Source organism: Thunnus thynnus, chromosome 14, assembly GCF_963924715.1.
Source record: "Thunnus thynnus chromosome 14, fThuThy2.1, whole genome shotgun sequence".
Classification (NCBI taxonomy): Eukaryota; Metazoa; Chordata; class Actinopteri; order Scombriformes; family Scombridae; genus Thunnus; species Thunnus thynnus.
This window is the reverse complement of record NC_089530.1, coordinates 5,430,695-5,719,052: the sequence shown is the minus strand read 5'-3', so window position 1 is coordinate 5,719,052 and position 288,358 is coordinate 5,430,695. Positions and strand designations below refer to the sequence as shown.

The window sequence follows — 288,358 nt, the reverse complement described above, 5'->3', positions numbered from 1 at the left end:
CACGCTGTGTGTCTGTATGTGTGGTCTGCTGCGCTGGGGAAGCGTCGTTTTATGACAAGCAAATGTCAAGTTTCCAGAGAGAAAATGACGCTGCTAAATCTCTATTCAGAAGGCTTGAGGTTTCATTTTATGTCATAAAGTAGCTGCCCTTAGTAAAACCCCTCAGTAGCCAGTGACCCCTGTCTCCTTGTTCTAACCCTGTTGTGATTTAGAGCAAATGCAAATCTTTGTTTATAATTGTAGTTTAATTTGTGTGAAAGTCTCCTTCTTCCCTCAGTTCAACAGTCTTTCCCAGATAAGGGCGCTGCACTATGTTAGTTTGTACCTTTTACTGTTGATACAGTGCAATAGCTGACAGATGTATCATTTTGTAACTGAGCCAGGAGGAAGTTAGCCAATGCTGCTGCAGCTGAACGCCCAGATCAGGGAGCAAGCCAAGCAATTAGGAATTGAATTTTTTTTCAATGAACTCATTAATGAAATGAACACTGAACGCAACAGCACCGTATATGCATGCATCCTGCCTTCTTTTGGGTGACACACACTATAGGAGATGCAGCTTTCTTTGCATTGCTGTTTCTTAAGCTCCACCTGATCCAGTTAAAGTGTTAACGGAAAAGATTAAGGACATGGATGTTAAGAAGAGGACGCCCTCCCTTTAACTTCCAACAGCTACAGATCAAGCCCTTTCAAAATGCCACACTCATTTCAAGCAAAACCCTCTTCTGACAGAAGTCACTAATGCATACAGTAGACTGACCAAATGCCAAAAAATGCCATTTATGCATAATAGTGTGCTCTGTATTAAATATGCATAGTAAAGTGCTGCAAGATGACACTAAAGACATAACAGAAGTTGAAGTTCACGGTGTAAAGGACGAGTTTGCTTTCTGAATACTGCAGAACCTTGTTAAATGGAAAAATGACTCACAGTGGGCATACTGTCAAAAACAAATTAATGTTACAATAAAAGTAAACATGTTCCCACGTTGAAAAGCAAAAACAAACAAAAAAACAAAACAAAAACAAGACCTGTATACCAGAATATCTATATGATAAACAATTAATTATTTTTATGTATTTGTTGTTTGATCTGTTTTTTACATATCTGTTTAACTTGTGCGTTGTGGATTTTGTGTTTTATGACCTGTGTTTGTAGTAACCCACACCCCACCCCCACCGCTCCGCACTCAAAGATTACATATTTATTTCTCCTGGTAGTCTGCAGTTACTCCTATCGTGTCCGGGGAGTACAGTCACCACCGGGACAGAGCGACGATGGCATCCCGCGTCTCCTTCACTCAGCTCCGGCTGGAAGCGGAGCTGGAGCGATGCCGGGCCGAGTGCCAGTGGGATAAGATGCCGAATATCATCGACCAGATGCAGGCAGCGCGGATCCACGAGGACGGTGAGTGGTCTGGTCAACACCTGGAGGGTTTTAGTGGAGATGTCTCCTACTGCTTCCTGACTGTTTTCCCTGTTCACTGATCTGCACACTGCAAAAAAAAAATAAAAATATCAGCGCAAACATAAAAGTCAGACTGTCCCATATGAGTTTGGGAATCTTGTATCCTCTAGTGAGAGACGGATTCTGCCAAGAGTTAATTCCACTTGTTTTCATGGAAGTTTGACTTGTGGCAGGAAATTTTGACAGGAGTAAGGGTCAGAGTTTGTTCCAAGAAAATGCTGTATAGAAGAAATACTTTCAAACAAGTGTATTTGTACTGGGGACATGGAGATGTAATGTATCTAAACCCATATGAAGATTTTAAAAGTTTGTGGAAAAACAGGATTTTAAGACTCAGTTAGAATTTAAAGAGTTTGTACAGGATGGTTATTTTTTGCAGTGCAGAGACTGCACTGTCCTACACAAGTTGGACTTTGGACTCTCAACAACATATAGTAGGTAGCAGTACTGCTGAGTGTACTTAAAAGTTTCATCAGCAAATGTATTCTACTAAAAAATAAGTTGCTTACATCTGTACCAGTGGGTCAGAACAGGGGTCACAGAGGGGTTAGTGGATGGCTCCAACAATAAAATGTCAACCCTGGAAGTTTACAGTGCACACAATGAGAGAGTCTGTACATGAATGACTGTTGAGATCAAAGAACTCTCCAAAACAGCCCACATACAGGATTGACAACTATATTTTATGCAAACCAAGACTGTCCAGTGGACTATTCACTGGCTGTCTTTGTCCTTGAAATCCTTCCACACTGAACATGTGCCCAAAGAAACGCAAACACACTTATCATCATCTGCCTCATAAAGCATTACTTTGGTAAGTCACTAATGCACCTGCCCCCATGTCTCACTGTAGCAGAGTAAATATGAGTTCAGGTGACTTGACTGAACCACACTGCAAGTCTGCTCTTATTGTGCCCATAACTGGCTGACAGTGCAGACCAGCTGTTTCTCCCTGCTTGCACATGCACTGAAGTGTTAAATCAATGCGGTATTATTGTGTGCACGCATGGTTCACATTTGCTGACAGTGAGTGTACATGGAAGGCGCGGTGCACGAGGAGAGTTAGATTTTGATTAGAGATAGAGGAACCTCATGACAGGTAAACAAGGAAGCACTTAAACTTGTGTATAAAATCCACCATAAACGGGTTAAAGGCAACCATTGGTGGTGTTCTCTGCAATCTTGTCCGTAGTGTGATTTGCAGTTTTACTTTGGATGATTATCCAAAGTTAGATAATGTTTTCATTTGGATGTAATAGTCAAATTTGATGTTGGTTAGATGGAAAGAGCAAAGATTACAGAATTTTGCCATTTTGTCACCAAAATCCAGCAACATAACAGTGAGAATTCAAAGGTAGAGGAGGCTAATATGATTCAGGCCTGTGGCCACCATTAAGGATATATGGGGTCATATCTGTTGTATTTCCTCTGGGAATTTAGGGGTTTTAGCAACTTTCTGGGAAAACATTTTACAATTAGAATACATGGTGGGTATTTCATAGGCTGATTCCAGTATTTTTAGACTCAGTATATTTAAAGATACTCTATGGCATTTTCTTGAAAAGTGTTTTCAGTGTTTCTCACCAAAAAGCATTGTGTGTGAGGCCTGACAAACATGTTGAATACATTTCCTCCCTCATAAAACATTTGCAAAGCCTTTTTTTCATATTTTGAAAGCAGTGTAGTTAACTTCCTTATTTGCACAGTAGCTAGCAGTCTTCCTCCTCACTGCTTTTTATAGGCACATTGCTAACTTTCTTGGCGTCATTCTGCCACCAGCTGTCAATCAAAGTAATAGCCTGACACTGGCTGCTGGAAAGTGTTTTGCATCAACACGCATTTGTGTTCACAAGATACTAATAATTCAGGGACCGGCTTGCAAAAACATTGCTCCATTGTGCTACGAGTGGCGATAGTGGCGAAAAACTCCACAGGGTAGCTTTAAATTTGAAACAGAATTTAGGCCTTCATGTTGGTAAATAAAATGTATGTAAAAGATTATTGAACAGTTAACTAAAAACATAACATAAAAAGCCCAAATAATTATGAGGGTTTTTTTCTTTTGGTATTTGGTCTCATTTTCCGGAGGGAAGGGAATACTGTACAGTATGTGGTCAAACAGTAAATGTGTGTGTTTTGTATTTTGGTTAAAGGGCGTTTAACTTTATCTGGACTGTACATCTGCTCTCAACCATCATGAACGCTTTAATCCACCTTCACATTCAGTAAAATCCATCGCTAAGAGCAAGAAGTTCCTGCCTATTTTCTTCAAACATAATTCTGGGGAATTGAGGAAATCACCAGCTGAAGGCAGACCTAATAAGATTAGAGAAAATGTGTACACCAAAAAGTAAAATGACAACGATAATCACAAAATGACTCCTGGAGCACAATGAGATTGTTTTAGTCAAACTCAGGGATGGATTTTCTTTCATCACTTTATGAAGCCAAACATATTTCTTTTATTGAAGAACACTATCACCGCTTTCCAAAGACTAGGCTCCAACTTGTGTGAAATCATTAAATAGCTCTTGCTGCGGTTTTGGGCTGAGACATGTCCTGCTGTTTTTCCCTCACCTTCCCCCTCATTGATAGCTTTAGCCTTGGCTATGCTGATAAAACGAACTGGCAAACATGTCAAGTGTATCAGGACATAAACACTGCTCACAGAGCTGGCGTCAGAACACACACACCCACGGAGGATGAAAAAGCTAAACAGGAAGGCTTTAATCGAGTGTGTGTGTACACAAAAACTGAGCTTTACTACAGACTCAGTTTACTGTATGTGTAAACTTTAAACCGTAATTCATCATTTGATTCAGTGTAGGTAGACGTGGAGTGCTTATCATATGATTATGGTGTTACAGCTATTTATGGGGAGTATCAGGGAAATGGAAACTGTAGCTTTTAAATAGACTGCAGGCATATTTGAACTGCTCTCCTCAAGCCGGTGGGAAAAGCTGTTTTTAATGGACTGAGTGAGGTTTGCTTTGGCTACAGAAACAAATGACCTGTGACCCTGTGCTCAAACCTTTTCCAAAAAACTTTGTTCACTTTTAACTTTTTCAATCCCGCCCCCCCCACAGATGATTACGGGACATTGCTGATGGCTGAGGTGCTGCTGGAGGAGTGCCTGCAGGAAAACATCGACCTATTACGGAGCTCCACACCTTTGATAGACAAGACACAGCCCAGACTGTGCCGGGCCAAAGGTCACCTCAACACCATCCTGAGCCGAGGCCGTCTCACAGTCAGTCACAGGGTTATTCAGGGTTCCTCCCATAATTATAGATTCCTCTCTGTCTCTGTGAAGTTTATTTTCTTTAATAAACTCTGTTAAACCAAATAAAGGAAGTGTTAAACCATCATGGCACAGAGCACAGGAAGCTTTTTACACAAATCTCTTCCTCTGTTTTGCTCCAGTTATTTCCAACCATTTGATTCCTTCTTGTCTTTCAGCCCAGGTACTTGAACGAGGCTCTGCTGCTGATGGCCAAAGTGAACTATGTGCAGGGTCGGTACCGGGATGCCCAGGGAATGTGTGCCAGGGTGGGACTGGAGGAGCTGACACAGGACGACCAACCGATCTACCACCTCCGACTGCTGGCTGAGGCTTTTGTCATTAAAGGTACCTGAGGTCTCTCAAAACTTAAAGGGAAAGCCAGGTTTCATAAAAATTTATTTTGATATCTTTGGCCATCATTCTTACTGGAAATGATGACATTATACTCAAGTTAATTGTTGAAGTCTGGGAATGCAACATCCCTAAAAGGAAGTCTGATGGGAAAGTAATAAAAGAGAAATAGAGGGTGAATGCTTAAATTACTGCCCAACCTGTCTGGCCCAGACTGCTCGTTTTTTTGTGATGTCTCTCCAGATCTCAGCAGTTACTTTGGTGAGAACGATGTTAAGAAAAAGACTTAAAAATGATTTCTTTCTATTTTAAAGTGGCGTCAATCAATATTTTTATCGTGTATGTATCAAATGTCAGAGGTGTCACTCATAGCGATGAACCTACATAAAACTATAACCCAACACTCTTTTAGGCCTTCAAGAACTTTATAGCAAGTTTACCGTTCATTGTTTACCTGTCTGGCCCACAACTTTACTGTTTTGGTTCACTCTCACTGCTTTTGTCATCTGCAGCCAGTCAGCTGTGTTCAGAGAAAAAGCTCTAAAAGCCCACTTTACACTACCTGCTCATATGTCAGTGTTGTGTTCACAGTTTGTTTACATTGTCCACAACTGGCCAAAAAAGAGAGAGAGGGGTATGACATGCAATGAAGAGGTATACCACATAATCGTGGATGTTGCAGTTGCATCGGAGAAAAGCACAAGATCATTATAAGACTGTAAAAAAAGATAGTTAGCAATATTAACCAAGAAACTAGAATTTTCCTTTAAAGATGCTGCATGAATCAGTTTAACTTCCAAGTCATTATCACCCTTACAGACTTTATAATGATGACTATAACCAGATCAACTGACACAGACATTTACAGCTTTAAGAGGGTGTTATATTCCAGCACCAATGGAGCTCAAGGTTTTAAAAGTAATTCAAATGTATCAATTAGGACAAAAACTGCTACGGTACTGCTCTCTATTAATTGAAACTTCCAAGCATTTTTCATGTCTAGCCACACACCAATCAATGATATGACATATTTTGCTATTAACATTTAAAGGAACGTACTTGCTATGACATCACTAATTGAGTAGTGGCTAGAAGTTAACATGCTTTGTAACAAATTGCCAAAACAGTGCAGCAGCAGTTATTAAATCTGTGAAATTCTGTGTTGTCACCCTGTAAAAGTGTTTTATGTTTGTAGATGGTGTAAGGCCAATGGAAAAAAAAGTGTAACGTGGTTGTTGGTTGTTCTGAATAAAGTCACGTACTCCCAGCGCCAGAGAGGGAGATAGGGCAGAGTTGCAATGACAGCAAGCAGTGGTGTTCATTGGAAGTGCAGTTTTAACCCTTAAGCGCATGGCTGTTTGCCAAACATCCCTACATACCTCAAGTCGATGTTTATGGGACTCAGACTGTACTACAAATCAAAAAATATTGCTTGTAAACTTTTCAGAACATAGTATTAACAATAATCCCAGCTGTGATGTGACGGTGTTTATATCAAACAGCCCCCGCTGCACTCAGACACGGAGCTGAGCAGATTGCTGTTTGCTTGTTTATTCAAAGTTAATTAAACGTGTCACGTGCCCAAACAACTTCACACTTGACACTGCACTTCCCTGGGTCCTCAGCAGTACACCCGCCAAGTGTGAAGTCGAGTCACAACCCAGAAGCCCCGCCCCGCTGTGATGTGACAGTGTTTGTATCAAACACCCCCCGCTGCACTCAGACACAAAGCTGAGCGGCTTGCTGCGTTCAAAGTGTATTAATATTACACATATCTTTGTTTATTTGGGCTTTAGAATGTAACCGCCATGAAACAATCAGAAAATAACGTTATATTTCTGTTATTCACAGGCTTTCTGTCTCTTAGAAAAAGCTTTCTTTCTCTCTGTCGCTCGCTTGCCCTCTCAGCTCACTTGCCTTCTCTCTCTTTTTCTCTTGTCTTTTTTAAAATGAGTCAGGAACCCGAGAACAAAGCCAAACTTGTAACATTATCAAACGAAGAGAGATGCCGTCGACCATAGCAGAGCACAGAAGCCCTGCTGTTCACCTGTTTATTCCAAGTTTATTAATATTAAATGTGTCGTGTGTCCAAATTGCACCAAATTTTGACAATGCACTCCCTTGTATCCCCAACAATACACCCGCCAAGTGTGAAATAGATCGGATGAACGGTTCTTGAGATATGCAAAGGACAAACATACAGACAGACAGACAAAGATTCCTTGCTTTATGTAGAGAGATAGTAATAACAAATCACAGAAACAGCTAAGCTGCTACCTATAGCTCAAGTCTCTTAACATCTTAAAACCTTTTGGATTGAAATAGAATAACAATAAATTTCAACAATTTTGACCTTTTGACATCAGAAATTGTTAAAAATAAATAGTTTGAAAAATAGCAGGGACATGAGCGCTTAATTGCATAAAATGTATGAATTAGACGGGATGGAATATGATCCCAATATGTTTAAGAGTTCATTTTGAGAAACACTAGCATAAACAATATCTCCAGTGTAAATAAAAATGAACTCATCTTTGGAATACTACATTAGACCAGAGTGTATCAGGTTGACAATGAAACTTGCTTGTATCTCGTACTCTAGTAGCACAATCACAATTTGTATCCACAAGCACGCTGGTGATGTGATCCACATTCCTGGTTTCACACTGTTCCACTGTCTGACAGATAGTGATGGTAGAAACCTAGCATTGAGCCAACAAAAGGCAGGGAAGAAGAACAATGTTAGCCAAGAAATATGGATGTTACCAGTTTCAAAATATTTTTAAAATATCTGCTCTCCAAGCATTTCATGAGGAAGGAAATTCAACATAGACCTCAAGGATACACAGAATATGTTCTGTTGAGAAACACTGAATGTAATAATACTTGTATTACAAAATTAGACAAAATTATGACAATAGAAGCTAACAAGCTTATTTACATTGTGTATGAAGAGTCTGGGTATAAATTGATTAATTGATTGACCTTCAAAAATTCTTGATAAATCTACAGTATGTCAGCTGGATCCTTGTGTTTCCTGTCACTGTGATTTTAGACTCTTTGGACATCCACTATAGTGCTGCACAGTTCACATTTATAGCAGATCTACCTGTCAGCCTTGGCCTTAAAGCAGAGGCTGCACTGAGGACTGGCATGTTTCCTTGAAAAACATCAAAGGCAGGATTGAACAGCTCCCCGCATACATTTCCTTGATGATTCCATTCCTAATCCCCGCAGTAGGAGTTATTACAGCCCTAAAATTACAATGACCTTGTATGGGGTTTGGAAGTAGAAATGAGAGGGAGGGGCCTGGCTGGTGAAATCCAATCTGTGGAAATGAATGTAACACGGCTGGAAAACATCAGCTTGATTGGACAGATAGTTATGTCAGTAACCTCTGTGTATGTGTGTTTGTCTGGGCCTGAACCTCAGCTTATGATGACACTGATGATGTGAAATTTGGCCGCATAGTTTTGCTCAACAAAGACGACCTTTGTGTTTTCTCTCTCGCTGCCTCTCTTGAAGACACCTTTGGGAGTAATATGTGTAAAATGGGATAAATTGAGAGGAAAGTAATGCCTTAAGCTCTTCTGGGAACAGATTTACTGACAGATTTTTATACAGATGCTCTTTTGAAAACCTGATGATTGTGAGTCATAAAGAAAACATTTCCCATTAGTCATAGTCAGACATGCACACAAGCTGTCTAAAATCTAAAAAAACAATCTCGCTATAGCAGATTATTTTGGGGGTAACTATAAAAATAAACGCTTTATTCTGTAAGATCCAATCTTTGAGTATTTCTGCTTATTTTGACACATTGTATGTCAGCCTTGTGAAAGGTCAAAGGTCACATCCACAGAACATTACACTGTCCATCGTCCTCAGAGCGCTGGGTAATCTTGTTACACTCATCATCATCATGATCATCATCATGTCATTACACTCCCGGTTTCCTGATAGTCGGACATGACCTCATGCTCATGAAAAGAGAATTATATTACAATAGCTGTCAGATTTTGATTCCACTTGATTGTTTTGAAATGATATTTACGGTAGATTATGATATCATGTCAAAGGCTACATGAGAAAGTAGACCAGATCCTGTGGGGGTTGCGTAGCTCCTTCCCATGGTTTTTTGTGGACATGGTGCATATTGTGGTGGGAATGAAGTCAGATCTGAATATTTGGTTGGTGATGTCTTCTCTATTGGCAGCTGTCTGTTTATTTGATTAGGCCTGGCGTCTGGCCTGAGGTTGCTGTCCGTCACAGGCTTCCTGTAGTCTTGAAAAGTTCCTGCTCTCTCTCGCTTATTTGTTCCAATAAGTCAACTAACGGACATCAGACCAGGCGTCTGGACCAGGACTGCCCTGCTCACTGCTTCCTCTGTATTCATGCATTGGCTGTGCATCTACCACTACTGCACAATACCAGAAAATGGGGAAAAGTGCATTAAAGAAATTTAGAACAAATTCAGACTCTGTTAGTGTGAAATTAATTCCTTTATTTGCATATGAAAATTAATTCACTTAAGAAAAGCTTTGAACTATCTCAAAAAAAACAGATTGTTTCCTCTTTTCTGCTTTTTTCCCTCATTTATGCACTTTGACAATGAGGTGAGGGAGTCACTGTTTTGTTTTTTTGCTATGAAACCAAAATAAATATATTTATTTTCATATGATTATGTATGCAAACAACTAAAATAGCAGAGATTAAAACACGGAAGTATGTGGAGCCAAAACTTTAAAAAAAAACACTACAGAGGAACTAACTAACTGAAGCAACCATCTTATAATTTGTTTTTGTTTATTTGTTTCAGTTTTGACTTTTTTGCCCTCGTGAAGCTTATCTGTGTTTTTGCTCTTTTTTCAAGTGACTGAACTGTACTAATACTTTGTTTTATTTACGGGTTCACATTTTTTCAGGTCTTCTGTCTTAAAACAACAATCAGGAGACCAAATGAACATTGAAACATGTTTTTCTTGCTGTAATCATCCCTCCTCTTCATACTGATATTAGAAGTTCCCTTCATAATGCACTTACAATGTAAGTGATGGGGGACAAAATCCACAGTCCTCCTTCTGTGCAAAAATGTATTTGAAAGTTTATCTGAAGCTAATATGAAGCTTCAGTCAAATCAAGTAGATATCTTTCAACATTACAGTCTTTTTTAGTGCCAAAGTCCCTCTTTTTGTTACTATACTTCCACCACAGCTCAACAGGGAAACACTGTCTGAGGAAAGAAAGAGGGAATTTGATCATTTTTGTACAAAATGACTGTGTGGACACACTATGAAATTTGTAGCCATTACTTACATTGAAAGCACATTTGAAGGAGATCTTTTAATAGCCAGTATGACCAGGAGGAAAAACCTCTTTCACTGTTCATTTGGGAACCTGACTGTTGTTTTAGGACACATTTGAAAAATTGTGAACCTACCCTTTAGGACATTCTATTTTTGAACTTGCACCTGCACTAATTTATTTATATCCCTTGGCGGCAGCACAAATAAGCTTTAAACACATAACTGAAAAGTCGTGACAACTATAAGTGCTATATTCACTTTTTTTTCAGTTCTTTTTTTGGTCTCCACCAATTCTTGAAGGAAATATCTGGCTGTTTATCTGCTAAATGCTTCATATTTTTACCAGCTAACTTCCTCTGTCTGCCGTTTGGTGCTGGCAGGTTGTTTTGGTACAGTCCTTTTTAGAGTCGTCTGCGGTGACAGAAAATGACATTGAAACTGAACCAATACAGTAAAGTCGCAGAGCGGAAAAGCAAACCAATAAGCTTGAAGCTGTAGACTCTGTAGAGAGGGGAACTGCAGAGTCAGGTGTTAAGTTAACTGTTTGTGGGTTTATCACTGAGCACCCTCTTTTACATAAGTCATTTGGTCCATTGTTATTACAAATATATGGATAGTTGCTTTAATTTCATATTTAAAATGTTACAATTTCCAGAAAGGCTCTTTACAAAAGAGGTCCAACATAACCAAAAGAGCCCAGTAGTTGCAGAAGAAACATTTATTAATACACAATAAATGTGAGCATAAACCAACAACAAACAACAGAAGGCTGATGGGCTAGCCAACCCACAGTGGGTCATGGGATCTGGGTTCTTCCCTATAACCTAAGACAACATTAGAACTAAACCTAAAAGAAATAAAGCCGCAAAAACAGGACTGCTGGACCCATCAAAATACAAAGAACCAACAAAAGCAGAAATCTAAATCAAGTCGGTCACAAACACAAACTGCTGCTGCTGAGGCCAGAAGGTGAACAGACACTGAACCAAGGTTCCTGCCCCCTCTTTATTAGTTTTCCCTCAATCAGACCAGACCAGATACACTTGAAGGAAGAGCAGAAGACATCATGAGAGTCGAAATCATGCGCACATCATAACCAGCAGGGGGAGCATGTAACAAAAAAACTGTATGTTACATTGTACATCAGATTTTCTGCACTTGATGTTTTCACTGTTCAGCTTTACATTTGACAGGAAGAATGAGAAACAGCAATACACCAGTGTCATGTTGGTGGATGGTAATAGTTGGTGGTCAAATTCATTCCCATGATGTCTCCTTGTGTTCCAGGTCTGTCTCTGGACCACCAGATAGTTTCTGCGGTGTCTCGTGTCCGTCTGTCAGAGAGAGAGGAGGAGAGTCTGTCCTGTTACCTCAGGGCCTGTGATGCAGCTCTGTCCTACCTGCAGGAGCTGGATAAGGTGGGCGTTTAAGCATGTATGCATGATATATGTGAGTTCGTGTGAGTCTTGTGTTTCTGCACTGTCACTATTTGAATATGAAAATCAATCTGTGTGTTTGCATGAGTTTAAGTACGGGGTATTATCAGGGGAGATTGCCTTTGTTCTCCCTGCTTCTGGGTCAGAGTCTACAATTAATCCAGTTTTGGTTTGTTTTTATTATTTATATTCACTGGTTTTCAGCAAGTATACGGTTTATTTTAGTATACATTTATTTTAGTTATTTACCATTTTCCAACTCTAATATGTATCAATTTTTAGTTAGGGACAGTTTTTTTGTGATCCTGCACATATACTGAGTGGTTCTGTATTACTTATATACCATAACATACTGATTTTATCTCATTCATTCTGAGGGGACTGCTTCACTGCTCCATTGACAAGATACTAAAGAAATGGTTAAAGCAAAGATGAAAATCAAAAGCATTAAAGGCTGACAATTTAATCATCATTAATTTACTTTTAGATTTTTTAATAATGGGTACCCTTGAGATTTTAATTTAGTGCATATTAACCTTGTTGTGGCTGCATTTTCAGGTAGTAACAACGCCCCACAGCAAGACAGCCAAAGCCAGTCTGCTTCCTCCACCTGCGGACATCGACCTGGGCTACTTCCTACAGGCTGCTTTACAGAGCGCGTACTTATGTCTGCTGCAGAGAGGGTGAGTCTACCAAACTTGCACACACACACCTAGCGTCTCCCCTCTGTTGTGTATATTCAAGTCCTTTGTTGCTCTCTAGAGTGCTCTTAAATATACTTGACCTTCGATCAAGTGTTAAAGTGAGACTATGTATCTTTTGCCAAACAGTGGCCACAAGTGCAAATATGGGATAATCCTAAATACTAAAACCTACTTTAACAGTAGCACCAGTGGAAAAGAGTCATAAAGTCAGTTAACTGACTCAGTAAAGTCAGTTATACAGCAATATTTACTTAAAGTTTAGCTGCCATAAGCTACTGGTCACACCACACCAAGTAAGACTGTAGCAGCAAAACCCCAGAGTGTGTTGAAGTGAACAAAGTTGTGTTTTATTGCATTGCATTATTGCATTATTGCATTATTGCATTATTGCATTATTGCATTTTTCATGTGTAAAAGAAAGAATGTGTTATGTCTTTAAAAAGCCACATGGCCTCACTTATAAGAATGGTAATCAACAAAAAGCACTCACCTCTTAGCTGGAAAACCTATGACTCACATTAGCTGGAGAAGGTCAGCTGATTCAAGTCTAACAACTGTTACTGTTTTAAGAACCAGGGTCATTAAAAGAAATGCCTCTTAATCTAAGTGATCTTTGTTATATTTTTGGCCATAGTTTATTCAGCTGCACTGATATTACGTCACTGGTTATGCAGTATATTTAATGGCTGCCGTCTTTGCTGATTCATCCTTCCCTGTGATGGAGGGAACCTTGGACTTATTCAACTAGTTTTATTTTAGAAAGTGAGGAGGAGAAGAAATCAAAGAAAACGCTTTTAGCACCACTTGACCTCAGTGCAGCAGGGATGTTTTAAAATGTTTGACCAGCAGGTGTCAGTATTGCTCTTGGGATCACAAAAGCAGAGTAGTGTTGGAAAAACTGGGGGTGTCACATATTGCTTCAGTGGTTGCTGAACTTCTCTATGTGCTGTGACCCTGAGTTTGTGAAGCAATGTGTGCTATGTGCTATGGTTCTACTGTACCACAGTGAGCATTATGAAGAATTGTGTGTTATTTGCTCTCTTTTCACTATCATCATTATATCGTTTCTTCATCTTCCTCTGCCTATTTATTTTTTCCATAAAACACCTTCGCAATGCATACATATTACTGATATACATCTGCTCTTTATGTGTGTTAGTCATCTGGCGCAGGGTGCTCACCAGTTGCGTAGGGTGCTCAGGGTGGTGGAGTCACGAGGGTCTCAGAGCTTCAGGAAGGTGAGCTGCCACACACACACACACACACACACACACACACACACACACACACACACACACACACACACACACACACACACACACACATACACACAATATACAAGGATAGACACCAAAGTTAGTCACTAAAAGTATTTCAGTAAGATCAATAGCTGCATGCCGCACTTTATCCAAGTTAACTATCTTACAGAGATTTTTTTGAATAAAGGATATTGGAAAAATAATACTGAGGACCAACTTCCTCGCTGATGGGGAAGTCTTAATTGCTAGAAATCATTAATCAGCTCTGTTAATATTTCTGCTCTATGATTAGTTAAAACAGTAATGTTGTATTACTTATAATGTACATACTAGGGTTTAAAATATACAATTAATGATGTGATGGATCCTAGTCTGCAGCAAGGAAGCTAGCAGAGGTGCTGCTGAGCTCAGTGAGTGAGGACGGTTACTGGCCTCCACTGGGCCCCCCACCTTCAGCCTGGCTCCACAGAGAGGGAGCCGCCGCCTCCAAAGACGCCATCTACCCCACTGTTAAACCACCGCAACGTTACAGCACTGAGAGGTTTGGATTCTCTTAGTTTAATTTTCTTGTTGTAGTTGTCTTTTGTTTCTTTCTGCCTCTTTTCTCTCATCCATTCTACCAGCGCACTGAGTGCAACTGCTTTACCCAAGCTCGACATTTAAGAGTGGCACTGCTTCTTTCGATTTTGTTTTGTTACTTCATTGTGTGAGCTCATTATAGTGCAAATAGCTGTTATCTCTAGGTGTCAGTTTCCTTTGTCAAAGTTGTACTTTCAGCCCATGAGGTGTCAGTTATGTCCAAGATACTATCTTACCAGTGACTGTGGCACTTGGCAGTTGGTGCTAGTTCTCTTTGTCCAAGAATTTTTCTCTACTAAAGACCATGAGTCATCATTACCGAGGCGTGAATCTAAGCTACGTCTGTACAAAACACAAATACGGTCTTTCTTATGTAAAACCATGTAGTAATATGTAACAGACCTTCCAGGAGAGTGATCATAGGCTACCAGTTTGTACTGGGTCATTTAAGGTGAGGAATCCCACAGCACGGCCAAGTTATTTTACACACCTCTCCTTATCATTGTGGTCTAGAGCTGTATATAGAACTGCACACCAAAAATACCCAACAGGCACATGATTATGTAGCATTGAATGTTTACACTGATAAAAATGTTTTTTTCTAGGGGTTCAGCATTATTATGTGGTGATCCTCTGAATCACCTCTTTGGAGTTGAGCAACTTAGCATGCAGCTGTGTTTAAAACTCCCAAAAGTTCCAGTTTAGCTGAACCCTTTCTTACCTGCAGCTAAGATAAGTGACACAGCAACAGCTGTTTTATGTTGAAACTGGAAAACATGACATAACATGACAACATAACAAAATGACATAACACAATATAACATGACATGACATGAAATGATATGACATCACAACACAACATGCCATAACCTGACATGACATGACAACATACCGTAACATAACAGCATAAAACATAACATAACCTGACATAACTTGACATGACATAACAACATAAGATAACATGATATAATGTAATTTGACATATAATGATATAACATAACAACATGAAATGACATGAAATAATATAACATGATATAAGATGATATAACATGCAGTGACATATTCACAAGGGATGTAAATGCACTGCACAGTCCTGACATGACGAGTTGATTATCTGCATCAGTACACAAAATTGTATCACTGTTTGGATGCCTTGTCTCTGCTTTTCCCTCTTTGCAGGGATCCTGCGCTCGTTGCTCAGGCCCTGCGAGCCATACTTAGTCACTGCCACATGACTAATCCTGCCCACACTATCATAAGTGAAGATCTAAATCCATGTCTGAGATTAGAAGAAGAGGAGGAACAGGAGATTTCACCCTGAGGAATAGCTGTACTTTAGTATTGTTCATGGCTTTTGTCATCAGTTGCCTCTTTTGAAAAGGCCACGATGGCGTCTGGTAAATGTGTCCTTTAATAGGACACGGAACCGACCAGAGAGAGGCAAAGAAAGTGATGAATGAGGGTGATAGGAGAGGTGGAGATGGAAGAAATGAAGGTGTGTGTGTGTGTGTGTGTGTGTGTGTGTGAGAGAGAGAGAGAGAGAGAGAGACATGTGAGATGTGCAGTGTAGTGATACTCCTAGGGTGGTCCGTGTTGTGTTACAACACCAGGTGAGACAGAAACTGGACACTCCTGGCAATGTGGCAGACTGTGTGTGTGTGTGTGTGTGTGTGTGTGTGTGTGAAGGAGAGACTTCCTGTTATCTATATTACTTCCTGTTTCCTGTGTCCCTGCAGTTGCTTCTGTCCCCAGGACGTGGTGGAAGAGGCTGTGCTGCTGCTGCTCATCACAGAGTCAATGGTGAGACACACACACACACACACACACACACACACACACTCTGTCCTCTTTCGTGCTCCCTTTTCTCAGCCTCTTGGCTTTCAAAACACAAGTAAGGAATAGATTCTTCCTGCTGCTGAGACCATCAGTCCCACCACCTTTCTCTCCCTCAGTCTTCCTCCTCTTCCTCATTCAGAATCTCTGTTCATCCAGGCCAGCGGGGAGGCGGTGATCGGTCGTCTGCCAGACCAGACCGAGGCTCGCCAGGCCAGCCTGCAGGATGCCACCTCCGTCTACGACCTGCTCACCATCGGCATGGCCAGGAGGGGGCAGTACGCCATGCTGTCTGAGGTCTGCTGACACACACGCGCGCACACGCACACTCACACACACACACACACTCACACACACCATTATGCTGGAGGTCTGAAGGGAGGAGAGCAAAAGAGTGAGAGATGAGATGTGTTAGTGAGAGCTTTGCCTTTGCCAAACTTTTTAATGAATGTCCTTATCACTTCGAGCAAGGGGATTATGTGTCTTTTTCTCTCACTGTCTCTCAGTCTCCCCTCAGCATCCACCTCGCTGTCTGTCTTTTTCTGCTTCTTCCTCTGACGCTCTCCTCTGCTTTTATCACTTTCACTTTATCCCCTCCCGCCCACTTACAGCCCCCATGCTCCCTTTTCTCTTTCAGTCTCCTGCTCCAAATCTCTCGCTTTTTTACGAGCTCAGTTACCCCTCTAATGTGACCTCTGCTCAGGTGTAGGAAGTTGGGGAGGCGGGGGTTGGAGGGGTCATCTCAAATTAGGTTTGTCCACCTGTCTGACTGACACATCACCAGCATCAGTCATCTTATAAAGGAGGACCACACACGCTGATGCAGTTCCAGCTAGACCAGTTGGCTGATATATGAGGCCAGTATGAGCCATTTATTAAAAATTAGATGTCAGCCAGTCAGTGCCATATATCTCTGATGTGATGAATAAGATTCACTTTGATTGATTACATACTTATTAGAGCATTAATCAATCCACGAGGTGTCCTCTATTATCACATTTGATTACATAATACATAAGCATATCAAATATCATTACAATTCTGGATTTTGCAGATGAGTTCCTGTCCTTTGAAGAATAAAATTCAAGGGAATTACAGATTCAAAAGTATTAACAACCTGTAGTTAAGTCAAAGTAGCAATACCGCTATTTAAAAATACTCCATCCTGAATGCAAAAATGTACTGAATTAAAAGTGCAAAAGTGTTATGAGCTGAATGTGCCTAACACATGAATGTGCCTGTCAAAAGTCTTGTATTATTATATTTGTTATATTATTGGATTATTATTACCGGTGCATGAAATTGTAAGATTTTAAATTTGTTATGGACATTCATGATCCCCACAGGATGAATTAATATGTAATGTATTTAATAATGTAATTATTTTGGTGAGTGATCATCAGATCAGAATTTTGATACATTGAATATTTATGACTTAATGCATGTCAAATCCATGCTTGTTTATGTTCATTGGACTTAAAATACATAAAGGAGTCTGAACCGCAGAGTTTGAATGTATTAATTATCCTATATGTTTACACAAGTATAACCGTCATCGCTGCCAGCAGTTGCAGCACCAATAAACATCCGCTGCCTGTTTATTCAACCACTGACAGCACATTCGGGTTAAGTATATTAGCATTTGGATTGTTGTTTATTTGTATTTTGGAACTCAAGATGCTTCACAGAGGTGGGAGGGTTTTTTTTCTTTCTCTCTCAGGGACCTCAGTGTCTCGCTCCCATTTCATCTGTGACTGTTTTTTAAGGGGATGAGAGGAGACATGTGATTGGTCATTAGTGAAGCTCGCCCTGACTCCACCTGCTGATTCTGTATTCCTCTTGATAATAATGTATTCAGCCTCTCGTCCATATTGTGCTGAACTGCATCTGGCTGTGCTAAAATATGCTGGTCACACCCATGTGTGTCTGCGCCTGGAGATGGGCCTGTAGTCATGTTAACTATGTCTGCTGGGTAGTTATCTATAAAAATGATGAATAAGATGATCAGGTAAAGTCTTAATCAATATAATAATTAATAAGCAATATAATTATATCAAATCGAATAAATAAATGCAGTGGAGTAAAAAGTATAATATTTCCCTCTGAAATGTAGTGAGGTAGAAGTATAAATGAATATTATATGGAAATATTAGAAATAGTACTTAACTACAGTAGTTAATCTAGTGCACTTACTCAGTTTCAACCTCTGGCTGTTGGCTGTTTTCTCTCTCCTGCATTCCAGTTTGGCAGAACCGCATGTTAACCCCTTTAACGAGAGGTTAAATTGGGTTTTGTTATGGGTGGGGCAGGATTTAGCAAGGTTAATAAGGGTCAGCACTGTAATGTAGCAGCAACAGTGACAGTTGCAGCTTCATATACAATATAACAGACTTAACAAGTGTTACATAATCATTTTAATTCATACACAGCTTAGTTCAGTAATTTAAGAAATATCCCAATTCAGTACTACAATCAGCTGCAGTCTACACTCTCAGTTTATCAGATCCCACAGAGGTTAATACTACATGTTGAGCTCTGTACAGCAGGATGTCTTTGTCTGCATGTGAAATGGTCAGTGAAGTTTCTGGTAAGTTTACATTATTTAATCAGAATATCAGGCAGGCCTTTTTTCCTGGTTTAGCTCACTTCTGTATGACTGACAACATCTGACTGAGCAGCTCTCCACGCCACCCTCTGCTCGTCCACACACACATCAATCACATCATTATGTACTGAAACAGCGCAAAGTGGGTGGTGAGTGGTGACTGACAGTCATTTCAAACTAGAAAATTGTAGCTAAGAAGAGTGGCAATTCACTTCAGTGACTATGTAAATGAGAAAAAAATTTGTGAATACATTGAATGCTTCTAACCACGGCTGTCCCGACTTCCAAATTTGACGCGTGAACACACATTTTTCATTTGGTTTTACCTGACCAGACTCTCTGCCTGAACCTGTATCTACATATCCTGCGCTAAAATATTTGTGCGTCTGCGTTTCTCCTCGCAGTGTCTGGAACGAGCCATGAAGTTTTCATTTAACGAGTTCCACCTCTGGCACCAGCTGGGCCTGTCACTCATGGCGGCCGGGAAGGTGAGCTCATTTCTCCTTATATACCAGCAGCAGCTCCTCACACATACCACGCCACACCCACAGGAGACATCCATCTTCTGCCATGCCTCTGTCCTGTAAACTGCAGCGCTCCCTCCTCACCCCCATGTCCAGACGTGCAACAAATAGTGTTCACAGATAAGTGATAAGTCTGCATGGAGTGCCAGTTGGTGAGTTATTAATTGCAAAAAATGACACTAAATACATCTTCAAATACCTGACGTGTCTAAACCATCTGGTAGGGAATGTATTATCCCACAAGGCAAACTCATTAATTAATACTATAGATTCTATTTTCTGCTAAATGAAGCTGAATATGATTGTTTTTCTGGAATAAACATTAATGTTTAAAAACTGGGCATTCTTCAAATGGGAGTCCTCAGAAGGAGCTTGAATAGCTTACATTTCCCTCTCTCTCTCTCTCCTTATGTCTCCCTCTATCCCTCTGAGTGTGTGTGTGCGCCCATGTGTGTGACAGAAAAATTGATCTGGGTTGCAGGATAAAGTGACACTGCAGATCAATGGAGAGCTCTAGAAATAGGCTGCTCCCTAGAAGGAGAAGGGGCCGCCTCAGTGTCGTCAGATCCGCTTCTATTTAGGGCCAGCAGGGTGTGTGCATGTGTGTGAGCGCATGTGCGCGTGCACAAGCACGTGGTCCATTAATGATTGACCTACATGTATTAAGTGACTGTGTGTCTAAATGGGTCTATTAGGGCTTTGCAAGGACAGTTGATGTGTGTTTGATACACTTGTTTAAAAGCGATCCATGTCATCTGCGGTTGCATGATAACTGGCTGCTGCATTCACATGAATCACAATTTGTCATTGACATTTGTTTTGTGTGTTTGTGTGTGTGTATGTTCCAGGATGTTGGTGCTGTATCTGTATTTAAAGAGTGTGCCAGGATGAGACCAGAGGATCCTTCATTGCCCCTGTTGGCTGCTAAAGTCTGCATTGGTCAACTGCACTGGGTGAATACAAACACAACATTCACATACACTTCTATACAGCATAATACACAAACATGCACATGGACTCAAACACACACACATGCAGGGTCAGACCTGTGAGTCAAGGCATTTACAGCTATTAAGAGTATCTTTTTTGTCTATAAATCTTTTTTGCTGTTAGTGCTCTTGCTTTGATGTTTTTGAACTGCATTTCCCAGAGATACTTGTTGCTGTGATGTTTCACAGTTTGGTATGGATAAGTTTCTGTAGGTGGAGCTGTTTTCCTTGTCTGTTCAGCCATGTGATGGATTTTACTGCTCTTGCTCACTCCTCTATTCAGAGAGCAGATAGCAGAATATCTGTACATCAGTGGTTCACAACTCGGAGGTTTTATAATAGAAAAATATGTTAATTTTTCAAACCTTTCTCGAATTAGCCACACAAGCAGCATGGCTCTGTGTCTGGCAATGATGGTCGCAAAGACAGTTGGTCCACCACTTTGGTCCAGACTGAAATACTTCAACAAGTATAGGATGACTTGCCATAAAACTGTCCAGAGGATTAATCCTAATGACTTGATCCCTTGAATTTTGTTTTACTATCAGGTTGACATTTGTGGTTTTGAGTGGAATGTCTCAACAACTATTAGATGGATTGCCATTTAAGGTTCCCTACAGGGTGAATTGTAAAAAGGTTTGATGATCCCTAGATGATTCAGGTCTACATTTTACTTTGTCCAAAACTTTGGTTTATGGCTAAATACCTGAAAAACTTCCATTCTTGTCAGCCTCAGTTGTACTTTGTGTTTTGTGATGATAAGTGAATGTTAATATGCTAACATGCTAAACTAAGATTGTGAATATGGTAAACATATACCTGCTAACCATCAGCATGTCACTGCATGTTAGCATGCTAATGTTAGCATTTAGCTTGAAGCACCGCTTTGCCTATGAACAGCCTCACAGAGCAGCTAGTGTGGCTTTAGACTCTCAGTAATGCTCCTTGTTAAATACTTTATAGTTTTACCTCTTCAGGTCACCTCACAGTCTATGAGGGGAAAATCATTCATCAGGACATCAAACTGTGACAGGGGGTTAAAAGTAGACATATTAAGTATTAAGAGGTCACAAGCAAAACAGGTTGGGGACCACTAAAGTAACCACCCAGTCAATATCAACTGAATATAGACTCATCAAATTCAAACAGCAATATATCATAGTGTATCTCACAGGATTACAGGAATAGTAGCAAGGATCCATTTCCATCTGGCACAAATGAGATATTCCAAATATGCAGGGGAATCACATATCATGTACAATCAGTCCACACATGTTCATTTTCATGTCCCTCCCAGCTTAATACGTTGATAAGTAAAAAGGTCATAGCATTTTAAACTTCATGGACAGTAGCTTTAAAGAATATTCAGTGTACATGGTGGGGCTATGAATGTGTGTATGTAGCGAGTGTGCACAGAGAGAGTCATAACACACCATCACTGTGTCGCTAATGTTTTCGGATTGACACTCGGGTCACTCACATCGTCATGAAGCCCGGCCAGCTTGGATAGTCCTGCTGTTCATGATCTGGGCAAGAGGGAGAAAGTCACATCAACAGTGGTATTTAGGGTGAGCGAGGGTGAGGGTGAGTTAGACAGAGAGCGAGAGAAAGGGGTCAGAGATTAGAAAAGAGGAGCTAACAGGGGCGAATGGAGAGAGCACATCTGTCAGTGGCTGGAGATCATGGCAGGCCGGAGAAACTAAGGAGCTTACAGCCTTAATCACAATGGGACACTATGGCCATAGAGCAGTGGGGCATTACATAAATGGGCCACCATTATCCACCATCAGCTCCACTGGACAGTCTGGATTGTTATCCAGCCAGCAACATTTTTTTTTTTTTTTTTTTTTTTTTACAGTACTTTTGTCTGCTGTTGATGCTCACTGGAGAGGCCCACTAGCCTACAGATCAAACCAAAACTGATGATAATTTCCTTGTTGCTTTAAAAAAATTTTGCTTTTTTTTATAGTGCTCACATAGATTAAACTGTAAAGGATCTTAAGGCATATGAAACCCTCACCAAACCCATGACATCACCATAAACTGCCAACCGGCGATCTGAAAGCAAAGCTGCTTTTCTAAATTCCTGAAGAGCAGTTTTTGCAGATGCAAGGTTTTCACCCGACAACAGCGACATGTTCTTCTTTCACACTATTCAAGGGAGAAAGAGGGAAAAAAAAAACTTAATCCTCCTAAGATGTGCATGGATGGGCTGTGTGTTTAAATGACTGGCTATTGTGTGCAGGCTTTGAACTTGCAAGGACTAGATTCAGAGAGAGAGAGAGAGAGAGAGAGAGAGAGAGAGAACAGAGGAGGAGGATGAAGGGAGGAAGAGGAGGAGGAGGAGGATGAAGGGTGTCAAAGCAGTTGGCTTGCTAGTGCGCTGGCGTGCCGTCAAAGGCATTACCCCCCGCCATCACCTACCCACCTGCCCGCCCGCCACCAGCCATACCTCACACACACACTTGTGTAGTGACACACTTTCTCTTCGGCTCAGAGCACCTCGGCTCGGCACAGCTACGCACCGCCCGCAGTCTACTGCCGTGTGTGTGGGCGAACGTGTGTGTATGTGTGTGTGTGTGTCCTTCAGCAAACTCTGCGCTGTCCTTCAGCTGAATCTACTTGGACTGTCCTCGCATTAAACTCACACCAGCCACAACCATCAACACTCCATTCCCTGCCACACACCAACCACATTTGGGTCTTAGTGCAACAAAGGCTTTTTCTTGCATGCACTCTCGTACACAACAGCATGTTGCAGGTCCTCATAATGCTCCGAAGACGTTTATTTTTCTCATATCATAGGTTACTTGCCTCATGATCTAATCTGATTTGTGTTTAATATCAGATTAATTCAGTATCTCTGCTTCAGCAAGCAAACATCCTTAAGAGGCTAATAATTGAGTGTGTGTTTATGTGTGTGTGTCCAGTTCAAAGAGGCTGAGGCTCTGTCCCATACTGTGGTGTCTATGGGGGAGGAAGCTGGAGAATTTCTGCCCAGGGCCTACCTGGCTGTGGGACTCTGCTGCAGTCTACAGGCCTCTGATGGTAAGGATGCACAAACCAATAACAAATCCACAGAGACTGTCCTCACCAGAAAACTGACAGCATGGGTCATTTGTTCAAATGCTTAAAACGACCTATGTTTACATTTTCCCGACAATCAGCCACTAGTGGTCATGTGATTAATGACTGTTGTCTCTCAGAAGCAAAGACTGAAAGCCGCAAAACCTCTTAAGGAGGAGTTAATGGGGTGGTTGGGTGTACAAAGTGTCTGATTCAACTCTGGAGACCACACTTTGCATCCTGTCTCCTACCACCAATCAGTGTTGGTTTATTTTAACAATGACCGCAATCTTTCCATTACCTTACACAAGCAGTTGTATAAAGCTAACCAGACCTTAAAGGAATAGTTTGACATTTTGGGAAACATGTTAATTTGCTTTTTTGCCAAGACTTAGATTAGATTAATACCACTCTCATATGTGCCTGGTAAATAAGAAGCTGTGTCCAGTCTTTATGCTAAGCTAAGCTAACTGTCTCATGGCTATAGCTTTATATTTACTGTACAGACAGCAAATAAGCATATTTCCAAAACCATTTCTTTAACCATAAGGGCTACAGATCAGAAAACCTCTGTGGTTATGGGTCACATAGATCATTTTAGAAGGGAACAATTAGTTATAAGGACTTGTTGAACCCTCATTGCTGCACTGCATTTTATACAACATATACCATTTAAAGTGAGAAATATAGCAAAGCTGAAACTAAACCGAGTAAACTTTTGTTTCTATCCTCTTTTTGCAGCCACTCTGAAAGCAGATCGGAATGAATTCAACAAAAAGGCGCTACAAGCTCTGAGCAGGTAGATCCCAGTTCTTCCATCCTCTACTACACGTTTCTCAGTTTTTTGTTGTAGTTTACATCATAAATTATTTTTAGCCAAGCTAGCCATGGAATTTGGTACAGACATCCATGTTTCCTTCATGATGAATTGTAATAACTTTGGTGATCCCTTACATTTTCATTTAGCCCCACCATCAGGTCAAACGAATACTGACCAAATACACGCAAAACTAAAAACGCTCCCATCATCATCAGCTGTATTTTGTGTTTAGTGCTAATTAGCGAATGTTAGCATGCTAACATGCTAAACTAAGATGGTGAACACAGTAAACATTATGCCTTCTAAACATCAGCATGTTAGCATTTAGCTCAAAGCACACCTGGCGTTCTAACCTTCTCCGACACAAATATGAACTGTCTCTGTCTCCTCCACAGGGCTCATTCATTAGACCCCCAGGATTCTCAGATTGCTATGTACCTGTCTCTACAGCTGGCTCTTGTGCGCCAGGTATAAGCAAACAAATGGGAAATCTATTATATGTTTTGTTAATTGACAACAGACATTATTAGAACTGATGTGTGTCTTCCAGGTATCGGCAGCCATGGAGCCCCTGCAGGTGGCTTTGTCTCTCCATGGAGATGACTTGCACTGCCTCCACCTGCTGATCCTGCTGCTCAGTGCTCAGAAACACCACCGCCATGCCCTGGACACCCTGAGCCTGGCCCTCAGCCAGCACCCCGACAACTTCAAGTAAATCCCACTATACCATCCCACACACACACGCAACAGAAAATGTTGGTGGAAGTGTAGAGGGTAGGGCATCAATCGATTGCTGTACGGGTGGACTTTTAAGACTTTGTATGATGTTTTTTTTAATGTGCGTGTGTGTGTGTGAGAAAGAAACTCCAGTGAGTGGTGCAGCACTAACACTAGTCCTCTCCGTAGGGATAGGGTGTCTCTGCTTCACTGTGTTGGAGGCCAAGCACACACACACACACACACACTGCCTTATTTAGACGTGCCAGAGTAGAGGCCTGCATTGCGGTACCTATGCCCCTCATACACCCTTACCCTTTTAACACTGCAGCTCTGACCCGAGCCCTAATGCTGCTTTCTCGGCAGAACCGTCGTCCTGACATCGTAACTATCACAAGTTACTGTAATTTCTCATTTTGACATTGTATTATCTTGAATATTGATTATTTGTATTTAATTTTATAGCAAAATATCACAAGGATTATAATGGTTCAGTTTTTTCCCCAGAATTTTGTTCTTGTTTAAGGTGAAAAGTTTGAAAGAAGTAATGTCATATATCACTAAATAAGAATCCATCTCAAAATGAAATTGTTTAGCAGCAGTATAGGCAAAAAACTGTGGTTTAGTATCCTCCCATTATCTCACAGAAATGGTTCCAGTCAGACACCCTGAACGAAAATATTAAAAGATTAAAAAGATATTCATTAGCTGTGGAGGAGGCTCTATCACATCAGATGTGGACACCATTAACTGTCCAAGCCAATTATTTCACACAAACCATAATATGGAAGCATGTTGCATCATCTTTCTGATGTGTTTTCTCTCCGTTTCAAAGCACAGTAAAGCATTTCATAATACAGCCATTTGGGGTCAGTGTTGGCCTCCACGGTCCCAGCACAGACAGATGGGGTACATCCATACATCAGGAGGGAGAGGAAGAGAGATGAAATGCAGAAAAACAAGAAAATTGATGAAACAATGAAGGGAAGGACGGACATAAGAGTGGGACAGGAAGAAAACACAGAGACAGAGTGGGCGGACTGAGGAAAGATGATGGTTTTATGATTACAAGAGCTCTGTGCTGTATGTACAATTGGAAGATGAAATCTGTTCTTTCTCTGTCTAGATGCACAATCACACACATAGAGACACACACACACCTCCTCCGTAGAGACACTTGACTGCTTTGACCCATTTAAGTGCTCTTTTCCGGGCTCAGCCAATCACATCGCTCTCTGCGCCAGGAATCCCCATCGCCCCGGTAACCATGAGGTCATATGGGTAGAGCAGGCAGCATCAGTTGTTGTTCCCAAACTGTTGTTATGGAGCGAGAGAGAGACATCGAGTCAGAGAGAAAGAGAGAGAGATACCCACAAATCTGTATATCAGTAGTTTACTGAATGGAACAGCTGAATCCAAATGAATTGCTATTGAATGTTCATTAACCGTGTTATTATCTCTAAGATTTATTGAGCTGTTACTAATAATGTGTTGATGTCTAGACTACCTCATTTAATTTGACTGCTTTGGCAGTCATTTGTTTGTCATGCCAGTAAAGCATGTTTGAGAGAGAGATAGGCAGAGTAGTGTTCTGTACAGGCATTCATTTAGGCTCAAGCTATAATATAATATAATATAATATAATATAATATAATATAATATAATATAATATAATATAATATAATATAATATAATATAATATAATATAATATAATATAATATAATATAATATAACAATGCTGAAGAGTAAACTGGTTTGTGTGTAGCAGGCCTAGTCTGCTTTTAAAGCAGCCTGTCTAACATGGACAGGAGTAATGTTAAACAGTCGCTCTAAAATCTGTCATAACAAAGAAGTTATGGGTAATATCTTAAAGCTGCACTCATCAATATTTTTTTTTATGAACAGTGTATCAAATAACATATGTCTAAGATGTAAAATTATAACCTGACTCTGCAGTTCTCCTTAGCTCTACGGAGCGTTTTAACCTCTTTCAGCTCCTTGTTTTTGTTTTACAACCCTCACCTGTTTCGCTTTTGTTCAGTCTCCTTTTTCCACATAGTGGAACATTAAGCAGCTAAAGAGCTAAATATTTCCCTCAACCCAAAACAAGAGCAAAAAGGAGAGAGAATATTGGACCTTAATTCACCAGGTAGCCAGAAACATGACTCCAAATGAAAGCTAATGTTGCTTCAAATGTGAAACAGGCAAATGCCCATTCGCATCCCTCAGAAATCTCTACAGCATTTCATGTGGCTGTGTGTCAAACAAGCTGATTAGTTCATCAGACTTCCTGCTAGGAGTTTGAAACAGCCATGTTAACATTATACCCAAAACACAAACTACTATGAACTGTCATGCGATCATCTCCAAAATTACACCTGTGCATGTTTGATTACATGAAGATGGAGAAGAATGGCTCAAACAAGAAAAGGAGAAGATTATCAATACACATTGTAAATAATGTATCCCTGTAACTGAAATAGTGAAAGCAATTCTTGATATAACTCAAACCTGCAGTATGCTCATGTAAATGGGTCCAAACCCAAATAGAATTTATCAGTATCCTCGGGCTCTGTTGAGCTAGTAAGGCCGAGATGCAGACCTCAGAGTCAGAGTCAGAGAGATCGAGACAGATCGAGAGATAGATGTGGAAAGAGAGAGAGCGAGATACTGAAGGAGGGTGTTTTCTCTGTAACAAGCTCATTGAATATCATTTGCTTGGGATGTGTGAGCGAGCATCCGAGATCAAAGCTTGTATCGTGCGCGGTGTTGGGCATTCCACAACAGTTGCGTGTGTGTGTGTGTGTGTGTGTATGTGTGTGTGTGTGTATTTGTGTGAGGTAGGGATGGGAAGGAAGTGGGGGTGCATGTGTCTACAAGATCGTAATCTTGCACATGCATGTTTGTGTGTCACTGTGTGTGTGCATGCATGTGTGTGATCCTTGTTAGCCACTGCCTCTGCACCACAGCAAACTGTCAGCTCGCTGTAGCATACCGAATTTCTCCTTCCTCCTTTTCTCCCACATCCTCTACCCCCGGCTTCTGTCTCTTTCTCTCTCCTTCTCTATCTCTTCCTCGCTTTCTTTCTCACCCTCTCTTTCTCTCCTTGCCTCTCATCTTTTTTATCTCTCCCGTCTCCGATTCTGCCTTTTCTTTGAAATTTTAATCACCCAGTAAACAGGCATGCATTTCAATGTGAAATGGGATTCTGCTACAGATTGAGAGAGCTGAGGCAAGAGAGGGAGAAAGGGAGAGAGGGAGAGAGAGGGGGGAGGGTTGTATGTGTGTGGAAGAGAGAGAGGGAAGGAGAGAGAGAGAGAGTGATTGTGGTCTCACAGTTTGTACTAAAGAGAATGATTAATCCCAGCCTTTGATTCTGCATTCATCTAACGGGATGTTACAGCATGAGCGAGTGTGTGTGTGCGTGCATCTGTACGAGTGTGTGTATTGGCGTGCACATGCATGCCAGGCTTATGCTCTACTACACAAAGCAAACATGTCCGCACAGGCTTGTGTGTGTTAATCTCTATGCATGTACTGTACATATACAGTATATATATACTTGGGTATATATGTGTGTGTGTGCACTTGTGTGCCTGCGTGCACCCATGTGCCTGTAGAGAATACACACTCTGATCTGTGGGAGTGCAGAATGAGTAATACTGTAGATGTACCACTTTTTCAAGGGAACATTATTAGCTATTTTTATATGGCGTTTACGCTGACACTCACTGCTCTTAGCTGGCTACCACCAAGCGTTTGCACTGAGCTACACTGCTCGCTGCCATCCGTCCTCCGACACAACGCTCTGTATACAACCGGTTCATTCCCAGGAGGCTGGAAATGACAGCCTTTGTAATCTGATGTGTAGTTTTGAGTGGTGTAATCTTGATGAAATCTATCTTTTTGCTGGAGCTGTGAGAGAACACTAGCTGCGATCAAGTGGTGTATAACAAGATGGAATAGACTCTATCCTCGGATGACTTAGATTTGATACTACTTACTATGATGTGCACAATGAATTCATGTTGTAAAGACTCATGGTGGCTTACAATGTGAGTAAATTGCAGACGTAGGTGTAAATAATAGTGCCCTCACAGAGAAAGCTAGGCCTTTATCTGAAGCAGGCTTATATCAGTGACAGGCCTTTACTCCTGATTCTTCCTGTTTTTATAGGTGTATTATATTTAACAAAGACATTTCTCTGTTTTCTAATCTTCTCCCACTGTTTTAATCTGCTGTTCATATTGTTAATTCAAATCTTTCTCAATGTTTCTTCATAGTAGGTTCTACTTTTGATCCATGTTAAGATACTGTCAATGAATCCTAAAACTTCCTGCACAGATGTTTCAAATTAAAAGCCATCCAGAGGCTCTAAGGGCATAATCCCTCCCTTTCCTGATAGGCTTTTAATGTGAAGAGGGGGGACAGAGTGCACATCCAACCCCAGGTGGGTACAGGTGCACAAAAAAAACAGAATACAAAGTGAAAAGAAGACTTTGTCCACACACTGAAATTTCCAAGCTTCATAAAAGAAAAATGTATTGATGCGACCTATGTAGGTTCCATATACAGAAAGAAAAATGACAACTCCACCTTCAATTCGAAGATCATGTGATACAAAATACCACCCATTTTACTCAAACACTTACACATTACTATATATTATTAAAAAAACACAACGTCCTAAAAGTAAGGAACGTAGCTCATACCTGACTTATACCTATGTGATCCACATTTTTGGACATTCTTTGTAACATACTGTACATTTTTAGAATGAGCAAATATCTGATATCTAATATATTTTCCTCTAATCAGTGACATTTTTGGGGAGCTTTCACATTTCAGTGTGCAGAAAACATCTTTTCAGTTGTAGTCTTTTAATGTGAAACATCTGCAGGAAGTGTCGAGTTTCACTGATGGGAAATTAACACATATAGAAAAAACAGCTAAGTATAGGCAATTTGAATTAATTTGTGAATGAGAGCGGTCTTTGTATTCAAAATAGACACAACTACAGATATTATTTTAAACTCTGCCATTTGAATAGTTTTGAATAGTAGTTTTATTTGAGAATTTGCAGTAAACTCAGTTTATGTGCTTTAACATAAAACATGATACACACCCACACACATACACCTTGTCACATTTCAACACTAGGATGGATTTACATCATAGAAATGCATCTAAACGCTTTGCCACACTGGTAATGGGGAGCCAAGAGACGCATGCAATCACACGCACACACTCCAGTGGACCCTTACTGGCAGGTGTATCCTTAACACAAGGTCCCTTGGCAGAACTTGTCATCCGCACGTCAGAAAATCCAACCCCCTTCCTCCCACACACACACACTTTCTTTTTTTTTCTTTTCCAACATCCTTCCATCTTCTCCCCACACCCTCCACACACACGCACCCTTCCCCAATCGTCCAGCGACAAGTGAGTCGGTAACGAGGCGCATTTCACCGAGAGTTTTCTCCCCTGACACGAGCTTGTCTCGCTCTGTTATTGATCCTCACCCTTCCTCCACCCTTTCATCCACCTTTCCGTCCTTCCCTTCCTCCTTCCCTATCTCCCTCCCTCCCTCCCTTTCTCTCTCCTCCCCCCTCCTCATCCTCTGACAGGAGAGTACAGAATAATTGGAGGAGCCTTCAACAACAGGGAGGCAGTGGACAGCTAGGCAGGCTGGCGTCAAATGTGGTGAACACCATAGTCTCTCTGTCTCTTTCTCTTTCTCTCCCTCTCCCTCTCTCCTCACACTCATGGATGAGTGATGCCCATGACAGACTGCATCCTCTGAGAGCCCCTTCTGGCAATTACTACACAAACACACACACACACACACACACACACACATGATCACACAAACACACACGCGTTCACATCAGAGACTCCCACATCACTTAACCAGTTGTCTTCAACTAAAAGGGCTGAGCGGAAACACTCCATGGCTTCTACTCATCAACCTCTCAACACACCGCAACACACACACACACCCGCACACACGTGCACACACACTTGAAGCTTGTTGTTGACAACTAGCTTTACCCCCTGTATGTTTCCTATTGATCCACATGGGCCTCTGTCCGCATGCATCAGTGAGATGTTGATGGGTCCTAAGCACTTACACAGCTACTGTAGAAGCTCAAACACTTACACGTAGACATAACTGTGAACATGTATGCAGATTTACACGCTCCTTTATTTTTATAACCAAATAAGCAGCTGTCGGCAGCATGAGAAAATATCAGCTACTTTCCAGCTCTCTTCAGCAGAACAGGTTTCAAGTTAGATGTGCTGTTTCAGTAGGGGACACTGACAACTATTAATGTGTCCTCTGAAAATGATGTTTTGTGTTCATAGCTAATGTGATCAGTAACAATAAGAACAAGTTTGACTGGGTTTTGGCTCAACCAAACATTCCTTCAGGTTAATTTACTTAGTTTACAGTTTGATTTCCGTAGGGGTACAAACACAACACATATTGTGCATCAGGTCCATTGCACTGTGTTTTAAGTGTACATACTGTAAGAACATGATGTGGGAATAAAACAATGAAAAGCAGCATAAGATTAAACAAACATGCCTGTGTGTTTTCTGGTCTAGTTTGCTGTTCACAAAGGTTAAGCTTGAAGAGGCCCTGTTTGGCCCAGCTGCAGCCCTGCAGACCTGTGAGGAAATGCTGCAACGCTGGCAAAGCCGCTATGATGTCAGCCGGTCCAAGTGAGTGTGCATATGTGCTTCTTTGTTTATCATATACAGTAGCATGTGCGATACCTCACTGCTCATGCGTGTTTTACTGCTACGCATGATGAGGCTGGGAGAGGGAAGCTTTTGCTGCTGTGGTATTGATTACCCATAGTGCATGTGTCTATGTTTATGCCTATGTGTATTCATGCATTTCTGATATATCGTGACCTTGGCATTATAAGGATCTATCTGCAATCTGATTGGTTTTGAGATAGTGAGCTACAAAGTTTGCACATCATAGCAAAACTGATATGCAGTAAAGTTCTTTATTATTCATCATAATGACAGAAACCCTAAAGGTAGTATGAATATATAATATCAAGGTCTTCACATTTTCAGTAGTTTTTATAGGAACAGGTGGATTGCAGATACTGTGGAACCTTTCACAGGAATTATAATATTTCTATCTGCAAAGGCATAACAAAAAGTCTTTCTTGAAAAAATGTACTCTTACTTTGTTGCACTACACAAAAATCAATGCAGGGAGTTAGGATAGAAAATACATGAGCGCATATCACATCAAATCAAACATTTTCACGGACAAATTAGAAACAATAATACAATTAATCAATTTCTGCTGATGCTTTCTCTTCTTGTTCTGTTCTTATCTTTCTTTTTCTTTGCTTTTACTGTCAAGCCTGTAGAATCCTGTAGATAGTCATCATTGTATACAAGTTATAAACAGACACCATCAAACAGCATCAGATCACTAAAATGAGGGAGCTAGCTGTTTAGCACCGTGGCTGACTGTCTTTTTTTTCTTTTTTTTTAAAAAAAAACAAGATAAAAAATGACTAATGTTTCTGAACTTAGTTGGCAGTTTTGACAGTGTAATTTATGATGTCTGATAAAATCATCAATTTTGAGCAGTGAAAGGGCTTTAAGTGCAAGTTCGACATTGTACAGAGCAAGGCTATTATTTCCAATTCTGCGCTAGCTAACACAATGTGCACTACACTGATTTTCTGCCGGGTTTAGCGGCTTAAGTATCACTAAACTGAACTTTAACCTGATATTTGCTGATCTCCACAATACACATCAAGAGGAATTAGGTCACTGACATGAGACAGAAGAGACAGCAATAATTTTATTATAAAATTTATAGTTAAATTTTGGAAAAATGTATTTTGTTCATCTTTAAATTCACGCATTTATGTATGACTTGTGTAAATAATCTCAAGCACTGTTGAAAAAATCAGAGAGGACAGTGACCAGGTTATCAAATTAATATTGTGATTGTTAACATGCTGTTGTAGTGTGTAACATCCTTGTTAGCTGCTTTGTAAGAAAATGAAGTGCGCAAACACAGTAAAGCGCCAGAACTTGATTGGTCCTCCTGTGCACAATCCGGGCCCTGATTGGCTTTGCAGAACAGAGAACCAAGTTAGAGAATAAGTTTGGAATATTTTTCAAATGACTTGGCCATTAATGGATAAATCCAAAATAACTTGTCAGAGAATAGTTTGATGAATAATTCAGAAAGCTTATAATTCTGATTTTTTCACATATGTTTGTACTGTACTGTACATGTGAATGTTGTGTGCATGTGTGTTGCAGTGAGACAGATGACAGCAGCAGTATACCGGTGGCTGAGAGGCCAGAAGTCAGCCCTGGAGCCAGGAAACCCTCAATTCACCTCACCCTGCCTGACTTCCAAGACGTCTCCACTGGTCTGCACTCTTGCTAGTTAAAATCTGTTTTATAGGGGACTGTCACTGTAGATATTTGAAATGATTATTTTAAATCAAACCCATCCTGCTTTCCCTCTGGTGGTAGGTAAATAGCAGACAGAAAGGTGAATGTGTAGGTCAGTCCAAGTCCCCCAACATTTGACCTATTCTGGACTAAAACTGTTTGACTGTTTGCAACCCAGTTTTGGAGAGCAGATGTGCTCTGTAAATATCAACGATCTGACTCACCACCACACCTGTGTTTCTAGCAGGATCAGGGGGGTCATTCAGTCACAGGAAATCTATTGATGTTCTGAAAATGAACTCAGAATGAATGTTTGTTTTTCTCAGCAGCTGTCTATTCTGTCATTGTGTTATTTGGGAAATGAACAAATGATATCTGTTTCATGATCAGCCTTGTCATATTTGAAGGGTTTTGAATTGAATATAGTTTCCATGTGTTTATTATTCGGTATCTCCAACATATGTCAAAGTATTCACTCTGTTAAACTGTAATCAATTTGCCAAACAGGATTTAGTTTCCTGCTGTCTCTTAAAAAGGAACCACAATTTTTCAATTTGTGCTATCATTCTAACAGTTTGTATTTCCTGTCCTTTCACTGTCAGGTTCGCTGAACCCTTCCTCAATTGCAGTGTCTCGTTTGGAAGCAGCACTCTCTGAAGTGTCAGACATCAGCTCCTCCCGTCGCCAAGGACCCACCTACATCTGGACGACCCTGGAACGCATTTGGCTGCAGGCTGGTATGATAGCAGCATACATGACTTATACATTTTTAAATACCTTGGAAAATTGGATTTGATACTCTTTGTATTAACAGAAACTTTCTTTTCATCCTTGATTGGGGCGCAGGGTCAGTAACCATGCAATCATATAGTATATGTCAGTTTATTTGCTGTTGAACTGAGAGGACAGAGAAACTCTGCCGTTGTATTTATTGACAATAAGCTGAAATACTTTTATGAGGAAACTTTTGGCAATCGACAGTAATCAGTTTCCATGGTTTTGTTTTTCCTAGTGAATAATATTCCCACTGGCAAGTGCAAAATGAACAAGACATTGACTTCATTGAAAGGCTGTCTGCTCTGTAACTTTCATCAAAAAGACTACAGCCATAAATGTATAAAAACGATACTTAGAGAATGGTTGCGTCCACATCCATGTGTCATTTAGTTTGTTAACTCTGTTAACTCTGTCTAGTCTATTTGTTTGTCTTTTGACAATTTCTTTGGATACCCTCTGACTGGATCTGTTCTTGATTATCTTCATACATCTTCTTTTTGGCTGCTACTGAAAGAACATGGCCTTGATCCCTTTTCACAAAAAAGTAGACCAATCTTGCAATTATTTCTCACGTGACAAAAATTCTGCACAAGGTAGTTTTGCAAATACAGCAAGAAAATTTTAATGAAAAAAAAAACAGCTCTTAGAGTTACCAACCAGTTACTGATGTCTCATAACAGGTGATTCAGGAGAGTGCTCCATACTGATCTTGTATAACCTTGTTGTGGTATTTGACACTGGTAATCTCACCACTCTCATCTGTTCAGTGGCTTCAGTGGATTTTTGTCCTCCCAAACAGGAAAGTTATGATTTAATCTCGTCAACCAGAGAGGGAACATGTGGTGTACCTCAAGGATCAATTCTTGGACCACATGTGCATTCAGTTAAGCATATTACTCAAATATACCTCAATAGTTACGGTCTCAGCAGGGATAGAAACCCTCACTCACCACAGACCCTTTTATGCTGCTATAGAGGAAATGATGCATCTAAACTAATCCAGATCAACTAAGAGGTAAATTAGAATATCTGATGGCATTCTTTGAATGAAAATCCTCCCCACACAGACTGTCCTATGCAGATGCTACTATAAAAACTGTGCAGCCTGACTATCTTACACAGCTTACTGACCTGCTTACAAGCTCAGCTGAGCTTCAGTTTCTCCGGGGAATGAAAACATTGTTTATGCACTTGGTGCAGCGTGAGCACACATTTATTCACGTTTTGAATGCTGCCGTCACAGGAATTAATGTGTGGAAAACCCTGTGATATAAGGATATCCAGTAGTTATACAACAAAACCATTTCCGCTGGAGATGATCTATTTGTAACCTTCTTTGTGTTTAATACTACATAATTGAACGTGATTACCGCAGCCATTTTCTGCTATCTCTGCCTTCACAAACAAGAGAGATTTTAACAATTTATTGGATAGAACCATTTCTGTCCAGCTGAATACTGCATACCTTATGTAGGAGTGCACACCGTACCTGCATACATGCGGCCACTGCTCTATTAAGGGCAGAATGGCAGTGATGCATACCGCTATTACTTCCACCCCTTCAGCCTTCAGTCTGCCTGTAGAAGTTCACAGGAGAGCAGAGCATTAGCAGGGAATGAAGGGAGAGGAGTATAGAGATGCTCCGCACAAACAACCCCACATCCATCCACTCAGCTGGAGTGGATGAAGCACGAGAATGGGAACAGGAATTCACACAGCAGCCAAGAGAGACTCGGAGAGAGCAATGATGCAACCAGCAGCATACCAGTGTGTTACAGTACGCTAGCTGGCTGCTGGGGATGGGATGGGTGGAGGGGCCGTGCATGGGGGTCACGTCCCCTGTGGCCTGCTGTAATTTGAAGGTTATTTTCTACGTCCAACCTTTGAACCCTACTATTCCTCTGCTGAGAACAGACAAAATAGAACATGCTTGCTGCTGATTTGAACTAAACTATATGTGTGCATTTGTGTGTGTGTGTGTGTGTGTGCATATGTGTATGTGTGCGTGCGTGTACATGTGAGACCAGGGGCGGCCGAGCCCCGGTCCCCTCTCCTTCCCAGCATTCCTCTTCTCATCGGTCACTTCCTCTCTCAATCTCACATCCTGATCAGCCACATAGGAAAAAGCATTTACACACGAGGCTCTTTACAAGGGATACACTTAGCCATATGCAACCTCGCAAACACACACACATACCTGCAAACATATAAAGGGACTGTATACATGCATGCACTGATCTAATAGTTTTTTTTCTGAGCTCAGGTGAAGAGCAGGGAAAGGCCTTACATAACTATAGCCGGCATTCACTGAATCCTTTTTCCCCGAAATGAAGCTATGAAAGCAAACCCTGAGGCTGGGAAATGGCTCTTTTTCATCTCACAGAGGTAGCATGCATGCAAGTATTTCCCATCTGTGCATCTATGAGACACAGGTAAACAAACAAAACATCCGCTACCAAACACACACATGGGTTCACACGGCGTTCAGGAGCAGACGGTGCATACAATGTATTTGCACAACTCAGTTTACTGTCTTTCTGTAATATACACACACTCAGTGGTGTAAGTGTTTAGAGCTGAAGGCTTTCTTTCTCAGGGTTTCTCTGGGTGTTGACCCAGCGTCCGCTCATGAGAATGACTGACAGCCTCCTGCGCAGGCATCCTGTCTACACATTGGTCTGCTCCAGCCTCAGGGGAGGGTTCTCTAATCAGCTCTTTGTCTGTGGTCTTATTGGACAGTGTAGTGCTTGTAGGCGTGATTCTATGTGTGAGTGTGTGTTTGTGTGTGTGTGTGTGTGTGTGTGTGTGTGTCTGGGGTTTGTCCTCATCTTCCCAGCAGCAGCAGAGAAAGGAGGCAGGCAGCTTTAGTATGCGATGGCCATATTTAGGCAAGAGTTTCATGACTTCCCAGGAACTACATCGCTCCCACTCTTACTTTCGTGCTGTCCTTATGTGTGTGTGTGAGAGAGAGAGAGTGTGTGTGTGTGTGTGTGTGTGTGTGTGTGTGTGTGTGTGTGTGTGTGTGTGTGTGTGTGTGTGTGCGTGTGTGTGGGTGTCCGTCCAAGTGTAGTTTTTTGTGTATTTCAGCACTGCACAGTTTACATTTTAACATGATGCTGGTGAACTCACAGTGAGGTCATCTATTTCACTTTCACCAGTTTTTGTTGGGATTAATACATTTCTCTCCTCCTTTCTCTCTTTCCCCTGATGATCCTTTTCTCCATCTTTCCTTCATTCCTCCTTTTCTTACTCTTTTTTCCCCTTACCCCCTTCCCTTCTCCTCGTTTGCACTTTGTCCTTTCTCCCTTTGCCCCATCTTCCCTCCGTTACTATTTTCCTTTTTCTCTCCTGTACCCCCCCCCTTCTTTTTCTCCATCTTCTAACCTCTCTTACTTTCTTTCCCTCCTTTCTAAATCCCTACCTCCTGCTCTCCTTTCTCTCTCCATCTCCGCCTGTAGGGGAGTTGTTCATGGTGGATGGCCGGCTAAAGGAGGCCCAGTTTTGCATAGCTGAGGCCAGCTCGCTCTTCCCCAACTCACACTCAGTGCGGCTGCAGCAGGGCCGCCTAGCCGAGCTCCGGGGCCAACTGGACGAAGCCAAAAGCCTGTATGACGAGGCCCTGGCCATCCATCCCACAGGAGAGCACATACTGGTCCACATGGTGAGAGCTATACAGGCTGCTAAATCAAATTAGGATTTATGTAACATTCTGCTCTGTCACACACACACACACAGTCAGTGGTCAGTACACACATACAGACACACACGACATGCATAGATACACTAATATAGTTTAAGTGCTTTAATGGAGTCTATTAAATTACCATTGACGTAAGATGCGGTTCAAACATGTGCACGCACACTCGTGTGTGTGTGTGCGTGTGTGTGTATGTGTGCAGTTGTATGCACCCCAGCATACACTGCACACACACATCCATGCACACATTTTAAATGCTTTACTTGAGTTCACTCAATTACATTACAGTGTATGTTACGCAAGAACTTCAAAATCAAGTCAGAGTCACGCAAGCAGTCATGTACTAATACACACAAACTCCCACACATAAGAAATGTTTTTCTCAAATCCACTAAATTAAATTAAAACTTACACAAAACTCAATTCTGTCAGTTCTCCTCAACCTGCCCCCAGCACACCACACACTCCAGCCAGTTGGCTAAGAACATGTAGTTACACATATATGTCATCATACAAGATCTTTACATGCTAAGCTATTGCGTCTCAAGGTGTTAATATCTGGTGTCTTATGAAAATGATGACACTTCACTGTTATGTGGAGGGCAGTAATACAGTGCTATAATGTTGCATAATAATACAACAAAGGAAGAGAGAAGTGGTCTTTGCAGCATTAGTCTTTGTCTACATCACACGGAAAATGGTTGCTCCAAGTTTTGAACGAATTACAACATTGATAATGAATGTTTTTCATTATTCACAGAATTTTAACCTGTTATGATGCTATAACTTGGTGTGTAAAGATCTTGTGTAATGACACACACTGGAAACAGTACGTTTTGTCAACTGGCTTGCAATACACTCACATAGTATATTTACACCAATACACAGTGTGTGTTCACACATATATTTTACATGTATTTTATAGACTTTCTAAAGTACTCCAAAATGTCTAAGATTGAACTGTCATCTCTTTCTCACCAACATACCCCCACACACACATTTACAGAGATATACTGTGTAAACATACTGCACATGCTGAGACACATTACACAAATGCATGCACACATTTTACCGTAAATGTGTTTTTTGACACCATTTTAATATCCATTTCACTTAAAGACATTAAAGTCTGTCAGACCAAACAGCAATCACATACAGTACAGACACTCAGGAATTAAGTTTGTCTGATGGGTTCCAGGCTGGACAACAAATGACTGTATACTTGGAGACATGCACATCAGAAAGACAAAAGCATTCACAACACACACACACTAACTGTGCAGACATTCAGCTGTGTAAGCAATGATAAATGTAATGGTAAAGATATGGCAACTTCAACATAGAACCTATTAAGGGACAACTTAAATAAAATAGAATCACTTTTTATACTTTTTATACAGTTTTGTGATTTACTTATCAATTTACAAACAAATAATATTCATCGGAAGATTCATATTCATACAACCCCATCACACACTGAATACATTGACATCTGTATGAGTATATCATACAGATGACAACATTTTTGCTTTGGAAGGATGCATTAATCAATATCAGGTGGAATATCTGTGATTCCTCTCACAGCGTTAATGTGTCCTGGCATGCTTAATCAATATCTAATCAATACCTCATTAAGCTGAATCAGATGTGCTGGTGGTGGAACTGAACAAATTCCTCCCATTATTACTTTAAAAAGTCTGTTGTTAGTCTTATATAATCAAGTATACTGTATGTAGTATTAAGTGTAATCTCTTTCTGAGAAGGCACATTAATGTTAACTGATGACATTTGTGTTTTTGTTGAGTATTTGCTGAAAAACAGAAATTATGAGGCTAGTAAGCTATCAGCTGCTAATATTAGCTCGCTAGCTGGCAGTAGTGATAGCAGCTGCTCATAATCATGACTGTTTTCCTCCTGTGAGCAGTGCTGTACTATGTCACTGTCATTTTAGCTCATTTCCTTTATGCTGCAACTTAACCAGGCACAAGATTTTGTCATTATAGTCTAAATTATAACATTATAGCACAGTTATATTCTGAGATGTTTTAATTATTTCTAGGCAAACGTCAAATTTCAGAAAATAGAAACAATCTTTAGTCCATAACCAACAAATGACAAATAGAGCTGTCAGAGATTTGCTTTCTCTTTCCTGATTCGTTCCGTTTCTTTCATCCGAGCAGATCCAAATTCAGATTTTTCAAATTCAAATTTGTTTTATTGGCATGAATGTCACAACAACAATATTGCCAAAGCATCAAGAATCAGTGAAACAAAATACATACACTTCATAATTTAAAATATTCATAAATAAAGTATTATGTATATATGTATTCATATTATTATATTATTATATCTCATTCTACCACACTATAAATATCCTCTCTCGCCCACTTCTGCCCACTCTCTCACTCAGTCTCTCTCCTAGTCTGTCTTCCAGATGATCCACTGGATTAACCACAGTTGCTCTGACCTTTGAACTCTCTCTGTTGTCATGGTGAACGGACCAGGGAGGGATATTCCTCAAATCCAAGACTCGTACTGCTTGTAGCGCTCTCGCACACACGCACGTAATGCTTGTGGTCTCCATAGTGACCATAGATGTGCAGGTTGATATCTCTTTGACTAAATTACTGGGCACCTTGTTACCACATAAGGCTAATGCTTTTGCTCCTGTGCACTTTGGTGTGTGTGAGAGTGTGTGTGTGCGTGTGTGTGCGTGTGTAGAAGTGCAGTCCCGTTGGGGTAGACAGAGGTACGCGTCTCTTCCATATTTGGCCTGTGGGAGAACCAATCCCAAGGGGTGAAAAGTTGAAACAAAGCCAGCTGGCAGTGTCCTACTCTGGGTCTCTTACAGGGCAGATGTGTTCTCAGTGTGTGTGCGCATGTGCATGTGTTAAGGCATGATTGTGTGTGTGTGTGTGTGTGTGTGTGTGTGTGCCTTCTTTCCTCCATGGATTTGACACATGTGTGGACGTTTTTTGACTATACTGTATTTGTGTGTACGTGGATTAAAGCTCAGGCGCTAGTAGGCCAAAATATAAAAATGTTGCTATATAGAACACTGTATATTTTGGATTATGTATTAGACATGCTAATGGATCAGTATGGTAAATAGTTGCATCCTTGCATTGTGATGTAGCCTAAGTGGGACAGTGTGTGGGACATTTTATTTGGAGCGCTTCCCATATTTCTGGCTTGCATCAGCCTGCTAGAATATATCCTACAGTTGCTGCTTCTCTGTGGCTCTAGCTTCATGCATTTATTTTTATACTGTATCTGCTGTGGACACTTTGTGTGCCAGTGGCCCATTTATTCTGCTGTGCCTTAAGGGGAATTCTGATTATATTCTTGGTTGATATTCTTACACTTGAGCTATTATTCTGCAAAAGTACATACTGTACTTTCCTTGAATGTCCTTAAGATCTTTTTTTATTAGGGCTACAGATAAAAGAAGATGTACTCCTGCTGTGGCTTCACAATGAAGTTCCTCTAAATTGATATGGACACACAGTCTCATCATGAAGCAGTACCTTGTACCAATGTGAAGCCTCTAGAGATTAAAAAAAATGTAGATGCTATTTAGATTATTTTCTGGCCATTTTCCCTTAATAGGACAGCTTATAGTGTAGGAAATATAGGGAGAGAGAGAGGGGCATGACATGCAAAATTTGAATCGGGGGCAGTGTAGCTACATTACATCATATCCATCTTAACCACTAGGCCACCAGACCCCTCCCCTGCCCTCACAAAAGTGACGTTTTTACATGAACTTGAATGCAACAGTGATTTCAGCATTTGATTTTAATGTTGTATTTTCCCTATTACTTTATTTGTTTTGTCACTTTAACATGTATGATTTAGTTTTACACATTTAATTAAATTTTCAGTAAAACTGTGTAATAACTTTAACATTAATAATAATAACTACATTTATATAGCACCTTTTAAAAACAGAGTTTACAAAGTGCTCTGACAGACAAAGCAAAAGCAGGATACTCAAAAGGCAATATAACAGAAAGCCAAACAAAAGCAAGGCAAAATTAAGATAAAGTTAAAAAAAGAAGACAAAAGAAGCAGAAACATAGCAGAGAGAAGACAAAATTATGATGAAAGATGGTAAAAGAGATTAAAAAAAAAATACTAATAAAAAGAATAAAAGCAAGAAAAAGACAACATCACATAAAAGCAAATCTCCTCAGACAGGTCATTCCAAAGCCAAGGGGCCCTGAAGGCAAAAGCACAGTCACCTTTAGATTTAGGCCTCGACTTTGGAATGGCCAGAAGGGCCCCACTTGAGGATCAAAGGCTGCCAACTAGCTCATATGGGGTCAACATTTCTGTTATGTAGCTAGCTTGGGGCCAGACCCAAACATGGTTTAAAAGTGATTAGTACAATTTTAAAATCAATTCTAAATCGAACAGGGAGCCAGTGGAGAGAAGCCAGGATTGGGTTGACGTGATGTTGTCTGTTCAAACCAGTAAGAAGTCTAGCTGCTGCATTCTGAACTAGTTGGAGGCGAGACAGTGACTTTTGGTTTATGCCAGAAAGGAGGGAGCTACAGCAGTCAAGTCTAGAGATAATAAAGGCATGAATGATCCCAGGTCAGAGTGTGAGAGCATTAGTTTAATTCTGGAGATTGTTCTTATTTTAAGGAAGCAGGACAGGACAACTTTTTTGATCTGTGGTTCAAAGCTTAAATCTGAATCAATTTGTACTCCACTCTCAATGAGACTGATAGGGTTTGGGGGACTGAACAATATAATTTCTGATTTTTAGTTATTGAGTTGAAGAAAGTTTTGTGCCATCCAACAGTTGACATCACTGAGAAAATCTGTAACAGCAGGTAGGCTTTTTGTGTCACCAGGTTTCGGGGGAAGATATATCTGTGTGTCGTCTGCATAGCAATGAAAAGATTGGATGATTTAGCCAAGTGGAAGAATGTAGATAGAAAATAAAATTGAATCTTGTGGTACACCACAGGTAATGTGAGTTGTAGAAGATGAGTAATTGGATGGTGACAGAGTTCTTTCTAAAAGGTAAGAATAAAACCAACTGATTGCAGTGTCCTTCATGCCAACCCAGGTTTGAACACTGTCAATTAAAATATCATGATCTACTGTGTCAAAAGCTGCACTTAGGTCTAAAAAGAATTAAAATTGAGCTCTCCCCCCTGTTAAAGAGTTCAAAACATGGCAACAGACAGGTGTGTTGTGATTAATAGGTAGTTGGGATAAAACCACACTGAATAAAGCTGCTTTGTGATCAAACACTCAGAGATCCCTATTCTCAAAGTTGTCGGGGTTGAGACCACTAGACAGAACTAGGTCAAGGGTGTGGCCCTGAGAATGTGTGGGTTCTTGTATTGCCTGACTGTAAATATGTAGCAACCATTAGTCAGTATTGGAAACCCCCTGTGCATAAAATCACAACAGCATATAAGTGCTACAGTTATATACACTTTTTTGTACACTTATGAGTGAATTTTAACCGTATTTGAATCAGAATCATTAACATGTTTTTAATGTGGAAAGTGGTCCTGCCAAATTGAACACAATGCTTTTTAATGTCTACAGCTGTTGATTTTTCATTCAAAATCTCTGTTCCCCTTAAAGGAATGTTTTCAACATTTTGGGAAATGCACTTATTCACCTTCTTGCTAAAAGTTACACGAGAAGACCAATACCACCCTAATATCTGTATGTTCAATGAGGAGCTAGAGCCAGCTGGTGATTAGCTTAGTTTAAGGTAGTGCAAAGACAGGAAGCAGAGCTAAACAGCCATCCTGGCTCTCGTACACAAACAGAAGTATAAACACGACAATTTGTAGTTTTACAGGGAGTCTTGAAGTTTTGAACAGAGCCAGGCTAGTTGTTTCCCCCTGGTTCCAGTCTTTATGTTAAGCTAAGCTAACCACTGCCAGGCTTCTGCTCCAAATTTAACACACAGACATGAGTGGTATCAATCTTCTCATCTAACCTTTGGATAACTTACCATACCTACCACACTGTATGACAGTATTACATATGTTCTGTATCTGCTTGTTCAATTGAATTCTTCTTTGGGGCCGTAAGCACTGCTTGCACAGAGTGGACTATTCAAAGACAAGGCGCTATGTTTTTGTGGCTGCTCCGTGACATCAAATAGAAATATTCTAAATGTTTTGTCCATTTTTACAGACATTTCCCCAAAAGAGGTTAAACTCCACATTTGGCTTCAGCATTCATGCGGCTATATTCTTGTAATACAGTAGGAACATTGTTGTGACTGTCATTAACCAAATTTTCAAAGTACATGTGACTGACGTGAACAATTAAATTGCCTTTTCCAAAGGCAGAACAAGCACTGGTAGCACATGAGGACTTTTTGGAGGTTTCAGACAGCATTGCGTAGCTTCACCCGGGCCAACCAGAGTGGAGTGAATTCTCTCCACAGTAGCCGCAGTAAATGGGAAAAAGGGAAATGTGAGTAAGGGAAACCCATAACTGGAAGCCACACAGAAGCTCACCAGCCCCTGCGGTGTGGTGTGTAATAACACACAACCGCCATCTTCCCTTATTCACCGCACGCCACTTTATTCACCCCAGCCCTACATATTAGCATCAACCATGTCCACATGGCTTTTCAAGCGCGCATGTGTGTGTGTGTGTGTGTGTGTGTGTGTGTGTGTGTGTGTGTGTGTGTGTGTGTTTGTGTAAGAGAGAGAGGCAAATGCAGAGATCAGACAGTGACTCACAGCTCTGGTCAGCTGCTGGTATTTTTGGATTGATGAGGGTGTGGTAGTGAGGAAAAACTGTATAGGACTATGGTATGCTGTGTGTGTTTTTAAGTGTGAGTGTGCGCTAACAGTTAACTGCAGATATCTAGTTTAATTTCTCTGTCATTACAGCCCACAGGCTAAATCTAAGCTTCTATTTGTTCCTCTATCATGTTATTAGCCATGTCAGCTTTTACACATTTGGCTGTCTCCGGTGTTAACCTCATTATGGTAAGTGTTTGGCTGACGTGTGTGTATGCGTGGCATGTGGTGCATGTGTGTGCGTTCTGATGGGTAGCTGATCCTGAAACACGGCCCAGCCTTGCTTCCGGCAATGGTATGAAATGAATCTGACCCACTCCCAACATCCTCCACATCTCATCCCTCCTGCTCTCTAGTGGAGCATGTTCTGAGTCAACCACACACACAAACACCCTTAACACACACACATTTTACTTTTCCTCCTCTCCAACAGAAGCATATTCATACACAGCTTCACATATGCATGCATACTCTCAAGGACGAGGACTTGTGCTCATTGAATTAATCGCGTTCCAATTATCAAATGCCCCCCATCTCTCTCTCTCTCTCTCTGTCTCTGTCTGTCTGTCTCTCTCTCTCTCCTCTCTATGTGGATGGGGGTGGTTGTCAGCTGATTAGATAATGCAAATACATTATTTATAACACTTTGCTCATTCTCGCCGCTTTATGGGATTGCCTAGCAACCAGGGAAATATATTCTATTGAGCAAGACCTCTGATAACCAGAGAGAGAGAGATAGGGAGAGAAGGAGAGTGTGAGAGAGGAAGAAAGGAATCGGGGGGGCAAACAGAAAGACGATTGGGAGTTGGCTGGTGCCTCCGTTGCTATGTATGGCTCATCTGGGCTCACTTATTTTTTCCTTTTTCTTTGACGCCTCTCTCTTTTTTTTCACTCTATCTCTCTCTCGTTATTCATTGTTCCCAGTTTAGCTCTTCCTTGCTCGCTCACACTCTCTTCCTTCCTTCTTGTATTCTTTTTCCTTTCCTCTACGGCTCCTGTATCATCTCTTTCAGTCATTCCTTCTCTTTTCCCTTCCTGTTGCCATCTTTCCATGTGAGTGTGTATATGCAAGTGTGTGTGCGCCATGCTGACTTTTATACTGTATATGTTTATACTGTATATCTCCTCTAATCTGTAGAGAAGTAAGAATGGACTCTAGACCTATTGTAAATCTTCAATATGATATCACACCAACAAAAACTAAACTGTAAACACTGTAAAACTGAAAGGGTTGAGGTTTTAACCTCTTAAACTCCACTAAAACCTGCCAGTAGCCCAGTCACCTTATGTTGAATAAGGTTTCCAAAAAATATCTATTCCATTAGATGTAATGATGAAGACTAAAAAACATGGAATCTTGGGTTTCAATCTTTGACTCAGTGTACACATCATATAGCTTCAATAATAGGTTGTTACATAATACATATGATCATATCAGATAGTATGGAATAAGGTGCTTTTTAAAGCCACATAAAGCCACATAAATTTACTTTCTTGCCAAGAGTTAAATGAGAAGTCACGCAAAATATGAAGCTACATCCAGCAGCCGGTTAGCTAAACTTAGCATACAAACTGGAAACAGCGGGGAGACCCTTAGCCTGGCTCTGTCCAGTGGTAACAAAATCCAGCTACCAGAACCTCTAAAGCTCACAAATTAACATGTTATATCTTGCTTGTCTAATTAGTACAAAAATAGAAGTGTAAAAATGGCAAGTTGGGCTTTTATGGGGGGATTATAGCTGTTTCTAGTCTTTATGCTAAACTGAGCTAACTGGCTGTTGACTGCAGCTTTAAGTTTAACTAACTTATAAGAGTGGTATTGATCCTCTCATTTAACTCTTGGCAAGAAAGCAAATAAGAAAATTTGCCAATATGTCAAACTACTCCTTTAAGAAAAAATAAAGGGGGAAAACTGTATGTTGAGGCATGAATGAGTCTGAAAGTTCAAGCCAACATGACTGAGGTAAATACAGCTGCCAGGGCTCACCTCACTTCTCCCTGCCTGCCCAGATTTAACCACTGACAGGATTAAAGGTTCAGGTAGAGCCTCCCTTCCTGGTTCAATGGCAGGGCATTAGGCCACTGGGTTACGCTGTGTGGATGTGTGTAGTAGATGTTCCCTAACAGGGGTTCAACAGATGGTTATTGAGTAACATAACAAGCCCTTTGGCAGTCATATCATTATGAACCTGAACTATGTCATGCTGATACTTAATCATCTCTAAATTAAAACTTCAACATAACAATTTCTAACCTTATACCTAAAGCTGACTATTTATAATGTTATTCTATTTTTCTAGTTTGTCTGGTCAGTCAGAGCTCTTCAGCTCTGTAAGCAATATGGCTGGCAACAGCAGATTGCAAGTCTAAATTTAGAGTTCAGCTGTCTGTACACTGTCTAGAAGACATGAATTTATGTGCTGTTTTTTACTGGGAACTAATCCATATGACCATTTTGTCACTCATTTTGATTTTGTTTATGTCATGTATGAATGTAGTTAGCTAGCCATCTGTCTATTAGTATGTGGTCAGCTCAGTTTGGATCTACATCTAATCACGAATTGGTTTAAAGCCTATAGTTTCTAATCAGTGTGTGGCTTTATACATTAGATGAATTTGAATCCAAGTATTGGATGCAAACTATGATGCAATGAAAAGTTTCAATACTCGCTTGAGGCAGAGAAAGTTTCTGTTAATAAAGAAGCTATCCAATAATTACTATTTCCATAAATAAATCTCTGTGATGGCTGTGGTTGGTACGTTAGAATATTACAAAGTGGATTCATTTCTGTTTTTGCACAGTAGTAGTATGAATAATATCAACTGACACCCAAGAACAAAAAACTAATTTCCTCAATGCTAATCAATTCCATAATCAAATCTCTGTTGAGTGTGTTTGTGATATTCTTGATGCTGACGGAAATACACTTAATTAAATCTTGTGTATTGTTTGCAGCATTTCAAGTTTGCTTAAATTTAGCTTGAAAGACAGATGAAAACAAAAATGCCCACTTGCTCAGTTTGGCTCAGCTCAGTTTAGTTGTGCTTTAATGGCACGACAAGAAACAAACCTGCGCTGCCAAGCTCGATGGGATCAGCTGAGGTAAAACTGCAGACAGATGGCTGAGAGTAATTAAAGCAAAACCAATAGATACCAGTTTTATCAGTGTAATGCCAGAAAGACTTGGTAGCAATCTAAATGTTCTTGAACGCATTTGTTCACTCTCCTAATACCTCCTAACTCCTAACTCTCAATACCATTTTATTCCTCATTGTGTCATACTTGTTCATTTGTCATACTGACTGAAAATCTCTTTTACTTTGCCCGGAAATCTGTCCTGTTGATCTTTCCTTGAATCATGTCCTTATTCTCCATCAAGTGATACTTAATCACAGGAGTTCAGCATTTTGCCAAGACACTTAATCACTTCCTTTCAGACAGTGAGATGAGAAGATTGAGATCAATCTCATGTCTGAGCGTTAAGTATAGCATCAGGACATTGTTAGCTAAGGTTATCTTAAAATTGTAGTATATAGTACCATTCACTTACACTGATGTGATGAAGCTACTGATGTGGAGGTGGAGTAAGACGAGGTGTGCCTCATCCAGTTGAGCTCAGAGTGCATGTAATGCAGTAAGAGTGTCTTCAATAGACCATGAGCTCATGCAGTTAAAGTCAAGTCTCTGGATATTCATCATATTTATCAAGTCTTCTGGTCATATGAAACTATAACATGGTGTCAGAAGTTGTTCCAGGTCGTCATTTTGCCACAGTCGAGGGACACCAAAGTTTTTACTAGCTGAAATCTAAGCTAAGCCACTCTTGATGACCAATCACAAGCTTATATGATATGAGCTTTGTAGTCCCAGAAAATAAAGACAAGAAGAAATTACGGGTTTGCTTGGACCCCAGTGATTTGAACGGAGCAATTTTAAGACAGCGTCACTCCATTCCTACAACGGATGAAGTTTTGAGCAAATTTGGTGGTAAGAAGATATTCACAGTGCTAAATGAAAAAGATGGCTATTGGCAAATAAAGCTAGACAAGGAGTCATTGCTACTGTGCACATTTAACACACCATGGGGAAGATATTGGTTCAAACGCCTACCATTTGGAATCAAGTCAGCAAGTGAAGTTTTCCAGCAACACAACTGTGAAACATTTGGAGACATCCAAGGAGTTCACATCATAGCTGACAACATGATCATCGTCACATCTACAGAGGGAGAATGATGAGATAATACAGAAGGTGGTGGCCAGAGCAAAAGAAGCCAATGTGAAATTCAACAAAGAGAAAATACAGTATAAGGTGAGCAGTGTAAACTACATGGGCCACATTGTCATCTCAGAGGGTGTTAAGGCAGATGAGGCAAAAGTCAAGGCCTATGCATCAAGGGCACTGACAGTGACCAAAAAGTCTTCTCTGTCAAAAGAGTCCATCAATATGTATATGGGATGAGGGTTAATGTTCAGTCAGACCACAAACCATTGGAAAACATCCTGAGAAACCCACTGGGAACAGCTTCTTCCAGACTGCAGAAAATGCTGCTTCAGCTACAGCAATATGACTTAAATGTCACCTGCACACCAGGTACAAGATCTGCTGATCACTGACACACTCTCATGAGCTGTCATACCAGAACAACACACGGCAGTAGGTGACATTATGGACGAAAAAGTTGTCTATGCTTTGGAGCCAACAGAGGCCTTGAGTACAGAGACTCTAGAGCAGCTCAAGGGTGAAACAAAGAAAGACGACAAAGAAAGAAATACTGCAGCTGTTGCAAGACATACACAGACATGGTTGGCCTGGTCATGAGAAGCAGGTGGACCCAAGACTGACACAATATTGGCCTATGAGACACAAAATGGCAGTGAGAGAGGGAGTAATGTTCACAGGAGACAGGATAATCCTACCAAGCACAATGGGAACAGAAATGTTACAAAAAGCTATGCACAGAAAAGACATCACACACTGTTATCATCAAAATGAAATTGGTATTCTCTAGAATAGGAATACCAAAAGAGTTAGTGTGTGACCTTGTTCCATTTGCAAGCCAGGACATGAGAAACTTTGCAATGTCATGGGGCATAAAACTCACTCATTCCAGTCTGGGTTATACACAGTCAAACAGACTAGCTGAGAGAACAGTGAGAACTGTAAACGTGCTGAAGAAAGCGCAACAAACAAACACAGACCCTCATCTTGCACTTACCCTGAGGAACACACCTGTAACAGACAAGGAGTACTACCCAGCACAAATGCTCATGGGCAGAGTCCTCAGAAGCACTCTACCCAGCTCTAGCACTGTTCTGCAGCCTGCAGTGCCCAAGGATGTACACTCAACTCTTCAAAATCTACAAAAAAGACAGCAACAGAGGAGCAAAGCAGCTTCCAAAACTGCACCCAGGTAGTACTGTTCACATGGAAACAGCACAAGGTTGGTGTCCGGCTGTGGTCAGCACATAGAGAGATGAACCACGGTCCTATGACATAGTGACATCGTCTGGTCAGCACTACAGACGCAACAGAGGCCATCTGAGGAAGACACCACAAAGCACCAGATGAACTCAGAAACAGACCTAGTAGATGATGAGCAGAGACCTGCTGTACCTGCATCTGCACATCAGACACAGGTATAGCAGAGAGTGCTGACATCAAGTTCTCATCCTCATTGAGGCCAGCTCAAACCACAAGTTATTTGACCAACTGAGAGTTACAAAGGATGTAGTATGTAGTGCCATGCACTCATACTGATGTGATGTAGTTACTGATGTGGAGGTAGAGTAACACAAAGTGTGCTTAGTTGAGCTCAGAGTGTATGCAATACAGTGTGATATACAATAAATGTTCAGTTCATGCAGTTAAAGTCAAGTCTCTGGATATTCATCTTATATATCAAGTCTTCTGGTCATATGAAACTATAACAAAAATCAAAGTACAGGTGGAGACAGCTAGCCTGGCTGGCTCTGTCAAAACATACCTACCAACACCTCTAAAACTAACTCAATAACATGTTATATCTTGTTTTGTTTGACCTTGTACATGAACAGAAATCTAAAAATGACAATTTGTAGTTTCATGGGGAGTTACGTCCTTGAAATATTTGTTGGTGAACAGTGACTGTGCACAGCTTCCCAAAGACCAAAACCTGTGTTCACAACTTTATCTAGCAATTCGCCTCAGCCAACATGTAACTTCCCTATCACGAATTGTCATTTTTACATCTCTGTTCATGTACAGGTTAAACTATCAAGATACATTGTATACATTAGACAGCTATAGAGGTAGCTAGGCTAATGTCCTGTATTCAGCTCTGTACTTAATGCACAGATGTGAGATTGACATACGTATTTTCTCTCATTTCACTCTCAGAGAGAAAACACATTATTAAACAACATTTATTTCCTAAAATGTTGACGTGTTTTACTGGCAACCATTTTTCCAGTGTGTCTACTGTTGTGTTTGTGCTTTTCTGCCAGCTTGTCTTGCTCAGCCTCTCCTGTGTTTACATCACACCACTGTAGTGTTTATTTGATTGAGCTGCTGACCTAGAAGGATCAACTTTTCCATGGTTACAACTTACAAGCATAACTGACATGTGGCACAAATGGAAGGGGTCCAGGTATTCCTCACGTTGTGGGGACTTAACTCTGTTTACACAGTCATGTTGTGGGGACTCACCTCCCTTATGGAGACAAAAAGCAAGTCCCCTTAACATAAATCATTAATTTTAAAGTTTAAAGTTAAGGTAAGATTAGGGTTATTTTAGGGTTAGGCATGTGGTGGTTATGGTTAAGGTTAGGATAAGTCTCCAGGAAGTGAATGTAAGTTAATGTAATGTCCTTTGAAGCGATGGAAACTCAAATTTTATTTGAAGACAACTGGTTAAGTGATGTGGGAGTCTCTGATGTGTGTGTGTGTATGTGTGTGTGTGTGTGTGTGTGTGTGTTAGCCCAGTAGTTGACTGTGTTGATGCTAGAAACGTTGGAACGATATAACCCTTATGTGTCTGGAGACAAGTACAGACAGTAAGATGTGAAAGCTAGTGGCCAAACCAGCAGCAAGAAATACATTATACACCTCGAGCATACACCCACACACACACTCACTCAAGCATTCATACACACACTCATGTCATGTAGGCGCACACACAAGCTTGTAAGCCTGTGTGTACATCCTGTGACAGGCTTTCTCCGCACCCAAGAGTTTCAATCTTCCTCTGTGTTTTCCTCAGAGCAGCAGTGAGGAAAAGGAGGAAAGGAGGAAGAGTGTGTATGCGTGTGTGTATGTGTGTGTGTGTGTGTGTGTTTGTGTGTGTGTGTGTGTGTGTGTGTGTGTGTGTGCGTGCTCTTATTGAAAGTTGCATCAGAGCCCCTAGACAGCTATGTGAATTTCAGCCCAATTAATCTGGAGCTTGCGAGCAGAGACTGCATAACAAGACTCGTCTGTCTGACCTCAGGCCAGCTCTGTGTGTGCGTGTGTGTTTGTGTGTGTAACAGATAGTCAAAGTAAGGGAGGGAATGATATTGTGCAAGAGTGGCTGTCTGTTGTCACCTTGAGTGTGCATGTGACACTGTAGCTTGTGTGTGTGCGCCTGCACAATATGTTTGTGTGTTAGACAGATTTGACTCCATGCTGTTTGTCAGTTGCGTGACGCCCTTTTCTACTGGGCTCTCAAACACACCGCACCCCAACTGGGCCGAGCATCGATGAGACAGAGCACAGACAAACACTCACACAAAGTTCTGCATGACCTTTCACATGGTGACAACAGACATCATACATAATATCCTTCTCTTGCTCACATATATTCTCTTTTCAAACACACACTGACAGCGTACACATATTTTCCATACATCAGCCTTAGCAACCATTTATTAAATTCATGTATCCATACAGTTTTGCATGAAATATGAGTAATATACTTCTCGATCCTGCCTTCCTCAGTCCTTTGTTGCCACACACACATATACAGTATATGTTCATACAATATAAAACCAGTGAGTGCAGAGATTGCATGCTTACCCACCACTCTTCTTGGCAGAGCCCTGGGCGGTAGCCACCCAGCACGCCACCGCAAATTAACTTTGGACTAGTATGTTCTTTAAAGGAACATACCAATAATACATTATTACAGTACAATGTACTGTAATGTAAATACATTACAGTAATGTTATTAGTTGTTTTTTTTTTTCAGTAATGAGTAGCGCATAGGGATTACAATTTGATATTCAGTAATTACATTACATTTACTTATCCTAGTAATACTCAATTTGGTGGTTGTTTGTTTGCTATCTTACCGTAACCTTAAAAGAGGGTTGATATCAGTTTGGTCTTTCTGCATTCAGAGGACAGTAGCTTAATGCAGTGGCTGGAGGTTTTGGGGGAGGCAGTTGGCCTCCATTAAAGAAGAGAAATGTGCCTCCTGGTACCTCCAAAGTTGTCTTATTTACATGTTGTGGCTTCTTAGCTGGCTTGCTAATGTTAGCTGGTAAGCCTATATTCAAGATTCAGCAGTTTTTTTGTTCAGAGTTGGTGGATGTCTGAACCTTGCAGCTTCACTATGAGGATGGAAGTTTTAGAGTGCTGTTGCATGTAGTCACAATGGCTGACGTTAAGTTAGCTGATGATGGTCAGTAAATACCGCCAAAACATAGGCTGCCTGCTTAACCTTAATATCTTGTTTTCTATTTCTACATATGTTAAACAAAGAATATGGGACATGTGGGTGTGGAGGCCTTGGAGTTGTTGGAAGGCATCTTTAATCGAGCTGAGCTAAGTAAGGACAGTAATGTGTAGTTGAGATATTAGTTAAGTAATATAATAACATTTTCAATGAGTAATAATTAATTGATTACATTTTTCAAGCAACCAACACTGCTGATGAGTGACTTTTTCTACCAAACTTAAAGGAAAACTGGTTTATTACAACTTGGGTTTTAGCTTTCTACCTTGGGCTGTTGATGATCACATTGTACTCCCTAAGTTAATTGCTGAGATCTGGGAATACAGCAACATTGCCAAAAATAGGTCCAACAGGGAAACAAGCATGAGCAATCAGACAATCATACAGGTTGAAAACAAACCCTCAGGTTAGTCAAACTTATTCGGAAGAGAAAACAAAGGCAAATGGTAAAATTACAACCAAAACAGCAGGAAGCTTCATGTCTTTTCCATGACATTCATGTTTCCTTATTTGCCGTCAGGGTTTGTTTTTCTGGTACTATAACTTGTAAATGCATTGCTTTTTGGCAGCAGGTTCTCAGATCTCAGACTCGTAACTAGATTACAGTGCAACAACAAAATAACTAACAAAAATACAATGCACTGTGATGGGCACTGTGTCACTGTTGATTAACTGTCATTCTGTATTTACATGTACTGGAACCAGTTGAGCTCATAGGACTTGATTTTACAATCCAGTATTGTAATCTGCAATTACTCCTTGGGTGGGGTTGGGGGTAAAAGCTTCACTGGAATCATCAGGTGGGCACCCTCTTTCCTTACTGTTTCGTTGATAGGCCCACACAACAACAGAATTTCAACAGGATCAGTCGAGTCCAGGTTTCTTCTGTCAGTGATTCAGACCTGTTTGTGCAGACTGTAAATCATAACCAGCAGTGGGGGTAGGGGTAGAAGCTTCAGTGGGGTCATCAGGTGGGCACCCTCCTTCCTTTGTGTTTCATTTATTGGCCCACGACACCTCCGGAGGGTTCAATGGTGACACCTGGTGTCCCAGGTTCACCCCCCTCCACTTTTACTCCTCCCTTTTACTCCTCTGGCTGATGGTCATCTTGCCACCCAGTTCTTGTCCTTTCTTTTCAGCCAGAGCAAGTTCCTGCTATGCTCGGCAGCTCTGCCAGTGACTTGATAGCCTGTTGGAGGGCCTGTCCTCGGACTCTCATCCTTTGCAGCAGTCTGGTGTTTGACATGGCCACAAAACCCCTGCAGCTGACCTCCACAGGGAATACTTGTGTTCTCCAGGCATTTTGTTATGCTTCAGTTGCTAGATCGGAATACTTCAGCTTTTTACATTTGTACGCTTCACCAGCTGCATCCTCCCATGGCACCGTCAGTTCTATGATGAACAGGGCCTTTTGTGAGGCTGACCACAAGATCAGATCCAGCCTGAGACTACTTTTAATGATCTCTAATGAGAAGATGAGCCTCTGGTCTAGATCAACCTTCATCTTCCAATCCCAGGCTGAATCCAGTATGCTTGATCCTTTTCTTGCAGTTGACTTCTTTCACACCTTTCCTGCTGGTACAAAGGCCATGGTGTTTGAGAAGCCAGGGGTTGGAGGAGGGAGGGCATTGTTGTTAGTCCTCTTAACTTCCAGCACTAGTGCCAGTTGCCAAAGGACCTAGTTGTGCCTCCAGGTGTAGCCTTGGGTGAGGCAGGTCTTGCAGCTGGTAAGTATGTGCCGTAGGGTTGCTGGTGTTTGGCAAAGGGGACATGATGGGTCCTCCCCACGCCACTGATTCAGGTTCTTGGGACTGGGAAGAACATCGTAGATGGCTCTGATGATGAAGCTCAATCTGCCTCCTTCCATTTCCCAAAGATTCACAAGGTTTTCCAATCTTGTCCACTGGCCTTGTTTTGCCTGTGAGACTACCTTTTCACTTTGCACATTCCACCTGCTTTTACCACCAGCCATCTCTTCTGGGCAGGTCCTGCTCTGTGCCATTTGGGTCTACTTGTGCCTAGCTCAAAGCCACCTCTTCCATGCTGCACTTGGCCCAAAATATCTCCATGCCTGAGAACAGATTTCGCCTGCTACACCACCTCAGATGGGTTCCATTTTCTACCTGCTGCCAGTAAAACCTGAAACCATTGTCTCTGCCTAGTCGTTAGAAAAAACACAGTTCATCAATCTAAAAAGCAAGGTTATGCTTTGGCAAATTATCAGCAATAATGTATGTGTACATAAATTGTACACAAATTGTCTTTTTGACCAGATATCTCTCCTCCGATCCCAGAAAGTTAAACACAGCATCAACATCTTTTTATCACTCTGTATGTGTGTGTGTGTGTGTGTATGTGTGTGTGTGTATGTGTGGCAAAGGGTTGCTCCTAATCTCATGATTTGTGGATTTTCTCCCTTTAGTTGTACAATTCTAGTTGAATATGACTGTAGTAAAATGTAGTACAGTTTGTCATTGTTGGTGTTTTGTTTTTTGTCATCCTAAACTAGACCACAGGACAGCAGGCATTATAATCCAAGATTTGGATTTTTTTGTAAAAAGCCACCATCTGTTTGCTTGATCTTATCATGCTATGAAAAATGCTTTAATGGTTGATATTTAGGATAAAAAATATTATTAAGGATGAGGAAGAGAAATTAAATGTGTAATCACCATTCTGCATTGTGAAAACGAGAGCATGCCATAGGTCAACTTCCAGCCTGTAACTCACATCAGAAGTGGGGTTAATTCAGTTTTAACACAGCAAATTCAGCAGAAAAAACAAAAATAAAAAACACTGTGTCCCACTTAAACTGCTGTATAATTGTTTTTTTATTCCCAAAATATCAACTTTTCATGACCTACAAAAATCCTTTTAACCACAACGTACTTTTAAGTTACTGTATATACGTCAGAGTTTTAAAGTGTTCCAGAAGATTAAATAGAAATATTGATGCAACATATTTCTGTCTTAGGTGTCCTCTACACTTGTGTTTTGAACATGACTTGATGAACCATGAAACATTAGTATACATATTGTACACTGTATATCAATGCAGATTTTATTATTTTCCTTATTTTCTTTTATCCCATCTGTCCATCCAGGGCCGGTTGCTGGTGAAAACCGGGCGTGTCCATCTCGGCGAGAAGGTCCTGCGTGATGCAGTTCAGGTCCACAGCACATCCCACGAGGCATGGAGCGGCCTGGGCGAGGCCCTGCAGTCTCGGGGCTCCAGCCAGGCCCCCGACTGCTTCTTGACCGCCCTGGAGCTGGAGGCGTCCTGCCCCGTCCGGCCCTTCACCATCATCCCCAGGGAGCTCTGAGGGGCTTGGGCTGAGGTGGAGGTCTTTGGTCATGGTTAAGGAATTGGCCTGTTGCTGGATGATTATACACTGATGCAAATACAGTCAAAAGCAGTGCTGGGTGGAAAAATTTAATTTAATGGGAATGGGCATTTTGGGTAACAGGCTTATTCGCTTTCTTACTGAAAGTTAGATGAGAAGATTGATACTGCACCGCTCTGAGAGAGTGGTATCAATCTTCTCATCTGACTCATGGCAAGAAAGTGAATAAGTATATTTCCTAAAATGTCAAACTATTCCTTTAATACGTACTTTTTCACTTCCAGTGATAATGACTGCTAATGATGACGAGTCGTGACTTTCATTGTCATTGTCTTAAATATCAGTCTAATATTTTCAAAATGACTACACTGTATCTGAACATTCCAAGCCTCAATTTTGGATATGCTCTCTCAAATGAAAAATAGCAAGTCATTTTATTTTCCCCTGGTGTTGAATGAAAACAGAGACAAGAATATTGGATATCGAATATAACAGGGGTGAAAAGTAAAAATGATTGTAAGTATTGTAACAACTGTGAGCACATCTCCTATGGAGTACAGCAGTAATATAACAAATGACGAGCAATATTTTTAATAATCAGAATCACTGGGTCAATTCAAAGCTAAATCTATCTTTTGAGTATAAAGCACTCATTTTGTAAAGGGAGTGTTATGTTCATTCTCAAAAGATAGACTTTGGGTTGTATTGACCCATTTATATCCATTTAATTATTCATAATTTGCTAAGATGTGCTGGTTACATCTTGTGATAGAATGTATGTTGTTGTGTTATAATGTGGAAATGCAGATTCATAGATTATGTATAGGCTGTCAGTCACAACAGCAGCTCATCTTTATTTTAACCTTTGATGTATTTTTGATGATCATGTTGATTGACACAGCTTTTATGTACATGCACACACACATACTCACACACACACACACACACACACCCTAACACTCCCGCCCTCTCATCTTCAAATGAGAGCTCATGTATTTTCTAAGAGGGGCATTCACATATCATTCCACATGTCATTATTGTGTATGTGTGTGTCTATGTGCATGTGTTTTCGTACAGTATGTCTTTACATTACGTGTGTTAGTTTTAAATGATCCATCTGGGGTGTTATCAGTCCCTGTTCTGTTTGTACGATACAGTAGGCGATTCATCCATGTGTGCATTGTGTTCTCTCTTTTTTTTGACTCATCTGTTCGTAATGCTCTCCATTATAAACAACAACAGCTTTTAAAATCACTGCTGGATGCCGCGTCTTCACCTGCCTTGTCACTTGTGACTAATGGACATCACTTCCGAGTGCCTAACCACATTAATGTGAGCAGTGGGACTGGGCTGCCGGCTTATGTAATACTGCCAGCACAGTTTTCTGCCTCCAAACTCCCTCCTCCTCCTCCTCCTCTTCCTATCTCTCTCTCTCTCCATCTCTACTGTATCTCTCTGTGTGTGTGTCTCTCTCTCCCAGCTTGCCTGATGTGATGTGATGTGGCTTGGTTGCCTAGCAGCCATCCCCTTGTTTGAGTAACTGGGGAAAGCGAAGAGATATCTTGTCTGCTGAACAACACACACACAGGCCCTGCACACACACACGCGCACATACACACACACACACACAGCGAGAGGCAGATAATGCCCCCGTTGTGTGGTTTTGCAGGCTTGACAGTGTCTGTTTGATGTCTGCTGTTACCATGTGAGGTATGAGCCAACTGTAATCAATTTCTCAGGCTAGCGTAAATTGATTTGTGTTATAAGAGGAGTACCTGCCTTTGCTCTCAGCAAAGCCCCATTTCTTAACCCTTCCCCTCCCTGTAGGGCGACCAGTGCTAATCCCTGCCTTCTTTTTTTTTTTTTAAAGCTCTACAATCGCCCACACTCCCATCGCTCCCAGCATGAAAATCCCTCATTCATCAATACTTCGATTTGCGCAGGAATTATCGATCACTGTCGCCTCTTCTCTGCTGTCCGAAAACAAAAAATCTATTTTTACTTTTTCCCTCCTCGCTCGCTGGCTCTCCCTTGTTCCATCCTCTCCTCATTAGTGCGATGTGTGACACCTACACAGGAGCTTCGGGAGATGAATGGTCTAATCCCTGTGGGTAAGGAGTGAAATATTACATGGTGTGCTCACACATTCACAAACACACACATGTGTGGTCACTGGCATGCAGACGCACACATTGACAAAGAGAGCCACATGCACACATTGTGTGGCACAGTAAGTACGCACATGCTACACACTTGTGCTCACACACACGCAGTGGTCCTGACAGCTCTGGTAAAAGGAGACAGATTAATGGGGGAAGCGGCCCGCTGCAAAGCCTCTCAGAATGACAAGGGGCAGATGAAGCTCTATTCACTAGACCAAGTGTCACCACACACACACACACACACACACACACACACACACACACACACACACACACACACACATAAATATATATACAGTACATATACCTGGGATAAATGAGTAGTATGCATAAGATCGAGTATGTGCACCTGTGTCATTGTGATGTCAGAGCACCCAGGCGTGTCACTCTGGTTAAGCTCTCACTTCCACACCTGAGTTTCACAAGACTGTCACACACTCTGTATGTGTATCTGTGATATGACGATGGGGTGGTGGGCAGCAACAGGTATCAAGTGTTTAGGTGCACTTACTGCACATTTACACACAACCATCCTGCATACATATCATGAAGTAATTAACTAGTTGTAACTGACAACAGCCACACTGGAATTGGTGAACAAAGGTAATAACCACATTGAGGAGTGAGGTGTGTATGTGCGTGTGGGCCCGGTATTCAGGTCATGGGGGTGTGTGTGCATATTTGTGTGTGTTGGTGCCACGTGGAGGGCATTGACTGGGTGGTGTTGGTGCACAGCGCCAAAAGAGAAACCATAAACCATCATTGTGATGTCCAAACAAGTATGGGGGGTCATGGATGGGTGAGGGTAGTGATGGAGGTAATAAGGATGAGATGTGGTTCCATAATCTCATTTATAAATAAAATGACTGCTACAGTAGACGTAAACAGAGTTCATTCCCAAGGGGCAAATGTGTTCCAGCAGTGTTCAATACAAGAATGCTTCCAATGTTCACATGTTGACATGAGCATGTTTTCAAAATGTTGTAAAGAAAAATTGCCCAAAGGTGATAAATACAAACACTTAGGCAAACAAACATTTCTTCTTTTAAAGATTTATTTTCTCACATGAGTTGAGCATTTCCCAAAGATTTTACAGTTAAAACCCTGAATATATTTCAGACCTACTTCATATCTGCTGTGTTTTCATCTACTTTAATTAATGTAGGCTATAATACTAATGCATTGTCATAAAAATCTATTAATTTACTTTTCACAGGTTAATCAGAATGGTTAAAGGAATAGTTAGACATTTTGGGAAATAGCTTTGCTATCTTTCTGAGTTAGATACGGAGATTAACACCACTCTAACGTCCATACAGTATACATTAATCTACAGCCAGCAGCCAGTCAGCTTAACTAAAGGAATCCACCTACCAGAACCTTGAAAGCTCACTGACAAACACACTATATGTTCTGTCTTTTTCCATACATGAACCACAGTGTAAAAAGGACATGTTGTGGAAGTCACTGCGCCTAGCCAAAAAATAGTGTGGTACAAAGCCCTCCACAACTTGTCATTTTTACATTTCACTAGTTTTTGCACGCATTAAACAAACAAGAGGTAAGGTGTTAAGTTAGCTTTACAGGTGCCTGTAGACAGATTTTGTTAATATTGGACTTAGCCATGCTAGCTATTTGCCACTGTTTCTCCTGTTGTTTTTAAGCTAAGCTAAGGTAACAGCTACTGGCTGTAGCTTCATATTTACCATAAGCTACAGACATGAGAGTGGTATCAACCTTTTTATCTGACTCTCTGCAAGAAAGTGAATAGGTTTATTTCCCAGAATGTCAAAAACTTTTCAACTCCTGTATATAAGACCATATGGCTGTGAATAAGAGAAAATGTGTGCGAGGGCAAAAGGTCATGAGATACTTTCAAATGCACAATAAACTCCTGAGCCACCAGCAGCCATGCTAAACCTGTTTAATGATATTAAGTAAGCACTGGATTGTTCTCACATTGTTGCCACACAGCCATCAGCCTCATTTTTAGATATGCTCTGATGCTTATTTATGAGGGTATGGGGAATTGTCAAGCACCAAGCGCAACAGCAGCACAGTAAAAGGCAGCTTGGCCAGCCATGTGTTCTCTTCCATCAATCACTCCCCCGCTCACCTGATCACCCTCCAGGCGCTCTTGGTCCACGTCCACACACGCCGCGACGGGTGCCAGCGCCATTACCCACTTAAACAATGACCCCCTTGTTCGCTAACAGTCTCCCATTGGAGCTGATTAAACTTTTAAATGTCATTTAATAGAAGCGTAATGTTGCTCCAATGTGTCTGTCAGCAGCTTGAGGGGGGGGTAAAAGGATACCTGTTCACCCTCCTGGTGTGTCACACTGCCTGCTAAATTCCTCAGCCGACTAGTCATCGGCCTCAGTGTGGGATGTGGTGATGAGAGTGAATGTGACCTGGACTTAAAGGGGACACAAGGGAGCAGAACCTCTGAACTTGCCACCTCTTTGTTTGACCCTCTTACTGCAGGCTGGAGTTTCTCAAGGAGCTCATGTTATACAGTGGGGGAGAAAGACAGACAGAGCCAGCCTGGTTGTGTGATACTGGGAGGCCATTTTAGTTCAGCACAATGTCATTGAGCGAACAATAGCTGCTCTGTTTGGGGTTTGTTTGTTTGGCGACCTTTAGCTGGGACTCAGCAACTGATAATGGCATTTGTCCCGCAACAGTATTGGATTATGGGTATTTTTGAGCAACCTCGCATTCTTAGGAAATTCCAGCGGCATGGCTTCGTCATTGTTCCACACTAATGTCACATTTTCTCAGCATGTTGTCCTGACTTAGCTGTTAATTTGACATCCTTGACTCCGGCTCAGCTGCACCACTGGGTAGCAGGGTCAGCTCCTTTTGTAAGCTGCCAAAAACACAGATTTATTCCAGACCCCACTGATGTGCTGCACTGCTTCCTGAATGTTGACCGGATCTCATTAAGCTGTCCCCGGAAACCAAAGTTGATGTTTGTACTACCTGTGTGACCTTCCCTGACACCAGATGTTCTCAGGACCTTTAAATGATATAATTCCTCTGTGCCAGCATAACTCGCATCTTAAATCACACTTAAATCGCCTTGTCACCACTCTTGACAGGAAATAGCACAGATGAAAAGATTGTGTTTATGGTTGGTTTTGTGCAGTGCATGCTGTGCACGGTAGTTTCTACTGTGGTGCGTGCTTTGCCTAGCGTCCTGATCATTTTCCTTGCAAAGTGCAGATGCAAGGCCCACATTCATCTTTCAGAGGTTTTATTTATTTATATAAAAATGTTCGTACTAGTTATTAAAGACCTTTATATAAAATGATTGATAAATATTGTATATTTTTAAAGAATATTGTGATCACTAGCACACAGAACCTTTGAGAAATGAGAATGTGTGAGCATGTGTTTGCAGGTTCATGCATACTAATTTTGGGGTTTTTAAAAAGCAAAGGATCACAAGTGCATGCACACGTGTGTGCTTTCATTTCATTGTGTGCCCGCGTGCGCACTCTTTGAAGCAATGTATGTCTACGAGGGAGACCTTGCTTGACAGTGAAAGAGCGGGTGCCTGGTCGTGCCTGTGGTCGAGGCAGGCTGTGGGAGATGGAGGGTGTTAAGTCGTCAGTATGAGGCATATGTCAGAGATCAGTGCTGGACCGTGGAGATCACTGAGATGAGAAGGGAGGAAGGGCTCCGGGGGTTGAGAGACACAGAGATTACTGGGGGCTTGGTGCCTTGACCACAGGCAGAATGGCTGCTCATCACTTGCAAACACACACACATTCACATCTCTCTCATTGCGTCCTCCTCACATGCCCAGCCCTCCAGAGGCTGCGTGCAAAGCCCCGTGTTAATAAGATTGTCTTCCTCTTCGGGTGGAAGTGTGCACTCCTTTGTCTCCAGAATAATGACATGGGGAATAAGAGCCCAGCTCTTGAACCTCTTCAAGCTCTTAAGTGTCGGCAACTGAAGGAAAACAGAGTGGTGAGGATTAAAGTCTAGGCAAAGTAGATGTGCCGTGATAAAGCTCTGGACGGCTCGCCTGACTGTTGTCCCGATCAAAACACTTCACTGATGTCAATACATGTAGACGAGTCAATCCAATGCCTAATTATGTACGGTATCTCACAAGTTGCAAAACTCCCTCAGGTCCTCTCTTATCAAAAATTGTTCTCGAAATAAGCCTCTACACTCAGTCTTTTATGTCTGTGTTCACCCTGCTGAAGCGCCCTTGAGCAAGATACTGCGTCCCCACCAGCTCCAGGGATGTTGCTCTGTCAGAAGTCAAGGTTGAAATGTTTTGTGAATATGAACAATACACCAAAATAAGAATACAGTTAGCCCCATCTGTGACCTCAGCACATTACTCTGTGATTGGATCACAGAATTCCCAACTCAAACCTGGGAAATCAAAACATTATTTTCAATGTAAACGGAACATTGATTTTTTATCACCTAATGAAGTTGTGGTGGCTAACCAGTTAAGAAGCAGTTACATATTTACACATGCACCAGACAGAGTACCATTAGCTTTTATTTGACTCGTGTCTCTGGTCAGCTGACAAATGCAAGTCTCATTGTCACTTTCCTTTAAGCTCTGTTTTGGTCTTCACCAGCTATAAGGTAAAATATCTGTTTCTTTAGTTGCTAAATGTTCCAGTGTCACTCTCCAGTTGCTAACTTTGTCCTGCTGGGTGAGACTGATTATTTAGATTGAACCAAAACAAGAAGCTGAAAGACGCTAAAACGCTCTGTAGAGCTGAGGGAAATTGCAGAGTGGTTGATGACTCATGGTTGGTTTTGAATGACCCCTTTTACATTACACCCAGTCACTTGATATATTGTTAATATAAAAATATTGATTATTGCAGCTTTAATGTACATCCAACATGGAAGAAGAGACAAGTGGAACCAAGTTTGTTCTTATTTTATTGGGAAACTGTGGTCACAGACGTGGCGCTGCTTTATTGATGGAAACATACAAAGACTGATCATATAACTGAGTGGCTACTTCCAAAACAGCTTAAAAATAAAATCGACTCTTCCATGAAAGCCAAGTGTCCCATTTGCTATTAATGAAAGAGGTAGATTATTGTTTGTTAATGGCATTATAAAGACTCCAGGCTGTATTGGTGGCCATGGGTGATTACTCATGCTCATAAATCAATACAGAACTAAAATAAAGCTTAATAAAGTGGGCTTTAATTACTGTTCAACATGTTTTCATCCTTGGATTCGACAGCAGAATCTGGGTGGGCAGAATGGATGAATATAACTCTCCACTCCCTCAACAACTGTCTAACTGGCCGTAGCACAAAATTCTGCTGCTTTTAGGCGTGACTATCTAGCTCTATGAATGTGAAGCAGTGCTGACAAAGTGCATGCATGCTCAGCAAAACCCTGCTCTGAATAAATACATGATCAAAAAAAAAACCCTGACCAGGATCACGCTAATAACAATTCTGCAATGTGTTTGTTTTTATTTTTGTACCCACTCCCTGTCGCGCTGTAATCTACGCCACCATTATTTTCCATGCGGAGGTGATTCCTATCGCTGCTGTGTCCCGACATTATTGGCCGTGTTTGTTTGGTTCGTCGATAGAAAGAGAGTATGCGGAGTAGGTAGCGATAAGAATAGCTGTTTTATTGTGTGCCACTGCCTTGGCCCCTAATACTGAATGTGTTATCTGAGGGTGCAGCATGCCACATTAAGCTATGTGCATGTGACGCATGGCTGAGCAGCATTCCTCCTCCTGAGTGCATCGCAGGGCAGAGATAGTAGGAAGGCAAAGCAGCCTGACTGCCAACAGAGAGGGAGAGAGAGGAGCGAGCGCAGGAGAGATGAAGGGGGAGAGCAATACCGGGAACATGTAGTTAAGTGGAATGAAGTACTCTTTGTTGCAGATAAGATCATTCTGCTTCCCTAGCCGGCGTCACTAAAGCAATTTGAGCACAACGAATGTAGCTTGTTATGTTGTTGGCAGACCACAAAATTCCTCACTGACATGCAGATAAACATTAGTCCAAGTAATGAGAGACTTGCTTTTGTACATTCATGATGTTATTTTTATTTTATCAATAAGGCAGGGTCAGGTGTGATCTGCTAGTAAGCTGACAGCATTGGGGAGACATTGGTGGAATCAGGGCATTGTGGGAAATCAAGTCCAAGCTAGGGAATGTTACGGAAGAAGAGGCTAAATGACGGGTCCATCGTGGTCTCTGTGCTCAGCCGGTCATCCAACTTCCAGCAAGGGTCATAGGCCCCTGGTCCTGGGGTCTTCTGTGGTATGCAAAACAATACCCACATACACGCACATACTTTGTTCATTATGATGTCAAAAAGAAAGTTACTTAGCCAAAAGAGAAACATGGTAGTTTTTCTAGTTTTTCATTTATTTTCTTCATCTTGTTGGTTAAGAAACGTTAATCAATAAGACAAGGATAAGGAGGAGAGGGAGCTCATGTTATACAGTGGGGGAGAAAGACAGACAAAGCTAGGTTATATTGAATAAAATGCATAGGGAGTCAGAGTGTGCGACACTGTTTTCCTACTTTCATATCTACTTCCAGTGATCAGCACCTCACTACAGCCCTTGGTGTGTGTTACTTTTCCATTATATCTGTCTTCTGTATCCTGCAACCAAAAGTAAAAGAGCTCCAAGATGTCTACTATACAGTCAACACAACTGTTAGATCCTGACCAGACCAGAATCATTTGAATTCTGCCAACACCAAAGAGAAGGTATCATCCACAGACCAGTCACTACCACAGTCTACAGAGGTCTCCAATGAACTGTTCAACCTTTCCAGACACCGGGTCAAAACCCACCTACATGTAATTACTTTGAGTGATTACAGCAGACAAGGAGTCATTCCCCGAGGTCTTAGATGGCAGAGGGAACCCATGCTGGGCAAAAAAACAGAAGAATTCTGTGAACGCCAATGTGCCATCTTGAATAAGTGTGCTTTTGACCTGATGACTCTGCTTGTTGACCAACTCAAGAAAGACCTGGATGAATTGGGCAAATCAATTGATGAGAAAAATCTGTCTCTATCCCAAGCAATCAGACATGAAGAAAAATTCCTTGACCTTCTTAAGGCTAACCAAGACATGCAGGAGAAGCTCTCTAGAGAAATGAAAATCAAAAAAATTCAACAGAGACAAAAAAGGTGCAAGTGGGGGCAACATCTTTTTCTGTAGAAACCTCGAATGGAGCCCCAAAAGATGGCCTGCAGGACATTAACTAACTGATTGGCTCTCCTCTGTTCAGCTCTCACCAACAATTAACTTTTAACCTTTTCTAACTTATATATGGGCTTGTTTGAAGAGAAGTTTATTTACTCTAACGATGGCTTCATGAGAATATATTCTTATGGAAGAGCTACTAGGATGATGTGTTTTGTGTGTTTAAAGTGTCCAAAACCCATCATGTTCTGATTCCTGCCATTTACTATGGATTATGACTACAAACACATCAGATTTCTAGATTTATGGATCATGAGAGAGAATAATTACTTGTATACAAATTTGTTCAGAAAACCTACTCCTAGAAATACTTTACTAAGGGCAGACTCTGATCATCCCTTACTGTTTGCAGATTAAAACGAATTTTCCAGAAAACTGATGATTTTGACAGGAACATGAGTGAAATGAAAAACAACTTTCAGCAAAGAGGATACAACAAAATCTATCCTAAATGATGCTGCCACTAAAATACATGACAGATCTAGGTGTGATCTCTGAAAAAATAAACCTACAGTGAAATCATTAGAGTATTCTAAGGGTTCAGAACAGATAAAGGGAATAATAACAAAACACTGGCTTATACTTGAATCTGATTGTCAACTCAATGATGTATTCAAAGAGGTAAAAACCTGAGAGACCACCTAGTACACTCATATTTACCTCCTCTTCAATCAGTAACAGCCCAAGCCACTTTAATACCTATCCCTGAGGGCAATTGCCGCTGCGGTTGTTGTAGTCAGTGTAACTAAACTTACCATTGTAATAGTTTTAAACATCCTCACACAGGTAAAGAGATGTCTATGAAAGGAGTTATTTCATATCACACTAAGTTGGTCGTTTATCTTATCATTTGCCCTTGTGGTAAGTCATATGTTGGAAAGACGAGTAGAGCACTGAAAACTCATATTGCTAAACATAGGAGCACTCTTAGATACAAAAACATGAATTATCCAGTAGCAGCACATTTTGTTGAATTTAATCTTCCTATTTCCTCTCTAAGATATATTGCTATTCAGAAGGTATCTCTCCCCTCGAGAGGAGGTAACTTGGATTTTTTACTTTCCAGGAGGAAACACTATCGGATCCACCATCTAAGAGCCTTGTTACCTCATGGATTGAATATAGAATATGACTTGAAGTGCTTTCTGTAATGTACCTCTTTTTATTTGATATTTAGATTAAGTTGTTTGTGATGTTCATCTAGAGCTGAGGTTTAACTTTTTCTGTATGTCTATTAGAAATCTTTTCAAAATAAATGTATTATTTTAAACATCTTGAATAAACTTAACCAAAGAATTGTAAAATTTAAATCACTATATGTGATATGAGACATAATGGTTCTTGTCACTTTGTTTGAAGTAATTTGATTGGTCCCATTTTATTTACGCATATTACTCCAATGAGATCTAATATGTTACAAATGTGTTTGTTTTCTACCAAAACCATGATAAAATCATTACTGAATCAAATCAAAACATAAATATATTGCATTTTACTAAAAAAAACTTCCAATGCCATAATGCAGCTGAGAGGTTCTTAAACTAAAAAGTTTTATAGTCACACTTTTAATAATGTACTGTTGTTCATGAAGAATAGTGAAGTGTAAGAGTGAAGTATGAACTCACTGAGTGCACATAGTGGAGCCGCGGCAATGTGGATTTGAAGCAGGAGGTGATGCCTTTTGCTGGTCTAGTCTGTGGATTGTAGTGGCATGGAGCAGGTCCCTCCTTCTGAGGTGGTCAGAGATAGTAGTTAGTATTGATTGATTGATCGATAGAAAGTGTGATAAAACTTCAGTATGCAGCAGACCAAGCCTAGCATGTGATCATTAGCATGTGAGCACACACGATTTCTCATCTTGGTTCAGGTGAAAAAATAACCTTGTGAGGAAGTTTTCTTTGTTGTGTTTTTGCCAGTAATGGCTTGTTTTTCTCCATTATTTTTACTGAAAATGTAAGTTAGCACTAGCTTAAAGCAACCGGATTGTAGTTCTGTTGGCTTCAGCTATACTTCAACCATAATACGTAAATGCAAATCCTGCATAGTATACCTTTAAATACACAGAGAGAAACAGCTAACTATGAGCCGATGACCAGGCTTTCGCTGGTAGCTCCTATGAAGAATGGAGGTTCTCTCCGAAGAGAACTTAGACCTTTATTTCTAAGGTGCCATCTGAATTGAAATGGCATTGCTCTTAACCAGCCAAACACAAATTTAATTTAATTGATCCACTGAACATCATGACCTCTGACATTTTAGAGCCAAATGAGAGATTAATTCCTTCATCCTTGGATCTAAGCTCATGAAAACCTATTGTTATACCACACTGATACTTCAGTCATCTAAAGGACGCACTAACAATATTCACCAGACCTATTTTGAGGTCCCAGTCTGATAGTTTTAAGAGCTATGACGAATCATTTGACTCATGTCTTTATGGTCTTTGCCAGTAGATCTGTGGTTTAGGTATGTTTAAGGTTGGTCTCTGTCAAAAGTCAGTCCATCTCTCTCCCTCTCTCTTGCCTTTCACTTCTCCTTTCCTCTTACCCACTAACACACATACTGGTCATCACCAGCGGCGTGCCATGCAGAAATAGCATCACCCTCCCTCCACCCTCCTTCTCAGACATAAAACTGTCTCCCTGTCCCTGAACACAGGACCAGCCCTTCATTTTCAGCCACTCTCTGATTCTGACCTAGGGAAAGAGGAAGGTGTCTTTTCCTCTCTTCTGCTCCTTGGAGGGATGGCTGCTACCATTACGTGCCATTTGATCCCACTTGCCAGTTCACTTGATCCTCGGCAACTGGCCTGCTGGCCCTGCAAGCCTGCATGATGCTCCCAGAGGTGCTAATGCAGGTGTATTTCACAGGAGCTGGCGGGCAGGACGAGAAGAGTGAAACTGTCTTACTGCCATTATGAAACCTCATTGTGTGTGTGTGTGTGTGTGTGTGTCAGTGTGTTTGAGCCAAAGCACCTGGCCTACTTTTCTACTGTGGCACAGCACGTTTGAAACATTTTCCTGTGTGGCGTAGGTAACTGGCACATGCTGCGAATGTCTGTGAAACTTTTAAACTTTGACCTATTTTTGAGCCAAGACCTTGCTGTACAGTACTCCTTAAATCAACTGGAAAACTCCTTTCTGAAATAAAATATTATACAACATATTCTTGCTTTTCTTGATTTGGAAAAAGTTAATGGTGTGGCTATTTTTGCTTCCATAAATGACATCCATCCATGTACTCCAAAGGGCTTTGGAGGGGACAATAGATGTCTGTCCTATAGGGTGCCTTGTGTGATGTTTGAAAGTTTATAAGTAGTGGTTTTACAACTCATGTTGGGCTTTGATTCAGCATAATGTGTGGTAAACCTCAGGCCACCAGCATAAATTCGATGAGGTTGAGGTGCTTCTTCATTTGACAATGGATGTCTGTACCAAATTTCATGGCAATCCATCCAGTAATTATCAAGATATTTCAGTCAAAACAACAAAGGTTAACCTCATGGTGGTGCAAGAGGAAAGGTCAAGGGATCACCAAAGTCATTAGGATACATCCTCTTAGAACCATGAATATCTGTACAAAATATTGTGCCAATCCATCCAGTAGATGTTAAGATATTTCACTGGATAAGTGAAAACTTTAAGCTGCTGGTGGCACTAGATTAAAAAACAGAAGATTACCATCTTTAGGAATCATCCTGTGGGAACCATGAATGTCTGTATACAATTTCATGGTAATCCATCCAATAGATGTTGAGATATTGGACCAAAGTGGTGGAATGATTGACAGACCAACATCGATAGAGCCATGCCGCTAGCAGGTGTTTAGAGTAGCAGGTTCTTATGCAGTAGTTAAAAGTTGAATCACTCCTTAGCTACAGCAATAGGACATTTATTCATATGAAAATGTCTGGGATTATGAGTTTAATTCAAACAGGCTTGAATCTCAAGGGAGGATTTGTTCCTTCCGAGCAGCACGTGCAGTCGATTTTGCAAAAAAGCACAACATGTAAATCTAGGACACACAGTGGCCTCAGGATGGAGAAATTAAGTCAAAATCAGAAAAAAAGAGAATATATATCTTTCTTGTTGTGCTCCCAAACATCTTCAGTTCACTGGAGGTTTCTCTCTGTATGTGAGGAAATCAATTTCATTTTACTCCTGGCTGAGAGGCATGGCTCAGAAAAATCTGAATTTCTCACCCCCCATCTCAGGATGGACCTAGAATTCCCAGTATAAACCATTAAACCTCAACTTTGATCTGCTAATATCTGTGTACCTCCGACAGGTCATCCATCTGAATGATCTGTGCTTTCTGTAACTTCACTGCAGGATTTGTGTAACTGCTTAACCTTTGACAACAAACTTGTCTTAGAGTCGCTGTGACACCACTAACAGCAGAAAACTGCTCCCAAGTCTGCAGTAATAACACCCTCGGGATTTCTTAGCACCTTTCCTTCTCTGTCAACACTCAGCAGCTGCCAGCACGGCTCAAATATCCATCAGCTACCAGCATGGACACACTGCTAAGGCTGCAACACTGCAATATGAGCCAAAGCTGACTGGTCAGCCAGTGCAGTGCCATAACAGGCCCTCAAATGGGGCAAATGATACAATCAGACAGGCTGTGGGATTGGTTTTCTTTGACCCTAGTGGTTGTCATAACTAGCTCATGTACAGCACATACCAGATACACACTACAGTAGGTCACAGTTTGTAACCAGAACCTATTGAAAGTGTATTGTAATGAAGCCTTTTTGTGGGCAATGGAAAGACTGAATGGTCCTAATAACCAGCCTTGGTGACTAGATACTTACAGGCGGAAAGCTGATCCGTTGCACAGTCGACCGAAACATCACATGCCTGCAAGGAGAGGAGAGAAGAAAGAGGGGGGTGGCTGTCATAATAATAAAAAAAAAGAAAAGACAGAAGAACAGTGAGGGGAAGAGTGAGAGAAGAAAAGAATAAGGCCGTGCATGATCAGAGGCAGAGAAAATGAGAGAGCAGGTTGGTGATTGCTCCTCCATCTTTGTGCTGTGAGGAGATGAGAGAGCAAAGCAGAAGTTGTGTGAAGAGGAAGGATTCAGCGATCAAGGGATGATTCATAGGTTGTCTGCTCTGCTGTGATCTGAGAGTTAAAGAGAGGCTGTTTGTCGAGTGCTTACTTGCAGGGAATCTTCTCCACTGGTTTGGCTGTCACAGTGTAGTCACACGGTGAAGTGTTTATATACTGGCAGAGGGAATAAAGATAAAGTGTTTAGATATATATGACAGTTGAACCATGGGTTTGTTTTGTGTCTGCTGTGTTACATCGCCAACAACACGCTTCTCTTTCCAACATATCCTCTGTTTTCAGTTAGTCTGCTGCAGGAGCTTTTTTAAGAGCACCTACTAGGACTGAGTGATACAGACAAAATCAAATATCACAATATTACCTCGATGTCGATATTGCAACAATATTGTGGGGATGACTCTTGGTGCTTAAACAAAATATTTACAAATAATCATCAGTAATATATAAAAATGATATAAAATGATATATTGACCAAGTAGGTAAAGGAAAATAGAATAGAACAGCTAGAACAGTCTGGTAAGTTCAGAAAATGACATCACTTTACTGTAATGCAGCCTTTAAAACCGGGAAAAGACAACACTTATGACATATCACGATATTACCATATCCAAAATCTAAGACAATATCAAGTCTCATATCACAATATTGATATAATATTGATATATTGTTCAGCCCTAGCACCTGCTGTATTTTTAAGCCAGGTACTGTGATGATGAGTAGACGCCGCTGCCGAGTAGACTATCAAACAGAGCAACTGATAAATACTGCTTAAGTAAGTGACACCCTTGGGATAAGAAATATATACTACAATCAAAGTGGTGTAGTGGCATAGATCCTACCAATAATCACTCTTGAAATCATATCTAATGTTATTGGTAAAATATATAGATCACCATTATGCTTATTTTAGAGCAGCATACAAAACAGTCTGCACTGTAATAACCAATAAGAAATGGTAAAAACACACTTATACTATATTTCAAACCTTATGGCATTAGAGGTATTACATTTTGGCTTTTCTGTTTGTAGATTTATTACATATATACACTACATATAAGTTAGTTAAAAGTGTTTTCCCCCATATATTCAACTATTCCTTAAACGTGTCCCATATGCCAGCAGCAGGAAGGATAAAGGTCATGCCTGAACCGCACCTTGTCCCTGATGCCCAGGGTGATGATGTCAGGCCGTGGGCAGTTTTTGAAAGAGTAGGAAGCCTGGTGCATCAGGATCTCCTGGGTAGCGTCGGTGTATTCGTACGCCCCAGGCAGCAGCAGATCCCCCTTGCGCACGCCCACAGTCTGGGCTTTCCTGCCCAAGCCTTTAAACCCGTAGGTCTTCCTCACCGGGTTCAGTTCAGCTTCCTCAATGAAATCCCGGATGTGATAGAAACCTGGGATGGGTGTGTCCTAGAATAAAGTGAGAGGAGAGAAGCTTAGATAATGTAAGACCACATCGCTTCGTGCTAGGGTTGTACACTTAACTGTATTGCTGCCATGTTGCAGCCACCACTGGATCATTGTATAATAACTTTGAAAAGGAACATAGGAAATAAAGATAAATGATGGTATGAAGGTCAGTATGAATGTTGAGTTTTCAAATACGATTAAGAGGAGGAAGCTTTTAACTTCAGGCCTATTCACCTACAAATGCTGACTGGCGTCCTAGCCAAACATAATCTAAATTTAGACGTTTCAAAATGAAATGCCTATTTGTACAAGCAGAGTATATACAGTAAATGCACAGCAAACAAGCTATGTTTGCTGCACTAACACTAAACCGCCTGGCCTATTGTCAGCTGTATAGGATACATTCACAGACAGAAGAAGGCAGCTGATTAACAATGGAGCCTGGGAGCTGGGTTCACATTAAAATAAACTGATAATTAATTAGGTCTAAGTGTCATTACCATTAATGTACTGTTAAGCACTTAGGGACTGGACTCACTGCAGTGTAAGTGTTTGAATTTATTTCTACCAGACTGCACACTTTGGACAGAAACACTGGGATAGTGCTGTCCATTAAAAGCTATTAACTGACAGTTAATAGAACATGATATGTCAGTGAGGGAGTGCGGTATCTCACTGAAATCACAGCTGTTGGAAGCTACCTGAAGGTAATATGTACCAGTGCTGCTATAGTTGTGCATGAGCTAATGAGCCACTTTGAAATGGCAAACCAGTGACAAGTGTTTTGGCCCGCACAGGCGACAGCATAGCAGCCTCCGCTCCAAAGACAGGCTATGAAACCATACTGCAGTATGACAGACACCTACTTTCAGTGTTCCCAGCCACCAGCGCCCCCGGCCACACAGGTCCACCTTGTCATCACCCTGCAGATAAAAACAGGACATAAGCCACGAGATGGTAGAGACTGTTTCTGCTATGATGACTTTGCTATGCCAACAATGTGTTGATGAGTCTCCCACATGTATCATCCTGTGCTTTACCAGTTCTGCTTGTTCTAATTAACCACACACAGTTACAAGGGCTTTAAAGAGCCTTACCTTATCTGTTCTATTACCACCCCTGGACATGTCACTGACTTTAGAGGCAGCTTTGTTTTTCCGTGTGGCCGTACCCTGCACTGTACTCATTGTCGTTCACTATCTGGTTGACTGGAGATCCAGTGACACCTGACCACCATTAAAACTGTGACTGTTACTATAGCAGCGACTCCACTATCGATCAATTTTTCAACAAGCTGGCCTGGTGGTGGAGAGCTAAATTTAGACTCACCGACCAGTTTGTTTGTGAGTAAGTCCATGTCCTAACTGAAAGCTATGCGAGGTACATACTGTACATGCTGCAGTTAGTCCTCTTATTATTATCCCTGTGATATTTGGAGTGATACTGTCATATTGATTAGAAGATACCGATCAAAACTCATCATCACAGTGCTAATTGCAATCCAGTACAGGACAAAACAGGAATTTGTGTATCTTTCTTTCCAGTGTGGATCTTGATATGCAACAGTTTTGGGAGCACAACAGGTTTCTTCTCTCTTTATGAAGTTTGAAGTACCTTACCTCTTGTGGCATACTGGGCAGGAGTGTGATGTCATGCACACACACACACAGCACAGCATAACTAAAGACCATCACCTGAAGTTAAAATCTCACTCTGGGAGCAAAGGCTACATGGAACGCATGGTTCAAATAAGCCAAGAAATCATGTTTACACTGCCTGTCAAGGAAGTCTCATGTGACCTGAGAGTACATGTGGAGATGAAGGCTACACACACATTAAAAACACACTGAGGCTGTTCTGTGCATATATGTCCCTTTTCATCATAGTACCTCATGTACATTCAGTTTTCTGTTTTGGACAATGCATGAATGCAGAGGAGTGCCGAGACTAGTGTTACATGTGCAGCGTAATTAACAGCTTTTTATAAGTAGACTGCGACAACACTTCGACTGTGAGAGTTTTTTAAGACTTGTGATAATTGGTTTTGACAAGATGAGAGCCACTTGTGTCATCGATTCACACCTGAAATTGCTGTGGGTAGTGGTGTTCCTTTTTGTTCTGTCTTGGAAATTTAGTTGATAATAAACTTTTTATAGCAGCACACATGACAAGACTTAGAAAAATCAAATGAGGTGAGTAAATTACCTCTTTACATTATAGTCCTTGTTAGAGTATGGCTTGTTACTTAAGTGCATTTTGTGATGTGCTAAATGCTTGAATATGCATCTACAGAGACTCATGAATAATATGTACATCTGACCAAGCGACAAACTGCTGCCCCCTTACTACTCAACACAGTCAAAACCATCACATAACACCTTCATTTTTTTCTACTTTAGCATTATGGAAGTGTTAATTCAGTCACTGCACAGGATCAGAGGCATAAACTAGAAGCAGCTTGCATAAAATTGACACAAGAGGCAGAGCAGAGGTCCACAATAGAGCTTTATTTTGTCATTCATCAAAATAACAAACTTAGTATCTCTGCAAGCTACTGTAACAAACTCAATAATCAGAAATTAACAAAAAAAAAAAAAAAAAAAAAAAAAACAGGTACACCTCTATTTACACCATGGTTTCTGATGTACTCTCGATCACCTGCACCTCGTGATTGGGGGCAAATGCCAAGTAAGACATGAGTTAGTCAGCTTCTACATGGTGCTGTGCCAACAGCAGCAGACAACACATGGCCTATGTAGTCAGTAAGGGAGCTGGACAGTACAAGGCTAATCTAATGTCGAGTACCACTGTGGGCACTTCAAAATAGAAGCCTTTGATCCCACTCAGTGCTTTTATTTAATGACAATACAGATTTGATCTGAGCTTATCTGAACATTAAGAGGCATTGGCTGATGCTCCTCAGTGCTTTTGGGAATTAACAGGGGACACTTAAAATGGTAAACATTTCATGTGTATTCTAAGCAACAAGAAAAAAAAAAATCCTATCAAAAATGGAGCATCCTGTCCTCAATACAAAAATGGGAATTATTACAGGGTATACAAACTCAAGGATCCATTATAACTGAGAAAACAAGACAATTTTCAAATCCGGGTAGATTGTAAATTTTATTGGAAAACAAAAATATACAACTTGGAATGGATTATTTGAGGCATGACCAGAGGCCATAAAAAAAAAAGAAAGAAAGAAAAGCAAAAGTAGTGAGTAAAACATTAAAAAGCATGGTAAGATTAGTCGTTTTCTGGTATATAGAACAGCAGATACAAAAAGAGTTTGTACGAGTACCTAGGAGATACACCCGTGTCATTTTTTTGCAGTAGTGCAATGCTGAGAGATTTTCCATATATACTTTGTCCGTAGTCCATGCAGAGTTTAACTCCTCTACATTGTTTCCATGCCAACAGTGTTGCCAAGTGACAACCAGCTGACAGGTTTCCAATGTCGCCATGCGTGGAGGGGCCCCGAGCACAAGACAGGAAGATTCGAAGTTCTCTGGCTCCCAGGGGCCTCCACGGGCATCTGGTTGTATGACCGTTCCGTCACTCCAAAACACCATGACAGCAAAAGAAAGGGACATGGGGACAAGAGCCTATGCAGTTTACATGCAGTTCCTTTGGACAGCAGAAGGGGCAGGGACGAAGGGGGGCTATTAAGATTTTACAGATAAATTACACAAAGAAAAAAAAGGCAAATTATTTATATACGAAATCTGTACAAGGCCTTCACTTCGCCGTCATCATTTGTACGAACTCTGCAGGAAAAAAAAAAGGAGGGAGAAACAAAAATGTTGAGACTCAGTGTCAAATGAGTAAAACAATCATATTTATTAAAAAAACAAAAAAAAACAAAATACATAAAATCCAACATCTACCAACCTTCATAGTTGACCTGTCCATCTCCGTCAATGTCTGCTTCTCTGATCATCTCATCCACTTCTTCATCAGTCAGCTTCTCTCCGAGGTTTGTCATCACATGGCGCAGCTCAGCAGCACTGATGTATCCATTGCCATCCTGAAAATTAGATCAGTTAGTAAGCAAATTTTTTTTTAATGTTATACATACATGTGTGGGAGTGCAGACAGTATTTACCTTGTCAAAGACACGGAATGCTTCTCTGATCTCCTCCTCGCTGTCTGTGTCCTTCATCTTCCTTGCCATCATGGTCAGGAACTCCGGGAAGTCTATCGTTCCATTTCCTGAAGACATAAAAACAGACATGGTGAGGGATTTCCATCTAGCGAATCTACAGTATGTGTGGTTAGCAGGTTTTGAAGCCAAATTGAGTTCTCACCATCAGCATCCACTTCATTGATCATGTCCTGCAGCTCTGCCTCTGTGGGGTTCTGGCCCAGAGAACGCATGACTGTGCCCAGCTCTTTGGTGGTGATGGTGCCATCTCCATCCTTGTCAAAGAGCGAAAATGCCTCCTTGAACTCTGTTAGTAAGAAAAAGTACATGGGCTTGTTTAGTACAGCAGATATGTCACACCAAAAGCTAGACATACACAACAGAACTGGCAAGACAATATGACAGTGGGTGTAAAATACCAACACTGCAGAATCTGAATCTATAGCAGAAAATATAGAAAATCCATGTAAAGGCTTTCAGGCAACCTTGCATAACCAAGTCTTCATCTTATCCTCAAGTCTGCCAATCACACTGACCCAAACCCTGAATTAGCTCAAGACTCAAAAGGGCATTACATCACTCATGTTTCAGTTATAAACTGGCTACAGCATACTGATGAGCCCTTCTGTTTTGAGTTCCAGCTGCAGTCGTTTCTGGCTAAACAAGGATAGCGACCACGAGACCAAGCAGAAGGGCAGAGTCAGCAGCGAATGACAGCCTGTGTGGTTTGGTGGAGCCGTGAGGGATGACGAACAATGACACACTCATCAAGTGTGATGAGGCCAATGGGCAATGTGTAGTGGCATGCAGCAGCTTGTCAGCATCATAAAAACTACAACCTGCCCTGCCATTTGCAGGGTCAAACACACAAGGCAACACCCTTTGTTATGAGGGAAGGCCTACAATCTGCATCAACTGCAGGAAATGTAAGGGAAATCCAATGATATGGATTGCTAGAAGCCCACATCACTGCAGGTGCTTAACATTACTGTTGACTTCCACATCAACAGAGGCATGCTGGTGCATGATCTCTTGTTGTTCAAAGAAACTGACAATTTAAAAACTGCCACGTGTCAGCAAAACATCAAGCAAGTTGTTAACGCACTAAAGGCTTATTCCATATGATCAGGATATTGTGAAACATGAGACCTAGGCTGACTCAAGTCAACGGAAGCAGATTAACAAGATATAAAACCAGCATTACAATTGTACCATGCCACATTTTAGACATGAAAAGCATGATAAAAAACGAGCAACTGGCAACAATGCCTCAGGGGACACTCCTACTGCATGCCTTATGACAAGACTAGATTTAAACTTACAACATCAGGACGCTAAGCCCAAGTTACTACTGTAATGTAAGCCTTCCATCTGATGAGAACACACCCAGGGCAAAGGACACATCATGCACAGCATGTAAAAAGGTGACTGCCAACACCTCACCAGAATGCACACCCCTTCCAGATTACATCATTTATTACACAGCAACCATGAAAATGCAAAGTTTTCCATGAGGGAGTCCTTCTGTGCTCCAAAGCCAGCAAGCAACAGCCGTTTCATTCATTCCTGTTTTATGACCAGTAGGCTGCCCTGTGGAACGCCTTAAAAGGCAAAAGTATAAATCCACTGCAAGGGATGCAAGGATCCATAACGAAGGCCATTTTGCAGGATATGAGGAAAGCAGAAGATCAATGCAGCGATGTCTTACCAGCAATCTGCTCTTCTGTAAGCTGATCAGCCTGAAAAGAAGCAAATGAAGCAATTAATAATGTGCCAAAAACTGAAAATATTCACAACAAGCTTTTCCATCCTAATGGAAATTAGGATGGAAAAAGAAGATTTTAATAGCCATCCCAAATCTTAATGAATGACCTCAAAGTCAGGGCAATCCATTTACTAAAAAGCTAACTTACAAACACATCTTTTTACACTGGAGGTTGCAGTAACTATGCGAGCAGCTGTACAACTACACAAAAACAGAGGCAAATTTCATGCGGATGGCTAACAATCTTTTATGTGATCTTAGGAGAAAGAAACAATGCCGAAAAAATGTCAGATCACATTTAGTACGCGCCCATTTAACGTTAGATCCATCTCCGTTTGAACGATGGATGACGCTAACTTTGCCCAGACAATGAACAACATACAATTTGGCGGTAAATGTTAGCTAGAGGAGCTAAAGTTAGCAAGCTACCATCATGTGCCGGCTCACAGTTACAGCCCTTTCAGACAAACACCAACGTTACTCAACATTTAGCAGAATGACTGACTAATACAGCTAGTCATCACGAGCAAGGCACCGGTTGGCAAATAGTCACACATTTGTCAATCAGCGCCGACCACCGTCATAATTTAACGAGTCTTACATTAGCTTGAATACTGTTGGTTTGAATAAAAAGATTTGTTAGGGAACGCTGATACACAGTTTCAAGAGTAACTACGGTTTAGTTACGTTAGGCACACGAGTGTTAACGTTACTGCATTTATTCAGGCCATTGCGGCTTTAGTTTACGTTAGCTATACGGCAACTGCATCGCATCGTTTTAATGTTGGCTTCAGCTTAGCCACGGATGACTTTACGTTTTCATGACATTTCCTTCAAACATTGAAAAAGTTGCTACGGGGCTCTCAGACGAGTATAGACTGGAGAGAGAAAACATAATCTTGTTTTTCTTACCATTTCGACGTAGATGCAGCGGCTGGTTCACAACAAAATCCGTAAGAAAGCCAAAGCCGACACGAAACTGACAGTCTCTATGAACACAGTGAGGAAGAGCCAACTGGACTCGCCTTTAACGGCTATCCTAAACTCCTCCTCTTTTCAATATCACTCCGCCAACTTCCCCCTTTTCCTCAGTTACTAAATTAATTAAAATCATATTTGTAGAAATCATTATTTACACAGTAAAATCAAGAAACAATTGTAACACCCATGTATGACGTTTGTGAAAGTTTTAACGTCGATATTTGGAATGATATTGCGTACCGCTGGCAGTCTACATAACGGCGTATGAATACTTTCTGCTACTCTGTGATGGGGCACAAGACGTAGCTGAAAGAAATCGCGCGCTCTGATTGGTGTGTTTGTACCTGCAATGCGTCACTCCCATGGTCTGCGCTGCCGCTGCATCTTATCCATAGACATCCCAGTCAGTGCCACAGGCATGGCAGACAAGCTTGTTGCATAGTGTGTATACATATGGGCATCATCTTTAGGGAGACCCAATAAGACAGTTTTGATAAGTAATTAGCTACCAGGAACATAGTTTATCATTTGTAACTAGGGCTTTACTGACCCAATTTGTACTTCCATGAGCTTCTCTTATTTCCTGTTGCTGCACTTGGCTCATTTCTGATTACATTACTTGTATTTTCAGTTGCATATTGATACCCATGCTGTTTTCAGATTGTTGTTTACAAGGTTTACAAGGTTACAACAGACTGTGATGTAGTTCAGTGTGGCTCTTAAGTAAAGTTCCTCCTGTCTGCTGCATCTTATGCATAATGAGATGCAGTGTCAGGGCTGAGGTGTTTTGGGTTTAATAGTTTGTAATAGATAATAGTTTGTGCATCTGTGTAGTGTCTGCATGCATGCGCATTTAGATGTGTGATATGTGACTGGGTCTGTCGCAGGCATTGCTGTCAGATGACTGTGGGTTCTCAGGTCTAATTATGCTGCTGGTGTGGATGGAGTATCTGATAGCCTGATTGCTTATGCCTGGCTGCTCTCCTGTCTCCCAGTGACCACCTGTCTCTGGCCTGGTCCCATGGGAGATGCTGTGGAGGAGGTGGAGGAAGGTAGACAGAGATGTGCGAGAAGAAGGATTTGAGGAACCACACAGAGAATGCACTAGAATCTCTACAGTATGTCCCAAAACAGCCGCTCTAACTCCCAATTCTACTGCCTCTCGTATTATTAGATACAGATGTCACACTGTATGTAGAGAGCTGGGATTGTGAAAAGCTGAACATCTCACACATGCAAGACATGAGGATCCAAAGTGGTTCCCACATCCATCTGCACTGTTTGCAGAGGTGATGCTGCCTGTGGCATGTGATCAGCTGAACAGCCTCAGAATCCGCTAGGTTTTTTCCAACCTTGCTAATCTGGAGCACATTGGATTCTTTTCATTTAAATCTGTTTTTCTGCTACGGGGGGTTATGACACTCTGCAGATTATGTAATTCCAAAGGTGACGGCACAAAGGCCTAAATCTGTCACAAGAACCAGATAAGCTGGAGCATGTGTAAATGACAGTATGTAGCAGTGTATGAATTCACCTCACGCCTCACTGAAAACACTTGGAGACTAATATGTATAAGTGGCCATGAAAACTTAACTGTATGTCCCCTGGCGTTCACGTTTTTGAGATGTTATTATGCAACATCTGTGGTGAATTGCCCCAATAATACAATTGTTGGGAGACAATGGTTTACTGTAGGGTCATAAATATTTCAGAATCAGAAAAGCACTCTACTTTGTCCTCTGCCCAATCTCTATAGCCGCACTTCATCCAATATGCAGAATCAGCAGTTTGGTTGGTTGATGAGATGCCCTTCAATGATCCCCAGGTCTCAGAGGACCAGCTGCAGGTCAAAGGTGACTTGGTTGGGGGTTAATATGGAAAGGGCATATTGGAACACAGGAGACATGACTTAATGGTCTATAAAACCTGAAACCAATCTCCACGATGTAAGCCAAGGAGGACTTGCTCACAACATGAAGGACAATATAATATGTGTTACAGTGTTGTTTTTGCATTATGAATGGTTACCCAGGTTAATCAGTGTGTGTGCACTCCAAAAAAGATATTCCTTTTATGTTTCCCTCTCCTCTTATCAGCTCTGTGAATATGTAACTTCCTCATGTAATGAGCCCTTATCAGGCACAGCCCAACCCGGAGCATTTATATAAAACGGCAGCGTTCATTTCCACACCGCAGGGGGGGTCAAAGGTCACTTCAGTTCAGCAGAGGCAAGGCTGAAGTCATCCCTCCATCTTCATTAATGTCACCTCCCGATGGCCTGTAACATCACTCCCGCTGATAGCAGTTAGCATTGTTCCCTCCGCAGAAAAAGCTACCATGTGGGTCAGTTCAATTTTTGGCAATGGGGGCGGGCCGGGCTGGCACACAGCACGTGAGACATGCAGTGGTACAGTGCAGGGTAGTGATATTGCGCAATCATGTTCTAAAATAAAGCAGCTTCCACGCAAAAGCTTGATGAGACGGCTAATTTGTGTACCTAAGTGGCATGTGAGGACTTAGAGAGATAAAGTCTTGGTGACAAATATGAGAAGATGTTTACCTGTGTAACTGAAAGACGCAGCCGCCATTATTAATGAATGAGGCTTTGTAATGCACCTGCTGGTTCAATGCCAAGGGAGCGGATCACCTTTCATGGGAGAGAATGGTAGTTGTTTGTGTGTCATGCATGTGAAGCTACTATCAGTGAAAAGACCTTTACATTGTGAGTGTGTATGTCTCTGCACATGCAGGCCTACATCTGTTTGCTCTCCAGAGTGTGTTTGAACATCCGCACACGTGTGTATATGTGAGATTAGTCTACATGCCTGTATGCAAATGCATCTGTGTGTGTGTGCACACTGATGGTAAATATGACGTGGAGGAGGTGTGTTCATTTGCACATGTATTTTTTATGATGTAAAGGCAATTTCGATCTGTCCTATTTCTGAAGAGTATTAGTAATGTTTACCAGCATTAGCTGGCTAAAGGTCTGGCCCAGTCAATGGACAAAGTTGATGGTGGATGATTTTACAACCATGCGATAAGGTTATTAGCTGTATAAGGTCCAACAACAGGCGAGCCGTACATGAGCCAATCCCATCGCCTTGCTGGCCTACCTGTTACTGAGAAATGACTTGTTTTCCAAAATTACATCATGATGCAGAAATGATTAATGGCCTCAAATCAGATAAGAGGATTTGGTCGAGCCTGCTATCCCCTGCTTATTTCAAACATGTAGTGATGAAATGGATATAATGTTAAGTATGCACTTAGTTGTTATTTTGTTTTATCCCTTTAACGTGTTGTGTTTGTTGGGCCTGGCACTGGATCATCAACCGTCTCTAAACCTGCACATGTCAGTTGTTTTATTTGAGGGGATCTGAGGGGCAAAACCATTTACTGGCTGTCAAATAGAATCCCTGCGGTTGATCTTCGCTCTCCCACTTTTCATTTCCCCTCGTGTCCTCTCTCTCCATCTCTCTTTCTCTCTCTCTCTTTCTTTCTTTCTCTGACTCTATCTAACTCTGTCCCTCTCCCTGCCTCCCTCTTTCCATCACTGGCTTGCCTCCAGGTTGTCTGCTGCAGTCAGTGTGGAGCTGGAGTTCAAACACTGCAGCCTTCAGCAGCACATGAAACAGTGCTACTTGGAACCTTCCAGAAGTGTGGCACTACAAAGCTCTCTCGCCAAGGTGATTTCATCCTCAGTATCTGCTTTTCCCTGTTAGCTGTGTCTATCACAGGTGTCAGGAGTTCCTCTTGCTATGGAGTTTTATTCTTTCCATAAGTTTCCTTTAAGAATTCTAGTGTATGTGAAGTGATCTCAGTTTACTCTCTCAATCAATCCTGAAGAAACTGAAACCAGGGGAAATCGAGAAGCACCGCAGAGGTTGTTCAGGAGTAGTTGTGTGCATGAGTGTGTACTTTAGTGCTTAACCGCAAATAAGGAGGTGACAGGGACAGAGTGTTTAGCAGCGCCCTGTCCTTGACCCTGGCTGTAGCATAGGCCAGGTCTGACTCTGCAGTGGCGGAGACCCGCAGGGCTGCCTCGCTCTCAGATGATCTCATTCTGCAGGGGGCAGCGGGCTCCACCGCATGCTGAGGCCACTTCCAGATGAAGGCTGCAGAGCAGGTGTCTTGTCGTCTGTGTGTGTGTGTGGCTGTGAGTGTGCTGCGTTTCTATTTAAACCCTGCTCATAAACAAATGTGATTGATCAGCCTTGTTTGGAAGACTCAGCTGTGACACCTGGTGGCTGGAGGAGAAAGTGCAGGTTGCTGGCAAAACACGACTACAATGTTGTAAAAGGAGTACTAATCAGATGCAGTGGTGCAAAGTAACTAAGTACATTTACTCAAGTACTGTTCTTTTTGAAATAATTGTACTTTACTTGAGTTTTACATTTGATGCTACTTTCTACTTCTTCCTCACTATTACTACTAGGAGAGTATTGTTACTCCACTACATTTTTTTTGACAACTATAATTACCAATTACCTTTCAGATCAAGATTTTACATTCAGAACATATGAGAAGATATGATGCATTATTGTAAGTGAAAATACATGTACTCAAGTGCTGTACATAAGTACAATTTTGAGGCACTTGTATTTCAATTTATGTGCTACTTTATACTTCCACTCCACTACATTTCAGATGGAAATATTCTGCTTTATACACTACTACTCCACTTTATCTGACAGCTGTAGTTACTAGTTACTCTGTTAATAAAATATGATGTATTGTTATTGATTAAACTACCTAACAGTATGAATCAGTTAATTGTAGCTTCATGTCCACACACACATACACAGTAATGCATCAATAATAATAAACCAATAATATAATATATAATAATATAACAATCACAGGGGCTATAGTGCTGCATTATGAGTATTTTTACTTTTGGTACTTTAAGTACATTTTGCTGATAATACTTTTACATTTATTTAAGTACGATTTTGAATGTAGGACTTTCACTTGTAATGGAGTATTTTTATATTGTGATGTAAAATATTTGAATACTTCTTCCACCACTGATTAAAGACTCAGGGCAGTTGTCCTCCTTCCCTTTTTAGTAATCCAATAAAGTGAGCAAGTACAAGATTAAATTCCATAATAATAATAACTATCTATGAATATAAAGCATTATGAGTACTTTTACTTTTAAAACTGTATTTTGAAAACAGGACTTAGATGTAATGGATTACAACTAAGTCATCATTATTATTATTATTATTATTATTATTATAGTAGTCAGAGTGGTGTCCTTGATTCAGAATGTAAGAGGCTTTTCCACTCTAACAAGAAGTATTGTGGCATGTTCATTTTTAAACATATCGAGTCCTTACACAAAGTGTCAAGTATCAGTAGCTTCAGCTTGATCTGTATTACAAGAAGAAAGTTCCTTTTTTCTTGGAATAGAATCACTGCTGCACAAGGTTGATAAAATTACATTTTTTTTTATTGATTTACATCATATTTACACATTGTTTTACATGTAGTGACAGTCCAGCTTTAGAGAAGACAGCTATCAGTTGAAACACTGAATTTCTCTACTGTGTTAAATAAACCGGGAAACAATCCACCAATGAACAATAACTTAAGAGTGTGATTCCAAAATGAGATAAATGCTTTTTGAAAAAAGTGACAGTATTGTATATTTTATGGATTGTAGGTAAAGTCCTGTGTATGCAAAATAATAACAATAAAAATTGAATCAACTATGCTGTGGTGATTATGAGTGATACTGATTTTCCAAACATGGGTGCATTACATTATGGATTAGAACCATAACAAACTTCATACTGACTAACTGAGCAGAAGGCAGGAGCCTGACGCCAGGTATTCTGGCAAATGCTAATGCTGCTATCAAGGAGGCTGTTGGCCTAGGGTCAGCTGGAAACTGAAGACCACTGCAGTGGTTTACTTTTCATCAACATCTCCAGCCAAGACATTGTCGAGTTCTGCTGGGTCAGACTCCCACTGTAAACTGTTGTCCAGGCAAAAAAACTTCTAGCTCAAACTTGGCAGGTCCATCGCTCAGCGGAGAGGACTGGAAATAATTGACTTTAAAGTCACTCAGGTTTAATTACTTGTTTGTTACAATATAAATAAGTCATTTATCTTGTCATTATAAAACATATACAGCGTAACATAAAAGTGCTTGCACTGTGTTTGTATTTACATTTCTGCGTGCGAGTGTGCATGCTATTGTTTTTTCTGTGTCTCAAAGTGTGTGTCAGTGATTTGCACATGTGTGTGGTTTTACTATGTGCTATCTGAGGCGTTGCCGAGGTGTGATGTTGTCTATGATCCGCGGGCTGCAGTGGGTCATGTAGTGCAGAGCAGGGTCGGCGTAGTTGAAGGGCGGAGGGTTGTACTGCTCCTGTATGTAGTCTGGCAACGAGTGTGGCAGGCTGGAAGAAAACACACGAACCAATCAGAATGCAGAAGTAAACAAACAAATCAAGCAGAACACAGAGATGATGTAAAGTGGAAAACATTTAGAGAGATAAGTAATGTCTGTAGTCGGTCTTGCAGTCTTTGCACAGCATGTGAGGAGCTAACGTCTTTAATTTTCACAATGTGGGTCATGCTGTTCTGTAAAACTGTAAGTTATCCAGTCAAAAGTCTAATTTCTTTTACATTTTGTACCTTTCACAGTGAGTCCCTTGTTCTGATTAGCATTGTCGATAATTCCACATACAGTACACAATTATTTCAAGCAATTTATGGAAATGTTTGGAGGGGCAGCAGTTGTTGTGGAATACTCAGGGACTCATAAATATTCATGCAAACTCTAGCCTAGATATTCTGAGTGTTGAAAGATGCTGAAATCTGGGGCTAAAGCTGATTAAAAACATGAAACACACATCCCGAATTCCTCTCCAGACTCACTGTTGTCTGATCTGCAGTTCAGATGTTTTGGGATTGTATATCATTATGGTTGTTCTCTGTGCAAATATGTATATCCTTTCTGATAATGAGGTGTAACCTGGTATATCATGAACCATTCAGTGAATAAAAGACCAAAAGGAAATATACATAAAGAATTCTTGCAGATGATTCTTTGCAAATTTGCCTGTTGGTTTTGCAATAATTTAACCTCTTCAGCCTCATAAAACCTTTGTTTGGCCCTTGGTTAGAGCTAATCTTGTGACAAAGCAGTGTTCAAACTCTCTGAAGCATAGTCCAAATTGTAGTCAAGGATACTAGATCTTACATAAAATACTGATTTTGTATAATTTTACAAATATAATGCTGCAAAACAGTGAGGAAAACATTATACCTGCATGTGTAATGTTACTTAATGGAAAATTTAAAGGGAACATTGGAAAAATTAAATCCAACCATATCTGCTCCATCATATCGCATTTATCTGGGAACTTAAGTATCATTATATCATACCATATAATCCAAATATCTCTACCTCGCTGTCTTAATGAAAGGCAATAGCATAACCTTCTCCCTGGCTTTGCTCATTCACTCTAATCTAACAACATAATCCCACAATGCTGGCGCCAGCCGCGTCCATTATATCCATAGGGTCTAGTTTACTGATAGCAGAGAAAGCAGGCCAGTCATCAGGGGGATTATGTGTCTCCATGGCCCACTATCACCTGGCCCAGATGTCATACATCTGCACACACACGCTGGGGCCAAGGACACATGCACATTATGATGCACAAAGTCATGAACAGATACTCCGTAATGCACATCCACACACACATTTACATCTGAGATGTACTTGAGAGTGGATTTTCATGTAATGTGGCACGTTCAGATTTTTTATTAAAATCCTACAGTGATCTGATATCATTAGATGATTTATATTTATTTCAGAAATTACACTGAATGTTTTGATGATGCTGTTTGAACCGTTTTTCTGTGAGGAAACAAAGCACCTCTAATCTGAATTATGCTGCAAATATCTCTTTCTTGATTTACCACAGGTGGATGTTTTATCCTTATAATTACCTTGGTTTTCTGTCTATTCTATCTGCAAATCTTCCTCAGTGTTACCCAAGTGCAGTTTCATAACTCGGACCAAAGCTGGTAGTAGGAAGTGTTTTTGTTTAATATAGTAAGAGAGTGGGCAGTCCGTCCTCCAACTGAGAAGTTAAATACAAAGAAGACAGTGCTGCAGCAGCGTTACAGAGAACATGACTTAAATCCTTCAAGTTAATGTAGAGGATTGTTTCTGGGCAGACCTACTTGACTACTGTACCTTGAAACAGTGTGTAACTGTGCATATGTGTGTGTGTGTGTCCTGGTCCTTCTCTGCAGCAGCAATATATTTTTTCATGACCTACAATGAACCCTGCCTCATCCTGCCCAAAGGAGTTGCTGACCCACCTAAAAACATTTTTTAAATATTTATTCATTCAGGTTTTTATACCGCATGATGGTCCAGTTATTGTTTTGTAGGTGTGTGGCTATAATTGTTTTAGAAAGACTGTAGTGATGCTGTAATGCTCACTACATACCAGAAAACATGTCTGAAGACGGTTATTGGATGGATGAAAAGTGAATAACCTGTTATCCTTACCACTAGTGAGTCAAACAAAAAAACATTAAGGTGAGGCCAAAAGAAAAAGTCATGTTGATATCTAAACTAAAAGCCCTTATTCTCTGTAGAGTGCCCAGAAGCTCAGAGTTTCTGGCTGTCTTGGAGCCTTGAAGTGGACTCCCCTGAGGACTCAGTTGCCATAGTTGTGTTGGGAGTTTACAGTGCTTATGCGGCCAATCAGATAGAAGTGACCCACGTAATAAAACATAGTTGTGTTATGAATAAATGTAGACAGATAACCATGCTAGGCACAGATGGAGGCTGTGTATTTAGCCTTATTTAGAAAAAAAATTGACATTGACATTGGATTATATTGCAGGAGTGGTTTGAGAATTTTCTGTGGATGTTTTCGGTACAAAACTGGGCCACTGTACCACCATTCTAACCCAAAATGATCATAGCTGCAACTGTTTCAGAACCACCTATCAAGCCTACAACTGGGTTCGAGAGAAGTAGTGCTTTATATATATTCTTTATCAGCACAAAGATCATTATAAGAAGCTTTGATGACATGTAACATGTCGTCAGCCGTCAGCCTTCAAAAACTTACAGATGTCAAACTCCCAATCCTCACATTCCAGTCAGTCATCTTATGTAATTTCTACTCAGTGTGTTTCTAGTGTTACTCACTCTCCAGTCACGGTCTTCTTGCAGCAGCAGAAACAGGCCAGCGTAGCCAGGAGGAGCAGCAGGAGCAGGGGGAGGCCGATGCCCAGGACCAGGCCCAGAACAAGGTCCAGCTCCTTGTTGAGCACTTTGTCTCTATCTGCAAAGAGTTGAGTCAGATCAAGTCACGACAAACTGTTTTATAAAATTCTCTCAAACAAAAAGTCACATATTGCTTCACAGAATGAAATATGACACATGTTTACCAGTAATGGCAACACCATGTAATGATAAATCATGACCTTCAAAATGGCTAAAACATTATTGAGAGGCATGTCTGAAATACATTGAATTTCATAGCTTTAGCACTCAGTCTTATTACTGATTCTGACATTTTATTAGCTGTGGTGTCATTATTGTAACTGTGAAATGGATGTTAAGTATGCACAGATCCTCACCTATTATGCAAGACTGGGTGTTATCCACATCGGTTGTGCTGTTGCAAACACACTTGTAGCCTCCATACGTGTTGGTGCAGAGGGCAGGGTGGATGCACACCGCCTCCTTGGCCTTACACTCATCCAGATCTGTAGGTGTGGACAGTCCAACAGCAAGTGAGAGAGAGAGAAGTAGTCTTACCAACACTTTGCCATCATTAAAAATGCTACAGTATATTTTATACATTAAAATGACAATACTATGATAAACTTGAACCACTGTAGTATGTGAGATTACAGTTCCACAGTTTCTTATGAATGAAACGCCGTAGTGCAATCTAATACAACAGCTCTGCCATTAATTCTATTTTTACAAAACTTCTGCATTTTCGGTTTTTGTTCACATTGTCAGAAAGGTGATAATTCCACTTTGTGTTTATTATTGAGGTATTGTCGTAGTAGGTGGTGGTGGTGTACTGGAGTGCATTATATTGAAAAGTGTTCCCTAATATTTTGTCCACCCCATTAACATACATGTCAACAGAAACTGAAAACGTATACACTTTGTAAAAGTAGAGATTTTATGGCAGAGCTCTTGTATTGGATTGCATTAGATAGCACATGTGTACCTAATAATGTGCTCAGTTTGAAATGGTAGTGTTTGCCAGACTTGCTAAGCTTAAAAACAATTATTACAATACGCCTTCAAAAAGGAAAAAAACAAAACATGAAATTAGTGGGAGTTTACCGTCAACTTCTACAGTACTGATGTCATAGTGCCTGCTAACTCTGGCCAGGTAGTCTCTGATGTACCAGTGGGGTGTGTCACTGGACACATTGATGCGATATTCATCCAGACCCAGAACGGAGCCCTGTCCTAGTTCCTTTTTACTGGCGTTGTAGAATTTGTTCTGGAAACCCAGGGACAGGATTTCCACCAGCTGAGGAAGACAGAGAAAGAAATGATCATTTATCAGTATAGAAATGTGTTAAATTAGCACAAAATGGTTGGAACAGTAATATCATGACTGTAACATGTTACTAATTAATATTTTATTTGATGTCGCTGACATCCACACACACACAGACACAACAACACACCTGTCTGAGTCCATCATATCTGTTCTTCTTCCAGCTAACAGAGACGTTGAACACATTACACCCTGCAGACACACAACAGCAGCAACAGCTGTATGATGACCTCTTGTTACCATATATGGGCATGTTTCACCATGGTGACACCAGAGGCAGAGCCAAGCTATTATAATACTAATGAAGCAATAGAAAGAACCATATGGGAACTTTTACCTGGAGGATTGGCAGAGTCACCTGCAGAGAAACACATCATTCAGAACTGCATTAATATACACAGCTGATGCACTGGACATATACACTCCTACACAAAGTAGCACTACATCAAGAGTTCCATTACATTGCATATTATCTGGTGTATCAGTGGTAAGATAATCACATTGATAAATTCAGTTATTCTGGCTGATTAGACCTCTGCTCAGGTCAGGGACCAAACTAAGATTCTTGAGTTGAATATTAGTTATTATTATTTATGTTGATATTTCACTATGCTTCATTATTCTACATGTATCATGTTTAATTGAGGTGTACTCTGAGCAATTCCAATCATATTTTATTTGTGTGTGTTGCTGATATGCACACAAGACCTATCGGTGATTTTACAAAATTTAACAAGAACTTTAAGGAAGGTAGATAGTACAAGTGACACTAGATTAATAATTTCAATAACTAATTTTGCTTTCATTTACAAGAGAAGTCAGTGTGAGCTGTGTGTGTGTGTGTTTGTATGTGTGTCTGTTGGATAAAAACATGCAAGGTTTACACTCTCTACCAAGTTCTGGATACTACAGGAGAATGGGATGCTGGGAATTATGTGAGGTCACTAAAAGCCATGCAATAAACATAATAGTGTAAGCTGTAGCACACTAAATTATTGGGAGATATGTGGCAGATGTCAATCAAGCAATGTTTGTACATGCCCACCAATGCCACGATTATTTCATGTGAAAGTTCCTGTAATTACCAGTTACAGACTAGTAAATACTCATCACATCAAGAATAAAGTAAGTACCTGAAAACCAAGTAAAATGGATGTCTCCTGTAAAGAGCAAACCTTTACTGTAATTAAACTGAATGAATACAGGGCTATATTGACTATGCGCAGTATATTTTGAACCCTCACACGACCAACTCTGCAAGATGGTTGTATCTATCTTGAGTGTCCAATGTTGCGAAAACACACAAGTCATAAACATGGCGATTTTTTTCCATCACTACCTTCCATCTCATACAATTTGAATGCAGTGTAAATCCTGAAGGGAGGTCTAATCAGTAAAAATAAGTGAAAACCCCTGTGCAGAAGTAGTATGGCTATGTAGAGGCTGTCAATAAAATAAACTGAAATAATGAAGAAATGATGTACAACTTTCTGAGGGGCTTGAAGGAATTGGACTATAAAGAAAGACACAGTAATTTAATTCATAGCAGATAGACTAGAGTCATGACATGTGAGTCATGTGCACTTAAGCAACACTATATAAGGCGACACAACAATATTTTATTAGTGCAGCACAATAAAACAGAGGTGATATATTAAAGATAGATGTGACAAAACAAATAATGAATCAATGAGATAGATGTTACATTAAAAAAGCTATCAGAAAGGCAAAAATATGGATATTTTAGCTGTTTGTGTGAGTGTGCTTATAAGGTATGTGAGGCTATTGTCTGTGAGCAAAAGAAGTAAACAAACCAAAAAATAGCAAAGATGGAAGAAAAGGCAGACAGAGAAGAGGAAGGGAAAAACAAACAAAATACAGATAAAGAATTAGGCCCATATTTACTGTATGATCTGTGAGTGTAGGCCTAACTAACACAAAAGTCCACTGCTGGCTAAATGATAGTGGAAATATATGACTGTGCACATACCACATCCATCAGTGTCCTTGGTGTTCTGGTATCTACAGGAGCAGTCGACAGAGCCTGGCTTGTTCTTACACTCAAACTTGGCATTGGGACAGGTTGAGATGTTCGCACACTCGTCTATATCTACAATACAGACAGAGACAGCTGTGCAGTTCAATTATTGTAAGTAAAGGTGTGATTATTCATACTGATGTGTCCGGTGTTCAGTACCTGTGCAGTTGCGTCCATCTCCGCTAAATCCAGGCTTACATTTGCAGGTGTAGTTTTGTTTCGTGCTGTAGCAGTTCGCATCTTTGTGGCAGGGGAAGGGGAAAGGAGGCATGCACATGTCTGAGATGGTACACAGGGAAACAAGAACAAGGTCAGTTATGGTATATGAGGTCAAACGTTTTGTCCGAACCTGATAATGTGACTGCACAAAGACAATCATCATCATTCATTTGCTACTGACCATGCTCAAAGCACTTGTATCCCTGTTTTCCCTTGGAGACAGTATTATCAGGGCATTCTCCACAGGTGAACTGGCTGGGCAGTGACTCGGACTGGCACTGCACCCCTCGGAAACATGGCTTGCCTTGACATACGTCTGCAGTGCTCCCACAGAACTTGCCGCTGAACCCCTTTGGGCACAGGCACCCCACCACCTGGGAGGATAAAAATTAACAGAAAGAAATACTGACAGATACATTCAAAAGAGATGCTATATGAACCCAATTATTACAGTGACTGGCCTTTCTTCTTTCCATACCATTCCATAAATAGTTAGATTGGAGAATACATTTTTCCTACCTCTCCACAGGCCCCTGAATGCACCAACAAGGACACATTCGAAAAGCATTCCTAACTTGTTCCAAAGAGGGCTTAGTGCATGAAAAATGTTTACATTTATTTTGTCATGTAATGAATATAATACATTGGTACTTCTTGAATTTACTCCAGAATCCATGATAGCATGTAATGAAGAGAAGGGCTGTTGGGGTTTTTTATCATTATTATGCAAAACATATGCATCATTACAATTAAAGATGTCATCCAGACATGTTTTAAGACATTAAAAAAAATACTCCTCTTTAAAAAATAATTTATGTCTAATATGATTTTTCCACAAAATTGTTTAATTACCTTAAAAGTTTAATTCTTAAAATTACATCTTCTCCTTGTCCCTCATTAAAAAAAAACCCAGAAACACAAGATGTCTCCTACATCATTGTAAAGTCTATTCTCAGTGTTTGTGCACTGGAAGTTTCAAGTTTCCACATCACACTTGTCTAAGTTGAATACTGGACCATGATTGGATCCAAACTAGTTGTGATGTCACAAATCCTGCTCATACATGCCTTAAACTCAGATTTAAGAAGAGCACAGAGAAACCCAGCAGATGAATGTGAAAACAGGTTTCTAGTGTCAAACTCTGCACATACATCATTCTGCACAGTGAAGCTCAAACATCCAACTGTAGGAACAAGAAGAAAAACACATTTTTGAGTGGAGGGGCACTTGAACACAAAAAGGGTCTGCTCTATACCTGCCTATTCCAATTCAGGATCCCCATCAGCACAAACAGCTATTTTTCAAATGGAAGTTTTGCATGTTAGGTGATGAATACGTGATAATAATGGAACTGTTGCAGTGAATGAGAGGATCAGCTAATCTGAAAAATTACCTGGAACTTTCCCTGCTGGTGATTTTCAGTGATGCTGTCATACTGGCAGGTTCCTCCGTTGAGGCAGTTGCAAACACGCAGGATGGGGGTGAACAGGGAGCTGGTGAGCTCATCACTGACCTTGATGGTCAGCTGGACAGGCTGAGTAGTGAGAGGCGTCCATGTCAGGTAACCGTCACCTGGAGCAGAGAGCACAAAAATGGTCTAACAGTCCAGGTAAAGTCTGCACAACAGGAACTCATTCATTCATATATTGTGCATAATAATACCAGGGGAACATTATGGGATACCAGAAAGGCTATACATTGTCTTTCTGAGGCCTACTAAAAAAGAAACATGTGACAACTACATGTTCATTTTAGAAATAACATTATTAACAACACTACTTCATACTTCAGTCTTTTGGGCTTTCTGTACACTTGTGCGTGTCTCTCTCTGTGTGACCCATCCGCTGACTCATGTCCCATCTGCTGAAAGACTGCACTGCTGGCTACAGCAACAGCCTCACCATCCCACTAACAAATGTCAACAGTAACGTCATCTGTATCAATGATGGAGGGCGGGGGGATGGAGTCTTTTGGTATGGAGATTTGAGGGAAAATGTATGTGTGAGTGTCTCACCGCTGCCAATGGAAGCCCGTGGAGGTCTGGGGTAGAGCAGTGAATAGGTGATAGGGTCTCCATTAGGGTCCTGGGCAACAATCTGAATGTTGACAGTAGAGTTTACCTTACCATGGATCACTGTGGGCTCTGTCACTATGGGAGGCATGTTGCCTGCCACAACAGACAGAACAAATTAGTACAGGTCACTGATAAAAACACAGCGCTCAGTAACTAATTTAACCCTTGATTTAGGCAAGAGTAGTGATATGAATGTGGAGTGAAAAAAGTTATTCCTATCCAGAATAATCTTCCCAAAATACTGTAGCCAACTTACCATAGATTAGAGCCAGATTTTGGTATTGCTTTTTGGCATCCAGAGTTGACAGGCCCAGGTCAGAGCTGCCGGACGCTAGGGTGTCATGGACACACTGCATGCTGCCTTTGCAGGTTCTCCTCAGGTCTTCCGCCGCAGCAGGACTGATGCTTTCCAGCAGGTCTTTAGAGGAGATAGGCTCCAGTGGAACCAGTGGAGGTTGAGAGAACAACAGGCTCTCTGGTACTGGAACTGCCCCTAGAGACACACACATGGGTACAGAGATGGATATAGGGACAAGTGTAGCTGTGAAAAACACCCCATAAATTGTCTAGATAATGTCCATCATACAACATTGGGCTGTAGAATAATGGGAAGCCAACCTGGAACTGTTATTTTCGGCTAGTATTTTCAATAATTTTACTCTACGAGAAACCTGACTTACTAATTGTTGTTTTGGCATTTAGCCAACAAAATTCACAGGACATGGAGTCCAAAATTCCTATAGTGTCAGACATGAACACTGAAAACACAGCAGGTCATGTTTTGAACATAAAGATCTCCCATTCTGGTCTTTGGCAATCTGAACTCATGTATTCATTTTATGTATCACATGAATATGAACATCAAAGCACATTCTCAAACCTTCACTAATTGATTTTTTTGTCACTTGAGGGCAGTGCAACGACCTGTAAACACAACACTGACATATCATCATCCTATAAAGTTGATATGGTGAACATGTTAGCAAACAGTTGCATATTTACACATCTAGCAGACACAGAGCAACATTAGCAATCATTTAGAGTTGTGTTTCAGGCCACATGGCCAATGTAAGTGCAGCATTCCTCTTTTAGCTCCATTTTGGTTTTCACTAACTCCTGAGGGATATGACTCTCTAGCTGCAACTCTACTATGTTCACAAGCTTGTTGCTTACTTGCCTGTTAGCTGTTTGGTGCTGGGCAGGTAGCATAAAATGGGTTTTTAGAGCTTTCTGACAGAAAAGAGCCACCTGTTGTTGCTGGAAATGGGTCAGAGTAGATCAAAACAGTAAGGTTGAAAGGTTGAAAGCCAAAACAAATTGCTGAAAGACACTAAAATCTTCTGTAGAGCAGATAACTGCAGAGTCAGGTGAATTCTCTGTGGATCCTTCAGTACCACTGACGCCTTTCACATTACACATGATCCCTTGTTGATAACATTAAAAAAGGTTAGGACAGCTTTAAAAGCAGCCCATATAGAAGGATGCTACTTGTCAGTGTTGAAGAGAAGACTCTAGCTCATGAACCTATCAAATCCACTGAATACTGCATCAGACTGGCAGCTACAGGTCGATCTGGGGGAAGCAACTCAGTGTCACTTGCAGTGACAGTGGATGGTGGAGGTCCAGGTATTAAGAGTTGATGCAACAGAGCGGCATTCAAAGGTAGATGACTCCATAAACCAGCCAGTAAGCCTGGCTATGAATCAGGAGGACTGATTGTGGTCGTTTTTGTTTCAAACACAATTAAATAGTATAAGTGTATTTGTCTGCTGTCCACTTACAGGACAGCCCAAAGTAATGCAGACTCTCCTCTGAAGGGGGGTTGGGGTCAGTTGAGGGGAGGAGCCTGCCGTCGGACATGAGGAAATCATTAGAGCGGTTAGAAGTCCAGAGACCCATTAGCCCCACGGTGCGGTTGTAGAAGGTCTGAGGAACCTCCACCATGGCTGCCAGCTGACTGTGGCCTACAACTCGCCACGCCACCACATGGAGACCACTGGCATACACCGCTGCACAGCGATTCACTGACATACAGCGTACAGCAAAGTCCCTCTCCCCCATGTGCACGACACCTGAAAAACAGCATATTTGTCATACGATGAAGGTATTTGTATACAGCTATTATACATACTTGTCTAGGTGGGTTGGATTTGATAATATATTTATAACATTTTCTTAACCGTTATGTTACCCTAGGTACATTGCTCCTGACTGCATACAATGGGCCTTTCACATGCTTCTCCATCGTGGTGTTTCATACAAAAACAATAGTATGTAACAATAATAGTGTGTCAGTTATAATTACCAATAGTGACTGGAACCTCAACATCATCCACAAAAACCCGCAGTCCTTCTCTTTTCTCGGCACATCTCCATTCGATCTGGAAATAATACGCAAATATTAGAGAGGGTTAAATTATTACTCTCAAATATTATCTGTTTCTTTTAGCTAGCTTAGGTTTTTCAGAGCATCATATACATCATATACTATCATATACTGTAGAGATCTGTGATCATCTAAACTGTAACAGGTATTTGTAAAAACAAATCCTATAAATTGATAGGAATATCTCTCCCAATATCTCTGACCAAGAGAGGATTACAGTACAGACGTTCATTTAAATATTCATACTCTCTGTATTGCTTTCTTGAAGGAATCAAAATGCGCCCATTCGCTTTCTTTCCAAGAGTGAAATCTGCTATAATTGATTTTTTAGCCACTTGGGGGCAGCAGGAACAAGCAGAGAAAACAGCGTTTGACATAATATCACCTGTTAAATTGATATGGTAAACTTCTAGACAGTTTCCAATATACACATCCAGCAGATATGGAGCAATATTAGCAGTCATTAGTAGTCTTGTTTGCTCGTTTGCGTTAGCTCTGTTTTGTTCTCCAACTCCTAGGGGAAATATCTGGCTCTTAAGCTTTGAAATGCTGCACCACTTTTACCAGCTAGTCGTTAACTTTGTCTGCCATTTTGTGCTGGGCAGGTAGCATACAGCAGTTTTTAGAGCTTTTTTTAACTCTAAATAGCTGTCCAAAAGCAACTCTGATGGACTGAAAAGCTCTGTGAAGGTAACTGAAGAGTCTTGTGATAATTGTCTGTGGGTTTGTCAATACAATCAACCACTATCATAATGATATAACCACTTTAAGTAGGAGGTAATTAACTTGGTATAAAGACTGGAAGCATGGGGAAAGCTAGCCTGGCTCTTTCCAAAGTTCATACGCCAGTATCTCTTTGAGCCCAAACACATCGTATGTCCTTGTTTTAATCCATAAATTCTGAAATGTAAAAACAAAATGTATGGTTTTAGGGACAGCTATGTGCTGTAACTATTTCTTGACAAACAACGGCCCATGAGTCCAACACTTCTGTGTAGCATTTGTGCAGGTCGCCAGATATAGTCATGAGCACAAGTTTTGGTGGGTCTCTGAACAGGTTCAGTGGTACCAAACCTGGCAACCTCATGGTGATGATAAGACTTGAGATGAAAAAGTGTATGTGAGATATAATGTGTTAAATTTAGATTTAGATGTTCTAAAAGACTGACCTTTGAGGTTCGAATTTCACAAAAATGAATTATTCCTTTAATACACATAAACTGTCTCTCTCTCTTTGTAAGATACATACACGCCCACACACACACTGACCTTGCCGATGCCCTGGTGGAACGCAGCCATACGCACCACCACTGGGACCTCAATGATCCCCTTTGCGTCTGTGTATAGCTTTTCAGTCTGCCCTTGCAGGGTGAAGATATTAGAGCCTGTGTTGGAGGATAGGCGCACTATCACAAACTCCCCCAGGGCCTTGAAGGAGTACTCCGTCCCATCGAAGGTGATGAAATGGAGGCTTCCATACACCATTGCTGCATTGGAAACATGGACAGAATTTTAATCTATAATACTTTAGTCAGCTGTGTCTAAAGGTAGTCTAAATTTTCTTGAAAAGATGGAAGATGCGATGAAGAAACAAGTTCATTGTACCCTAAAAGGTGCAAAGTGTGCTGTGGTATATGTCTGAACATACATCAGAGAAAATTAAGTGTCATTCTTCTCAGACTGAAGAAAAGCTTAGAGGCAACATTGTTCCTACATTTGATTATTTTAATATGACTGCTGACCATCAACTGGTTGTATACACAAGTATAACTTAAACAATGTAAACATTTCTGCTGCTTGTCTATTTTTTTGCTGGTTTTAACTTGCTTGTGTTTACTTGGATAGAGTCCCTCACCTAAACCCTGTGTCGCCTTCTTGGCTGGGGTGCAGCCGCCAGGACCGGCCCAGCTGTAACCCTGGCAACGGTCCAGGGGCCTCTTGTTGAGGTAAAGGTGGCATAGAGGAGACTCAATGCAACACCATTGAAATGGCAGGAGATCTTCATCTGGAGAGAAAAGTTTATTAAACACAAAATTCAGTAATTAATGGGTAATACTCCTGAAATTTGTATGTAGGAATGATTGAATTCCTATGCATTAATCGCTACAGTGTTGAAGGGTGCAAGGGTACAAAGAAACTTAGTCTTGTCTTGACTACAACTTGATTTGCGCCGTCATGGCTTTTGCAAGACCCCCTTTGGAGCAGGTATTGACTTTGATTCAATACTGTCTTAAAAACCCTGGATAAGATCATCCCCTACTGACTAAGAACAATTTAAATATGTTAGATATTACAGACCATCAGGAGTTGGGAATTGCTGACCAAAGAAGACAGAATCACATGTATTACCGATATGCTTTTGTGTGCTGTGTCCGTAGAAGTAGCGTTCATTGTACCCAGCCAGCAGAGGCCCCTCAGGTTCGTACACACACCTCTTCCCCGAACCATGTTTGTTTGCAAGAGTTGACTGGAAGGTGTGCCCCTCAACACCACCCCAGCGCTGACTCCTCAGCATCTTCACTCTTGAACCTGGATCAGTGGTATCCTGCAAGATGGACAGGTCCTCCAGAGCCTGAGTGCGGGTACAGGGACATGAGGACAGCCCCTTTGTCCACTCAGTGGGATCAGGCTCCTTCATCGCCCATGCCTGGCACATGATTTTGGGATCCATGTCTGACTCTGTTGATCCTGTTAAATTATATACCAGCTGGCCTATCTTTCCCAAGGTCCCTTTCACCTCCTGGGGCCTGTATCTACCCCCAGGGCCGAATAGGTTTCCTGGGGGAACAGTGGGCTCCTTGTGGAAGTTTTTTCCATCTGTATAGCCGATGATAGCGTCGTGGTATTGCCTCTGGCCAGGACCCCAGAGCATCTCACCGTATCGCAGGAGGGCAAAGGAGCGTGCTCCATCTGTGGTCAGGATACACTGGAAAGTGTTAGTCTGAAATGAACAAAAATGAATAAAAAAAGAAATTGATTAATTTAATTAAATTGAATTAATTTAATAAATGATCAATTATGTTTTACAGTTTTCTTATTGTTTACCAACATTATATAACCCAGTATATCACTGACTAACACTAAATGGGAACACAATTCCCACAGTACAGGAACAACAGGACAAGACACTTTTAGTAAAATGGCCTCAAGGTGGCACCAAAGTAAAAAAAAAAATAGCATGAGTGTTGCAGGGATTATGGCTGAATATCTAGGCCTGTATTTATAAAATGGTTAAAAATGAAATTTTACATTTAAGTGAAAGATAAAGGTAAAAATCCTTCATTTTTACTCTACTCACAAACTTAAGAATAATAATGAAAAACAAAATCAATGAAAACTTAAAGAATAAATTGGTTAAGAGTAGATGTTAGAAAATTGCAGTACAGAGACAAAGTTCAGCATACACCTTGTGAGACATGTTTTTGAGGGACTGTACAATAAATCATTGATCATCTTTTTGTTTCCATTTTAGCCAATTTCCTAATATTTCATCCCTATTTATACCTTCATGTATTATAAATACATTGTTGTTCATTTCACATATTAGTTGTGACTGCAGATATTTAGGATTTCACACAAATAACCTTTAAATTAAAATGACATGTCTTTGCAGATTTTTTTCAAAGAATCAACAATATGGCGTACTGTATGTAGGATAAATCTTTGTCTCTGATTTCCTGTTCCTGTATTGAGTATACATGTGATTAATCATGTGATCACTTCAAGTTGCTCTTAAAGGTCACTTCCACACTGTTGCTCAGTTGCTTGATAATTGTGTCTTATTCTTCACATTCCAAGAGTGAAGAATATTTTACCCCAACTTGGGTCTTAAGAGCATTGTCAAGTGTAATTCTTAGAAGTTTGATAAATATGGGCCCTGCTTTCTTTGAGCTGATGGTTAAAGGGCTCACATTGCACATAACAATAGCATTTAAAGTAGGACAAACCTGCAAACAAACAGAAACACTCCCCGGTGGTGTGTAGAAACTGAGAATGTGAATTATGCCATGCAGGACATGCATATTTACTAAGTTACAAGTATGTAAATAACTTACATAACATTGTTGAAAAAAAGACAAAAAACTTATTTTAAAAATGTTTCGTGGTTTTTAAGGATTGATAATGCAGAAAAAAAGACTAGTCATTTCCAGGAAATAAAACCTAAACTTAAAGCTATAGTAAAAACCACTGCATCAAGCAGACCAGTGCGAGAATCATGCCCATGAAGCATTACTTTACAAGAAACGTTATTGATGAAGAATGTTTTATTTAGGGAAGTAGCCTGGAACTAATTTTGTTTGCAACTTTGCATCAGAAATTTTAAAAGAGAAATCAGACCAGAAAAATAAGATACATTCTCAGTGTTTTTCAGTCTCTACATAGGAGTGTTTTCATGATTCAAAAAATCTCTTTACCTCTGAGAAATTGATTTTCTGGTAAGAGACTGGCATCACATGGTCCCAGGTGATCTTGAGGATCCAGGCAGGGGTAAAAGCAGGCTTGCCTATCCGCTCCTCAAATTTTGTCACTTCATCTGCTGTACGATTAAAAACTATCTGGGAGTAAACATCTGACATATCCAGCTTATGGTATTCCTTGAAAAAGAAAAAAGAAAAGAAAGAAGATACAACACAAGTTGCAGCAGCAAGCCAATACATAATTAGATATAACAAACCCTCGTCTCATTTCAACCCCAGCCTGACCCTTGACCCTTCATGACATCTAACCTGATAGAGCAACCGTCCGTCCCCCTGGGTGAGGTCAGCATCATCCCAGAAAACTGCCAACAGAGTCACATTCATGTTGTTGGGGAACCCACTGGATAAAGGAGCTGGAAGCAGGTACTGCTCATTCTCAGCAGCAGATTGAAACTGGACAAGGCCATCATCAGAGAACTGAGAACAAAAAAGAGAGACACAAATTCACAAGAGATGTAACTAAAGAGGTTGACTTTGGTATTTTCTGTCATAAAATCTTAACTAACCTATATTTAATTGTAATTTCATTTTGTCATTTATTCTCTGGCTAATGCTGTGCTGCCTTTTACACATCGTAGATTGTAGTAAGCCATGTACAGTATGTTTATTTATACCACACTCATGAAAGTTATACTGTATTCTGTCATATTCTACTTTGTGCATTACTGTTACCTCTGCCAAGGAGGTCACGTTTTCAGTCCTGTTTAAAAATATTTAAGATCTAACATTAAAAGTTAGATCAGGAGATCAGAGATCAGTTTCATTTTTGGTGAAGATCCAGGATTTTTGTTTAAGGATTTCCCAATATTGTGAGATATGATTTTTGGATCCAGATGCAAACATTTCTTAATAGTGTCCATTAATTAAAAATTTCAGAGGATTGTTTAGTAGATAAATGCACTTAGAAACTCACATAAACCCTGTCATACAGTTTCCCCATAAAGGGGAAACCCATTGGCGGTGTGATGTATGGGGAGTTTCCATCTTCTGTGTCCACCTTTACTCCTTTATCACCAACCTCTTCTCCAAAGGGATACAGGTTGCTCTCTATTGGAGAAGCACAGACAATTAATCAATGTCAAAACTCAAGACAGCTTCATTATTGCAGCATTATATTGTCACCAACCAAACTAATTGATTCATTTGCTACCAACATGTGAAGTGAATGTTTAAACACTGTATCAGATAGGGCACTTACACTCACTCACCAATTTTTTTTTCAAAATTCAAACTACTGTTCGAATGTGGGGCAAAAAAAATACATTTGGTGTGTAATTATGTGTTCAAATTCAAAATCCACAGCGTGTCACTCTGATGCATGCTTTGCTATGCTATTGCTATCCTCTTTGCTAACACAATACTGAGAAAACTAGCAAGCTGTGCTCAATAATCATGACACTAATCCACCTGAGCAGTAATGTGACAAAGCACTTTGGATTGAACACTAAAATGGAAATGGAAAAATGTGGATAAAGGTAAGAATGCTGGCTGACTTTGTACAATGCAACTGTCTTACAGTGACATTAGCTTGTCAGTGAAGCAGCAGAGGCGACATCAATTTTACAACATAGTTTAGGAATAGGCCATGTGGATTGCGTTGAAATTATTTGTTAGTTGTTCAAACTTGATTTTAGATAAATGGGACTGGCTAAGTGCTGCCTTTTTTGAACAGTTTTGGTGAGTTTTTGTGTTTTTTACCCACAGACTTTATAACTTAAAACCAAGGGGGGTTACAAGGTTTCTGGCAATACAAGAATGGCAGAAAGTTTTGACAATGAAACAAAGGTATTAAGCACTAGGACTAATAAATCTAAACTAAGCGTATACAATGACACACACACCCTCTAATTTAGCAGACACAAAAATCAGTGTATGTGATTATTATGGCAACTGATTAGTAAAGGCATAACCAACCCGTCTGAGCTATCGCTCCCGTCTGAGTAATCCCTTTGCACACTGTGCTGTTTTTTGGACAGGAACAGGTGTAAGACCCTGGCAGGTTGGTACAGGATGTTTGCCCTGGACATGCTATGTGTGACAAGCACTCATCCAAGTCCACACATCCTCCTTTTCCATGACCGTTGTTTTTGGTGGCATTCCAGCCACGACTACAGGAGCATTTAAAACCTCCTACATGGTTGGAGCAGGTGGCAGCAGAGTGACACTGTCCATTAGTCTGTTGGCACTCATCAAAATCTACACACAGTGGCCCAATACTCATGAAGCCAGGCATACACACACATACAAATGACCCCGGGGAGTTGTAGCAGTGAGCAAGAGGGTGGCATGGTTTGGTCAGGGCGACACACTCGTCCACATCTTTGCACCAAGAGCCATTTCCAGCAAAGCCCAGAGGGCAGTGGCATGAAAAGGAGCCAGGGGTGTTCCAGCATCGTGCCAAGGGGTGGCATGGTGAATTCTCACATTCATTGGTGTCAACACATGCCTGTTTCTCCTCGTGATACCCCAGTGGACAAGAGCAGTTGTACGCTCCAGGCAGGTTGGTGCACACCTGGTCAAAGCGGCAGGTGGTGTTGTCTTTGCATTCGTCGATATCCTCACAGCCCAAACTAATGGGTTTGTACCCAGGAGAGCACAGACAGAAGAAAGACCCCGCTGTGTTGTTACATAACGAGTGCTCAGGGCATGGGGTACCATCTGGGTCATGACACTCATCCACATCCTGACACTCCGTGCCATTGAGAACAAACCCCTCATTACAGGGGCAGTGGTAAGACCCAGGGATGTTGATGCATGTAGAATGGGGCTGACACACTGAAGAGTTGAGGGAGTCAGAGCATTCATCCACATCAACACACTTTGTTCCATTACTCCAGAATCCTTTGATGCATTCGCAGTAATAAGAGCCGATAGCATTCACACATGTCCCATTGGTGCAAAGATCCCCAAGCTCAGTGTCACTGCATTCGTCGATGTCCACACACAAGTCATCCATGCTGGAGAATCCAGTGTCACAAAGACACAGGTAGCTACCATTGGTGTTGATGCATGTGCTGTGCTCAGGGCAGGTAGAGTTGTCAAGGCACTCATTGATTTCCTCACAGCCAGTATTGTTGCCTTGGTAACCTTCCCAGCATTCACAGAAGAAAGATCCCACTGTGTTTAGGCATTTGGATGAATTTGGGCACTGGATGAGGCTGAGGGAGCACTCATCTACATCCAAACACAGGGAGCCCTTGCCTGAGAAGCCTGGATCGCAGGTACATTTGTAGCTCCCCTCTACATTAGTACAGGTGCTGTTGTCAGGGCAGGTGAAGTTCTCCGTCATACATTCATCCATGTCCTGACAATGTGTCCCATTGTCTAGAAAACCTTCCCAGCACTCACAAATGTAGGAGCCATTAGTGTTGAAGCAGTAGGAGAAGGCAGGGCAGGTTTGAACTTGTGATTGGTCACATTCGTCCACATCCCAACATTCAGTGCCACTGCCTTGATAACCATCTTCGCACTTGCAGTAGAAGGAACCCTGATATGGGTGGCACTCAGCAAGAGGGTGGCAGACGCCTCTAGCATTCAGGCAGGTGTCTTCACTCACACATGTGCCCTTGTCATACACCTGGTCCAGGATACACGAACAGGTGTAGGAACCAGGCGTATTGTTGCATGTCATGTTCAAGCTACAGGCTGTGGCCAGCTGACATTCATCCACATCCTTGCAAACAAAGCCGTCACCCTGGTATCCATCCTGGCACAGGCAGATGTAGGATCCTTTTGTGTTGCGGCACAAAGCCTGGGCACTGCAGTTGTGTGGCAGGGTGGAGTTCTGCTCGCACTCGTTTACATCCTGGCAGTCAAAGCCATTGCCCTCCGTGCCGGGTGGGCAGGTACAGTTGAAAGATCCAGGCATGTTAGTGCAGCTGGCAATGGGATGACATCCTCCATTTTGGACTTGGCACTCATCAAAGTCTATAATTCATCCAAAATGGGACAATATCAGGGAAACAGCCCCAAATGGTGCTAAAAGAAAACTCACAAGAGAGTCCACTTATGGGGGCAAAAGAACCATGGTGCTACTGATGGATACAATGAGGAGTTGATACGTACCAGAGCAGTTCTTCCCGTCACCTGTGAAGCCGCTGAGACAGAAGCAGGAATGGCTGCCGACTGTGTTGACACACTGGGCAAACTCACTGCACTCATGTAGTCCTGTCTCACACTCATTCACATCTAGAAAGAGGAACAGGGAGAAAATTAGATTTAACAGCATGCATCATATGAATATTATTAGAATCAATGCCATTTGTGTGTTGTAAACGTTTCACAGATTTACTTTTAGAAGTAAACTAAATAAAAAAGCCTTTGTTTGCTGACTTAAGACAAACAGGGTAATATGTAAGAATTTTTGGGAGAAAAAAGTAGCCCAATTTTTCTGGCACTGTTATATCAAAGTGAAATGTGTGCTAACTCACCTGACTACTGACTTAGAGTCAGGAGTGGGTGGTGTGTGACTCCCTATCCCGGAATGATTATAATCTCTTTCTTTGCTGACTCACTGTAATTATAGCAGTGTTTCACACCGTTTTACTGAAAGCCCATTCAAAGAGTAGATTCCTTTCACTTTCAATTTGAATGAATACATTTTTTTTTTTAACTGAATAAGTGTGACACAATATAATGTCCCACAAATGTTGGCAACAACAAATATCAGAGGATGTTCAGTTATAGTCCAGTTATTTTTATAACAGAAAAAAAATACAAAAACATGTTCATTCAGTTGTCATGACCCCATACTATGCTATGATACAATTATAATCATTCCTTGTATCATGAATTCTGTAACTTTAAATAATTTACACTAAATGTAACAAGTATTAGAGATATGTTCCTGATAACAACAGTGAGTAAGTTGTAGTTTTTTGTGCATTGATTGGATGAGCGAAAACACTAAGGGATGATACTTGACTTTAGCTCTTTATCTTAATTAATGAAGAGAAAAAAGTTCATAATATTTTATACATTCAATGCAGTTCAAAACTGCATTTCAGTTCAATGCAGAACTACTTTTCAGTACTTTATAGATTTATTTGAAGAGTTTTACCTTCACACTTTGTGCCATTGAGTGTGTAATGATCCTGGCTTATTTATGCACTCAGTTTCATTATCAGGACAAATGTTTTCCTCAGTTTCATTATCAGGACAAATGTTTTCCCTCTGGCACTCATCCACATCAGAGCAAGTCAACCCATCACCCACAAAACCCAGGTCACACACACTGGTATCCATCAGAATGTTATTTTCTTTGTTTAATTCCTCAAAATGAGAGTGAACACAATGTGGGACATCTGACATTTGGATCCAACTATTTGGCTTCCAGAAAATTGAGATAGGCTCTGCAAGCTGTCATCAGGATGACACAATTATGACGTTTTCAGTTTTGGTGGACCATTTCTTTAAAGAGGTGGTAATAATAATTTAAATGAAGAGCATATGCCATTTCATAGAATAGTTCCTTTCTGATAAACAAAATGCTACATAACCAGTGTGATATACCAGGTACATAATATTTAAAGGCTTTGCACACCAATGTTACACCCACACAGGTGATTTCACTTGTTTCTGATTAGATTCTCAGTCTGAGCAGCAGTTATATAAGCCAAAGTAAGTGAAAACACCTGAACGGGTGTGTAGGGCCTTAAATGCTTTGGTATGGAGATCTTAAATTTATTTTTTTGAATACTGGCACAAAGTATGGACTTTCAACAGCATCATTCCAACATAAAGATTATTAAAAGAATGTATCCAACATCTTTAGAGTTAACTGATCAATACCAGAGAGCTCTGCTTTAAAATCTGTTCCACATAGGTTTTTACAGGCAATAGCTCAAGGAAGTAGTTAAGCTAATTCATGAGAATTATGAGAAAAATGACAATAATCCCTGTTTGTTGTGATTGGGTTACCATCTAAATGTCAGTGTTCCCTCTTGGCCATGTAGGGCTATTGTCTGTGTCTCAGAAGAAGGCTAAAGATGGATGATTTACACTAAATGTGACAAGTATTAGAGATATGTACCTGAAAACAACAGTAATTAAGTTGTAGTTTTTTGTACATTGTATTGGATGAGGGAAAACACTAAGGGATGATACTTGAATTTAGCTCTTTATCTTAATTAGTGAAGAGAAAAAATTTCATAATATTTTATACATTCAGTGCAGTTCAGAACTGCATTTCAGTTCAGTGCAGAACTACTTTTTCAGTACTTGATAGATTTATTAGAAGAGTTTTACCGGCACACTTTGTTCCATTGAGTGTGTAGCCTTGTTTGCAGACACAGGAAAATGATCCTGGCTTATTCACGCACTCAGTTTCATTATCAGGACAAATGTTTTCCCTCTGGCACTCATCCACATCAGAGCAAGTCAGCCCATCACCCACGAAACCCAGGTCACACACACACTGGTATCCAGCAGACGAATAGTGGCACAAGCCATGAATGTGGCAGGCAGGGTCACACAGTGGACTGGGTGGCGCACAGGTGTCATTGAAGGCCACTGTACCATTCAAACACGAGCAGACATGCGCACCAGGGGAGTTGATACACTTTGAGAAGGCCGGGCAAATGGTATCAGAGAGGACACACTCGTCCACATCTTGACATGCAAAGCCATCACCTATGAAACCCTGCTGACAGGAGCAGAGGAAGTCCCCTATAAGGTTGGTGCATAGCGCCCGTGGGTGGCATGCACCCGCTGCAGAGCACTCATCTATATCCTCGCACTGGGTGCCATTTGCTGCAAAACCTCGCTTACAGGTGCAAGTGTGCGACCCAATTGTGTTGAGGCATGTGGCGTTTACGTGGCAAGGGTTATCTTTACATTCGTCCATATCAACACAGTCCATGTTGGTGGCAGGGCGGTAGTAACCGACATGGCAGGGGCATTCATATGACCCGTCGATGTTCTTGCATTTTTCATTCACCCCACATGGATTGGTCAGTTCCTTGCACTCATTTATATCCTGGCAAAAAGTTTGGTTAACCAAGACAAAGCCCGAAAGGCACAGGCAAGAGAAGGAACCTTCGTTGTTGACACATGTAGCCTTGTTTCTGCAACCTCCATTATCCACCAGACACTCGTCCACATCCTTGCACTGGATCACTCCATCTCCAGAATAACCCACCTGACAGGTGCAGTTGTAGGTACCAGGAAGGTTAGTGCAACGGGCATTGGAGTGGCATTGCTTAGCCAGTGAGCATTCATCCACATCTTCACAGGTGAAGCCGTCTCCCCTGTAACCTGCTGCACACTGACATGAGAAAGAGCCAGGTGAATTTGTGCAGGAGGCATAGGGGCTACAGAGGCCTGCTGCGCACTCATCCAGGTCATGGCACTTGGAATTATTGAAGATGAAGCCACTGCCACAGTCGCAGTAATATGACCCACCAGTGTTGACACAGGTAGTGGTACGAGGGCAGATGTCAGGTGTTGCACACTCATCGATATCCTCGCACAGTCGTCCATCTCCTACAAACCCCCCAAGACAGGAGCACTCATAACTCCCCAGCCTGTTGATACAAGCAGCATTGGGGTCACATTGACTGTCTTCCTCGCATTCATTTATGTCTGCACATGTCAGTCCATTTCCTACAAATCCCTTGTTGCAGGTACACCGGTATGACCCCATTGTGTTTACGCAGTCTGCGTATAGACTGCAGATATTGCTTGCACATTCGTCGATATCCACACAGCTCTGCCCGTTGCTTTCAAAGCCACTGCTGCACGTGCAGCGATAAGTGCCAGGCAGATTTTTACAGCCTTTGTAGCCAAGTGAGGAAGAACACACATGTGGAGTCTCTGAACATTCGTCTATATCCAGACACAGGTAGTTTCCATTTCCCTTATAGCCGGCATTACAGGTACACACATAGGATCCAGGGTTGTTGGTGCAGGTGGCATTCCAGTGGCAAATCCTTTGGTTAGCGCATTCGTTAATATCAGTGCATTGGAAGCCATTGCCTGTAAAACCGACTTTACACTGGCACTGTCGCCCACCCTCAGAGTTAGTACAGACAGCGCTGGAGTGGCAACCCCCGTTTTCTTTTTGACACTCATCGATATCCTTGCAGTCAGTGCCATCTCCAATGTATCCATTGAGACAGACACAGCTGTAGCTGCCCAGGGTGTTGTTGCAGCGAGCCTTTGGGTGACAGCTGTGTAGGCCACTAAGACATTCATTGATGTCGTTGCACAGAAGACCATCACCCTGATAGCCCATACGGCACACACAGGTGAAATTGTTTTTGACCTTCAGACACTCGGCCTGGGGGTGGCATTTGCTGCCTGCTGCCTCACAGTCCTTCGGGTCAGCAACTGAAAAGAGCAAGGGGGAGAATCTGAATCTAATTATGTGTCAACTCAAATTTTTGTGAATATGTAAAGGAGCATATTTCATTTGGTGTCTATTCTCGCTGTGTTGGGTAAAAACAGCAGTGACAGTTTCATTGAAGGTATTGTTCTTGATGAGATGACTCACCTGCACAGCAGTATTCCAGAACTGCCAATAGACTGATCAGCCACAGGAGTGGAAACCTGTAAGGACAAAGAAAAGAAAATCAGGAGAATCTAACTGCCATCATCCTTTAAAGTAGTACACCTACCTCCATGCTTTTTTCAGAAGCATAGTGAGCATTCTGTATACTTCGTATTTTTTAATCTTTGTCATTTAGTACAAGAAACATATGGTTGTACAAGAGAGAAGATGTATTAAATCTTGGCAAAGGTGAGGAGACATGAGTTTCAGTCAATTTCTGTGGTTGCTGTTGTATGTAACTCTAAACATCATGCAATGGCTTCATTTCTGACAATTATAGAGTTGTGTATCACATGACACCTGAAAAGTCATCCAGCTCTGTTCTTGAAATAGGAAGTAAAGTCTTGATTTGACCTAATTGCAGAGTATGTGTTACCTTTCTTACTGTACTTTGTGTGTCCACAGCCTACTTTCCACTCACTGAACAATGGACAGGTGTCTATTGTTACGGTTGGTGTAACACACATAAACCTATTGTCTTATCCTGACTCACCACCCAAAGAGGTCATTTACTGTCATTCTGCTCTCACTTATCCAACATCGCAGTCGAGTCCTACCAGATAAAATGTGCTGATGTAGGTACTATTTATTAATAACTTTAGTCCATTCAGCACCACATTTATCTAAATTTCAAGAGAGAATAAAGTTTTGTATTTAAGGATTTTGTTATTAAAAACAGCAATAAAATGTTATTCTGTTTGTTTAATTCATCAAAATGAGAGTGAGGACAATGTGGGACATCTGACATTTGGAGCCAATCATTTGGCTTCCGAAAAATTTAGATATGCTTTACAACCTGTCATCGGGATGACGCTATCATAACGTTTTCAGTTTTTGGTGGACCATTTCATTACAGAGGTGGTAATAAAGTTAAATGAAGAGCATATGCCATTTCATACACTAGTTCCTTTCTGATGAACAAAATTCTACAGAATCAGTGTGATACACCAGGTACATAATATTTAAAGGCTTTGCACTTCAATGGTACACACACACAGGTGATTTCTCTTGTTTCTGATTAGGGCTCTCAGTCTGAGCAGCAGTTATATAAGCCAAAGTAATTGAAAACACCTGTATGGGTGTGCAGTCCCTAAATGCTTTGATATGGAGATGTTAAATTATTTTTTTTTAATACTGGCACAAAGTTTCAACTATCAGCAGCATCATTCCAACATAATGATTATTAAAGAATCCAATGTCTATAGAGTTAACTGATTAGCACCAGAGGGCTCTGCTTTAAAATCTGTTCTACAAAGGTTTTTTCAGTCACTCCAGTATTTTTTACAGGCAATAGCTCAAGGAAGTAGTTAAGCTGATTTATGAGAATTATGAGAAAAATGACAATAATCCCTATTTGTTATGATTGGGTTACCATCTAAATGTCAGCATTCCCTCTTGGCCATGTAGGGCTATTGTCTGTGTCTCAGGAGAAGGCTGTGGATGGACAGTGAGAGTACTGAAGCAGACTCCCATTACATAAATGCAGAACTGTAAATCTCATGGAGCCTGCCTGATGGACTGCACCCAGGACAGGATGGGTATGACAGCTGCAATAATAGCTATAATCTCACCCTGTGCCACAATTACCCTTAAGAAAAACATTTTAAATGTGAAGAAATAGTTACTGTTTGTGACATTAATGTGCATCACTCTGGAAAGTCAATCTTTTTGAAAGCACTAAAGATTTCATTATTTTATGTTTCTGTCATTTTCTGTTCTACTCTTTTACACTTTTCCCTAAACTGAACTAAACTACTTATTCTCTACCTTAGAATATACAGTAGGGTCCAAAAGTCTTTCCCCAAAAGGGAAAGTGATCTGAGACTTTTGGACCCTACTGTAGTTATATTGTATGTACAGTTAAGTCTTATTTAAAGAAATACTGTAATATGCATATTCACTTTTTTTGCTGAGTTAGATGAGAAGAATGATACCACTTTATTTGAGTGGTATCAATCTTCTCATATAACGCTTGACAAGAAAGCAAATAAGTGTATTTCCAAAACTGTTAAATATTCATTTAACATCCAAGGACAATCCAGCACCTTACTGTACAACATCTAACATTATCTACTGACTTGCACTACTAATGTACAGTATATCACTGGACACTATCTATGTATGGTGTATATTCAGTACATATTAGAGTTAAAGATTATGGTCCTGTACTTTTAGGATGTATTCTCTGCTTTTATTATTATTTAGCTTTTCATTGTACTTTATTTCTGCCCTACTTCATTTGTTTTTTATGAACTATGGGACTTGGTTGCTGTTATCCTTTTGGATTAATAAATTACTTTATTTATGTATGTATCTAAATCCTGCAGCCATTACAGCCAGGCCTGTCTTTTGGAAATGGCATGTCATTGCAAAAGTGAATATTAAATAATAAATGTATCAATATATAAATGCAATGAAATGAATTAGCAAATACCTTAAACAATTGTTCAATACATAAATAAAAAGATGAATAAATAAATGGATAGCAGCAAAGGAAAAAAAAAGTCTCATTCATTCTTATGTTTTGTTTTGTTTATCCGCTAATATTAAGACAGATGAGGATTAAAAGCTGCATAATAAGTTAAAGAAAATCATAACATGGTAAACATTAAATAACAAAATCACATAAGTAAGACTGTGGTATATGCAGTTTAGGTGAAACACACAGTAGTGTTGTTCTATACTGACAGATGTATGTCATAAACTGATCCATAATTTCATCCAAATGATACTTTTGTGCTTTGATAATATGAAAATTAACCATGAACCAAATATGTATTGATACAATTATTGAGAAATAGACGGCAGGATTAATAATAACTTTTCATAAAAACAATCACAAATGTATCCTGGTAATTATGAGCCATACCAGTCTTAGGCCACCACTAAAAGACCATCCAATAACATAAAAAAGAAAGTTTTAAAAAGTAAAGGACATCTTACAGGAGCAGAGATTTTCACTCACCACATATTTCCCCGTCTCCTGGTGGTCTCTGAGTCTTCCGTGGGGGAGAAGGTGTGGAGCCCCCTCCTCTAGATCTCTCTCTGCCGTTTTCCCTTCTCTCTCTGCGTCTTTCCCCGCAGAGTCGAACCTCAGTCCTCAACCAGCCTTTTCCGCTTCCTTCTCCTCCACCTCTGTCTTGATTCCTCCACCCCTGGGAGTCAGGACAATGGCCCACCTCACCATACCATGCACTGCCCTGACATCTTAAACCTCTGGGAAGGGGAACACCCATAATCCCCTGCTTGTGTGTCAGCTCTCGCACAATAAGAGCACCAGTCCCCTAAGGCCTTCATTTGTCCTCTTCACTGTAGTCAAGAAGACAGGACACCAACATGACTTTCATTCACCTGATCATTCGTGGAGCCTTTAAGTGATATTTTACAATTTGATTCTGCTAAATTTAGTTTGAGATATCGCTTTGTATGAAGAGTGCGTGTTAAAAACATGTCAGTCATATTAAAATCCCCAGTGATACCAGTATAACAACTTATGAGTTTAATCAAACCATTTAGATCCCATACCCTTGTTTTCATTAACCAAGTGCGATAGACATTCTGTATCGTCCTATGTGATGAATCCGAATCATATGGCATCAATACAAGACATATTTTAAATTGTCAATCAATTTCTGCATTTATTCGAAAGCTAAATTCTACTATCTAATTTTAGATGTCATTAGATCCTGGCGTGTTCTCAAGCAGTCACATGGTATACCTGCCAGTCAGCACTGTATAGACTATATAGCACACACAGAGTCCTTGGCAGCAGCTACTGGAGCAATAAGGCAGCCACAGAATAGATGCTGAGCTGATTTATGAGCTCCGTCCACCGTTAGGAAAATGGGACTGTTTTTATGGCCTGTTGTAAAGATTGAAGTATCTGGTCGCCTGGGCCTGTACAATAGTTTACCCTTGTTACACACTTGACATTTAAGTCACAAAGGTGATGATCTGGGTTACATGTTGCTTATCAGTGCCTGGCTATAACAGGCACAGTTTCAATTCTGTTCAGTTCAGGGAGGTGTTAAACGTCAAAGCAGCTGAAGAACACTCTGTGTGTTACACCCCTCAAGCAACGCTTCCGTCTGCCACGAGAAAAAAAGCAGTTGTCATAAAGAGAGCACATGTCCACTTCATCCCCATGTCAAAAGTAGAGGTAGTATTGACAATGACCATAGTGCATAGGGAACAGAAAATTTAAGAAAATGAGAAAGCTAATAAATGACAGTTTTATCCACTGTGGTTGTAAGCATGGATTTGGCAGTTGGAATCAACATTATAAGTCAAGTAGAAAATGAGAGATATTTAAATTCTATTTTTTGCACTTCATAAATTCAAGGTTGCAACCAAGAAATACATCTTTGATCATCTGAACCTTCCTCTGATTAGCACAACTGAATTTCCTGATTACCTGAAAATGTCATTTTTAGCCTCCTAAATCATGACAGCCAAAATGGCTGCCATATTGACAACTTGGAAAATGACAGCCTCAGTTTTCTGATTGGTTGTTCTATTTAGTTCCCAAAGTTGCAAAGGTTTATCTCCATCTCCACATAACCTCAACATATGCCAAAATAGCTTTTCCTTTTTTGTGTGTGTGTGTTTTTTTTAAGTATGTAGAGTGTAGGACGATCAGCTTTTGGAATAGGTTTCTGTAATGACTTTGCTGCAAACCTCTCTCAAAGCAGACATTTTGACTTGTCATGTCAGGTGAAGCACAGGTGTCGCTAGTAACATTAACAATGGCTCTGTTGTATTTAGCTTACATTTAACTCAAAGCAGAGGAGCAGCGCTTGTAGATAATTACTCAAGCATGAGTTTAACATTGGCTCACTAAAATAGCACCAAAATATCAGACTTTAGCTGTGTCCCTATTCCACACTAGAGACTAATTCTACACTGGTTTTTGGGTATGTAGCATGTTCACACTGGAAAAACTACAAAATCTTAAGAAATACTTATGCTTAAAGAATACTTAAAGAAATAATTATGCTTACCAATATACTTAATTTTTGTGTGTGCTGCTGACGGACAATGTTCCACAATGCAATGCATATATGAAATGGAAGAGCCGCTCAGCTGGAAAAAACCAAAAGTAATTAAAAGTAAATGTGGCCAGTGGTGAGACAGCTTGAGAACATTGTGGAAAACAGCAACAGCTTTCACTTTTTATTTTTTAAAGTCACACGATACATTCCTCGAAGAAACAACAACAACAACAGCCTTTTTTGGAGAAAAAAAATCTTTTTCCATAATTTTATATCAGCAGCATCTTTCCAAAGTTGCAGTTTGATTGATTGACATCATTTAGCTCATGTCTTATTATTTTCTGTTAGTACAAATTAATAATGTATGTTAATTTCTTTTATTCTTGCTGCCAAAACAGGTTCCCCGTGAAGTTTTCTTGTAAACAAACAAAAGTTTCATTTACATTCAATGTTATTCACAAAAACTCATTGTGTGTGTCCTTAAGGCCTGACAATCATGTTGTATACATTTCCTTCATCATAAAACATTTGCAAAGCTGATTTCTCTTAAACCTGCATTGTTTACATCCTTGATTACTTGCTAGCAGTCTTTTTCCTCCCTGCCTTTGCTATCACATTGGTGCTTATCTTGGCACATTACCGCCACCTGTAGATCAGTGAATAGCGTGCATTGGCATTGACCCAAAAAATACAAAAAACAAAAACTGCTCCATAGTGCTACTAGAAGTCAAAAACTTCACAGGGTATCTTTAATGTTATTAGTATCACATGTGTTCGACGAGTAATATTTGCCAAAAGAAAGGTCAATAGTTAAATAAGTATGTCGTGAGCTGTTCTTTTTCTGTATTCATGCATTGTTGGCAGAATGGGAAGAACAGAAAGGCTCCTGTCACCCGACTTGGGAGTGTTCAACAAGTGAAACCAGATACAGACAAAGAATGTATAGCTTGTTTTAAATGAGCTGAAACAGTTGTATTAGTGTTAATACTGTATTTTATGGTGAGAATACATTTTGACATGTCACAGTAGGAAAAGCACAGGTGTAAATGTAAATGATGACTAAATTCCATTTAGCTGCTTCATTTTCAGGGTCCTGGTATTGTGCATGCTGACTGACTGTCACAGCTTACTGGGACCCTTGAAAAAAGACAAAGCTTTATTTCATGTTATAACACTTGTGCTTTTCCTAATGTGAAGAGTCAACATTTCTGCTGTGAAAAAGGTCTATTTCTATTTTCTCTGATAGGACGTTGACCTGTTTCTCTGACTCAGCTGCTTTTATTTAGCCAGCTGAAAACCCCATTGCTGCCTCCTATCTGTTACACAAGATCATAATTATGGATATCTGTGGAAGCAGAGACAAGAGGCACTGTGAGGGGAGGTCTGTATTCACAGGAAAAGACATGTTGTGACAGATCACAACATAAACATCCTTAGAATGTATTTGGGTACACATCTATGACATTGGTCTAAACATTTTTATGAAGGAGACACATGACGTAGAGAGAAAAAAAAGAGCTCCATCCATCCCTGGAACACATGTGGTATCTAAGAACTCAAATGGAAGTATTCCAAACTCTCTTTTGCAACCAGTAAAAAGATTCAGTGATACATCTTGTTTGGTAAAGCATCCTGTTATGTCTGTGTTATCACATTTATTCTTAAATCTAATGCATGTATGAACATTGAACCATATTATAGTAAGCATTACAAAAAGGCAGTGAATTATGGCATTATTACATTACAGCAGTTTTTCATGTTTCTACCTTTCAAATCTGATTTCAATTAAACAATAAACAATAGATGAAGCAAATGAGCAAATCTCATATCTGTCTGTTAAATATGAGGCTACATCGAGGAGACAGTGTAGCTTAGCTTAGCATAAAGACTGGAAACATGTGGAAACAGCTACTCTGGCTCACTCCAAAGGTTAAACAAATCCACCGACCAGCACTTCCAAAGCTCACTAATTAACATGTTGTAGCTTGTTTGTCAAATCTGCACAAAGTGTAAAAACATCAAGTTGTGCTCTTACGGGGGCGTAGTGAGTTACTGAAGTCTCCTCTGGTTGTCTGGCAACCTCACGGTGAAGACAAGGCTCCATGAATAAGTGCTATGTCCATTTAGTCCTTTAAAATTGTTTACTCTTTGTTGGTGTCTTCAGTGGCAAACACAAAGCTGCTAAAATATTGAAAAGTGTAGTGATGGCCTGTTTTAAAAACTGTGTCAACTAGATGAGGTTTCACAGTGCATGACTTAAAAAGAGACTTTTTAACACTTAATATTTGAGAGACTAAAGTTGCCTTACTCTTATTGAAAAGATAAATAGAGGTATAAATGTAAAATGGGAATTAGAATAATCTGGGAATAAGATCTCTTTCTTCTTTCCTCTATTTGCACTTCAAAGGTGTACAAGCACTCTGCAATAAGCAAATTCAAACTACTATTTTTTCCCTTACTCAACTCTGCTGTGTTTTTCCTCTTTCCTGCTCTGAACTGGCCACTTGATTCTTCATTGACGTAAACTAATGAGTTAGGAAAAAAATATGTGGGTGCACTGCTGGTGAGAATATTTCTCAGACAGATCATAACTTCAAGACCTGAGGCTGTGACTCAGCTGTGTCATCACGCAGACTGTGACTCACCACACCTGAGAAATCTTTTCCCAACCTCTGGTTTCTGTTTTGAAAGATACCTGCTCAGACAGATAAACAAAATGTGTATTTAGAATAACACTAAGCATTGTGGGCACATATTAAGATATTTTAGGTGTATGATGTCAAATATGAATAAGAACACACAACTTTAGACAGCAGCTAAAGTGTTTAAGTTGCAAAACATTTAATATACACAACATTATATAAGTGATATATAACATCCTACACAAGTATTTTGGTGGAACAATAGAGTCCACAACATATGAATAGCATTGAATATGAAAAGGCCACTAAACTGTCTAAAGTGATGTATAACATCCTAGCGGAGTATTATATACATACATTATGATACAATACAATGTATGAAGACCTGTAGATATGAGAAGCCACTATAACTATAACTATAAGCCGCTTAATATCCTATAGGAATATCATACTGACCTCATTATAAAGGTCACTCTGAACCACTGCCTACTAAATACAGTAAGACACAATATTACAGTGATAATTGCCAAGAGGTGGAATAAGACAAACAGGCATAATTGTATGTCTCTAAGTTTGGGTTTTTTGGTCTTTTTTAGCCAAAAGTGTTACAGAAATATATGGAAATTTAGATTACTGAAGAGCTGAAAAAGTAAAGTATGTCAACAGAAACAGAGAGAGAGAGAGAGAGAGAGAGAGAGAGAGAGAGAGAGAGAGAGAGAGAGAGAGAGAGACCAAATATGGTCATACCGGGGAAAAGGTGCGTTTGGTTTTCAACCCCCCTCTCCTTATCATCTATGCAAATGAGAGTGACGTCATGTGACTACAACTCTTATAAATGTAGTTCCTTATAACTCTCTACCAGTTGGACAACAACATCCTAAAGGAATATAAACTACAATCAGCCTTACGCAGTAACTTGACTAGTGGCGCTCGTGCTGTTTTGAGTCCTTACCTTTGTGTGCGCGCGCTCGTTGAGTTTCTCTCCAAACAGGTTTGACCGGGACACACCTGTAGGAAGAAAAGGAAGCTTTGTGTGCCTCCACTCCATTCTGTACTCCATCTTTGACCCCTGTAGACGACGGACGGATAGGAAACCAGCAAAGGAGGAACCTTTTTATTCATTCGGTTTTAGATTTTTATTAATTTTCATAATGAAGATTTGGATTGCTCTCATGCTCGCCGCCCTCGCGGTGGGAGCTTCAGCACAAAGCTGTAAGTAGTTTGGATTAGGGTTTGTTCAACTTTTGTTGACTGAAAAATGTCTTACAACGCCTTGTCTGGGTGTACGTGTGGTCCAGTCATATAGCTTTATATAACAAGGCTATAAAAGAAGAATTTTGTAGTGTTTTAATTAATTTTTCAGTTCTTGGAAAGCTTTAGTTAGAAAACAGGAATATTGGGTTGAAACATTATCATTGTGTCTTTACTACCTTCCTACTTTAAATGTAATGTTTAGTCGTTTCAAGTAATTTTTGTGCCGATAAGGGTGGAAAAAGTGCTTTAAAAGTTGTTTAGATATCAAACGCAGTTAGTGTCGTTGCAGAGTGGGGGTTGGGAGGATTTGTTCTGCTCCCTGAGGACTGCTCTGTTTAGAGAAACCAACGCCCAGGTGTTAAATTAACCTGCTAGTCTACCTGCTGTACTTAGCCCTTTCGGTTTATGGGACTTTATAACATACGATACAATAAATCTCTCAGAAACCTGGCTTACAATAAGACTATGATACATTTAGCTCACATATAGGGTGTTTTTGGAGTCTCTCTAATTCACACTTATGTGCGATATTGTCAAACACAACCACAGTAAAGTGATGTTAAAGTTAGCCATTAGATAATTGAAATAGTAACTGATATTAAACTTGATATGCACTTTAGTTATATTAAGAGGTTTTTAGGGATTTCTGAGAATACTTCAGTGTCAATCTTGTTTCTTTCTGAATAACAAACCTTAATGTTTTTCTGCTTAGGTTCATGTCAGTCTCTGAAGTGGGCCACCTGTGATGGAAATCCATGTGAGTGTGCCGTCCTGGTTGATAACAACCTGAAACAAAAGCTGGACTGCACCACATGTAAGTAAAAGATTTTACATTTTGATCAAGAATACATATTTCCTTTCCTTCTCTTTTGCGAGTTGCTTTGTTCTTGCTTGCTTATGATGTGACAATTTGTGTCACCTTCAGTGATCCCTAAGTGCTTCCTGATGAAGGCTGAGATGTACAGAGCAAAGAAGGGTTTGAGCACCCGTACAATAGGAGGAAAGCCAGTGGAGACCGCATTTGTGGACAACGATGGCATCTATGACCCAGATTGTGAGAACGACGGCAAATTCAAGGCCAAGCAGTGCAACAACACTGAGGAATGCTGGTGCGTCAACAGTGCTGGTGCTCGTCGTACTGACAAGGGAGACAAAAACCTCAAATGTGAGAAGCTTGTGGAGACATAGTAAGTAATTTCCTCATCAGTGTGGAAGGCTGGAATTATAATAAATGATTTCAGTGTGCAGTACTGAAATGTTAACTATTGTCTTGTTTTTCTACATCTAGCTGGGTCCGTCTTCAGCTGAAACACAAAGAAGTGAAAGGTCCAGTGGATGCCAGCAAACTGAAGACGTAAGTATATTTAACAGTCCCCATTTATTAAACAAGAAGCAAAACTCTAGCGTTTGCATCACTTTTAAAATATCATAATTGTAATTTCTTGCCTTTTTTTTTTTTTTTTTTTTTAAAACAGTGCCATTGCAGATGCCATTCAGAGTCGTTACAACTTCAGCAAGAACTTAGTGGAAGAAGTCCAGGTAAGAGACTCAGTGAATGGGGGTCCAGTTTGGTAAAACATGCATTTTTGTCACATTTCTACATAATGTACTTCATTTTTTAAAAAAGGCGTCACAAAAATACTCAAATCAAAACTGTCTTTCTGCAGTATGACCCTGAGGCCCGCCTTATTGTGGTGGATGTGAAGAAGGCAGTAGGGGATCGCAAGGCTGACCTGTCCCAAATGGCCTACTACATGGAGAAAGATGTATGTTGAAGCTGCTTTTTTTTTTTTTTTTTTTTTTTTTTTATTCCCCTCCTTTATGATTTATAAGTGTAAAGAGAAACTTAGTGTTGACTGACCCTGTCCTTTTCCTCATCTCCTCTCCTCCTGCAGGTGAAGGTGCTGCCTCTGTTCAAGGACCAGGCGAAGTTTGAGCCCATGGTGGGCACCCAGAAGCTGGAGATGGAGAACATCTTGGTGTACTATGTGGACGAAGAGCCCCCGACATTCACCATGAAGAATCTGTCGGGTGGTATCATCGCCGTTATCGTGGTGGTGGTGCTGGCTGTGGTTGCTGGCCTGCTGGTCCTGGTGAGTGCATCTACCTATATGTCATTATGTCATCAACTGAAATGCAATTACTTGTACTACTTTGATTTATGAGCTATAATTTAAAGTCATAATTTTCTTTTGTGTGCAGTTCTTTACCAGAAGGAGACAGCAGAAGTACAACAAAGCTCAGGTGAGATAAACTTCGTGTAACTTGAGTTTTTCAATGATGTGAGTCTATCTGTGTAAAAAGTTTCTTGCTGCATTATAGAACTACTGTTTGTTGACAACTTTTTGTCTGTCCTTGATCTTTATAATTCAGCAAAGAGAGATGGAGCCCATGTAAAGTTTTCACCGCAGCGGGAATGTATGAAGAGACAGCTTGTACATCAGCTTTGGAAGAACTTACTTGCAGTGGAAGTGTGCCATTTTCACCATTTTACTTGAGGAATACAGATCGTAAAGGAACAATCAGCCTTTTTTGTTGTTGTTGTTGTTGTCATTGGCACTACTGGTACCGCCATTTATTTATAAGTTGTGTAAAGTTTTAAGCATCATCCAATCTATATGCCATAAAGAACTGTGCTTTTTAAAGTATGCCTGGCACATGCCACATTTTTACGTTAGAAATTGTTTAATGGTTTAAATTCCACATCATAGATTGTACAGTTTCTTTCTTACTTACTTATGTATGTTTTGTTGGATTGTTTTTAATAAAAAAAAAAAAAAAGTTTTAAAATGCTTGATGTGTTGCAAGTTTCTTTGTGTTGTAAAGGTTTGTCAGTAGAGAGAGTTTTTCCTTGACCACAGTGGAAAAGTACAGCAGATCACATGGGGGAAGAAAGCAGGCCAGAGGAAATCACTGTGGGAAACGTTTTGCATGTTGTGATACTTATGTAGTCTTAATACATGATCAAAATCACCGAGCTGGGCACTTGATGTTGTTATACTTAAACCTAACCTTTGTGTGAAGGTAATTACAGTTCATGGAAATATTTTTCAGGAACTTCAAACCTCTTTTGTCATACAAAGATGTAAGCAAGATGGCTCCTTTTGATAATGGTGGATTGCAGTAAGCCTTTTGTTTTCTACCCAGATGCATTGCTGCATGGGTGTGGCAGCCCTGTTTTTGTGTCACTGTCTTAGTATTGTTTGTGTCTGTGAAGGAAACTTTAATCCCTGCTTTACATGGATCATCTTTTTAAAACCATTTATTTGTCATTTTAATTTACAGTGCTTCAGTCCCTCCATCCCATCACAACCCTCCAGGCCCCCGTAGGTTGGCGTATGACACACCATCATTCACAAAAACAAAAAAACCTAAATGCAAGAGAAATCAGATCTCAAATATATATGTATAAGTGCAAGTAGATATAGCAGTGATACCATTTGGGAAGGCATTACAACAACATCATTGTTCGGATGAGCTGAGTTTGTGTTTCTTTTCTTGAATTTGTGTGTATAAAAGCCTCAAAAACATGCTCCCAGAATCAGTTTAGAGACTGACAAGACCAAAACATATGGCTCAGAATAGCTGGACTTTGGTGATACATCAGAGATTCTGAGCTAGAGTTAGGATGCTTGGAGATATTTAAAGAAGTGGATCCTGTGATCTGTTTGTTGTGTTTCAAAGGACACAAATGTCCCACTGTTAAATAAGTTCTTAAAATAAATAATTAAGTCCATTCCCATGCCATTTTTGAAATGCTGTGTGCGCTGTTCAGTGCCAAACTACACCTATGTTTACATCTTGCATTTTTCTTATAAAGGTGCGCACCTTAATGTGAACATTTTTTAATTTATTATGTATAAGGGGAGCATTTTGTATTTTTGTATTGTTATGTATATTTTAGTTTTTTTATTCTGTATTTATTGTGCACACATATGATACTATATACTATATATGATACACCATGGCCCTGGAGGAATTAAATTTCACTCCTCTGTATGTCCTTAGCATGCTGTGGACTGACAATAAAGCTTGACTTGAATTGAAGAGTTAGAAGCAAATTGAGAAGCAGAGTTTCATAACTGTGTTTGGAATATGAGGAAGATAGGAGAGGTAGCCCGATTAGGCGGCTTAGATTAATTTACTGCCCAATAACAATATAGAAAATACATCTCCAAACATCTACAAGCACATTTTCTTTATCCATGGAGTATACTTAAATGCAAATAAAAGTGGAAATTTATCAATCTAATACCTTAAATATAGACTTTGGCAAGAAAAAAAGAATCATGTGGAATATGTTAATTAAAACTGCCAATGAAATGAAAGCAGCGTTGACCACTTTTGAACACTTGTCTTGTGTCTTCTAACAGTAACTTAATATTGTGGTTGTGAACGTCGTCATACATTTGTGTGACCCACAGATTGTCTTTGTTGACATCATTCAGACAGAAAATACACCTGTAGTTGTTTTTCTTCTGCATGCATGTAGAGAGGGATCTTGTCATCATGGTATTTGTGGTTCAAAAACAGCTGAGACAATGCAGTATGAGTTTGTTTTATCTATCTAGCAATACTGGTTGGCTGAGACTATCTTGCTGTATGACAACACCTGTTAGTGTATAGGGAGGGGATTTCTTCATTTCTGTCCGTTCCTCTGAAACTGTTTGGCATCATGCTCAACCTGTTGGTCCTGTTCTGACTCACTCATAAACGAACACATGCAGTATGTACACAACAAGCACTGAGAAAGAGTTTAAAGCAATTTAATAGAATGCAGAAGAAGCTTTTATTCACAGGTTGAGAGAAAAGTCTAAGGCCAGTAGAGCCAGAGCAGCAGAAATCCTCTTATTAAGTAAATAGACAATGAGTGTGAGCTGGGAATTTGTTGCACAACAAAACAGATGTTGTTGAGTTGCTCTGTTCATACAGTATCCTGTCACAACATGATCACAGTGTTCAGAGTTTTGTGTGACTGCAGCTGCACTTTAGAAGGCAGTTCCTGTTTTACCTTTATGTCATGAGGAAGAAGTTTAAGCATTTTATTTTCAAGCGACACGAAGGCAGCACAATGACAAAAACACTTTTAAATATGTGTCCAATGCATTTTACATGTTTATCCTGAACTTTATTTCAAAAGAACATATCAGCACTACATGTGAATATGGACTTCCTGTCTTTGATTCTTCTCCATTTCTATACTCTTAATAATGAATATTATGAGCCAGCCAATAATCATTTGTTTATTAACTGCATTTTAGTTCCCTTTTGCCTCGCCCGGTTTTTCTCTCCCCCTCTAGCCCTCCCTCTCTTCATCTCCATAGCAACACTGGGACAAAAGCATGTCTCTGCTAGTTCAGACAGATTGAGTATCATATATCCTTCCCCTCCCCCTCTCTTATGTGAAAGAGTGCTGGAATGAGGGTGTGTCAGTTGCTGTCAGGCACCTGATGCAGGTATCAGCACGTCAGTGTGTTTCGCACCAATGAGGAAAAGCTGGACGGAAGTGCCGTGGGAAGGGGTGTTAGCAAAGAATGAATGTCTGGATCTCATGACTTCTATGGATGTGGTATTGAAAACCTAACTTCCTGGAGGGCACAGATTAATGATTTGAATGGCTTGTGTCAGGGATTTTATACACTGAAACCAGCCGCTTGTCTGCTGTAGTTTACTTTATTCAAGCATTAGACTTGTACAATAATCATAACAAATATTCAAAAAATTATTTAAATACAATGTATTTTATGCAACAAATACATTTAATACTGGACAATAGTTGCTGTATACAGGCGTAAGATAATACTGGGAGGGAAAGTTGTCTTTTTAAAGTACCTTACATTAAAGCTGGAGTTTGGGACTTTTAAATATAAATGAACGTCCATTACATTCAAGCCCTGCCAAACAAGTTCACACAATGCTGATTAAGCCTACCGCCGCCACGTAAATCTCTCTGTATTTCACAGTATACCAGAGTTTTTACATCTGGTGTCTGTGGTGACTTTCCCACGCTGGCGCACCGGTAGTGATGCGTTTTCTGCCAGAAGGGGAAGACAAAAGTTCTGCACTGCAGGTTTAAGAAATGTCTTGTATTTCCAGTTTATCTTTGGTTTAGAGTGTGGGGTCATTGTTGTAATACCTGACACAGTACATCCTATTTCTTTTGAACCCCTTGAACAAACACCAAATGTTTCCACCAATCTATTCTTTCAACAACTGTCACTTCCTCTCACCATCTTCCTCTAAATAACCCAGCATTAACACAGGGTTGATTTAAGTTTCTTCCCTGAACAAATTCATGGAACATACAGAGTGGAGGCATCTTGCTGATTTTGGTTATACACCCTACCTGAAAGGCTTGAAGTATTTGTACCTGATTAAAGTTTCACTGCTCTCCTGGCTATTCAGTAACTAAAGAGCATACAGGGTCCAAACTGACTTACTTTTATAAGCTACAGTCTTTCTCAACACAACAAGCTCACACAGTCCACAGCTCATCAATCACATGTACTGCATTTCAAACTGGATACATGAAGCAAAAATACATTTTCACTATTTTTTTTAAAAACTCTCTCCATCAGTTGCAAAGTATGTCATACTACTGCAGTGTGGTTACCTGTTATTGCTTCCTGCTTTCATCATAGTGTTCAATATCCTTCATTATACAACAATATGAAACAGTAAGGGCTTCAGTTCCTGTCAGAGATGTTGTGCCCTACAGGAGGGCAGAAACAGATACAAAAATATCCTTTAAATTATTTCTCAATAAAGCATCATTACCTACTCTATATAGGGAATACATCATTTCCAAACAGCATCTGTACAAAAGGAAATGTACCAGACAGCACTGATTAATGAGACATTTCAGAGGGCTAGCTCAGTCTGTCAATAAATAATGTTGACTTTTCTCTTTGGACTCAGCACATGAAAAACAACACTCATGAGGAAGACAAAAAAATGTCCTTGGAGAATGATAGGCAAAGCCTCTCAGTTGTTTCTAGATACCAGCTCAAAGCTCCAGTCTCTGCCTCGAATCTCATGTGTTCTCTGAGGAAGGCACTGAGTAACCTCTCAGGAGGTTAACTGCTTACAGTTACATCAACTTCACTTCCAGTCAGCAGAGAAGTGACTATTCCACAAACCAGGAAGTAATCTGAGAAAACAAAGATGGATTTACAGACTGACAAATGGAATGTATAACAATAGAATAAAACCTATAAATAAATCCTACATATTCAAATTTAAATAAGGTAAAAAGTGAGATCAGGGCTTGATATTTCCGTGCCGTCACAGCAGCGTGGGGGTCTTGCTGGGGCGTCCCAGCGCTGGTGGAGATTTGCTCCTCAGCTCTTTGCTCTTCAGACTGACAGGTTGGGCCACCATCAGGGCTGGGGCAGAGAGATGATGGGCGGCGGACTTCTGCTGATGAGCACTGTTGATGTAACTGGAGATGAGGAGGGTGATCTCCCTGATCTGTTGATGAAACAAAACAGTGACGTCAGCGCGTGTTTTCATTCATGACTGACTGTAAATTCACTGATAAATCCTTATTATATTTTGTTTAAGCTGACCAAGTGGGGCTTTGCAACATTTGACAATATCATGATAGCTGGAAAGTGCTTGTTTTATCATAAACAACCATGTTTTAAACCACATCAACAATACTAATACTTTGAGACTGCAGGAACTGATAGCCAGCATTTTGATATTCCACCATTTTAATGCTAAATTATGACAAATAATGTTTCATCTGGAGATTGTCAGGTTTTGTCATTTAATAAAAGAGTTTCACAGGTGAAACTTAACTTAATTGATATCAGCCTAATGTTTGTCAGTTCAATATGAAGCTGGAACCAGGAGAGCTTAGCTTAAACTAAAGACTAGAAACAGGTGGTCGTCATTGGCCAAGAAAAGGTCCTGCACATAATCCCCCTTAAAACCACAAACTGTCATTCTGACATTTTCACACTTGTACTTTTTGTACAGATTAAACATATGAGATATAATGTATGAATCATTGAGCTTTCGAGGTGCTGGTAGGCAGATTTTTTCTTCTGCTTCCAGTGTTTGTGCTAAACTGAGATAACTGTGTCCTGGCTCCAGCTTCATATTTAACAGACCGATATCGATCTTGTCTCATGTCACGCAATGAAATGCACGGCGGCTGCTTGTTAGAATGTGTTGTACTCATGTTTTGTTGTTTTCATTCATGTGAAAGAGTTTGCTTGTGACTGTGTTGTATTGGACTGCATTAGATTGCACAAGTGTTCCTAAAATTCCAAAGTTCTAACTACTACACCAGGGCTTATGTAAACCCACAGTGTGATGCTGGACTGGATTTCACACCAACCTTGGAGGCGTCCATAGCGAACAGATGTTTCTCTGAAGGTTTGTCTTTGGCAGCGTTGGTACAGATGCTCTGCCCTACCACCAGCATGAAGTCCTGTTTGCAGCCTCCAAACGTCATCAGATTCTTGTAGGGGTGGGACACCAGCGGTTTCTGAACACACAGATATTTGTATTATCATGATGAAAGTTATGATGTTATTTGTATTATCATGATGGAAGTTATGATGTTATTTGTGTTATCATGATGGAAGTTATGATGTCCTGATAATGAAAACAATGTACAAGCATTCTCCACAACTACAAACTGCATCTGAGGCTTTTGAAAACACATATTTCATTACTGCATGTTTAATATCCTCCATATTCTTGTTTACATCCTAATACATAATCTACGTATCAATATCCCCTCACAAATCAAGTGAGAGCAAATTTCACTAATTGCTCATTTTTTGAATCCTTCTTTTTCTCAGATTTGACCTTTCTGACCTTTGTCTGAGACCAGTCCTACCTCTAGAGCTTTGGGGAACCATAAGAAGTAAAAGCCTAAAGTAAAGTAGTACACTTTATGAAAAAGAAAAATACAAATAATGCAAATAACAATATAAAATACATGCATAAAAGTAAAATACATTGTTTTTTATTTGCTTATATTTAGAGAGCTGTAAAATAGATACTTATGAATCATGATTACTCAATAATGAGGTAGCCTGCGTCCTGTGATCTGAGTGCATGTGGGGGAATATGATGTCTGAGGAGTTCTGCCAAATAAGGAGATGCTAATCCATGGAGAGTTTTGCAGTTGATAAGTAGCAGCTTGTAGTCTGACTGGGTTGAAACAGGAAGTCGGTGGAGTGAAGACAGAATCGGTGTTATCTGTTCAAATGTTTTGGTTCAAGCAGTAGCATTTTGGACTAGATGGAGTTTTTTATTGTGACAGAGCAGAAGACTTGATGAAGAGCTACCATCGGCCCGGTCAAGATGAGATGAGCACATGAGTGGCGATTTCTACAGCTGACGGTGTTAGAAATGTGGGGAATGTGATGGAGGTAGAAGAAAGCTGCTGCAGTGATGTTGATGATGTGTTTTTCAAATGTCAGAGAAGGTGAGAGTAAAGGATAGGAAAATAAAAGTAGTTTTATTCATTCATATTTGTGTTTTATTATTTATTATTTACTTTAATTTGCACTCAAGTGTAAGTGAGACTGGCATGAAGTGATTGGTTAATGGTCAATAACTTGTAACGATATATTCACTTTGAGTAAAATGCTGTGGTGTTTGCAACATCGTTTTGTTTTTTATTGGGTTTTGAACATTAAATTGACATTGAATTAATGGTCTGAGTTATCAAGTCATTTCCTGCTGATTGTGTGCTTCCTTGCTTTTTAATTGATTGAATAAAGTATACAATCCTGTATTTAGAGTAAAATCCATGAGTAAAATAAAAAGTTAAAGCGTCATATACATGGCTCATATTTAAAATGATTCATGCTTTAACATGTTATCAGTTTCTCTTTGAACTTAAGTCAAGTCTATAGCACTCACTGTTTGCTGGTGCAGGGTATGTGTGTAGCGTTGAGACTGGACTGAACTTCAGGCAGCACCATTTAGAGATTGAAGTATTCCTGTCTGAGTCCAACTAATGCAGCATGCATTTCAAAAATCATGTAAAGCCTATCATACTGTATGTTTTTCATGCTTCACAGGTTACATGACTTATAAGTACCACTGGTATTAACAGTGTATCAAGTCAGTAGAGCAAAGGAATCATGTCTGGACAAATTGTAGTGACGCCGGAGATGCTCACGATAGAGTTGTGCTCCAGAACGCTGATACCATCTTCATGAACGGCCAGCCAAACACGAACATCCTGCTCTGGAGAAGGAGTGATGGACTGAAACCAGAGAGAGAAACAAAGTGTATGATGAGTGTATGTATAAACATTATCCTGTGTTATGAATATATTACAGTGTTACTGCTCTAAAATGACACATAGAGGTGGATATATGCTTTGGACCGACTCTATTTGAACAAGTCACAATCACAAAAAACACACAGGTGGAGTAACGCCTGTGTGATTCAGCAGTATTCAGTCACAATTAGCAGGTGGACAAAATATTAGAAACATATACACAGAAGTTTCTCCTTCCTGCTAATTTTCTATTTATGTTTCTGTATAGCTGAGAGCATATTTAGTTTATATGTTGGCCTTCATTTGTTCAACACTATCATGTTTTTGCACTATTTTTACTTTGAGAGCAAATAATAATACTTTGTTACATTGTTTATACAGTATCAACCTGTTGATAAGATAACATAGACCACAGTTAACATACACACACACTTACTTGTGCTTCAAATAATCTGGCACCAAAGAAAGGCCACTTCTTGGCAACAGTCAGGTAAATCCTGACACACTCAGGCAAACTTCGACCCCTGAGTGAGGCCCAGCGGGCAGAGAGACGCTGGAGCAGTTGCCTGGGGGGGGGGACAATTCATTCATCATATTGACTTGATTGTAACAATCCCTTATAGCACAACTTGAAAGATTCCTATTGTTTTATCCTAAACGTTTTACACTCCCTTTGTGCCAATCAAAGATATAGAAAAAACATGCCATGAGGACCTGATATAACTGGATTAGTATACATGATGTTTCACTGTGTTCTGGTACCTGAGCTGGTCGTCAGATGTGGTTCTGCGGTAGTGTTTAGGGTAGAATCTGTCCAGGACCTGTTTCAGGGTCTGGTTAGACTTGGTCTGAGCTGATCCAGGAGCAGAGAAAGGACGTTCAAAATCCCCAAACTCCACCTGAAAGCAAACACATACTGTAAGTGTTAATCTGTATTGCTTTTCAGGGTGTGGTCTGGTCTACAAACATCAATGCATGAAATATTTTTCCTCTTTTTATCATATCACAAAGTGCGTTAGTGATGGCAAGGTGGCGTCAAAGGTGTAGTTTTTTTATACAACCATTAACTCTAGGACCTATTGAAAGTTACAAGATAAATAAGCAGTAAGTTAGAAAAGAAAGTATTATCTTTCAGACCTGGGCCAGCAGGGCGGCCATTTCCAGAGCCAGCTCCTTGTTTACAGGGAAGTGTCCCGCTACAATGGCTTCATTAGTCTGATAGGCCAGCAACAACCTCTCCCTCTCTGACTCCCCTCTCACCTGGATAGAGAAGTACAGCCTGGGGATGGAAAGATAAAGATAGTGATAGTAAAATAGAAACAGAATGAAAGAAAGAGAAAAAGAGGGGTGGATGGGTGAAAAATTATTGAACTTCTTGATTTGTTCGTGTTCTGAAGAAGAGGACAATTTGGTGTCTACTACAAAAATTTGCTGTAATATTTAACTTAACATTCAGATGCTGAATATGTGCATAAAATTATTTTTAATCTAAGACAGATCAGATAACATTTCAACTCCAAATTAAAATTCCCAACCTTCCCTGCCTCTCCAAATTCCATGATATCCTAAGTCTGAATCAACTCATGGGCTTTTTCAACCTGGTGTTAACATACAATACATGTGTGTGAAGGCTCAGTTGGGTCCTTCTCTACCTGTTCTTGTAGGTGAGGCGGACAGTCCTGGTGTTTTCAGACTTGCCAGTGTGCTGCTCCTTAGAGGCTTGCTCCCATTTGGAGATGATGTCACAAATCTGCATTTGATATGAAAGAGATTGATTTGTTTTAAGTGTTCAGTGGAGATCATCATGTCAAATTGAAAACTTCTTTACATGAATAAAAGATGTACCTTGATGCCTCCTTGATGCAGGCAGTGTTCCAGCTCCCGTCCAGTAGGGTCATCAGTGTACAAGCTGAAACCAGATAGTCCTGTTTTCCTCATGCCTGTGTCCTGGTTGAGGCGACACTGGAACTCTTCCACTGTGGTCGACGCATCGAAGCTCACCACCTATGGAAAGGGAATTCATTCAGTGATGACAATGATCATGACGGTTCTTCATTTTGAAATGCTATGATAGTCTGAAAATAAAGTTCCAAGTGTTTCTAACCACTCAGTGTTAAAAAAAAATTTTTGCCACCATATTGATATGATCAAAAGTAAGCTCAGATAGGAACATTTTTTTGAAAATTCCAACTCAAAACATACCAACTGTATTGTTCAGTTTTGGTGCTCACATGAAAAAATGACTTTCTCAATATATCTTATAGCACATACATGCAGAGACTGTAACATAGAGACACATCTAGCAGAAACATGTTGATAAATACACATTTATACAGCGCATATGGGAAGATCATCTAACAAGACTAGAGTCTACAGCCATGCTAGCAGCTCTGTGAGGCTGTACTGAGCTAAATGCTAGCATGCTAACATGCTCGCACTGACAATGCTAACATGCTGATGTTTAGCATGTTCACCATCTTATTTTAGTGTGTTAGCATGCTAAAATTTGCTAATTTGCACTAAACACAAAGTGCAACTGAGGCTGATGGGAATGCTAGTAGTCAGTCCCGGTGTTATGAGCGGGCCCCAGGGGGCCAGGGGTCTGAAATGAATCTTTTTACATGGCTTGCTTGAGATGAAACTTTGAATCTCGTTGCAGTATCCACACTGATGGTTACAAGTTAAACAGACGGTAGGCTGGTCAAACCTGGCGAATACTGGCTGTGTAACCACACAGTTTATACAGTATTTAGCCACAAACTCTACTTTTAGTGCACACACAATGACAAAGCAGGTTAATTAGTTGAAAATGGGCCATTTTCTGACTGAAGATAACAGTTTAAAATCACAAGATAGACTATAGCTGCATTGCCAACTTACAGGCTCTGTTTTGTTTCCCATATTATAAGAAATGTTACGAGGTGAATACTTCTTGCTGAGCACAGTTTAACTTAAGTAAATACTTGACGTAGATAATAAACACATTGATTGATTGATTAAAGTAAAATTGATAAGGCTTTTAGGAGCCAGCTGCCATCACTACAGGCAACCATGATGCATTCAACTGAAAGTTGCCAGATGCCACTGGTTGAACCAAAACACCTGATTCAGTTTAACCAGTGTTTGTGTTATATGGTGACTTCCAGGTTTTCTTTCAGGTGACTTTCAATGTGTTGTGGTTGTCGTGGTGACGGCAGCTGTTGAAAACAGGAACAGAACATGTAGGCGTCCTCCTAAAAGTCTTAAATGATCATATGTTCAACACAGTATATATATGTCTGGTCCTTTTTGTATTACATTATGTAAACTGCCAACAAGAAACATTCACATTTCCTCACTTATTTTTCCACAGAAACCAAATGGTCTGGCCAGTCTGCCAGCTCTGGCACCGGGACCGTCAGCAGGACTTGTACCAACACATCTAAAAGCTGATTCCTGTAATGTGTATATGTGCTGTTTCCTTATTCTCACTTTGATGTACTCTGAGAAAAGATCCATATCAATGTTTTCCTTATTATAATATTTCAGCCAGACAAGTCATGAAACAGGTTTATGTTTCCTAATACAGAGCTGCGACTAGGTGTCCAGGCTGTGATCTCATCACTTCCTGCAAGCACACACAGAGACAAGACTCAGAGTGACAACACCCCCCCAGGAGAAACTTTGAATCAGAGCATAGAGGTAAATATTGGGGTGGAGAAGGGAAGCAGAGTGAGCATGTGCATGAGCGTGTAAACAGACAGTTGGACATGTGTAGACTGTGAGTGACTTGTATTTTTACCTGGTAGGTGTTGTTGAGGAAGTGAACAGGCACACTGAAGGGCAGGGAGTGGTGATAGGGATTCCTCAGTAGGATAGACAGGATTTCCATACGTGACGGCCTGGCCTGCCTCTCGCCCTTCTGCTGTGTGCGCTCCATAGAGCGCTGGCAGTAGATGGCATACTTACCCACCTCAGTCCTGAGGACAACATAGGAGGCACTGATACAGTGGTATATACTGTGCATCAAGTGTATTAACATATTTGGAATTCACTCAGAGCACCTTCAAAACATCTTCAACAGTCAAAGCAACTAAAATTAAGAGACGTGATAGTTTGAGTCTAATTGAAGTTACAACGTTTATTGCATCTGTACATGATGAACTGTATTTCACAACAGCAAGGTATATAAACTGAGTTGATTTATCCTCCATTATATCCCTGACAGGATGTTATGCAGCTATATGGTATGCAAATACATGCACAGCTGGAAACTGTGACAGGTGCTGTAGTCTGTATTGTTTCTGTGAGAAAAACCAAGTTTTTTGCAGTTCTAACCTGCAGAAGTTAGTTTGGCATGATTCACTTCCTGTAAGTCTGTTAAGTGTTTGAAGTGATAATGCTATGTCAGTATTATCAAAGTGTAGTATGTCAGTTTTGTCAGACAAGTTGGCGCAAAACAGAGGAGTTGTAAAGAGTGTGAAAGTAAATTTAAGTGCAGAAATCTGTTATCAGATAGTTACCCTGAATGCAGAAGGCAGTCTTAACTCATTTATTTATTAGATTTAGTTTGAGGTTTTTAGCCCTTTTCAGACATGGAATATCTTGCATTGCTGGCTTTATCTATCTGTTAATGTGATGATTTTTGTCATTCAGACATAGATGACTGTTAATCAAATGTTCCTTACAGCTCTATTGAGACAGGACAGGACATTTATGGAAAGAGCCGCAGTGCTTGTGTGATATTTGGCACCTGGTACACCAGATGGAGCAGTGTCACTGCTGAGAGCAGCTGTGAATTGAAAGATTCTGGTATCAAGAAAGAGGACTGTTCTTCGTTCTCTCACAGGTGATGATGCATCAGTGATGGATTTTAAGTTATTTTTCATAGCATAGAATGGAGGGAAATTAAGTTGGGACTTTGTTTTAATTCCTAATTAGGCTTAAAACACAGAGAGGAAGTATTGGTCTAATTACTATTGTGGTTTTTCAAGGGTAAATTCAAGGGTAATTTTTCTCCACACAAGGGGAAAAACATTTTTATAGATTGATCTGACATGAGAAGAATGAAGAATGTCTGAATGGGGCTTTATATTCACCTCTGGAAAAAAACAACACTACATTTCTGTTTATTAAATCATGCCAGATCCATAATAATTATGGAAAAACAATTATTTGGGCTTTTTTTTGTAATTGTTTTGGCAGATATGTTCACTTGTTTCAAGAAAAATAACTTTAGGAGACATAAACACAAGATTTCCAGACTTGATAATTTTACTGTTTTTTCAATGTTTCTAAATTGTCTACCACAGTTTGTCTTGTAGTCAAGTTGCCTGGTTAAAATTTGTGCAGTGGTTTTTTTATGTGAGTGCCTGGTGACCTGAGCCCCTTCTCTTTTCTCACCTGGAGTCTCCGTGTCTTTTGAGGTGAACCTGCAGCAGCCAGAGGAAAGGATGCTGTGGCAGAAACAGTCCCACACACAAGGCTAGAAACTGCCAGCCCTGAAGAATGACACACAGAGACATTGATACTTAACAGACTGAACAAACTGAAACCCATATCAGACAGAGAATCTATAAAGGCAGGATCAGAAGTATTATAGTGCAGCATGTGAGACATAAACAACAGCTTCATTTGGCTGGATCCTCCTTGTCACACACTGTTTCACTATGAAACATGTGTCACTACTATAACCAGTTTTGCTCCTGTTAATCAGCTAGTCCATTCATGTACAGGATCACAGAGTTCTTTATGGTCTAGAACCAACAGGATTGTGCTGTGACTCAGTCTGTTGTCTTTAAATCCTCCGGTTGGTTGAGACATGACCATGCTTTGGAAATCTTACATATCTTTTGACGCTGTCTAGCAGTGTCAACTTTAATTTGCGCCCTCTGCTGGCAATGTGTCTGCAGGTGTTACAGGTCTGTCTGGTTATTGGATATGGAAGATCACATGACTACAGGGTGACAGAGCACAAAGACACTGGGTGCTTTGAAGCAGGTGAAAATTTGAATCCCTTTTCTGAGATGAACATTTAAGGACTTAGTCTCTGTATGTAAAAGCTTTTTTTGGTAACCATGCCAACAGAAGGGAAGCAACTACAAAGAGCAGTTTGAAACTTTGAGCTACAACTAACCACATACTGGACTGCAATGCTTTTTCCTGATGAGTCAGACACTCTGTTCTTCCCATGCATGGATGTGTTATAAGAGTTGGATACTGCACCAAAAATGGCGCCAATTCAGTCCAATAAGAATTGTTCGCCTGGCGCATACGCCAAAAAGAAGTTTCTAGCTTCCAGGTTTACTTCTGCGTTGTGCGGCCCACTGAATATGAGCACTAGTGTTTCCTCCGCTGGCCCCGCCTACAGGTTCCCACTCAGCCCATAGACTTTACATTGTGGTGATATCACAGACTTTTCTCGGCTCGAGAACAGTTTCAAAAATATATGGCCTCCATGGATCAAAAATTCATAATAGAAAGAGTCATAACTGACCTTGTTTGTAGTTCAAGGTGTCCTGTCAACAGTTTTACTGATGTCTCTTTTACAATGGTGTTCTATGGGGAAAATACCTGTTGGGCTGCAGGGGGATTTTTCGTTGAAATACTGCGAGTTGCCAAAGGGAAAAATTGGCTGGAAGGCTGAGTGACAGAGCCCCACCGGCTCTTATAATACACCCACGTTCCCATGTCAAATATTTCCAACAAACAACACATGCTACTGCTGCCACCGTGTGGTGAGAGTGTGCACCTGCAGGGGTCCGGGGTGGCCATGCGGCTGTCTCTTTCGGGTCTGCTTGATGAGCTGGCAGAAGAGCTCATTCTGAAGCTCGGGGTGGGCCAGACACACCTGCAGGGCACTCTGGGCCAGTGAGACGTGGTAGTCGATGGCCGGAGCATCGATGGCCACGTTGATGAAAAGCTGACAAGTCTGAGAAGACACAGGATGAGAAATAAGCTGTGATGATCAATGATTCAAATATTATTAAAGATTAAAAGCTACAGGAGATGTCAACCTGTGACTGTCAACTGTGTTGTCTTATTAATAAAGATTAGACCTAGTTCAAACAAGATACATTTGAGCTTTCACCACATTCAAATATATGCAGCAAGGTGTTGTGAAGTCTGATCAAAGCATTCATTCTATAAAGGCACACTTTGTAAGTTACTACATTTTCTGAATGATCACAGGACTACTTGTCCACATTGTAGTTTCTGGATAAAACTGCATATCAGTGCTATATAAGAGCATGTATATCTGTGTACCTTGAAGAGTTTAACAGCCTCTGTTTGCAGGGCCTGTGAGGGCAGCGTGGTGAGAGGAGACGACAGAGCCTCCTTACTGAAACACAACATGGGATGTCTCCAGATCTGAGAGTCTGAAATACAGAACGGCAGACTTCTAGCTAAAGGCAACAACAAGCATGCGTCATATAAATGAATTAAACAATGTGCAGTATATGCTACAAGAAGCATGAAAAACAGAAATAAGAGACCAGACAAATGAGAGACTTGAAGAAAATATAAAACATCAATAAATAGATTCAGTATAAGATCCACATGCAAAAGCAAGTTGGAAAACATCAGTACCTTTTTACAACATCTTGTTTTGCATGTTAAATTAAAAAAAAGGAAAACAAATGAGTTCACTGATTTGCATTCAAAGCTGTGATGTCTTTGACGTCATTTGTAGGTGGATGAAGGCCAAGAAAACATGATCCAGTTTACTCATCAACACACTCAGCTTTGGTTCATCAGGGTGTGAATGATCCATCAGCAATCATAACAATCTATTATTTACAGATCATTTAATTTAGGGCTGCAATTATAAGAGGCAAATATTAGGGGATTATTCCAGATTTGACTCAATCAGACAATCATCTAATCTTCATCTTCCCAAACATCACAGCCAAAGGTACATTTTCCATCAGATACAGGGGTCCAGATTTATGAACTACTATTCTCATTGGCTCCTTTGGAACATATTTAAAACAGGCTTTAATTGTGCAGATTTCTTGTTTAATTGTTCACACAGATTATCGTGAGGATCATTCCCATAATGAATAGCATTTATTTTATTAAACATTATATGTGATTATGAATAGGCTGTTGCAGTTATGATTTTTATCATATCTAGTTTGGTGGTGTGTGACCAGCCTTACACATCACAATAAAATGATTAGTGTGAAACTCAATTTTGAAGTTAAAAAAGAAGCGCAAAGACGCAACAAGAAAGAAAATATTTGTGTAAAATACTCACTTGGATCTCCATCCAGTTGAAAGAGTTTCCCCACCAGTTGTTCAAACTCAGTGCCGACTTTACCCACCGTGGTTCCTGCTGCCACAGACAGATGGTACAGCCACGAGTCCTGCAGAGACACAAACACTTCCATCAGTGATAGCAGAGTCACTGATTCACCATTTTACAGGCTTTACAACCAATTCTCGCTTTGAACTAATAATTAGTCAAATTTTCACAGAAATAAACATTCTTTTTTGCTAGTTCAGATCAACTAGTACAGAAGCACAATCTGGATACCTCTCTATCTGATTTATGAAAACATTTCCATTTGCTGTACTAAACCAACAATTGTTTCATTTCCAGTTTTGTTTATAATAAATACAAGAAGAGCATGAAAGTTACTTGTGATGACCACAGTGGCTGAGAGCGAACAAACCTCATCAATATAAAATACAATAACAACAAAAAAAAGGAACATTCAGAGTGAGACCTTCTCGTGCTGGGACTCGATGAGCAGGTAAGTTGGCCCTTGCTCCTGTGGCTGGATGGCGATGGTGAAGGGCGCTACCTGTAACCCCCGCCCACACGCCTTCAGGTCCTCATCTGAATCCCGGGACCTGTCCACCTCCTCCACCCGGGCCTCCCACAGCTTAATCTGACCCAGTGGGAACTGGGAACACAGGCAGACATACATGGTCAAACACTTGCAGCCACTTACTGCTACTGTTGTGTTAAATCCTTACACACGTTTTCAGCAAGTTGAGACACTCATTGTTTAGCTTTAGTGTTTAAGCCTTGGGTTTGAAGAGTACATCACTTCAGGTAAGAAAATCAATAAGTTTCACCTGACAAGAGCATTACAGTTCTGTCTCTACATCATGTAAATCTTAAGACTAAGATCTTTTCATGTTGAATCCTACCTTGTCCTCTTGGCTGCGAAAGTAGTACAGCGTTTTGCCAATCAGAGCGCACCAAACCCGCTTCGAGTAGCCGTGTTTCACCTGCCGTGAATAGAATATAAATTTCAGTAATTGCTGTGGCTTCAGTGACAATCTAGCAGCAAATAAATATAAATAAATCTAAGTAGGTAAATATGTAAAATGAAAAATGTTGTTGCACATTGCTTCATTGCTTTCATTTTGGTAAAATGTTGTGAAAAGAGATTTGTATTCAGTCGGTGCAGCTGTTGGACCTTGATGAGCAGTCCCTTCATGCCGGGCCTGATATCTGGCTGAGTGAAGAGAGGACTGGCAGCTTTCACCCTCAGTACGCTCTGCAGCACCCTGAGCCACTCCTCCAGCAGGTTAGGAGAGTCAGCCTTCAGGTAGTAAACACGCTTCCCCGTCACGATCTACATGCAGTGACAAAAACACAGGTGGAGGTGAAGGTGGGAAAGGGAAGCAGAATCACGGTAGATATTTTTAATTTTGACATCTATTTTTTAAAATACTCTTCACCTCTAAGCATTATTGAATACCTGGAGAACTTGTTTTCCCTCTCCACGAGCGATGCTGCTGGTGGCGTTGACCTCGATCTGACCCTGAGGTTTCCTGATCACATCACTCTGTGGAAGAATGAAGACGGTTTTACGGTGGCTCGCTGCAGATGTACAGAGCTACATCGACTGACCTGGGCCTGTAATCATCTCCGGTGGAAACACGCCTGAGACAGAACCCCCACACCGAGTTTCCTTCCAACCCTTCTATAGTCCGTCCTCCTAGACCAGCCTTACAGACGACATCCTCCTTCCACCTTCACCCTTCCCCTTTACATCCATTCATCTGTTCTCAACATCCAATACCTTCTAAATTTCCATTAAAACCTTTAAATGACATATTGTTGTGGTGTGTTTCTTGCTAGTGAAAAAGCATCTAAATTAAAAAATGTGATAAAATAATATACAGTTAATCTCACAGGTGATTTATAGTAGAGCAGCTCTCCGTCTTTGAGGACAAACCAGCGTCTCTTCCAGGTTTTCTTCCAGGTCTTCACCATTTTCAGCAGGTAGCCTGACTTCTCCATCGGTTCCTACAACATACAACCCTATTCAGTTTTCTGTAGTACAATGTACGGTGCAGGACATAGACATGTACCTCTCTAAATTAGTGGGGTACATGTCTATGTCATCATCAGTCCAATGTATGTCAACAGTCCAATGTATCAAACCCTGGATGTATTCTTTAAATACAGACTGACTGACTCACACTCTTGCCATTGTCACTGGCTGAAGAGCAGGTTTTGGGGAGTTTCTGCTCTGGTTCAGAGCACTCTGTGTCAGTGGAGTAGGCATCAGGAGGGATGGCATAGTCACTCTCTGACGTCATTGAAGACATGGACACAGCTGGAGGAGAAGCACAGGTAAAGTAGTTGACAACATAATATATAGGCATTCACATCTTTTACATCATAAAAGTAAATATCTACTTTTTTAAAAATACAACATTTAGATGTGTAAAAATAATACCAAATACCCTTCACACACATTCAGTCACAAGCTTTTGCTGTTTCTTTATGAAATTATAAAATTTAGCACACAGGTATCACTGTCCAAACTCAAGTATATGAAACAGAGAAATAAAATCATATTAGAATTACACTAGAAGACAATACTATAAAATATTGTAAATTAAGCCTGCTGTCAGACACATCATGAATTTCTAATGGAAACCTGTTGTGATTTTTTTTCATGTTGACCATTCCAGCAGCTGCAGTGCACAAGGACAGTCTTCCCTTCAGCTGCAGTGGAAATTCTAATAACCTTCCAGTCCATGTGTTGTGTACCTCTCTTGAGAGAACGTGGGCTGCCTGGGCTGCTGTCCTTGCGGGAACTGGAAGAGGTGTGGGAGCTGCAGAAGGAGCCGTCCTCTTCTCCAGAACTGGATGATTCCTCGGAGCTGGATGACTCATCTGAGAACGGACTGCTGCTCAGTAGAGTGGCTTTCTGCAAAACGGAAGCAGGGTGGGGGGTTAACCCACTAATGATACACGCTTATAAAGTCATTGATACACATGGGATTGAACGAAATGTTTAAAGCTGCGGTAAATAAATCTGACGGCATACAAACACAACACTGACGTACTTTTATCAAATTTTGCTAATTACTGAATGAGACACGAGGCTTTCTTGTGCAATGAACCACACGTCATTGGCATGTACAGGAAGTCCTGCTGTGTACAGTTGTACTTACCCCCTTCAGAGTAGTGTAAACTGGTGTAGTCATGTTTTTATAGATGAGAGATGTGTACATGACAAAGGCAGGATAGGAGGACTGCAGGGAGGGGTCTACGACACAGATTAAAGTTTCAGTTAGTCAGTTATTCAGTTGAACGTCTCTGAAGCTGAGACTTGAGCCTAAGGCTGTTGATGAGTTGCCTCCATTTTTTCTGTCTCACCTTTGCTAGCAGGGTCTGTGCAGGAAGTCTCAGACAGTCTGATTCCTGATTTAGCCACAGCATAGATACGACTCTCCTGTGGAGGAAACATATCAGTCAATATTTTAAAAACACACATTATGACACTAAGAAAATAACTTTTTGCAAGCAAATATCCAACAATAGCTTACGTTTTATAGTGTTGTAACATTATATGTAAGGACACACTGCATGTAGATGACACTGTCTTGTATTACAGTATTTTAAGATGACAGACAGGTATATAAAAAGCCTTTCATTTGTAGGGATGGACATGTTAAGAATTTCATTTGTATGTTTTTTAGCTTTATCCTGTGCCTGGATCTTAGATAAAATGTACTTTAGTTTCTCTGTAGTAAAACCAAAACATCTTCAAAATCTTCAGACGCTCTTGAACCTTGTAAAACCTAACATTCTGCAAGAAACAAAATGTACATTTTTCCCAGCATCAGTCCACAGATTAACATTTTTCATCGACCCATAACTGACCTCAGTTCAGATTAAACAGTGGACCTTCTTACCCAGGAGGGGAGCCTGTGTAAAGGGGGAGTAGGAGGTTTGCTGCCGGGTGCTGAGTTGTCACAGTCCGGGCTCATGTCTGTACCAGGTTCAGAGGGGACAGGTGAGACCTGTAAGGACAGCAAGGGGGGCGTAGTTTTTGAGTTGGGGAGGATTTGGGGAGACGTATCCTTGCCCGTCTCCATGTTGACCTCCTGCTCCTGGTCGAGGTCAGTTTCTTGTGGCCGGAGCGGGCGCAGCATGCTGAGGGCGTTGCGCGTTTGTCCATGTGCTGCCTCAGTGCTGATCGGTGGCTGGCTCAGGTGTTTCTTGGCAAGAGACACATTCATCAACCCGAACCCTGCTGGGGTCCGCAGCCGGGGCTGTTTGGGTGAGGCGGGGTTGTCCCTTAGGTCCTGGGGTGGGTTGGGTCGTTTAGGGGTAAGAGCTGGCGTGAGGATGGGGCTGGGAGTGTTAGGTTCGCTGGAGGAGGATGAGGAGTCGAGTCTCTGTGACTGGAATCGTTTGTTGAGCTCCTCGGAGGTGCAGTCCTCCAGCTTGGCCCTGTGTGCCTCCTCCTCCCCCTCCTTACACCCTCCCAGTGCCCCATCTGACGACCCCGCTCGCTGCATGTCATCATCAAACAGAGAGCTGCTGTCGTCCGAGGCAGTCAGGTAGGTCTCACTGCCGGGGCGGCTGAACTCCAGACTACACCCTCCACCTCCTTCTCTGCCCTCACTCCCTCCTCCTCCTTCCCCCTCTGATGCAGCGCTGGAAAGCACCGAGGAGACGCCGCGAGACTCAGAGCCACAGGCATTCTCCCCAGGGCTTTCAGATGCACTGTCATCTTCCAGAGGAGTTACCACAAGTCCAGTCTGGTCCGGTTTCTGGACTTCACCGTCCACCCCTGGGGAGGCTGACTGCTTGCTACTCTTCTCTGTCAAAGCAAACACAAAAATGGATCTTTCATTTTGGTTATTCATGAAATCCACTTGATAATAACCGTATAATTTCATAATGGATGTGTTACAATGTAAAACTGTGCTTTTTAAGTTCATTTTTCAGTGATGTTGTACAGATCCCTAACTTTCTCAAAGAAGAGTTATGGTCAAATTCAACCCAATCAGCTGAAATGCAGGAAAAATATTTCTTATCAGTTTATTTCTATTTCATTCAGATATAAAGGACTAAATTAAAGATTTGGATCATTAGCATGTCTTTGCCCCCATAGTATATTTGATAAAAGCAGTGATTTTGGTTCTTAGCTAGCAATGTGGCTCTAGGGATGGCAATGTTGGTTGGCTGTGACTTCTCATCCAGCACCATCATTCAGTCACAGTTTTCATTTATCCAATACTTTGGTTTATGACAAAAATACCAGCAAAACTAATGTCATTCCCATCAGCCTCAGCTGTACTTTGTTTTTAGTCCTAATGTTAAAATGTTAGCATGCTAACACACTAAACTGAGATGGTGAGCACTGTAACCATACCTGCTAAACATCAGCATAGCATATTTGTCATTGTGAGCATGTTAGCATGCTAATATTAGCATTCAGCTCAAAGCAGCGCTGTGTCTAACCAAAGGCTCCCTCAGCTGCTAGCATGACTGTAGACTCTTACAGATGTTGTAATAATGATGTCTGTAATGATTAGCAAATGGTTAGCAAAGGGCAAGCATATTTAACTCAATGAACTGCCAAACATTCCTCTTTCTGAATCCCTACCAGGTCTGCTGTTCTTTAGCTGACTATGACCTTTGATCTTTCCAACTGAGAAGGAAGGCTGAGTGTGTTACTTGTTAGCATTATTGTCTCTGCAGTTGCTCAGAAATGATGCAGCATGTGCAGTAATGAATGAAATAAATGATACTGTAGTTACTAGCCAATAATACGATTTTCCAAATTAAAAAAACTGTACTATTACATGTTCTTTTCACCTTTTGACTGCGGTTGATTTACAGTCCGATCTGTGGCCTCTCCAGTCATATGAAATCTACAACTTATGTGGTTACAAAGTATGGTAGTGAAAACCTTTCCCTAAGACACCATGGATATGACCTAATGGCTAAAAAGTTCCTCTGAGTCACTTTCCATTTTTCACTATTAAAACATGCCCTCATGCATCCAGCTCTGCGCCAGTGTCCCATTTCAACCAGACGTATGCTGAATCACAGAAGCTGTTTCCATATCCATAGCTGCTGCATATGTGGTCTTACCAGTTTTGTCTTTGCCCTCAGTCTCTTCCTGGGTGCTGAGGGTCCTCTGGGAGGGTGCTGGACCAGTGAGGACCTGAGGGCTCTTCCCTCTCACCTGGAAACAGCCAAACGTCAGGCTGCTGAGACGCTGCGCCTCACCTGGTCTGCAAAGGACTCCTCGTCCACCACCACACCTCTGCTCAAATTCTGGAAAACAAAGCATCCTCATGAACATTTTATCTAGCTAGTTTCTACTGATAGACATATATGAACAGACGCCTCAGGCCCTTACCCTGCACTTGTTTCTGTAGCTCCAAAATCTGAGCTTCCTGTTGCTTATTGGTTTCTCTTAGAGCAGCATTCTCCACCTCAAACTGAGGAACAAACATGTATTCACATAAAACAACCACTTGGTAGAGGAAATTATGACAAACTGATGACCCTAAACATCACCATCCACCTTACATTTTTCTTTCTTCCATGTGTATGACTATTTGGGTACCTTAATATCAAATATCATAATTCATTTACCTCTGACAACTTCAGCATCACCCATTCCTTGATCTTAGCCGCTTTCTCCTCCACTGTCTTGGCATCCTGATGTCGTATTTGTTTCTGGTGAAAGAAGACACACTGGGGTCATGCAAGCCTTAAAGCAGCCTTAAAATATTTGGGACTTAGCCAAAGAATAGAGAGCTATTGCAAATAAAATTAAGGAAGCTTGGCTTGAAGTGGCTCAGTGGATTTCAATAATGACATGGAATGTCACAGCAGAAAAGGGTTATGACGCTAGACGAGGATGGGTCACAAAGTGGTCAGTAGTTTTAAATAAACATCTTGGATTATCCGTATTTGTGGAGACGAAAAGCTCAGAAAAGTAGTTTGCTCTTCTTGCATCTTTAATGTTTTTGTTCAAGGATTATAATAAATCTTTCATAAGTACATAATGAACCAGGAGGTTAGTTTGTCTCTCCAAGATCATGCTTTTATTAAATCCATGGGGATATATAGAGGTTTTTGTTGGGACAGCACATTCCCAGGGCACAACAGTAGACTTTCAGCCAGGTGTGCAGCTGTCTGACGTGAGTACAGCTCTGAAACTTTGAAAGGAAGTTTGTTTGTGTGTATATGTCTCTGTGAAGATTGGCGCATGGCATGCTACATTCTTTGTTTCTTTTACATCTGAAAAAACACACATCTACTGGCGCTACATCTGTTGCATTGATGAAATTCTTTGTGTGTGTGTGCGTTTTCTACCTGCTCCTCCAGCTGCTGCTCCAATTGGGCGATGAAGTCCTCTTTCTCCTGCACCAAGGCCTGCAGCTCTTGGCATCGTTGAAACAAACGCACCTCTGAGTCTCCGGATTGACCGTCTGGAGCCTTCAGCTTCTCTTCCATCCACTGCACCTGAAATCACACAAACACATAAGAGCACATGGGCACACACACACACACACACACACACACACACAGAAAGAACAGATGAACACACTTCTGTTTGCAGCCTTACCTGCTGGTGAGCAGTGAAGGCCCGTTTTTCTGCATCGATCACCTGCGTCTCCAATTGTTGAATCTGTGAAAGGAAAGGCACAATATTTAATTTCCTTTAATCTCGCCTTTTTTTTAAAAATTAGACCTCTTTTCTTTTGACCATTTTTTATTTCCTCCTCCTAATATTTTACAACTCTTGTTACTTACTAAGACATATTGCATCCTATACAGTATATAGGCTACACAACCCACAAAGTAACATTCTTTGTCCCCCTTCAGACCAGAATATTTGTGTACACATGGAGGTGAAATATCAACTCCACTTCAGACTGAAGCCAAACACAACAACACCAAATAAAGACAAAGAAAGTGCTGCATGCTAGAGAAGTAATGAGAACACCACTTGAGATAACGCTGCTACGCTGGGAATGAGCAGATGCTTTTCGGCTGGTCTTGGACTTTCTTCACCTATTCTGATTCAAAATAACATTTACAGTAAGCATTAGAATATTGACGATTTAAAGGTGTACTGTGCAAATACAGTTACATTTTAGTAATTAAACAAAAACTCTATAAAGAAGTGATCTCTTTGCTTCAATTCACTGAATGTTGATTGCAGTTTGCATCTGTACTTACAGTATGTTCAAGTATCGTTTGTGTTAAATTTAAATGTGGCATCCTGTTATTACAGAAACAGAACATTCATTCCCCATCATCAATTATCATTATAGAATAGACTAATACACGCCTGCATGTTTGTCAAATTGAAGACCATATTGTTCTCCTTTGTGTCCCTGTCACTTTGTCACTAATAACATAACTTGAATGAGGAAGTGTATCCAAACGTTTGGCTGATACTGTATAATTCAATATATATTTAATGACAGAAAACAACTGTCACCTTTACAGTAGTTCTGTCAAAACAAATAAGAGTAGAGTAACTTCAAGAAAAGGACAGACGCATATTTACTGTTTTATCTTCAGGAGCTGTTAAAATATCAGGAAACTACTGCTAATAAATACCAGGTGTGCCAGCTAATTGTCCGGTTGCATCAGTTAGGCTGATGATGTCACACATGTAAGATTGAACACAGGAACAATTGAACACCCACAGCTCTATGTGTCATGCTAAAACATTGAGTTCCTTGGAAGCTTTTAGACCTCTGTTCAAGGAAAGTTTATATCTGTTAATGGCAAATGTGTCTTCATGTAGGAATTCCCAATATTTAGTTTGACCATTTATTTCAGTGTTTTTGTATATTATCCATAGATTTCATGTCTTGTCTCCAGGTGTCAGGACCTGTGACATCATCAGCCTAATTGATGCAACTGAGCAATCACCTGGTATTTAATATTAGCTGTTGATCCTGATCAACTACCTGCTCCTGGAGATGGCTTTAACTGAAAGCTCCAAACAGCAAATATGTATTTTAAATGTCAGAGGATCTCCTGGTTGCTGCAAAACAATCCAGCAGAATTCCCTAAATAGAAAACAGGATGTAGAATCCATTTCCAAGAACAGGCTGCCAAGTCTTCTTGGCAACGGATTCATTTGTTTACAACACCTACACTTAATGTCTCAGGATTGATGAGGCAGTTTTATTGCTGCAGAAGGGTTGCGTATAGCACCTTTAACCGGCTGCATAATGATGATGAGGTGTCACATCTATAAAGGTACAACCAGCTCTTTGTGTACAATGCTAAGATCAGAGCAGCACATGCAGAACCTGGTAGGAGTGTGTTAAACCTGCAGTAACACCCCAAAAGGTCACGCAGCTTTCACACATAAGTTACAGCACACATGTACACACACGCACACGCACGTACGTACACAGACAGATACCAGCACGTATGCCAGTGTACACACTGACACGCACACTACACATGCGCATACACAGGGATGAAAAACCCTGCGGGAAATGAGGAGAGACTTGACTTTATGAGCAACATTCCTCTGAAATTCCTCAGCTCAAAGTGGCGGAAGCAGCAGTGAAACCAGTGTCTTCAGAGAAAACGCTCTCAAACCTCACTGGCTTCGTGGAGGAAAAAATGTAGGAATGTCGATGGAAATTCTCTGCGTAGCAATTTTACAACCACCACGGTTGGAATATTTTGCTACATGTGCACATATACACGTACAAATTAGATTAGAGGAAACTTTCAAAGTCCCTGAAGGGCAACTGGGTCGACACACACAGCTAGCGCTATTACAGGAAGTGATTCATCGTAGGGTTAAAATATAAATGTCGCATTCATGACAGATTGACTACGTTCAGGACATTAAATTATTCTGCTTTGAATAATAATTTGTGTAAGATGTGGTTTTTCCACAAAAAAAAGTTCCATTCCCTAGTTAAAAAATTTTAAAAGCACTTGAAAATCCAGAGTCTGTAAATGTGCAAATGTTTCAAAAGTTCAACCACTAGAGGCAAGATGTCTCCATCTTAACTGAGACATCAATTATCAGCATATGTAGGTTTAAAGTTTCAACCTCCCATGTGTGTAAGTTGAACACGATTGGCTCCCGGACAAGTAGTGATGTCACAAAATCCTGCTCGTACTTACACGCATTAAACTCAGATTTCAGGTGAGCACAGTGTCAAACTCCGCACATACACAAACTTTCAGCATCATGTTCCTATCACCTTTCTGTAAATTATCCAAATGAATGATTCCAAACCAAGTTATTACAAACTGAAAAATAAGTTATTCAGGTTTTTAATTGAGCAAAGTCTCATCAAAGGCATAACAGTGAAACGCAATTCACTGCTCAAACATCATTATTTTACATGTGATGTTGCATATATATCTGCTACGTTCATGAGTGATAACAAAAAGTATCCTTAGCAATACTGTAATACTGATTTCGACCATATCGAACAAGCCTTAAGACCTAATTGCGGCTACATCCTTGCAGTCTGTATTACTGTGTGAATGTTTTCAATCAGTATGTCTTTCAGCTACCTGTTCCTGTACCTGCACACAGCTCTACAGCCATGATTAAAAAAAAGATTCAATTTTTGTTCCATTACTTCCTCCACCCAAATTCTTAAAGGCAGTTCAGTTTTCCTAGTACTTACTAAGCTTACTAAGAACTTTTAGAAGTGGAAAATGACCGATGCTCTTATGTCATATGTACAATGATGTTGCCAGGTATGAGTGTCAGAGGGGATTCTCTTACGCACTCAGATGAGTTAACACAGCTGCTCTTCTACTGTGAAGAGCGGCACCTGTATTCAGCTGCAGCGCTGACACAGTCAGTGCAGACTGGCATGGCCGTGCTTCAGCTTTCCCCCCTTTTTTGCTTCTGTTAGCTTCCAGAGTTCAGCAGAAACGGACGCAGCTCAGTCCAAAAGCAGCCACACCCTGCCAGAGCCACTCACTGTTTCCACTGCGAGACGCTTTCTGGACCAAACTGAAAGCGAGGCCTTTACTGCAGCCACAGTCCCACTTGTCGTTTCAATGTGATTTTTTTAAAGAAGCCGATTCTAAGAAGGAGAGTTTATGAGATTATGTCACCGTGTGTCCTCAACATGCTGACGGTGACTGCTATACATCATGTGTGGGTGTATTTATTTCACTTATTGGACAGTGGAGCCACATCACTTTCATGTCTGGCTTTTGAAGATACTGTGATACATAACCTCTCTGCAGGAATTCTCTTCATCTATTTCTGTACTTATTTTGATCTAACACACACACACACACACACATAGATCCTTTTCACTTAAGAAAAAAAAGCCTGTGCAAGCTGGATTTACATTTATTTCCTGATCAAAAGCAGACATGAAGAAGGTTAATGTATGTCACACAAGCACACACACCCTCTCTATTTCTCTCTCTATCTTCTCTATATAGATCCTTCGCTGCACCGCAAGCGACAAACCACATGTGCCTCCCTCAATAACAGATATAGCATCTGGCAGAGAACAGCATGTTAATTACAGGGCATGTATACTGTAGGCTACAGCTGGAGACGACACACACACACACACACACAATCTCACACACAGATCAGACATAACAACATATAAAAACCTATAAACACACGTCTGATGATGATGATGATGATGATATTCCCCTGTGTATGTGTGTGTTTTGCTCATTCTGTATGTTATATATAGGATGAATCAGGATGGGGTGTGTGTGTGTCATATCCTGTGCAGTTTAACTGGGATGAGCAATGACAGGTTAGCGTAACATCGTGGTCATTTGAAGAGTTATTACCTGCTCTCTGGAATATACTCACACACAGTATGAGTGCTCTTGTTGCTTCACTGAAGTCAAGGCCTGACAAACACACGCATACACGTGATCTCTCCCCTCCCTCTCCCTCAGCCCCCATCACCTCCGTACGACACTCTATCACCTCTGCATTCAATTCCCCGCTCCGATCCAAACTCCAGTTCAACTTCCATTCCTGGAATTCCACAACTGGCTCTCTGTGTCCAACCTCCCCCTGAACTCCATCCATCCCTCCCCCATCGCTCCATCCGCAGCCAGACAGCCAGCTCACAAAGCCTCTTTCTGTAGCCGCTACGACCCACAGTGCTTACCCCCTACGTTACCTACACTTATATGGGTTGAACACCAAATATAGATAGAGTTAGAACTCACTCTCTGCCAAATATGCTCACCGACACTTTAAAACTCTATAATTAAGACTTGTTAAGTGTCAAATATGTTCAATAAAATGAAAGATATAGATACATAAAAACATAAACACATGCAAATGGACATATAAGGGAAAATATCTGAATAACTCAAGGTTAGCCGTGGGCAGATACGCGCTGGTGACTTGGCAGCTTGAGATGAAAATTGCAAGCGGATGTCTGTGTGTAGCGACACATATGGAGAAGATACTGTTGATTTGGATGTGTGTGTGTTTGTGTGAATCACAGAATAACCTCTTGCTTTATCTCCACATATTACTGTCTTATACCACGGCTACAGTTTGACGTCCAGTTGATGCGCTTTATCCGATTTTGACCCTCTTGACTGTGACTGGCATTCCTAACCTGACATATGATTGGACCATATGGCTGGTAAACCCCGCCTAACAATTGAATCAATCACTGGGAGCTATTAGTAATAGTGTGCAGATCTTTAGTCTGATTCTTGCCTTTAGTTTGATTTTCAATCCAGCACCTTTAAAGGTTTTTTTGGATGTACCCTTCACCCTGTCTGTCTGTCTGTCTGTCTGTCTTCAGGAAACCCCGCCTACCACATAGGAGGATGCCAATGTTCCAAATGTGGAATCAATCAGTATGGCCAACCCAGAAAGCTGCTCCACCCGTTGCGGTTTGTGTACAGTATACATACAGTACAGATATATGTGTGTGTAGCTTTTCTCTTATTGTAAATGACATTTATTTGACATTTGACAGCATAACCTCTGACGTTTCACAACTATACTGAAAATAATCCAAGCCGATGAAAGTGTTGGAATCTTTTCATTTATGATTTGCATTTTACGCAATTCAAAATTTTCCCTTACTAGGCGAGAGAGATAGACGGGCAGACAGCTAGAATAAAGATTGTTAGAGTGTGTTAGGTTGAAGGGGGGAGGCTGACAGATCCAAGGAAAATGTAACACACATACTGTAGCCTCTTTGCCTCCACTGTGAGATGTGTAGCCTACTGTTACAGCTGGAGGCCCTGCTGGCCAAAACTAACGTCCCTCCCAAATAACTGCACCCACACAGCCACACCATCACTTTACACTTTTGTGAAAAATCTAAGTTAAGCACGCTTTCTACAGTAAACGGTTTTGACTTGACCTGCATACGTACACGTGCACACGAAGAATAACTGACTGCTTAAGTTTGCAAACTCACTTCCTGTGCAACACACACTCATACGCACACACACACACAGTTTACTAAACCGGGTATTTCCTCCCTTGGGCAGCTCAATCTTTACACAAGGCTTCATTTTTTTTCTCCCCGCATTCCCTCTCTATCCCCTCTCACAGGCTTTCTAGGATTTCAGCAATTTGCCAAGGCTGCCAGGATTCATTTTCAGACCCAATTTAACAGATTGATTGATAATTAACTGGCAGTTCACATTCTTTTCCAATAATTACCATTTATAGTTTGGATTTAGAAAGTTTTCTTTTAAGAAATCCAGATGATGTTAAAAAAAAACGGTGTCACTACACACAATATCTATCTGGAAAAGTTATTTAATTACACTTTAATGAGTAAAATCTCCCTAAAGAGAAGAAGAAGAATCTGTGAGATCATTTTACTTGATTCTAATGCAAAACTACTTGTTTCAACAACAACTGTACCTTAAGTTAAATAAGTTATTGATCTGCTTTTGAGTTTGAAAGCTCATAGAAACAGAGATATTAAGTGTTTTATATGTTCTTAGAAAAAATACTCAGTGCTAGATGAAGATGGATGTTTCAGAAACAAGACATTAGCCATAATGAGATAATTACTTTCAAAGTAGTAACATTTTGTTGATTTTACAATCTTAACCCACATGATTCATTTGATATAAATTTCTCAAATTATACTGTAGGATCCAGGTCTTCAGTCTGCTTGTATTATAATAACGCTGCGGTTAGCATGAATGAATGGACGCCAACCTATTGTCAGCGTAAGAGGCTTCATCAGCAGAATCCTCACCGCTGAAAATGAAAATGACTTCTCTTAACTCCCTCTTCATCCTTTTATTAGCCCACCTCCACAGTGAGATATTAGGGGGATTTTGCAGTGACGTACATGCGCCCCCGCGCAGCTTTAAAACAACAAGCTTTGGCGGAGGCGATGGGAGCCACAGAGCAGAGAAAACACATCAGCAGGGGACTGGATATTAACACAATGACCTCATAGCATCAGCGGGTCAGCCAGCGCGAGGTCGAGGGTCATCCTACAACAAAGCCGCATGAGTAAAATAACGACATGTTAACGCAAAAATATCACGTGGAGTTCACATGATGTGCTAATGCTTCCAGACTGTTCCTAGGTTACATACAAGTGAAGTCAGTTAAGATCAAGATATGGCAATATACAGGCTAATATTGATCTTTTATTAAAAATCTGATATTGACACCTCATGGTTTCATGGTTTTCTGATATGATTTAACTATTCTGATTGATTACATATTTACTGTAAAGCTGCTCAGGTTTCTCTGATTGTTAATGGGAAGCCCTTCATCTTCATTTATTCTGATAGGAAACACTGCAGAACCCAGTTATTATTCACTCTACTGGGTTTACAGGAGGAATACTACCAAACCAAACTTCTGGATCCACTGAATCATTGCATTCTTTTTATTCATGAAATGCAATCGATCATAAATAAAAGATACTGAACATCAGCACTTAGTATCTCTGGTTGCCAGCTTCAATCCACAAATATTTTTGTCACTACAAGTCCTCGGAAAAAAAACTGCTGAACTCTGGTTGAACTCTGGATACTTGGGAAGTAAAGCAGTGATCTTCCGTACAGTATGTGGTAAAGATGATTACTGATTACTACAGATGATTACTACAGCTATTCTTTATAAGATCTGCAACAAACACACTGACCACATTCTACAGTCTACTGAGAAAAACAGTTTAATACTGGCTAAGGGCTACGAGGTGGTGACCCATATAAGTAGAAATTAGTTTACACTGAACAGTAAATTACACAATGTTTTATGCTTTAGTTTGCTGATTATTTTTCAGATGTTCATCCAGTTTTTTTTTTTAAAAAAGCCATTAATGGTGTGTTTTATAATGTCGAGTGAAAAAAAGTTTAAATGTAGTAAAAATTCAACCTGTCAGATACGATGGATAAGGCCAAAAATATGCAGCGGAGTCTTTCACATGTGCTACGTGGGCTGCAAAAACCCACCAAACCCAATCTTTCTTCCAAGTCTCTCCGGGAGTTTGTTTTGCTGTCCAGCTGAGCTTACTTTGACTCTGTAATTGACTGGAGCTGGGTCAATCCCATCATGCAGTGCGTGGCGGAGCCCTGTGGTCAGACGGCTGTTTACATTAGAGCTCTAATCAGCCTCCCTGGAGAGCAGCTTCAGATCTAGGCCACTGAGCAGTTTGGGCCGGCCCAGTGCTGGCCAGCTGCTCTGTACTCACCAGACCAGACATACCACAACTCTCTGTTCGAGTATCTTCCTCTACCTCTATATTTATGAGGACCGCATGATGACGATATTTTTTTTAATTATGACATTGTCCGTGGAGCAATAGACCTTTTCCTCAGCCGACATTTTGACTTATCTTGGTAGGAAAAATACAGGTGTTACTGATAACAATGGCTCTGTTCTATTCAGGTGCCCCAGTAAGTCACGACAGTGTGACATTGAGCCAACATGTACAACAGCAGAACCCTGAAACTAAAGCTGCTAATCTTAGATCTCTTATCTCAATTTAGTTTCATGTTTTTCTCTCTTTAATCCTTTTTTAATCTAGTATTGCTGGTTTTAATTATATTTTAAGAAGATAAATATACGGAGAGAGATCATGCCTGAACCAAAAAATATATGATTTGTAAACAGACGTGTCATTAACCGCCCTTCCAAGGAGTGCATATCATGGATATATATTATGAGAGCTATATATGGTACCGCCACTCAGCCATGCTGCCAGTTTGTCCCAGTGGTCACTCACAGTACTGCTGTCCAAAATGTATCTCACCCACAAACCTCCATTAAATAAAAGTGATGTCTGTTGACAGGACACCTCTGACTGCAAACAACTGTCCCCGCGATGATGAATGATGCCTACAACTGATTTACCTTGTCAGCGGTGAGTTCTCGAATCTTGATGATCTGCACCCTGAACTTCATGAGCAGAGCTTCGAGGACTATACACTTCTCCTTCCAGTCCTCCTGGCTCATGGCCTCCTCCTCCGCCATATCGCCTGGCCCTCTGGAACACACAGTATACAGTATGTACATTATAATACTGAAATCTGCAATACAGTATGTTTCCTGTGGGAGATGTCTGTTAATTTCCTCCTCCGCAGGGAGGCGAGAGGTCAAGGTCAGCTACAGACAACAGTCCTTGAAGCTGGTTGGGGGTATTGCAGATGGCATAATTGCTGATATATTGTCTGTTTGACCAACATGTGTTTACATACGAAGATACAAATGACAGATATTTAACATCTTTAGGTTTAAACATTTTCTTATCCCAAATCCCAGTTATTCAGGTCTGAAATCCCATTCAAACCCTTAATAATTCAGGTGTTAGAATATCCTCAGGTCACAAACATGGAGTACAATATTGATCAGTTTTAATTAAGAGGAAACCAATCAAACTTTATCCTATCAGTCATATCAGAGATGGACAGCAGTCACTGAGCAGTATTGACTCTTGTTAAAAGGCTATACAATGTCGAATAAACTCAATATATCAAACAAAAGCAGACAGACAGATGGAGGTGCAGATGTTTTGCCACCAGCCAGCACCTGAAATATTCCAGGGTCGAGCCCAACCGGACCAGTGTGGGCAGTGGGTGTATCGCTTAGCTTGGCCAAACAGATAAAGACCACTGTGTTGTTCCAAAACACCCTCGACAAACTCCCCGGGGTGGACTCGCATCACGTTTTCCAACACTATCGTTGGAAAACAGGTGGTAAACACAGAGAGAGAGAGAGAGATAGACAGAGAGAGAGAGAGATGAGGATCGCTGATGGAGGAGACCAGAGGGAGGAAGATAGAAAGTCTAGGTTTCCCTTCCAAGTAATAACCTCTCATTACCAGCCTGGCCTCCTCACAAAGAGACTGCAAACATGTGTGGAGGGAGGCCATAAACCAGTTTCCACTTATTTCTGTTGCTTGTTTGCTGTGGTCGACACTGATGAAGGCAAGAAAAAAAGAGCTCTCACCCCACAAAACAAAACAACACAAGTGACTGAGGGCAAGAATTTAATATGACATGTTGCATTGGGATACAAATGTGGAATCATTGGCTTTTTATATGAAACAGTTTGAAATTTTAACTCACACTTACAATGACGTTAAGCCACTTTTGTCAACCAACACTTTAAAACACCTTGTATCATTTTAATATGCTGTAATTTACACTGCATTGCTGTTAATCATATCATTAATTTCATAGTAAACTGCCCTCTCTCACCCTTTTTATAGTCTAGTCGGTTGCTGAGGTTTAAATTGTCTTTTGCCTCAATAAAAAATGTTATAGACTTGTAGTGATTCTGATATAGTTATCTTACTGAGAAGCTAATTCACTCACATTTACTTATAAATACATCTTTTGTAAATCTAAATAAGATCATTTGTGAATATTAGTCAATTTTCTATAATGGAGGACAGATTACATTTTCTGCACACTCATCTCTTCCTTCATTCCACAGTGATGATGAAAGGATGTGACTGGTGGAAAACATGAAAGGCTATTTAACCCCTGACTCTGTTTCTTTTTCTTTTATGTCTCTTTCTGTCTGTCTGTCGCTTTCTTTCCCACTTCCTGTTGAGTAAAGTCGGTGTCAGCGTACAGAGAGAGAATGTGCTGTCTGAGGGTTTCACTGTGTTTTGGTCTGGACTGGTGATGTAGTGAGCCATTAACAGCTATAAGAGCTCCGTTACCCACCATTTATGTTAAGATGAAGATGTGTAGATAAATCACTTGTTACTGTAAAATGAACTGTAATGAATGCCTTCTGACTGGAACAAAGTACACTGAATAATGATATTAATATTAAGTTGTTTTGTTTTTAACTAAAAGGATTACTTAAATATATTTCTATTCTGACAGAGACTTAAAATTTTTAGTAGTAGTCAAACAGTGAGCTAGCTAGCTAACAGGTATAAGGTGTAGCTCTCTGTGAATTTGTAGACTATAACACATCACAGCCAAAACTGTGTTTTAGTTATCACGAGAATATTTTAGCATGTCCTTAAAAATACTACATATTGTTGAAATATTTGTGTTGTTTGATGTTACCTTTTGAGGTCAAATATGATGTGTTGTTAAAGGGTATAAGCTGTAACATCTCCTACACCTTTTTCAGACTGCAGATATCTTTTAAGTTGTGTTATTGTGTTGTTTTCATCTGTGGTATTTGAGTATCTGCCTCCGTTTTATATGTCTATGTATATATGTGTGTATATGAATGTGTATATTTATACATATTACCTGATTATTTCTGTTATTTATTGCAGACCCGAAGTAAATTTCAAATTTCAATAGTTTACAAATTTTTAGAGCTATAGCTCTTAAGACAACGCTGACTACAACAGCAGCTAGTAAAACACACATAAACAACACTAGCTACTTTCTTAGCTTGAAAACAGTGAATTTATGAGTAATGACAAACCACAGCAGCCAATATTCACACTATCCTCAGCTAATTCATGAATTTCACATCATTATAACACCAAATAACTGCCAAGAGAGAAACTAGTGCTCAACAACTGAATAAAAAACAACGTTTAAATGATTCACACTATAAAAAGGTCAAACAGCGTCAGTTAGAGACACATTTTCATCAAAGTTTCTCTGCTTACCCTTAAGAATATTTGATGAAGCGACACTATACACGCGACTTCACGCCATGTCGACTCCAACGTCTGTATATTTCTTATTATTCCTGTGTGGGGAAAAAAATCCTAATTCATGAGTAAAAATGATGAATTTCTCTCTTTCCCAGAGGTTTTCATTTCAGCTCTCAGGCAGAAGTTGGGAGCGGGTTGGAGAGACGGTGTGGTTTCGTGAAATGCATCCAATCACATATCAGGTAGGCGTTTCCCTGCGCTGCAGGATGACAAAGTTTGTCTTTGATTGACGGAAGCTCTCCACCAATCAGAACCCGGAGCGCTATTTTATGGAAAGACCGAGGGTGAGCTACTATTTATCGGAAGTGACGTCTCACCGAGCAGCATGTTTTATAGGTGTGTCAAGTTTACCAGAACAAAACAGGAAAGCTGTGTTAGTATGGATTCAAACTAAAAAAATATATTATACAAGATCCAAGATTCAACATGTTTATTGTCACTCTGGTTAAACGAGTACAACCGTGTCAAATACTCTGGCTGAGAGGCTCCATTACAGAAAAAAGTAAATAATAATTCTGTATATAAAAAAGATATATGAAATATAATTTAAAAAAAATAAAAGCAATACAAAATATACATATGTATTTTTTTGAAAATATATACATTTTGAAAATATATATATATAACTGATGCAAGAGATTTCCACACATTTAGATCTATGCAGTGTTTCACTTTACTTTTTAGCTTTCGGTCTATCAGACCCTCATCAGAATATACATTATAGAGATGTATGCTGTGATGAAGGTCTGATATCAGTTTGTACTAACTGATAGTTCCAGCACCTTAACAAAGATAAGCCGGGCAGAGCGGTGGTCATCCTGCATTAAAAATATATAAAGTATATAAAAAGACAGAATCAAGACACAAAAAGGTTGCATATGGTATTCAATCACTGGTCTGACAAATATTGCACAGAGGTGTGTGTGTGTGTGTGTGTGTGTGTGTGTGTGTGTGTGTGTGTGTGTGTGTGTGTGTGTGTGTGTGTGTGTGTGTTATTTATTTAGTAGTCTTATGGCCTGAGGGGAAAAAGCTGTTCCTCAGTGTGCTGGTGTGTGTTTTGAAACTCCTGTACCTCCTACCTGAGGGCAGCAGGGAGAACAGGCTGCTGCTGTGTGGATGGTACAAGTGTACAAGTGTGTACAAATCTTAGTCTTCAAGGTTCGTTCAACCACAAAAATGTATCAAACTATTGATTTTAATCTCAGAAGCAGATATGGAATAATATATTACCAAAAAGTACAAATACAAATACATATTTCATTGTACTTTTTGCCTAATGTATAAACCTAATTTTAGTCTGAGGAAAAAAAACATAAATTACAGGGCGTGAAAGCTCTATTATCATCTAGCTTGACATTAGAAGTTGCAGCTACAGTTTTTTTCGTTTGTTTATTTGTTTTGTTAGTTTTTGTTGTTTAAAGTCATGATGTTACACACTCCGGTACAGCAGGTGGCGCCATGCATCCTTAACGTTGGTAAAACCAAAGAAGAAGAAGAAGGCTACCACCAGAAGCAGAAAGCTCAGAGTAAACCACATGCTGGATTGAGGTGAACGTTGTTGATGTATAACTTTACACTTTGGTTATTCCTCGACTCTTTTTAAGCATATAATGGTTTTACTGTTACGTTGTTTGTTGTGTCTGTCTCGCCTTTACATTTTCTTACGCAGAGTCAATGCCAGAGAGCTAGCAATAGTTAGGAGATGCTAGTAACAGGACTTATGAGAAAGCCAAGTAAAAGCGAATACTGCAGTAACAACAGAAAGAAAATAGTTTAAGCATGTGTGTATTTATGTATAAAATGTGTATGTGTGTGTGTCAAAGGGAGAGAGAGAGATGGTGAAGGTGAAGGGTTGAATTTGTACTGGTATCTGGTATCTGTAACTGGTATCCCTTCTCACTCAACCTCTCAGATGATTTGAATTTGGAAATATTGCTCTCACATAAACACTCTTGCAGTCATGGAAGTGACTTAACTGTTGGTGCTTTTACAGGGCAGAGTCATGGTGGTGAAGAAGAAGACAGCCAAAGTAGAGGCTGTTGTTTTGGACGAGGAGAATCTGCACAAGCTGATAGGTAAGCTGTGCTCACTGATGCTGTGGTTACTGAAAACACATGCAAATCCTATAGGTGCTGCCCAAAACTATAAGTGCACAGAGCTCTTTCAGACTAGATGTCTGGACCTTCCACTGCATGATGTGTGTCAGTTTTAATGTTTAACAACGTGTGTATCTTGGTCTTTCTTAGCATCTCTCTCTTTGGATGGAGGAGAAGATGGAGTCAGGCAGGTTGCCCAGACCTTACAATCCTGTTTGAAGCTGACAGAGCCAGTGCAGCAGATCCAGCTGGTTAAAAAGGTTGGTTTGGAGAGCAGTTGAAGGCATAATGATAATAGTAGTGATCAAAATAGCACTGTATAACAACAAGATTAATGTGTGTCTGGGATGATATGCATTATCTTGTCAAGTATTCTCTCTAAAGCATTACTGACAGTATATAACCAGCGTGTGTGTGTGTGTGTTCATGCTGCATCAGGCAGGGTCCCAGCTGGAGGCACTGAGTGAAGAGCAGCCTGATGGAGCTCTCTTAGAGGCCTGTCTACACACCCTGGCTCTGGTCTACACCTCCCTGCAGGCCAAGAACCCTCTACGACGGGCCATTGCCAGGTACAAAGCTAAGATTAAGTATTCTTAGTTTGAAATGAGAAGGAGAAGATGTGGGAAATTCTGTGGTCACTAGCTTGGGACGTAACCAGTTGGCATCACAGATTTTATTCTGCCTTCAGAAGAGAAACAGCAAGAACTGATCCCTCTGTATTTGAAATCCTAAGTCCTGCTGTCATATCATTTAAAATAAATATCTCTACAATCTTCTTAATGAATATCATCCTCTCATGTCACAGCTACATTTGTGTCATGCCAGAATCACACTTTTATTTGTCAGTTTTCTTAAGTCCACAACTGTTCAGTTTGCAATTGAAAGCTGCAAAAAAAAAATGCAATAAAGCTGTTTTTATTTGGTTGTAAGAATATAATTTTGGATCACAGTCTAAAAGTGTTGGCTCTACAAGTTTGTTATGTCTTATTTCCACTTTGTTTGTGTGTACAGTACATTATTAAGCTCTCTGATAAATAACATGTCTCTGTGTTGCTCTCCTCAGTACCCTGGGTTCAGTACCAGCCTGGCTTCAGGAGCGGACTGTAGCCTGTCTGTCTGCCTGCCTGTCTGACTGTCTGTCCAACCCAGCTTCAGACCAATATCCTCACATAGTAGACACTATCGCTGCCTGCGCAGACGGCTTCCCTCTCGGTGAGTGGGTGATCGATTGTGTTTGTTCTCACAGCTGATATATACTTCTTTTGATCACCTCCTCTTGTTGAGTTCGATAAACAACTGTCTTTGCCGTATCCTCTATCTCCAGGTGAGAGATGCATCAACAAACTGCTGCAAGAAGGTCAGTGCCCAGCTTTCTTGTGAAAGTGTTACATTAGGGCTGCAACTAACAATTACTTTAATATTTGATTAATCTGCTGATTGTGTTCTCAGTTAAATGATTATCCACTTAATGTACAAAATGTCACAAAATTGTGGAAAAATTGCCCACCACAGTTTCTCAGAGCCCAAGATAACATCTTCAAATTGCTTGTTTAGTCTGACCAATAGTCCAAAACCCAAAGATATTCCATTAACAATGATGTAAAACTGCGAAAACAAGCAAATTATCTCAATGGAAGAGCGGGAACTGGTGAGTGTTTGGCATTTATGCTTGAAAAATGACTGAGATGATTATTTGATTATCAGCTCTACTCTAAATGAGGACTGTAATTTTGAGAAAATCCTCTTGTTGACTCTCTTCTTATCTTCGTAGTGCTGCAGTTCCTTCACAAAGGACTTAGTGAATACCTTCACCAGAACAGGTATGAAGGCATATCCTGTATTTCTGTACATCTCCCCTTTCATATCTGTTTTGTACTTATTTATATTTGGCATTTAATTTTGTCTCAGTGTTACACATTGAAAGTTAACAAGTTAGTGCGTACATTACTTGCATTACAATATACTTTATTAAACCCCAAATGCTTTATTTCCTCGTTACCAAAAAGTGTAAAGTGCAAAAACTCATGCTGATACATGAGATACATGCTGATACATGAGAACCTGGTCACTGCTGGTATTCACAATATGTGATCTGTCTCTCTGTGTGTCTCTGTCGCCCCCTGCTGTTGTTTTAGTGGTCTGGTAGGCCGTCACATAGCTCAGGCCCAGCTGATGCATCACTGTCTGACGGCAGTGAAGACGTCCATGCTGGTGATTCAGAGATCTCAGGAGACCATCAGTGCTGCCCTGCAGGCTGCTCAGGATCACTGCAAGCTGGAGGACACACTAAGCAGCCTGCTGAGCTGCTACATACACATCCTCACTGACGGTAAGACATGGAACTCACTGACAAGTGCAGAGATTCAGCTTAAAGGGAAAATTTGGTAGTTTTCAACCAATCATTTTGTGTCTAATGGGGACAATGATTTTTGAGATTGGTCCAGCATTGAGTGAGAGTGCTTCAGCCACCAGATGCGAAATGGGCTGCAGTGTAATCCAATGGGGCAATAGTGCACCGTCAATATGTCCAAGTGCTTGTTTTTGCCACTGACAGGCTCAGATTGTTATTATAAGTGTCTGACAACATTATTGAATGTTGAGTCTCGTCCTGAAATTTTGCAAGAGTTGTTTTCGAAATCAGCTAAATATTTAGCCATGACTGAGTTGGAGAGAATGACGCTGGGAGGAGTTTGTTGTGTTGGAGCACAGAAAGCTTAGCTTAGTGTTATCTAAAAGATTTTCAAAGTCATGCCTGATTACTTAGCTGATTTCAACAACAACTCAACTCTCGTGAGATTTCAGAACAAGACTTCTCCTTGAGCGACCTTTAAAGAGGTTTACGCCTAGACCTGCTTTCATCTAATTGCCAATATATCAGTCATTATTTGCATAGAAAACGAATGTTGCAAATATCGACTGTTACCTGTAGATCTTGTACACAGCAGCTTTTGAGGAGCAGTTATATTGCAGTTCCTTGTCATTAGCACACAAGTGTTTCTTCACACTTAGACCTTCATGACCGCTCAAAGATTTTGATTATGAGACACTTAAACTTGCAAATGAGAAACAATAAATCACAAATGTAATGCACACAGCACACACTCTCCCCTCTTTCCCTCCTCTGTTCCTCTCCCTGCCTATAGAGGAGTTCATCCAGGCAGTCCAGAGCACCGCCGGCATGGCTGTAGTCTTGTTAATCAGGTCTGTCATGGGTTCTGGAGATGAAGTTGCTTCTGTGGTGAGTTGAAGATTAAAAGTGTACAAAATATTTAACTGTATGTTCTGAATGAGACTGTCTTGTAAAGTAATTATCTTGAATATCTTTACTTTGCATTTAACACGTAAAATACAATGTCAATCTTCAGGAATACAAATGTAAACTAACAAAGCAGCATCTTGAAATGAGTGTACGGTAAAATCAATATTTAGCTGCTGTCTTATCTGAATCAGTAAATCACAATGTAATGTGAAACAATGACATCATATTAAGCTGTATTTCTGTATCTTGGTCCTTCTTGTTTTTGTTTTTGTGTATCAGGTGTGCAGTTTGCTGTGCGGCTCAGCGCAGGGTTTGGAGTCGGCCCCTCAGTGGCTCAAGCAGAGGTGTGAGGGTCTGTGTACCAGTAGTCGCCCACCAGGTGTCTCTCTGTATCTGTGTCATGGGGCTCTGGCCATGTTGAGCTGGAAGGGGGCCCTACCAGGGCCACAGTGGGAAAAACTGCTGCTGTTGGTCCCAAACACACTGCTGGATTTAGATGTCAGGTACTTCCAAAAAACTGATTCCCATTCAGTAGTGACTACTGTAAATGTTGATCCTTTCTTCATTGGAGAATCATCACAATTGAAACGTGTCTCAGAAGTTCTTCTGAATGAAATATCCTGGTGTTGTCTAGAGCTTGGAAGAAATTGTGATTGCAGGTTTATTTAAGAAGTTTCTGTTTATCCTCCCTGCTGTAGTATAAAGGAGTCCAGTACAGCTATGGTGGTGGCTCGGGTGTTGACCCTGTGGAGTGGAGCTGCCTTGGACTGCCTGCAGGGGGAGACGCAGCCCTGCCCTCCCAGCCTCCAGCAGTCACTTAGTGGAGGTTCTGATCTCCAGCGACACCTCCTGGAGCATATCTACTCCCACTGGGAACACCCACTAGATGGAGTACGCCACCAAACCCGCTCCCTGTTCCGCAACCTCCTCCTCCTCCATCAGCACACCGACCTGTCGACCTCTGACCCAACCAAGGACCCTTACATCACAGAGCTCACCCAAAGCTTGCTGCGACTGGAGTGGCACATGAGGGGAAAGTACGGCTCATTAGGCTGTCTTGTGGAGCTGCACGGGGCGGGGTACCTGCTTGAGATTCAACCACAGCTGCCTTCATGTCTCCTGGGATTGATGGGTGACCAGACCCTGGCTCCGTATGCCAGCGACCTGCTGGAGAGGCTGTTTGTTAGCCACAAGGCGCAGCTAGCTGCTGAAGCCAGCGCAGCAGGCAAGACAGCCACAGAGGACTGGATGGAGCGTTGGCACCAAACATGGGTCACCCCCTTGCTACAGGTGCTGTGCCGTGCTAGACTGGACCAGACCACTTACATCCTGGACTATTTCCTGCCCAAGCTGCTTCGCTGCAGCCCCTCCAGTCTGGCACACATGGTGCAGGCCTTGCAAGACACACCGCCCTGCAGCTCAGGTAAAGGTCGTCTGCACAAACAAACACACTTACATCCTTTACATCTGTATCTACTTTCTTTTTTCCCTTCTGGTGGTTGCTCTATTGGTGTCTCTTCACTTAAAGTGTTTTTTCTCGTTAGGTCCTTCAGGCAGCAGGGGTGCGCTGGGGGCTCTGATGACGTGCCTGCGGGCAGCCAGGGCTCAGGGTGTTGTATTGTCTTCAGAGGAAGGTCTGTGGGGAGGACTAGTGCCCCTCTCCCTGCTCCAACAAGCACTGGTACACAAACATGATCAAGTGAGTGCATCTGTGTCCTGAAGTGTGTATACTTGTGAGTCTTGTGTATGTTTTTATAAATTTTGTGTATGTTTAATTCCCATTTAATGTTTTTGTGCATCTCTTACTGGCCAGGTAAGGATGGATGCTTTGGGCTTGGTGTGTGAGAGCCACCGCAGCACTGAGGTTCTGACCTCACAGGAAATGGACCTTATCCGCCACTTCCTGCTACCCAATCTCAACAGCCAATCACCAGGTGTCAGACAGCAGACAGTCAGCCTGATGAAGAAGGTCAGTCATTGACCTCACATCATCTTTGGTGTTTGAAAACGGTTCTCGATGGATTTTATTTTCTCATTGCATTGGAAATGTTGAGCTGGTGACGCACAATCAGCACGTGTTCTGCTCTGTTCCACAGTTGCTTTGTAGAGTGAAGGACAGCACTCAGCTGCTGCAGAAGAGACGGAGCCAGGAGAGAGAGCAGCAGCAGAGAGACAGAGACCAACACACGCTACATCTGTACAAGGTATACCACACACACACACACACAACACATGAATGCAAAGTTTCCGACAAATATAATCAGCTTAGCTTTCCCTTAGTGTGGATTTTTTTCCCCAATGTTGTATTTTTTAGTTTTGTTTTTAGAAATGCTTTTATTTAAATGTGTGTGTGTGATCCAGGAATTCCTGCGCTGGCTGTGTGTGAGGCTGTTGGAAGTTTTGCTTCCTGGAGCTTCCTTCTCTAAATGCCTCATGTCCCTCCACCTGCTGGGTCTACTGGGCCAGCTCTTCACCTTCAGCACCGGTATGTGTACTGCTCAGCAGCAGAATCACTACATTTTACAGTTTCACAGCATCACATCTGTGTAAAAGACACACTGTTTCCATCATTACAGTATATTTTAATTATATGTATTGACAAGGATACAGGAATAAATATAATGCTCTGAGTATTGATAATAGTGCTGTCGCAATAACCGCAATATTGCAATACTGCGCCACCACGGTGGATGGCGAGCAACCACCACAACCGCGCTATGTCCTCTCTGGAGGATCCCACCCGCCGTGTGCAGCGTCTCACATGCTAAGCGTCTCACCCGGTCAGCCCAGTGAGCTGACCAGGGGGTCTGTGCAGATGCTCGGTAGTTAAAAACACACCTGTATGAGTACTTTGTCTCGGTTATATGTTTAAACTCTCCTCGGTCACCGTGAAAGCCGAGCTGCCATTAAACATGCGATGTAAAGTAGTTTTCCATCAATCATACAATCTAAAGGCTCGTCCAGCCAGACTCCATTCATAAATCCCAGGTTTAAGGGGACTTGGCTGTAGGCCAGTGTTTCCTGCCACAAAATGATTTAAAGTATTTTCTGTGTTTGTCAGGTACTGCTGCTCTATTCGGCCGACACATAATCAGACTAACATACCTTGATTTGCACAAAAAAAAAGGTGCTATGCTGCATATCGCGCTGTTGAGCCACCCTGAATCACTGCTGAGGAAGCTCCTTCACTGTGACAACCCAAATTGATAATACATATAATTACACCAATTTTAACTGTAACATCCGAACCATGGGGGTGCCTCATACTGCAACTTATCAGGCGGAACAGCTGTTCACCATAAAGATCAGAACACAGTGTTATATGTGTCCAGCACACTCAGAGCAGTTTTTAGTTTAGTGCTTTGCTCAAGGACACCTTGTCGTTACCCGAGCAAACACTTTTCATCACTGGCTAGCCTCATCACTTTGATGCTAACCTGATACTCTAGCTGTCTGAGCATATGCCCTGCCTCTTCTCACTCTCTGTCTCCTCTCATCCTTCTTTATTTCTACCTCTGTCTTTTCCTCAGGATCTGATGGGTTTGCCCTGGGTGAAGTTGTGACCTCCACCCACGCTCAGAATGTCCTCTACTGTGTAGCCAGCAACTTCCTGGAAGTCAAACAACTAGCCTCCACGCTGCTACGGCAGCTCCCTCCATCAGCTGTGGGACTACAGGTTAATATGAGGGTCAAGCTCAGCCACTCAACTGAAAAAAAACTATAACAGCCCATTATTCCAAACACTAGCTTTATGCATAGTAGCTGGATTCCATAATCATCAACTTCTGTCGTGGTATTCATTTGATCTCACTGTGCTCTTTGTGATGTTAGGTGCCAGAGAGGATGCGTCGTGTTCTTCAGGCTGCTCTGGACCTCAGCACCAGCACCAAACCCTTTGACAGCGTCACAGCAGCCCACCTGCTCCACCTGCTGCTCCACCAGCCGGACCTGATCCAGGCACTGCGACACTGTGCCCAGGAGCAGGGCGTCGATTTCCAGCCTACGTCCTTACCCCCTCAGGCCTCTGAGGCCGTCACCTTGGAGCTCAACACTCTGGCTGGTAAGATCCAGGAGTCTCATCTAAAACCGTTGCATGCGCACAAAACGGGGCCTGAAAGAGGCGTGCGTCACTTCCCATGCAATCTATAAAATGTGATTTATAAAAACAAACTTGATGGCAGCATGTGTGCACCTGTATGTAAACTCTGACCCTTGCATATGGACAGTTTGGAGACGGGAAAATTGCGACGCAGATGGTGAATTGAATCAGAGCACACTGGAGACATGGTGGTGGCTGCCACACACACACTCTGCCTTCTCCAATCACCTCACCGGCACATCTTCACCACCTGCACTCATATATGGACTGTGTAAATTAGAAACACCTGTATGCTGGATTTTGGAGTAAATATAAATGAATACAGTGTTTATTTTATTGTAGCTATCGAGTGTGCGTGGTGTATAAACTACTTAAAAGTGGTTAACTAGGAACTGGCCGGCTGCAGGGTGTCCAGTAAGAGCTCAACCAGAGATGTCTGACTTTACGATCCACAGGAATGTTTATTGACGTTGTATATGGTTGTTTTGGGTTACACACATAACACATAAGAAGTCCAAAAACAGGGAAATAAAACAGTAAAAGTCTGTTCGAGTCTGTTGCGGTCTACCCTCTTCAGCTGCCCGAGCACAAGTGAAGAGCGAGAGGATACGCTGACTCTCGACACTGATTGGTCAGGCGTCTCGAGACAGAGAGACTGATCGGTCCAGCCAAAAGAAACACATGAATATTTTTGCATTGACCATTTGTGGTTGAATATGGGGGTGTAGAGGGCAGGATACAAGGATGATCCACATGCACACACTTCCAGGTGGATTTTGAATTATAAAGGGAAATACACGTGCATTCATGCGTACACACGATTTTATAAATCTGATTATTTTTTGGCGCGCACCATTCTCAGCTTTTGTGCCCACGTACATTTTTAGTATGGATCCTACACACTGTTTTATAAATGAGACCCCAGATGTGTAGCCCTTGTAGATGTATGCATTAGACTGACATAAGTAGTATGCTATAATAGGCTATTGATATGTATTGTGTTGTTTTTCTGTGCTCAGTGATTCAGTTCTTGCTGCGCTGTCTGCAGTCAGAGGTGTCGAGGGCGGAGTCGTCTCTCTTGCAGGCAGCTGCTTCCTATCCTCTCTACGGCAGAGCTCACTGCATCACTGCTGTCCTGCAGCATCTGGACACAGAGTGAGAACAATCACATCCCAAACACTCTACTTCCATTTACATTTATTTGCTGTCGGCACCAAAATTCTGGTGCAACAGCACACTGTATTTGAAGATCAAATTCAGTCTTGACCTTAATCACATGCTCTGTGTTTTGATTTATGTTTGTGTTTAGGAGTTTGAGCCACACTGAGCAGTGGAGGTGTCTGGTGTCGGAGCTGATTGCGATGTGCTACAGGATGTCTGATGTGGTCTCTCCTGTAGTTCAGAGCTCCTCTCCAGAAGGACTAATCCCCATGGATACTGACTCAGGTGATCTGGGTTTAGACTGTGCTGCATACACTCAATAGGCATCATACAAGGACATTTTCATAATCTTGTCTTAAGCCTTTTACTTTTATGTACCGAGTCTGATCCAGAAAACTCTCCTGACTGCACCAACTTTTCCTAAATTGCTAATGTGAGTTTGAGGAGTAGGTGAGATTTGATCATTAGCATATATACGGCTCACCCAAGAGAAAAAATAAAAAATTCACACCACGTTGCTGTTGGAAATCAGCAGATGAAAACATAACAAATTTAGCATTGTCAGTAGCTCTATTGAGGGACCACAAATATTACTATGACTGTCATCACTGAGCCATACTGCAACATAATTCAAGAAGGAATGGTTTGATATGAAGTTAGATGCCAAAGCAAGGCATGACTAAAACAGGAGGCATTTAAGGGAACGTGACAGTCATAGGGATGAACGACAGAATACATCCTATTAGGTGATAATGGTAATGCCCAGAAGAAGTCGCCCTGGACGACTTGCTTAAAAAAATATGGCAATGAAGTAAAAAAGAAAAAAAAAAAGGCAAAAGAACTTCTCAGTAAATTAGCATGCCAAGAGAAAATTTTAGGTTTGAGAAAAGTGGTGAATACCACAAGTTGTCTTAAATCACTTGTATGTGCCACTTAACGAATCTGTTTGTAGAAGTGCTTGTTACAGGAGGCCCATTGTGCATGTCTCTGATGGTCTTACTGATCATCAAAATCAATTCCCCATGAAATTTGGGGGAATATTTTAATCACTTTGCCAAAAAATACTAGATTTTCCAAAGTATTATTCACTCCTGGTGTCAAGTTTTGCAGCAGCATGTAATATCCCAATAGTAGCAAAAAGAGAATATTTTGGAGTTATATTTGAATTTGATGGAAGCATCCAAACATAGATATAGAAATGTACACAGGGGAAAGGACACATTCTGACAATATGATTATATATTGTGTGTTTGAACAGATACCTCAGCAGGACTGCAGAAGATCTTGCAGGAGATTCAGCCCAGAGACACCAATGATTTCTTCAACAATGCCAGAGAGCTGGACACACATGACGGAGATGATGACGCACAAACCCAGACCACACGCACACCGTCACTAGATACAGGTGGGTTACGGATCATTATATCACACTCAGTCTGTTCAACATGCAGAAAAATACTTTTTTTACTCTTTCTTGTGTTTACTTGTGAACTGAGGGTAACAAATATGAAATATGAAGCTTGGTTCTCAAATTGTGCACAAGCTATGCCTCATTAGTCTAAAGAGTCTATATTTCACTAGTATAATTTTCATTGTTTACTAGACTGTGGAAAACCACTCAAGTCGTCACTGCTTGTGGGTGCTATATCAGTGATGTCCTGACGGGGGCAGTGTTTGTCATTTTTTTTTGTGAGCTATATTTACACAATACACAGTCTGTCACTTATTTAATGATAATCTAAACTACTGTAACTTCACAGTCATAAAGAAAATTAATCGGCTCTGTAGTGTGTGTGTGTGTTTTCGCTGCGTGTAGTGTATGTGACCCAAAATAAACAACCCACATTAATGAGTAGACACATTATGAGACTGTTTTTGGTTTCCATTCAATAGACAGCTTTAATGTGGTACATTACATAACAAAACAAACACATATTTCAGTGTAAATTATTAAGAGTTTCAAGAAGTGATCAAACTTTTCCCTTGTTTTTTTTTTGTTTTTTTTTTTCATGTGTGTGTGTCTGACTGTGTGTGTGTTGCTTCCAGGAGGTGAAGGCTACAGGGTGACAGCCCAGATGGTGCTGGTATGTTGCTGGCGGAGCATGAAGGAAGTAGCCATGCTGCTCGGACAGCTGTGTCAGAGCCTGCCTCTGCACTACACCAACGACAACGCACGCACACACCCCGGGCTCATCAGAGAGGAACAGGTGAAACCCTGACGTGACGTACACAACACACTCGCACACATGCCTCGCTCACGTTTCCTTACCGCCGTTACCTCATATCGCGTTTGAAGCAGTCGTTAGCGTCATTATGAGAGTCAGAGAGCAACTGTCACTTTCATTGTTCTTGTCCCGACCACAGACTGTGTGACGCTAAACCGGTTTAATTAATAAGTGTTGTTAGCCTTTTGACTTTACTATTCAAAGCCTGATATACAGACGGGTGAGAAATTCAAGGAAAAACCAACATAAAGTGTCTTAGTAAGGTGTTGGACCACCATGTGCTGCCAGAACAGCTTCAATGTGACTTGGCATTGATCCTACAAGTCTCTGAACTCTACTGGAGGGATGAACACCATTCTTCAAAAAGATATTCCCTCATTGGGTGTTTTGATGATGGTGGTGGTCGTCTAACATGTCGGTCCAAAATCTCCCATTGTTGTGGGTTGAGATCTGGTGACTGTGAAGGTCATAGCATATGATTCACATCATCTTCATTCTCATCAAACCATTCAGTGACCCCTCCTGCCCTGTGAAATGGGGCATCATCATCCTGGAAGAGACCACTCCCATCAGGATAGAAATGGTTTATCATATGATAAAGGTGATCACTCAGAACAACTTTGTATTGATTTGCAGTGACCCTTCCCTCTAAGGGGACAAGTGGAGCCAAACCATGCCAGCAAAATGCCTCCCAAAGCTAAACAGAGCCACCAGATCCCCTCACTGTAGCCATCTGTAGCTTAATTCCTCTGTGCCATAACACTCCATTCTTGGCCATTATAAACATACTGTTGAAATTGGCGACATGTTCCTTCATTACCATGATCAAGGGCACTTAATGTTATTTTTGAGTCAGTTCCACATACACATCTTGCTGCTGTAAATACCTGCCAGTCCACCAAACCTGTAGCTGAACTTAGTCCTGACGAAAACAGTTTTTCCTCCTGTTTGAGTAACATTTACTCAAAACAACAGTGCCTAGATGTTTCTAAGGATATTATTTAGCCTTTTTACAAAATGAAAACATATATTCGTCTTCATTAGCAACCAACGGCTTGGTTGAGTGCTACAAACAGGGTAGGGAAGTCGGAAAATGCCTTTGTTTTGGTCTTTTCCTGGAATTTCTTGTAAGTAGGGTGTTTTGTGGTTTGAAACATGGACAAATATTTAATGGCAGTAATTACTCTAGATTAGCAACTTCAGTCCAAAAATATCACTTATCCATGTCAATAGGTATGCTTCGCTCCACTGGATTGTTATCAGGGTTGATACTAACCTCATTAAGTGAATCAGCTATTGGCCAGAGTTGATTGATCCACATTAGATATAGTTTCTTTGTCAATTTCAGTGTAAAATTTGTTTTTGCTATCATTTACATTCATTCAGTCCAGGTAAGCCACAGACTCAGTATTTTTGGTACCTTGATTTTAAATGTAGTGGAAAGTTACCACCGTTATTGAATTGATAATCAGAATATTGGGAGCAAGAAAGTCAGATGAATTGTATAAAAATCCTAATCTGCCTGTTGTGGTATTCCACTAGTTATGTTACATTTAGAACCAAAATATACCAAAATAGTCCAAGCTCTGCTCCCTCCAATGAGTTTTTTTGTGTGTCAGTACCTTTCCACATCTGACAGAGGGCTCCCCAACATATCCTGCTACCGCTCATCAGCTCTGTCTTCTCGCCAGTCTTCCTGCTTCATTGTCACATGGGAATTGGATGATTAACAAGGTTAACCAGGCAACAACAGCTGAGCTGTGGTAGCGTGTTCCTGAGAACGCAGACGAACATTCGGGAATTTGTGATCTCATGCAATGACGGTGGGACAATCTAAAAATACGGATGACTGCCCAACCTAACGTGTACACTCAGTCGTAGAAGATGTTTACATCCACACCCTCCGTATTCCATAGAAATAGGTGTCATTTTTTCACTGTATGTGTGTGGAAGTACTGTAGCAGGGGAATTATGTGAACGTGTGTGTTTGTGTGTCTGTGTGTGTTTGTGACACCATGCTGGGAGGCTCTTCAATTAGCATCCGCCCTCGTTAGCGCCGCGCTTTCATTTGAGGCCCGACCCTGCTGGTTTAACGGCCGCGACGCCCCTCCCTTTCCACTGCATTCTTTCCAAATCACTTCCACCACCAGCAGGAAAACACTGAGCACTGCGAACAACACACACACACACACACACACACACACATCGACACACACGACACACACACACACACACACACAGACTGACACACAGACAAACTCACACAGGAATAGTTGTCTGAGTGGTTCAGCATGTTAACGTCCATAATAACATGGGTACCAGACATAGTCTGTGTTTGTCAGTGTAGGGGGTAAAGTGTGTGTTTGTGTATGTGTGTGTGTTTGCTTGTTGACTATGTATTTACACTCCTGAGAGAGAGAAAGTAGGTAGTAAGTATGTGCTGAATGTGTGTTTTAGTGTGTGATCGAGGGCCATAGTTTTTACCATTCAGGCTTTTTATAGTTGCTGTTTTTCTCTTTATATCGTTGTAAATTTAATAAATGTGAGTTTTGGACTGTTGGCCAAACAAAACAAGACATTTAAAGACGTTAGCCCAGGGCCCTTAGAACCATTAATCCTACAATGGAAAAAATTAGGAAATCAATAATGAAAGTGATCAGTTGCCTGATCAGAATCCGTCCTTTACTGTCCCATACTATTGCCTAAAAAGTGCACATTATTTTTCTCATCAAATCACAGATAAAGATCGAAAAGGCCTGAAAAAGTTTGAGATTTGGCTCATGACACCTGCAGATTCTATGTGACGGAGCAGAATAACCAAATCATAGCAACTAAATAACACTGACTAAATAATCCTCAGCATTTGTTTTCATTTCTTTTGACCACCAGATGCTTGCATAACCGATATATGTGAGATTACAGCAGTTAAGTTGTGATGAAAAGTATTTTCCAGTAACTTAACTGATGGTGGAGCAAGAAAGTATTAGAAAGTTTTTGAATTGTGAAACACACGCACAGGGCTCAGTTTGGCACATCGCAGCTTGTAAATTAGTTGTTCAGTTCCATGAAAGTTTCCAAGAGTTATTGAGTATTCCCTGTAAAACAGATGGACACAGTGAGATGTGTTTCCCACCGGTCAGAATATCAGGCGCTATGAAACAGCCAGGGTCTCATTAACTGTCGCTACTGAAATGGATTCGATAATGATGTCACCACCACAGCGTAATGAAGAGATAATTGACGGTGATATCATGGATACCATGTTGTCCTCTGTGGTAACTATGGCGGTGGGCCTCATTACATAACCGATGATTTAACAAACTCATGCTGAGGAGCACACAGACAAGAGGAAAATCTGAACTCCTGTCCTCTCTGTCCTCACCGCATCCTTTTTTCTTTTTCATTCGCTTGTCATCAGTTCCACACTTTTGCGTGTGTGCATGTGTGTGTATGAATAGTGTGTGTGTAGCATTAACAGTCGGTGGGGTGATTTCAATAGTGTTTGGAAAGTTGGGCCTGGCTAAGTCTGTGCGGACAAAGTCATTTTGCCCTACCGCAGCGATGACATGCATGGGCATATGTGTTTAGTGTGTGCGTGCATGTGTGTGTGTGTGTGTGAGAGAGAAAGAGACCAAAACACATCTCGTTCCAGCCAGCATCCTGTGTTACATCCTTGTTGGCCCGGCAACACTGCAGATGTTTCTGTCACTGGGCGGCACCATGGCAACAGCAGCAGTTGTTGATGTGCAGAGATGATGATGGTTTGATTTTTTTATTTTTTTATTTTATCTTTTCCTTTATTTCTGCTGATGATGAATTAAAGCAGCAGAATGTTTTCATTTGCACCATAAGAGTTTGATTTCATTCATTACTGTTGGTGAGTCAAGGAGGTGTGACTGAAGATTCTTTAAATTGGTTTCATGGTTAAGGAGGATGGAGTAGCTCGTTTGACATCCTGACAGGGCTTTACAAAAATTGGGTGTGAGCACACTTGTACTGTACAGTACGTTTGTGACAGACCACCAAAGTCGCTGGTTAGCTGGAGTTTGACAGCTCTGGTGTTTATTTGGCATGGCTCGGCCTGGATTGGTTGGAGCCCTTCGGGAACACAGAGGAGACAGACCATTTGTTTGGCCGCTCTGTAGCTAAGAGAAAAACACACCCACATACACACACGCACACTGCTATTAACACAATAGGAACCCTGTGTCTGTCATTACTATATACTTCCTACCTAGCACACTATACAATTTACTTTATGCAATGTATACCAGTGTACACATGCTGTTGTTTTTTAATTTTGCTCTTCGACATTCCCACAATTGAATAAAAAATATACTGTTCATACGGATCTCCTTTGCCAGGTGTGCAAATCGCCTGCCCACAATAGAATAAACTGGAGTGTTTATAGGGAATAGTGAATAAGGAAGTGATTTTGGACACAGCATAAGACTTCTTAGGCTGCATAGAACTAAAAAGATTTTGCACAGGTAGCAAATAGGAGTTTAGGCACAGCTGTAGAGACTAAAAAGCTACTTATCCAGTTCCTGTCACTACCATGACATTCCTATCCATAATCATTCAGGAAATAGAGAATCTCTTTTGGACATAATTATCATTTTGATACTCATTTAATTGATCCTTGTTGGGGAAAACTTCAGGACAATGACAGCAGTACATATCAAGATTTGCAGAGTCTATGAAAATACATGGATGGAATGGTTTTGTCCTTTACATTTCTCTCCAGGGATAAAACTGCCATGTGTCTTAAGATCACGTAATGCTTATTCTTCATCTGCAAGCAGTTTATCAGCTGTTCTCCTGTAACTGTCAGTCACCGCCACTATCAGGGGTTGAGATGGATATTAGGTAAGTCTCATACTTTCAAACTTGAGGACTGCAGGCACTTAGGTGGAAGCTGAGGTCTAGGGATAGATGGTTTATTTTGTGTTTTGGTCAGTGCATTTTTCATGCTTCCAGAAAAAAATCATATTACAAGATAAAAATGTTAAAATAGAATTTATAAATACACAAGCTGTACTGATATAGATCCTAGATTTCTAGAAGTTTCCTGGCTTGATTTCCTCTGTTGTTCTGAAGGTTCCAGACATGGATTCTTACATTTAAAAAAAAAAAGGTCATAATCTGCTGTTTCGGTTGTTAATGCAGGGACACATGTGAGAAACAAGCTTTTAAAAGGCACTGGTGCTCTGATGGTTGCACTGGATTTAATCAAGTCTTAATTTATTGACTTGACTTGACAATTACAAACAGTACAGCTAATATTACAAACGTTAAAGTCTTTGCCTGATGCCAAACTGTTTTCAGTAGACTTGTAGAAGAGAAGAAAAATGAAATGTGCTAATTATATGTAGTAATAGAAGAATCTGAAATATAACTTTGTGGCTTTCTAATCTCCGTACTATCTCTAAACCACAACCTCATAATTCCTCCTGTAGATTGCAGCATTTGGCTTGAGCAGCAACAACAACAAACATTATCAGAGTGCTGTCTAACCCTCGGCTGTCAAGGGAGAAGTTGGCTATTTGGGTCACTGTCACGGCCCTGAGCCATACATGTAATTAGACTTGGGAAACTTCGTTCTCCGCACATGGAAGTTTTTCTGGGAAACGGGCACGTTTGCAAACAGGAAGTTGACGTCTAAATAAAGCCCTCCCCTACCCCCTGCCCTCCCCCCACCCCGCGCAGGAAGCTTGCTCGGCCCTTTTAAACACTTACACAGACGGGAGCCTTCTGGAAGGAAGCTTTAAATAGGCGAAGCCGCGGCCCGGCTCGGCCCAGCTCAGCACCGCAGCGGTCTGGGCCCGGCAGCCACGGCCATCTAACAGTGACTGTCGCTGCCATTTTTACTCCGGTGAGGTCAGGCCTGTCCTGGGAGTCCACTCTGGCCACCAATGTGATAAGTCATTGGGCTTGGTACCGCTGTGGTTTACTCAGTCCATACTTTGGTGTTTAAGTTAGTCCACTTTAGGTCTGCAGGGTCAGTTGAGTTTATTGACCAGTCATGTGGCCAAAAACAGGCTGCCTAAGCCCTACATTTTTGTTTTATTCATTTTCATTCTTCACTTCTTTTTTAGTTTATCCATTTTAAACATTTTTCATTTATTTCTCTGTTTTAATACATTCTGCTGCTTTTGATTCACCAGCGTTAATGCATTACATTAGGGTTCGTCAGTGAAGGTTTCAATGACTGTCGTAACCCTGGTTCATCTGTGGGTCTGCGTCTGTGTTAGTTTAGATGTTGTGTCTAACCCCACATCCCCCACGGGGCTGTCGGGATTTTTTTTTTTTTTTTCTTTCCTTTTCACACACGGCTTTTTGCACCAGGGCCTTGCCACCCCTCCCTGTGCCCTCCATGCCACCCCTGACTAAGTCGGGGCCTGGCCGCCTCAGTGGTAGCGGTGATACCACAGCCTTAATGACAGGGCAGTGGAGCTCTGCGTCCGCCTCGCCCTGCCGCCTCACCTGCAGCACACTCACCAGTTTACACACTGCCACAGAAACGGCACTCAGTTATGTGTGTGTGTGTGTGTGTGTATAGTTAGAATAATGTTGCTAACACTATTACTAACTGGATGGTTTTACTGACGGTGGCCATTATGTGGATGTCTCAGCGTCCTTATTTGAACACACTTGTCACGCTACTGACATGCCGCTCTCACGCTTGACATGCTCAATGCTCACTGGCTGAAAACTAAGTGGTGTCTCTGAAACAAGAGTGTAGCCAGCTTCACTTTGCTTGCCAAACAGAGAAAAGGCTGAAGAGGGATTAGGTAATACAGTTCATCAGTGAATAATCATCTTCGCTATATCCTGCTGTTATGTTTTTAGTCATTCTTGGAAGAAAATGAAGCATTTCCTATCTAAAGGACACAGCTGGTTGGGGAAAATGTGCATTTTACCACTGTGTTCCAGCATTAGATTCGCCATGAGCGGGATTACATCATTTACAGGGGTGAGGTTGGGTGGAGGGGTAATTGTTTTTGTATTATATTGAGTTTATTGCATGCATTTAGATGTAATTACTTGACCTTACAAAAGAATTCACACACAAACACAAAGTCGAGCGTCCAAAAGGGTGGTTACGTGTAGAATTTAATGCCTTCCTCTTTTTTTTTTTGGTCCCGCCAGAGGAATTCCCACTGAAAGCATGTATCCATGAGGAGTGTTCATTTTGCAGTGGATTGTACAAAGTTAGCCTTAGCTAGTTAAGAATCCAAAGAAGTGCATGTACTACGGCATGTCAGCTGACTATTTTCTGAACTTTTAACAAAAAACTCATAAATATAACCAGTGGACAGAGGATGATGCTAAATTCAACATGAGTCACTCTCCACCTTGTTTGTTTAGCCACACACAGTACATATCAAATACATATACTGTAAGTACTACAACAAAAGAATATTTATCAAGTGTCTACAGCCATGCTAGCAGCCCTGTGATGCTAACATCAGCACGCTAACATGTTCACATTGACGCTGCTGATGTTTAGCAGGTGTAGTGTTCACCTTGATCACTATCTTAGTTTAGGGTGTTGGCATGCTAAGATAAACCAAAGTGTTGGAGACATTAAATATTTGACCTAGTGATGCATTAGATGAAAAGGATTAAGGGATCACTAAAGTTATTACAGTTCATCCTGTGGGTCAAATGTGTAGCAAAGTTCATGTAAATGCATCCAAGAGTGGTCAAAACTGTCAACCTCATGTTACTGATAGAGGAAAAGTTAGGGGATCACCAAATTCACTGGGGACCATGAATGTCTGCTGAAGATTTCATGGCAATCCATCCAATAATTGTTAAGATATTTCAACCATTATAGTCTTTATTAGATTAATACAGTAATGTAATGTGATGCAATTATGTAACAGCCTGTTATTATATGTGTCCACATGAATGACACGTATTAACCAGGTAGGTAGAAGTGCTGCCCTTTGCACATCTGCTCATGCTTCTTCTGTGGTTAAAAAAGAAACGCAGAAATGTCAAATAGCATAGCCGCCTCTGATTTTGGTTTGCAGAAAATTCATCTTCCAAGAGTGAAAGCAAGATAGTCCTGCTACCTCATATTTCACCAGTGTAGAGGGACACACTTCTCACTGCCTGCACTGTTTTAAATGTTCAGGGGGTGTTCAGCCTTGCATGTCACTAGGTGCACATAATCCTTTTGACTGCCGTTATGTCATTTTGACCCTTTGTAACGGGTCACAATCATTTCTGCTGCGGGCTAAAGTATCAGATTGAGTTTTTGAAGTCAAACAGTATACCCTCCCTGCCCAGACGCACGCACACACACACACTCACATATCACACACACTCACACCTAGAAAGCACTATTGCCCTTGTTACGATTGAGTGGCTGATTCTCTCTCTGTCTCTGTGTTACAGGTGGAGAGTGTAGGCCTGTACTTCCGTCAGCAGCTCCTGCAGTCCCGTCATCGTGGCGCCTTTGAACTGGCTTATGTGGGCTTTGTACGCCTCACCGACATGCTGTGCAGGTGTGTGTTCACATTCAGGGCAAAGGCCTGAAAGGTAATACTGCTGAATGACTATGGGCATTAGCTTCCCTCATGACGCTGAGTGTTACTCTGCCTTGTCATTAACAAGAAGACAAGTTCTCTCAGCATCACTCCTCAGATATAATATACCGTAATTACATCAAGATTTGATAATTGATATTATTCATCATCTGCAGCCCTCTGGACAACCAACAGAGACGCATGGGCATGAAAAATGTAACCTGCTGATAGAATATGACAATGCAATACACCTCACATCAAGTCTAAAGCTGACTAATTAACAGTTAGTGTCTCGTTCGTTGAATCCATACATGAACGGAAATGTAAAAACAACAATTAGAGATTTTAGGGGGAGTTACACTGGAACTATTTTTGATAAACAACAGCTTAACTATCCGCCCAGAGCTTCTGTCAAGTATCTCCTGCCATAGAGCTGCTTGCCAGATACTGAACTCAATGAACACAGGTTTTGGTTTTGGCTACTGTACAAGCGTGATAGTACCAAACCTGGCAACGTCCCTGTGATGACATGACTTCAGGAAGCAAGGAAGCTGTCGTTCACTAAGTAATAGTTCAACCACATAACTCCCCCTCAAGCCATAAATTGTCATTTTTACATATTTGTTTTTCTTGATGTGTTAATCAGTCAGTTTTAGAGGGATTGGTAGGTGCTGTTTCCAGTCTTTATGCTAAGCTAGGCTAACCAGCAAAAATATTGATCTGTGCCTTTAACTGAAAGATGTTATACCTCTCATACAATAATTGTTCTCTTTTAAGACATCAGTCTAATTATGTTATTCCTTAGAATTATTGCAATAACAGAATTGAATCTACAAGATCTACTTTCAGTCAAAAGACCATTTTAGTGATGGGACACTCTGATCATATCAAGGGGAAAATCTATTAAAAAATCATTGAGGATATCACCAAATTCATATTTCAGTTTTCAGTTTCAAAGCTACTCATGCACATTGGACATTACTAGACAGATGGAGCCTCTGTGGCGACATGCTGCCAGGAGCAACATTAAACTCCACACTCCACATCACCTCCGCTATTCATGGAAATAATCCCTCCATTATTCTCCGGAGGGGAAGAGGAAAAAAGTAATAATCCTGAACAACATGAAAGAATTTCTCACTTTCTTGTTACCTCTCTGTTTTCCTCAACGGCTGGCTACGGAAGATGTCTTTAGCCTTGCGGCAGGTGACGAACCACAAAACCGTGGCAGCAGTGTTGACTTTGAACCACCCAGGACTGAGCAGTTCAAACCAAACTCACTTGTTTTGTTCTTGTACCGAAACCAGCGAAAGGCTAGTGTGTTGTGTAATGAGGGCGACATTCTAGTGGTTGTGTGGAGGAGCGCCGGGAGTATGTGTGTGTATGTGCCGTGTTTGTGTTCTGCTCCGGGCCTGTGTTGATGTGAGTGTGTGTGTGTGTGTGTTTGTGTGTTTTCAGGAGGGGAAGAGCAGTGTGTGGATGGTATGCAGGCCGTGTGCTGGGTTATGGGGTGTTGATTGCGGGGTGCTTAACCGCAGCCTTTTGATGCTCTGCCTTTGGGATCTGGCTCCGCTGTGTTCCACTGTGTTTCCACTCTCTCTCTCTCTCTCTCTCTCTCTCTTCCTTCCATTCTTTCTGTTTTTGTCTTTCTGACTGAGTTCCACACTTCCCCGGTTAGTCATGTGCATTTATATCTCCCAGTTGTTTACAGCATATACCTCACTGTGTGTGTTTGTCAATGAGGATGTGTGTGTGTGTGTGTGTGTCCCTTGTGTGTTTGACAGAGTACGCTGGAGTGTGCGCCGCGCCCTCGCTCGGTCCTCCACACTGGATTGTTTTAATTCGTCCTCTTCGCTCCAGTGGCTCTTGTTAAACGGCTGCTTCTTACAGAACAGGGCAGAGCGGTTTCTTGTGGGTGTGTGTTTGCCAGACCTGCTTCTGATCATATTCTTAGCATTTGTTTTAAAGTGCTCGGAGTACCAGATGCCATAGAGAACAGTGTAAATGAATCAGAAAGGGCAGCAACGTCTTTTGTAATGTTAAAGGAACGCGCACAAGTAGGTTCACGTGAGACAACAGCTCCACATTCATTGTGACTGATGCAGGTGGAAGCCCTTAGACACTTTCTGTGGAGCCACTCGTTCAGAGTATTTGAAAGCTAATCAAGTATAATGTGTTGTTGTTCTTAAGTAATCACTCAATGGCAAACTCCATGAGAGCCATCACCACAGTTTTTCAAAGAGGTTATATAAATAGCAAAGACCCCCAGTAGCCAAATAGTTACTGCTCATGCCACATAACTGCAACGTCCCTGGTTCGATTCCAGCCAGAGACCTTTGTTGCATGTCATACCCATCTCTCTCTCTCCCCTTGTTTCCTGTCTGCCTCTTCACTGCCCACTGTCCAATAAAGGCAAAAATGATAAAAAATAATAATTTTTAAAAAAAATAATAATTTGCAGCTACTCTGTGACCTTGGTTAGGTTGTTGGGTATAATCCTTTTACCAGTAGTGCGCTGATGGTTCCCCCACTGGTTCAGTGAGGCTTACAGGTGAACTGATAGGTGTATCTTGCTGTTATAATCAAATAATAATTGTAAATAATTTGCAAAGGTTAAAGACATGCAACAGTGAGCAGTGTGATTCTCCTCCTTGGTTTGAATACATGGTTATACACTTCAATGAATACAAATACTGTAATAACCATTCAAAGTTGAGTTATTCTACATTATGTATAAGGGTGCACAAAATCATTATAGTACATCATTCAAATACACAGTTTGAAGTGTTCTTGTGTATGAAAATGTAAAAGCTGAAAGATTCAACATGTGTATAGGGGCCCTGTTACTGTATGTATGACCGTGTTTATGTTTTTCTGTGTGTGTGTAAGGAGTGGAAGTCAGGCCCTGCAGCAGCTTCCGGCCCACTGGCTGTCGGAGGTTCTTGAAGAGGTCAAATCCAGCGACCCGTCGTCCAAACTGTGTGCCACACGACGCAGCGCTGGAATCCCCTTTTATATTCAGGTGTGTAAGCATGATGCTAGCAAGAATTTAACAGAACAATCAGGCACAGTTTGGGATGTTTCTCTCAAGTTTCGGGTCATTGCTTCTTCTGTAGCAGGACGTTTTCCCACCAGCGATCATAACCGACACCAGACTTATGTAAAGTCTACTGCAGTCTACTGGACTGGTACAATGCGCGACTAGACTTTCCAGTATGAGTTCTGAAGAAGACAAATCAGGACATATTTGGCAAATTACAAATTCTAAACAACTCTGAACAGTAACATGAGCACATAGATTAGAATTCGGTCCAAATTAAGGGCATGATATGGAATGTGTTGGGGTGTAGGGTTGGGGAACAAATATTGGAAAAGTTGTCTGAGGTTTAGTAATAGAAACCATGTGCGTGTGTGTGTATTTGTGTTCCAGTTTATTCCTAAATGTAGTGCAATCAGCAGTTCTTGGCATGCCCCTGGAGCACTCATGCTGGAAGAACATTGGGTTTTTTAATCCATCTGTCTTTTTTTTTTTTTTTTACTCACTGACACACTCACATAAACACTCATAACACACACACACTGTACACACATACACATACATACACACACACACACTGTCCTTTGGTTGACCCCTTTTCGTAGTTACCAGTCCCACACCTCTATTATTGTGCTGTAATCTCTGACTAACCCACCTTAACACTTGACTGACTCACTCTGTTTTTCTGCCGCAACTCGCTTCTCCACTTCCTCTGATTACTGATATTAAAACTAGACGTGACAGGGTTCATGTTTTATCATAGCAGTCATTTTGGAGTGGGTTTGCGCTTTCATGTGGTTTTAGGTACGAGGCGCACGGCTGCACCGCTGACATCACCGGCTCTCCTGTTTTTTCATGCGTTTGTGTGCACAGGCATGTGGGCTGTCTAAAAAGTGGTCTTTCAAAAGATTTATTTTATTTTTTTAAAATTGGCTTTAAATATAATTCCAGGGTTCAAAACTACTAAATTTGACCTCCTGAAATAGGCAGCCACTGCAGTAGTAAAGTAAGAAAAGAGGAGAATAATGAGGCAGAAGACTGAGGGTTGAAAACAAGGGTGGATGAAGGGAGATGGGGAGACAGAGAAGATAAGATAAAGGAGGAGAGCCCGACAAAGTGGAGGAAGTCTGCGGAGAGGCAGAAGTCGACACCTTGGCGGAGCTTTGCCCTGCATTCCTTCACACAGAAAGACACAGTCAGATCCGGGAAGTCTGCCTCCTGCGCTCGCCTCATGCTGGTCTGGACCGACCCGGGACAGACTTCACAGGAACCAGGCTAGCCCTCCTCTTCCTCCCACCTACCTCCACCCCCGCCCAAGAGTTCATAGAAGCCAGACTGTGCCTCCTCCTCCTCCTTCTCTTCTCCTCCCTACCTTCATCTCTCCATCTCTCCATTGCTCCCAGGCCTAACTCTTAACCATACCGTAACCCAGGCCAGACACACAGCTGGCTCCCATCAGCTCCAACAGTAAGATAACTCCTTTCTCACACAGCAGCCAATTGCTGTCACCTCCTCCCTCCAACATCCAGCACTCCCACTCCTGACGCATACACATGATGTCATTCACTAAAGCTATCAGTATAGACAGACTTATGTAAGCATATAGCTGTGGCTTTTTTGTGATATATTTATATGAAATTGTATAACATTAAGAATCAGGATCAGACATCAAGGTATTTGAGGAGTCAGCGGATGTTGTTGGTGCATCTTCAGTACTGTCTTTCTCTGTTAGAGGAAGCGAGGAAATGGAGTAAATGGAAAAATATTAACAAACTCAACCCAGTGTACAACACAATAGTATAGTCTGACATGAAAATGCATGGAAACATGTACTAGTATCCGAATTAGAGCTTTGATGAACATGCTAATTTCTTTAATTCTTTCTATTCTTCCTAATATATCTCATTTGATGTTTGGTGTTGTTGTCTGCAGGCTCTGCTCTCCTCTGAGCCCAAGTCGTCCAGTTGCAGTCTGCTGAAGATGACCATGAGAGAGCTGATCGCTCTGGCCATGCCCTCCACTGACAGGAACACCGACAGCTCCACCGTGCCTCAGGTTTGACCACCCAGAAGCTTCGTGCATGAGTCATCCTTCTAAGTGTCTTTTGAAGGTCATATCATATTGTGAAAATCTTCATGGCTTATCAAATAGTGATAACTCCCAGTCAGGTTGGCAGCGCATCGTCTATGGCAACTTGTGGACAGAAGTGGTGTCCTCATGACCATGTAAACTGTCTTGTGATTTTATGATCACCTCAGTGTTTCTGGTGGGGCACTGCTACTCTTGAGTCTTTATTGATTTCATTGTCTTTAATGCGATTTATCTCATCTGAATGGTTAAATGTTATCTCGTCACAGGTCCATGCTCTGAACATCCTGAGGGCTCTGTATAGGGACACTCGTCTGGGGGAAAACATCATTCCCTTCGTCTCTGATGGAATGCAGGCTGCTGTACTCGGCTTCACCTCTCCTGTCTGGGCAGTGAGTTTCAACTTCCACGTTTCCTGCCTCTTTATCTTTGTACTAGGACCGGAACATATATCTGCTTAATTCAGTAAATTTGAACTTTTAATTTTGCACAAGTATTAAATGTCTGCATCATAAAAATCTAGTTATTGCAACGTACACAAAAAAGGTTAGTTTTAGCCAAAAAGTAACATAGATGTTAGCTTGCTACATTATGCATTTCAAGTCAAGACAGTCCCGTAAAGTGCGATATAATAGTTTGACTTTATGCACACCTGCTGCAGTTTATAGGACTGTCATAACTCCAGCTGCTCTGGTTATCTCATAGTGAATTTAAAGGTCTACTAGAGGGACAGTCTCAAAAAAAAACTCGCATGCACACTGCTCATTGATTTGTGTTCGTTGATGAAATATTATGTGGTTATGAGTGTTGTGGGAGAGCCATGGGAGTTGACAAAAAGTGGGCAGATTCTACTTTGTTCAGACTGTCCCTGCCTGCTGTCTGCAAATATCAGGCTGACGTCAAGAAGCACAAACAGCAGGAGATGAATTTTCTGCACATTTCTGCTCTATCTATGTGGAAACTGATTACTAAACTGGAGATCTATACTGACTTAAAAATATGATGTTTGTAGGGGGAAAAATGCTTTAAAATTGTGAATTAACCCCAAGCTTGAACAAAAAAAATCAAGATTTTACTATTTGTCCTTATCACCCAGCCCTTCTTCATACCTCTCTAAAATCTATAACAGCAAAAACTCAACTTAATATCCATGAAGGCAGGATTTATTGCATGGTTGTTGTGTAAGACTGGTACAAACCTGGCTTTCTAATTCCCTCACCTGTGATGCAGAAACACACTTTCATATTCTCTCACCTTGTCTTTCATCCTCTTTCCCTCTGTGTGTCTTCCCTTCTGCTCCCTCTCCTATTTTATTCCAGGTGAGGAACTCCTCCACTCTCCTCTTCAGCACTCTGATCACAAGGATCTTTGGAGTGAAGAAAGGGAAGGATGAACACTCGAAAAAGAACAGGTCTGCTGCTTTTTCCCTCTCCAGTACAGCTCTACCAGCTCAAGTTTACTGTCATGTGTATCGGTGTTTATATTGGCATGCAGTTACTACAAATCAGTGGGTATCAGTCATGTATGTGCTAAAAAGTTCCTAAAGTCAGTATTACTAGTGCAAAAAAGTTCTCAATTACAAGCAAATGTGGCCCTCATTTAATATATTAAATGCCTTCAAACAAGGGGAAGCCAGCTTGTTTCCAGTTCAGCTTCACTTGTTTCAACTGTTTTATAGCAAAAAATACAAGTCATCTTGTACCTGACTATAATTATCCCGACTGACTCAACTTATTTTTTCCACTTGTTTTAAGAGCTGGATTATTCTGTCTGAGCTAGACTTTCTAGCATAGAACGTAAGAAATATTTTTTTTTTAGTTGTTACAGCAACAGTCAGACAATTTTCAAGAAAGCAAAGATTTAGAATACATAAACTAAGGTAAATGAAGCACATGTGTATAAATGTATAAACAGTGGTTGTTTTACACCACCAGGGGACACTGTTGTAACACCATTGTGACTGAAATACTGAACTCCACTGCTGTTAAAAGCGTGTAGCAGCTTTCCACTGCTGCTATACCAGCTATTGGGAAATGACACTGGAGGCAAAGAAAAAAGGGCAGTTTGACATATGTTTGACAAATGAAATAGAAACCCACAATTTCAGCTTGTTTAACTATTTTACACATACTACACATCTTTCTAAATGCTGCACTACAGACTATCTGCCAACTACACACAACAAATGACTGCACGCTCCAGCAGACAGGTGCATCATGGGGAGGGATGTCTTGGTTACAACTAGTGAAACATATTGTGTAATGTTGGATGAAGGCTGGGATAGAGAGACTTAAGGAAGGGCAACAAGGCCAAAGTCTTTAAAAACCACTTGGGGCAATATTGTACCAGAGGAGATACCTGTAGGCTGTAATCTTTGAGGCCCCAAGTACAATACAGAGACATGTACTGCAAATATGTGTCATCTATAGTGCAATATAAACAAAAAAGCTACATGCAAAAAGCTGTAAGCCTGGTCTGGTGAGGACTGGAAATGTTTACTGATGATACAATAGATGACTAGCCACTAAAATGATATTAAGTGAACTGCACATAATCATGTCAGAGCTGAAATAATAAAAGGCTGATAGATTGTTGTGTTTTGTCAATAAACACACACAAATTATCAGTTTGTGGCACTGTGACATTTAGACTTACATGCCCTCTGGTAGATATTAAATGTGATTATTCTGAAGTGTGTGTAAACAGATTCTGTGGTTATTTGTTGCTTGGTTTACAGTTTTAGTTAGAACAAGAACAAGCCTAAAGCAAGACCCCAACCCCCCTTGTGGAAAAATGCCACATGAAATTTCACAGTCACGGAAAACAACAGCACAGTTGATGATATCCTTATTTTTTTCAGGGCTAAAGTGTAGAGATTACCAAAAACTAATAGCCTACAGCCAGTAGCTTAAAGGTACCCTGTCTAGTTTTTTTGTAAACAAAGTTATGTTTACATTCCCTGTTTCTTACAAAAACACATTGTGTGTATCCTTGAGGTATGATAAACACATTTAATACATTTGCAGACCCTATTTTTGGAAGAGTTTGAACTCTACATTGTTTACATCCATATCCACGCTTAACAACTGCTCCATAGCGCTACTAGTGGTCAAAAATCTCACAGGGTACCTTTAAATATCCAAAATTTAAATCTCTTGTCTGTCTTGTCAGAAATATGATGTTGGATCAGATGTTTCATTTGTTGGATGTTTTACCCAACAGATTATGTCTAAGATGTTTTATAACAGTCTCACACCCAGTCAAAATAAGGCGGAGCTGTGCAAGCGATGAATCTGTTTAGGGGTTTAACGGTTTCTGTTTTAGTTGGAAGATTATCATCCGTTAGTCCTGATTTGCACTGTGAACTAATCATTTTCTGTCAGGGATTGTATGACAAATTGTAGATAGTTTTTGAGGTTTCTGGAAAAGAGTCTTAAATTATAACCGGCTCCACATTCCTTATCAAACAACCATCCAAGTACTTGGAAACTGATACTGAAATTGCTATTTCCACTTATGTTTTATGATCTGTTTTTTAATCTACCTTAGATACAGGAAAGGTGGAGTTTAGCACTTGGGATGCTGCATCAATTTCCAAACTGATTATACAATCAGAGGAAAAATTGACTATTCAGAGCAGATTAAAGCAAACATGAACTATAAAGTGCATGCACAGTTCTGCTGTAGGACAATATGATAGCTGTGGGGAGGTCTATATTGAGCTTAAAGTGATTTGTTACCTCACTCATAATCCAGGGTTAAGTATCACAGGGTTTTAGGACCTACTCCAGGAAGCTCAGTCTGGTTCCCTTTACTGTGTTTCTATTGGCCGATTCTCCGAAGGTCCTCTGAATACTCTTAACCAAGCCAAGGCTACTCCTGTTTATCTTGTCTGTTTTCACTCGTGTTTTTAGTCTGCTGTCCCTCCCTCTGTGTAGCTTTCAGTTATCTCCCCCTCCTCTTGTCTGCTGCCTTTTCTTTATTATTGTGGGGTTATTTTTACTTGCATGTGGGAGAGTTGGTGTGATGAATGAGAAGTAGGACGATGGCTAGGAAAAGGAGCATTTTTACATGAGTTTTTGTGACTTTACAATGCTTTTACATGGTTTCTTTTGATATGTTTTTTAATATAAGGTTGTAGCATGCCAGTAAATGTCATTGTATCCACCTGAAATTTGGCACAAAACTGTGCGTGTATGATCAAGAAAGCTGCAACTCGTTTATAATTGTGTCTTTGGGAGTTTGTCTTTTCCACAGTCTGTTGTACGTCTGGTCTCTGTTATTACTATGATTTTACGGTTGTGATCTCTGGCAGCAGAAAATGCATTGTGACAGCTTGTCCACTCTAATATTTGGCTCTTTGTGTGTGTATGTGCGTGTGTAAGGGTCCCTCGGTGCACAGAAACTGGAGCGCATACACATTTCCCTCTCGCATAAACCAGCTTATTTACAGCATTGTGTGTGTTTGCGTGTTTGGAAAGACTCAGCCTCTTGCTGTCTGTGGGAATTTCAGCTGTGTATTTTAGATACTTACTTAAATCCAGACGTATTGTTTGCTTGTGGATCATCGTTCTACTAAGCCCAGACTCGGGCCTCTCCGCTCCGTGACCGTGCATCCATGTTGATCCGATACCGTCGTTGAGATAAATGCAACTGTAAACAAAGCTGACAGAGCGAAGATTGCTCTCTGCATTCCAACCAAAGCCTCCAGCTTTATCTCAAGCCTGCCTCGCTTTTCACCACACGTGCCCTTATACATGCAGAAATGTGCAAATCAATGCTACAGAGGCGCCTTTGAGAGTTGTACTAAATGTTCTTTATTCAAAGAGTCGGACTGCGATCAAACACACTGTTACATATGTGGCAACTAATCTTCAACACACTTTCTGTGCCATTTGCCTTGAAGGTGTCATAGCCTGTGTGAGTGTGCACACACAGCTGTAAGCCCACAAACATGACCAGGCCTTTTCACTTACACCTCCTCCTCCTCCTCTCCTCTCTCCTCCTTTGTGATCCTTACCCCTTTTACCCCATCTAATCTGCTCCGACGCAACCTCTGACCTTTGTCCTCCAGGCAACAGAGTCTTGTCAGACTGAGAGACTCTCATTAGAGAGAGGCCACAGAGGGCGGGGAGCACACACACACTCTCTTATATAATAGACACAATCCTGTATTTGCACATAAATACAGTGAACATCAAATGTTTTGGTACACTTACACACTGATTGTTGCAGTTGCGTCATTCAGTGCTCATGTGCTGTTGTCTTGTGTGTGTTTATGTGTGTGTGTGTCAGGTCACAGGAGTTGAGGAGTGTGTCATATCCAGGTTGACGGGGCTGAAACGCACACACGACTCTCCTCCCTACCATGACAGTGCCCGCTGCTAACTTAAACCAGATCTAGAGAAGAGAGTGTGTGTGTTTTTTTTTTTTTGTGTGCGTTATTCAAAAACTAATGGCAGTCGTGACTGAAGCAGTATGCAGTGTCTCCAGTCTTGTAATCATGTGCTTGGCAGACCAGACTCTCTTCCCTTTAGGATTGACTTGATTTAGATGGGCTGAGTTAAATAAAAACTTTATTGGCCCTGAGGCTGAATGGCGGTTGCAGCAGCGAGACCGCCAGTGTTAAATATAAAGTTTGTCATTTTATTGACAGTTGTGTATGTGAGTGAGTGAATACATAAGCACAAACTCACGTGACTGTGGCACATGGCGGTATATGTGTATACACACAAATGTGTTTATTTGTAGCTGTAGTAGGGTAAGCAAACATAAAGGCCTGATTTGTTTTAGTAGAGAGTATTTGGCACCATCGCAGCTCCTTATCAGAGCTTTGCAGAATTTGACTATTGGCACTCTCCCCATCATTTCTCCTCTCTTTATGTTCCTTGTTGTGTCACTTTTCCTACATTTTTTTGTTGAGAGATGGGTTGGGAGATAATGTGGAAGAACGTATTTAATTAAAAACAGATCAACCTGCTGTTGCAGTCAATGTGGCCCTGAAAGTAATTCAATAAACTGAAATTAAAAAAGTTAAATCAAAGTGAACTCTCAGTATTTCTGATGATTTTTTCTCACTGTTGATGGTCATTCATGGATCCAATCAGTTCTACACGATTGAAGATGCCTTGTGCAGCATTTTTATACAGTGCTGTATTTACTGTCTGTGAATTTATTTGAGTGTCTGAATTTGAGTGTGAAATTCATGCAGTATAGAGTGCCTTTCCCCACATTGGAACCAGAAAAGTTTCCACAATGCAGGCAGAAATGACAGTTGTGAGACACCTATGAGTAATGACACAACATTACAATTATTAACAAGTGTCTGAAATCTCAATTGACCGTTTACTCCTGAGTAATCTATTGAGTTTCTGTTTTAAAGGGTGTAGTGAATGAGTAAATTGGAATTATTCTTGGACACCACTCATATTTCTCAACTGCTTGCTTTCTCAAAGTCAATGTTTTTGCTGTCTCTCACCCACTGCTTCATTTTATGTCTCTCTTTCTGGGTTAGTTTTGAAGATCAAAAGGGCTAATAGCCAGTTAAACCTCTTAATATCAGCTAATGTTCATTCAACAATTTCTCCTTATGTTCTATGGTATTATACTAATATTTCACCATTTTTGTTGCACTGTGTATTCCAGCACTGTCAACATAAAAAGACTCAAGGGTTTACGGAAAAATGATTCTTTTGGGTTTTGCTTCAGCAGAAACTTTTTTTTTGCCATGCTAGCGACATGACTCCAAGGTTGGCTAATTGTCATCTTGACAAATATTTGTAAAATTTCAGTGAAATTTGGAACAGACTTTAATTTTCCCAACAGAATGAATTCTAATGACTTAAATAACCCAATACTTTGGTTGGATCATGTGTGTTTAGTGCTAATTACCAAATGTTAGCATGCTAACATGCTAAACTAAAATGGTGACCATGGTACCTGTTGTTTAAGTGATTTGGAGCATTAATCTTTCCATCAATGTTGCTTTCCAGTAGCCTTGCCCTTACATGCTTCTTCTATTCTGAATATTACTTGAATATTAGCATGTTAGCATTTTCAATTTGAATATGTTAGCGTACTGGAGCTTTTAGCATTTGACTCAAACAACCACTGTGCCTTCCTTAGTCAGGTCACTCCCTACTGAAAAACATTAGTCACTTACACTAATTCCTCTTTTTGAATTATTTTATAAAATCATTGTTTTAATCTTCGACCACTACCCTAAACAAACTGAGTTCTCTGGGTTTATGCCGATAACTGTATGCCTGTTGCTCTTATTATTCTTAAATACTCCGTCCTTCTCCGTCTCTCCCCTCAGGATGACGGGCCGAGAGTTTTTCACTCGTTTCCCAGCTCTCTACCCTTTCCTTCTGAACCAGCTGGAGGAAGCAGCCGCCACAGTGGAAAGGTGAGGTGGTCCTCTTTAATCCACACACATGCAAACTCCACATTCAGCCCTTGCCATGGCTTTTCACACCTTCCTGATCCCATTATAGGTTTAATTTCACTTACATTTAAGCCATATGAGACAGCTTTTTTGTTTTGTTAAGCTGATTAAGCAGTGGTGCTTTTGTGCTGGGAGGCTTCCTGGAGTGACGAGGAAGAGGGGAATTCAGTGCAACTTTTTGTCAGTTTGAAAGTCACTTTCTTAAAACCAAAATTTTCTTATGTGGAACATGAACTATGAACTCAGCATCTTTCTCTAATCAAGTAGCATTACCCTTGATAGCACCCTAGCGTGGGCCTTTGTTCCAAAATATCACTTGCTCAATTGGTGGACTATTTTTCTCAAAGCATGAGATTTTAATACTGAATAAAGTAAACTCTTGTCGAGGTTTTGTTTTGATTTTTTGCATTGGGGAGTTGAGTCCACTGAGGTTCATTGGCCCTATCTTTGTCAGCTCAGCCCAAACTCCCGTCTTAAAAGCCTTCAAGTCGTCCAACAGCTCCCCAGGCAGCCTTATCTTAATATGGATCCAATTAATTGAATGCTCTTTCAGACCGGCTGTTTCACAATTCCCCTCACTCCCTTTGCTCCTTGTTAAAACATTTGCAAATTTCCCACGGAACCGGATCTCGGCTGTCTGACTTCCCACATCATCACAGTGTATCGCGCCACACAAACAGACCAACCACACCATACTGTAGCAATATAGAGCCGGACAGGAGGTAGAAGAGCGTCTGTTAGTGGTTTCTAAGACTCTTGTGGAAGTTGCAGTACAAGTGCATTCTCAAAATAGATGACACTATATAAAAGATAATAGAAATGGGATTTTGAATTGTAAGGTTGTACTTTTGCAACATATACCATGTAATCCATCCACCCTCCATAAATAATCTCCCAAAGAAATGTTCTAAAGAGGAAATATGAATGAAAAACAATCTGTTGTCCTAACCTAGTTCTGTGGCCATACTGACATACTGACAGTGGAAACTCCTTACTTGCAAAAATATGGAAATATCTATCGAAACTCTTGATGTTCATAATTAAACAAAAGTGAGATTCAGCAAAAATGCTTGTTTGAATGCTTCCTCAAACATTATTCAATACTATAACATGCAGATATCAGTACCTATCAGCCTGTTACATTACAGCCTGGATGGATTTGGACTTTTATTTTTCTAGAGAATATTTGATGTCTGGATTAGAGCTGCAGTGATTAGTCGATTAATTGATTAGTCGATCAAAAGACAGTTAGTCGCCAACCATTTGATAATCGATTAATCGCTTTGAGTCATTTTTAAAGAAAAATGTCCAAAATCTCTGATTCCAGTTTGTTAAATGTGAATATCTTCTGGTTCATTCGGTCTTCTTTGAAAATAAACTTAATATCTTTGGGTTAAAAGACGACATTTGAGGATGTTACCTTTGACAAACAGTGATCGACATTTTTCACCATTTTCTGACATTTCATAAACCAAACAACTAATTGATTAACCGAATAAATAATCAACAGTTGAATCGATAGTGACAGTAATCATTAGTTGCATGTAATAATCAGCAGACCAGACATACTCGGAGGATTCTTTATCATACGACTTGACTACTCGCGGCCAGTTTTCAGTACTTTTTTAGTCTAAAATTGCCTAAAAGAATAAATCTAAAAATAGCTTCCAAAATGAACACTACACACATTCACCTCCATATAAATAACTATTTGTTGCTACAAATCCTCCCATTCTTCGTGTTTGTTTGGTTGCTCTAGTGAACAAACCATACCATCTCCCCTGTTTTATTTATTTTTTTCCGCTACTGCCTTTATCTGTATCTCAATCAACATCTTCTTCCTTTTATTATAAGATGTAACGAGAGCGAGAGCTTACATTATCTTTGTTTTGGGTTTCACCTTCGGGATCTATTTTTGGTGTCATATCACAAACCCCTCTCTGCTGTAGATGATCAGATGGACACTTGTTTATGCACCTACACTGAACACACCTAATTTGATTAAGAAAACAAAATGCTGCAGGCCCAAACATACGTGAGGCATACACAGGGGAGATTGTCTTCTCAGTAAAAGAATGTTGTTTGTGTTTTTTTTTTTTGTTTTTTTTTCCGGCCTGCAGACTCATACATTTCATTCAAAATTCTAACGTCATTATCTCAGTGCAGCAAACTTAACCAGGTTTATCTCTGAAACTACTTCAGGTCAGTACCCACATTTAAATCTTTTGTGCAGTGATTGTTGCAGTTATCTGCCGCTGCCATCGCTTCCAAAGACAACTGTTTTCATAGCACGTACCATGTATTTTTTTTTCTTTTTTAAATTTATTTTTACGGATGATTTATTTACCATTCAGACCGAGAGCTAACTTAACGATAAGCTAAGGCTTTAATTTGTATTGAAGCTTCTTTTGTATCCCTCCTACTTTGTCCCTTTCACTAAATTATAAATGAGGAACAAAAATAAAATAAAAAAAAAAGGCCAGTGTTCTTTTTCCACTCGCTAAAAAAGATGTACGACAAAAATAACCCTTTCATCAAACAACCAACTAGTGGAGATGATTGAGGAGTTAAAGGAGAGAGGGCAGAAATTCGTGGAAGACCTCAACATGGAATTTGAGAGTGCCATTAAATGCCACAGTCTCTTTTTCATCCTGTCAAGTGTTTCAGCCTCCAGCTGTATCCCAACAAGGTCTAATATGTTTGCAATTCCCTTCCATCTGCCCCCTCCTGGGTCTCTGACATCACATCCTGTCCCGCTGTGCTTGACTGAGCTGTGACACTAAACACATTAGACCAGTTACTAATTGGGACGCTATTACGTTTCCCATCTTGCCGATCTGTAACAGTCCCAGCGGATGGTTGTGTGTGTGTGTGTGTGTGTGTTTTGTTGGATATTGTAATGAAAAGCATAAGTTGTTTTCGCAGGGGGTCTGTAGTTCTGTCTCTGTTCTATGAGATCCTCATGACTAATGACAGGGCCCGAAGGACATACTGCTCTCCTGAGAGAGAGAGAGAGAGAGAGAGAGAGACACACACACACACAAAGAACTACCCAGAGCTCCACTATAGGCACTCTTCACCTTGTAAACCCTGTTTTCTCATGCTTTCCCCGTATTCAAAGATGATCTTTTCACCTTACACACTGCTAAGGTAACACTGCTAAAGTTTAAATAGTTTTATTAACACTGGCATCAAGTAGAAGGCAGGAAGTAAAGCACATCCGCAGGTATAAAACTCACTGAACCTCTGAAAAGTCGATTTCCGTTTTATCCCTCAAAGAGCTGCACTCTGACAGCAGGACAAGAAGGAATGAAACGCTTCTGAAGGCAAAACGTGGCCTGACTCCACATTAGATACCTGGTATTCTTGCATTTTTAGGCGTTTTACTTATTTTGTAGCTCGAGTCCTTGTCCGTCTTTCTCTCTTTTTGTTTTTTTCCTCCATTTTTCTCCCTCCTTCCTTCGCTGCGAGTGTGTCAGAGTGAAACTGTGAAACCGCTGGCAGAGAAAGACAGTTTCCATTCTGAGTCAGTTGGCTATGATGAGATTCTGATGGAGGAAAGAGGGAAGTGAAAAGCTCAGCTAAAGGACAGATGAGGGGATGACTGTATTGGAGTGTGGGTGGTTTTTGATATTCACTGGGGGAATTTAGGCATGTTACTTTCTGTTTTGTATTATGTGTTTGTTTTTTTTTTGTTACGTGTTGGATACAGCATGTTTACAAAGGTCATAAAATAAAGGACTTTACAGGAATAGTCTGACGTTTTGGGAAATGTGCTTTGCTTTCTTGCAGAGAGAGTTAGATGAAAAGATTGATAACCATGTACTTTAAGTATGAAACTAGAGCCCGTGCACGGTTTTCTTTGCTTAGCATAACATTTTTACATTTCGGTGAACAATGTTGAACAAATAAGATAAAACATGTTAATTAGTAAGCCTTAGAGGTGCTGGTAGCCTTTTTTTTTAGCTTTAGCTGCTTACCCCTACTTCCTGTTTTGAAGCTAAGCTTAGCTAATCACCTGTTGGCTCAGTATTTAGCGTACATGAACGAGAGATATCAACCTTGTCATCTAACTCTTGGCAAAGAAAGTGTATTTCCCAAAATGTCAAAGTATTAGTTTAATGCAAATCTATAAAACTATGCTATAAGATTTATAATAGTGCTGATACGAACTTGTCAAGTAGGTCACATTCATGGCAAAAGCCTGGTTGTCTCCAGCTGCAGGCTGTTTCACAGGAAGATGACAAAACAGCTAAATATGAACACGCTGACACGACTAAAGGTTCAGGATAATAGCTTTGATTCGACAACGTGTTGGAGTGCAACAATCCATTTATAGTAGTGTCTTTCAGGCTGCTGCAGTCACATTTATTTGTGTAACTCAATATCACAAACAATGTCATAATGGGCTTTTACAGGCTCACATCAGCGTCGGTTCCTGATCCAGCCCAAGTGCTCCAAGACAGCTAGGAAAATTTCCCCAGAAACCATAAGAGCCTTGTTTAAACTTGAAAGGCAATTCAAAGAGAGATCCTTCAGTCTAATATCAATCCAGGTTCAATAAAACAAGTTAAATCAAGTCCAAAAAGGTGCAGTTAAAGCTATATTTTCTCTTCTCTCATACATTTAATGCATGCTCTGTTTTATTATGCACTCAATCCCTGCTGTACGTGCAGAATTCAGGTGATATAAACAGTGCAGTTGTAAAATCTGACTAATTTGTGTGTGTATTTTGTGTTTAGTGACAGCGGTCAGGTGAAGCTTCACCCCAGTCTGTTCCTGTTGCTGCTGGTGCTCAGTCGACTCTACCCTTCTCCAATGGACGGGTCTTCTTCACCTCTTGGACTCGCCCCTTTCATGCCCTTCATTATCAGGTGGGTGGTGGGAATTTCCAAACACAAACACACTTGTGTAAATCATATATGGTATTCAGTCTTTATACAGTACACAAAGTAAATACATGCTCTCAGTTTTATTGTCTCAAGGTTATTTTCACTTTCATTTTGATTGATTCAGGGTGAATTAAGGGTGAAATTATTCCTCATGATGTATTAGGAATAGAAAACATTGTAAATAGAGTTGATATTGCAAGTTTACTCTTGACCTCAGAAACAATAGTTGGCAAAACAATCTCACAACAAGGTTCATTTAGTAGCTGTACTGGAGCTTTCAATCATAACACACGATCTTCCTCAGAAATGGTGTTTGTGCAGTTGTCATGGAATTAAATCTGACTAAGCACTTCAAGGAGTTCTTGTCATTAAGATTACAAGTTAATTCCTTGGAAACAGAAGCTAACAAAACAATCTCAGCACACAGTCCATTTAGTAGCTTTTGATCATATCACACAATCTTCCCCAGCAGATGGTAAAACAGTGAGCTTTCAGTTTCATCTTTTATGCCAACATAGACAAGAAATCCTTTCAAATCTATGACTTCATAATAATTAAGCAAACTCCATTCGCTGAAGAAGATCGTGTGATACAGTTGAAAGCTCCAGAACAGCTACTAAATGGAATTTGGCTAACATCAATATCATTGTCTCTCCACTTTTTAGTCTCAGAACCTGAAAATGTTCATATCTGTTGTTTACAGTATATTTCAATGTACATTATATACAAAAATGGTAGATAGACGCATAAAAATATACACAGAAAACTGTCAAAATACATCCAATCATATTAGTTAACTTAAAAATATGCACATGCTTTCTGACTGCCCCCCCCCCCCCTTGAAAAAAGCTTTAAAAAAATCTGTATGTCATCACAGTGACATTGGTGTTGTTCCTCTTCTTGTCTTGTGACGTTTGAGTAAAGTATTTTAATGTTCTTTTTATTCCACGCCGCTATAACGCATCTGTCAACCCTCCCCTTCCCTCATAAAAGAGCTGAAGTGCCCTTGAACAAAGCACTCAGCTGCTCCCAGATCCCAACAGAGCTGCTCAATAGCCGGCGCTACAAAATGCTGCGTATGTGTCTGTTTGCTCCATCAGCAGCTCCTCCCTTTTTTGTCGTCACCGTCAACGAGAATGTGATTCCAGTCAGCTTATGCCTGCTTATAGAGAAGTTAAAAAAAAAAAGATTCGTATGCTCTATCAAATCCAAGAGGGTCACACACCTGCTCTCCCAGCCATGATAAACCTCCCAAACAAAGTTTCTCTGAACTACTGTCCTTTCTAAGTATAGAACCTTTTACAATCACCAAGACAAAACACCTGTAGTCTAAACATGATGTGTGTGTGTGTGTGTGTGTGTGTGTGTGTTCTTTTGTTTTGTTTGTACAGGTGCCTCTGCATCTTTCACATAAACTTGTATCTCCCATTATTTCTTTTGTGATTTTTCTAACATTACAAATCCTGTTTATACTGCATATCCTAATGTACAACAATGGCAAAAAAGCAAAACAAGATATAAATATATATATATACATTTGTGTAATTGTTAGCCTGCACGCTAAGACAAAACACCTGTCTAGTCTGAGTCAGTCTTTTCAAGCGAGTTGTTCTGTTGTTGTTTGTGCTGTCTTGTGTCACAACGGTTGATTAGATTGTAACTGGTTTTATCTGGACTCCCCTCGCTGTTTACTGGGGAGTAAAGCTTACAGGGGGGAATGGGAAACTGTGGTTACAGCCTTCATTTTTTTTTTTTTTTTTACATTCCTGAGATGAAGAAATCCACAAATATTATTGGAACGTGTTCATCTTCTGCACCTGCAAATTAGAACTGGAGCTCACCCCACACACACACACACACACACATAGGTTTGTATTACTGTACTTGTGAGGTCCCACATTGACTTAATGCATTACCCCAAAACCTTAATCTTTACCTTTTAGGCTCCTAAAACCTAATGTAACCCTAAAAGTGAATCTTACCTGCCAAAAGCCCCGTGAAAACTCCGTTTTAATGAAGAGAAGCACAACAAAACACACAGTCAGAATAAAAGTAGCTCAGAGTTAATGTTTTCACTATGCTACAGAAAATATCTGTGAGTCCTTTATGGTGTACAGTTCAACACACTATCAAATGGTAACACAAAGCACTTCTAAACCACCAGTCAAGTGTCACCGCTTCCATCATAACCCGGCACGCCAACAAACACATCTGGTGGTGTTTTGGTGGAGAGAGTGTGATCTCCTCGCTGTCAGGTCAAAAGAAGGGCTTGATAACTCGATGTGTGTGTCAGAGAAGGCACACAGTATTCTACATGACACTCTCAGCAGATCAACAGAACATCTCAGACAGAGGCACAAATTGTGAATTTCTTTCTCCTGAAATATAAAACACGTCACATCATGACATGAGCAGATTATCTTTTCCATGTTTGAATCACTGTGGTCTTATGTATGAAGGCGAGATAAGAAACAGCATCTTCTTTAAATTCTCCTGTCAGACGATAATCTGTCGAACTAAACGCAGTATTTTTACAGCTGGAGAGGGTGGAGTGGAAGGATGAGAGCGCTGGAAGTCAGACAGTCGTGTTTGTGTGCGCTCTCTTGAGTTTGTGTGTGTGTGTGTTAAGACCTTGAGGCTGGAATGTTCTACTGACGATTTTAGATAACCGCTCGAGCGCCGTGTGTGCATGTACATGTGTCTGTAAATGTCGGTAGTACATGGGTGAGATGTCAGTACTGTATTATACTCGCTATATTGTTAGTATAATGTATGGTGCTTTGTGAGTGGACATTTAGATTTTTGGGAGAATGATGTAGCATAAAGTTTTGATGACTTCTAGAGACCATAACATGACTTCAGCTAACTGTGCGCTCCTCTGATCGGAATGTCTTTGCTCTCCGGAGGGAGAAGAGTCGCTGAATAGGTCCTTATTAAATGTAGCCACTTTATTTTATTCAGATGTGATCACCTACTGCTGTCAAATTTAGTTTGCAAAATTGGCAAATCTCTACATTTAGTGCAATCCTGTTTCATGATTCTGCTCATTAAAGCGTGTCTCCTTACATGAAATAACTTTTTTGCAACAACTTGCTGAAATACCAACAATAAACATGAAAAGCTTTATAAACAGTCAGATATTAGACAAATGGTTTTCCCAAGAATCAAGCTTCAGTGGTTTCAATATGAATCTGTATGATGCTGTTAAGAATCCTTGAAATCTAAACTTTGTGTTTACAGAACAAAACACCCGTATTATTCGCCTCAATCTCAAAGTTGAGTCACACGGCTCAACTCTCACCGAGATATCTTCTGCGCATCCTGTTTGAATGAGATTGTGGTTGGAAAGTGACAAATAGAAAGTTGAGAGTGAAGTTGCTGTCAACACCAGGCTCATCAACAATATGACATTTGCCTCTCTTCCTTTTGGTGTAAAAGGATCACAGACTGGCAGGGTTGTAAACATAGTAAACAACTGTTTAGAGCTGAAGCCTAAAGAATGCACACATTTTACCACATCACTTACTCCTAGTTTTGTTTACTGACTTTACCACACTTTTTAATTTAACAAATCAGTATATTAGTAAGATTTTAAAGTGATTTTCTTAAAGATCCATCTCTTCTGGGTGCAGTTAACAGGTCGTTGCTGAGTACTGACTCGCTGCTCGACTGTCAGAGAAGTTATGCAGCGCACACATTCACCCAAATGAAGCCCACATGTTGGAGATGTTAAATATAGCCCAGCCCCAACTTCTCTGGCTCCGGTCGTATTTCTCTGTACCACCCTCCCATCCCCCCCCACCCTCCCAACAACCCATGGTCCCCAGGCGTGTGCGGACGTGTCTGACGAGGTCTACGACTGTCACCCCCCCCCTCCTCCTCCTCCTCCCCTCCATATGATCTGAACCCACCTTCAAGGATTAGCTGTAGCTTAGCTCCTCTTCTGTTGACAGGACGGAGCATCTCGCTCAATAACTCTTCTCCTATATCCCTCCATCACACCACAAAGCATTTTATCTTCATACACCCCCCACCCCCCCGCCCCCCCTCCTCCTCCCCCGCCACTAGATTTTTTACATTCCTTCACCGCCTGGCCTCTGCATGCGTCACACCTGCACGGATCATGACGAGGAGAATGATGATGACGATGACGACAAAGAGGAGGAGGAGGAGGATGATCAGCAGACACATTTATTATGATGATCGATGGGCGCTTCATCCAGGCCCTCGACATCTTTATATGTGGTGTACAGTTTTTCTTATCTCCTCCACTGTCTCTCTTCCAGACTCTCATGTTTTCCCTCATTCTCTCTTTGATGTAAAGGCAAAGCCTCGGAGTGCTGTGATTTATGTCCTGTGATATCCAGTCCAGGCATCTCTTCTCACCCTCCCTGCCTCCCTTCCTTCTTTTTCCCGTCCTCACCGTCTCATATCTCATTTCTTTTTTCGAAAGGGCACGGTAATGCCCGTAAATTTTACAACGAGGCTTCAAAAGGGAGGACTGTCATTTCCTTCCCGACTGAGATGCCGTATATTTCACCTCACTGCTCATGTTATTATAATGTTGTTGTCTTGCACGGACGCTGACAGAAGACAGTGACAAATTATAAAGAAATGCTGAGAGAAAGCTGGACTCGCCAACAGCGGCTGAACCTCCTTACAGCCTCCTCTGAGCCACACGCAAAAAAACTAAAAGACTTTTTCCACAATTCACTTTCAAAATGTAAACTGATACGGTACCTTAAGTGGCAATTTGGGCCCACCAGCATTTAAAAGTACCTGCAGTAGTTCAGCATTGTCATTAAATTAAATGATGTTAGATGTTATTCTTTTCATATCTAGGCCAGTGAAGCACCAAACTAAATAAACTTTACATTCAGAGTTTTGGACCAAAGTCATTGTGTATATTGAGGTCTTAACAAACATGCTGAGTCCATTTCCTTCCTTGTAAAACATTTGCAGAGCCGACTTTTAAAACATTTTAAAACCGGCTTTGTTTACATCCACGCTGGACTAGCTTGCGGTTTCCTTCTTTCTAGCCTTTTCTGGCACGTCGCTACATTTCTTGGCACGTTACCACCACTGACTGTAGAATAGTGCGAATGTGGAATTGCGTCGACTTCTGCTGCTGCGAGTACACGTTTGTCCTTGTGCATGACTTACAAACAAAACTGGAACCCGCTTTAAAAACATTGCTCTATACCGCTACTAGTGACCAAAAACTCCTCAGGGTACCTTTAATTTAATTGTCAAAGTAGCAACTTGAGAGTGTTTGCATATTTTTAATCCTGCTTGTAACGAGCATTTTATAACAGTCAACCCTCTGTTTTTGGACCAGAGGTGGACAGATGATGAAATTTTGTCAGGTGAACTGTTAGTTGAGGGATGTTTATGCTACTAATGGGGGGGGGTCTCCAAAGCCTGTAATTTTCTACACAGTATGCTTTGACATCACCTGAGACTTTTTTGACATTTCATCGACAAAACGATTAATCAGTAATCAAAATGTTTTTATTAATCATAAGGCCTGTATATACTCCAAATTGACATGGACAGCAGTTTTATACTACAATGGGTGTCTGTCTAATCATATTCACATATTCACACATTTCCTGTCAGCATGTACAGTGTGAATTCATAATTTTGAGACCTTTTGCAGAAGTGAGCAGATGGCAAAATTTTGTGGTTAGTTGAGAGATGGGTTCTTTTTTTTATGCTAATAAAGGGGGGGAGGGGGCATCTGTCATTTTTCTACACAGATGCTTTGACGGCAAACTAAACATGATGTGGGGGGTTTTTTGTGAGGTGTCCAGGTCTCTGCTGTACATCCTGTCCGAATGAATGAAACAAACTTATTTGACTCGCTAACTTCATTTCCTAACTTCCTCCATTCCTCAGTGACAGAAACCTTGTTGCTCGGGCTTGTTTATCCAACATGCTACAGTCTCTCCGGAGGAAACTATTCTACCAGCTCTCCAAAATGAGGCCCAGATGAGTCCCGTCCATGCCAGTCAACAGTCTGCCTCCTGACCCCACAAGGGACGGCCCTGTTTCTAAAATTACACCCTTCCAAACTGTCATTTCCTTTTGCAAAAGAGTTTCATTGGGACAAATTAGCACAGATAGTTAACATATGGGCCCCAAATGGGGGCTGGGAGGGGTGGAAAGTGAGGAATGGACATTTTGGTCATTAGATGTGTGTGTGTGTGTGTGCGCGTTTGTGCACAGAAATACACGTGTACATGTGTGTAGAGCTCAGGAATGCAAACTGTTGTCTGTGTTTGATACATGGGCTTTGGTTTGTCTGTCTGGCCATAGGTCGGTGTGTGTGTGTGTGTGTGTGTGTGTGTGTGTGTGTGTGTATGTGTGTGTGTGGGGGGGAAGGCATGTGAACAGCAGGTGGAAAAGCAATTGTTGACAGTTGACTTGTTGGTCCAAACAGCCCCCTCTTTGTTTATCTCCACTCTTGTCTTTTTTTTTATTCACTGCGTCCAACTTCTTATCTTCTTATTTGTCTCTCTCGCACACAACAGCGGCGTGTGCAAATAATTTTAAGATGTGGAGCGTACACAAATGTGGGCTTGTGTACATATCTCACCCTCCTTTATGCCAAAGCCGCAAAAGCGAGCTTCCTTTTCATCTCTGCATACCGTTGCGGTGATGAATTGGCGTTTCACGTTGTACTGGAACCTCTCGCTGAATTTTCCACAGCGGATCCGAGCCGCTTCTTTGACTTCAACATCCATCTTTAATGCCATCTCAGACACTATAAACAGCCTGCAACATACACACACACACACACCTTTTGTCCTCCTTTGACTTTTGCTCTGCAGGCATGCATGTAATTGCTGTATCCTCTGCTTATATGTATACATCCTGTATATGTTTTAACAATATATGTAGGACACAACATATACACTGTTTACTGCAAAGATCCACACTATTCATTCAATTTTCATCCTCAATTTTAATAAGGTGCAGTTCAGTTTTATTTTGAAGAATGGATAATATATAAAATAGTAGTAAATGTCATACATACAATACATCTGGATCATTTCATGCTGCATTGCTGTAAGATGTTGCTGTTTTCTGCTGCAAAAGTTGTGCCAAAATCAATTGCATAGATAGATTTAACTCCAATATGTGTTAAAGGCAGTAATCTTAGTCCATGAAATGTATCGTAGTACTTGAAAACGCTAACTATGGATGTCAAAGGCACAGTATAACTCATACTGTAATACTATTTTGCCACTAGTGAGCCTCCATATCAAGGTATTAAAATGTAGTCAAGATTTCTGTCATTCATCTCATGATCAGATTGATTAGTAGCCATTATGTGTAGAATTTCAAAATTGTGTTAATATCAGAATGACTCGGCAGCTGACAGCGATACACACTTGTTTTAAAATTATAGTATAGCTTGAATTCCTTGTGACTTTAAATACATTTTTCTGGAGTTAAACAGCACATTTCATGCTTTTCATTATACAATAGTAATGAATAGTAATAAATAATGGTATTTATGGCAATAAAATGTTTACAATGTGCAATTTTGATTTTTTTTGTATTTTTTTGTTCTTCCCCCAGAAGCTTACTGCAGAGACTCAGGCTGAGTCCATATAGCTTTTTTCTGAGTGCCAGTGTCTTTTTTTCAATTGTTCCCAATGAGGAGAGAGAGCGTATGCGGTCGCATGTGACAGCCCAGAGAAAAAGTGCTGCACCTAGTGTCTTTTTTCAGAGCATTCAACCTTATTTTTGCGACTGCACCAAGCGCTTCTAGTTGAAAATCTCTGAACTTTTCAGAAAGGCACTGGTGTCACTGTCACTCCTTTTCAGGCAACCAGTATAGGATCCTAAGAATAGTAGCCTAAGAATAACAAATAGATAATAAAAAGCACAGGGGTGATGCTAGTCTATCACACAGCAGCAGTTAGAGTGGTAATATATTGTCAAGATTTTGTTGTCATAGGAACAAAACCCACTGCACAGCGCTTCATCAAAAAAGCGCTGGGAGCACTGGGATGAAGCGTTCCTCCAGCACCCTGCCAGCTCTTCTCTGCCAGGAGAAAAACACTATATAGACAAACACCGGGCTTCTCATCTCACTCAGGTCTTGGTCATGTCCTTCCCTCCTGTCAGTGATGGTAGTGTTATGACACTGGAGAAGGAAAGACTATCAGCTTGTAAACAAGGTTAATTTTAGCCTGCACTCAGGGTGACTGGCCACAAACTCTATCACCCATGCATACTGTAAATGACAATGTGTGCGAGAGGAGGAGAAGAGGACAGAGAGAGAGAGAGAGAGAGAGATCTGTGTGGGCCCGGTTAGGTAATGATTTGAAAATGTTGGATTTGAGGTTTATCAGTCAGCTTCTGGCCTCAGAGCTGTTTGGACTCTGATCTTTTCCGCTGCAGTAAGGGAGAGAAACAGAGAGAGAGAGAGGAAGAAAGATGCAGATATTACATAACTTTTGCATAAAAATAACCGTCCAAAACAAAGAAGTGATGGGTCATCATTCCTAACTCAAAAATTTATCCATGATGTAATGCAGCTGGAGTACAAAATAATCATGATAATTAATAATGATAACAGTAGGGATGCCCCTTAGTCAACTAATAGTCGTTAGTTGAATCCATTAGTCGTCCCACGCTTAGGATATTAATTTAATCATTTAAATATCTATTTTTTGGGGCATCAGAAAATGGTTTTGATTTGTTGGAACAACCAGCAAGGAGATTGAGTTACTTTTTTCAGTCCTGTGTATCAGTACGCTCCATTAAATCCTCCTGTCTTTCATTTTCGGTGGTTTCCCAGCAGGAAAGTGCCGAAGCTGACAGATATTTCCAGAGGAATCAGTGCCTCTGTTATCACAGTCGACCTCTAGCGTTTCATTCCATATACTAGGTTTTGATCTAATTTTGGCAAAGTCCAGCTCCTCAATGGAGGAGTTTGGAGTTTTTCCTGTGCGACGAACTGGCTAATAAAAACTTGGTCAACTATTAGGGGTCAGCTCTAGATAATACACACATTAGATTATTTTTCATAGCAAGGTCAGAGCTGTAAAATAAGTCAAAGTGAACAGTATATATAATAATAATAATGATGACCTATGACCTCTAATAATGTGAGACATTATAACTTTGTCTATTAACTCAAACACATAATGCAATGACACTGCAAGACTAAAAGATTATAACAAAACAGCTACAAGACACTAAGGTTGCTGCTCTGCATGTGTGTGTATGTGTTCTGCAGATGCGGTCGTTCAGCTGTGTACCGGACCAGAGAGATGGCGGCTCGGGCCCTGGTTCCCTTCGTACTGGTCACTCAGGTCCCGTCCACCGTTCACTCCTTGCTGCAGGAACTTCCTCCAGAGCCCGGACCCAAAATCCAACACAATCACATCCATGGGACTCTGCTGCAGGTCTGCTCCCACACGCACACCAACATAAACCAACACACTCGTATATACTGTATATAACATTCAGTGGAGGCTTTAATCTGGAGTGCCGTAAATGACCACAAGTGTTTGTTTAGTGATGGAATCAAACCCCGAACCATCTGCAGTTTGAGCAGTTCTACGGTTCAATGTCTCACGTGGCTCCTATCAAAAGATCTGTTATAAATTGTAGTGAGCTTGTTTTAATATTGTTGGAGTAACCACTAGTACATCTGGCTAAAACTGTAGTCTTTATTAGGACTGTGAAATCAAACTGAACTTGGCAGCAGAACACAAACATATCATATTGTCTACATCTTCCATATTTTTCTTTTTTTCTTCTTACTGTCCGTTCATAGTAAAACTGCTCAAACCTTCACTGTGAGCATGTATTGGTCAAAATATTAACATCCAAATATGTCATCAGTGTTTCACCCAGTCCTGACAGGGCTGTCTTTCAGTCCCTGAGAAGTGAGTCAGTCACTGTGAATGTGAGTCATCTGTCAATCTGTTAAACATGTTTGTGTTATTAGGTTTTTTTAATCGAAGCATATCGTTAGTGGGCAGTTATAAAGCTGTACTAAAATATGCAGTTCACATGCATGCTATGATATAGAGTATCTAGCACTCACACACTCTCCTATGATACTCAACAGTTTCTCATCAGTTCTTGTGTCATTTCCCAAAATATAAACCTTTCACCACTAAAATAAAAATAGCAGCCTTGTATTTGTATTTACAATGTTTCTCAGGATTGATTGCCCTCAGTTTATAGAGTTTATAATGCTTTAATTCAAGTTAAAACATGAAATCTTCACAATTGGACTTGACAGGGCAAGACAAAATATAAAATTCAATTACCATGAAGTTACGATAGCGTACACCCACACAAAGATTATAGATATGGAGCATCGAGCTTCAGCGTATACACACACACACACACACACACACACACACACACATTTGCTCTGAGTCCCACACACTCAGTTTCCACACAGAGCCTGTCCAGACAAGGCGGTTATCGCTGGGTAAATACCAGTGTTTAGTTCTGTCATCACACTCTGACAAACACAACCAAACTGTCTGCCGGTAATATCAACACATGCGGAGGAAAAGGGGAGAGGGAGTTTCCCAAGCCTTTTATTGAACGACACTGATGGGGTCGGTGAGGGAGGAACCGGGCCGAGGGGTCAACACAAAGAATGAAAACTGCATCGTTTTCTTCAGGACCTGTGCCTTCTCCTTGATGGAGCACTTACGGTTTTGATAGCGGTCTGGACTGCAGGGAGGTCTGCTGTGGGATGAAGGCAAGGATGGTGAGGGGGAGGAGGGGAGGTCGGCCTCTTAAAGGCTTAGAGAAGATTTCAGGAGGAGAGTGGATTTGAGTTTGCTTTTCCTGTCATGGCGGCCATGTGTGGAGCTTCCCCAGATGTCTCCAGATCTGTTCCTGCGTTTGTCTTTTCACATCCATCTCCATCTATTTCCTCTCTGTGTTTCTCTACTTCTGTCTCCTTTTCAAAATGTCTTCACTATCTCCTCTTCCTACTGCTCTCTCCTGTTTCTCTCTCTCCCTCTCTCTCTGTCCTGCCCCCCCCCCCCCCCCCCCCCTCCTCCTGCTACTACTTTTTCCTCACTCATTGTGTTTGTGTCCCTGTCTTTCCTTCCCGCATAAAAGGGTGAGATCATATTTTGTCCTTCTCTGTGTAATTTAGAGTCTTATGTAATGGATGTTGTAACATAAGGTAGCTTCTTTGTCCTGTCATGTGTCCTTTGTGCCTCGTTTTCATCCTTTCTGTCTTGTCTTATGTAATGTGTGTGGCCTGTGCCATTAGCTACCTCATGCTGCAGATTTGTCTACACTTACAGTAGTTCAAGTGAACTCGACAATATGATTTTACATCTACAATTTAGTGTAGGACTAGACACAAAGGCACAACTCAGGACACAAACATTATAAAACTTTCTTCCAAAGGTGCAAATTATGGTGAACATTTACTGAAAGTATTCTTTTGCCCAATTCACACAAACACTTAGCATGACAAGAAGGTAGCCAAAGACAAGACAGACAGAAGAAATTGACCAAAGACAACAAGACATGTAAACTACTTAATAGAATAAATAATAGAATGAATGGAATAATTAGTCACAACTAATTTATGTTCCTTGGATTCAGCACTTTTGCACACAGTAAGCTGGGACTATATGAATCAAAACACCTTTCCAGTACACTGTTATTTTCCTTGAGCACATGACCTAGCATCATGTATTTTGTTGTTATGGTTTACTGTCTCCCCTGTAAGAGAAATTTATGTTAGATTAAAGGAATTGCTGCATCAACAAGATTAAGAGTCTACAGCAACAATAGTGGCTCTGTGAGGTTGTACTTCTTGGATATATAAAGAGAACTGGATACGACGTGGGAGGTGGGGCCCAGTTCATTCCTATGAAAGTTGCTCAGTGGCGCATGAAGCCAAAAATGCCACTTGCTGAAAACGTACTGCACATGCTCTATGGGCCCAACGCGCCCAATGCGCCCATGGAGCATGCTCAGCAGGAACTTCCACCAGTCGAGACTGCTAACTTCCGGTTTAGTGCTCTGGCTAACTTCAATGAGGATAAAACAGTTCAATCGTGTGGCTCTTCTAGACTTTCAAAATGTGATTGGACCGAATGGATCAAATTCTGATAGTGAAACAAGTCATTTCGTGGGGGTTGCGATGCTCAAAAATGTATCTACTGATTTACAGACATCTCTAACAACATGCTAACATGCTCACAGTCTCAATGCTAGCATCTTGATGGTTAGCAGGCATAATGTTGTACCATCTTAGTTTAGCATATTAGCAGGTATTTGGTCACGAATCAAAGTATTGAACAAGCAGAAATTTTAACCTGATGATGATGCTAGATGAAACATCAGGGGATCAAAGTTCTTAATTCATCCTCTGGGGACCATGAATATGTGTACCAAATTTCACAGCAATGCACCCAGTAAATCGTGAGATATTTCAATAATAACCAAAAATCACATCTTGGTGGTGGCGCTAGAGGAAAAGTCAGGGGATCACCAAAGTCATTAGAATACATTGTTTGGAAACTATGAATATCTATACAAAATGTGATGTCAATCCATCAAGTATATGTTGAGATATTTCACTGAAAGAGTAAAAACTTTGGGACCATGAATATCTAAAACAAATTTAATGTTAATCGATCAAATAGTTGTCAAGAGATTTTTCTCCGAACCACAAATTTTAACCTCATGGTGGTGCTAGAGGAAAAGTCAGAGGATTCATCCTCTTGGGACCATGAATGTCTGTAAAGTATTTAATGGCAATCCATCAAATAGTTGCTGAGATATTCTAGTCTGGAACAAACTGGTGGACAGACTGACATTTGCATTCCTACAGCTGCTAGCATGGCTAATAAAAACATGCATGAGACAAAAAAGAAGCTGGCCTGAACTGAAATAACCACCCTGTTTACAATAACAGACACACAACTAAAATTAAAAATGACAAATTATAATTTAAAATGATAGAGGAAAAATGACCAGAATGAATTATTACATACTGAGAGTTCAACACACAAGAAGACACAGATGAAATCCTAATGACCTGCTGAATAGTCCACTGCTCTGGACTGAATAGTATCTACAGTATATAAAAGTCTCAATAGTGTCTCAATAAAAGCTGCTAGCCTGACAACCTTACCCACCACGATGAATTTGACCCTGTGGTTTAAGCCCTGTTTGTATGTCATCTCTGTGGACTCTGTCTTTAAACTGTTTCTCTTCTCCTGCAGAGGAGAGATGAGAGATCACAAACACACAGACATAAACATGTCTGTATGGGATATAGCATAACTACTGCCTGCAGCCCTTCCTCTGGCATTTAATTTCCTTTTTCCTTCCACCAGCCCATTTTACCTCACACACTGTCTTCTAAGCTTTACTGGATCACTCTTCTCTTATAGTTCTACGTCACTGTTTGTAATCATCTGTCTAACATTCAGCTTTATGATCCTGTGCAATATCCCATTTTATCCTTCTTTTGCCCCATTCATATTCATATCCTATTGTTGCTATAGCCTGTTACTGTTTGCTGCATACATTTCAGACAAGGATCATTATTAAATCCTTTTTATCTAAACATTTTGTACTTGATGATCTAAATTAGTCTATCTACAGATCTCGCAGCAGCAAATACTGGTGTTTTCAGAAAAAACAGGCAGATGGTGCCATCTTTAACAGAATTATGTAAAAAGGAACATGTAAATGTTATCTTTCATTTTCATTAAAAACTGTGAGGAGTGAAGCATCTCACCCCTGACCAAATAAGTAGAATGTAAAACTTCTAGTGTGGCACAAACTCTTACTTGATGACCTCTTAGAGTTTCAATAACTCTTAAATCTGAAACGTCACCTTAGTTCTGTATTAACCAATGGCGGTGTTAGCCATCTTCTGTATATATACTGCATGTATATATGTATATATATATAATATATGTGAAAGGCATGCAAACCTTTCAGTTTCTCCAGTTTTTATTGCTTTGAGGCCAAATGAAGAAAAGATGACCAAAATGAAAAACAACTGTTAAGATTCTTTAAATACACCATTTACAGCCTATAAAAGAAAATATGTGAACTGTGTGAAACGAAAGGTTACATGCGATTTATTTTTTCATTTTCCAATTTCTTTCACAATGTTGTTGATGTTACTTCCCAGTGTGGGTCATACCCTCTATGATACAACAGTTCCTTTTTTTTCCTGACATCAAACAGATTCACCACAAGAGTGTAACACATGGACCAAAAACATTTGATTCAATGGGATTTCCAAGTTACTGACAAGAGTCCTGATAGTGTGGTGTATATCTGTAAGGATGGTCTGTAACCAGGCTATAGATAGCAGGTGTGTAGGTGGGTGGGGGCATCATGGAGATGATGGAGGCAGATATGTAAGGCGTGTTTAGTTGTGGGATGGGGCCAGGACTGTCATTAGCAGTGGTTGTAGAGTCGTATGCAGGTGAAGTGGTCTAAACATAGTAAAACAGAGATAGAAGTCTGCAGCGTACGTGTGGAGGGGAGCATCTCACACAGTCTGATAGAGAAGATAGTAGCCATGCACGCTGTGGAGCGTGTGTGTGTGTGTAAAATGCTCTGCACTAGTGTATGATGGTGAGATACGATGTTTAAAATAAAATCAGCAAACAGAGTGTAAGAACTACTGTGTGTGCCTGAATCTACTTGGGTTTGTGTACTTGTGTTTATTCTGAGATGATGAGGACATTGTGTTTAGCCGTTGGAAATGCCTAATGTATGTTAATATGCTTCAGTGTGTGTGTGTGGGTGTGGGTTTAACAGGTAGCAGATGTTTTTGCTCGAGGGAGAAATTACTTCCTCTGTTATTGTCAAAGAACAACTGTTAGTGGGCCAAGTGTGGAGCTGGGAACCATCACAGCTACTGAGACAGGCAGTACCACCCTGCTGACTTTCTCACACACTGTAAAGAAGTCTGATAGCAACAGACATGAAAATGGTTCCATCCAACCCCAATTTATTCTTTCTAATGTTGCACTTCTTCTGGGTCACTGCGGACAGGACGTTGAGTTGTATACTGAATTAAACAGTGTGGAATGAATATGTGTGGTCCTCCGTTCTTATTCCTTTACTTATGTTTGAAGCTTTTTCAAAATGCTTCACTGAGCAGAAATCCTTTAAGAGCACTCAGCCCATTTAGCTTGGCTGGACTCACGATGGACAGTTGTTTCTTTTACAAAGAATCAAAATCGATGCTGCAGAACATGACACATTGTCTTTTTTATTTATATATTCTTCCTTTTCAAGACACCTACATTACCCACAATGCAACTTGACCTACAGTTTTGTCAGAGATTCGGGTGTCTTATTTTAGTAGCGGCTAATGTAGCCTCAAGCTGCTAGCCTCAAACAGAGATGAGGAGTGAAATAATTAAAACAGATGGCCATAACATAAATCGATATGATTGTTAAAATTATCCAAGAATCCAGAGTGTTTCTGCGTGAACTAACATTGAGGACATCGTTTTAGGAAAATTTAAAATACTAGTACAGAAAGGGGAGAAACAACAGCTGCTCCTCCCATTTCGCAACTCTATAAAAGTGGATGTTTGAACCCAAAGTATGCCTTCACTTGTTTTGGACTTTCCAGCTCTCCTTTCCCTCAAAGGTCAGCACAAGATGGTTTGCTATTGGTCAGTGGTGCAAATTTGTGTGTCAAAGTTCTTCAAATTTGATCTGAACAGGAAAGGGTCTCACAGATTTAATTTCCCCCCATTAGCAATATCTGCTGATTGCATTTCATTTCAATTCCATTGAAATAAATTGATTTTGCTGTGAAATTTCACCATTCTAAATTATGTTGTGACGAGGCCTTCACAGACAGACCCTCTAGTGATATTCGATAATACTACACTTAATGCAAGTTCTTTATTTAAAGTTAAATAATCATTGCATATCAAAATGTCACAATCAGATAAGACTTACTGTCTGATATCCAGTTTTTAATGCAAAGTCAATATGAGCCTGATTTATCAGTTTATCTGGAGGCAGTCATCTCCTCTGGATGGCCTGAGTAAGGGCCTTGTCTTTGATAAAGAATCTTAAAACACACAGGAATCATTTCAATCACTCCAATGTGCCCCAAACCTTTGTTGATATAACCTGAACTGAGCTTAACAATCCCATCGGACAGACCGGCACTAACCCAACCCGACGCTGGACTGTGCTCTTCACACGCGCCAGCAACAGCCCTGGCCCACAAAGCCTGGTATGGGCCAGAAGTATTAAAGCTGCGGCCTGTGGTGGTTTGAGGAGAGCCAACTTGACGGATGTAATCCTTTGTGTATTTCCACAACAGAGGCTAAATGAGACCGAGGAGAAGGAGGCTTGTGAAACAGGAGCATCAGCTTCTCTTTCTCTGGAAGCAGTGGTGTTTTTTCCGAATTCTTCCCATCTATCTTCTAGTAATTTTCTTTTGGTCAGTGGTCTGCGTGGACTTTCTGAGAAAACCCTCAGAGCTGAACCAGCCATGCTGCTTATAACACATGAAGTATCTTCCAAGGAGATTATCAGATGTTTGATGCCCGTGTCACACTTTAGTGCTGAAGTTGTAAAGTTATAGAGTAAAGTTTTGTATGCTGGTGGAGCCACATAAGGAAGTCTGCCATGCTGGGGACACTTTCCATATTTTCATTGCATTAAAGAGGAACTCCTCGACTTAACCCATCAAGTGTATTTACAAGTCTTGGGGAGTACTACTACATCACTCAAGTGATGTCACTTGTGGTAATATTGGTTGGGGCCAAAGACTACAAGTTTAGAAATGAAAAAAATATGGAGCCGTAAAGTTAGAATGAAAGCGAGGTTACATGACGTAAGTACCATACTCACGTCATGTGATGACAGCTGAGCAAACTCTAACTGCTGATGAAGACCAAGAAATGTGGTTTAAAGTCCCAGACAGAGCTAGTAAGTGGACTCTTGAATGGAAACCTTGAACAATTTGTCATACAATTACTGAGGGCAAGAATGAAGTATAATCTGCAGCTGTCCTCGAGTCTGTTTTTGCCACCTACATTTGGAATTTGTCCTCAAGTTTCTGTATTGAGATATGAAAAAATAATTATTGTTAGCCTCAATGCAGTTCTCACAATAAAACAAAATCAAATCTTTTTTGCACTGGTTTTAAGTCTGCTAAAAGTATGAGTTCAGAACAAAGTTTGTGAGAACATGTCAGAACTCTATAAATAAATAAATGTCAGTGTCGTCAGCTCGGGGAAGCTTCTACTGTTTAGCAGCTTTCAATTATTTTCTTAGGATAATTCTATATTTGATGTTTGTTCTCTGAGATACTGTGTACAGATCATGTTTGAGTGTGGTTACAAGTAGGTTTTCATTCCAACATACTGTTGTTGAGTTGCCACGGTCAATATTGTAAAAAAAAAAAAAAAAAAACTGTGTAGGCTGATCCATGGTGTAACGGTTGGGCTGTTGGATGGCTGTGCACCAATATGGTTTTGGATGTTAAAATTAAAAACTGGAAGATCTTTTAACTGTTTTTTTGTTTTTGCTGAATGTAAAGTACAAAGGCTCTGTCATTATGTCAATGCAGTTTCAGTTTTGTGATGAAGAAAGTGAACCTTAACTGACACCTGCATTACATTACTGTCGTTGAGGTGGCTCACATTTTACTGACCTAACAGACACTAGCGGGAGTGATGACAAGGGGCCCATTCTACTGAATGTCACGCATCCACACAGACATACACACATAAACAGACATGCACAGCTCATGCTCCCAGTACAAAAATACATACCCGCCTGGAGGGCATAATGGAAATAACAAACAGCTCCCTGGGGGCTAGTTGAGATGCACTTTTCTAACAGCGACAAAGATAAACTCTCGTTATACAGTCCTTGCATGCATTCACAGACATACACCACTAAATTGCTTGGTTGTTACGCCTATGTGCATATACGTGAGGGAGTATGACTTGGTGTCTAGAGGGCACATGCATGCTTTTTTTGGTGCAAAAATCCAGCTATGTGGAGTAACAAAGTGTGTTTATTTCTTTAGCCTGTCTTTATTGGGATCTCTTTCTGCCTAATTGGGCGCGTCCACACTTTGCCTAACCTCTATCTGGTTTTATGTGAAAGCCGATTTATATGTTTCTTTGTGCATGTGTTTTACTAGACTGAGCATTGAATTGGCGTGCAATTATTTGCACTTGTTATGTGTGTGTGTGTGTGTGTGTGTGTGTGTGTGTGTGCATGCATGTGTGTGCATGCATGCTGTGCATGTGCATGCTCGCTACAGCGTGTGGTCAGTCTGTGGTTGCGGCAGTGGGAGGGACGGCAGGGCAGGCTGATAACAGAGTCTGAAGGGACCTCACATCCACCACCACTATTTTTACCGGGCCAAAAAGAGGAGTAAGACTTGTTGCAACACACACTCACACACAGAAATACACACACATACAAGTAGTTAAACGTCTCACAAGAAAACAAGGCGTACAAATACGTTTTGATATTTTTCATGTTAAGCACTGCCTCACCAACTTTTTTTGCTTCATACAAGTTGCAACCCAAAGCACAAGGGGGGGGTTCATTGTACTAATATGGTCATAAAGTAGAGAGAATATTAGGGAGTTAAAGCTGCACTAATCAATATATTATGTCAACAATGAATCAAATGAAAATGTCTGATGCACAAGAGGTAGCTCATAATGACCAATCCACTGGCAATTTATCACCCAACTCTACAGTCTCTTTCACCTCTACTGAGCGTTTTAGCATCTTTCATCTCATTGTCTCATCTTTCTCATCAACCTTGTTTCTGGCAGCAGCCACAGGCAGCTCTGATAAAACTCCTGTACATTACCTGCCCAGCCTCAAATGACAGACACACAAAGTTAGCAACTACCTTGGGAACATAGTGGAGCATTTAGCAGTTGTAATTTTATTATTTCCTCTAAGAGACTAAAACAGAGGTACATGTTGAGAATGAGTATTGCACAGCACATTTGTCATATGGCCAAAAACAACTTCAAACAATGCTAATGTGGATGTGTACATAGGCAATCGTTTGCTAACCTCTTCACCACAACAACTGGGCAACTCAGAGTTGTGTTAACAGCTTGCTCTGCTGCTCCCAAGTTGCCAAAACCAATTAATCCTCCTTTAATGAAAAATTAATGATAAATAGATTCGAGATCATGAGTCTCCATAAAATTTTGTAAATATTACAAATTTGATTGTCAAGTCAGACTATGAAAAAATCTCAATAAAATACACAGAAACCTAATATTCTGAACAACATTACCCAAGGTCGAGGCTTATAAAGGCTTTCAGCTCTGTAAAAATTGTGTTTTAAGCTTTAAAAGTCTTCATCAATTACATAATTGCATTTTTAAGTTATGATGTTGCTTCTAAAAGTGAGTCAGTTTCAGTCTAGTCACAAATACTTATGTTTAAATAAAATTCAGAGACTATTTGAAATTTAAAATGTATCAAAGCGAAACTGATATTAAATTGACATTCTCTCAAACATATATTTTATAGTAAAGTCTGAAGGACATACTGAAATTTAACTCATTCATTTCTTACACAAGAAGTTGTAGCAGGACAATCCTATGCATAGTACTTTACACTGACAACAGTCGTAACAAATACAAAAAAAAGCCTCATTCAGACACAGAGGTTAATCGGTCAAAATACAAAAATCAGCCTGAACCAAGTGTCTGTGCTACTGTCTTATCATCTCCCATTCATTTGAGTTTGATTCAATCCCAGCATCGCCTCCCACATGGGGTGTAGTTCTGTACTCTGTCTTTGGGAGGAGGAACAGGGAGGCAGCATTTTCTATAAATATTCCGGTTTTCTCCATGCTGGGCTGGATTGAGCCGGTTGAGCCTCCCATGCAGGGACTTCCCAGCCCGGTGGATGAGGTGTAGCTGGAGAGTGCAGGGAGAGGGAATAAGACACAAGGTTTCCTCTTACACTGGAACCAGTGCTGGCACTGGTACTGCTGCTGAACCAACCTTTTAATCAGCAGGCCTGTGCTTCTGAATGAGTCAACTGACTTCATAACTAGATGTAATGGCTCTCCCAGCAATAAACACAAAGCATACCAACAAGCATTGATAATCACATAATGTGGTTTGTGAGTTTCGCCAGCCTGCAAGCAAAAGCCTGAAAACTTGACATGATTATCTTAGGTGGTGGTCCTGCAACTTGCAGACATGATTATTGTTGATCACACATAGACCAAATTCATCCTTCTTACCTTTTTATTAGTACTCTGTCCAAGGCCACATCTGGCCTTTGACCTTTTTTGTAACTTCCCAGTTTTTATTCAAATCAAGCCTAAAAATGATCCCCACTGCTCATGATCTTACTTGTTGCAAGAACTATGTTGGGTTTATATGCTAACAATACCCTGCCCTCGACATAATGTTGTCAAGCAGCGGCCAGAATGTAGCAGATTTTTTCGTTGGCTTAAGGTTTGGTCAGACTTGCGTTCAGTCCAATAAAATTGGCTCACACTCTGCATCAAAACAGGGTGTGATATTGCAGGTTGAGTGTAGGTAATCAGGATTATTGAGCAAAGTGATATTAGACTGAGAGTAGTCTGTAAGAGTGATGCTCTAAATGAGTGGTCTGGTAACTTAGTATGGAAAAAACAGGGTGTTGGGACACTGCTACAATCATGGACTACTCCAGTCCATTCTCAAACAAAGGATGCATCAAAACAACATGTCAAATAATCAAAAGTGTAAATTAGCAAGTTAAACTTCAACATAGGTGAGCCTTGACCTGCAAAACTGTCAAAACTGGTCAGGGCTCAAACCAGAATTGGAAACACATTCTTGGATTTGTCAGTCACATGGGATTCATGGATGTGAATTAGAAGCTTAAATAATATTTGCAGAGACTGGTTCAAGATTACCGATCCCTCAGAACCAGTCTTTCAGCAGTGGAATCACTTGGAGTGGTTCAATATTTAGTTTGGAAATCCGCTCTAACACTGGCTCCTTGTAGGTGGAAAAGCCCATAGAGAATGACAGCAAAAGGAAGAGGACCCAGGGGTGTGGAAGTTGTTTGTGTGAGCCAGTGGGTGTTGCCTGGGCGTGGAGACTGCAGGAGAAGAGAAGGGGCAGGCCAGGACTCAGTGGCCAGGCTTGGTGCTACGTGGTCGGCCTGGTTTTTCCCCATGTTGCCTTCCCTGCACAGCGTAATGAATGGCTTCCTACTGGTCTGTGGCCATGGCCCCGGCTTAAAGAGTATACTTACCAAGGCCCAGAATACACACCCCAGCCAGCCAGCCAGCCAGCCAGCCTGTGTCCTGGCCTTTGAACACTCCCAACCACCGGTCCACCTGCTACAGACTGGCTCAGTCACACACTGTCACATCAGCTACAGTGAAAAGAATGAAATGTCATCATTCATTTGAGAATTTATTCACAATTTCTATCACCATTGGACTTAGTGTTACTGCAGGCATTTGTTTCCTTACTTATCCTCTCAAGACACACATTTACACCACAGGGGCCAGAGGTCAAATGAGAGGAATGATGGTTCTCTGGAGCTAGTGACATGTTTAAAGGGAGGACACTACCTTCTTTTAAGAGCTAATTTAGGTGTATTGTCTGAGAGTTGGTGAAATTACTGAGTAGTGTTAACAGACTCATGTCTCTGACCGTTTGACTAAACATTCTGGTTTCAGACATGATTTTGTTGTGTTCAGTGTGGAAAGATTCATCAAGATTTAGCGGTTGTGTTGCTCAGACTGCAATCTGAGATTAACTCTTGAAACTTCCAGTGAGAGTTTAGCACAACGCAGCAGGAAACAAATGTGACCAGAGGTTACTTTAACAAAAATTACAAATTCAGTACTTTAAATGTCATACAAAATTCCTCTGGGTTATCTTTGAAATAGTGTCATTTAAAAAAAACAACTCTAAATGTGGGTTGTGTGCCAAGGAGCAAGAAAACTTACGGAGTAACTTTAAATAACATTTAAGGTGAACTGTTTTGGACAAATAGAAAAATGTGATGTGATGTGTAGTGACGTGACATGCAGAGCAGATCTAGAATATTTGCTCAACATTGAATCATTCACTTAAGACAAAATCCTTCACAATTCCTAATCTTCAGGGGTCTATATGTTAGAATAATAAAGCAAATGAGTGAATGGGTTGTAATGGAACTTAAAAAATGAGACCTCCCCCAACTTTGTCCGTTGGGTATATCAGGACTGATTTCGATGTGATGGATCTGGGCTGGATTTTCCACGAAAATCCAAAGGATGTGACGTTTTTGTGCACTCCGATTGCTTTGCCTCACTCCCACTAATGTCAACAAACAACTGGCATCTACCACAACAAAAATGGTGCTATCCAAGTAGAAACACCCTTCAGATATTAGCTCTCCAGCTAATGAGACAGCTAGCTGTGCGGGTCAGGTCAGGTGTGGGTGGTTATGGTCACTATGGTCACTCAGTCTGTACATTGTCAGTGTCTTTCTCAGGTTCTTATTAGTTACTGTGGTTAGGTGGTCTACCACTCAGAGCGAGCAGCTCATGGACTGTGCTAACCACTTTCCTATCATGTCACCAATACACATACAGTACTATAGAATTGTTAATATGCTCATGATGTCAACCTTCTGGTTTCAGTTTCTGTAGTTCATGAGTCCATGACACTTCTCTTAGTGTGTTCTTAGGTAGCTGCATGGCTCTATGAATATGTATAGACATTCATGGTCCCCAGAGGATGAATCCTAATGACTTCAGTGATCCACTGACTTTTCATGTAGTGCCACCACCAGGTCAAAATTTTCACATATCCAGTAAAATATCTCTAGATCTACAAGGTGGAGTGGCACATATTTTGGTATAGGCATTCATGGTCCCCAGACAAAGTATCGTAATGTCTATGGTGATCTTGACATTTCCTCTTGCGCCACCTTAAGGTTGACATTTGTGATTTACAGCGAAATGTCTTGACGACTAGGGATGAATTACTGTGACACCTTTGGTGCAGACATTTGCAAACTTTGTGAAATGTAGGGATCCTCTAACTTATAGTCTAGCGTCATCATCAGGTCAAAATTTAAATTTTTCCAGTGCTGTGGTTCCTAACAGTATCTAACAGCCTCACAGAGCAGCTAGCGTGGCTGTAGACTGTTTTTAGTGGATGACTAAACAAGATACATTTTGTCATTTAGGCTGACCCTGGCTCATGTATAAATGTAATAAATTATAGTCTTCACAAGCATATAAAATCAAGTGTATGTGTATTTGTGTGTACGCAGGTGCTGTTTCTACTGCGCTCCTACCAGACTGACTCACACAGACCCCTGCCAGCAGGAAATGGCATCGGCAAAGCCCTCCGTCAGCGCATGTGGCTCGCTTCTCGGTAATCTTAGACACACACACACACGCACGCGCGCACACACACATACATGCATGCACGCACAGATAAGCATCCCTCCCGCTCTTCCAGCTCCCTCACCAGAAGAATAGCTCCTTGTCTCACCGTTCATCCCCTCCCTGGCCGTGTCCGCTTCATGTCCTGCCCAGGCTTCCATTTCAAAGAGACCGCCTGCTGTTCCATCCGCAGACCCCCCACCCTCCCCCATCCTCCCTTCTACCTCTGGCCCTCTCACCCAAGATCGAGGCTTCAAGATGGGTCACAGATTACCCTGTCGCCCCCCTCCTGCCCAGCTGAGGTCAGGCCTGGGTCTCCACTCTCCCCCGTATTCAGGCCTACAGCAGATAACACAGGGTCGCTGGGTTAGCAACACTAGCCCTGCTAGCTTCGCTTGGTTACACTGATGAGCCTTTATTAAGATGACGAGGTGAATTCTTGCTCACCAGAGCGCGCCCACCGTCCGTCCGTCCGTTTGATCATGCAGCACCACAGCGCCAGGCGCCCAGATCTAAGGACAACACAGGTCAGAGGATCTCTGTTTTTGGAAAAAGAAACCTCCTCTCTCTTCCAGAACACCACTAATTTGAAGCGGCCACCTTCCAAAAACGATGGAATGCATTGTTCGTCTGGTCTGAGTCAGTGTTGGGTTTTGGCCTCACACTGTTTCTATGTTGTGTCATTTCGGACTTTTCCTGGCTCCCAGAGGGTGTCAACGCTGCAGCAATGACTGCACACGCTACCGTAGCTCAATATACTCCAACGTATTGTTTGGATTATGATGTAAGGAGTCTACTTCTTACAGTCTATTTTATAATATTACCTTATATTCATACACACACAAACAAACTCAGCCCACTTCACAGGACTCATCCCTGCCCAAATCTGTTCTCACTTAAGCCACACACACACACACACACTCCCCCGGCCCTCTTCCCATGCCCCATCACATGTATTGTGTATGTGTGCGTGAAGTGTGTGAAGGATTTGTGTGGGCGTGTGTGTTATTAATATCCGAGTGATGAAAACGTGACGTCAAGCTCGCACACTGTCTCCCTTGTTCTCACACACACACTTGTGGGCTCTCACAGCACTGTGGTCATACCAGTGATTGAATGCACACATAAACTGAACACACACACTTCGCATTTGCCCACACATGCTGCTTCACTTAAACACAAACCTGTAGATGCACCGTATTTCTGTCAACATTCACAAATAATATAACTAATAATTCTACATTGTAACTGTTATGAAAGCAAGGAGTCATAGGTTACATAGTAAATCAATTATTGTGTAGTTATGAAGAGAGGGGAAATAAATACAACCAGTTTCTCTGTTCAAGCCTTTACTTGTTTGTGTGTGTGTTTTTATACCGTAAGTGAATTACTCAAATCCATGATCGTAAAGCTGGGGGCATCTCATGTGATGGTCCCACATTTCTTGACTCCAAGGATTCACCACAAATGAAAACACACACAAACACAAATTCATTCAGCATCTCAGTCAGTGAGCTGGTGACCCAGTAATAACAGTAACTTTTTGTTTGGTCTACATTTAAATGACTCATCTATTGTTCCAATCATGGTCACATGCGCCAGCTGTGGAATAGTGCTTAAAAGACGAGTAGTTTATAGTTGATCAGTACAACATTAACAGTTTAGTTAATCAATTATTAGTCATCTATCAAGTAAAAATGCCAAACACAAACTGTTGGTCATACAAAATAGACAATTTTGAGGACATTATGATGGGCATTTTCACTATTTTCTGATATTTGATAAACTAAAGTGATTGGTCAATCACTTTTCAATTACTTGTAAAATAAATAACCAGTAGACTAAACGAATATGCTCACAATCATTAGTTGCAGCCCAGGAATCCAAGAAAGTCTGGATTCTTCCTGAACCAGACATGTCTGGTGTGAAGTTGTGAGCAGGACCACATCTACAAGCATCATCACACATAATGATGCATAATCTGCCTTTTTCACAGAAAACATTTTAACATGTTACAGTAGGAAAAGCACAGGTGTAAATAATAAAATAAATAATGGCTGAATTCCATTTAGCTGCTTCATTTTCAGGGTACTCTCTGTCAGACTGTCATGGCTTAGTGGGACATAAGACATTGTTGCTGTTATTAGTAACATCTAGTACAGGCTGAGGCTTTTCAGCTCTTTAATGGTAAATACTTTGCTCTTGTTTGTATTATGTTTTATTTACATGATGGCTTTATTAGTATACTCAACTCAACTCAAAACAACTAAGTCCAACTTAGCTCAACCCATCTCAGCTTAACCTAACCCAACTCAAAACTCAATTTAATCCAACCAAATTTAGACTTTAAATTTAGGTTAAAAACAAAACTAGGGGCCTCACAGCAAGAGAGTCCAGGGTTCGAATCCTGGTCATCTCAGGTCCTTTCTGTGTGGAGGTTGCATGTTCTCCCCGTATTTGCGTGGGTTTCTGCCAGGTGCTCTGGTTTCCCCCCCACCATCAAAGACATGTTTGTTAAAGTTAATGCTCCTGTCATTGCCCCTGACCACTGGCACTGGCTAGTGTATAGGATGGGTCAAATGCAGAGGATCGATTTCATTTCAGTGTATGTGAGGGCTGAGAATTGACAATTAAGAAAAAAAAAAAAAAACTTATTCATGACTGTGTCTTGAAAAACAGAAATCTTACCTTACAAACCTGGCTGCACATGCACACACATTGTACTCCATACATCTAGTTTTAGGAATTTTTATCCCCCTTAATAAAGAAAAGTTATGTCAAACATGTCATTGATGTTAGTATACTGCATACCTGAGATATAAACAGAAGATCCAATTCATAAAACTCCTCAGTGGTGCACTGATCAGCACTGGGGTGAATGACGTCAGCCTTCGAGATCACACTTCAAACTGCACTAAATCCAAAGATCTTCACAACCAAAGAAGCCATTGAAGTACAAATGTGCAATGACCTAATTCAATATTTTGCAGTGAGATATGAGCCTGGTAGAAAATCTAGTGTCTATGATCTTCAGGGAAAATCAGATAGTCAGTGACTGGAGGCTGTAATTTTATCACTTCAGCCTGATAAGTGGCTAAGGAACATTTAAGAGGCTTCCTTAACAAAAGGAGGCCTTCACTGTAAGAGGTTCTGAAGCATGAATTTGAAGTTTAACCAACAAATTCAATTCCAGAATTGAGTCGTAATAAGTTTGATTAAACAATACTATGGTTGTATTAGATTTTCTTCCGTTTTACACAATCAAACACTGAAACATATTATCCAGGTTACATCAGTTGAGTGTAGTTAAAAAATCATAAATGAAGCTCATCACAATTTTTAAAACTAAATTTTTAACTTTCTCTCATTTCAGACAGAATAGCTGTGTGGTGACCAGAGGAGCCTGTCTGGATGTCCTGGTCTGCCTGTGTGGGCCGAAGGTCAGTCTTCTGGAAGGTGAGTGCAGCTGAAGAAAACAAGTTGCATATTTACTATCAGTGATACTAGTAAATATACAGTAAGTTACCATTTTGTTAACTACAATCTAATGCAATCCAATACAAAAATCCTACAGTAAACCCTACCTTTGTGAAGTTTAAGGCATTTGGTGTTCAGAAGTGTAGCACTAAAAATTTAAAAGGTTGGCATTCTTTGAAATATACTTGATGAAATGTGATATTTCTGATGTGTTTTTACCCTAGAATACAATGCTGAGTTCCTATTGATATATTGGAAGGAGCCACAAAGACAGTAGGCCAACGTGAGCCAATTGGCCACAAATATATCTTTGGCGTTGAAAACATTACTGAGCTGCTCTTAATGAGATGGACATTCAAAATCTGTCTTTTGACTATGAAAAGATGTTGACTTTAAAGGTGGCTGGAAACCAAATTGCAGTTGCTTCTTCATGCAGAACAGGAAGTGCTCATCGAGAATTTAAACAGTTACAAACACAAAGATTTAATAACAAGTTGTCACAGCGTCAAAATGGCCAAATAAACGTCTCAAACGATTCCTGCATCATAATCAATTTCTCATATTTTTGACAAAAATTGCCAAATACACTTCCTGTCTCATGAAACTGTTGAGCTTGCAAAGCAGGTGCTTATGTTGTTTTTCACACAATACAATGCACATCTCCTGCTCTTCCACTGGTGTGGACCTTAGCTCACTAATCACTGATTGGCTTCCTTGTCACACAAAGTTACAGTACTTACTGTAGAAACAAAACAGTTAAGTTCATGACAGCAGTGAAAGTGTCTTCGCAGTAAAGAAAGCTAATTGAGTGGCAGCCAGATAGATCAGAATGGAAATAGTACATTCCATCCTGTATATTTAACTACAGACCAGTATCCAATCTACCTTTTTTAAGTAAAATTTTAGAGAAGCTTGTTTTTAACCAGTTAAATGACTTTATGAACTGTCACAATGTTTTTGAAAAATAACAATCTGATTTACAATCATAGTACTGAGACAGCACTAGTTAAGATTGTGAACGACTTCAGGTCCAATATGGATATGAAAAACCCTCCATATTACATTCTACATACATTCTTTTAGACAGACTTCACAGTTTGATTGGCCTCTCTGGTACTGTATTTAACTGGTTTAAATCTAATCCTCAAAGTTTTTGTAAGCATTGATGAATGTTCATCAAAAAACTATAAAAAGAATTATGCTGTTCCTCAAGGTTCAATTTTAGGTCCTACCCTTTTTCATCTTTATATGATGCTACTTGGAAATGCATCAGGAGGCATCAATTTCCATAGCTATGATGATGACATACAGCTTTACATTGCAGTGTCTCCTCAAGACCCAGGGCCAATAGATGCCATTTTTAACTTTATGTTAGATATCAAATTATGGATGGCAGCTCAACCAGGACAAAACTGAAGTTTTGGTCATTGGTACTGAACTCAGAGACAGAAACTCAATGTGAAACTGCAAGCAATTTTTTTCTTAATTGCCATTTCTCAATAGCAGTATTAAACCCCTGTCAACAGGGGTTTAATACCTATGAGTCATCTTTGACTCAGATCTCAGTTTTGAACCCAACAATAAAATATAACAAAGAATGCATTTTATTAGTTGAAAAACATTGCCAGAGTGCGACCGTTCCTCTCTCAAGCCAATACAGAGACACTACTGCACGCTTTTATTACCTGCAGGATCGACTATTGTAATGCTCTGCTTTCTGGTCTCCCCAAGAAGAAGAATATCCCAGGTAGTGTTGCTTCAGCTGCATGTGTATGGACGAAGACCAGAAAAAGAGCACACATTACACCAATTTTAAAGTCTCTGTACTGGCTTAATGTCTGCTTCAGAATTGATTTCAAGATCCTTTTATTGGTTTATAAAGCTCATAATGGTCTTGGTCCTACTTATTTATTAGATTTGCTTTTATCCTATGAACCTTCTTTGACCCTCAGGTCTTCTGGTAGTGGACTTTTAATTATACCAAAAGTCAGAACAAAAACCACCGGCGAGGCATCCTTTTATTACTATGGTCCTCGTCTCTGGAACAGCCTTCCTGAAGACCTGAGGGCAGCAGAGAGTGTGGGTATTTTTAAAAGAAAACTCAAGACCTACCTTTTTAGCCTGGCTTTTAATTGAATTGTATTTATTTTATTTATTTATCTGTCTTTTATCTATATGTTTTTTATATATCGTCTTGAAATTAGTTTTGAAAACATTTGTTGTCACTCTTGTTTTAGTCTTCATCTTGTCTAGATGGTCTTTTGCTGATGTCAGCCAGTTGCCGAGGAGGTTATCAGCTCGGTGAGCAGCAACTGTGTTCCCTCCATTTGCTGTGAATTTGACTTTGAATACTTGTACGTCTGAACAGACGAGCCTGCAACGTTTGCTGGCGAGGCTGTCCCCTACACTCTGCTTTTAGACTGACTGTTGACAGAAGTCAGCCTCATGTCTCGGATAGTTCAGAGAAGCCCCCTGCTGTGTGTCTGTGTGGATTCGTAATTGTGTGTGTGGTTGTGTGCACATGTGCGCGGACCGGTCTCTGCAGTGGAGGAATGTGAAACCGAAGGCAAGCGTTCTCTGACAGATGGTGGGATTGTGCCTATGACCCAGTTTATGGAGGAGTGCTGTACGGAGAGGGAAAATAAAGAGAGAGAGAGGAGGGGGAGGCACTTATGTTTTCAGTCGGCCATGTGCTGAACACATGTTCGCATTTGACAGTGGAAATACCGAGGATTTCTCAAAACAAGCCTGTAGATTCAGGGCCCGGCCTGGCCCGACTCGGCTTGGCCCCTTACATAACAAAATAAGCACCCTCCCTCTAGCTTACACACCTCTAATGCCTCTCTATTATTATCATAAGTCTGTCTTTGCCTCTGGGGGTGTTAGAGACCTCTGTCGGTCTGTCTTTTTATTTCTCCTTCCTTCTATCTCTCATTTTCAATCCATCACCCTTTTTCCTGTGGTGTAATTGCACTTTCAGACAAATCAGATGTTGAGTTAAAAAGCCACAGGTTGTTCAAGTCCAAATGAAAACAGCAGGGTCTTAAGAGTGCCTGACACTAGGGATAAAGGAGGTGAACAGTTCGCTTTTTCAATTTTACTTCTTTCTCTCCTCCCTTTTAAGTAGTAACTTTGCATTTACCAGCCAATCCCTCTCGGCTCTGAACACAGGTCTTGGTGCATGTGTGTATGTGTGCACACATTTCTCTACACTAGCCCTTTGATCCATGCGGACTCATAAAAAAGCCCCCTCCGTTCATTGCTTCATTTCTACCTCCACCAGTCTTCTGTTTCTCTGCTCTGCAGCCACGCCAGTAAGATGAGAAGCAAAGTTTGGAGCAAGACGGAGAGAGGAAAGTAGAAAAAGAGACTGAGACAAATGGAGAGAGGATAAATCAGACCGAAAAGCTTGAAAGTATTTGAGTTTGTTGGAATTTGTGCATTTCCATTAGTGTGGTAGCAGATGATGATGGTAAAACATGATGTTATAAAAGTCACTATTTCTCTGGCAGAGAACTGAGAATTAGCCATAATTATTTTCTTGGTAAATCATTATTGTAACATGTCTCTAGAAATCCAAAATTTCATGTTATATGTATTTTAGTCTCTTTACAGTAGTACTTTTTAGTCTTGTCATGATAGCATGCCTGTGACTTCTTTATCAATATTAAAGGATAGATTCAGTTATTCAGAGTTATTTATTGCTGTAATCATTGATCCTCTCCATACTGGCTGTAGCTAGTATGGAGCATGACTACACTATAAGAAATAGGGGACAAAATCCACAGTCCTTGCTCTGTGCAAAAATGCATTCTAAAGTTTAGCTTAAAGGTACTCTGTGGAGTTTGTGCCACTAGTAGCACTATAGAGCAGTACTTTTTAGAGTGGGTCCTTGTTATGTTTGTATGTCAGACACAAGATTCCTGATACACATCATTGCTGAAGGTTTCACACTATTCCTCTAATGAACAGCTGGTGGCCAGGATACAGGCATCATATTTTAGACAGAAACACTGAATGTAAATATAAATTTGTTTGTTTACAAAAAACTCAGGATACCTTTTATGAACCTTCAGCAGTCTGAATTAGACTGATCAAGTGGGGATCTTCATCCTGGAAGTCACATGTAGGTTTATTGCAAGAGTTTAGTCCCATGAATGCAACCACCAGAGCATATTACTCAGCAAGGAAACACTGTCTGGGGAAACATGCAAAGGTACCAAAAATTACCGTAACTATGTAAGGTAGCGGGGACTGTGGCTGTTGTCCCTCATTTCTGTATTTGATCTATTAAGGTATTGCTTCATGGACAGTATGGAGAGGAAATATTACAACAACCTGTAACTCTTTCAATGTACAGTACCAGTCAAAAGTTTGTACACACCTACTCATTCAAGAGTTTTTCTTTATTTTCCTCAAAGTATTCCTCAAGGTAGCCACTGTTTGCCTTGATGACAGCTTTGCACATTCTTGGCATTACCTTAACCAGCTTCATGAGGTAGTCACCTGGAATGGTTTTCAGTTAACAAGTGTGCCATGTCAAAAGTTAATTGGTGGAATTTCTTGCCTTCTTAATGTGTTTAAGACCATCAGTTGTGTTGAGCCGAGGTAGTGTTGGTATACAGCGAATAGCCTAATTCCTCTACTGTAGTTATCCATATCATAGCAAGAACTGCTCAACCAAATAAAGAGAAACAACAGTCCATCATTACTTTAAGACATCATGGTCAATCAGGAAAATTTCAAGAACTTTGAAAGGTTCTTCAAGGGCAGTCGCAACAAAACGCTATAATGAAACTGGCTTTCATGAGGACCACCCCAGGAAGGGAAGACTTCTGCTGCAGAGAAGTTCAATAAAGTTCCCAGCCTCAGAAATCACCAATTTATGGCACCTGAGATTAGAGCTCACGTCAATGCTTCCCAGAGTTCAAGTAGCAGACACACGATATACTGTGTGAATCAGGCCTTCATGGTCAAATTGCTGCAAATAAACTATGACTGAATGAGACTAATAAGAGGAAAATAGTTTGGGCCAAGAAACACATGGAATGGACACTAGACAAGTGGAAATCTGTACTTTGGTCTGATGAGTCCAAATTTCAGATTTTTGGTTCCAACCACCTTGTCTTTGTTAGATGCAGAGAAGGTGAACTGATGGTATCTGCATGTGTGGTTTCCATCGTGAAGCATGGAGGAATAGGTGTGATGGTGTGGGGGAGCGTTGCTGGTGACACTTTTGGCAATTTATAAAGGATTCATGGAACACTTAACCAGCATGGCTACCACAACATTCTGCAGCAACACGCCATCCCATCTGGTTTGCGCTTAGAGAAACCATCATTTGTTTTTCAACAGGGCAATGACCCAAAAACACACCTCCAGTCTCTGTAAGGGCTATTTGACCAAGAAGGAGAGTGATGGAGTGCTGCATCAGATGAGCTGGCCTCCACAATCACCCGACCTAAACCCAGTTGAGATCGTTTGGGATGAGTTGGACCGCAGAGTGAAAGAAAAGCAGCCAACAAGTGCTCAGCATATGTGGGAACTCCTTCAAGACTGTTGGAAAAGCATCCCGGGTGACGACCTCATGAAGCTGGTTGAGATATTGCCAAGAGTGTGAAAAGCTGCCATCAAGGCAAACAGTGGCTACTTTGAGCAGTCTAAAATATGAAGCATATTTTGGTTTGTTTAACAGTTTTGTTCACTATATAATTCCATGTGTTATATCATAGTTTTGGTGTGTTTAGTATCGTTCGGCAATGTAGAAAATGGTAAAAATAAAGAAAAACCCTTTATATGTCCTGTACATATGGGCATGTGAGTGTTGTGTTAACAAAGACAAAAATTAGGCTTCCAGCAGCTTTAGCGCCTGGGATTGATGTTAATGTTTGACAGCCTGGTAAGCCATGTAGATCCATATTTGGCTGCTTGCACCCATTTAACCTTAAGATGTGCTTTTACCGTCATAAATGTGCACCGACCACTGCAACCCAGTGTCAAGAGAACTTTCTATTAAACTCCAACTTCAATGAAATACTACAGGATAATCCAGCGCACAATTTATGCCATCCTGAGCAAAGGTTCCCAGCATGGGGGTCAGGACCCCCTAAGGGGTCACAAGATAAATCTGAGGGATCAAAGACAAGAAAAAACATTTCTGCCTAAAAATAGTTGGGGTTTTTTTTTCTGATTTATTGAAATCTTTTCTTTTTTGTGAAGCTGTACAATTTCAGAATTCTGATACTGTTCAGATAAAACTAAGAAGGGAACATCAATCTTTGGTTGACTTGCTCACAGCTCATTATGATGCAACCTGTGACAATGGATTACAAGCATGCATTGCTTGGCTATAAAGGGTCACAAGCCAAAAAGATTGGGAACCAGTACCCTAGAGGATTTGTTGAATGGGATTTGAGCCTTTTCAAATCACATTCAACATATTCAGTGCTTCCATTTGATATATATGTTAAAGTGTTTTTTTCACACTACTGTCAAAACGGTATTAATATTTTGGCACAATAGAGAGCAGAGCTTCAATCTACCAAAAAAATCTTTAAGTCTTCCCTCCTGCATGCACTGCCTTTGTCATAATCTTGTGGCCGACAATCTGTGGTAATTTTTGAAGAGTACTCGGGCTAGTAAAGTAGTAAAACTGCTGCTAATGAATTTAGGAATCTACCAGCTTCTGTGGTTGTTACACAAAGTTGTAATTTTCTAGCTTGCTTTTGTTTACTGAGAGACTTTTAGAACAAGGAGCAACCCACACATGTATACGTATATATATGTAGGGACAGAGCTTTTAGGGTAATTAGAGGGAGGGCAAATTGTAAAGCTCCATCAGCATAAGAAGGAGGTCAGCTCTCTCACACTGTCAGACACACACATACACACACACGTAGCGTCTGGGGTTTGTTTTTCACAGTTTGGGTAATGACGGTGGAAGCTGATGTGAAATCCAGCTGTGTGCTTGCGTGTGAGAGCATGTGCAAGTGTCTAGCCAAAGTTCTAGCTTGACACAGCAAAGCGTCTTTACTGCCAGCTTTTAGTGGGCTATGGACTGTGCTATAGGAGAGCCAGTCAGCTTACAGACACACACCTACACCGACGTACACACCCAGCACATTCTCCTAGGGATTTTTTAGGACATTTTCGTGCCTATTTCCCAGTGATACCTCTAAAAACACATGGTGTTAAAATGGAGTTGCTGGCTGTTTAGTTTGTATCACAAAGTGTTCTCTGGACCAGTGTGCTGACCTTGCGTCCTCCATCCAAACTCAATTTAGTTCCCATCTTACTCTAAACTACTGACTGTAAGATTGGCCCAGGTTTATTTAAACCAGATGTCGCGGTTACATTCAGTTTAAATATTTGACCTGTGTTGTTAAACAGGCCATCACACATATAGCTCTCTCTCGTGCTCACACATAGACTCTTATACAGGTTAGACAAAGTCTCTCTTGGACATATGATCCACAGATGATATGAGTCCAATTTTCTTAAGCTTAGCTTTATAAGGAATATTTTGAGTTTTAACGTCCTTCCGTGGTATTTTGTCTGTTTGTTGAGCTGAAGGCATAGATTGCCAAAGTTTGGACTGCATTATATAGATTGCAGCTCCACTATTTTCATTTTGGGCGTCTGCACAGGAATGCTAATAACACCAGGTTAAGGCTGGCTTTTTACAGTTTCAGGTTTCATGAACTAAAACATGACAGTTGCACTGTGGAGATCAGCACAACCGTGGACCTTGATACATTTTTCAGTTAACTGTGGCATTTTTCCACCTTCAGTCTGATTTCTTTCCATTTTTTGTTTCCAGAAAAGATGTGGACTGAACTGGATTCAAATTAGGGATTGTACTCAAGTTTAGTGGCACGGCCAGCAATTATATTGACTTGACTTTATCAATGCAAACAAATTTCAACTTTCTCCATTATTGTTTTCCCACTTTGAGGAGCTAAAAGGTTTCTTTAGTTTGTCACACAACCATCCAGATGTGAATCTGGAAAACAGAAAATAATCTCTGGTTATCAGGGAAATTAGTTTGCTGCAAACTCTATAAATTCTACAGTCAAATTATTAGCTTAATCCTTTTAAAGCTGCACTAATCAATAACGATGACTACGTGTAATGTGAAAGAGGTCGCTCATATTTGAAAATCCATAGAGAATTATTACCTGACTCTACAGTTCCTCTCAACTCTACGGAGCATTTTAGCATCTTTCAGCTCATTGTTTTGGTTTTTGCAGTTCACAACGTAACTATTTTAGTTTAGTCTCACAGCTTTCATCAACCTCCTTTCTAGATGCAGCAGGCAGATGTTTTCAGAGAAAAAGCTGTGATATAAACTCACTGAGCACTACCTACTCAGCGCCAAATGGCAAAAGGACAAAATGAACATTTAGCTGCTTGAATTCCAGCCACTTTGATATAAAAACAAACCCTTCAAACTTTGTTTTTTAGCAGCAGAAAATCCTCTGAAGCTGCATTAGGAAGATTATAGAACATTAAAACTCTCTACTGAGACGTGCACCTTTACACCAACATCTATTAACACATCAGTCTGAATGATCCCAGGGCTTTCCTCACATTGTAATCCACCGAGCCAGACCTGATCCTAGAGTATCCTAAACATCAAATGGTAATCACAACTTAATGGAGTCTGGACACAATCCAGCCGCATGTTTGCACATGAGCAGCATAAAGAGACACAAGTGTTGTAGACACAGATTTAAATAAACACAGCTGTGGGAGAATAATGGTTGTTTATTATCAGACATGAAAAATCACATTGAAACGGTCCTCATAGGAACGCCTTTCATTTGCTCAGGGAATGCCTGACTACTCCCCCTCCTCCACAGACTCCTCCTGACTAATGATGTTTTTCCTCTTTCTCTTTTGTTGTTCTTTCTTTTCTTTTATTCTGTCTTTCTTTATTTCTTGCTGCTGCTTGATTTGCTTTACGGTGTTAATAGTGTGTAGTATGTGTGTAGTATCTTTGTGTATCTTTGTAAGAGTCAGGTATGAGTCAAGACCGTAGCATTACAGTTGAACGTATGAGTGTGTGACAGCTTTCTGTTTCTGCGCTTTGACACAAACACACACACACCCACGCTCTCTGTCTCCTTGTTTCTCTCCACTCCACCATGACAGACAGACGTTTTCTCTTTGACACGCTCCCATTCTCCTTCAATCATCCTCCTCTCTCTCCTCCCTTCATCATCGGTGTCATTACTGTGCCCCTACCCCCTATTATAACCATTAGGTTATGCCTATTTGGCCTCGGACCCCCCTTTGAGGATCAGGTTCCATGGTAACCTGGCCTGTCTCCACGGTAACCCAGCCCATCTCTTGAGGAATGCAGCATTTCCCGCTCTTTTGTCAAGCCACGTTTTGAGTGGCGCTGCAGGGCCAGATTGAGTTGCTTCTGGGTTTCATAAGCTTCTGTATATGTGTGTGTGTGTGTGTGTGCGTGTGTGAGTGTGTGTTTGTGTGTGTGTACGTGTATGTTAAACTAATTGAGTTGGCTGTCAAAGCAGGGTCTGTGTGGAGTCTCGGAGCTATACTGTAGGGAGGAGCACAGCTTTAGAATGGCATTGGGTTACTCTATTGCTGCCCTGCCTTTGGATTATACTTATATTTCAGAGGAAGTGCATGTGTGCGTGGGCATGTGTGTGTTTATTTGTGTGTCCATCACTCCCCAAGGGTGTATGTTCACAGGTGGCTGGGTTGGCACGGCCATGGGCATTTCCAAACAGACACTGGCGCAGCCTTTCCTATAAAAGTCAAAATAGAAAGGAACAGAGGACACTGGCTTCTTCAGTCTGGTCTGTTGTCTGCATCTGTTGGCTTCACAAAGGGATTTTGTGTGTTTGTTTAGCCTGTAGAGATGTTGGACTGGGTACTGAAGACATGAAACCACAGGGAATATCTCAATAAACTCACATCCTTATGATGTTAGAGATACATGGTTAGATAGACAGTCACGATAAGATAAAACTGTATTCATCCCAAAAATGGGACAATCAGCATCAGCAGTAGTTTCATCATGAGAAAATACCGCAGTAAAATATTGCAGTTTATGGGATGAGTCTGCTGGTATTTTAGATTTTTCTTACTGTCAGAAAAGCACAAGAAAAGACTAAAACCAGCAATAAATTGATCCTATAAGTAATGATTGTTATCCAAAGCCTGATACATCTTAATGCCATAAAGTCCCATCGTTGTCCAAAAATGACTAAATTACTATCAATGAGTTTCACTGTTCCTTAATGCTGACGAACATGAGTAGAGGGGTTTTTTGGTACATACAGTACACTGTTGTGCTGCTGTAATTAGTCACTAGAGCACCAAATCCACCAGTGAAAACAGTCCTCAACAAATACATTGTTTACTTCTGTTTGAATGACGCTTTTCTCAAAACTATAGTTACAGGCGTTTTAGAAAATGTCACAGCCTTTTTTTAAAAAAATAAAATAGTACTGGGACATGTTTTGAAAGATTAATGTCTGTGGAAGGACTTTATTGGGAGACAAACTCATGCATTTTTAGTGGTTTTAGTCATTTCATGGGATTTGTTGACGGTTAAAAAAAAAACCTAGAATAATGCCAGACTAGGACTTGAATTGAAGGCGAATGAATAAACAACGTATCTGATATCAAAACAGAGTACACCAGTATAGTGTACATTCAAAAGATGTACAGCCAGAAGTAAATGGAAAATTGTTTAAAGATGCAATAAAATGGAAACTTGGAAACTGTCACTTTCTCAAACACTGTTAATCTTGAACAGTGACCTCATCCTGCAATAGTAAAAAGACAACCAATAAAAGTGATTTCTTTTTCCCATGTATTTTTGAATATTTTATATCTATATATTATTGAGATGACAGGAAATGAGGTGAGAGAGAAAGAGATGGGGGAACAATACACAAAAGAAGGTTGCGGACGTTGCGGTTCATGGTCAGCGCCTCAAACCGGGGTGTCCCACTCATCACAAAAATGTGAAGTAATCCTCTGCCCTTCATATCAAAACTAACAGCATTTCTCTCCATTGGTTTGCATTTCGCAAGTTGCGAGTTACCTCTCACTGTTCTCACATTAATGTCCCACTCAAACAACCTGTTTCATGAGGAATTAAATCATCTTATCTTTGGAAACAGGAGCAATATCATCCCACGACTCTCTGTCTCCAGGAAGTATCTTTATTCAGACAGGAGATTAAAAAATGTGATTTGTGTAAACACCCCAAACTCGCACCGCTGCAGCTCCAACTTACAAAAACGGTTGTAACCATAATGTCGTAGCTTCCTGATCTTACATTATCAACTAAAATGTAAATTTGTGTGTTTGTCAGATTCAGAGGTCAGCGAGCTCCGTCGGGAGGCTCTGTCCGTCCTGATGTCCTCAGACCTGGTCGCCTCCGACACCTCCTCAGCCACCCCCGCGCCCGGCAGCACCCAGTACCTGCTCAGCCTGGCACGGGTGGCCCTCAGCGCCAGCGTGGAGATCCCAGAGCTCTGGGGGGGCCCTCAGCTCACGACCCAGCTCCTTCAGTGTCTGCTGCAGTGCCCGCAGTACGAGGTGCGGGAGCTGGCACTGGAGGGGGTCCTGAAGAGGCTGCAGGAAGAGGAGGAGGAGGAGGAAGAGGAAGAGGAAGGGAAGAGGAGACCTCCGTGGCTGGACGAGACCACCCTGTCTAACCTGACCAGCCTGGCTCTTCACGAGACACACCCCCAGTGTCTGGCCAAGGTGAGACCACACACACATACACACACACAAAAACATTATAGGAGGTGCATTTGTTTGTTGTGTGTTTGTGAGTCTGTATTTGTGTCTGGTCGTTTTTTACGGATGTGAGCGTGTACATGATCTGCTCTTCATTCCTTTGTGAGGCCGTGTGCAGTATAATCTCACAGTCCTGTCATGATACAATGAAGAACTCTCTCCAAGAAATATGTTTTTCCTATTCATCACAGTTTATCTGAGCCACAGTGTCATTCGCTGCAAATTGATTAAATGTCCAAATTTATGTCGCAGAGGCTTGCGTGAGAGGCTAATCGGCCGCAGGGGGACACGCCAAGCACTCTGGCAGTGAGCTGGCTAGCTTGCTCTCCCACTCACTGACACACACGCATGAGAGGCTTAGTAAGCCTCCACTCCAACAAGATTTGGAGGGGAAAATGCGACCTATTTCCTGTTTCAAGACAGAAGGTCGTATTTCAGTGTGTTCATAAAGTGAGGCCAGCCAGCCAGCAGATCTGCTCTGTCCTGCTCTGTTACTCCTGTCATTAACACTCCTCCAGAGCCGACACGACCCAACACTGCCGGGACCGGCTGTGTGTGTGTGTGTGTGTGTTTCCACGCTGCTGCAGACTTATGTTGTGTTTTAGTTTTTTTGTGTGTGTGTGTGTGTGTGTATGTGTGTGTTTGGATGTGCATTCTTCGCCAGGCGCTACTTTACAGCCCAGCCGTTAATGTTTAAAGTGTCGGCCCTGTTAAGTGGAGCCTCCCGTGCGCCAAGGACACGCCAACCCAACAGGCCAGTTGCCATAGCTCGCCCTGGACTTCACTGAGGCATTCTGGGAGAGTAGCAGGAGCAGCAGTAGGCCAAGGACATAGTGTTGGTCAGCTATTCTGCCCAGAGGTGATGTCTGGAAGTCTGAAAGAAAATAACTTAAGTCATCTTAAGTCCTTATTCAAGATAAATGTGTTTAAAGAATCCGCTGCATGGGTCAGTGACAAGAAAGATGGGAGCTGTATTTACCCTGAAGTAAAGGATTCTTCTACATCTCAAGTGTGACTTGTTACATCAAAACATGGAAAATACTGAGTTTATAACAAGGAAGTGAATGTAAAAAAAAAAAGTCCTATTCAACACCATTTATGGGTTTTTGCGGGGTTGTAAACTGTCTAAATTTCAAAATTTGTTTCCGCTTATTAGAAAGGACACAGATCTCAATCTTATAAATTCCTCCCCAAAGCAGAAAAGGAATCGGCTAAAAATGTGTTAAGTTTGACTGATACATATCAAATGATACTTTAGGTTGCTGCCAACACTTGCGGTATTCGTGAGTAATCAAGTACCTGCTCGTCTAACGTGTTTGCATTAACTGTGGACCATATTACTTACTGTAAATACAAATACATAGAGATGCTTTGTTGGTTTTATTTTACTTCTACTTAAAGAACAGATAAGAAAGATCAACCATACAGCACATACAGTTATAATCTGCTGACTGTAAAAAACAGACACACGTTCAAGGACTAAAGGAGTAATACAATTAATAAAACACTTGAAGCTCTTGGGGCTGCTGTACACGCCACACGATAAAATATATGATACTTAGTGTTTATGTTATTATGAAGGACAGATTTTAAATATTAAGTGATGATCTTTATAGTGTTTGAAGGTGAATAAAAATATGAATTTCATGCCAAATCCAAGATAAATTGCAATTTCTTCATGTCTTTTGATTTATTTTGGTAAAACCAGCTTATAGGCATATTATCACCAACAGCAGTGCACCATGATGAATTGTGGGATACACTTAGTAAGTGTTCATCAAGTGTGGCTTAAGTGTAATGCCATTTGGCAGTTTTTGGACCTGGGACACTTACCAGCGACTTGGTGGCACGTAAACGCAAACTTGCAAACATGCTCAAGACCGCAAGTGTGGGTTTTACTGGGACAGACCCAAAAGCAGCAACACCTTGAGGGTGTAGAGGTCAGAAACACAGAAAGAACAAGGCCTAGACGGCACTGTAAGGAAAGCTAGGTAGAGTGCAACTTTTATAACTGTTAACATTTGTGTGTGTGTGTATGTGTACGTGTGCCTGTTCTTGCAGGGTGGGCGTCACTGTTTATTTGCATGTTACAGCTATGAAAGTCTGTACGCGTCTACGCCTGAGTTGGCATGTTTTCATGTGACTGTGTATATTTGAGTATGTGGGCAGTCGAGTGTGTTGCAAGACGGGAGCTCATTAAAGCAGGTTGTAAAAGTCAGAAGCATAGAGATGGTCAGACCAGCTGCCTTAGAGCTCGCTGTTGAATAGCTGGCAGTCAGACGGGTGGATGAACAGTGAAAAACACAGGCTATAGCTGGGAAGTTTTTCAGTTAAAGTAACAATAAAGAAAGAGAAATGCAGTGGCCAAATTAATAATGACACTGGCTTGGCATGACAGGCCCAATGATTGATTCACTTCCATTGGGGTTGAAAACAACCACTGGACTTTGTGAATTATTGTCTGCCAGATACTGTACACTTTCTCTTCACCACAACCTCCCATACGAGCGTAATAGGCCGCTGTGGGTATTGGGCAATCCTTGTTGGTGCACTGGAACATTTCTAAATGACTTGTCTCCAAGCATTGAAATATGGACATTAGCTGTGTTAGTAGATACTATATGAGGAAATCTAAAAATAGGCTAACTAGCTAGGCATTGTGGTTGCAGTTTGCTTAACGCTGCATTATATGATATTTTTGGCCACTTGGGGGAAGCAGAACAAAGCATAAAACACTGACCGGTTAGCAATCAGTTGACTATTTACACATTCAGCAGACACGCTGCAACATTAGCATTCATGTGGAGTCATGTCTCTGGAGACATAACAAATGTAAGTGCAATATTCACTCTGTTTTGGTCTACCAACTCCGTAGGGAAATATGTGACTCTTTAGCTGCTTAATGCTATGCTATCATTCTAGCTAGTCACTAGAGCTAGCTTTGTCTGTCTCTAGTAGTGTACAGCTGGTTTATCAGAGGTGTTTTGCTGAGAACAGCTGCCTGCTGCGACTGGAAATGAGGATGTTGAATGCGGGGATTGCAGACCTGAAAAACAAAACAATGAACCGAAAGATGTTAAAAGCTCTGTGGAGCGGAAACCGGCAAGTCCGGTGATAATTATCTGAGAGTTTCTCACTACAAGCCACGCCTGTTACACTTTCTGTCTTTTGATCCATCATGTATATATAAAAAAATAATCAATGCAGCTTTAAAATTCACATGAAAGTTTGATTGAATAATGCATGAATAAAGTCTGGTAGCCTTTATTAGAAAATTTTTGAATATTTAGAGTTATTTTAATTTATTTAATTAATTTATTTTAAATCTAATGTTCTGTTATGTAGCATTATTATCAAACCTAGTGATAATTTAATTTTGGATTGTCTGTTTGGAACTTGATCCAGTCAGTCAGCCAGCTAGAGAGAGACAGAGAGGTTTACCTTGCTACTGTGTCTATTTTCTGCTCACATGCACAAATATACAGCCACACACACACACACACACACACACACATTCAGATGTTTACACACAGACATTGCATGCTCCCTCTCGCCCTGCTTCTCCGCCCACACAGATCCTATAAAGCACGCTTTATTTTAAAGCTCTAATAACAGGTTGAGGTCTTGAAAGAAATAATAATCATTGAGATATGCAGCAGGAATGTCAACATGTGTTCTCGGCTGGATGTGTGTGTTTTTAACGGAGGTCTCACGCGGTGGAAAACAAGTCGTTTCCTCCTCAGACTTGGTCAGCTGCCTCCTTCGCTGGAGGAGTGACCGGGCAAAGAAAACAGCATGGGAAGAGATGAGGAGGAGAGGGCCACGAGGGGTGAAGGAAGTAAAAAGAATCAAGTTGTGGAGGTCAAGCTGAATGGATGTTATGATCAGACACAGGACAAGGAATGTGTTACTACCCGAGTGAAAGAGGGAGATGGAGGTGGAAGTTCTTTTGTGTGCATGCGTGTACTTATCTACATCCATGTTCATGCATATATTTGTGTGTGTGTGTGTGTGTGTGTGAAAGAGAGCGAGGCAGCTGTGTACCCGTGGTTTGGGTGTGCGTTGGGAGGATCTGACCGGTGTGGTAAAAATACCCTCGGGGCAACTTGCCAGCCGCGCTGCAGAGAGGACACCAAAGCTGTGTTGATGGATGGCCCTGAGCAACTTCGCTCACCAGTAGCTCTGAGTGTGTCTGTCTCTGTGTGTGCATGTGTGTGTGTGTGAGATTGAGATGAGTGACTACATCAGTGTCTTATATCTCTTACGTCTTTGACTCTTTTCCTCTTTCTCTCCTCTTTTCTTCTCTCCCTCCTTACAGGTCCTCCAGGTGTTGTCTGTGTTGACCTCCAGCAGTGAGCTCCTCTGGAGGGACGGTGTTCGGATTTTGTCCAAAGAGGAGGTCCTGCTGCACCTCCTCAGTCTGGCTCAGAAGTCTGTTCACAGGTCAGAAAACGGTCACACCTGATGTACCAATACTCTTTGACATTATGCCAAAGTCATCTTAATGTGATCTTCTGTTTGGGCCAAAGCATTAGACAGTTAAGGCATTTCTCCAGCAGGCAAGGCTTACATTTATTACAATGTGTTTTACAACCATTAAACTTCTCATCTTAATCTGATTGAGTTCTTTTAAAGAAAAAAAATCAAGAAAGTGTTTAAATCATTTTACTTCTTTGGATAACTCTTTACTCCAACTCCCCTATGAAACATCCTTAACTGATAAACAGTCAATGAATGATTGATATCACAGTGTAACTTGGCTGCCATAGTATTTGATGACATATGATTACATACATGGACAAATCCTTCCAGTGCTATGTAAAATACTCTGCTATTTTTAATGACTACAGCTGTGCGATGTTGTCATTCATTAGCTGTGGGTTGATGACAGATGCATTATAAATGTCCATAGGTCTGCTTACAGCTTAATTATAGTGTGTTATAAACCATTTATTAATTATTTACATGCTGCTTTCAAATTTAAAATTTAGAGGATGTAAACTGCAATTGTTCCACTCTTTTCAGACATATTGTTATTGATGTCTGATAGATTCCTATAGTGAGACAACTTCATATAAAGTTCAGTAAACAGAAACAACCTAATGAAACAGCAGAAGTTCTTCTCGGTACACCTGCACACAGTATTTCAAGGTACTTGGCAGGTCTTGGAGAAGTTTTCACAGTTCTTCTGTGGATTTCAGCATCTCAGCTGCTTCTGTCTCTTCATGTGATCCCAGACTGGAATGTGTTACTACTCCATGATGTTGAGATCAGGGCTCTGTGGGACCATACCACCTGTTGCTGGACTCCTCGTTCTTCTTGTTGTAGAAGATAGTTCTTTTTGACTCTGGCTGGATGTTTAGGGTCGTTGCAGAGTGAATTTGGGACCAGTCAGATGCTTCTCTGATGGTACTGCATCATGAATAGGAATCTAAACATCTAAAGTGCCTAAAACCTTTGCACAATACTGTATGTAATTATGATCATGAACGTGGTTGTTTCTGGGACAAAGTTGGGTTGCGTTTCCGAGTCTTCTGCACCCTCTTTATTCATATTCCTTGTACATACGTCCTGGTCTCTTTGCACTGTAGCAATCAACAGGTCTGTACCTGTTGTAACTTTCATTCATTTCAAGGTAAATGCAGTAAAATGAAGGCAACCCCATGACCCCAAAACGGCTGCTCCCACCTGAAAACCTGCTGTCAAAACAGCTCCTAAGCAATCCCAGAACAGCTTTTAGCTGTGATGGATGGAAGAGACATGAGGGGCAAGATGCAACCACACACTCCTCCATTTCCCTTGTTTTTTCTGGCTCCCTCCACTTGTGAAAGAGCCCTCACCCTGCTGTGGCAGGCTGGCTGTCAGGACTTCATTCAGAGCCAGAGTCCATGGAGGAGGGACATACAGGTTCACTGGCTGCACCTTCACCCTGCACCTGGAGTGTACTGGCCTCTTCCTGCATGGCTGTATTTGTTCTTTCTCATGAATTGTTTCAGTATTTGTAACCAGATTGTTCACAAGCAACAGATACAGGTGGTTTTTAGAAATATAAAAACAATGGGAATGTAGACATGGGTGAATGCTTCATTTTTACCCCTCAAAGTACGTCATTAGAACATTCCAATATTAGATCATTCGCACCTGTCAGGCTCAAAGCATTACTTTTGCAGCCTCATGAGTCACACAGTGCACGCAGTTACTGCAAACTGATGTGGCACATACTGTTCTCGTATTTGTGTGTGTGTGTGTGTGTGCATCCTGTAAGCCCTTTGACACCCATTGACAGACACACACACCTTCCTTGACAAGCCACTGCTGTACTTTTCTCACCCTGACAAGAGAATACGGGCTCGAATAAGGATTGGATTACAAAGGCTTTTAGCCCCGTAAAGCCTTTTCCTGGCCACAATCTCTGAACCCGGGGATCCACTTTCCCTTTCGAGTGGCCCCAGGGTTATGATTAGAGCCAGGGAGGGATGAGATTGGGTTGCTGGCTGCCCTTGTCTGCCGTGTGATTGAATGGCACTCAGGCTATTGTGATACATAATGTAGTGGTGAGTACCAGCACACGTCTTTTGTGGATTGTAAGTCAATACAGTTGAGTGATGTGTGTGTAGTTGACTGTGTTGGAGTGTTAGGTGTGTGTAATGGTTTCCACAGAACGGCTTGAGGAGCTTATTATCCGCCCACGCTGCACCAATATGGCTCATTAAAGGGTAGGTTCACCCGAACAACTAAAAAACATTTACTCACTTACTGCACTTTTAAGCAAATGAAATTCTCTTTAACTCCATTGTAAGAAGGATGTCATTCAAATCACACATTGTACAGTCAGTATGACACCTTCTTTCCTTAGGATAAGGAAAACTTCCCCAAAAAAATTTAGCAGGAAAAGTAGGGGAGAAAATCCCAGAAAAGCAACACAGAGGCTATCCTTCATCTAGGACAGAACAACAATCATTCAAAGTTCATATTCAACATGTGGAAGATGTTTCATTTCTTGTTTCAGTGTGGAGCTGCACTGTGCTGCCCTGACCCTGGCCTCTCAACTGGTGGTTCAGCTGGTGACCTCTGACCCTAAGGTAAAGACTGATAAACATGTATGTGCTACTAATTTCTGACTTAGCAACAGGATCTGTTGGTAGACTACAATTAAACTAAACGATCAAATAAAAAATGTAAAAGGAGGAGGTGTTCATTTTCAAGCTGCAGCTAGTAGCTTAGCATTCTGCTTACTGATGTCACTGTTTCCACCCACCCACTTCTGTAGTCTCTTATTCGAGGCTTTTTTTTTTTTACCAAGTTTGCTTTAAAGACGTATATTCAAAATAAAACAAAACATTGCGTAGTAAAGACTGATTTCTGAGAATAATTGTAACCATTCGTGCTAGAATGATAAATCATCCAGATGACACATCGGCTGATATTGGCTCAAGGCACATATTATCAGTATTGGCCTATATTACCAAGAAATGTCAGGACAGAAATCCCCAACATATGATTTGTCAGTCTGTCCAAAACCCCAAAACATTATTTTACAATGATACAATATACAGTACCAGTTAAACGTTTCGACATACTTTCTCATTCAAGGAAACAGGAAGCTGTGTCCATATAAGGAACCGGAACAAGAAAATGTTTGATGTTTTTGCTGAAGAAGGTTATTTAACATGAAAAATTTTCTGTTGATCATGTCACACTGTAATATAGGGCTGGTCGATAATTATCATCATCGTTTATGACTTTTAAAGAAATCACATTGAGATGACATGATCATATTATCTCATAATCTTATAAAATTCTACCATCTAAATGAATGATTTAAATGAGATTATATGTAATAATAAAACAAGGTATTTTTGTTGTTGTGGTGTCAAGAATTTTATCTCATGTATTTGTTGTTTTTGATGTGATTTTGCATACATCTGCCATATCCTGAAATATATAAAAATTGTAAAAGTATTCTTATTAACATTGATTGAATATTGATTTTAGCCTCGTGCCCAGCCTCAATAAAGCGTATGCAAGTATAAAGTGTGAATTTTCCTTTAAAAAAAAAGAAAATTTTATACAAGTGTTAAGTGTTATGTGTTGTCATCTAGGGTGCGAGTGCAGTGGCTTGCTTATCTCAGTGGGGGGCGCTGGTGTGCTCGTGCTGCAGCGAGGAGCAGCCGGTGGAGGTGAAGCTGATGGCCACCAAGGTGTTGGTCAACTGTACGGACACTCTGCTGACCAGCTGTGACCTGCCACTGGGTGAGTCTCAAATTATGGAATGACTTGAGGAAATGCTTACCCTCCACGCAGTTAAGATAAATACTGAAATGGTCAGAAAACTGGTGACCATTTATAGAAGCACAGGATCTGTATGTTAAGAATTTGTCTGTGTGTGTGTGTGTGTGTGTGTGTGTGTGTGTGTGTGTGTTCCAGGTCTGGCCAGCACAGTGCCCCTGTGGAGGAGTCTGTTGACGTTGCTGCAGGATGAAGACCAGGAAGTCAGAGATTCTGCCTCTGACTTCATCTCTAATGTACCAGTTCATCTGCTGAGTACAGGTACACACTGACTGTTAGGAGTACACACTCACATACTGAAGCGATTGTAATGCATGTCCACTGAAATATATACACACAAACACACACACACACAAAAAAAACAAACTGATGTTAAAAAGGGTTGATGACATCATTTCATGTTTAGCGTCTTGGACCATTCCTGGAAGGGGGGATGCAATCTTTAATTCGGCAGCTGGAACGCAAGTGTGTGTGTGGTTATGTGTCATTGTTTTGAGAATGTCTGAGTTCTGTTTTCTGAAGAACTGTATGATGCCCGGACTTTACTCAGAAGTTCACCCCCCCCCCCTCCACACACACACACACACACACACACACAATCCCACAATCCAGAGGACTGACAGCTGCCAACTCTCAAACAGCCGTAGTGCCACTTCCTGTCCTCACAAATCTCACTTCCTGTATTTTCCCAGTTTCCCTCCAGGAGCCACCCTTATTGTGTCTGTTGCCACCGATACTATCTCATAACATAACACCAGATAGCAAAACACCTCCTCAAAAGTCTCTGCAGCCCCCCCATGTCAGTGCTGTTCATGGAAGGGGGTGCAGAGTCATGGGGGAAGACTCAACTCCAGTAGCCCTGACATGTTTTGACCAAATTCTAATTTTATTTACTGTCCATATACGACAAGTGAGAGTAAAATCCAAACTTTTCCTTTAAAGGCAGAGTTAGGTGCCCGGGAAATTCATTGAAAATTCCTGATAATGTTTAGATTTTATCCAAAAGCAGTGTGTGTGTTCTATAAGTGTTTATGTTCATAAGGCCAGACAGGGTCAGATAAGCTGTCAGCTAAAAATCAGATAGGAGCTCAACAACATGACTAAGATGGAGAGGTTTCTCTACAACAGGAAGAGAACACAATAGGCATAATTACAGACTGGGTGTCCTTGTGTGCGTGTGCGTGTGCGTGTGTGTGTGTGTGTGTGTGTGTGTGTGTGTGTGTGTGTATAGAGAAAAGAGGCTGGGGCATCCCCCTTTGTCCATCCATATTTACTGCTCATTTGGAGATTACTGTTTCTAAGTGTGTGCCTGTGTGTGGGAAGCAGAGAGTGTGTTACTTACCGTAAGATGGTCTAAATTTCCTCCTGGACACACGTCTCCACTGTGGGAAAAAGAGCACAAGTGTTTGTCTTCATACTTTTGTGTGACCTTTTGCTCTCCAGCCAAGCTTCTTTCTCCAACCCCTGAAATGATCTCGAAAATTGCACCGGATTCCTGGTTTAGTTTAACATGTGTCGTACGCACAACAGGAATGTAACACATAACAAAGAAAGAAGAAATGAGATGGTAAATTGGTAATCTGGTATCAAATGAATGAGTGACCGGGCCAGGAAAGTCAAATTCCTGAAGTAAATGAGAAACAACCAAAAAACCCAAAAATAAATCACATTCCTCTGACTGTATAAAAAAAAAAACCCAACAAGAACCTTCAATTGAAAAAATATGTCATCTTTCCACTTCTGAAGATTAAACTTACGTGATGTTCTGAAATTGAATAAGTAGGGGATGGTAAAGTCCATCTGAGGAAAGACACTTTCACGTGGAGCGACAGGCCAATCACAAGACTCTGCTGATGATGTATTTGAATCTGCGATTTGTTTACGGTTGCCTTGCCAATGCATTACAACAAACAATCCAAGCACCCTTTTTAAATACATTACAAGAACATTAGCACCAGACAAAAACCGCTCCTCGCCCAAAATCTTCCGCCGCGTACACACATACATCCAGCCTTACCCCCATCTTCTTCTTCTTCTTCGTCTGTTGAGTTTATGGCGGTTGGCATCCATAAGTTTTGCATGACCACAATCTGCTGGGCTGTCCCTAGTCCCATATATTCTTCTTATACTTTTTTTTTTTTTGTCCAAGCTCAGACGGGCTGAGGCGCAGAGCATAACAAGGTTAAGGTAGCACTTTTCACGGATTGTCATGAACACACTAATCATCATCTGTTTGAACTGAAAGTGTGCAACAACAAATCACTGCAATGCGTGTTCCAGTGGAGCTGATCATTTGTTCAGATATTACCTCTATTTGGATAGACCTTAGAGACTACAGTGGGGAGTGTGGGATGATGGGATAGTGGATGTGAATAGTGAAAATCACTAGCAGTGCCTGAAATGTTATCCCAGTAATTTACCAGGAACTATGTGTGAAGACTGTACTTACTGCTTTGCTAGGAAAACATTTGTACGTGTATGACTGTGTGTCAGTATGCTAATGTGTCTTGAAGTGTATGTTTGTGTGCATAAAGGAGAGTTTGAATTTGTGAGTGAACCGCTGCTAGTCAGTCACAACAGCTCCCCAGGCTTCTTTCTGTTTTTTCTTACTCTCTGCTGGCATCTTGTTCTCATGATTGTTCATAATTTCATTCAATAAAGAGTTTTATTGAAGAGGGGGAAAAAAGCTCTTCAAGCTAATGAGCTTGCTAGCTGCTTGCTAACTAGCGGTTAACAAGCTCGTTAACTCCATCGAAAATAGTTTATTCAAAAGACATATTAACCACCGACTCCTGTCTGCAAACCATTCTTCTTTTTTGAGCAGTTTATACTCTGACAGGATTATTAAAATAAAACTTGTTGGTGAAACACAGCTAATAAGCTAGCATAGCTTCCTCCAACAACAAGATCAACATTTTCATGACAGCTTGCTTGATTTCAACATTTTAAATGACCTGTACGCCTCCACAATAATAAGGATACATTTAAAAAAAACTTTAAACTGGGTGTGTGTCAGAATTTTTTGTCCACAGCAGTAATTTTAAATTGTTCACTGTAAGTCTTTTTGACAGTAGGCGTTTTAACTTGTCACATTAGAGAAAGCTCAGGTGTTCCTCATAACATACTAATAACTGTCTCAATGAGTCTTTATTTTGTCTTTTTATGTAGCTGAACCCACAATACTGTGTCTGTTATAGGTCATTTGATATATCCTCCTTCTGTTGTTGAATGTAATTTAATAAAACGTCTTTTTAGGGTCATAAGCTACCATCTAACCTCAGCTAAGAGTGATTCCAGGGCTGCTATAATGACATTTTTTTTTTTTTTGCAAAAGAGTTTTCAAGTATGTGACTAGCACTGTAGTAAAGTTCACTCTCACTGTTGCAGAGACCCAGGGTTTTATGCTGGTAGTGATACGTTTGGCTTGTTGACCTGCATAAAAGCTCAGGTCAGGGAGCCAAGGAAATAGAAATCCAATAGCTTGCCATGCTATTCCACACCGTGGCTATAATGTGCAATGCTGTGGGAGTGCAAGAACATTACTGTGTGTTTGCATGTATGTGTGTATACAGGTCACTGTGAGTGTGTGTGTGTGTGTTTGTTTGTGTTTTTCTCCCATCCCCTTCGGGCCAGTGTGTGTGTGTGTGTGTGTGTGTGTGTGTGTGTGTGTGTGTGTGTGTGTGTGTGTGTGTGTGTGTGTGTGTGTGTGTGTGTGTGTGTGTGTGTGTGTGTGTGTGTGTGTGTGTGTGTGTGTGTGTTTTACGACCTGCCATTTCAGAGTCAAGTATCTGAGGTGTTAGCTGCTTCAGAGGGAGGCAACGACTCCTGGCCCTTTGATATGGAGGACAGACAGAGACGGGTTCTGCAACACACACACACACACACACCTCATCCCCCTTTAAAAAGAAGAAACATTTATATTTAAAATTGAATTTAGATGTTAGACTTGTGTCATTGTGGATTATAGTCTTGCTGAATGAGTCAGCTAAACAAGGACTTTGATGTAACTGAAAATTAAAACACATGTATGGGATGTACTGTATATTCCATATGATTGGTAAAAACTGCAGAATAAGTTCAGAACATATTTTTTTTTGGTCTTTTTTTCACGTTTCAAGTAAAGGAGTTATTTTGTTTCACTTGCAAAAACATGTAATAACAAGTATTCATTCTTTATTAAGTGTTAAGAGTAGGACTTACTTTGCCTTTTAATAAAGTATATATGCTTTGCAAACTTACATTTTAGTGTAGATTTTAGACCAGATATCATTCAAATAAACCTGTTTTGTGTGTGGGAGAGAAATTTGTGCAGATTCACATCAGGTTAGATGAGGCTCTTCTTCCCAGAGCTGTGAACCACAGTGGAGCCATTGTCCTGGGCAGGAAGAGCAAATCTAATTTAACCCTATCCCACCCTGCAACACCCCCACACTCCCTCCACCCCCGGCCAGCATCACCACCACCACCACCACCCAAATACCTCTAGACTAATTGGGTCTGAAATCAAACTCCACTCACCCTCACTGGACCTCCGGCACTGTGACAGCGTCAGGGCTGGAACAGAGGGATCACTTTATATATAGAGCACAGAGGGGTTTGGATTGAACGTCCATGTATGAGAGGGCATTTTTAGAGATGCGATTGAGAACACAAACAGCAATCCTCAACTAAAAGTAAAGTTGTGATTCCAGGAAAATTGTAAAAACCACAAAGTATGATTCTATAGCAGATTTAAAAAAAGGGACTTTACCTTAAATTTTCTGTCATTCTAAATACTGTATTCTGAGTCTGGCATGGCAAAACATAAGTACTAAATGACTAGCCTTCTATAAATATATAATTTATGTGGGAATCTGTTTCACCAACCATTCTGAAGTAATGTTGAACATTCAAACTCTGCTGACTCGCCCATATTTTCCAGGCCATTGTCAGTCAACCATTATCAACCAACTCGCCCCGAGTAACCTACTTTGCTTACTGTGCAGCTAAACAAATGCCTTTGCAGAATATGCCATTCATGTGTCCTTTCCCCCAGTTCATTCATTTACAGTGGATGACGCAGACGAATGGAAGTGAGCGACCTAACAGAGCTGAAGGACACTCATTAAACAGACCTCGTCCTATTTTAGCACAATGCTCACTCAACCAATAAACCACTGTCACATGTCAATCACTTGAGCAGAAAAGATTCAAAACACATAAACTGTATTTGATTTGCAGCTTTAACATTTAGTCTGGAATAAATAAGCTGTTATTTCCCCCCCCAGTGCTACTTTCTCCGTCTTTTACTCTAAAGGGCTACGTGGGGAATGAGATTCTAATGATTTGGTCGCTGGCGTGAAATAAAGTCACGTCTCCAGTTATGTCTGGTGTCTGCAGGCGGTGTTAAACACTGTGTTCTTTGCATTCTACAGCACTGGGCCGTGAGACTTGATGTGTTTTGAAGATAAAATACAATGCAGAATAGCTTAGTGTGGGAATTTCACAAACTGCATGAAACCATTGGCCTCATTATGCATCCTCTGTTGCTGTGAAACAGTTGTTAACAGTATTCTAACCAGATCAAGATCTAACTGTAGCTGCAGGTCAACGGTAATGTTCACTGTAACCTTCACGCAGTGCATGTAAGCGGGTGACAGTCAGCCTTCCCCAGTAAACTGAGTTCTTAACTGTCATGTAAATGATAAACCTGGGTAGGGGATTAGAGAAACCTGATTTCTTCACATAGATTTCTCCTGGACAATGCTGACTTCTCTGCCATGTATACATGTCACTGCATTTCTACTTTCACAAGTATGCATGTGCATGACAAAAGTCTGCAGAGAGAGAAAGCACAGCGGAGCGACTGGATGAAAGGGGAGATCATTACACGGAACGATGCGTCCTCCTATTTAAAATAATTCCATCCAAAGTCAGACTAAAATGGAAACTAACACAAAGTACCCTGCATAAATCTAAATAGTCCATTTCCACTGCTGAACAGAAAGCAGCGTCTTCTATCACAGATAGTTAAAATCAGTAAGTCATGTTTCCAAAATAAGGTCAGTGCAGAGGAGAAATACTAATCTGCTGCATGTATACGTGGATTTACAGTAATCTGCCTACTTAACTGCATAAACACATAGATGGAGTACCAGTGAGCTTTACTTCATCAGGATAGTTCAGAGTCAGGAATTTCAGGAAAGTAGAACAAATTGATTGTGTTACACAAATGTGATGACAACTCAACATGTTGGTCTCTATATAATAATAAGCACCAGAGTCAATTTTACATCAAATTCTCAACGTCAACTTACTAACTTACATCGTGTTACTAAGTTGGATCTAATAAGATTTCCCTAACTTCTTGTCATTCTATGCTCCAGCGCTATCAGACTTTATAAAATAGGCAGTAGAATGAATTATGTAATGAATGATGAAATAGATGCAATCTGTGAGAGGATTTACTGTTAGAAGAGGATGTTTATTAAGGCTTCAGAAGAGGCACACATAATGCACTGTGGAAACAAATTTCCCCATGGGGATGATAAAAAATATCTAAATATCGATTTATCTATATTCAATGTCTGAAAGGAGCCATAAACATAAGTTGTTGGTCACAGAGCAGGGCACTTTATTGCAAAACTAGAATAGAACTTTATTGGCGTTCTTTGTATCATCTCAAATGCAAACAATGATATTTTGAAAAACCTGCAGAGAACAAACAGGCAAAGAACCTACTTTTACCAATATGACCTGCCAGAGTCTACAGACAGTTACCTGTAGATCCTCTTTGACTTATAGCTGCACAGCTTTGTGTCAAATAACTACAGGTGATGCTGGTGTTTCTTCAGATTTACAGATCTACAGTAACAGGAGTCTGTGTTTGGCTCCCTGTTGAGACAACCATTGACTTGTATTTGATCCACTGACTGCAGCAGCTTTATTACAAACGCTGCCACAGTGAGTTCAGACCACTGGTGTATTCTTAAACCATTATTTTTATGGTAATTCTCATCATTTTCATGTTAATGTTTCCTGTTGGTGTCATCGTTGTTGTTGCATTTGGTCTCCACACTCCCTGTTTCTCGTCAGCCACCAGAGGAAGTAAGGGCTATAAAGAGTGTGTTTTTATTTCACACCTCTCTGAGTCTCGCACCTATGCTTCCTGATGTCTCGGCTCCACTGTCGCGTCTCTTCTCTCTGATACTGCATCAGGAAGACGGTGTCTCTTTGAGCTCATGAGAAGATTGACGTTGTGGTCGTTTTGCTGCTGTCTGGTGAAATCTTTGTCTTTGTACTCAGATTCACCAAGATGCACTTTTAAGCTTAATGAACAGGTTTTCGGTCTTAAGGGGAACTTAGAGGAAGTCATCCCCCTCAGATGTGAGTGGCTGAGTTGAGGAATGGACTCTACACTACAGTGATCATGATGACACCAGCAGGGAATGGAAAGCGTTTGGAATTTCTCTCATTTCACTGTCCTGAAAGCCCGCCCGAAACCCCCCACCCACTCCTCCTCCTCCTTCACTCAATGGAACATCTGACACCCCCCCCAGCTGCAGTGGCTCAGCGAGGATTTACTGAACAGCAAAAGTCCGTTAAGTCTCTCTTAATGCAATTCGGCACCTTTAATGGCTCGACTGCTGATCAGACACAATATGGCTGCAGCCGTGTGTAAAATGTGAGTGATTGAAGACCAGCAAACAAGGGTTTATTGACATTGACCATGTTTTTATGCTGCATGATGTGGATTGAAAACATAATAATTCACTAACATATAATCACAGATGGTTGTGCTAGTGTCAAACAAAATTGCAAACATTCAGTGGTACAAACAATCTAACATTTTCTTTTCTAATAAAATTACTTAACATGAATCGGTACAATGTACAATCAGTTTATTTTACTGCATGTGAGACAGAATATAGCGAGTTCTCTTCTTCTATTGTCACAAAAAAAAGTTTTAAATTAGTTCAAGGCTGATTCTTAAAGTATAGCTTCACTGGTTTTCAGGTCTATCTTAAAACAATACTGGCACGGCCATATTGATGGCTGTAATCATTCTTCCTATCTGTACTGGCTGTGAAGAGATCCTTTAATGCAATTCCCCTGAAAGTGATGAGCGGTGAAATCCAGATTTGCCAATTCAGAGTTGAAATGCTTTCTAAAGTTAAGTCGAAGCAAACACGAGGTTTCAATCGAGTGGGTATTTTTTCAAAGTTGACGTCTTTTTAAATGGGAAATTCCCACCTGAGTAGCTCCATCTGTGCATACCAAAAAGTATCAGTGTCTGACAATCACACAATCATAATAACAAAAGTATTTAAATCAAAATGTAAAATGATTTTCCACAAATTAATACTTTTTTCTTTTTTTATTGAGACAATTAATATATACAACGCACAACGTATATTATTTACATGCCTGCATACATGTACGCACATGTATCTGGGGGTCACATGTAATGTGGCCAAAACCGTCCCCTGGCCGCCAGTCTAAACACGACATGGGACTGACAAATGAACCAATTTAATATTCCAAATACCATAACACATTCACATATACAATACATACACACATACACAAATGTAGTTGAATTAAACCAGAATATGTACAGAGGTAGGTGAATGGGCTTTAACAACTAAATAAACGACCAAAAGGAAAATTCAATAGATATATAACTATATCAATAATTATAATAGTTGTTATCATAAAAAATATGTAAAAAAAAAAAAAAAAAAAGTAATAGAGTCGTCATCAGTGTCATCAGCCCTCCACAGCAGAACTGGTTATGTTTGATAGCTGGAATTGTCGCACATGCTGCACAATCAATAATCCTCTATGATCTGTCTGTCCGCAGCATTATGCCAATAGAGGATTACTACTTAATTAATACATGTATTTTTGTTTTCCTGGAGCTTTTTCACCATCATCTGTAAATTATTTATATTTTTGTAGCCATGCACAGTCCTCTGTTTCCTTTGTGCATTGAGTTTTAGTCCAGTATTGTCCATCTATATCACACTCCCAAATCAGAAAAAGAAAGGTTTTCTTTGTTTTTTCATATACACGCTGACTTTTTTGAGTATACTCAAGCTTGTCACCTTTCCAGGGTGAACACAAAGTGCTGCTCTGAATTAGTATGTAGTATGGACTTGGGACACAGCTTATTACAGCCTCGAAGTCTTTGGTCTGTCAGAAGTTTCTTTTTTAATTCAGCCGTTTGGATTTTGCGGCCAATTAAGTGGTAACAGTGTTACAGTTCAAGTCTTTAGATAATGGAGCCAGTTTCAGATTAAAATGTACAATTCCTCAGAAAAGATAATAACGTGTGTCTGGTGAATATTTTTTTTTAAATCTTCCATCAGATTAACATTTAAGACTTTCTAAATAAAAAGGCAACCAAAGATCTTAGTCCAGCTTTTAGACAAACTCCTCAGAAGCTCAGAATGGTACAACTGTTATACTGTTTCCACAAGTGGCACAAGGTTAAGTTTTTCCCTCACACTCCTGCCCTGCCCAGCTCAAATGTACTATACCAGTGCCAGTGAATGCCAACTGCATGCACACACACACACACACACACACACACACACACACACACACACACACACACACACGGAAGCCTCACCCCTTCTTAACCAAATCCATTCATTCACCAACTGGCACCGATATTGTCATTTGCAGAGACGAGGATTGTCCAATATTAGCTTGCGTAGTCTTTCAATACAAACAAAACTACATAGGTCAGCTCTCATGCCAGCACACACACACACACACACACACACACACACCCACACATATACACACACATCCAACACCCATGGCAGTAACAGCATGAAAGACAATCCCCTTGAGAAACGGAGTATTTTGCGCCAAAAGCTCGAGGAGGGAAATCGCATTAAGCGATGTGTAAAACCTCCGTAGAAAAGCAGATAAATTGAATGCAGCTAAAATTTCCTATTATGTCCCTTAATGTTTGGTAGGAGGAGGAGGGTGGGGGACCGTAAAGGCTTGACATCAGAGGCTGGGTTGTCCCAGAGAAAGGCAGCTTCTTCGTAAAAGAAAGGAATTTGTCACTCAAGCTCCTAAACTCTTAAATCTCCTCTAATACTGTACAATCAGCAGCCTCTAATGTTCACAGACCAGGTTTCCCTCTCCACTCAGACTTCAGGCTCTGCTCCGATTTTACGCCTCCTCTCTGAAGAGGAAAAACAATCTGGGTTCCCAACCATGTGTGTGTATGTATGTATGTGTGTGTGTGTGTTTTATACTGTATGTGTGCTCATGGGGGTCTGTATACCTCCTGCTTCCCTCCCTCCTCTCTTCCCATAGTGGTAGTGTTTTGGCTAGTGGCTCTGAAAGCCTTTTGAAGTCTCTGGTGTTATCTTGGTGTCAGCTGCGGTGAGGATGGTCAAGGTGGGAGAACAACAGTCTCTCACACACACACACACACACACACACAACCTCTGTGTCAGATAGTCGCTGCATGGACAACTGGAGTCGTTAAATGAAGTCATACGTTGTGTTTTCCCTCTGTTTTGAAGTGTGTGTCCTCACGCTCACACCTTCTCCTTCACCATATACAACTGTCTGGGAGAGTATAGGCTCATGACAGGCCTGTTTCTGTATATATGTATATTTATATATATATATATATATATATATATATATATATATATATATATATATATATATAAAATGTGTGTGTGTGTGTGTGTGTGTGTGTGTGTGTGTGTAGAAGCATTATGGTACCACATCCACAGTCCTCTGCTCTAAGAGGACTAGAAATAGGAAGTTTTCAAAAAGAAAGTGTGTTTATTTTTCATTGGAGCGATTCCTGGCAGTCACCACATTTAAGAAAATCCACATGATCATCACATTCAAAAATGTTAGCAATCCATCCATCCATTCATTAGCAAGTAAACAGGAAGTTACAGTAAGAGCAACGTTAGCAGTTTGAAGTGTGTGTGTGTGTATGGGCATATTGGTGCAACGTGTTGAAGCAGAATATTTTTGAATCCACTCATACACACCCTGATGGTGGTTGGTTATATGAGTTATAGTTTTGTTTCCCAGAAGGCCTTCCAAACCCAGAGAGTACACACATGCGCGCACACTCACTCACACACACACTAAGTATGGAACATGCTGTCAGCCCTGCATCATTCAAATGTCGCAACGGTTGCAGCAAGAATTATTGAGAGAAATTAGGTGACGGCAGAAAATTGGAGGAAATGTTTACGCACAGGTGGTCAATGATCAGATTTCTCCATAGCCACCTGCCATATTTTTGAATCTGGTATGTTTATTACAAATTTGATAATTCGGCAGCCAGAAGAGTTTTTTTCTCCCTGTTTTTGGACTCGCAGCGCAGTGACAGGCACATTTTTTCCTTTGAGTCCGAATGCGTCTGAATTTTACAAATACTCCACTGTTCAAGCTGTGGAAACTGACTTATTTAGAATTATTTATTTCAGCTTGAGTTTTAGTCAGACTTTGGATTTAATTATTTTGGATACGGGGAACACCGCTACGAGTAATGGTTTTTCCTCTCATGCCACGGCAGCACACGATATTCTGAGTGCAAGGTCTACGTCATGCACTGCGCTGTTGTAGAAGCCCGTTTAGAAAACTGGTTTCAGGATTCTTCAGCAGACATCTAGCTGTGATAAACCACATAGACAAAAAATTCCAAACCCTGATTTGAGGAAATTAGGTTTCTCCTTTTACATGATTTTCAGGAAATCATGTGACCGCAGGCAGACAGCCAGCAAGGACTTGCATTCATGTAAACACGTTTCTTCAAACATGTTTTTTTGACTTCTTACACTCATCTCTTCTAAGCCTAGCAATGGTTTGTGCACTAACCAGAGTTTCAAGTGACTCCCCACATCCCCCGTAGGAAAAAGAAAATACCTGGAACCGGTTGCATCAGCTCTACATAAGTTCAAATTCAGCTGTCTTAAGTGGGGATTTACATAACATGAAATAAATATGAGTTGCACAAACTAGTTCTTACGTAGATATTAGTTAGCTGTTACGAAATATTTACACCAGGTATCTTTCAGCTGTAGGTGGTACGTAGCTAACTGAGCCAACACACAAAGCTACGTTAGCTTGCAAACATATGGTTGAAGAGTGAAAGAGAAATGAAAAATGTTTAATAATGATGTGAACCGGGAAGATTTGAAACCACTTTTGAAAGAATGGGAAAAAAACCTCAAATCAAGAAATGTTACAACAGTAGATTAGCTAAATGTCTAAATGTTGGTTAGGTTAGCGCACAACGGATATAATGCACTCATTCTAAACTGCATTTGAAAAACACATTTCTCCATATATGCATCTATAGATAAAACAAAGTCATACCAACATTTATAAAGGCCAAGATTAATATATCACAGTAATACGGATGTTTCCTTGGCTCAGGTTTACACATTACTGAAGTCCTGAACTAGCTAGGACATTCCTCAAGATTTAACCTGATTAAGTAAATCACTAGTTTGAAACGAGCTACAAGTCACTGATGGATTTACAAACAGCTGGTGCAACCCGATCCTGCACTCTGCATCTCCCTCTCAGAAAGCTTTTGTTTTGACTTTTGAAATCTTAATATTTAGCAGTTGTATCCCTGACCTTTCACCTTATAATACGCTTGTGGACAACCCTAGATCCCTGGGCAAAGGTCCTCTGGTCATTCCTAAAGACTAAAGGTGGAACCACCATTAGTGCAACCACTGGCCAGCTGACACAGTGGGTTCATGACTTGGAATTGGCACCAGAATTCATGAAAACAAGGCAAGAGTGGAAAAACATGACACAGTCACATGCACCAAAGCTGTTTATTATTTGGGAAAAGATGATTTATGATCTGTCAACATGTTTTGTTGTTGTTCATTCACATTCAGGCTGAGTTTATTCACTCTTGCTTCTGTAAACCATGTTTGTATGTCTTAAAAGTATGACACTGTGACCAGATTGTTTTGTATGAATGTGTGGTCTCTGTTCTCAGATGTGGCAGGTGTGTCCGTGTGTCCTCCTGTGGCCCTGGACTTGGGCGTGGGGCTCCTGTGTCGGCTGTTTGAGCTGTGGGAGCAGGTACCAGCAGGTGTCCTCGCCCTGACAGAGTGGCTGCTGGGAGATGAGGAAGGCGATGAGGAGGCAGATGCAGACGAAGCCTCCAGTCTGGTGAGAATGCTGTCTAGTTGTTTGTCATTTGGGATCAGAGTAACTAAAGTGTCCAGGAATGTGTGATCTGGCAGCAGATATATTGTCACAAATTGTATTGTGACACTTTGATATAAGAACAAACAGGAAGTGGGGTATATGCAAGAAGATAGACTACATAAACTTAAGGTGATTTCCCATCAAGTGAAACTGAAGTCCGTTGAGTTTCACTTACATGGGCTACAAATTTACAAATTATTTGTTTTCTTTCTACTCAGGACTTTATAGACACTGAGAGGCTTCGTAAGGCATGACCTAATGCAAAGTGGCTGTAAACTACGGCTGCTTACGGCCCGGCGCTGACATATCTTTATTCACTTTTTACTTACCACACACATCTTTACTAGTGACAAGACCTGCTGTACAGTCCAGGCTACTGTATTCTAAGCTGCAACAATCAGTATTTTTACGTTAAGTCATATTACATTGTGTGATTCGAAAGTCGTTCCTCATATTGAAGGATTATGACTCAACTCTGTGGATTCCCTCAATTCTATAAAGCGTTTACACATCTTTTACCTCATTGTTTTGGTTTATTTGGTTATTCACAACTATTTCCATTAACACTGTCTACAGTATCAGCAGGATTTCACTAAAAAAGCTCTGAAAAACCCACTCATTTTGTCCCAGACACATGTGTCCAAATTAATGCTAATGTTGCTCCATATCTGCTGGTTGTTATTTGTTTTCTTTCTACTCAAGACTTTACAGACACTGAGAGGCTTCGTAAGGCATGACCTAACGCAAAGTGGCTGTAAACTACGGCTGCTTACGGCCCGGCGCTGACATATCTTTATTCACTTTTTACTTACCACACACATCTTTACTAGTGACAAGACCTGCTGTACAGTCCAGGCTTCTGTATTCTAAGCTGCAACAATCAATATTTTTATGTTAAGTCATATTACATTGTGTGATTCGAAAGTCGTTCCTCATATTGAAGGATTATGACTCAACTCTGTGGATTCCCTCAATTCTATAAAGCGTTTACACATCACAACTATTTCCATTAACACTGTCTACAGTATCAGCAGGATTTCACTAAAAAAGCTCTGAAAAACCCACTCATTTTGTCCCAGACACATGTCTCCAAATGAATGCTAATGTTGCTCCATATCTGCTGGTTGTGTAAATAGGCAACTGTTTGCTAACATGTTAGACATGTCAACTTTATAAGGTGATAGTAAAAAAATCAGTGAATACTGCTTTATATCAAAATCCAGTAAACTGACCACTTTGCTCATGTCCAGGATGAAGAGGAGTTCCTGTTCGAGAAGGGCGACCTGAACCTGTGGGCCGAGCCAGTCCAGTGGGTGAAGCTGCTTCACGGACACCTCAGCTCCCTCATCCTGGCCTACAAGCAGACCCAGGACCCGGGAATGGCAGAGCCGGACCAGGTCCACCTGATCCACACACTATCAACCCAGGCCCAAGCCAAGGCCCTCAGCTCCCAGCAGGCCCTGGACTCCCTCCCAGCTCTGCCTCAGTTCTCCTGCACCATGGAGCACGCCCGGCTGGTGCTGCGGCAGCAGAGGGCCACTCTGGCTCTGGATGTGCTGCAGAGGCTCAGGTAGAGGTTAGCGGGCTTTGGCTCTAGTTGCACCAATTGTTTCAAGTAAGAGCTCCTCATATTTCAATAAAGGAAAAGTTATCAGATAAATGAACAGCCTCAGTGAACCAACACAGACTGGCTTTGTGGTCAAGTCTTCTTATTATCATGCTAAGAGACTGAAGGAAAGAACTGTTTGTTTTTTTTACTCTGTACTCGCCTCTTACTGTACATCTTATAAATGTTACCTCATTGATTACATGTATTTTAATTTTTATGATCATTGATGCCTTTTTAATTAAATATTATGTCTGAAATTACATCATTTTTGATTCCAATCTTCTATTTTTCCTACAAGGAAATACATTATTGTCTCAATATGTCACTTTAATAATAATACCGGTATATGAAGGTTGTCCTCATAGCACCGCAGTATGGAGAAATGCAGCAGTTGTGAAGCTGTAACAATAATTCAGCCTGAGCTTGTGCAAAACAACACTTGATGCTCTGTTCTCTTATCAGTGAGAATGTGTCACACGACAAACTTCAACAGTGTCAGCATTGAGCACACAGGCCGTTCTGCTTTCTACATGTCTACCAGGGATTTAAGGTTGGAGCTAAACAACACAGCGCCTAAAGCTTCAAGCACAAACTTCAATGGTGCAATTGTGCAGTGAGCCGAGCTTTATGGCCGAGGCATGGGATTGTGAAAGTGTTTTCGCTGACACGTCACCAAAGTTGTATTTCAGTATACGCTTTGACTTCTACTGTATGTTTATACGAGGTGTTATTTTCCTGTGATATTTAATTTACTGCAGGATTCTTCCCATTGGACTGTGTTTTTATGCTTCCCTCTAGTTTTCCTGGTTATGTAATTAGGAGGACAGCACAATGAGCTACTGTCCTCTGTGTGTGTGTGTGTGTGTGTGTGTGTGTGTGTGTGTGTGTGTGTACACATGTGTAAGAGTGTGTGTGTGTGTGTGCACTTCCCTCTCATACAGCTGGACCCTTCTCCCTCCCTGGTAGCCATGTTCCCTGTTACAGTAAAACTGACGTAATGTTTTGGAACAGCTCAACATCCCCCAATAAAAACAGTCGTGTGATGGGAGAGTGGTTTCTGCGGACGAGGACATGTTCAAGGGATTTCTCAGGAGCCTCGCTGTGTCTGTCCTTCACATTAAACTATTTATCACAACTGCAAAGCGCAAATAGTCCTGGGGCAGCCCTCAGCCTAATTTTAGGGTTGGTAGTAGTAGATTCCAAGCGCTTATGTGACTTGTTTTTCGCCTGTTGCTATTTCCCCCCCTTTTTTTTTTTTTTTCTCCGACATCTCTCCCTCCCTCTCCAACCAAACCACTCAGCTCTTGAGAGAATATTGAATCATGTCACAGAAAGAAAAATCATTTTTTCATTCTTCTTTTTTTTTTTATAACCACTCTTCCAATTATGATTTGACATGGAAAGGACTTAATGGTTACCAGTGTTGTAGAAACCAGCAATTTCTGGTGATATGTGCTGCACAACGTTTTTACACCCTCCTGACCAAAATATCTGCCTTGCGCAGCCCTGATATAAAGTCTCGTCCTTCCTCTGCCAACTCTGCAATCTTTCCATTGTGGTTTTTAAAACTTGACATAACTCCAAAAGCAGAGTGGAGTAGTTTGACATTTTCATGTGAACATTCTGCCATCCTGGGAAGGTTACATCATGCTGAGACAGGGGCAGCTTATTACAACCGTGCTGCACTCTGACTTTACAAAGGAGGACTGTGTGGCTTTGTTATTATGAGGGAGACTGGAGGGAGCAGGGGTTTTGCTGAAATGATCAAAACATCAAGTGAGAAGACAAATTCTTTACAGAAATCAGCAAAATATGACTATTACAGCCTGAATGTAACTCTTGCTCCTGCTCTGCTCAGCAGGTGGCGCACCGGTCTTTCCCAGTCGATTCCCACTTTTCTCTCATGGGGGCAGTGTTGTTCCACATGAAAACCACATTCCTCCAGTCTGAGCCCTGAGATTGGGAAAAACAAGTTAGAGAGGAACTGTGGAGGAGTGCTTTAAAAAGATTAAATCAAAGTGAATGTACTTTTTGTTATTAGTGTGACTCAACGTATTGTCCTTTTAGGAATCACGGATTTTTAATCTCAAGGTTAAATCCACATTTTGAAGCTCAGATACAAAAGTAGGTCATGTGAGCACAGTAGGAATGAACTGCCTGTGTCTCCATGTGTAGTAGACTGGAATAGGCTGCTGTTGCACTGTGGAAGTCGATTATGCAACCAATGGATTCTAAAAATTGTACTGCACTCTGCCTGGACTCCTCTCCGCTCATACTTGCGGTCTCACTCTCAACCCATCCACAGGGAGAGGGAGGGAGAGGCAGAGTTTTCCTTCCATTACAAATACTTGTGTCAGCTTCCAAGTGTGGTGGTCCAGAGGCTAGAGGGGTGGCCATTGTCACTGGAGGGTCGCTGGTTCAAATCCCAGAACTTTGCTGGGAGGCTGGAGCGGGGGGCGGGGGGGGGGGGGGGGGTCATTGAGGAATTATTTCCCCTTTATTCACATTCAGTCAAGGAGCTTTAGAGCAAGGGACCCAGCCCCCCCACATGCAGCTTCATTAGAGGACCCAGGTGTGAAAGTGTGAATGGTGAAATTAGTGGAGAATAGCTTGCATACATCGTAGACTTCCCTTGATGATACTACATTCTTTCTCAGAGAAAGTAAACCCAAAAAGCAAAACCAACTTCCACGAAATTGGTTGTGTGATTAAGAAGAAGAAAAAACTTTTGAGGGGTGTGTGGAGGATGGTGAGGGGGGGGTGGGGGGGGGGGGGGGTGGTAAAGGATGGTTAAGGGGGGATGGTTAACGGAGGGGGCGGTGCCGGGGTTGGATTTCAAGGCGTGGTGTTAAAGAATAAGTGACCAACCGGTGAATGGAAGTTTTTTTCAGAGGGCAGGGGAGGAGCAGCAAAACTTTGCTTGAGTTTGCCCCTCCCCGGCATCACGCATTTATACCCAGTCAAAAAGGCTAGAGCGCACAGTGAAGCACTCTGGCTCAGCGCTTCTCGAGGGGAGGAAATAAAACCACCTACAACTCAACAATACAAACCTACCCCCCTTTTTTTCCTTCTTCTACGGACTTAAGCTACACACAAACTTTTGAAGCAACTTTTCAAAACTTTTCCACAACCAAAACCAGTCGTGGCACAAACTACCGCTAGTCGCATTCAAGGATCCTGGTCGGTCCTCCATGAAAGAGGGAGTGCGGCAGCAAACTTGGGGAAACGAGATGTCTGCGACCGTCTTGTCTGCTTTCTACGACATGGACATGCTTTACAAGGTAAAGTTATGAGAAAATGTGGACTTTTGCCTCTTTGCATCCAGCGTGAAACAAATGAACTTAACTGAATTAGCGTGCTTGAACTTAGTGGAGTGATTGTGTTCAGCTGCAACAAGTTGCTGTGCTGCAGACAAAGTTGTCTTAAACATGCCATGTGCTCTAAATAGTGACAGATTTCTGCATTGCTAACTTGAGTCTGTTCTTTCCAACAGCAAGATAAAAGCATGAACATGAACGCCCTGCACATCAACAGCATGCTGGACAAGAAAGCGGTGGGGGCTCCGGTCACTTCTCCGGGCTCCGGCGGCTCCTTCACACCGGGATTTTTCCGCAGAAACTCAACCAGCAACATGGAGGCGATGAACAACGGCAACAAATACTCGATGGGCTCCTACAGTAGTCTGAAGGAGAACACACCGAGCAGCAACAGCAGCGCCACAGCTCTCATGAACAAGGAAAACAAGTTCCGCGACCGCGCTTACAGCGAGAACGGAGACCGGGGCGTGCTGCAGCAGAAGCCCGGCTCTCAGATCAACTCCACCCGCTACAAGACCGAGCTGTGCCGGCCCTTCGAGGAGAACGGGTCGTGCAAGTACGGGGAGAAATGTCAGTTCGCTCACGGCTACCACGAGTTGAGGAGCTTGTCCCGCCACCCTAAGTACAAAACGGAGCCGTGCCGCACCTTCCACACCATCGGTTTCTGCCCGTACGGTCCCCGGTGTCACTTTATCCACAACGCCGACGAGCGCCGGCCCGCTCCGGCCGCCAACGCTAATGTGCAGGCAGGGGAGCCAAGGTCGGCTCGTGAGCTGTGCGGTTACGGCCAGAGGGATGTCTTGCCCCCGCAGCAGCTCGGCTACACCCCGAGGGACAGACCAAAGCTTCACCACAGCCTCAGCTTCTCCGGCTTCTCCACCCACCACGGACTCGAGTCCCCCCTGCTTGACAGCCCCACGTCCCGGACCCCACCACCACCTACCACCGCCTCCTCATGCACCTCCGCCTCCAGCTTCTACGAGGAGGTGCTGTCGCCCAACTCGGTGTCCTGCATCAACAGTGCCTTCTCTTTCCCCGGACAGGACTTAAAAGCCTTACTGGCCCCACTAGCCGTGCACACCCCCGGCGGCTACGCCAACAACCACTCCACCGGTGCCTACTACGGGAACATGCAGGGCAGCATGTGCCCGCCCTCCCCTCCGACCTATAACATGAGCCACTTGCAGGCGCTGCGCCGCCTCAGCGAGTCGCCGGTGTTCGAGCCTCCTCCCAGTCCGCCAGACTCGCTCTCTGACCGGGAGAGCTATGCGAGCGGGTCCCTCAGCTCTTCCGGGAGCCTCAGCGGCTCCGAGTCCCCGAGTCTGGACGCTGGAAGACGGTTGCCAATCTTCAGCAGGCTGTCGATTTCAGATGACTAATCATGTTTTGTTTTCAAATGGATTATGGATGGGCCAGGGGGGGCTGGAGGAGTTAGAGGGTGTTAAGTGAGTGAGGTAGACTGTACTTCAAGCAGAGGATCCCTGTTCAGCCCCCTCACCCCACAGCCCTTCACCCAATTTCAGCAGCATCCACCCTGCTGAAGTGCCTTTGAGCAGCAAGACATTGAATCCCTACCAGCTCCAGGGGTGCTGACCCTGCTCTGACCTCCCTGGAGGGGGGCAAGAGAAGAGAATTTCACCCACAGGGATCAATAGAGCATCACAGTTTAAAGTGTCCTTGACCTGGCATTAGTTTAGTATTTTTTTCTTTGTATGTAATATAGCTGTATTAAAACTTAGATAGCAAACAGAAGGCATTCCATCAGTGCCTTGCCCAAGGGCTCATGGCAGCCCGTCTCCCTTTTGCTCTATCAGGCAAGCCACACTTTTCCTGGGATTAGATGTGTAACATGACTTGACAAGAAGAGACTGTAAGCGGTTTCAGATTTCCTCCATCCTGCCAAGAATATGCCTTGACTCAAAGTAACATTTTGTTTTTCTTTATCAAAGTGTGTTTAAATATATATATAAATATATATATTATTTTTTTTCCTATCTGAAAGCTTCAACTTCCATTCCAGATCTGTCTTCTCCCAGCGCCACCCAGTGGTTCGTTTGGTTAGTCTAGTTTGTTGCTTGGTTAAAAAGCACTCTTGAGTGGGGTTTGTTTGGGGAAATCACTGCTGATGGTTGAATATATATTTTTTTAGCTGTTTTTGAGTGATTTACATAGCAGTGCATAACTGGCTATGGACTATTTAACTTATTTATTATCTTGTGAAAAAAGTATAGGCTACATTGGTAATTTGTGTCCATACTGTATTTATCAAGTATGATGAAGCAATAGATCTATATTCTTTTATGTTTAAATTATGATCGCCATTATTAATCTGCATAAAGTGGAGTGTATGTTCTTTTCACAGTAATATATATATTTTGTTTTTTTTTCTCCTTTTTTTTGTAACTTCACTTGGTTATTTTTATTGTAAATGAGTAAAAAAAATCTTAATTTAAGAGAACGTATGTGATATTTATTTCATTAATTTTGTTTCCTTGTTTACGTTTATTAAAAAAAAGTTTGCGTGATTGCTGTTTGCTCCTGAGGTTGTGTGTCAATGCTGTAGAAGGCTTTTTTTTTTTTTTTTTTTTTTTTTTTTTTTTTTTTGGAGGATCCCTATTTAGATGTTTCTGTAGAATGTATAAACGATGTGGTTGTACAGACCGTCCAAACCTTACTTCTTTTGTTTTATCTAGATCAGACTTCAGTGACAAAGAACCCAAGTCAATAAATTAACCAAAAAGTATTTTTGTTTTCTCTCTGTTTGCACGAGGTCACACTGTGATTCCAGCCACGTGCTAAAGAATGTAGCAATCCCTTGTGCCCCAGTATTATTGTGTAGTGCCTATGGGGTTCACCATCTTGACATGCCTTAAAATTAACCAAATAAAGTATTTTTCCTACATGGCATCTTTTATACACAGGTTGAACTGAATGTAGTGTTGGATTCTTTTATTTTTTTTTGTTTTTAAAGGTTGTTACCACTCAGATACTCTGACAAAAACAACCGTAACCTTTCTAAGTCCCCATTCCTCTTATTATTTTGATTTCCTTTTGCTCTGTTTTTTCATTTTTTTGATATTGAAATCTAGTCTGAGTCTTGAGAGTTTGCTGGAGAGGGAAGTGGTTGAACACGTTTGGTTTGTACATAGTAGGTACAGGGGGATGCGCACTATGTACTTTTGACTACTTTATCAGAAGTAAAGCTTTTTGAATGTAACAAAACGGACAAAAAGACAACGCGAGTTGTTAATATTTTTTTGGGGAGTCAGTTCACTACAAATTGAGTGTGAGACTGTTAACTTTGTACTGTACATTTTTTGTAGTTCTCCCAATAAAAATCATTTTCGAAAAAGTTTCAGACTGTCAAGCTGTGATTTATTATACGTTTGAGTGTCGAGATCTCATGTTGGCTCGTGCAAAAGGTGTGACATCTAAACATATGATCAGATCAAGCATGAGTGTGACAGTCCTGCTTCTCATGTTGCTCTCGTAAACACATCAGATGTTAAAAGCAAATAGTCCTGCAGTGGAAAAACCCTGGAGGCATGAGAGAGTGTGTCCTGGGCACAGTAGGGCCTCAGCTGCCCTGTGACACTACTTGGCCTGGGGCCCTCAGGGTATTGGTCCCTTGGTATTGGTATACAGTAAAAGCAATGAGCAGTTAGTTTCCAGAGAATTCCAGTCTCCTGTCCAACAAAGGAAGGACTGAACTGTAGGTGTACTCTGAGACAGGAAAAATCAGATTCTTAAGAAAAGCAACACCACCACAGCGACTAATAGCCCTGAATAAACTGTATGTAACATTACATAATGTGTAATATTCTGCTATAAACAGAGAGCGATGAGCGATATGTCTGCACCATCTGAGGAATGAGGTCTGGAATTTTAAAATGGAAAATATGTAGGAGCCCAGAGCCTCAGGGGAAGTCAGATGAATGTGTTGGTGGCTCTGGTTGGATCCTGGCCATCACGATAAGATTTTAATCTTTTAATAAGTTGTGCGTTGTAATGCAGTTTTCTGACATAATGTGCTCAGGCACAGATGAGTTGAAGTCTATCTGAAGATTAAGGAGTGAGGAGTTACAGCTGGATTTCTCGCCAGCGTTACGAATCGACATGTTTCAGTCACATCTGAATGATCCTATATGTTGTTTCGCTTATTAAGCTTTCAAAGAAACTTGTGATTGTGAGTGACGTCATTGCCGCTCTGAGATGAATGTATCAGGCTGGGAACTGAACACCAGCCATCAAGCCATAACTGATTAACTCCCCAGCTGTAAACGTGTTTCTACTATCAGTCGCTTGAGCAGGTAAAACGGGGACAACGGCTCATTTTGCAACTCACCGGGCTGTAGTGGGCAAAATACATCCAACCCCTGCCCTGATTGGAGTGTTATATTCGGTCATGTCTGGAGCAAATAAAATCTCTGGCCTATATTCAGCGTGAGGTTGTGGTGCTGGCTTTCCAGGAGCCTCTCAAAGAAGAAGTGTTTTCTGCAGGCTAGTCTGTGAAGTTATCAGCGGCAGCAAAGGCATTAAGAAAATAAAGGGCCCGGGAGTCATGTGGTGCTTGGAGTTCACGCCAAGATAAGGTAGACCGATAAGGGCCCCGGCAAATATTTACTGTGTCCTCAGGATTTCATAATGAAGTGTTTATCAGAGCAGAGCCAAAGGGCTGCACAATGCGGCAGGCCCTGCCAAGTAGGATCCACGTACTTGTGACTTAGTGTCTGAGTGTGTGTCAATATGAGTGTGTAAAGCTCACTGTGTCACTCGACAAACATACACACAAGGTTTAATTGAGTGTATGATCTTTTATACATGTTATATCTATAAGAGAAGAACTTTTTCAACATGAGGATGTGTATGTAGTGGTGTTTATATGTGTGTATGTGTGTGTGTGTGTGCGCGCACGCAGAGGTCTTGCTGGTTAATGGGTCTGGAGCTCCTACAATGAAAGGAAATACTCTGACTTGTGATTAGGGCAGGAAGAGCCCCAGTTCCTGGCCACCACCCATTTCCACCTCTTCTCTGTCCTGCTGTTTTTCCTCCTCCTTCAGTTTCCCCTCTCCTCTGTAGTGGCGGCCGACGGCTTCTAGAAGTTACTATTTGTGTTCCATTGCTGCACTGGGAAGCTGGGCTCGTCCTGGTATTGTTTTGGGCATGCTCGGCGCAGACCCCGGGGTCAAAGTAGTAACAGCGCATACTTTTTAGACTTTGTTTTAACCATCACGGGTGCCAGATGGGTGGAGGTTTGCCAAATAGAAAGTGGGAAGCAGAAGTTGTTCATCATTTTTGTGTCACAAAACTCAAATTAGATGCAGATAAGGCCACAACCTCCCATTTGATCAGACTTTCCCGCAGGTTTTGTTTTTCTTAATTTAGTAATTAAGTAGTAGATTACTGTGGTGGAAGTGAAATCCAATCCCCTCTCTCTGTCTTTAATGAGGTATAATTGCTGCTTATTATTAAAGTGAAAATAGACATTTCTCATTTTAGCAGGGACAAACCCTAAAAGACCCCTCCTGCATGGTTCCAGGCCCCTGAGTCACTGACGAACCCTTAAAAGTCCCTTCTGCATGTGTCACTTTCTGGCTTAAAAATGAAACAATGTGTAACATGTGTTCATATGTGTGTGTTTGTGAAACTCACATAACAACCCCACCCATCTGGCACTACTACAAGGTTCAAACAAACACGTGCAGCTGTCAGACTTTGTAGAAGCATTCAGTTGAAAAAACAAATTTTCAGTCACTGTTACTGTTGTAACTTTATGTAATTAGAAAGGCAGGTGATATCTGAGTCCAAGGCGATGTTTAAGCTGCCAAGAGAGACAAGACAGAAGGTTACAGTTCAGTGGGATTCATTCCCACAGCAGTCTGCATCCAGAGGCAGGAGTCCTGTGAGGCCTATAACTCAAAGCGCAGTCATGTAACTTTTTAAAGAAAAAAAGACAACACATTATTCTTCTTTCAAAAAACAGAAAATCAATATTAAAGAAATCGAGCCTTTGTTTGTGACAGCCTTACTTTGTCTAGTATGACCAGGAGCTAATGGCAGCTAATGTTAGCAAACTTGTTAGCTGATTTAAAGACTCTTCTCTATTTGAGCCACTGTTACACTATGTTTAGTGTGTCACAGACATTTCAGGAATTGTATCACACCCAAATACAGTTATCAGTTGAGTTTGCAGTTCCCTTCAGTTCCCTTCCCTTCTTTCTTTCAGCTCATTGTTTTGGTTTTACAGCCTGCATCTAGCTGGTGAACATAGTGGAGCATTTATCATAGGTCTCTCATAAATTGAGAGTGGAACCAGAAACAGCTCAGAATGAAAGCTAATAATGCTCTGTGTCTGCTGGATGTGTACTTAGGCAACTATTGTCTAACACGATCACCATAACACATTTATAAAGCCTCCAGATGGCCAAAAAATACATTAATACAGGTTTAAAACAACTGAATCAAGGAAATACAATACAATTCAACTTGATGTGAGATTTACACACAGATTAAACACACAGTTACACATATTCATAGATGTACAAAACACATCTTGGGAAATGGAGGGAAAACTCAATATGCAATTAAACTGTAATTACCACTGGTGTCCACAGTGGCCGCTGTTTAATACAGGTTCCACAACATCAGATTAACTTTAATTGAAGTTGATGACATAATAGTATGTGGATGTCTGAGCCATGTAACATAAAGTTGTTTGTGAACTGCTGCACTGCACCATACTTGGGTACATGTTGTTCTTTTATTGACTGAAAAAATACCAATGTGGTGACTGTGAGTTTGGCTCTATAACCGACAAATGTCTATTTGCCTAAAGCTCAACAGTTTTATATAATGATAGAGGGAAGATTAAACTCAACATGCGCACTTTTTCAGTCTGGCAAGGTATCAAACTCCTGTGAAAGTCTAAATATGTAACCCTTTTTTTTGCTTATTCCTAACTATTCACCTCAGTATGACCACTGACAGGAGGTCACAGTTTACCCAGCATTCAGCTTACCACTGCCTCTCTTATTGTGAGTAGCTAAAAACATAATCTTCGCTTTATTTTCAGGAAGCAGCCTCCGGCCCCATGCTCAGCTGAGGTAACCTCCCCAACTGCCGCAAGGTAAGCCAAGGTAAGCCACAGTGCACAGATGCTGAATAAGGTAATGTTGTTTGCCCAGTGGATGTGAAGTCCGGTGATGGTCGGAGATGATGGGGGGGGAGGGTGGAGATGTAGGGGTTGGCTGATGGCCGGTTACGTTCGACCGGCGCTGCTTGGTCCGCCATGTTCCTCTCCCTTCAACGCCTGCCGAGCTGTAAATATTTACAAAGCATGTTGTGAGAGGCCTGAGTGTGCCAATGCTTGTGGCTCCTTAGTGCGTGTGCATGTGTGTGTGTGTGTGTGTGTGTGTGTGTGTGTAGGTGCAATGCAGATGAGATGCTTCTCTTGGTCGTCGCACAGTGTAAACCCTGAGCTGTGTGTGTGTGTGTCGGATGAGGTACTTCCCTTGGTCTCTCCACAGTTTACTAACACTGGCCCCTGGCTCTTGTTCAGGCCCCGGCTCTGAGTTCCATCTATGAACCAACAGTAAGAGTCCAGCGAGCAGAGAGGCAGTCGCACCTCAGTCTACCTTCTCTGACCCCTGCAAATGACAGACAGAGAAAGATGGGAGAAGTGTTTGTTTACCTCACCCCACCCTGTATACAAGGCCGTGGTGCTGACATCACGTCTTTGCGGGCGGAACATTCTCATAAAACATGTTTTCTTTACTCCTTTCCAAATGTAAATAATACAGAGGGTGCAAATACCATTAAGGGCCCGGCCGGGCCATTTTTAGGCAAGCAGCTCTGTATGAGGATGTCTCCAGATTCATGTACTCTGGGCTGGTGGGTTGCTGAGCGTGTGGGCGGAAGTTTCACTGTGGGATAGTTAATGAGGTACACACACATGCTAACCTGACCTGGCTCTAATTCTGTCTCTGGCTGCTTTATTTTAGAGGTCAGAATATTCTTGGCCGCCCTTTGCTAGAAAGGCCATGATAAACTTACAATACAAGATAAGCCACAGTTACACTCCCCACTGGGCAGAAAACCTCCCAAATCTATGCACAAAAAGATAATTATCCCTTTACAAATTAAAGTTATGAAAAATAACATATCAAATTGGGTGTGGACTGCCTGTATTCACTGATAAATCAATTTTGCTATTGTACAAAGTTCTATGAGCCATTGCTATTCTCTCAGATCCATTCAAAGATTCATATTTATGTTGGTTAAGACACTTTATGTTGGCTTGCCGTCTAATTTGTCACCTGTATGTATGTTGATCAATTTTGCTCATTTAAGATACAGTATCAGGAGAGAGATCTCATGCCTTTCTCATATTTTCTGTATGAAACCTTTGCTATGCTTTCTTTTCAGATAGCAAAAAGGTTTCTGGCTAAAATGTGTAGTTATGCTTTAAATGAGTTAGCATTTCCTGTTAGTTTCCCTGTTCCATTACCTTTATTTAAAGGACCAGTGTGTAGAATTTAGTGGCATCTAGCAGGACAAACTTGGCAGAAATGGAATAAAATATTCATAAGTATGTTTTAATTAGTGTATATTAACCTGAAAATAAGAATTATTATGTTTTCGTTACCTTAGAATGAGCCCTTTATATCTACATAGGGAGCAGGTCGTCTTCCATGGAGCCTGCCATGTTTCTACAGTAGCCCAGAACGGACAAACCAAACACTGGCTCTAGAGTAGTTTTTCACAAGTTTTGCAGCCACCGTAGAGTAGGGGTATTTAGTTTTTTGCAATCTGCAACCTCACCACTAGATGCCACTAAATCCTACACTGGTCCTTTAAGATTTGAACTATGTTACTCTTACGCTTTTTTGTACATGTTTCTTACTCCTTTCTTTGGGCTTCTACTCTTTATTGTAATCTTAAAGGCAATGCCTTGTGTAACAGTGACACAAGTAGAAAGGAGTCCTAACATCAGCACTACTGGCTAACATTAGCCACCGTAAGCTACCAGTCGTGCCAGCTAAACCTCTGAGAGTATTGAACTGAGTGATTGTGCGTTTTGTTGCTTTGAATTTAAAGTTTCACTCGTTTAAGAAGTTGTGTGTTCTTTCAAAACTTAAATAGTCTCACTTGAAATGGAAGAGATGACAGTAAACCTCTATCTATAACACTGCACTGTCAACTAACAGCTTTGAAAACGGATCTGATTAGCAAACAGTTCAAGCGCCCACGTAAGAGCAGAACCTGAAAATAACAATCGCTATCTCTGCACTATATGTGTCACTCGAGCAGCCAAAACGTGACGGCTGTCTGAAACTCACACATGGGGTGAGAAGGAAGAGACGGAGGGCAGGCGAGAAAGTCCCAGACCTGGGTGTTTGAGAGATGCAGCTGTAAAATTTAACATGTCCTATCTAGTTCAGTAAGGGGCTTTACTTAGACCAGGCGTGGTCTCAAAACATGTGATTGGCAGCCGAGCTTGGACGGCGATAAGGAAGTATCTGTGAGGCAAGGGGTGAGGCTGGGGAAGGAGTGAATGCTGGGAGTGTGTATTGACATTGCGTGCATTTGGCCTACTTACATTTTCTGACCAATGGCGTTAAAGACAGAGAGAGCCACACATCTCGAGATTTCGGCCGTGATGAATGAAGCTTCACGGTCAGCGCTGTGGTTTGAGAGAGCAGAGAGGGAGAGCAAAGGGAGTAAAATTATGGAGTATGGCAATAAGTGGGGAGATTGACATGAAAATATTTAATGTGGGTGTTTATTTGGAGAGGATTTTGGCAGTGAGCATGTCCCTGACTTCTTTCATTTGCTACTCAGTAAACACTTTTCAGCATGGAAGAGAATCCCTGAGGTCAGTGTGTGCAGGTTTGTGTGAGTCCATTCGTCCATCCGCCTGTGTGTGTGTGTGTGTGTATGTGTGTGTGTGGTGTGTGTGTGTGTGTGTGTGAGTCAATGTGGAAGTCCGTGCACCCGTGCAACACCAGGTAATTACATATAATCATCTAAAATGTTTATACTGTACAAACTGCATAACTATGCTGAGTGAGTGGCTGTGTGGGACGGGTATAGCTGCCGTTGTGAATGAGCCCGGCCGCTCCATGATTAACCAGGCGCATGACCAGGCTCAGATTATCATGCAGCAAGACAGAAGGCCTGCTAACACTCTTTATGACAACCATATCCATACCACACTACACAACCAATCATAAAGACATACTGTATAATATACTCATCATGCCTTATGGTCATGCTTATAGCAAAGGCCGGGGGAGGGAAGTGTTTTACATTCATAAAATGGATAAATACCTTTTCCCTGACAAGCTTCAACCACAAAACTGTTTTTCCAATTACTCCAGTCACATATTTGAACTGAATTCAGTTGTTTGACTCATGCTTCCTATTAAACTGGGTTAGGTGCTTTGATAAAAAGGGCCAAATAATAATCGTGTTAAATCTCATTATTATTATTTTTCACTAAACTATACAGTATGTTGGTGTCATTGTAGGGTTTTCGTGTTGTTTTTGCTGTGCTAGCACTGATACGTTACTTTCTAGCATCTAGCTCAGCCACCCTTTATTTACTTTTTCTATGCCTGTCAAACTTTCAACTAAAAAGTCATTTCTAATCAGTTTTGAAACAATAGGTCTTTGATTTTATAGAGAAGTAAACAAAAGCAGGCTTCTCATTTCTGGCTCACGACTGTCAGTTTTTGTTTCCTGAAATGATGACTGCCGATAGCAGATTCTATCAGCTGTAGCTTAGCTAGCAAATTAAGCTAACATTAACTTTGCAGGCTGGTTGAAAACAGTATCTCCAGCTCACTTTTTTTAATGTTTGGCGCAACATTGTTCTTCTATTACGGTTTAGAGCTAATTAGCTATTATAGTCCCCAGAATACGCTGGATGGATTAGCAACACATCCCATCTGACCAGGTCTTCGAGGACCGCAGGATGTAGCTAGGGAGAATGTATATGCTACCTCACTGGGCTAGCTGCCACAACCACAGGACCCAGATAAGCGTCGGAAAATGGATTACAATACATAAATAAAAAATTTATTAAAAATTGTTGATTCTAACATAACCCTTGGATGGTTTGGATGCTTACAACAGACAACATACCTTGACAAGCAACACAGAGGTTAGGTTTATGTTTTACTGTTAGTATATACAGTACTATATGTTTCACTTATATTAGAAAACAGTTTAAGGACTAACCAATGGGTTTGGCAAATGTTGCTCTCTCAGGTGATAAGTTTGGTTGGGGTTGCTGGGGTGTAAACTTCCCTAAATCCAATAAAGAGTATATCTTGGCTCCCACATAAGAGATGTTCTTGTCCTGAATGGGGATTTTTCAAACATAACCTGTAATCTAACAATATTATGAATTTAGCTAATGATATTGGCTTTGGAAGTAATGCTTGGTTACTACTGCAGGTAAGTAGTAAGCTACTTAGCCAGGCATGCTAACGTTTGCAGAACAGACAAACACTGTTTAATCAGTTCCTTACAATTTTGCTTTTGTGTTTTTAGTTTTGTAAAGGAGAAAACAAAGACACCACCCCCCAAATACTGAGCCTGCTGAGATGTCTGCCGTGCTAAGCTATTGGTTGCTAAGTTATTATTGGACAGCGCTCTTTGGGTAAGGGGTTTAGTGAATGGTCAATTAGTGCCTGATGTGTCATTTCCTGACTGAAACGTGTGTTTTTAATTATTTCTCTGTAATCACAGAACATTGTGTTCTCTTATTAAATAAATGGTACTTGGAGGACATTTGCACATGGACTATTTTGTGGTTGAGAGTCTAATTTTATTATTTGAGCATTGTATTTTTTTTTTCCCCCTTGCAGCAAGCTTTTAATGTCAGTGTCAACCATTCATACAAATTAATGGCACTCTGAGCTTACTGATTATTATCATTTGTTCTGTATTTTTTTCTAATGTTGATGTAATGCATCAGTTGGTTTCCATAAAGCATGATGAATATATTATGAATGCTCATTAGTAAATATGAAATAATAAAAACAATGTATGGAGGCCTCTTTGACTCTCAGAGGTAGAGAGTTCAGAGCGCCTTTGAGGTTTGACCTGCATCTGGCAAAGTTAAAGGGGGCTAAGGGTCGCCTAGTCCCGGATGTGGTGCTGGTGTGGCCATGTGTATCTGTGTGTGTGTGAAGAGAGGAGGAGGGGTGTTGGTTAGTTCTTCTCGGTCTAGTTGCAGTGCTGTTACTCACGTCCATATTTCATATCTGTGGCTTTCAAACAAAAGCCGTATGTTGATACAATCTGCTGGCCAGCCAGAGGAAATGAGTGTTTGTGTGCTCACTAATGATGTTTCTATTTCTCTTTCTAATGCGATCCAGTTTTTTCCACTGAGTTCATTAGAGCGCACTGTTTCATTTCTCAACATAATCACACATCTATTCTTTAGGTAGAAAGTTTCATCATACTCACGTGATGATGAAAGAGACACAGAGTGAAGTAAAATCCTGTCCTGATTCAGCACTCACACACACGATGTTGCCGGCGATCTGTAGGTGTGCGTGTTTCTCTGTTTACCTGATATTCATGTTTAATTTTCAGTGTGTCTTCAGTAGGCTGTGGCTTTGTGATTTGCATTTGGGTTACTGTCATATCAGGCAGTGGAGTGTCACTGTCATTCTTCTTTGAAAGGATGTCTTCAGACAACAAGAATCTAATTTTAGAAGCAGCATGATTGCATACAAAATTGACAACTGAGGAAATGAGGTAAAGAAAACCAAACAAGTTGAAAATGCTTCAACTTGAATATCAAGAAGGGACGAGTCAAGAGCAACTGGACTTTTTTTATTCAACTTGAATAAAAATTTTAGCTTGAAATGATTTGGAGGCTTTGTGACTCCACTTCATGAATGTGCAAAAGGGACCCCAAGGAAAATAAGAGAAAGACCTGGATTAAGTTTTGAGATCAACTAACAAAACCTGTTATATGAAACATGCTATATTGCTCACCATTTCCTCTGTTTTAAGCTACAAACTGCACTATTTAGCTACATGATTAGATCCTGTAGTGTATGGTACAGCTAAGATTGGTTCCTGTCTTGCACAGGGTCCCTGTGTCAAAATCTAGTATTGAGGCCTTCATTATTTCACTTATGTGAAACAAATGACCACATGTCAGGCCAAGTAGTCCTTCATATTAAACAGAAGGTAGAGGGAATCGGAGGGGGGGGGCACTAGGTCATTTTTGCCCTTTGCCCTTCTTAGAGGTTAATCCAGCCATGGCAGTTGAATTTTGGTAAAAAAAAAAAATTTGTATGTCTCAGCCATTAAAAACCCATTCAGCCCTTACAACAACTGTTTGCATGTGTGTCCATGTGCAGAACAAGCAGACCATACATCAGCCTGTGGTGGCCTCACGTACTGGAGGGCTTGGCTGTGTTTGTACGCTGAAAGATCTGATATTTGGCAGCCTCTGCCTTGTTCACAAACTCACTGTTAGGAGTCTTACTGTACAGATCGCAGAGCTGCTCCCACCCCTGACTCTCTCCATCTTCGGCCGGTGTGCTGCAGGCGGACGCAGGTCCTGGAGCTGCAGCAGCCGGCCGGTCCTCCCATCAATGCCTCCTTTAAGGGTCAGTGGAGCAGAGCTGCAGCACAGACCACCTTTATCCAGCACTCTCAGGACACTCATTCATACACCAGAGAGGGGGAGCTATCTGCAGCAACACACACACTGAGCAAAGCCTGTGTGTATGTGTGTGTGTGTGTACCCGCTTACTCAAACAGCAAGAAAACACATCTCCTGCGCTCATTTGCTCATTTGAGTCCGTATGTGCATCTGTGTCTGTGTGTGTATTGCATCTGGGACTATGCATACACACTGTTTACTGTAAATAAAGATAGATTTCATTTTACAAACAAAGTCATGTTTATTTGAATGATCAATCTGACACTCATGCTTGTGTGCAGCCATTCAGGAGTTTGGGGTTTTTTTGGTGTGTGCCATGTGGCTGCTTCTGCAAGATGTACAGCAGACAGCGTTGGCTGTTTCCCATGAAGTTTACCAGTTTAACTCAGATTTCTCAATGGTGCATTTCACTCTAATAATAAATAAATCAGTATTTAAAAGATGACTCAGAACCAAATCTGCACACCCGCATATTCACTGTTGGGTTTATTTGATTTGGACGCACACACTGACCCATGCAGACACACATACTTCTGTTACCGTAGCTAGCCTAAATAATCTCTTATTTAAAAAGTTGAGTCACCTTATAAACACACAGAAGGTCCTTAAATCGCCCTCAGTCCAAACAAAATAGGAAAGTGGATATTACTAATCAGGCAAATATGTATCCTTGAATAAAGGAAAGCGTATTTTTCTACTTCTTTGTTATCACATTCATTCATTCATTCATTCAGAGTTTGCACTTCTTTAGTCAAATAATATACATATATTTTGACATAAAATGCTGATCTGCAGCAAAGACAAGCCTACTTTTGCTCCCACTTGCAGAATGGTTCATTTCTAAAGAAAACAAAGTTTGAAGATTGAATACAATTCTGAACCATAAACCAGTACCACCTGATTAACGGGTTCAAGCGCGGCATGACAGCGACAAATTCAACACGTCGTAACCCTTACTGATGACAATAATGAACATAATGACAGATGGTGAGTCATTAGGCCTGAAGCGTTTAGACTGCTTGACCTAAATCACAATCTGCCTCTCATTCTGTGTGTGTATCACTATAGTACAATGATACATCAGCTATTTACCCAGGGCCAGACCTTATGCAACATTCATTTAAAGAGAGACTGTTTTGGAAACTCCTTAACCCCATTTACCGAAAGTGAGGCCTGCAAAAGTCACAAGCATCTCATCAGAGAAACTGGATGAGAGCAAAACAATATGATAACTGTTTTCCTCTCACAGTTATGTGATCAGGATTTACAATATGAGCTTATACCTCTTCTTTCACGTACATAAGGAAAATGATTCACTCTTCCTTCCCTAACTGAGTGTGCACTTAACCCCCTTTAGTTACTGGCTGCTACGCCTGTCAAGCTCTCGGTTCTGACGCAATACATACGCAGTTTACAGTCATAATTGTGGCACATTTACTACTTTAAATTCTTAATATTTTTTGAAACAATGAGTCCATGATTTCAGACAGAACTAGACAAAAGAAGGGTTCTCATTTCTAGCTGGCTATGGTCAGTTTTGTAGGCTGAAATGATATTATATTTTATTAGCTGTAGCTAACTAGCTGATTAAGCTAATGTTATCTCCTTGAGTTGGCTGAAAACACTGACAACACTGTCTCTGGCTGAGTTTTTAATGTTTCCAGCTGACCTATTTTTTTGAGAATCTTGTAAAAGGGTCTAAAATATGCACGATAGCTTTATACATGATATGCTAAAAGACTAAATGTCTATATGTCCCAGCGTCATCCACGTAGAATACATTGAAATAAAGAGACAGTATTGTTCTTGTATTTGCAGCTAATTAGCCCTAGTATTATGCATATGATAAGCAAAAATGTAAGCTATTTTGTTCTAACATACCCCTTTTTGGCTGCTTAGCTTACTTGTTCACATTTTTAAACAGTATGTTTTTACTTTTGATGTTAGAAGAGCAAAGGCTTTTAGGATGAAGACTAATGACAAATGTAATGCTATATCAGGAAACATTTTTGGGGTTGCTGGAGTGTAAACTTGGGACAGAACTAATAACATACTAGTGAGCCAAACATGCTAACAAAAGCATAGCCTCTTATGTTAGAGCAGATAAACATGCTGTTTAATAAATTCTTTACACTTTGCTCCTGTTTTTTCTTTAAAAAATATTTTTGGAACAGTTTTTTGACCACCGCTGTGCAGGAGAGGGGTTTATCAAATGGTCAGTTCCAGCTGAAGGCATTCACTGCCATTATCACTGAAATAATATTGCTGGAAGGGCACATCATACCCACCTTACCTCATATCCACTCAGAAATCCCAGAGGACCGCTCTCCAAAGGAAATGAGAGGTTTGAGATCTCTCCGCTGATAAAGCAGCAAACCTGTCACTGTGTGTTTACACAGTGGCACGTTTTTGCTGCTTCCCAGCACCGTCCACCGGGCCAGAACTTCCAATTTAAGTCCTTTTCCTCTGCTGCTGTTTATTAGAGGAGCGTTAGATAAACTGTTTATGAAAGAAAAAGTTGTTTTCTTTCTTTTCATTCCCAGAGAAGTGTATGAAGTCTTTCATTACAGGTTGAAGTGTTTCAGCCGCTCTTAGGGCTCTGCATTAATTCCTTGTCAAACATCTTGGCATGTGAATTCATATTCATAGGAGCTGTTTCCAGTGCTGAGGTTGAAATTTACTGATGGGGTTTTTTTTACTCTCTTGTAAAAGTCTTTCCAGAAGAGGTGAGCTTGTTAAGGGTACTGAGGCGAGAAAATCTGTGAAGACTTTTGTGTGAAAGAAATAAGGAAGAGCTGAAGAGGAGACAACCATTTATGTTTAACTTGAATTTCTCACTTAGATAGGCTTTCATAGTGTTGTACAGATGTTACTTAACAACATTTTGCCATGATCTGATGATGATCATTGAGTGTGGCATTGATCAATAGGCTTGAAAATGTCGTTACTGTTGAGGCTTTACAGGTAGGTATAGTGACTGCAAGAAAAATGTTCTTGCACAGTCACTATATGATTCACATCTGCCTTCTAATTTTACAAATGTACAGTGTGAATATTTTCCCCAAAGATCTTTCACAAATGCACTTTATTTTATGTGTTATGATGACAGTGGCAACTAATAGCTTGTCACTTAAAGCTGCGCCAATCAATATTTTCATATTAACAATGTTCTGTGAAATGAAATGAATGTGTAATATGTGTCATATGAAAGGTGTCAATCATGATGACAAACCCATAGAGAATTATCACCAAATTCTGCAGTTACAGAGTTTTAGTGTCTTTTAGTTCATTGTTTTGGTTTCAAGACTTGCAACTTGCTGTTTTGGTTCAGTTACACTGCTCTCATCAACTTCCTTTCCAGCAAATAAGCAACTTTTTTCTGATATGTTCTCTGTGACAACCATATAAGGTGATAATATGTTGTGTTTTCACCTTGTGAAAAAAATCAGAAAGAAAATCAATCAAGTTTCAAAATACTGACAAAGGCTATTGTTGATTACAGATTATACTAATGACCATAGAGTCATTACAAAGGGCCATAAGCAAATATTCATAGCATCTACTTTACAGATACATTTTTTAACAGAAAGTTATCTGCACTTTGGAAGCAGCCTGAACCATAAATCATGTCTCCATTCTTATCTATGAGGAGTGGTCTAATGTGGTCTAAATGTTTGTTCATAAGATTTTTTCCCACCAGCAACAATATCCTGGGGGAAACATTTACTTTTTATGTTCATCATGTGTTCATATAATCAATAAATAGAAAATCAGCCTGAAGCAAACTTCAGTCCAAAGACAACAGTGTCAGCATCAGCCTTTAAAAACTCACATCAGTCAAACAAGGATTTCTTATAAAACTCATCCAGGTCCAGAGGGAACATTGTAAAATGGATTCACTCTTCTCAACTGCTTTCCCTCTGATGTTGGGTTTTAAAGGGATTACCCCACCTTGTGATGCAGAGGAGCAGCATTTCTTGCTCTGATGATGGCAAGTTAAGTCAAGGCCTAAACAGCAGCGGTTCCTAACCAGGCTTTATAGGAAGACAAGGCAACACTCAGACAAAACCCTTAGTACATAAATGGAACAAAGAAGAAATTCAAGGACAGACTGGAGCTGTAGGTGGGAAGATGATAATTTCAAAAATTGAACAAAGCGACAGTAACCCAGTTACCAGCTGGGTGAGTTTTGCTCCTCCTAGTCTCAGGATTTCCCTCCTGTGCTGCTGTACTCCCAGTTGCAACACTGACCCAGATTCACACTTAAGATTACCCATGTTTGTGTTCACATGAACGTATGTAACTTGATAAGAGACACTGGTAGTCACGTTGCTGCTCTCCATCAGGTTCAGTAAGACCACAGGCTGACTTTGTCTGCTCTATTGTACAGCTGAACCTCACACACTTAAACACACACACACACGCACACTGTAGTTATTGACTCACTAATGCTATAAGCCTTTACTCTGCAAACAGTAGAGTGTACAGAAACTTTACACATGATGAAATGTACACGGAGTTCTCATGTGACCTGGAAACAGTAGAGGCTGATGTAAGAAATAAAATCACATGATAAAGATCAGGTACAGTCATTTGTTCCAGTGAATGATCAGGTTTCAGACAAAAATATCACCTGGGTTAGAGTTTACTCACACTCTTACAGTATGTATTTTAAATAGCTTATGAATATTCATGTTAAATTCAATAAAGGAAAATGTTTTCAGATTAATATTAAAGCTGTAGATTAATTGAGAATAGTCTTGCAATACCAGACAATCAGAGATCTCTCCGCCTACTGATTGTCTGGGGATTTCTAAATGCGAGGTGGTTGTGTGAATGGCAGCAAGTACAGCCACCAACAAGCCTACGCCACCTACATGTTGTCATGGACACACCTTACCACAAATGATGCTCTCCCACCATTCTCCTCCTCAGTCTCTAAACGCTTCACTCAACTAGAAACTGACTTGTGATTCTCTGTCGAGACAACAACCTGTTTTATAACACAAACACATTTTATACAAACAGAGAAACACACATGCAAAAACATGTTGGTATGCACTTTCCACACACAAACACACACACACACTCACACACACAGTAGTATTAGATCCCCAACAGTGAGGCAGCATGTTAAAGCGTTTAAATTCCTCACTCTTGCCCCCTGGGTGTGCACAGAGGAATCTCAGGCCCATCCAATAAAACAGAGTGTGTTTGTATGACTCCTGACCACTGAGGGCTGCTTTTCACATTACCAAATACTGTACATTCCTCCAAATGGTAAACACATCCCCATCCTGCACACACACACACACAAACACATACACAAGCTGAAATACTGCTGTGTTTGTATGTGCTGGCACACAGCACATAAATCTGGTGAGTCAGGGATAGCTGATGTGATAACTGTGGTAGTGAGTGTGCAAATGAGTGTGTGCGTCCACGTGTGTGTGTGTTATTATCGCCCAACGCCGCCCAGCTCACCTGAGGAGTCAGGTAGGGAACAGCTGGAACAAGGCAGCAACATCTGTCAGTCGCGTCAAACGCACACCTACTGTCTCTATCCCGTCTGTGTGTGTGTGTTTCTGGATGTTTGTGTGCGTAGAGGGGTTGTATGACTGTTTGTACACCCGTCTGCATGACCCCAGTGTTAACCTTTGACACCCTCACCCCACCCGCGCCTCACAAGTGCAAGACCTGCAGAGGTCTCGGGGTTAAAGTCATATCTGCCCTCAGCCCCCAGATACTGTTATCAGCTGCAGTGTGTTTGTTTAGTGCTGGGAATGAGGGCATACTCCTGGCAGCTGAAGGTTCAACTCAGAAGGAAATAGTTCTGAATAAATACTGTGAAGATTCTGATAAGACAGTCTGTTACAGCAGCCGGGGAGATCTAATTATTCTGTCTCTAATACGCCCTGATCAATTTTCATGGGCAGCATTTTGCACCAGCATTTAAAACATCAGGCACTGCATCAGGCAGATAAGTTATATAAGAGACAAGTCCAGTTGTTTCACCATTATCATCATCGTTTTTGACCTTAAGAGATGACTAGTTTTTTGCTTTTCTTTACTAATTCAAAGTCAGACAAACTCATAGTTGCCCTTCTTCAAATATCTTGAAAGTCATTTCTTGTGAAGTTCAAATTTACAAGAGATTAGCCTAGTTTAGCTAAATTGCTGGATATCTATGAAATCTGTTAGCAACATTTCCCAAAAGTAACTGAATACATCTTTAATGTCTATTCATGACTATATCAGCAATAATCAAAGTTAAAGTGAGAAAAAAATAGCCTTAATTAGTATTTAAGACTTAACCTCTGACTCTGTGCAATTTAAAATTAAAAGACTTCTTTATCAGAACTGTATGTTTGATCAGATTTGATTGACAGCAGTCTTGCAACATGAGTAAGCCATCCCACAACTGTCCCCACAACTTCTGATTTAAATGTTGCTAAACTCTGTTTGGAGCACAGAAATATGTGACATTAACATTTCAAATGACATTTAAAACCACTTCAAACCAGTGAGAAACAGCTTGCACTTATGTAGAACCATATATATAGAGATCATATCAAACAACCGATCTATTTCCTGTTGATATGCCCACACCTGCAGTTACAGATTTGTGTATGTAAAGGCGAATTACTGATGCACATTTCACTCATCTTTTTGCTTTCGATATGCGTGTAATTAACACCTGATTTACCAAGGCAACCGCTCATGATACAATCAGCATCTTGGATCAACTTCTAGGTAAATTCTGAGTGAAAGAGAGCTGAAAGGTGAGATCAGTAGTGAGATTTGTCGAAATGCAGGTTCAGAAAGGAGATCAAAATGTAGTGATGCTAAAGTACAACATTTTTCTTCTTGTTTGAAAGGTTCAGATATTGTTGTGTCAGTTTCAGTTCACCCAAACTTTAAAATTGCAGATTTTCTCAACTACCCCTGGTGGTCTCTTTCTCTGCAGATAGTTTCCATTTCATGTGGGTTTTGAGATAACCATCTCACCGCACTCTACAAGGTGATACTTTTTTTCTTTTCCTACTTCATGTCGGTTCAAGGGATGTCATGTGTCAGGTCTCAAACCTTACTTGAACCTACACGTCACAGTCTGAGGGTGTATATTCCTAAGTCAGCTGAACCACTCTAAAAAGCCGTAGTTGTGAGTCCATCGATTATCCAACCAGGCTGCTGTTTTTTGCAGCGGTATCATGGGAAATAAACCCGTCTCCATGTATCACATGCTGGTTCACACAGTTGAGCTCTCTTATGGCTCAGTCACGTCACCCTGCATTCAACTGCTCTGTGAAAACAACACCGCATCCATTCAGCCTTTATCAGTGCATCAACAGTCAGGGGAACACATGGCTTTCCTCACAGTGCTGTGCTCTCTTTCTATCATATTTCCTTTTCTCTATCTCTTTCTGTCTCCTACTCTATCCCTACAGCTCCAACAAGAAACATCCTATGAAGTACTAGAAAATAGTTCTTTTTTAGAAAGGTCAACAGGTTACACAAGTTATTTATTTGATTTGGCTTTTTTAAAAGCAAATTAGGGGTTATCATAGCTCCGTATAGAACCACTCACAAAACCAAAGAACCACTGAAGACTTCTTTGCTTTCTGTAGACACGTCTGACATCCAGGAAGACTGTTTTTACCTCTGGTTTGACTTGTTTTCAGTAGCGCAGATACCAAAAAATCTGACTTTCATACAGTTCAGGAGCCATGGGTTGAGGGTGGATGGCTTACTATTTACGAGCCTACTACCTATTATTTTTGATGAGTGTATGTGTGTGTGCTTTCCAGGTCGCATGACTTTCAAATGACTATTTTTGTTGGTTTCGGTTGAGCATTTGTGTGTGAGAGAGAGAGAGAGAGAGAGAACGTGTGTTTGCTTTGTGTGGTTTTCCTCCGGGTGTGGAGGGCTTGCCTCAGCCTCCTTCACCATCATTACAGCCAACAGACCGGGAGGGAGAGAAAACACAAGCAATTTAGATTAAATATATGGAGAAGTCAGTTTAATGAAGTGACACTCAGCTAGTCGTCTCAACATGAACAGGCAAGCTCATTTATGTACTGTTTGTTACTGAGATAATTAGCTTAACTGACAGCGGAATATAATTAGACAATGTCAAATTGTTTACAAATTGTTTACAATATTAGCACATCATAGCACAGATTAGGCTAAAGTAGGCTAAAGACAAGTGTCACAGCAACTAACATTTGAACACACTGAACAGACCAGCACACACACACACACACACACACACAGAGTAGTGTTTCCATCATTTCAGGGGACATTACATTGACTTACATTCATTTCCTGGAGACTTATCCTAACCCATAACCGTAACCACTACTTGCCAGGGCTCTACACGGTGCACAGTGAAAAATGTTCAAGTAACACAGAGTTTATTAACTCGACTTCTTCTCAGTTTTACTGTCTTACTGTCTTTAGCCTATTGTCAGCTATCACCTGCTGCTGTTTCTGCTGTGCTGTTTGTGTGTGTGTGTTTGTGTGTGTGTGTGTGTGTGCACGCTCAGGTCTTTGTCAAACAGACTCAAATTTAAAATACACTGTCAAATTTAAATACATTGAGGGCAGCCTGATGCAAGATCTGTATACTGAGAGAACACCATTTCTCCAAGGGGAGTATCAGTGAGAGAACAGGAACTGAACTATCATTCACCTTTTTGTGTTGGACCACAGTCAAGAAGTTAATTCATTAATCAGGAACAGTCCTCATTGTGTGTTTCAAACTAGAGCTGCAAAGATTAGTCGATTAATCAATTAGACGATCAACAGTAACTGAATTTATTCAGCTAGTTTAGCTCACAAGTTCCAGAGTGCCAGTACCCTCCTGAACAGACTGGTGACAGTGAGATGAACAGCAATTGTAGGTGACAACGAAGAAGAAATGCGGGCAAAATAAGCAGCCATGAGCAGCTGCTGTCAGACTCTCCATGTCCAAGCTGGAAACACAGAGAGTCCACTGGAGCTTTGACAGTCACTAGAAGCATATTCATGGCCTTTTGTGAAAGTTTCTGTGTCGTACCTGTGTTTTAGCTAAGCTAACGTTAGCGGCTCAGCACCGAAAAGCTGTCTGGTGTGTGTGTGTCTGAGGGGGAGTGTCAGTACGTAGCCGCAGCCCTGCTGTTTATCACATCGTCAGCCTGGAAATATCTTGTAAAGCTCTGAATATAGCACAGTTAGTTATCAGCCCATGTGTTGTGTTTACTGCCACAGAAAAGGAATACATCTTTTGTTTATTAGCACAACGTCGCCTCTCTGCCATCTCTTGTCAGGCTTGCTAACGCTACTAGCAGCTCTGTGAGAGGCACAAACCGAGGCTAGTTAGCAGTGTGCTGATATTTATACTTGGCAGCATTTCTTTTCTGTGAAACTAATGTACTATTAATAAATATTGTACATTATCAAATACTAGTTTTTGAATGGGACAGGGAAGGGAAAAAAAGATTATGGTAGGTTGTAATCTTTACTCACACGCTGTGCTGGCAAATTTATTTTTTAATCTATTTTTAGGGGCAAATGCACTTTCGAACCCTGAACTTGCCTAACCCTAATTTTACTTTAACCTTAAACCAAGTCTGCTGCCTAAAATTTAACGATTCATGTTATAGGAACTTTTTGTCCCCAAAAGGAAGTTGAGTCCCCCCAATGTGACCGTGTAAACACTTTTATGTTGCCACAACATGAGTAATACCTGTTACACACACACACTACAAACTTTTTTTTCTAGGTTGCGTTCCATTTATCTGTAATTTATTCTGAACCTCAGAGATGTTGCCAGATGTGGTCTCTAGGGTTGTGACGCAACTTCAAGTATCTGCACTACCTATGAACTGATAGAAGTGTGATGTTGACTCACTCAACACATGTGATATCTATGAATAAAGCACATGAACATCTAGAAGTTGACACTTGTGCAGACATTTATGGCTGAAACACATCGTAAACTGCAAGTCAAAGCATCAACTGTCACTGACCCCCATTTGAAGTGCAGCTACTTTGATTAGCTTTGCTGCTTATGCTGCTTAAAAATAGAACTAAGCCCTATGTTTTTGTGTGTATGTACTGTTACAGAGACGTGACAAGCCAAGGCCCTCCCTGAAACAGCGTGCACTTTGTTTCAGCTGCAAATTTCATACATGTCAGGTGGCAATAATAAGGCGTGAGACTTAATATGTGAGAGAGAATGAAGGCAAGCCAAGCCTTGAACAGGTTTAAGGTTACTGAGGTGACACACACTCACTCCCAGCAGGTGGGAAAGAGGCCTGGTGTGTTTGTGTGTGGGTGTGTGTGTGTGTGTGTAAGGGGTCGGGGAGGTCAGTGGGTGGTTGCTTGGATTCCTTTATGCTAGTATTTAGCCGCACTGCTCTAGACCCTGTGTTTTTAACCATGACAGCTGCTAATCTCTTGTCCCAACAGCCCTCTGACAAGCTGACTGACTGGAAATAGAGGTGTGTGTGCATATGCATGTGTGCGCATGTGAAATTTTGTCCTTCATATTTACATGCTTGAACTTGAAGTGTAAGCTGACACAGCAAAGTCCTCTTAATTAGTGTGGGGATATATCTGCTTTTCCCTTAGGATAGCTGAGGAGACACATGATCTATGTGAACTAATTCCATCAACAGGATAAATACAGAGAGCAGATGCTGCTGTCTTACATCATACTCGCTCTGTTACTGCTGCAGTCAGGGTTGGATGGGTTTATAAGTAGGCCTGGGACTTTTGACCCAGACAGGCTCACCAAAACCCACCTGCAGATGCACCAACACCTGTATGGCCCACTTTGGCATAATTAAGTCTTAAATAAACTATGATAATTTGTAGAATTTTACATGAAATAGATTGGTTAACAGTTATTTACTCTGTTACATCATATTCTGTGGTGATTTTGTTTGTGTTATTAGGTAGACAAAATACTGTATCATAAACACTTATATAATACGGTCTACTGTTACACTACCACAGCAAAGTATATTCTCAAAAACTACCATACAACTGACTCAACACACTAACAACTAAAGTAGAAGTATCAACAAAAACTCATCATTGACAAGAAGGGCAACTGCTATTTATTCCTTTTGCAATGTATTATATGTTACAGGTATTTGTATTTTTAACTATATGTGTGCTAACTAAAAGTAGGCTATTAGATTAGCTTTCAAACTGAACAGTACAGCAATGAGCATCAATATGATTCATTTTAGGCATAGTGTTGTTGTGAGCTCGGTTCTGACGTGGATGTTTAGCAGGTAATGTTTACCATGCTCACCATCTTAGCTTAGGGTGTTAGCATGTAAACATTTGCTAATTAGCATTAAGTGCAAAAGACCGCTTGTGGGAATGTCATTAGTTCTGCAGGCATAAACCAAAGCATTGGACAAAATAAAACTGCTAGTGGCACTAGATGAAAAGTCAGGGGATCATAAAAGTCATTAGAATTCGATACGTAGCATTTAAAAGTCGGATTGTGGAGGCGATACTTTTAATGGCGGTTAGTTTTGCAAGCAGGTAACATAATGACGCCCTGATGGCAACAGAGAAAATTCACTTACAAGAACATGTCCAGAAGAAGCCAAAATACTTGTTGCTTTCTGTAGGATTACTGCTACTAGGCTAAAAAAAAAAAAAAGTAAATAATCAGAAAATTGAAGTTTTCTTTTCTGGTGGCTAGTTAAAAATATCTTGTAGGGGGCAGGGTGGCTGGGGGGATTGGGATTTATGAATTGAGTGTTCCTAAAATCATGGCCATGGTCCTGCCTTATTCAACTCATTTGGGCGTCCATACTGTACTGAACACTGTACTTAAAAAAGCTGTTACTGAGCCTTGGTGTCTGTTCCACATCAACATGCTTGAGGGTGAGTGCTGTAGCTGGCAGAGAGACACTGGACTCAGCTTTTATCATAATACATCATCCCTGTCTCTGATAACATCTGAGTTCCCTGGCAAACATCCAAATTAAAACTCACAGTTACTCAACTCTGTCACAATGTAGGTCACCGATATACTACACACACTCAGACATAGAGTCTTATTCCAGCTCCTTGTTCACAATACTGTATTTGATGTCTTTCTATGCGTGTTCAGCACACAAGTTAATGACAGCCTAAGTATATGTGTATGTTCCTCTCCCGCGGTCTCTCTGTTAACTGGGCCTCTACATGACGTGCCTGAGTGAGTGGCATGAGTGAGGTGACTGAGTTCACAGTGTGTGTGTACGTTTGTGTGTGTGGGTATGTGTGTGTGTGTGTGTGAAAGAGAGAGACAGAAAGAGAGAGAGGGGGAGGGAAGGAGGTAGAGATAGACAGGACAACCGGGGTCGGCTGACCACAGAGGAATTCTCCCTGCAGGCCTTAGGGCCCACAGCTGATCGCAGCACATGGTAATTAGTTTACCTCAGTGTACACACACACACATACACACACACACACACACACACACGGGAACACTGCCACACTCTTACATTGCAAAAACACATCTTTTACACACACAGCATTTACAGACTTTCTTGAAATCCATCAGAGGTTGTATATGACTGCTGTCTCTTTCTCTCTCACACACACATACACAAACTGGCCACACATATATACATCTGCACTCACTGTCAGTCTATCTCTGTCCATGGGGAACATGGCAGTGCAGTCAAATGGCACAGCCCTTTGTCACATACATGACATTGCAGTGTGGAAGTGGGTCAGGCAGTATTTGCAAAGTGTATGTTTGAACTTGTGTGGAAACCAGATGGGTGGAGTCTGTCACCTAAACCAGGACAGTCCAGGACAGTTTATGTCAAACGCTGTCAGATTTAGAGAAGTACGTAAAGTCATGCCCCGGTAATAAGGATGTTGCTCTGAAGAGCATCTTAGCATTCTTTTATCCAAAGTTTTATACTTGTCAGGGTGGGATAGTATCTCAAAGTAGGATTTTGTTACCTTTGGACTGAGCCAGGCTAGCTATTTCCCCCTGTTTCCACTCTTTGTGCTAAGCTAAGCTAACCAGCTGCTGGTTGTAGCTTCATATTCACCATACATGAGTGGAACTGATCTTCTTATTCACTGGAAAACAAATAAGCATATTTCCCAAAATGCAAAATATCACTTTAACTGCTTTGCACCGACATTTCTATAACACATATCTTCAGTAACTGTGCATTGATTCCATTTCAACTGTTAGGTTCCAGTTCCAGTTACAAGTTGACACAGCACAGCGGAGAAAGATAAGAGAGCATTAACTCATCAGTGCAAGATGAATGTTTGATATTAAGCTGCAACTAATGGATATTTCCCTTAATCTGTTGATGAATCATTTATTCTAGGAAATTTCCAAAACAATTCAACAGTCCAAAACTCAAAAGATATTTAGGTTGTGGGTATGTGGGATGATATTTGGCATTTGTGCATAAGTTAACAAGTGAAATGATTATAACAAATGGTTGTTATTTCATGTTTTGTTGATCGACTAATTGTTTCAGCTCCTAACAATTATCTTGAGTAAAGAAGTAAAAAGGTAAAGTAAAAAAACCCTCTGAATCCTCTTTGAATTGTCTCTCTGAATTAGTGGATGGAGAAATAAATAGATGAAAAGTTTAAAAAAAAAAAAGAAAGAAACAAGGAATTAAAAAGCAGAGACATTAAAAATGAAAGCTTTTCTTTCAGCTCCTGCAGTCTTGGGACTATTTCCTACAAAGTCTGGCTGTGCGTACACATCTAATGTACACATCTGCTATGTTCATGTACCGTATGTACTGAAACTAGAACACACACATATACCGCTTCAATGGGAAAAATCACACCACCTCTTTCTCTCTTGACTTTTCAGGCCGCACCCATCGTCGACATGGCAACCCTTGAAGAGCTGGACGTCACAGCCACCTTGAACCCAACCTCCTCTCCTCTCAGTGTGTTAATTGATCATGAGACTAGTGAAACGCAGAGGAGAGGGTAAGAGATGAAGAAAGACGCAAATATAAACAGAGATAGAGAAAAAAAAAAGATGAGGAGAGAAGGGAAAGTCCAGCACTTAGGGGTTGACTCAATTTACATTTACTGAGGAACTCATGACGTCAATTTTTCAATTACTTTGCAAACTCAGGTCCAAGACTTTTGGGAAACCTCTCATAATTGTGTGTGAGTGTATTTTCTGTGTGTGTGAATAATGATTTCTGATTAAACTTAATGAATTAAAATCATGTTCTCAATGAAATGTAATAATAATTTCATACATGTGGCTTATTTACAACAACAAGACTTTTTCGGCGCTTCGGGCCTAGTGACGGCAGGAAAGACAAGGTCATCAGTTCCTTCTCAAGATTTCCTTGTGATCTATAGGCTCCATGTTACAGTCTACAACATGTCGCCTGCAGTCTGCCTACAGTCCACTGAAAGTTACTATTA

The 288,358-nt window shown here is 40.9% G+C and overlaps 9 protein-coding genes, 1 long non-coding RNA gene and 1 other non-coding gene across 15 annotated transcripts; 4 read left to right on the top strand and 7 right to left on the bottom strand.

The window, feature by feature from the left end:
- Positions 1–1,197: 1,197 nt before the first annotated feature.
- ttc7a (tetratricopeptide repeat domain 7A) lies at positions 1,198–57,951 on the top strand. 2 transcript variants are annotated; one of them, XM_067609422.1, is made up of 20 exons: positions 1,198–1,408; positions 4,555–4,718; positions 4,928–5,096; positions 11,696–11,826; positions 12,403–12,527; positions 13,708–13,786; positions 14,179–14,348; positions 16,123–16,186; positions 16,379–16,516; positions 19,229–19,312; positions 20,197–20,301; positions 23,268–23,385; positions 24,145–24,202; positions 24,619–24,691; positions 24,774–24,934; positions 31,551–31,667; positions 33,252–33,364; positions 33,992–34,126; positions 37,625–37,827; positions 56,458–57,951. In XM_067609422.1, exons 1-20 carry the CDS (start codon positions 1,279–1,281, stop codon positions 56,674–56,676), a joined length of 2,556 nt encoding a protein of 851 aa, XP_067465523.1. In that variant the 5' UTR covers positions 1,198–1,278; the 3' UTR covers positions 56,677–57,951. The 2 variants fall into 2 exon arrangements, with proteins under 2 accessions (XP_067465523.1, XP_067465524.1); XM_067609423.1 differs by lacking the exons at positions 1,198–1,408; positions 4,555–4,718; positions 4,928–5,096; ... (2 more) ...; positions 13,708–13,786; positions 14,179–14,348 and having other exon boundaries at positions 16,362–16,516.
- Positions 57,952–62,736: 4,785 nt separating this feature from the next.
- On the bottom strand, positions 62,737–73,995 carry stpg4 (sperm-tail PG-rich repeat containing 4). 2 transcript variants are annotated; one of them, XM_067609426.1, is made up of 7 exons: positions 73,679–73,995; positions 73,448–73,504; positions 72,327–72,581; positions 71,264–71,328; positions 70,916–70,961; positions 67,725–67,829; positions 62,737–65,133 (listed from the first exon to the last, which is right to left on the bottom strand). In XM_067609426.1, exons 1-7 carry the CDS (start codon positions 73,766–73,768, stop codon positions 65,023–65,025), a joined length of 729 nt encoding a protein of 242 aa, XP_067465527.1. In that variant the 5' UTR covers positions 73,769–73,995; the 3' UTR covers positions 62,737–65,022. The 2 variants fall into 2 exon arrangements, with proteins under 2 accessions (XP_067465527.1, XP_067465526.1); XM_067609425.1 differs by lacking the exon at positions 73,679–73,995 and having other exon boundaries at positions 73,448–73,647.
- A 1,073-nt stretch (positions 73,996–75,068) lies between these two features.
- calm2a (calmodulin 2a (phosphorylase kinase, delta)) lies at positions 75,069–79,544 on the bottom strand. The gene is made up of 6 exons (XM_067609430.1): positions 79,406–79,544; positions 78,437–78,467; positions 76,892–77,035; positions 76,690–76,796; positions 76,476–76,611; positions 75,069–76,351 (listed from the first exon to the last, which is right to left on the bottom strand). The coding sequence occupies exons 1-6, from the start codon at positions 79,406–79,408 to the stop codon at positions 76,323–76,325; spliced, it is 450 nt and encodes a 149-aa protein (XP_067465531.1). The 5' UTR covers positions 79,409–79,544; the 3' UTR covers positions 75,069–76,322.
- A 5,347-nt stretch (positions 79,545–84,891) lies between these two features.
- On the bottom strand, positions 84,892–99,931 carry si:ch73-105b23.6 (mucin-like protein). The gene is made up of 17 exons (XM_067611051.1): positions 99,121–99,931; positions 98,627–98,776; positions 98,041–98,258; positions 96,691–96,766; positions 96,167–96,457; positions 94,642–94,878; positions 94,326–94,478; positions 93,705–93,883; positions 92,493–92,685; positions 92,252–92,371; positions 92,045–92,164; positions 90,392–90,412; positions 90,185–90,246; positions 89,832–90,024; positions 89,105–89,233; positions 88,671–88,806; positions 84,892–85,887 (listed from the first exon to the last, which is right to left on the bottom strand). Exons 1-17 carry the CDS (start codon positions 99,641–99,643, stop codon positions 85,746–85,748), a joined length of 2,943 nt encoding a protein of 980 aa, XP_067467152.1. The 5' UTR covers positions 99,644–99,931; the 3' UTR covers positions 84,892–85,745.
- A 1,231-nt stretch (positions 99,932–101,162) lies between these two features.
- Positions 101,163–105,117, bottom strand: LOC137197554 (fibrillin-3-like). The gene is made up of 4 exons (XM_067611050.1): positions 103,164–105,117; positions 102,163–102,296; positions 101,499–101,666; positions 101,163–101,366 (listed from the first exon to the last, which is right to left on the bottom strand). The coding sequence occupies exons 1-4, from the start codon at positions 105,115–105,117 to the stop codon at positions 101,163–101,165; spliced, it is 2,460 nt and encodes an 819-aa protein (XP_067467151.1).
- Positions 105,118–118,279: 13,162 nt separating this feature from the next.
- On the top strand, positions 118,280–121,476 carry epcam (epithelial cell adhesion molecule). The gene is made up of 9 exons (XM_067609421.1): positions 118,280–118,642; positions 119,397–119,498; positions 119,610–119,871; positions 119,973–120,038; positions 120,160–120,223; positions 120,352–120,450; positions 120,580–120,777; positions 120,887–120,928; positions 121,058–121,476. Exons 1-9 carry the CDS (start codon positions 118,582–118,584, stop codon positions 121,079–121,081), a joined length of 918 nt encoding a protein of 305 aa, XP_067465522.1. The 5' UTR covers positions 118,280–118,581; the 3' UTR covers positions 121,082–121,476.
- A 2,694-nt stretch (positions 121,477–124,170) lies between these two features.
- Positions 124,171–156,448, bottom strand: plekhh2 (pleckstrin homology domain containing, family H (with MyTH4 domain) member 2). Its single transcript, XM_067609420.1, has 30 exons — positions 156,246–156,448; positions 153,509–153,641; positions 144,776–144,838; positions 144,523–144,672; positions 143,797–143,880; positions 143,558–143,639; positions 143,287–143,472; positions 141,093–142,006; positions 140,554–140,629; positions 140,349–140,443; positions 139,942–140,101; positions 139,365–139,501; positions 139,075–139,188; positions 138,638–138,724; positions 138,353–138,511; positions 138,081–138,161; positions 137,651–137,830; positions 137,179–137,287; positions 136,185–136,297; positions 135,670–135,849; positions 134,322–134,419; positions 132,721–132,898; positions 130,785–130,943; positions 130,592–130,689; positions 130,077–130,218; positions 129,702–129,838; positions 129,376–129,505; positions 128,835–128,921; positions 127,032–127,181; positions 124,171–126,154 (listed from the first exon to the last, which is right to left on the bottom strand). Exons 2-30 carry the CDS (start codon positions 153,626–153,628, stop codon positions 125,969–125,971), a joined length of 4,455 nt encoding a protein of 1,484 aa, XP_067465521.1. The 5' UTR covers positions 153,629–153,641; positions 156,246–156,448; the 3' UTR covers positions 124,171–125,968.
- A 1,294-nt stretch (positions 156,449–157,742) lies between these two features.
- thada (THADA armadillo repeat containing) lies at positions 157,743–257,181 on the top strand. The gene is made up of 38 exons (XM_067609419.1): positions 157,743–157,841; positions 158,287–158,368; positions 158,540–158,649; positions 158,828–158,958; positions 159,453–159,601; positions 159,714–159,746; positions 160,161–160,209; positions 160,525–160,718; positions 161,533–161,627; positions 161,928–162,151; positions 162,347–163,071; positions 163,193–163,347; positions 163,462–163,617; positions 163,745–163,852; positions 164,010–164,133; positions 165,179–165,324; positions 165,480–165,708; positions 166,767–166,902; positions 167,057–167,193; positions 168,167–168,313; positions 168,955–169,115; positions 177,543–177,652; positions 180,563–180,695; positions 182,643–182,765; positions 183,068–183,190; positions 184,118–184,209; positions 190,117–190,206; positions 194,988–195,119; positions 204,394–204,562; positions 218,433–218,536; positions 221,921–222,003; positions 233,381–233,775; positions 238,130–238,254; positions 240,821–240,893; positions 241,914–242,064; positions 242,239–242,361; positions 255,098–255,273; positions 256,563–257,181. The coding sequence occupies exons 2-38, from the start codon at positions 158,296–158,298 to the stop codon at positions 256,884–256,886; spliced, it is 5,808 nt and encodes a 1,935-aa protein (XP_067465520.1). The 5' UTR covers positions 157,743–157,841; positions 158,287–158,295; the 3' UTR covers positions 256,887–257,181.
- Positions 244,249–244,348, bottom strand: LOC137197644 (small nucleolar RNA U13). The gene has a single exon (XR_010931498.1). It is a non-coding gene; the product is annotated as a small nucleolar RNA U13 (small nucleolar RNA).
- A 2,699-nt stretch (positions 257,182–259,880) lies between the features above and the next one.
- Positions 259,881–263,593, top strand: zfp36l2 (zinc finger protein 36, C3H type-like 2). Its single transcript, XM_067609418.1, has 2 exons — positions 259,881–260,202; positions 260,415–263,593. The coding sequence occupies exons 1-2, from the start codon at positions 260,113–260,115 to the stop codon at positions 261,615–261,617; spliced, it is 1,293 nt and encodes a 430-aa protein (XP_067465519.1). The 5' UTR covers positions 259,881–260,112; the 3' UTR covers positions 261,618–263,593.
- A 2,402-nt stretch (positions 263,594–265,995) lies between these two features.
- On the bottom strand, positions 265,996–276,321 carry LOC137196659 (uncharacterized). Of its 3 annotated transcripts, none has more exons than XR_010931297.1 (3): positions 276,225–276,321; positions 269,837–269,920; positions 265,996–267,884 (listed from the first exon to the last, which is right to left on the bottom strand). It is a non-coding gene; the product is annotated as an uncharacterized lncRNA (long non-coding RNA). The 3 variants fall into 3 exon arrangements; XR_010931296.1 differs by lacking the exon at positions 276,225–276,321 and adding an exon at positions 272,716–274,103; XR_010931295.1 differs by lacking the exon at positions 276,225–276,321 and adding an exon at positions 271,480–272,175.
- Between the last annotated feature and the right edge of the window lie 12,037 nt (positions 276,322–288,358).

Excerpts from the sequence above, each read along its gene's own strand:
- ttc7a (XM_067609422.1), top strand. The coding sequence starts at position 1,279 with ATGGCATCCCGCGTCTCCTTCACTCAGCTCCGGCTGGAAGCGGAGCTG. Across the intron at positions 4,719-4,927 it reads TGAGCCGAGGCCGTCTCACA|CCCAGGTACTTGAACGAGGC; the intron begins GTCAGTCACAGG and ends CTTGTCTTTCAG. Across the intron at positions 14,349-16,122 it reads CAACGTTACAGCACTGAGAG|TTGCTTCTGTCCCCAGGACG; the intron begins GTTTGGATTCTC and ends GTGTCCCTGCAG.
- stpg4 (XM_067609425.1), bottom strand. The coding sequence starts at position 73,609 with ATGATACATGTGGGAGACTCATCAACACATTGTTGGCATAGCAAAGTC. Across the intron at positions 67,830-70,915 it reads AACGGATCAGCTTTCCGCCT|AAGGAGGGACCTGCTCCATG; the intron begins GTAAGTATCTAG and ends TGACCACCTCAG. Across the intron at positions 65,134-67,724 it reads GGCTCCACTATGTGCACTCA|AAGACCCCAGGACCAGGGGC; the intron begins GTGAGTTCATAC and ends TGCATACCACAG.
- calm2a (XM_067609430.1), bottom strand. Across the intron at positions 77,036-78,436 it reads TACAGAAGAGCAGATTGCTG|AGTTCAAGGAGGCATTTTCG; the intron begins GTAAGACATCGC and ends TCTTACTAACAG. Across the intron at positions 76,352-76,475 it reads TGGACAGGTCAACTATGAAG|AGTTCGTACAAATGATGACG; the intron begins GTTGGTAGATGT and ends TTTTTCCTGCAG.
- si:ch73-105b23.6 (XM_067611051.1), bottom strand. The coding sequence starts at position 99,643 with ATGCTCTGGGGTCCTGGCCAGAGGCAATACCACGACGCTATCATCGGC. Across the intron at positions 94,879-96,166 it reads GCATTACTTTGGGCTGTCCT|GGGCAGTTCCAGTACCAGAG; the intron begins GTAAGTGGACAG and ends GTGTGTCTCTAG. Across the intron at positions 90,025-90,184 it reads GATATGATGGACTCAGACAG|CTGGTGGAAATCCTGTCCCT; the intron begins GTGTGTTGTTGT and ends TGTCTTCCTCAG.
- LOC137197554 (XM_067611050.1), bottom strand. The coding sequence starts at position 105,117 with ATGCCTGGATCTTTCAACTGTACCTGCCCACCCGGCACGGAGGGCAAT. Across the intron at positions 102,297-103,163 it reads GGGAGCGATAGCTCAGACGG|AGAGCAACCTGTATCCCTTT; the intron begins GTTGGTTATGCC and ends CTTCTCCAATAG. Across the intron at positions 101,667-102,162 it reads AACTGTATGACAGGGTTTAT|TTCTCTGATGATGGCCTTGT; the intron begins GTGAGTTTCTAA and ends TTTTGTTCTCAG.
- epcam (XM_067609421.1), top strand. The coding sequence starts at position 118,582 with ATGAAGATTTGGATTGCTCTCATGCTCGCCGCCCTCGCGGTGGGAGCT. Across the intron at positions 119,499-119,609 it reads AAAGCTGGACTGCACCACAT|TGATCCCTAAGTGCTTCCTG; the intron begins GTAAGTAAAAGA and ends TGTCACCTTCAG. Across the intron at positions 120,929-121,057 it reads AGAAGTACAACAAAGCTCAG|CAAAGAGAGATGGAGCCCAT; the intron begins GTGAGATAAACT and ends TTTATAATTCAG.
- plekhh2 (XM_067609420.1), bottom strand. The coding sequence starts at position 153,628 with ATGGCGGAGGAGGAGGCCATGAGCCAGGAGGACTGGAAGGAGAAGTGT. Across the intron at positions 135,850-136,184 it reads AGGCTGTTAAACTCTTCAAG|ACTTGTCAGCTTTTCATCAA; the intron begins GTACACAGATAT and ends GTGTCTTCTCAG. Across the intron at positions 129,839-130,076 it reads TGGCCGCCCTGCTGGCCCAG|GTGGAGTTTGGGGATTTTGA; the intron begins GTCTGAAAGATA and ends GTTTGCTTTCAG.
- thada (XM_067609419.1), top strand. The coding sequence starts at position 158,296 with ATGGTGGTGAAGAAGAAGACAGCCAAAGTAGAGGCTGTTGTTTTGGAC. Across the intron at positions 177,653-180,562 it reads CTCACCGACATGCTGTGCAG|GAGTGGAAGTCAGGCCCTGC; the intron begins GTGTGTGTTCAC and ends TGTGTGTGTAAG. Across the intron at positions 222,004-233,380 it reads GAAGGTCAGTCTTCTGGAAG|ATTCAGAGGTCAGCGAGCTC; the intron begins GTGAGTGCAGCT and ends TGTGTTTGTCAG.
- zfp36l2 (XM_067609418.1), top strand. The coding sequence starts at position 260,113 with ATGAAAGAGGGAGTGCGGCAGCAAACTTGGGGAAACGAGATGTCTGCG. Across the intron at positions 260,203-260,414 it reads ACATGGACATGCTTTACAAG|CAAGATAAAAGCATGAACAT; the intron begins GTAAAGTTATGA and ends TCTTTCCAACAG.